Raw genomic sequence first — 246,995 nt, forward strand, 5'->3', positions numbered from 1 at the left:
GTCTCTGTCTGAGGAAAGACTTCGGTGCTGGGAAATGCTTTTACTGGTTTCAGTCACAACATTTGTGGGTTAAAATTCAATTCTGAAGTAATTGTAGGGGATATTCTTCTTGTGTTGTTTTGTATTTTTCTACAGATCTCTTTTGGTTTGTAAGTTGTTGCTGTCTCCGGTGCTAGTGCTTTTAAAAATCTGTCTTTTCCATTTATTTCTATTTATCTCTATCTATATTCAGTGCATTTCTATACGTAAGATGCCTCATTCCAGTATCCTGTAGCTATACATCAAACTAAAGTACATCTGATCACCCTGTAATTAACTGTTTTTTTTGCTGCTGCGCTACAATGTAAACATATATCAACTACCACCAACCTAAACAGAAATGTGAGCCAAAAAACATTTTAGGAGAACAGTTGAACAAACCATGGGATCATAGCATTTGTACAAATGGATGGTACAAAAGAGTAGGGATACTGAACACAAGGTTTGTGGCCTTTGGAAAGAATGGAACCACTGTCTGAGGGAATGGTAGAATTAGAAATTGGATTACAGCTATTATAAATTGCTCAGCTGTCAGTAACTTATTTACTATAAATGAGTTGGTATGTCAGCTGAAAGCATACTGTCTTTTATTAGATATTAAAATGTTGGGAACTGTTTGAAATGTTGATAAAGTCCAGTGGAACTGCAGTAAAATTACAGCAATTGTACTATATTGTTACTGTAACTGTACTGCTGTACATACCAGCATTATATCCAATGCAGCTACCTAACTAAACAATCCAGCTACATAACAAAATGGCTTTCTTTTCTTTTGTACCATACTTTAGCTGGAAATCTTTTGGTTTCCTGACTAACATATAGTAGCAAATATTTTTAAAGTGAAATCTTGGAGATTTATGTAGCTATGAATTTGACCTTCTTTGTAGTGTTTCCTTTTTGCAATAGCTGAGTATAGCTGGCAGTTGTTGTTCTTACTACTTTTCAGTGTTCTGATAACCTTGAGAAACCTTTCCTGTCATAATTTAGTTTTCCCTTTAGGACAGTATACAATATGTTCTACTTTGTGGATGTTCATCGATTCTCTCCTTTACATTTTTTATATATCTTTGTGTGCACTGCAGTTAAGTCTTACATATATAAATTACACATTAAAATAATCTGAATGGCATGATTACTACCAACACCACATTGTAACCATTTCAATTCTCTATCTACAGCTGCTATAACTTATATTAATCCTGCTGGTGTTTATTAGGTCCATGAAACAGCAGGGTTATTTAGGGTGGTGGTATTAAAGTACACCACTGTTTGAAATATGAAAATGTATATAACTATATATAATAAATTAAAGATTTGGCCTGACAACATCCTTAAAGAGTAAGCAGCGGGGTTCCAGTGTGAAAAGTTGTCAGGATTTTAACAATGAAAAGAAAAATGACCCTGCATTATTTAAACAGTTGTAGCAGCATGTGGGGACGTGTAACACTATATTTTTCAGAACCTCACTACTTACTCTTTAAGTCTGTGTTCCTCCATTCATCTGTGGAAATACTACACCGTTTTTGCCTGAGGATAATAGTCCAACAGCTTAAGTGAAATACACTTGGTTGTTGGTACTGAATATGCAGATACAAGTTAAAACCCAAGAGTTCTAACTTTACTCAGTATATATAGAACCTAATATGATAACTGGTGCTTGGTATGTATGCAGTCAAATAAAGACAGTCAGTGTTGGGCGTGCTGAAGGAAAGTACTGAACCATCAAAAGGTAGATTGCTGTGAAAGGGTGAAGGAATACAGCTGTTGGGGTTCTGTCATCGGTAAAATAACTAACAGTACGCTCTTGAGCTCCAGACCAGAATCCCAAATTAAATTCCAAAAACTGAAGTAGAGGAAAAAGTGAAGAAAGAATGATTTATAGTACACAAATATACAGTATGTATGGTGACAGTATCTTAATGCTGACAGCATGTGGAGTTGCGTGTGCTTTTTCTTTTTTTTTTCCTGTTTCTGAAAATGACAGGGGATTTAAACATGCTTGAGTAAATTTATTCTATGTAAATATGGGAATGAATTTGATACTGGCACCCAAATGTGTAAATTCAATCCCAAACTAAAATTGAAAGAAAAAAAAAACAAAAACAAAGATTTTTTAGTAGATTTTACACAGTACAGAGAATACAGAGCCCTTTCTAATGTGCCGTGAAATATTGTTGGTTCATGAAGATTAATTAACTCATGAGTGGGGTTGCATTATCTCACAAACCAACATGTTGTTATTCATAACGAATGATGGAATTCTTCATCATCCACTAGATAATTATATTAGTACAACAAAGTTTTTTGCTAAGTAGTTGAAACTGACTGATACAATCAGAAGCCAGTTTTATTTGCATTTTAATCTTAAAAAAACGGGGCTTGGTTTTATCTGAAAAAAATCAGATAAAAATAAACTAAATCAGAACAAAAGCTTGCTCTTCTGTAAACAGAAAGGGCGTTAATGGTTGGTGCAAGATTCATCTTGTTTTAAAGATGAAATCGCTCAGATTAAAAACAATGCATTATATAAAGGCCGTTGCTTGTTCTGAGGTACCCGAATGATGACGAAGCTTTAAAGTTATCTTCAAGGTTTGTTACTTTCTAAAAAAAAAAAAAAAAAAAAGCCTCCAAGTGTTCCCTAGTCAGTCGGTTCTCATGAAAATGCCTGCTTCATATCAGAGCACAATAGATAGGCTGTGATAAGGAATAGCCTGTGGTCTTACGCAGTCCAGACCCTTCTGGCAAGGGGAGTTTGTAAGTCTGGGAGGCGTGTAGCTCTCCTGACACAAAATCAATCGATAGTGCCTTTGCTATCCTGCTGCATAACTCCTCTTGGTAACTCAGGCAAATACTGTTTTGGTATTGGTCTAAAGTGTTTACGTGGTACATGGGAAAGCGAATGAGGTCAGATCTTACACAAGGTCCCTAACGGTATTCATCATTGTCAGGAAATTTCATCTGCTAGATCAATAGGCTTTGAAGTTCTGCTTGGGCTTAAGCGTCTTACACTTCTTCTATAAACTGGGTATCAGTCTGAGGTCAGTTAATGATACACAAATGTAAGATAAAAGACCTGTAAACTAAACCAGAATACCTCCTACAACACACTAATTTAATCCCATTCCAGCAATGCTGCTCAATTTCAAACTGCAATCTTATTATGTCTTGTTGTATTTGCTATAAATAATTGGAACTTCTCACCCCTTCACATATATAAAACATTAACGGAAACAATGTATGGATGGAAAGGCATTACATGTCAATGCATTGAATTAGTTCAGTCATATCTTTTTTGTATGCAGATTTTCTGGCCATTGGCATGTATACATAATGCTAGGGCTGTATTGATCAATGTATTAAATTAACTGTAGGCTGTATTAGAATTGCCAGATACACAAGCTCTGTGATGTTTTATTCGATTTGCCTTTTGAGACATCATTTTTTTCTGAACGGGACCTGGCTTTGGAACAGCTTCACGAATGGGATCATGTATTATACAGGTGGTGGAGGTGCAAGCTTTCACATGCTGACCCTCCAATGAGCTTCAACCCTGCTCTGGAGGGATCATACTTAAGCTAAAGAACTGGCTGCAAAGGTGGCAGCTACAGTCAATTGCCAGTGTGGGTCTGTGCTCTGGATACCTGTTGACTTCTGCTGGTACCTGGAAGAGAACATGAACACTACTTTCGCATTGTCTTGAAGATCACAACGCTTCTCCTGAGCTGAATCACTACCTGGAGCCCATGTTGGAAAAGAACAGCCGACTGAGTCATTTCCTGGAACCTCCAGGTTCTGCCGAAGCTCCGTGGAATGAGCTGCTGAAGTGATACATGATCTCTGCATTATGTACTTTTCTTGTTGCAATTTATAAATCATGGTTCATATGGAAATAAAGATGTTATAGCTATGGAGGGTCAAAAGTGATAGTAAATTCATATCCAACACAAGCTGGCTTAGCTTTAACCTTTTAAACCTAATTTGAACCTAACTTTAGAGGTTAACTAAGTAATACCTGTCATGCAACTGGGAAAGCTGAAGGGAGAATCAACACTGGCAACATTGTTTTCATTCATTTATTTATAAGATATTTCCCAAGATCTATGCTGCTGAGATCTAATTTGATCCTGGTGGGTTTGGCATTACTTTGCACTTTTACAGTGATGCCCGATGGGGCTCGTATTGATTTCCACAAGTAGCCATTTGCCTGGCCAGCTGGATTCCAGAGGAGAGTGGAGAAGGCAAACTTGCATGGCTGACTTTCTAAACTTTATCTGCCATCAAGCTAAATGTCAGAAGAGTTTCACATGCTCGGAGGAAAGCCTGGATTGGCTGCAGGTTGTAGATAATCCCCAGCACTGCCTACGGTAATCAATACCCGAGGGAGGCAGTCAGACGTCGGGAAACTGTCTTGCCCTCGAGCAGCGCCGCACAGTAAAGACTGTGTAAGTCTGAGTGCCAGAATATGTCCGGAGGGCTCAATTCTCAAGTTGGCTTTAATGGAACACAATAATACCAAAAAAAAGTTCAAATTTTTATTCTGCTTAGATCCAGCCATCATCAGTTAGAACAGAGCAAATTGAAACCAGACTAGTCCTGCCTGTCCTGTTGGTAGCTCGATGTCTTTTTTCTGCCCGCCCCCCGCCCCCCAGTTGTCTGAGACTTACAGCTGAGCACCAGGCTAGTGGGCAACTCCTTGTACTACTGTGCCACTGCTGCCATACCTTGGAACATGAAGCAGATGAATAATGTAAACAAAACTTCCACAACCTGCTGAGGTGGCACTTAATTTGTTGTGACAACGTGAAATTGTGATCCTCATCACTACAGAAAAACAAATGAAATGAAATCTCCAAATGACATGTCCTTCCTGCCGAGTGCCATTTAAGCCTGGGTGTTATTAAAAATGAATGTGGCATGGAAGGGTACGGTCAGACCCTGGAGAAAGAAATCTGCCTTGATTTAATAAGCTCCCAAGTCTATGGGAGAAGATAAAAGGGAAAGAAAGGCATTTATATTCTGATTCAGCACCCACTTTCCACAGGCTCATGTTTTATTTATCAACGCTCTTTCCTCCTCACCTCCCCACCCCCCACCTAACTCTTTTGCATGATACCATGCCGAAATTGGATTTCGAGCTTCCTCCTTTCCAGTTTTAGTTGTGCTGCTTTGTTTTCCCGTTTATGTCTCAGCCCCTCCGTACCCAGGCGTTGTAAAAGCACACATGCAAAAGCATCTTGTGGGGCTCCCAGCATAGCAGCAGCCATGGCTGTCACTCAGCACTGTAGCATGCCAGCGTGTTATTAAACTACCTCCTTGTCAACTGTGTCAGTGTCGGTTTGCATTCTGTCTCCTCGGTTTGTATAGGGAGACGAGACTTCCTCCGAGCTGCATCGAGTCGGCAGATCTTTTTTGATGAAGCAAGGGGCTAATCTGAAATCCCCTCATGTGGATCAGCAATTGGGCATTCTGCTCCCAGGAAGCCAAGAGTGGGATTAAGACAAGACATGTAGAGTGCTCGCTTTTGAGTGGATTATGGTTGTTTGTGCATCATATTAGTTACACACATGTAGCATGTGAAGAGTACAATAATTGGTTATAGTGATTTTATATTTTGTGTGTTTATATTTTGGTCTGTATTCTCCGAAGGAAGTCAACAGCATTATACTCTAGGGCCTTCAATGCTTGTACGTATGAGAAGACATTCTTATTGTGGACGTATAGTATAGTGTGTACATATCTTATATATTGTATATGTAAAAGGGGTGCTCTGCAGCATTTGTTTGCAGTGCCTACCAAATCTTTTAAATCAAATTTCGTTACTGTTGCCTATGCCTTGTTTGTTTATTCACTTTCACTTTGTGCTCGCAGGGACAGAACAGGTACATCTCAATAGTGCAAAATACAAAGAGAGACCTAAGCGACGTTATCACTTACTCCGATTTCTTTTATATATTTAAATTGAGATTGCCGCGTACTGAAATTTAACGTAAAGCAAAAAGCAACAACAAAAAGTTATTTGAGACATTATTCAGGTGTGAGCTATCAAGAACTGAAATTGAAGATCATCATGGTATTGCTGGTGGCTTTGAAAGAAGTTTTAATGTTTAGCCCTTCTGTAACAATAGTCAAAAGGATACTGATTTCACTAGGGAATTATTGCTCTAATTGGAGATTGGCCAGCATAGTTTCTCAAGACTTTGGCGCATTCATTTTTCTAGCATGCTGGTGTACATCTTCTGTCTTGCTAAATGTAGTGTCTTCCCTGGCCTCATAGTATTCAGCATTTGGAGATACAATCCCATCTGGAGGTATCCTGGATGTTAATAAACAGATAATTTGTATGACAGGCAGTTTTAGATTTTCTCTGGCAAAGTACCAGAAACAACAGCTTGGAAGAAACCTTTTATGAGCCAGAACACTACCTTATTTGTACCTGATGCAAAAAAAACCCCCACATATCCTGTAGGCATCGTTTATCATGACACAGATATTGCATCTTTAAAAACCTTAATCCGTCTAAACAGGAACATATATGAAAATGTTGGTTTAGAAGTTTGGAATATTCTCCTGTTATTTGTTGTAAATCTTTCTCATAGCTCCGATGAGTGGGGAGGTATCTGCACAGGATGGATAAAAGACTCCCATTGCAGAGCAGTTTAATCCTTTCCTGGTTTATGCGTTTATTAAGTGTGTTTATTAAGACACACCGGAGCTTGTAACCTGTACACTGTGGCTAATTAAACAAAAAAAACTGGAACTGGCAAAACAGCTATGCAATAGGAGTCTTATTTTCATCCCCTTCATAACCAGGGAAAGATGGATATGTCAAACTCTTGGTGTGTGCATTTGTACTTTGAAATTATGTTTGTGAAATATAATATTACGTATATCAATTAAAAGGAATACATTTACACGTGACTTTAGGAGGTCGCCCTGTTTGTCTTTCACTGGCAGAATGTGTTATCAAAGTGAGGAATTTGAACAGCTGAATTACTTCTAAAGGGTACAGTGCCAGGTATAGACAGTATTAATAGCTGTGCCTGCCATAATTTAGAATCTATTGTACTATTCCAGTATTTTCTGTTTTTTTTTCCATAAACTGTCATTGCTTTCAGAGACACACTACTTGGAAAGAACAACAGGTGTTAAGTCTATCATATATTAAGCACCTGTCTGGAACCTGCACAGGTACAGCTAATACCTGTGGTTCGTCTTTGAAATACGGCCTGGATTTATTTTGTGAGCCTAAATTATTACCCTTGGAGAAACATGCTATACAGGAGCTAAAGGTGGCCTCCTAAATTACACCGAAGCATGTGGAATGGTATTCCAGGGTTTCACCCAGAACTGGCAGACATCCAGAGGTAGCAGACTAAGCCTCTGGCTTGGCACCAGGGTTTCCATGGCAATAGTCACAGAAAACTGACAGGAATCCATAGCACTGTTTTCTCGTGGTTTTTTTTTTCCTTCCAATTTTCATACCATGAAACAAAGTGTGATTGAAAAAAGCCAGATGCTGCTGCCTTGCGTATTGATCAGATGGTTTCAGATCCCACATTATTCTCTATTAAAGAAATCCCAAACACACTTACTGGACGACAGAAAGCTGCTGCTTCTTTTTTTCTTATATAAATTGTACTTAAGTTTTTTTTCTTTAAAATGGAAGCTTTTATAGCTTTGAAAAAAAAAAAAAAAAACCTCCACGACAGCAAGCCCCCAGGTCTTTTGGTCATATGAAGAAGGATCACACAGTTCTGGTGATTGATCATTTGTATAAAGCATTTATGATGTTCAGGGGGGATCCTAAAGAAAGAGTCTTTAGCCTCAGTACGTCGTGACAAATACACCAGCTCTGTCCTTGTAAATACAGCTTGTTCACTGCCTGCATTCAGTGACTGCGTGTCACACCTCTACACCCATGCCTCCTCCCACTATGAGTGGGCAGACATTTTCTTTTGGGGTACTAAAAGAAGCATTCTGGTTGCAGTTTCCGTATGGGATTCAGATTTAAATGGTTTGGTGCCCACTATCAGCTTCATTTGATCTCTGGTGAATCTTTGCTGCGCATTTTATAGTCAACTAATTTGCATCCAACTACTGAATGTCATATATCCTGCAAGCAAGGGTCAGCACTGTTTCTGGTCCATGTATAATTAAACATGCCTAATTGACGCTGGTGAAAAGAAAATACAACAACCCAGCTTTAATTAAGTGTCTGTCTGGGTTTCAGCAAGGCAGAGTTTGTAATCATTATTTCTTATTTTCACCTACTGTGAAGTTTCAGATGATAAGACAGTCTCTGAGCTACCTCTGAATACACAGAGAGAGAGCGGGCCTGGTTGCCTTGGAATAGCAAGAATTACATTAATCACATCAACTTAAAATTCCTTCTGAATTTTTACATCAGATTGACATGATGGGCTCTTGACGTTCATGAAGTAAGCTGTAGATAAACCCCTAGAAGTCACTTACACTTCCAAGACCCGGACAATACATATATACATGTCATGAGCAGAGCATTATTTTATTCCTGCCTCAAAAAAGTGAAAGGCTCATGAGGACGGAATACTGCAGTGAAATCACCTGTTATACCCCAAGTTACAATTTCAGCAAAACAAACCATTTAAAAAACAAACCATGGTTACCGCAATACCAACACTTGGTATTGCGGTAACCATACCACAATAGTTAAGGTCATTAAAATGCTGTGTACCACGGTTATGAAAACCATCATCTCTAACAGTGCATGCAAGTCTCTTTTTGTGTTTGTGATGCCTTTTGAAACATGTAAACCACATAAGAAGGATGGGTTGTTGTAAGCGTGCTGTTGTCTCTCAGCACAAATGAAATACAGTAGGATTGTGTGAAATGTCTTGTGATTATGGTGCCACAACTCCCATATAGATATTAGAGATCTGATTTACTGGTCTAAACAATGGATGATGTTTTTAGTGCTGCCTTTAATTACAGTTTATAGAACTCTACCGGAATAGTTTAAGACCATGAGCTATGGATTTTTTTTGAAGAAAAGGTCTATTTGTTGACTGTTTTAAAATGTTTTTGTTTTAATCAGGTAATGTCTGGGGATGCACAGCTGCAACACTGGAGAGAAAAAGGGTTTCTGGGGGTATGGGGGATAGCGTTCCTACTCGGACATCATCATCAGCTGATATTCCTTCTGCTCATTTAAAAGCTGATTAGGTGCTAATTGAAGAGGATTTAACTTTAAGTCTCTGCTTGACGCTTTTGAAGGCTGCTTTGAAACCCAGAAAAATATCTGCAAAGGAGGCTTTTCTCTTATCACTGTAAACCCTCCCCCCCTCCCTCCCTTTGGCTCCTCTTTCTAAATACCCTCTGGAAAATGTTTTGTTTTCAAAGAAAAATGAAGATTGTTTTCCAGTTTTAACTAAATCCAAGTTCTTCGAGAGACATTGGTCTAAGTGTCTGATAATAACCTGCAAACAAACCAAACAGTTCCCAGTATTCCAGACATAGGCCTCCACACAGCTTTGTAGAAGTAATGATACCTCTGGAGCTGTATGTAAAGCCTCTTATAATAGATTCAGATACTGTTTATACTTTAAGGGCAACAAGCTTCTAAAGCAAGCTCAACTAGATATTTGTAAATTAACTTAGATAGATTTATTTATTTTTTCTTCAGATGTGTGTTTAGTGTAACCCATCTACAAGAATAATGTTTCACTGGAGTGAATGCTTACAATATGACAATGGAGCCTATTTATCCAGTGTGCAGTAATTTGCTTTATTTTCATTGACTAAAAAAAATACATCTTGTGAGAAATGTATTGGAAAACAAACTATTACTAATTTCATAACTTTACTGTTTTTTCCTTTCAACAAAAAAGTTGGAAAAAGTTCCAAAAAGTTCAACAATGTTCAAAATTGTTTTATTTTATTTTCTGAGACCATAAAAGTTACTTTTGGTCTAAATGAATACAAAGATTTTTAAGAAATATTACAATGAGTTTATTAATAAAAATAACTTATAAAGCTCTGTGAATCAGGTGCCTAATCTTTCAATTGCAAACAAAAGGTTTAATATATAAATTGAAAGTCAATACCCCTGTAGAGGCTTATGGTACCATTAGATTTTTCCATATCGCTCTGTGCTTAAGGATTATTAGATAAACAAGGCTTTGTACATTTCTTTACAGGTTCCCTTATTGTCAGATTATTATTTTTTTCTTTACATTTATTGCGTGTGTTTCATATACAAAACTGCAGATTTTAGACATTTAAACCACAGCTTCCTTCCTGTGCTGTCTCACTCACATGACCCGAGCGCTTCCTTCCTGTGCTGTTTCACTCACATGACCCGAGCGCTTCCTTCCTGTGCTGTCTCACTCACATGACCCGAGCGGTTCCTTCCTGTGCTGTCTCACTCACATGACCCGAGCGCTTCCTTCCTGTGCTGTCTCACTCACATGACCCGAGTGCTTCCTTCCTGTGCTGTCTCACTCACATGACCCGAGCGCTTCCTTACTGTGCTGTCTCACTCACATGACCCGAGTGCTTCCTTCCTGTGCTGTCTCACTCACATGACCCGAGTGCTTCCTTCCTGTGCTGTCTCACTCACATGACCCGAGCGCTTCCTTCCTGTGCTGTCTCACTCACATGACTCGAGCGCTTCCTTCCTGTGCTGTCTCACTCACATGACCCGAGCGCTTCCTTCCTGTGCTGTCTCACTCACATGACCCGAGCGCTTCCTTCCTGTGCTGTCTCACTCACATGACCCGAGCGCTTCCTTCCTGTGCTGTCTCACTCACATGACCCGAGCGCTTCCTTCCTGTGCTGTCTCACTCACATGACCCGAGCGCTTCCTTCCTGTGCTGTCTCACTCACATGACCCGAGCGTTTCCTTCCTGTGCTGTCTCACTCACATGACCCGAGCGCTTCCTTCCTGTGCTGTCTCACTCACATGACCCGAGCGCTTCCTTCCTGTGCTGTCTCACTCACATGACCCGAGTGCTTCCTTCCTGTGCTGTCTCACTCACATGACCCGAGTGATTCCTTCCTGTGCTGTCTCACTCACATGACCCGAGCGATTCCTTCCTGTGCTGTCTCACTCACATGACCCGAGTGCTTCCTTCCTGTGCTGTCTCACTCACATGATCCGAGCGCTTCCTTCCTGTGCTGTCTCACTCACATGACCCGAGCGCTTCCTTCCTGTGCTGTCTCACTCACGTGACCCGAGCGCTTCCTTCCTGTGCTGTCTCACTCACATGACCCGAGCCTCTATCATATATAACAGCAACTTTATTAACCTATAGCGTTGTATATTATACAAAGGAAAATACAAAGAGGCTGTGTTAGCAGTGCAGTGACAGTATTAGAAGGGTCACTATAAATAACATTTTTTTTTTTTTAACTTTGCCGCAGATCATGCAACAAAGCTCTTCAAAACCGTTGCGTAATTGCAAAGTGAAGTAAGTTGAAATATTGCTAAGAGGAGATCTGCGCTTCATTGAGATGCATGCAGCGCAGCGCCCGACCCCTTCATTAAGGCTAGATTCGCTACGGAAGATCATATCACTTTTATTAGCTGCTTGTAACAGAACTATACGTTATTGTAAAACCACAGGCTCTGAGAATTGTTTGCTTGTCAGATATAACACGCAGTTTAACCCCGGCCAGGTCAGCAGTGCACCTTTAAAAGCAAGTCAGCCCTGTGTTTTTCCAAGCAGAGCTGCTGAGGAGGCTGCCGTAGCTCTATGGGCTATAGTTGCGGGCCCCTCTGTTTACGTTTTCCCAGTCCAGACCTGTGTGTATTAAATTCCATTAGGAGCTCCTAATCCGACGTAGCCCCTCACGTCAAAATTCAGCTTCCTTAATCCTACTGAATAGAGTTCTCATTTGGTGGAAATATTTAAGCAACAACACATGAAGACACAGGGCTTAAAATACTGGAACCAATTGGCTCTGCTTGATTTAGGTTGTTAGGTTTATACAGTAGCTTCCTAAGCCTCTAGCTGCCACTCTATGGCTTTAACTACTGTATAAGCACAACTTTGAACTATTGGTCCTGACAGTTTTTGAATCAAAGGCAATAAATCCTTTTACTGTTCCGCTCAGCTTTTTCTTTTCAGGAAAGTATGCGTTAACTCGTGTATTTGTAGCTGTGAGAAAACGGGTAAAGTTCTCTTAGGCTTCTCATATTGAACCAAAAGATGCCTGTGGGTTGTTTTGACCATTGCTAGCCTTGGGATAAGTCTCTTTATTGCCCTGTACCAGCCGCTTATCCAGCATGGCAGGATTTCCCCATTGCTTCCTTTAGAGGCATACAATCAAAAAGGGGATAACATATTTTTTTCCTGGAGACTATGGTTCTTAATTCACTGGCCAGCCAGCCATGCAGTTTTTAATATAAAATTAAAAAACAAAACCCAATAACTGTACTTAAAGTAATCTGAACTGCTTATTTAAACCTATATACATGACAAAAACATACTAAAATAATTGTTTTAACCATGAGTAATAATTGTTTCTGTTTTTTTTAAAGTAAAAGCAATCCTAACTATTACAAGCTTGTGTATTTTAATGTTAAAGTGTCGTTTTTTTGTTGTGTTGTTAAAAGGGGGCTCTAGTTTTTTTTTTTTTATAACGCCACCCCCCCCCCCCACCCCCCACCCCCCCAGTATTTCACACCCATACATTAACATTGCAATTTAAATTAATAACAATCATTTATTTAGTAATTTAGTCTTTTTGGGGGGTTTCTCTTCAGCCTGAAGTTCCAATTCCACTCTCTGTGACCTTTCTGAATACTGGGACCCTCCTGACAAATAATTGCATTATGTCTTAACCTTGAATAGTTTTGCTTGTGAATGTTGATTAATTCTGGTTTCGCTTTTCTAAATGTTAATACAAACTTGTGTTACATACAGTATGTTGACAAAAAGATCACCTTTTTCTAGCTTCTCATGAGACCGCTCAGTGGACACTGCGTTACTTTGGCAATATTGCCATGATGTACAATGACAGATTCTGATCCTGCACAGAAAAAAAAACATGTTTTTAATGTTATTGGATCCCACTCTAGAAAAAGTGTTTGTTAATGTTTTATTTTTAGGAATTCACCATTTGTTTTGGTCAATATCGAAAAAGCTGTGCTTGTTAGAAAGAAAGTGCTTTCAGTAAATCAAACTGAAACTTGTGGAGTTCTGTTACATGTAATTGAATTACCTATTTAGACCCAAGTTTACCGAAACCATTGTCCTCTTTTCTAGGAACACACGTTTTTGATGGCATGCATCCCCTTATATCTAACTTTCCTATGTGTTACAGCTCTTAATTTTTAATCAAATGCACTGCTTTTGACACCAAACCCTACAAATCATGAATGGTGGAATCATGCTTTCTCTAAACAGAACAGAGCCCACATTGGTTGTTACCAAAGAGTCTAATTCTATATCGATGTAGAGCAGCTTATGATGATGATTTTTTTTTTTTTTGTATTTGTGAGAATTGCTCAGCAGTTACAACAGTGTCTGGGTATTTGCAACAACCCGCTTGAACTAGTTTTCATTATTGAATGGAATACTCAATATTTAATGACACAGTATTTTATTGTGTACACAATATGTATGTTTGCAAACCTTTTCATTTTTTTAAAGCTGGTGCAACCTGTACTGTAATTGACAACATTTGATAGATTCAAGTCAACAGCAGAGAATTACATGTCTATGAATGTTGCTGCCATGCATCTTCCACACCCTGTCCCACCAGGGTGCTCCAACAATAAAACTGTAAATCACAGTCACTATGTAAATCCAGTAGTTGCAATAAATGTGCCAATTATTGCCATTCATATGTTGGCTCTGTGACCAGCAGTCTCCTAGAAACTGGTTTGCACTGATCACAACTCATTTTGGCCTCCCTTTCTGAGTCAGCAAAGGTACCCAGTGCCAATTGTCCGCTGTTGCCTGTTGTACTTTATCTCAGGCCTTTATCGGTAAAAGGCTTGTGTGTAAACTCACTGCACCGCCTAGCTCCCTGCATTTTTTACTTCTTAACTGAAGCATTCATGCAGTTAGAATGCCCCAGAGTGGCTTGACTGTGTTCCAGGTGGATGTTTTGAGGTCAGAGTTGGACGTTTGGACTGGCCCCTTTGCCTGGGGCCGATCTTCCCCTTTTACACCTGAGGGTCAGATATAGGAAGGCCCTGGGAACGAGTCAGGAGATGCACAAGCCTTTGGTGTCATTTTCAATTACGCGTCTAAAAACTGACAGCTAGCGGCATGCTGGATTTGGATGTTATTGAGACTTTTAAAGTGTGGCATCCTATTTTCTTCTACCAAATGAGCCTAATTTCCACAAACTGACTTAAGAAAACAGGAACGTGCCCCACGATCATCAGAGCGTGTTGTTTTATTTGTTCTATTTCCTCTGGTTTTTCAGTAGGTCGATGGTGTGTTTCGAGAAGCAGAGAACTGAATGACAGGGGTCACACACACAAATAGGGCACTTTTTTCCCGCAGGTCAGGACAGTGACAGAGGACTGACTTTTGACTCTTATGGCCTTTTCGCGTAGGGTTTGAACCAAACATATGCCTGCAAATTGTACCAAACCTTACTTCTATCCAGCAATAAATGTGGACACATACTTTGGGTTTATTAGCTTATTCTCATTTTACAAAGAACTGTTTAACCTAAGAGATTTTCCTCACAGTTGTGGGAACAGGACCCCATATGTGAAGCGCCCCTAAATGTGACTGCAACATATTTCTGTCTGGTGCCTGATTCTGTTACAGTGCACAGGAGCAGTCGCATTAATAAAGAATCAATCCGGCTTATTATTTCACAAAGTAGTGCCACTGCTTCAACTGAGCAGGGATGTCAGCTTGAATCTGTTTTGCATCTGTGGAATCGAGACAAGGGATAACAGTGTTTTATGTGGGAGATCCAGCGCTCATTTCTATATATAATGATGTTTGTAACAAGAACTGGTCGCTCATGGCGGTGATTTGTTTTCCAATGAAGGCTACCTTCCTCTAATGGGATAGGAGGTGCCAGTAAGTTATCTGAATTGGTTGGCTTTTATAAATGAGCCCTAGTAAGTGTAATCTTGTATAACCATCATTACCCTCAATCAACAACTTTTTACACAACTGCAGGCAGGTAGCAAACCACACAGGTGGGTTTGACAATAAAGGAATCTACATGTAGTTTTGACATTTGCTGGTCCTAAAAAGCATATCTTGGGAACACATTTAGTATACACAACACGATACGTTAGGTTTGATGAATCGTAACATTCAAATACGGATCTATGTTCACCTCTCAGCCGTTGTAGACCTGAGTGGCTATTCTTATGTTTTGGGAGTTTGGCTATAGTTTAATTTTGTTGCAGACAAACTGATGCCACCTACAATTCCTGATCCATGTCCCAGAGCTAATAATATTTAGTAAAACAAGCCTGGTCACTTGTAAGGTTAACTAAGCTTATGCAAATGCATTTTATCTTTTGCATTTAATGTGCTGTTGACTCCTTCTTCATGTAATTAAACATTACATTGCTTTTGTTTCCTGAAATGTACTGATAACAGGAAGCTACTTAATTGAGTGACATTATGAACAGGTGTGCCATTCTTTTATATAAATGTATAAAGAATATATTGATTTATTTATGAGCAGTTATTTATCCGGGGTTAGTACCTCGTTCACACAGATATAGATCAGCAGCACAAACGTGCTCTAACATGCAAGACAAGCACAACGCAAACAGAAACCAAAAAGGTTAACAACAGTGATAGAATTTAAAAACAATGGCAAACAAGGCGGTATTGAGAAGGGCTTGTTAAAGACTCAAGTGTGTCTTTAGGTTAGGAGCACAATTCTTTCTAGGCAAATTAATGTTTACCAAAGTCATTTTTCTTTTTTTTTTTTGGCAGGCAGTTTCACATGCAATGTAAGGGAACAATGCTTAACACCTGACTCTTAATACAATGCAGACCAATATAGGCCTAGTTAAGACAAATAAGAAAAATTGAGAACTAACATACAACTAAGGCAGAACTGTGAAGCCCACTTTAATTGTTTCTTTTTAACATTTTGCATTTTTTTGGTGCAGATTACAGCCCGTAATAAAAAGGCTTTTAACATTTTTTTTCATCAGATCATCCTCTTTTTCCTTTTCATTTTTACCTTTAGTCAGTGCTTTACACTAACCATTAAATACTTTATCGAGCTGCAGCCCCCACAGCCCAGCACAGTCCTTCTTTGCTGCGGTAGCTGATACCAGGACTAAGATGTATGCACAGGGCTGTTCTTCTATTGAATCTCCCACACTGAAATGGAAACATACTAAAGTTCCAAACACATTCAGTATTTGATGCTGAGGAGTGTTTTGTGCTATTTTTATCAGCGTGCAACCTGAACTTCTTTGACTCGAATGTGGAACACAAACCCTGTGTAGCTCCTAGTTTACAAGGGTACACTGCTGGCAGGATATCGAATATGCACACATTGTGATTACCCATTGTGAGAATTAACTCAAAGTAGCACACAGATATTGCATGAACTGGGCAGTGTGGCCGTCTCTGTTTTTATGGTTGTGTGTGAATGTTGCATTTATAAGCCTTTTGGCAAGCTGCTATCCCATCCCACATACTGATGTATTTAACGCATAGCAACCTGAATTAAAATGCTATGTGGTGGCCCCCATCCAGATGCTTGTTGTTAGAGACAAAGTTAGTTTACTGAGTTTATTTAGTTTTTCATCTTGTTGTTGCCGTGAGCTGGACTGCCATACTTTGATGTTTAATTCTTATCAACATAGGGATCCAGGCAGTTAATCCTCAAAAAAGCGGCAGCTGCATTTCCCAATCCCAACTCAAACAGGCGCTTGGGTATTTTCCATCATTTCTCCTCGGTGCTCTGGTATGCAGGGCTGTTGTTTATCCACCTTGTCTCAACACAACCAGTTGAAAGCTGCAGAAATGGTAGATAGGCTGTTCCATGCCTTTCAGACACAGGGAGGCTTAGCAGAACAGTCCCCAGGGAAATCTTTGCCACTCTGGGAGACTAAAAACATCAGGGGAGCAATTTAATAAATCTCCTGAAGTTTTCAAAGAAGCCATATTTAAGCAAACAACAAAACAAAAAAAGGCCTTGGCTCCTGTAGGCTCTTTACCTTTATAGAGCTTAAACAGGGCTGAGAGAGTGGCATCAGTGGGAAGATAATGAAAATTAAGAAGAATGATAGTGAACAAAGAGCAAAGCCTGAGAAGGGAAGATAAGATAAGAAGGAATGTTTGCAGTGTGGAGACTGTCTTCCTCTCAGCTTAACTCCTCCACCTCAGGCCTGCTGGGGCTGAGGTGAAGAAGGCCTAGCTCCATTCTTGTGGATTAGACTTTGGAGCTATGATTATATCATAAACTCCCTCCATTAGTCAAATTCGCTGTCAATAACAGGCTACTGTGTCATTAAGTTTTACTAAATCCATTTTTATGGGCCTCTTTTCTCACAAACAGTGGTCGTAAATCTTTAAAGCGAGTTTCAAAATAGCGTCTTTACTTCAGAAGGTACCCTGACATCTAAGACTTGTATTTGGTCAGGGTTTCTGCACACTATTCTTGATCTTAGAAGTTGTAAATTATTTAATTTTAACTACAGGCTTATTGGTTACTTACTCAAAAGGAACCTTTTTGATGTTGCCAGGTAACCAATAATGATAACTTCCTACAATTTATAAGTTGACACACAGATAAGACTTATTTTGCCTACTGTAGATTGTTCTTTGCTTTAATTAAGCTTCAAACGTCTGTTACTACTAAAGGAGATTATTTTTATGGATGCATCTTTTTTTAAGTGAGATTGTAAATTGCACGGATAATCATGTATATTCTGGCTTTTTTTTGCATATCCTTCTTAGTTATACCATCTCTTTAATGCATACCATGGCTAATTCTACCCCTTATTGCTTGACAAAATCAGATGGCTGACGGCACTCGTTTCGGAGGACGCATGTGCTCGTCCTCGTCTCTCCCGAGTTAGTGCAGCAGTGAGCCGAGTTGAATAATAATTGGACATTACAAAAACTGGGAGAAAATCGGGAATTAATAAAAAAAAAATTGTTAAAAAAAATAAAATAATGTAGAACAGTCGCTTGTTCTGTTACTTCTTTTTGACCAATAAAGTGTGTTCTGACACCTCTTGTGAATGGGGTAAACAGTCACGTCGTTAAGGAAGAACACCAGCTTGGAGTTGAGCATAAAACTCGTATTTTCTCCTGAAATACCTGAATAGAAGAAAAACTCAAATAATGCAATCAAGTTGATCTTATATATCAAAACCCTGTTGTGAATATTGGATGTGTACAGGAGTATAGGGAACATTCAAATATTGCAGTGTACAGAAATGTTACAGATTAAAATGGATTGGTGTTTTCCTCAGGTATTTGACATCCTGTTTGCATATCTCTTTGTAAACCTTTGGGACCCGGGTACACCTTGGATATTGAGTGCTGTTTTCTGCTTTTAAACCTGCATAGAAAGATATTGTTTGAGAGGTTGCGGGCATCAGAAGTGTATTGTTTTTTAAGACTGGGGATGTCATAATGGAATAAGCTTGGTGGAAAACATTATTTGAATCGGAACCCCAATCTAAACAATCAAGCAATTTTTCTGTCTGATCATTGCAAACAAACACAGACTATGGGTCTGTTCACCGCTGCAAAGAAACTGATGAGGCGGAAGTACATGCACCAGTGACTGGATTAAAACAACAGTTTGGTGACATCAACTTCGTGCTGCAGCGGCAGGCAAGGCTGTAACAGACTTGCTGTTGTCAGAAAGAAAGACATTTTTTAGACTGGTGCACCCTGGGTGATGTAGTCCACCATGTCCTTTAAAACTACATTTTTGCAGAACTCTTTTCTCTGCCTCTTGCTTAATTAATATTAATATCAGATTAACATTCTGTGACTTGTTCATACTACAGTTTCCTTTTAACTAACCTCCTGGGGATTCATGTTTTTTTTTTTTTTTTTTTTTTTAATTGTCTGGCTAAGTTCCATATATTTTAAAGCATTTATATACCTGTCAAGTATAATGCTAAAGATTTAAAAAAAAAAAATGAAGATAGGTAACTGAGGACCTACATGCAAAACCTTGAAAGAAACCTGAGTAAAAATGATAATAACTAAAGTGCAGCTTTGGTGAATAGGTGCACAAACTGCCAAACATATTTAAGGTAGAGGTCTCAAATAAAGACTAGGTGACATTTGCATATGTTTATAAAACAGTAACGCAAATGTGCCATTTTCAGTAAACAAGCCCATTGTGACATGGATCAGTATAGCTTTAGATGGAGTGTGACATGGTTGAGTATAGCTTTTGATAGTGTGCAAATACTGCTTTTATTGAAAATGGCAATGGATTTCTAAAATATTATTATTATTATTATTTATTTCTTAGCAGACGCCCTTATCCAGGGCGACTTACAATTGTTACAAGATATCACATTATACATTATTTCACATTATACAGATATCACATTATTTTTACATACAATTACCCATTTATACAGTTGGGTTTTTACTGGAGCAATCTAGGTAAAGTACCTTGCTCAAGGGTACAACAGCAGTGTCCCCCACTGGGGACTGAACCCACAACCCTCCGGTCAAGAGACCAGAGCCCTAACCACTACTCCACACTGCTGCCCCATATATATACCAATGACACCATCCTTATCTTCATTGTGGACCTCTCTTAGCCTGTAGTTGCTGACAGTCAGGGTTAGGTCTACATTATAAAAGGTCTTCAAGGATGGATCACTCTGGTCCCAGGGTATCTGTATTAAACAGCTGCTGTAGTTGTATAGAGCTGTCTAGTGGCCTGTTGACCACACAAGCTGGGGATTTCCTATGTTCCAATGGAGATCAATTTCCCAATAGAGCTGTGCTCTGCTGCCTTGTAGCACACCGGGTTTGTCACCACAGGGAAGGACCATTGTTCCCAAGCATAACCATGCTCTCCGATACCATCAAGCCCTGTGAATGAAAATGCAATCAAGGGCCTTAATTAAATGGAAAATGAAAACAATTCGGAAGATCACACCTATCCGCCCAAAGAAAAGGAATGGAATTTTAGGGTTTCAGTCATTTAAGTGAGCAAAAGAAAGGGCTGAACTCAGATTTTTACACCCATTAACACCTCATTCAGGTCAGTTAGCATGATAAGATCACATGGCACCCTGTGGCATGGTGGGATAGGTGTAACAATGCCCTCCTGCGGAACTGTATTTGGGAAACACTCTGGCTTGTGGAGAAATCTTAAATCTTGTTGTTGGATCTTATATTGCATTGCAACCCCGTGTTGCATACATGCCTTGAAATCCAAACTGGTCAAAACAGAACTGAATCATGACGAGCAGTTAGACATGGGGATAGCTTGGCAGTATTTAGTCAAATTAAGTAGTCATTTTACTTACTGTTTACATAACTATTTAAAAAGATATTTTGTGATTTTAATTTAGTATTTTAAACACCCGATTCTTGATTTTCTGAAGCCATGTGTACTTTTATTATTAGCGTTTATTTAATTTTACTGGCAGGTCTCTGAAGAAGACCGATATGCTTACAAATCATGTTCTTATTGTTCAAATTTAAGTATCTCAAGGCATACTGTAATTTGAGTGGGTTTCTAAGTGTAGTCAGATATTGATCCCCATAAATACCGTTATATCTACTAACGTCAGGTCACGGACTGCAAAGCAAGTTAGACGATGATGGCTAGCGACTCTGTGCTGTAATGCTGGAGCAATCTGTAAGAATTCCTTTTAACAATATGTAGATATCTGAGATAATATCATCTGCAAATTAGCAAGGAAATGTGTGTGTCTTCAGTGGCTATATAGCTCTTTTATTGAACTGAAGTAAGGAATGCAGGTTAGTGATGGTTTGCCATTCATATTCCTATGGGGAGGGGAAATGGGGCGGGAGTGGGGTGGATGTTGCAGTTCAAGTTTATTGTGGTTGAATTTTCTGTTGTTGTCAGTTACTAACTGTATTTCAGATTTCAGACGTATTATTTATTTATTTATTTATTAGCAGACACCCTTATCCAGGGAGACTTACAGTTGTTACAAAGTATCACATTACACAATATCACCTTACACATAAGAGCAGTTATAAAGAACAGTAAAATCAGTAGAAAATAAGATCAAATTCAAATAAGAGCAAAATAAAGAGTACAGTAAATAATTACCTTTAAGAGTGAATTCGACTAAGAGCAGTTAAACTTATCGTAAAGATAGTTGCTTATAAGAGTGAATTCCATTAAGAGCATGTAGTAAGTATGAGAAATGGATAAGAACAATTTCAGATAAGAGCAATTACAAAAAACATGGATACAGATACCTTTAAGAGTAAAATCCACTACAAGATACAGAAAATAGTTATAATTAAGAGCATCTGAAATACCAGTGGTTGACTCTCTTTACTTAGGGGGTAAACTGGCAAATTGAAAGAGGAGATATCATGCTGTAGCTTTAACACAGTGATAATGCTACATCATGTGTAAGATAGGATGTCTTTCATTTTAATAAACTATTTCCTGTTCTTAATTCAACAGATATGCTTGTTTATCTGATATTTATTTTTGTTAGTAGTCATGGGACGCTGTACATAATTACTCATGATGTGTCTGCTTAACGTTCTTTTCATAAGAATACAAACTTGCGATGTATAAACACTGAGCAAATTCTGCAGCATATTTCTTTCTCTAGAAAGGAATGCTTGCTATATAGTGGACTTCATGGTTGCACACCCCATGTTCACATTTCAAGAAACTGAAAAACGAACCACTAAAAGTTGCAAGCAGCAATATCCCCCTGGAAATGATAGCTGAGCAAGTTTCACTTTCTTTGCAACTGTCTAAATCACAAATGAAAGGGAAAGAGAAAAATCCCATTTAAAATACTGACAACCCGTTAGAAAACCGAAAAACGCAAAAGCATCACTTCTCAGTTTATTAGACCGCTATTATAAACCTTTATTATAAACCTTTTTTTTACAACACTTTTAAGATTGATCCTTTCTAGATATCTCACTGCCTAGCAATGTTTTGAGCAGTGATGCAACAACATTTTAGAACAGGTCTCACAGAGTTTTGCCAGGGGGAAAGAAACTCTTTTGTTTGCCCCCTCCCCCCCACTCCTCCCCTTTTCAATTTAGCACTCTTTATTTCTCACCATTTACTTGCAGTAATATATTCCTCCCCCTTCAAACCTACCTTGCATGAGAAAACAGCAACTCAGCACAAAAACAGAACTGTTTCAAATTCATAAATATTAATCAGTCAACACCCCTTTCCATTTAGAATCAGAGACTGGTACTAAATTCCCATTTTTTAAAAAAAAAATCCCAGACAGCCCCTCACGAGAAAGCAGCAAAGCCCTGGGAACCCTATTAATAGAGCCTGCAGTCAGGGAGAGCGCGCAAGGCCCTGACCTCTGGAACAGCTGGGATCATAGGTGACAGGGCAAAACTTTGGCTCAATTGTATATTGCTTTGAAAGGAAAGTAATTTTTTCCCTGCTTTTTGGCCGAATTTCGAAAGTATTTAGGTCCTAAAACAAATGATTTGTTTCCTTTGTTGATCCCCAGCTGACAGCCTCTGTGGGTTTAAGGGACCTCCTTTGTTTTCAATGCATTTAGTTTTGCTTCTTCTGAAAGAGAAAAGACCCCTTTAGTTTATGGGCAGGACATAATTTGTTCTGAAAAAAAGTTTTCAATATATATATATTGAGAGAGAGAGAGAGAGAGAGAGAGAGAGAGAGAGAGAGAGAGAGAGAGAGAGAGAGAGAGAGAGAGAGAGAGAGAGAGAGAGAGAGAGAGAGAGAGAGAGAGAGAGAGAGAGAGAGAGAGAGAGAGAGAGAGAGGAGAGAGAGAGAGATTAGATTTAGAAACAAAGATAAATGTTAATACAGCTGCCCATAGACATAAATCTGCAAATTTCCATTGAATTTTTACTATATTTGTGATGTTAATAACAGGGTCATTTAATCACCCCTGGAGAAAAAAACACTTGCAGGAATCATATATATTAAGATCTGCTGCTGTTTTGGTCATTTAAAGACTGTGATACTTTAAGAAAAACAAAACATTCAAACACACAGAAACTTATCCAAGTACAGACCAGAACACCGCAGTTGGTTGGCAATGTTCCTTCTTTCTTCTAATCTCGGCTCAGACAGCAGGTCACTCTGAGCCCCAGGCAGGTAATTTCGGACTTCTTTCTGCACAGCAGTAAAACCGTATGTGCCCAAAGAGGCTCCGACTTGGAGCAAGATGTGACATCCCAGTTCAGTTGCCTTGGGGGAGTCATTTCTTAGGACAAGGCCTCTTCTTTTCTTCTTTCTTGCATGGGGCTCTTCACTCTGCAAATCCAGGTAATCTACTACTGACTTCATCCATAGCTTCCAACTCCATCAGAAAGTCAGGAGGAAAAGTAAAACACATTTCAACTTCACTTTTTCAGTATTCACTTCGCCAGACTAAAGTTCCTTAGTGGGTAGTTCCAATACATAAGAAGTGATTAACTTTTATGAATACGGTTAAATTGCTTTTATAAGTAGACTGTTTGCTTGTTAATACTAAAAGTGGGTTAAATTGGTTGCTCTGTGCTTGTTGTCCAGAAAGTTTATTTTGGTTTGTTTATTTTTTTAACCCTGGAAATAGACTCATGGTAGTTACTGGTTGGTCGGTGATGTGTCAATATAGAGTAAGTTAATCCAAACATACTGTTCTTAATAACAGACCATGCTTCAGTAAGCGCGTCGTTGGGACTGTAAGACCACCCCCCCCCCCCCCCCCCCCCCCACGCACTCATCACCACCAAACACAAACTACTTTAAATCACAGGTTATTATTCTTTAAAAATATATGTACCGGGTAGGTGGGTCTGATTGGCCTTTTGAGAATGTAGTTTACTACAATACCAGGGCATCTATTCTTAGTGGCCTATTAGAAATGTTATGGATTACTGGCAAAAAAGGACAGCTACAATCTATTCCCGCTGTATTTAGAATAAAATTGAAGGTGATTAGTTAAGGAGCAGGCAGCATTATAACTGGATAGGCAGATCTAGATTTGTGATCTTTTCTCGTAGAAGGGGTCGGGATGCAGTTTCCACGTCATACCAATATCAATACTGATGGTAGTATTGCCACTAGGGATCCCCAGATAATTGAGTTCATAGGATTTATTAATGAATACGTGTCCTGTCACTTGTTTTAGTCTTGTGTCTAGACAAGTAAAGTCCGGGTGGCTGATAGACTGCGACATACCTAACTGAAGGCAGATGTGCTGCAGAGGCTGTGTCTGCACAGACTGGGAAGTTCAGAATTGTGGTTACACTCAGGGGGGCACAAAATGAATTATACCCTTACTTAAACACTTATAAAAAATGAAATTCTCCACATACAGCCTTCACCTGTAGATTACAAACATTGCAAACCTGCATAATGTGTGTATTATTAGACCATTTAGACTACTTTGCAATTGCCTAGAGCATACAAAACACAATGTCAAGTCTAAAGCCCAAAATGTTATTGACACTAAAGACTCTGGGTTCTGCACGGTACAGTGTGGGAACCCTCCAGAACAAGCAAAGGATTACATTTTGAAGATGAGCGACTCAGTTACTTAACGCATCCACCGAATACAAGCAATGTGGGCTGTACTAATTCAGAATACTCGCGGGGGTGTTACTTTTTTATGAGTAGAACAGTTGGTTGATAGGGTCTGCTTGTTATTGCAGGTGCGTATTTTAATAGTTTTTTATGAATGCCTTGATCTGCGCCACAAACCTCTGGGGACACCAGAGTTCACTGAGGGGCACAGTCCTCCAACCCCCCCCCCCCCCCCCCCCCCCCCCCATACTCCCTAGAGGATATGCCATCGGTTTGAGCCTGTAACTGCACTTCCAGTTTTAAACCTATGATTTCATATATATTTTTATATATATATATATAGATGATCCAAGTGACTTCAGTTCCTTTTATCGGTTCCTGACGTAAATTTAGAAATGATTAAATTGTTGGTTTCTTAATGTTTTGTCTGGATGTAGTACGAAGATAATTGTAACTTAAAGTGGTATGCAGGTAACATGTCAAGATTCTAAACATACAATGACACTTACATTATAGATGTTGCAGGTACTTTTAGAAGAAAAAAATGTCCAGTTATTATTATTATTTTTAATTTATTTAATGCTTTAATACTATTAAGTATCTATAACTATTAAACACTCCACAGAGTGCTGAATTTAGAAATACTAAAAGAAACTAAAATTCTAAGTTTTTTATTTTCTTTTAGTATTACTGCATATTCTTGAGTGTTTTATAGTTATGGAAAATATACTTCTAAGATGGAAAAAATGATTTAAAAAAATAAAACCTACTGTAGCCTGATGCTAAAGTAATGAGACCCTCATTACAGATGTCACATGTCAGAAGTTTGGTTCTAACTGTACTTCATCCTGGAGCACAGAAAGCCAGATGGGCTTATTCTGCAAATGTGATAGACATTTGAGTATATAGACACATGAGTATATAGACATTTCATATTAAATGATATGTATCTATTTCACTTATGCAAACTATTCTATCTGATATGAAATTCCCATTATATTATGCCCATGGGTAAGCTTTGTTTTTGTTCACAAAAAGTCCAATTTCTAATTGAATTTCTGACTGACTTACAGATGAACTAAAGACCTGTTTACATCACATATAAAACAAGATATTAAAACCTCCTAATTGGAAAAAAAAATGAAAACGTCTTTTCCGTGAATAACAGATATAAAGTCTCTTGATTTCACAAAAGTCCTGGGGGTGGGACCTACACTGCAGAGATACACAGCTTACATTCACACTGTAACAATACAGCCATTAAATCAAGACAGAGGAAGGCATTCAAAGGTTATCGCCTAAAGTGCTGTCAAAAATGTACTCAGAAAAGAAATTGGTCTCCACAGTGATTGGCGCTAGAGGTAGGACCTTGTCGCACTGTGCTTCCAAAGACAAGAACATCTGCAGCTAAAATAAATACAGTGAAGACACAGCTGGGAAAGAAATGTGACTTTCGGGCACTAAGTTTATATGAGGTCACTAGAATGGGATCTTTTTTTCCCTGATACCTGCCTGCACTTTTCAGTTCAATACCTGTCAATGGGCAGAACTGTTTTCCAGACAGCCCAGGAATCGATCTGCTGCCCACCAACACACTGTTTTGCTTAAGCTGTGTGTGACGCTGTCCAGCCCCCTCCCTACTCGTCAATCTTGACATGACACTTGGGGAATGTGAAAGAATGAAGGAAGCCAGACCATTGGGAGTCATCATTAACTGAGGCCCAAATTAGCTAGGAGATTGCTGGCCAAGGCTAACGACTGGGTGGGTCAGTGGGTTATGTTCCTTCTCATAAAGGGCATTCCTTAATTATACCTTTAACATCTGGGACCTGGTTTCCTTTCTATCCCATCATCCAGAGACTGTTGTTGCTTACATGGGTAATAGAAGTGATTCTGGGTGAATCTCATCTCAGTGTTTGATACAGTATTTCTATGCAATCCTTAATATGCAAATTTACTTTAGACCTTAACAAAAAGCATCCTGAAGTAATGCACTGCAGCTTTTTAATGTGCCCCAAAACAATATCTCTCTTGTACTAAGAGGGGTTCCTTTATGTCTTTTACATTTTGCTAATCTTACATGTTTCATCATATCCTATTCTGTTTGTTCTGCCTGATTCATTATTGTTTCTGCTTATATCATTTTTTAACTAACCAGGGTCTACCAAACTGTACCATACCATACCATTGGTTTATATGCTATACATCCTCTATCTACAAGTAAAATAGGCAGAGAGCTTAAAGGTACCAAAGAACAAGGCCAGGGACATAAGGGGTTCACTCAGATAAGAATGGACAATGTTATGGACACAGTTTTTCAACCACTGGCAACGTGTCCTTTGGCATTTCTGTCTTCAAAAGGTTATGTATATTATAAAGGTAGTTTCTTCATATGTCATTTTAATATAAAAATATATATCAGGCTTCTGCATCAAACATTCCTTACTATTCAATTCCGTGATGTTCCTATTTTAAATATATATATACACAGATATATGCAGGCTATCAGCGAGCATCTCAGTTCAGTCAGTCCTCTCTATTTTCTGCCTCCACAGAGCCCCACTCGATTCTGATTACCCAGGGGATTCCGCTATTGAAGATTTTCCCACCAGCCTGGTCGACTGGAATATAAAGTTTCTCCTTTCTGTGGCCCTGTTTAATGATCTCCTTCCAGCTGCCCAGTCTCATAAATAAAAATCATGAGAATGCAATACATTTTGATCCAGTATTTGTTTTCAGACTTCACGTTGCAGGATAATCCCGTTTGTCATTGTTGAGTTCAACATGCACACTTGCCAGTTTGGAAACTATAAATGTACACATTTGTTCACGGTGCTGTTGTTGAACCTTTATGAAAGTTTATTGGGGTAAATTTGTGTCTGTCACCATGTGAATTTAGCTGACCGTTCTATGGTTTTAGCACAGTGTTGCCATACTTAAGAATGGCTTTAAGCATTTCTATTGAGCTTGAAAACTATTTACTTTGCTTTCACTCTATTAATGCAGTAAGCTTTTTAAAAGCTATTTTGAATAAGGAGTACCATCAGAACCAAATCAATGGCATACTTCTATATATTTTGATACTATAGACTTATCTTCATTCTAGTTTTATGTACTTTAACACTTTGGGATTGTTTTTCAATGTTTTAATTTAAAAATTCCACATGTAAAAACATTTCTTAAGATAATTTAAAGGGGGTGATTTTATCAAGTAATACCCATCTGGGATAAACCACAACTGGATCAGAGCATTTCACATTTATCAGGGTGACCTCTGTGTCTTGCATCACCTCTGAGGATTGCACCACCTATTTTGGGGGGGAAATCCTGGGAACACCAAGGACAGGTGGTTGATGCAATCCAGGGTGATTCATCAGTGATGTAACATGCTCTAAAACCCCATTGTTCCTCACTATCTTGTAAAGTGCTTTGTGATGGTGGTCCACTATGAAAGGCGCTATATAAAATAAATATTATTATTATTATTTATTTCTTAGCAGACGCCCTTATCCAGGGCGACTTACAATTGTTACAAGATATCACATTATTTTTTACATACAATTACATTATTTTGTACACATTATTTTATACATACAATTACCCATTTATACAGTTTGGTTTTTACTGGAGCAATCTAGATAAAGTACCTTGCTCAAGGGTACAGCAGCAGTGTACCCCACCTGGGATTGAACCCACAACCCTCCGGTCAAGTGTCCAGAGCCCTAACCACTACTCCACACTGATGCCCTTACACCACACTGCTGCTTGATTGCTTGATAGATAGATAGATAGATAGATAGATAGATAGATAGATAGATAGATAGATAGATAGATAGATAGATAGATAGATAGATAGATAGATAGATAGATAGATAGATAGATAGATAGATAGATAGATCGATCGATCGATCGATCGATCCTGGCAGGCTAGGTTGATCAAATCAATGTCTTAGTCCTTTAAAGATATCCATCAAACATAAATAAGAGGCTGGTATGTGTTGTAGGGCACTGGAGAGCAGGCTTCCAATGATTAGCAGAATGGATTCAGGAGTCAGGTTCAGTTTAACATAAACATCTCAAGATAACTCTGAAGCTAAACAGCTAAATGTAATGAGGTTTTCTTGTGGCTCCATTTTTCTTTTCTAAAACAAACCAACCTAGTAAGAAAAAAACGATGGTATTGTTCATACAAGTTACTACCGGTTTGTGTTTTGATGAAATATGCTGTCTTTTAGCAAATTTAAATTGTTTTTAGTCACTTCAGTTGATTGAAAGTGGTTGTGGCGGGCACAGAAACAAAGACCCCACAGTGAATTTGGTCAAAGGAGACCCCATGAAAATATGATCTTTGAAGTATTTATGAAGCTTTTGAAAATGTATGACACTAAGACGGAACAACTTTGTTACAGGAATGAGCAGTTAAATCATTGCATTGACTGGTGTCTTGATAGTTTTATGCTGTTAATGTTATTGTTTTTTAGTCTCTGACAATTTGCCTTTGTGCTCAGAATAGTCTCCAATGAGTTGTTTATATCTGTTTTTTAACTACAGCCTGTTTTTTCCCCTACAGGCAAATTACAAGGAAAATGAGCCTTCCATAGTAAATGCATTGCAGGCAAAATGTGCTTTGCTTTGCCTTTCCTTCCACAAAAAAGTGGCACAAAATGTTTGTATTGACTTTTGTCTGGAAGGTTTTTTTTTTATTGTAGGTAATCTCTGTTACATGTTTTAGTTCATTCAAAAACACCATACCAGCAGATAGCCATTAATTAGTACAGTACTTTAGACCCCAAATGTATATCGCTTTAGGAGTCACGTTACACTCGCCTTAGTTTTTAAAGAGATCTGCTTTGTATCCTATACATGTAAGGATGCTAAAATAACCACTTCAATTATAGGTCTGTGGTTTTATTTTTTCCCCCAAATCATAGCCCAGCTCTGAAAATCATCTGGATTGTTGATAAGAACAGGCTTGAGTGATTGTCGGCTGGTAAAGCAGCTTTCTAATTATCGCCCCATTAGTGGTCCGCTATCAGAGGATTTGCAAACAGAGGGCAATAAATTCTCTTTTCAGAGTGCTAACGGGTTGTGGCATTTTATTGAGCTATTCATAGAGTAAAGCCATATTTATGAGGTGGTTCACTTGTTTGTATATATGCTGTCACTTTGATAAAAATTGTTAAATTCACAACCACTTGACCTGTCACTTGATCAACTATGTAGTTTATAAGACCGAGAGCAGTTAGTTAGTTAGCAGTAAAATGGGTAGATTCAAAAACGAGTTTTAAAGTGAATGCCTGACTAGTCAGAGCATCTGCAGCTGGCTTATCAAGCATGACTGCATCTACATGCAGTCTGGTTATGAGGTTCTATTTGTTGATAAGGTGGAAAAGGTAAAGAATGATCCCCTTTCAAGTTCTTACAAAACTGTTAACAATTGAAATTGAAAAATACAATTCAATTTAAACTGCAGGTATTTACGTAGCTCCTAAAAACAAGTTCCGCTCATGTCTGTGTTGACATACTGTCCCTTATCACGTTAAAACGGAAGCATGCAAAAACCCATTCCAGCATTCCCATATCTTTGAACATCTCTGCTCTGCAGACAGCGACATTGCATCAGATTCCAATAGATTTTCAACGAGGTTAGACTAAACAAACACCCAGTCAAGAAACCACCTGATAACGTGCAGCCAATCAATTTTAGTTCCAGTAATATTGGGTCAACCCAATTTGAAATCAGTTTGCTGAAGTAACACTTTTCTCCCTGGGAAAACGTAGAATGTAGAGAACATTTACTTTGAGAAATTATCGTGGTTTTTTTTTTAGCTGCATTACATATACAGTATATATAATTATATTTGTTTCCAGAATAGTGCTGTATTAGCTAACCAGTGTTTTTTGAATATCTTTCACTTCATAGAGCCTTCACAAAAGTGTTTACTTTTGTGTAGATAATGACAATGCATGCATTCATAAGATTTTGACAGGCATTAGGGCAATTTGCACACTGGTAATAGTGCCAACAGAGCCAACAGAGCTTCATTATTGGGACAGAGATTAGATATAAGTAGACCCACCCTGGGTGGGGAGAGACACACACATACAGACAGAATAACAAATTAAGCCCAGGAGAGATATTAAAAAGACATACCCCTGATATGTGGCAATTGTGGGTCTAATTGCTAAATGAAAGTTTTTATTTATTTATATATTTATTTTATTTTAACATTCAGTTGCAGGCGACTCATAAAAACAGTTTAGCCCCTTGCTATACATTTTAGTTGCTGAACTAATGGTTGCTGTAAATATTTATAAACCGTCCCTAAATGTACAGTGTATACATTTTTATACATACTGTAACATAAGTATGCTCCACCAGTTGTAAATGTACTGTTTTTATATAAGGTGATTGAATGGATGAACTCTGCTATGTTTTCAAAATACTTGGCAATATACCATAATAAAAACTATTTTGAAAAGTGGTTTGAAAGCTCAGAACAGAGGAACTTTGTTTCCTACTTTCTTTAAATGAGGAACTGGAAATCTGGATAAGAATCACTAAAAGAGAGCATTTGTATGGCCTAAAAAAGAGTGTTTAACATGAGGAGCAAATGTCTCCAGCTTGGAGATCCTGGGTTTAAATCTCGGCTCATCCTCAAACTTAGTGCTTGACATGGAAGGGGGGGTCACAGGTACTCCTAATCTTCAGTTCACGCAGCTGTAACCACACTGAAGACCACACTGAAACTAACTTATTGCACCTCAGTAGTGCTATCCTGATTAAACAACTGTCTTTTAATACCCCAGGGATTTAGAGCCTGTGCGCTTACAAATGTCTCACTTTAAAGTTTTAATTAGAGCTAGAAAACCACTTACCCAATTGTGATTAAATATGGTTACAATATCTATTACCAAAATCTTTTGGGGCAGCAGTGTGGAGTAGTGGTTAGGGCTTTGGACTCTTGACCGGAGGGTTGTGGGTTCAATCCCAGGTGGAGGACACTGCTACTGTATCCTTGAGCAAGGTACTTTACCTAGATTGCTCCAGTAAAAACTCAACTGTATAAATGGGTAATTGTATGTATAAAATAATGTGATAATTTGTAACAATTGTAAGTCGCCCTGGATAAGGGCGTCTGCTAAGAAATAAATAATAATAATAGATACAGAGGAACCCAGTTCATCCTTATATACATACAGTAAATATGGGTGTACTTGTTTGGTGCTCATGATTGCTAGCATTGGAGTATGGCATCTCATTTAATTATCAGCAAAGCATGAATGAAGGCTGAGTCAAACTAATTTTACTAGTAGCCTAAGGATTCCAGAGGTATAAGGCTAGTTTATTAACGCAATGCCAAACCATCTTATGGATACATCTTTTTCAGAGTCAGTGTTAAAGGGGTAGTTCCTTTTTATCCAAACTAAATTATCCAAATGTCTGCAGCGATCTGAAAACTAAACTGCTCATTTTTTAGACACCTTAATTGATTTAACCTTGGTGGTGTACTGTTCCATTTGAATCCAACAAACATGCACTGCCTAGTGTTTAGTTGTGACTGAATTTACTGTATTTTCCTGTATGTATTCTTCTGTTTCCTTCTCACACCAGGTAACCAGTGTGTAAATGAGGACTCGGTCTCAGTGGGGACCCTCTTGGTCAATAAATAAAATATACAGGTTTGGACTGAATGAAAATAAGCTCCCTCAGGAGTTAGGAATCCCAGCTGTGGAGGGGTGACCTTTTGCATCCGACACCGATGGCCCCCTTTTAATCCTCAGCAATGAGACCCATTACCTTCGTGAATACAGTGAAGTATAAGGCCAGAGAGAGTCATAGATTTAAATGGGGGGCCTATTAAAGGCCTGGCAAGGCCTGCTTTGTGCTGCTGCCTCACCCAATCTCAATTAGAATGGGGCTGAGGCAGGTGGTCTGTTGGTGGGATATCAATAGATGTCATTATCCTAATGTGAAAGGGAAGCGGGAGGAAGCAGTTCATGTGACTGTAGAGTTTTAAAAAGTGGAAAAACAAGAAAAAAAGAATAAGGGAGAGTATTTCATTACAAGCTTAAAAAAAGGGGTTGATAAATGCCTGTCTGTCTTCAGGAGCTGTGGCCTTGATACAGAAGTAGTCTGTTAACCCTTTAAAGACCAGCCTTTGTTTTTACCAGGATTTTGTCTTAAACAAATTGAGACATCTTTTGTGGCGAAACTGCTAAAATTCAAGTTGACGCTGCTTCCTGGTACATAATAACTTTCTGCAGCTAAGCTGCAACCGGACCATGTGACAGGATGTGATTAGTACCAGAAAGCAGTAGTTTATTGTTTTGATCTACAGCGGTGGATTTAAATAATTTGAGCTAAAGAAAACAAAACAACAACAACATTGCAATGAAAGAGGAATCATTGATAAGGTTGCAAATTCATTTTAAATTCATTTTGCTTGGTTATCACTCCTTTAAGCTTATTATCTAAAAGATACACATCACAGTCCCAGGGCGTTTCTAAGAAAAGATAGGGTTAAAGTCAGTCACACTGTAACTTAGTCATTAAACTGTGGTGCCATAAAGAATATGAGGATAGCATCTTGATAGCATCACAGCCAGGCACCCTTTTTATGCTTCTAATGATTATACACATATCTTGGTAGAACACCCAGCCATGTGAATGTATGGAAAACTGTGTACTGTAAATAAAGAGATGTTCAAGCATCACTCCCACTCCAGTTGGTATTATTGAGAGACCCAGTGTGTTCTGGGGTGAGAAGAAGTCAAAGTACGATTGGAGCTCCAACCAATGCAGAGCTCTGCAGTGCATGAGCGAGTCAGAGAGATAGCTTTTAGGGCTGGTAGATGGGTGAGCAGAGTGAGGTAATAGGTTGTGGTGGCTCACATGGTATACTGGTGGGAGATAGAGAGTGAGTTTACTGTGGCTTAGTTTCTGTGGCTTCTTTCTTCCTTTATGAATATACAAGAGTTTGACAAATCATTTTAAACACCTGTCCTAGCATAACGCTGTCGTGTGGGTACAGGAGTGGTACCTGACCAGCCCTCCTTTAGTTGGGTTGGCAATCTACATTGAAATATTAGCAATCAGTCAGCTAATAACTGGGTTGCTCTTGGGTTTTACAAAAATGATCAATGCTTGTGTCTTTTTTATATTTACTTTCATAACTATAAAACAGTTACGACTTCCTGATGAAGTTTTCCAAATAAATGTACTAGTCTCTTTTATTATTCCTACAGATTTTTTTTTGTAATTATATTTGATTTACTTACGTTCTTGAAAAAAAAAAAATAACATTAGTATTAAACTAATTTCATAATTTTAATTTCACTTTTATTTTGACCAGTACCTAAACAGTCAGTGAAATCTGGGTGATATGGCCACCTACTGAACAGCAACTATATATGAAATTAATTTGGTGGTTTGAACTGTATTATTTAAATGTAGACAACACAGAGAAATACAGTATCTTGGCCCCATTTCTTGCAATGAAAATGCAAACATTAGGACCTCTATAAATTAAACTACATTGCTATACAGTGTTTCACATTTAGAAAGCAGTAAGCAATATACTGAACGTAACTACACAAGTAATATGAAAGTCAAATAAATAAGTTACTCAATGCATTTAGTGGCTTTGGTCTCTGAAGGCATAGCTAAACAATTCCCTAAATGAAACTGAAATGTGCACATGTATTTATATCGCAGATACAGTAAAATACAGAATTGTTCTACTGCCTGTCTCCATATCACATGGTACATTCTCTTCTGCCGACTCCCAGTGAACTTTTTGAGTCTGTGACTGTACATGTTTTGGGCGTAACCCTTTTCAGGAGGGACTGTGAGAGGCTGCTGAGAGAATCCCGATGCAGAACTCCCAGTCTCCTCTGAAAATTGGGAACCTTTCTCCACTTTCTGACCTCGCCTCTCTTTCCCCGTTTACTTTTTGTGAAGCCTCACTGCTAACAAATAAAATTAAAACGCAACCTTATCTAAGTGGCACTAAACATTCCACAGATTAGCGTCTCAAAAGGCCCAGTGTATTAAGTCACCATTAGCTCCTGAACACATGATGTTTTTATCCTTAAAAACAGGGAAACTAGTTTCCCACATTCCCCTCTGTTCCAGCTGAACAAACTCAGCAGGGCTTAGACGGGATGTGCTTTTAACTCTGCTTAAGTAACAGGCCTGCAATAAAATACCCCCAAAGCATGCTGGTTTTAGTTTTTACAAGGCTTCTGCTCCCTTCGCTTTTTTATGGCTGCAAAAGTGTAGGGCTTATAAAGCTGTTTGAGCCAAAAAACAGGTTTAAAAATGGCACTCACATATTCTTAACGATCCCCAGTTCCTGTCCCTCTTTTTGGCTCCTGCCCTGTCCTGCCCTGCCTCTGTCTTGTAGACTATTGAATTTGCTTTTATATATATATATATATATATATATATATAATGTTATGGACCGTTGCCAAAATCAGGCAGTTGGTGAAGTGCCAAAATTACATAAAATTCGAAGCTAATTCGGCATCTGCCCTGGCTGGTCAAGTGCCCACAGCCACCTGGGTGAAGAAAGATTTTTAACAGATACAGTATAATACAAAGAGCGCAAAAGCGCACCGCCACCAAGCCACCCATTGCAATGTTTATTTAAATAACTTAAATACTTTCTGACAACGCTATAGCAACGGAACTAAACAAAATATCAATGCACAGTTTATTTTCATCATGGGTTAGATATAGAGGTCTAAATATGCAAATAGACTTCTGTTAGAAAAATGAAAGGCACTAAGTTAAGTTAAAGTTAAAATAAATAAATAGAAGAGGTATTAGGGGGATCATAACTGTGCTGTATTTGCAGACTTAATTAATAGTCCAGACATGAAGATACAGCCTTGGGAACTTCCATTTAATTATTAAATTCAGGCCCTCCCTTAGGCTTCACATGTTTTTACAGACATAAATAAACTAAAGAGCATTGTCAGAAATGTACAAGCAAGGCTCTATTTTAATGGTTTAAAAAGTGATGTCATTTTGATACACCACCATTTAGATAATTAAGGTTGGACCTTTACTAATTTACTGTAAATTAAAATTATTTCCGTGGACACATCTATAGAGACATGTTATTTAATAGCACCATAGCGCTGCTATATCTCAAGATTTATTCTGTTAGGATGAGAATGGGATAGATTCTCAAACCTTTAATCCAAATTGCTATTACCGTTATATTAAACTAAAATTCTAAAAAAGGAACATCTTTTGGATTGCTTATCAGCCAGTAAATTGAATGACTGGGTTGATTGCTAATAGTTTGGTTACTTTATTAACTGCTTTTTCTTTAAAAAAAAATTGTATTTAAACACAGTTCTAAAACCAGAGTATTGATGACTTCTGATCTTTCTCTAGCCTCTTATTCTGTCTATGAAAAACCCTAATATTTCAATGAAGACAACACATGCATAAATATGTGTAGTGTATTGATTGTATTATTTATGCAAAATGCAAGAATTTAAAGCATACTGCTGTAGGTGTAGTTATACGTTCTGTGATTGGGCAGATCTGCAGTTGATGTGTGTTTGTGAATCACTCGTTCAGTCCCCGCAGAGAGACAAGTGCTTTTTATTTTGTAGGCCCCATTAACTATCCCATTTACAGCCAAGCAGCAGCATGGAGGAGGCTGGGCATACAGCTTTATGTCACCACATAACGTCCGTGTACCATGTGTAACTCAGACATATCTACACTATAATGTACAAATGCTGCTCATTTCTCTCAAGTGTCTAGCTGTATGTAAATAAATACTGCACCTCCAGACTGTCACATGTGTACATAGTGACAGTATGTAGACATCTTGAAAACATATCTTAAAAGGTATCTGTTGGCTGACGGACCCAAGAATATGAAGGAACTAGGCCTTGCTTACAACAAATCAAAATTCTTGTATATGAGTAAGAATGAGTATGTATATAAAAAAAGTTTTTGTATTCAGAAATCCACTGAAAATCTATATTCTATGTGCTCACACTCACTGAAGTGTAATAGGAACCACAAGACCTAAGTAATGTGTATTGTGTGCAACTATTCAGCAACAATAATGAGAAGGGAGAAGGATATCCATGGCTGGGATGATAGTGGCTGCATCTACCAATGTGTCTCCATTAATACAGTCTCAGGGGTGTTCCTGGATCATGAGGATACTGGTGGGAAGATTGAATATCGGTGCGTACTGTAATGAGCTTCATAAAGGTGGTGGCAGGTTTCTAATTTTGTTCATCATGTGTTAAACAGAGTGTGGTAATACAGTCAACTTAGTGCTGCTGTTGTAGAGCAGCAAGACTTTGCATGTGGAGGCACCAAATGATGGACAACAATATTCGGGTCATAAAGATCCCTGTAGCTCACACCTAAGTGTTTTTGCATTTACTGCAATATGGGACCATTTGTCTCAAGGAAGGGTTTCAATGACTAACACTTGGTGTAAGGCATTAAGTACCCTGTACAGCTCTAAAATACATTCTTACTGTAACTATAACTATAATGCCTGTAACTAGACACAGATTATTCCACTATCTAAAACTGGTGTTTGCACAGCATAGAGTCATTAATTCCTAATGTTTTGCCAAGACTGCCAATATAAACTGCTGAACTAACTTAGCATATTAACTGGTGATTTCAGCTGTATGTTTAAAGGGATGAAAACACAAATCCACAGACATAAGCTTTCAATGTGGGCACAGTTATGTGCAGTCCCTTGATCAGGTTACTATGCATTCGGCAGGATTTAAGTTCATGATACTTGGGTATTATAAAATACAACAGGAAATACTTTAACTAGGAACTGACTTGTGAAGCATTTAAACAGGATCATTTTGACAGTTGGCTCAACAGATATGTTATTTTTGTGATGGATGCAACAATGACAACAGCCTGTCAGGAAGGAATCTTATCTTTATTCTAACCTGGTAACATAAGCCTCCATTATAACTCCTCAGATAGCGATGTGTTTATCTGACTCCCAGGGTGTTGCCAGTGTTTTCCCACACAAACCTGAAGGGTTCTGCTTGGGTGCTCACCACAGCTGGATAAACAATCCCAAACTGTGGGCAGCTCAACTACCCAGCCGGGGGGCTTCGTGTGGCCTCCATCACCTCCCCCCCCCCACCCACTCTTCTCTCTTTATTTTATTTATTATTATTTATTTCTTAGCAGACGCCCTTATCCAGGGCGACTTACAATTGTTACAAGATATCACATTATACATTATTTCACATTATACAGATATCACATTATTTTTACATACAATTACCCATTTATGCAGTTGGGTTGTCTCCCTCTACCTCTCCATCTCCCCTTTAAAACATAAACACACACAAGGTGCACACACACACACATGCTTAGTCCTGCCCTCAGGACCCTTGTCATTTTTGTCAACGTATTTCTCAGGAAATTACTTATTTACACTTTGAGGAAAGGCCTTGTCGGAAACAAAAAAGCGAAAACCAGCACACAACACATTAGCTGTTTATAAACAGTTTAGACCTTGCCTGGGTTTCTGTTCTGTCTCCCTGAGGGTGATGGCCTAACTGTTGTCTAACTGACTCAGTGTATTGTTTTCCTTCGTTTTCATTTCCCAGAATTTTTCAGTAAGCTGCAGCATTACTGGCAGCAGGCGCCTGCCCTTTTCACTGTTGACACTTCACGAAACGCTGCTAATTTTATTACAATTGTAGCAGTGGTTTCTTTTGGTGTATTGGCTTTTTAGTTACATTTATTTTCACTAGGAGATGGCTGCTGTACTTTATCACTTCATGAAAAATAGACCTCAATCTCAAAAATAATGAGTAGCAAAACAAACAAACAAACAAACAAAAACATGTTGGTTCATAAATCTTTATTTTTTACATTTTAATGAAAGCATTGCTAACCGAAGCAGACCAGGGTGCAGAGGTTAAGTGCTAAGGATTGGGGCTCCTCTCTGGTTTATTTAAAACCATTTACTTAGATTCAAACTTTAAATGTGGTTTGTGGAATATTAGGTTTGATACTCTTAACAAATAAAACAGGCCCAATAACCGAAACAGTTTTTTTTTATTTCCATTTAATACACTTTTGTAAACATTAAATAGATTTCCTTTCTTACTAAATGTATCTTAGAGAAATGATTAATAGTTGTCAACTGGAAATCTATTTAATGTTTACAAAAGTATATTAAATGGAAATAAAAATAAATAAAAAACAGGGGGTCTGTAAGGATAGTTTTTTAATAGCATTTGCTTTTTTCCATAGCGTTTTCCTGTGAAAATGTAGGTTTAAATACATTTAAACCTCCATTCTGGGGTTAGTAATTGGACTGTAATGTCTAAAACCCTTAAAAACACAGCCATCTGATGATTAATGTAAACCACCAAAGATTCTGAAAGAATATTTGGTTGAGCTAATAAATTGTTGGGTTTTGTTGGAATGCTGTGTCGATCGTTCCAAGTATTTCCAAAATGTGGATGGGATTTTTAATATGATGAATAGTGCTGTCTATTCATCATTTATTCAGAGAAGGCTTAAGATGTGGCCACTCTGAATTATTTGGGTTTGGCATAAAATGTGTTTCCAGTTCTTATCACTTATTGTTTTTTATAGCGTTATATGGAGTTCATATTATCGAAACGTTGGGCAGCTGGCTCTTTGAGCTAAAATATATCTATCTATCTATATATATATCTATATATATATATATATATATATATATATATATATATATATATATATATATATATATATATATATATACAGTGCCTTGCGAAAGTATTCGGCCCCCTTGAACTTTGCGACCTTTTGCCACATTTCAGGCTTCAAACATAAAGATATGAAACTGTAATTTTTTGTGAAGAATCAACAACAAGTGGGACACAATCATGAAGTGGAACGAAATTTATTGGATATTTCAAACTTTTTTAACAAATAAAAAACTGAAAAATTGGGCGTGCAAAATTATTCAGCCCCTTTACTTTCAGTGCAGCAAACTCTCTCCAGAAGTTCAGTGAGGATCTCTGAATGATCCAATGTTGACCTAAATGACTAATGATGATAAATAGAATCCACCTGTGTGTAATCAAGTCTCCGTATAAATGCACCTGCACTGTGATAGTCTCAGAGGTCCGTTTAAAGCGCAGAGAGCATCATGAAGAACAAGGAACACACCAGGCAGGTCCGAGATACTGTTGTGGAGAAGTTTAAAGCCGGATTTGGATACAAAAAGATTTCCCAAGCTTTAAACATCCCAAGGAGCACTGTGCAAGCGATAATATTGAAATGGAAGGAGTATCAGACCACTGCAAATCTACCAAGACCTGGCCGTCCCTCTAAACTTTCAGCTCATACAAGGAGAAGACTGATCAGAGATGCAGCCAAGAGGCCCATGATCACTCTGGATGAACTGCAGAGATCTACAGCTGAGGTGGGAGACTCTGTCCATAGGACAACAATCAGTCGTATACTGCACAAATCTGGCCTTTATGGAAGAGTGGCAAGAAGAAAGCCATTTCTTAAAGATATCCATAAAAAGTGTTGTTTACAGTTTGCCACAAGCCACCTGGGAGACACACCAAACATGTGGAAGAAGGTGCTCTGGTCAGATGAAACCAAAATCGAACTTTTTGGCAACAATGCAAAACGTTATGTTTGGCGTAAAAGCAACACAGCTCATCACCCTGAACACACCATCCCCACTGTCAAACATGGTGGTGGCAGCATCATGGTTTGGGCCTGCTTTTCTTCAGCAGGGACAGGGAAGATGGTTAAAATTGATGGGAAGATGGATGGAGCCAAATACAGGACCATTCTGGAAGAAAACCTGATGGAGTCTGCAAAAGACCTGAGACTGGGACGGAGATTTGTCTTCCAACAAGACAATGATCCAAAACATAAAGCAAAATCTACAATGGAATGGTTCACAAATAAACATATCCAGGTGTTAGAATGGCCAAGTCAAAGTCCAGACCTGAATCCAATCGAGAATCTGTGGAAAGAACTGAAAGCTGCTGTTCACAAATGCTCTCCATCCAACCTCACTGAGCTCGAGCTGTTTTGCAAGGAGGGATGGGCAAAAATTTCAGTCTTTCGATGTGCAAAACTGATAGAGACATACCCCAAGCGACTTACAGCTGTAATCGCAGCAAAAGGTGGCGCTACAAAGTATTAACTTAAGGGGGCTGAATAATTTTGCACGCCCAATTTTTCAGTTTTTTATTTGTTAAAAAAGTTTGAAATATCCAATAAATTTCGTTCCACTTCATGATTGTGTCCCACTTGTTGTTGATTCTTCACAAAAAATTACAGTTTCATATCTTTATGTTTGAAGCCTGAAATGTGGCAAAAGGTCGCAAAGTTCAAGGGGGCCGAATACTTTCGCAAGGCACTGTATATATATATATATATATATATAATGCATTATATTGCTGTCTGCATCATTAAACTGGATTGGGTGGTAAAGTAGTTTCGGTTCTTTTTTCTTTCCCCCGGGGGGATCTTTTTGTAGGAAGAATACATTTTACAAGGCCATGATTCGACCTTTCAAGGGGTTAGTGATAGGTTCATCGGCTAGGGAGGGGACCTCTTCATGGAAGCGCTGAAAGGATATAGTTACCGACTGAAGACCCTTGTGAAACTGTCACTCCATTGATCAAAAGATTAACAATACCAGCAAGACAACACTTTCAGTTTCTTAAAAAAACAATGTATTACTATTGGGAAAATGAAGTTGGGTTTTCTTGATCTGAACAACAATATTTGCCTTAAAAGATATAATTAAGCTCTAGTCAGTGAGTGAGGGGTACTAGTCTTAAAATATATCTTCCGAAGCAAATTTGAGCTCAAAAACTTGAGATGACACACCTTGTTTACACTGGCATCCTCAAAGCTGGAAGGCTATAAGTCTCTTTTTCACTAGCTCGTGAATTTGTTACAGACACCACATTTTCAGTGTTATGAAATCTCTTCTGCTATGGAAAATGAATATAATCTAACTGTGTCCACCATTTTTCACCTTTTCTGCAAATACATTTTACATTTTACTTCATGTTTCAATCACAAACTATTCTATCAGAGGTACCATTCTCCTTATACTTTGTTAGAAGTTCCTCTTTTTTATTGTGCTATACTTTTAGTTTTCACTGTTAACTTGAGAGTACATTAAAATAAATATGTTATGTATTCGAAGAGGTATGGGACTCTTGTTACTTTCAAACAACAGTAATTATTATTATTATTATTATTATTATTATTATTATTATTATTATTATTATTATTATTATTATTATTATTATTTTCATAAACATTGTTTTAGTTGTCTAGTTACTGAGGATTATGCTATAACTTTTCTTGATTGGCTGTTGGAAATATGTGAGGATAATTCAAGTGTTGTTACGTCACGTAATGTGGTTTAATACGTACCGGTAATAGTTATCCAAATTGCATAGTACCAGAAGTAATCAAAGTAATAAGCACACAAAAGCAAAATGCTAAAAGGGGGTTTAAAAAACAGAAAAAGGTTTCCTCTAGAGCTGTTTTTAATTATAACCTGCAGCCTTTCACCATTCCCATCCCGCCTTCATTTTACCACAGAAGCAGCTTGTGCCCAAGGACTCTTCAATCCAGGAGAAATAAGCTTCTTACTTCAGGCATTTTATTTTTCAGTTGTCTTTGTGAGGATTTCCCCCACAAGGAAAATAAGTCTAGCAAGGAGCCTCTACAAACTTGACATGAGGCAAGGCCTTAAGGAGCGTTTTTCAAACCCCCTATTGTAATGGAGCCACTCACTCTAATTGAATGTCCCCCTGCAGGAGCTAAACCTGTATTTAATCAATATCCATTTCAATAGCAGCACACTGTCAACACACCCGTATCATTTCAGATAACAAATGTAAATTAATTAAAATGGAAGAAGAATTGGATTTCTGTTTACCAAAGACAATAGAGTCAATTGAATGTATGTAATTGAGGGGGGTTCAATATTTCTGTTTATTTTTGCTAACTGAAATCCCACCAGTTATGGCAGCTACAATACATCTTCTGTCTGGGTTACCCACTTCCAGTATGGTTAAGGCACACATATTTGGAGATACTGGCCTTTCCAGCAACATAACAACCACTTTACTTTTAGATTCTAATTCTGTAGTTCTCATAGAGGAGCTTGTGGTTAGGATGGGTATAGGACATTAGAGATGCTTCTGACCTCTTTTAAACAAAGACATTCATGAAACAATTCCCAGGGCACAACAGTCTGAAGCCTTTCCCCAGCCTGCAGGCTCACTGTACTGACACCATTGCTGTAGCCTTGCTACGAGAGAGGGTTTTGTGGCCAGTTTCACGCCAAATGGGCTTAGAATCTTCTAATACTTTTACATCTGGTAGCCATTTACAGCAGGGCTACCTTTGGGGCAAGTAACTTTAGGGGGGGGGTTACTGTAATCTACAATCTACAATAGGGCATTATATATATATATCTGGGAACAGATTTCAATGGAGTTTATTCTTTAATGAGAATGAATACAACTATTAACTGCCCATACTGTAAATGAAGCAAGAAAATAAACTGTCTTGTGTTTTTTGGTACTTGTTTGTCACCAAGGGGTGAACTCAATCAAAACTGATTTATGAATGGCATTGTACCTATATTGGTGAAATTCAGTCAAACTTCTATACATACTGTTGGGATGACAAGGTTTTTCCATTTCTTTTTATACAGAACTGTGTTAGAGGCGTGTCTGAAAGTTAGATAGGACTGAGCCAGGGAAATATTGCTGGTCATAAAGCTGTAGTTTATATTTGGATTACACATCTCCGAGGTACCAGAAATGTTAGACTATTGTTCTAGCATACAATAAGGCTTCAATTGGTAGCGCATGTGTTCAGTCTGTCTGGGAAATGTGATTGAATTTTGCGTAGTACAGGGAATAACGCAGGTCATAAAGCAGCACTTAACAGCAGTGTCTCAGTCACAGTTCATTGCCTGCTGTGTTAATAGTACAGTCGTGGAAAAGCTGTGGGGCAAAAGAGACTCAATGATGCTCTGACAGTCACATCATTTCCTAGCAGGGTTTCTCTTCCCTACCATCTGGACTGGAGGAGGCTACTCTGCCCCAGAGGACTCCTTTACCTTCTATCTGTGCTGTGTTAAACCCGGCCGGCCAATCCACAGACATTCTTGCTGTCTGCTCTGCCATTTGGTCATTGGCACTTTGACACTTTGGGGGTGGGGGGGTGCCTTAATTAGAATCACCCCTTAAAATGTCCTTCAGTTTTCTTTTCCAGCATTCTTCAATAGGTTATCTGCTGTGTGACAAGTGATGCCTTTAGGTTTAGGTGTTGTGTGTGAGTGATATCACTTGCATAATGGACGCCATTAGGAAAGACATTAAGTTCTATGTGTTGAATCATTTTAGCGTAACAATACGTCCGGGGTGTATAATTGATTAAGGGTTGCAAATTGCAAGGCGTCTGGCAGAAGTTCAGGATATTTTCATAGAAGGCTAGCTTACCATTTCATCACGACCTTCCGAGATGCCATTGGTTGTGTAACGCAGTTGTACAATAGACTCACTCATCCAAACCCTGATCGTACAAACTGACCTATAGCATGAACCAAGCATGAGTCAACTGCATGGCAGCTGTAGAAACCAAACTTCAGTATTATAATTCTGTAACAAGTATGTAAAACATTTACAGCTGTCCTGAAGAAATAAAAGCTGGCATCTATACTGTGTTACCACCGTCTCCTACTAGTGTGACTGCCCTGGATTCACCATTGGCCCTTTATATAGAGCCATTGCATTGCAGTGGTAGTGCGACAAATACAATGCAAAGGTCATTTGTCTTTAGGATTAATAACCACTGCTCCTGACTGACAATAGCAAAAATATTTAAATATTGTGAGAAATTAAATAATTAACACCCCCACCTGAAATTCATAATTAAATTAACATGTTTTAAATGCTTCAACAAATCTTGTGTGGTATTCCAAGGAGTATATTCAAATCAATTGAGTTACCAAAAACGCCAGCTATACAGCCCAATAATTTATTAGCTATAGCTATCGGACAGCTGGTAAAAGTATTGACCTTAGTGTCAATGCTCAATTACCATTGTGAAGCATGCAACAAATCTCTTCGCTTTTAATCAAAACCATTCCAATTGAGAAGTCTTCTATTTATGTGATCAATGTTGAGATTCAGTCATCTTTGGGGATACCTCCCTAGCTTGTATGCCATTTCATTACACTGAGCTATTTAGTACTTTTGGAAACACACATATGACCATGGCATTTAGACTGTATGCTGTTGAAATGAAGACAGACTTTCTCACTAATGATTGTAAATTGTATTACTAGGGCTTCTGTTTTTCGGGTTTTATTAATTGTATTTTTCGGAGCTTATTTTTAGCTATTTACGAGTTTTATGTAAATTGTTTTTTTTCAGGCTTTTGTTTTTGATATACTGTATGAAATTAGTGTTTTCGGTTACTTTCCAAAATGCTTGCACGTTTTTTTTGTGTGTGTGTGTGTGTCAAAATATAACTCGACAGTACTTGCACACTTAAGTTGTACCTTCTTTCCTTTGCTGTCTTCCACAGTGACATGCCTATGGTCACGGGCACATTCTTCTGGGGGTTTTGTGTGGAGGCATTTTTGTACATTTCGCCACAATTCTGTTTTAAATCCTCTGTGTCTTAACTGTAATACAGCTTTAAATCCCGCTAACAAGCCTCCATCCTGATATCTGCATAATGTGAAATAATGTATAATGTGAAATAATGTGATATCTTGTAAGAATTGTAAGTCGCCCTGGATAAGGGCGTCTGCTAAGAAATAAATAATAATAATAATAATAATTGTAATCTCATTTTAAATTTCGCAAGCGGAGTCTCCAATAGAAATGTAGAAATGTGCTTCACTCAGTAGTTGGGGGGGGGGGGGGGGGGGTTAAAGTATTCAGAACTAATCAATGATAGATGCAAGTCAGGAAGGCGGGACATTGCCCAGCAGCACAGGGAAATGTATTTATTATTATTTTTCTAGTAAGTTTTATTTTTTTTAATGTGAAAAGGGTAAAGTCAACGTGAATAGATTAACCATTTCCACAGTTTCTACAGTGTTTTCCTGTGTTTATTGGCTATCCACTGATTAAAACCGAAAATCAGAAGCCCTAAGTATTACTAAATGCTTGGTTGCTGGAGCCAATACAGGTTGTGTGTGTGTGACCAGTATTATATAGATTTTGATTTTCATAGTGAACTTTTGTTTTTCACCATGTTGAACATGAAAAACAAAAGGCATGGAATGGACACCCAATCTTCCACTGTGGCCAAGTTGCCCTTGTAATACATTTACTATAGAGGGGGCAATCTTCTAGCGAGTTGCCGATAGTCTTTAAATAAAGTCTATAGATTGGCATTATTTATTTAGTTATTTATTATTTTGCAGAATCCTCAGTATCATCCACTCTAAAATACTGATCAGAGAGTGGAGAAACAGGCAGAGATCTGGCTGGATCAGGAACAGAGCTGAGTATTAGATTGGGTTTGATTGGCAAATTGGGCAAAGGGGATTGGTGCAGTTCACTGTCAATGGGGTGAGGTTATGTGTAAAAGCAGGTTCATTACATGGGGAGGCAAGCTTGTTGGAGAGCAGTAGAAGAGAAAGGGTCAAGATATGGCAACAATGTTCAAGCATGTCATGTCAAGGCAGAAAAGTGACTTTCACAAGCTGGGAAAATCTCCTAATGCAGGATCTCTAACTCTAAGACAGAAGACCCTGCCAACATACTTTGTAACTTAAAGGGAAATGTTATATCATCTACTCTTTCATAATACTGAATTCATACTGTTCCATATCATTTTATGCATGTTCTCTATCATTCTTTATTGTTGTTTCTGCATAGATCATTATGTAGCATGCTTACTAACTATTCCAGCATATAGTTCTTGCTCTGCTTCTAGGAATCTAAAGAATGAAACACTAAATTTCTCTATTTAACTCCTTCACCTTTGGTTTTGAAAGCTAAACTAAATGAAAAAAAAAGTCAAACAAAAAAACTTCAAACAAGAAGCCCTTAATCCCTTGTGCAAGCAGGGCGGATGAATGGAGCCCCTCCAGATTTCTCGGCGGGATCTTTCAACTCTCTTCTCCTTGCCTCCAGAGGGGGGCCGCACTGTGTCAAAGACCCCCCTCATTAATATGATAATACAGGAAACATTGGACTGCTTGTCTTCGTCAGTGGTTATGCAAGGCAGAGAAGGCCGACCTCTTTTCATCCCGCACCAGCTTAGCTGCCTTGCCTTTTCATTGTCGGATGAATTAGCTCAGCGCGCATCTTAAAGGCCTCCCCCCGCTGTCTCTGAAGGAGGTCAGTACACCCCTTAACATATTCCTCTTCTACCTTGAGGGTAAATGCATTAGCCTTGTGCACCTGCAGGAAGCTGCATTGAGAGACTCGAGAGGGAAACTCAACCGGTATGCCTGCTTCAACTTAAAAATGTCTTTACTTTTTGGAGAAAAGAAAAGAAGGAAGTGTATTCTTACACTGTACTGCAGTATGTATGCAGTATTTCTACCACAAACTGCTGTGAAATGTAGTATATGTGGAGCACAGTGGGACATTTTGTAATCCTTTCCCCCAGGTTAAAGTTTGCACCACTTTACATGGAATAAAACCTTTAATATTTTAAAAAATAAAAATGAACAAATGGTAGGAAAGTTATCTAAGTGTGTCTACTGTATATGTGTCTTTCCAGTTCAAGTTTTTTTTTTTTTTTTTTTTTATTTTAAAAAAGTGGAGCTCTGTAAATCTGGCCCAGTGTAAGTGTAAAAAAAAAAAAAAAAAAAGAGTTCTAGTCTGTAGTTTCTAAAATAATAATGTTTTGTTGAAAGGCAGTAAACAATTACAGTGCAATCATGATCCATTTAAAGATTAAATGTGCCCATAGGGTAGATACATCTACATATAAACAGACACCTCAAGTTAGTTTTGGGCAGGATTCTCCTGTAGCGTTGGTGTCTTTTGAATGAAGATGTATAAAGCAGCTCAGTAAATTGCGTGAAGCCATTAAGTTTCAGTTGGATACCATGGAACCTTTACTTTCAATACAAACATAAAAGCTTTGCCCAAATTAACCAAGCTTTCTGTAGTACCGTTAAAGATTAGACAAGTAAATATGTGGCATAATAAATTGCACACGTAATCGAGGGTTGGAGGGTTTGGAACATCACTTGCATGTTAACTTTGGAGCTGTCTAGTTTGAAATAATATGAAGAAGCTTTGTTCCCCATGGTGATTTGCATACATCTTAATCACCCAGGGGTCACAGCTCCTACCAAGACTCTGACAGCTAGCTGACTGCCACCCCGTGGTGGGGTGTTGCTGGGTGGAAATGTCCAACCTTACCCTTAGGCAGGATTTAAACCGGTGACCTTATGGCCCAAAGGTGACTGACCATGCAATCTACTGAGCCACCAAAGAATAATATCTCCTGTATAGCTAAGGGTACTGTGATATAGCAGCATTGCATAGTGAAAGCTTACTTTATATCATACGCACTTTCTTTAATATTACATTTCTTACCTGGTCAATATTGGTCTTTCTGCTTAGTTCCTTATACGCCATGCTTAGAAACTCGTCAAACAAAAATTGCCCCTCAAAAGACTACTCGAGGCTGAATAGAAGGTGTCATATTAGCATTGCACCGGCTTCACTGCACAAAATTAATTGAGATGTGCAAATCAACGCTTTGGGTGGGCAAGAGAAGGTTCTCCTGCCTATTATGGTAAGATGGGAGAACTTTCTCTTGCCCACCCAAAGCGTTGATTTGCACATCTCAATTAATTTTGTGCAGTGAAACAACTTTAAAAAATGACCAGATTTTTTTGTCTGTGATTTTTATTTTTTTTAACAAAAAAATCTGGTCATTTTTTAAAGTTGTATTCTGTACATTTTTCTTTCTGTAATTTGCTGTTATTTTCCTGCTGGAGACAACGCTTATGACAAACTAAGATGTAAAGGAATGTCAGAGAATGTAGAGTTTGGAAAAGTGATGCTGATTTCCTTTATTATGTGCTCATACATAATTATGCAGCACACACACACATATATACACACATATATATGTATGTATACAGTATATGTATGAATGGAAGTTACCATGTCATTTTCATACAGTGTTTTGCAAAAAATTTTTAACCTGTATGGAGTTTTTTGATGGTATCACGGTCTGGCTAATTAATGTAGATCTGCTATTCTACATGCTGTGGATGAGGGTCATGCTAACTTAGTTGTATCTGGGCTATATCTTGGGGACAACTTGTGTGTGAATCTGATGAATCCATGCATGGACATTTGTAATAGGGTTCTATTCCACATGTGTCTGTCATGGGAACCTGCAATATACATACAGTATTTATCTTTGTCATAGTATCTGAATGCACAAACATAGGGGCTGGACACTTTATTAGGAAGTAAGAGAACATAGAATTGCAATACATTTGAACCAATTGCTATGTGTCATTAACAACACAGCACATAAGCGATGTTAGTTTGGTGACCATAAAATGAACAGGAGCAAAGAAGCTGTAGCAGCGTGACTTTTAGAAACGGCAGATATTCTATGTCCACCCTCTTATAGTAGTTAACTATTAATATGGGTACAGCAGCTGGCTGGTTTCTGACAGACAGGCTGTAAGAATTTATCAGAGTTCATGCCAGTGAAGAAGCTCTACTTACTAGTTTGTTGGTTTGTTAAAGCTTGCTTCAAAAGCCAACCTAATTAGCTTGAGTGAACGTAGCTGGAGTACCTGGTGGATTTGTCTGGTTGTCTCTCAAGCTCTTAATATGAAACATTAATTAAAGGATCAAATGTAATATCTAAGGCCTTCAGTGAGGCTTCTCTCCACTAATGAAGTTCTGTAGGAAAGCGAAAGTCTGCTGAGTGAAATGAAAGCGATTTACATTTTTCTACAAGCAAATTACCCACAAAGTCTTTTTTTATATAATAAAAGCTTAAAGTACGATGAATGTCCAGGCAGTTTTCTATCACTGTGTTTCTATCCTGGCAGTTTTATATTAAGGTACAGAATATACACTGCTTTATGGTATGATTACTGCTGAATTTATGAAAGGTCTGGAGATATTTCCCCGTGAAGTATATAAGGGTTAGACCACTTAGCTGTTAGTCAGTTAACCATAAAATGGGTATAAATGAAGACTGTATCAGGGTTTGGAAGATGCATGACTAACTGGAACAACTGTATCCCACTTTACAATTGTGTTGCATTTCTCTATGGGTTAGCATGTAGAAGATAACTATTTATTAGTTACTAGTTATTACTTGCTGTGGGAAGTGTCTGGCGACGGGCAGGGAAGTTGATGGTTGCAGAGAACTTGACCATTCAGTAGATACAATAACTTACACATTGAATGCAGGCAGTGAGCAAGCCATATTGACCAGAACAGTGCTCAGGGAGCTACACAGTGTGACGTTCTCCCTTTATAAGGTCAAAAATTCCCTCAACACGCAGGTCCAGAAGGTAGGCTACTTCTCACTCACCCATTTATCATCTGAAAAGCAATTCAGTAATATAACACCCTAACACTGGACTGTTATTCAAGTTCATTAAGGCAGCTGGATATTAAACTGCTACCCAGGCATCAAAGCACTTTTCCCACCACAGCTCTTTTTATTTTCCTGTCTCAAGGCCATATTCATTAAGCATCAGGGTGCCATTAAAGTTTGAGTCCCTAATGTTTTCAAACTCATTTCCCTTTATTAACTTTAAGACCAATTTTCCTGGTTCACCTTATCACTGTGTAGCCATTTCTGACACACTTACATCTCTGACACACTGTGACAACTGTATTATCAGAACTCCCTCCACCCCCCTTGAAAGTTTAACATGCCCCCCTGCCTGCCTCATCTGTCAAGAACAGCTGATGTATAAGAATGTTTTTCATGCTTTTTCCTGCAACTAAGTTGTGTTTTGCTAGTTTTGTACCATTGCAATTGTTTTATTCTTCTGAGAATTTGTGCCTTTGCAATGGCTTCAAAATAATGCCCAAATTCTCTTCCGTTACATGCTGTGCTTTAATGTTCTTCAGATACTGGGTCAGGTGAATAACTTAAAGACTGTGACTCCATTTTAATTATAGTGCTTTTATCCTTAGAGAAGCGTTAAAAAATAAAACAAACAAACAAAAACTGTGATAAAGATAGGATAGTGGCACCGTAATTCAAATCTAATCCCAGACAAGAGTTCAATATTTCCTCTGAAAGGGACGCAGGGAGTTCTGTGGCTCGGAATAAGAACCCACTGATAGAATTATCAGAAGTCTAAAGGTTCAGCCACATAGCCTCCCTTCCTGTGCCCCATCTCTGGGAAGTCCCTGAGCCCCTGTATAACTGATAGGAGCCCCAGCCCACTGAGCTGACATGCCCCCATTGCCCCCAGTCTCTTTTATGCAGACCACTAAAATAGATCAGAATCATGCACACACACAAAAAAAATCTCGTTAGCAGTCAGCTTACATCAGTCTTGAAAAGAAAAACAATTCCTGAATGCCTGTTAGATACAGCTGCTTGGAGCCCTAGTTCTAGATAACGAGCTTGGCCCTTGATTGTAAAGAAGCCATTAATTACAGTGTGAGGTTAAGGACCCCAATTATTTCAGCACCATCAGCCATTTAATTGGTCACCAATCATCCTTATGTTTTACAAGCCTCAGTTAAACACATGTTCTAATAGCTTCACATTCATGGCATCTGAGCTAACTGGTGTAATAAGTCACTAGTTAACTATATATACACAGTAGTCCAATGCAATATATACAGGGTGATTAGAAAGTAAGTTTACCACATCAACGCACCATATACATACAGTTCTGGATCAATCAAATATATATACAATGGTGGTGTCCAAAAGTATGACACAAGGCCTGTATATATTTCTTATCACTTGCAACAATAATTTATTACAGCCCCTAGATTAATTGGTGGAGCAGAAACAAGCTTTTTGGCGCAAATCTTATGGGAAATATTTTTCCAGTCTTCTAAACATGTATGTTTCAACTGCAAAAAGCCTTTCAATTATTTTCCCTTTGCACATTGATCTGTTACAGTGGAGCTCATCACGATTTCAAACTGGAAACTGATTGAATTAAAATCAACATTTATTACACGGTGCTTACAGTAATAATATTTTCATTTTCAGTGACACTGAAGGACGCATGATTGAAATGATTGTTAAATATGTAGAGGGTCTCAAGTTTAACCGGGTTGCTGTACGTGGGAGTGCTCTAGGAGGATCATTTCATCTTAGAAAATGAAACAATTTTACAAACAGACGTGAAGACGGCACTGACCTCCATGTTGTTGTTTTTATCACGTCACCGTTCTTTCCGATGTTGAATTAGCCTGTGTGTTTCATATTTCTACTATTACTAAAGACTTTGTGTACTATTTTATTATTGGTTTTAGTCGTTAATTATAATTGTTCACATGCGTTCATATTTTTATTTTGAACTTTGTTTTTCTGTGTTTTAATAAATAAACTCCTTGTTATTGCACACAACTTTATTAACAACTATGTTTAGCCTTTTGTAAACCTAGCTGCTGTCAATAAGTTAACCCTTGAAAGGTGCTTGAACTGTACTTTGGTCTCCTTGACTTTCATTCAGTTGAAAGGGGCTCAGTGCAAATAGTGACTTGGTGTTACATGTCTAATTTAGGTTTCCCTGGGCTTTGTAATGTTAAAGAAAATGATACCATACAGTGCATAAAGTCCATACCTACAAGATGGCACGTGGTCCAGTATTCCTCTCTAGATGATCAGGAGCTAGAGGAAATACAAGCACGCTTGCCCATGCATCTCCAATAGAAAGGGTCTTTGGTTTAATCCAGGCTGTCACATGTTCAAGCAGAAATCCATGAATAGAGGCTTCTAGGCTTTAAAAGCATTCCTAAGAGGTTCAGAGGTTCTTTCCAAAGCATTGTGGTGTGAGAGGTGGAATGCTCTTCCACCTTCAAAGGAAGCAGCGTCTTGCTGTTATGGAAATGGCGGCTGTTCTAAAGCTTTCAGTATGCCATTATGATCTAAACAGAGGGTTTAGATCACTAAAACAAACCACACCATGTCAGAAAACAAATGAAGGCTGCAAAGTCTAGAAAAAAAGAGTAAGAGAAGGGTATTGATTGAATTAGGAGTAGGCTACAGCCTATTAAACCAAATGGGCGATCTCTCCCAGTTAAAAAGCTGACTGAATAAAGCTTTGGGTTGAGTTCTAGTTCCTCTGAGCACTCCAGACTTTCTCTCTCAGGTACAGTAACAGCCCTTACCATGTAAACTATGAGATGGTGGGTTTACTGGTATCCCCAGTAAGGTTACCAACTGTCATGGTTTTCCCTGGGTCATCCCAGTTTTGAGGCAGATGTCTCTCGATTGGTTGGATGTTGTTTGGAGAAGGAAACACTAATCTCTTCAAGCGGGAACAGGAAGTAGCAGTGGAGAGTAGGCCGTTGTCGTTATAGAGCTAATTTATGGAATTCCTGCACCACACTGTCAAAAACTCAGGAGGTCTCTTTCTCAGATTTTGGTATTTTGTAAGCTGCTGTGTTTTGAATTGGCTCCTGTAATAGAGTACATTTTTGTTTTAGTGAACATCCAGTTCAGGAGTTTAATTAATTGTAGCTAACTAAATAGTTCCCTACATTTTCTCCATTCATTATAGAGGTCTCAAATGTGCAGTTAGCAAACGTGTATTTTCGCTGTAATACATTATATCTGGTACTATACTAGGGTAAGGAAATCTCTGTTTGCAAGCCATGATTTTAGATGTTCTTGCACTTCCTGGGTCATTTCACCTGGAGGGTGAAATTATCCAGCCGCTTCACTGGCTTCCTTTCTGTCTATAGTAACACATGTCTGTTTTACAACGAAAATACATGCTAGTTATAACATGTGTTTCTTTAAAAACTGCACACTTGAGACCTATGTTGCTAATGGAAGTGCAAAGGGTAAGATTTATTTAAGTATTTTGTTGCCTGCAATTACTTTAAAAAAGCATGGGCTGGGATATATAGTCAAGGTTAGGTTATATGCAAGCCTCTAAACATTGATATTTTACCAGAAAATATTACTTTTATAACCAGGAATATGAAGACAAGCATTGTTTCAAATGATTATTTTTGAAGTTTTTAGTCCTTTAATTATGGATCACAAATGAATCTGTGCAAACACTGTCAGTAAGATAGTACACTAGAAATCTTGCAAAAACACATGCACACATACCTTAAAAATACAAACAAAATGCCTGGTCTACTACACTGCAAGTTTTAGCCAATTAGCTTGATCGGGGACTTGACAAGCCATTAATGAATCTGCCTTTCACTACCATTGAAGGCATTACAAAGCAGTCCACTAACACGGCCTCGGACATGATTTGCTGTTATGCAACTACAAGCTCCCACTACTTCCAAGGGGGGACTTTCTTTGTTCAGAAGGGGGAAAGTGGATAAATTCAAGCGTAAAAGGGTTTTAAAATGAAAACAAAGACAACCAGAAAGGCCTTTCATCCCAATGTTACCGCCATCTTCTCAAAAGCAGGGGTGATTTTCACATTGCAAATACTGAAATCCACTGGACTACAATCCAACAGTGTTAAGAATATAAGAACATAAGAAAGTTTACAAACGAGAGGAGGCCATTCAGCCCATCTTGCTCGTTTGGTTGTTAGTAGCTTATTGATCACAGAATCTGATCAAGCAGCTTCTTGAAGGATCCCAGGGTGTCAGCTTCAACAACATTACTGGGGAGTTGGTTCCAGACCCTCACAATTCTCTGTGTAAAAAAGTGCCTCCTATCTTCTGTTCTGAATGCCCCTCTATCTAATCTCCATTTGTGATCTCCCTCCCGACCTGTGAGGGCGTTAAATAACGGGAACAGAGTACCCTGGACTGCTTGGCCTGACACTTCGTTCCTAGGGTTAAAAGGAAGTCGGTCATTTAGAAAAGGGGCGGAGCTTCGGTACACTAACTCATCGACCTGGAAGGGAAATTATGTGGCAGCCGCGGATTGGAGGAGCGGCTGCAATCGTTTACCAAGGGGTCATGAGTGACGGTATAAGTAGGGGTCGAAGTGACGTAATCTGTTCCTTCATTTTGAAAATAACCTGGAAGGACCTGTGTTTTGTGTATCTGTATCATGAGTGTTTGTTTGCTTTGTCTAATTGTTTCTTGTTATCATTAGACAGCTAACCCATTCCGGAGCTGTCACCAGAGGCCAGCACAAACCCAGAACAACACTGCACTTGTATCACAAATAAGTGTATTTGCACCACGAGCACTGATTCACTCACTAACGGACTTCTGTATGTGTTTTGTGTTTCGTGTGGGTGTATAAAGAACGTGACTATTATTTCGGGACAAACCCAGGGATTACAATTTAAGTAATACACACCGCTGTATTACTTAGCATCATTTATTGTTTACTGCTTGTTTTGCCATCAGGCACTGGACATAAAAAATATCATTAAACAAACTTAGCACCTGGATTATAATTGTCTGTCTGTCAAATCCATTTGCCCAATGGCACAATGTCACCAAATCTGAGCCATTTTGTGGATTTCCACCTTTTGGCATTTGAAGCCCAATCTCAACCCTGTCTTATCTTGAGTTTTATGAAAAATAGCAAATAGCAGTTAATTGGGCTATGTAACTCCCCGCCACCTTATCCCACCCCTATAGATTGGCACTACTGTAGATATGTGAATAGCTGGACAGTTTCTCTGCTGTGTGTTTAATTCCAAGAGTGGGCTGTTTGCAACAAAAATACTATGCCACACTGTATGTAACGCTTGTCTTTCTGACACTAATTTTTAACAGGCCATCTAAGTAGGTCTGTAATCTCCTTTCTGTGGAGTTCACAACTTGGCAGCTCCCAGCGGGAGTAAGCAGGATTTGTAGATCAGGAGGCAAACAGGCCTTGTAGAGCTTGGCACAGTGAGAGCATGGAGCCATTGCTAATCTCTTCAGGCATGAGAAGGCTTATATTAAACAAGAAATAGACCAGGATAAATCAGTTAGATATTATCAGTATTCAAAAATATATTAGAAATATAAACTATAAAATAAACTCTGCACATACTTTTGCAGTTAAAACCGTTAACTAAAGTAAGGTGAAAGTATGAGAAACTAAGTAAAGTGGGCAAACATGTTGGCTTGTGCATTCTTTAGTGTTCTTGACTTAGTTTTTTATAGTTTCAACTTAGAATTTGGATTGTTTTGAAGTTATGGAAAATACTATTGTTATAAACACAGTTAACGAATGTTGCATCTGTTGCCTTAATTAGTGTTGTGATGATAAGCTCTGCATAAGGCCTTAGTCGCTTGTAGTTCTACATACGAAATTCTGTAAGAAGTACAGATTTCTGTCTCTCCCAAAACCAAGAACTGAATGCACTGGTCTTAGGTGGAGCCATTTCTGTGCGCTTAGATTGAAATGTCTTCAATATAATTTCTGTAAACTGATGCTTCTTTGTAATGTGTTTAGTTATGTAGGTTGTAACTTGACTCTATATGCACCGGGATCTGAATGGAAATTATACTTTCTGGACTCCAGAGCTACATCCTGTTGTACACCACGCAGGCCACCCCTTCACATATTCTCCCCTTATAGCAAGTTTGAATGACAGCAGATAGGCAAGTTTGAATGACAAACACCATGATGAGCTTTGACTCCATGTTTATTTCTTTGACGTCTCAATATAGTCTAGACAGTTTCTGACAGGTATTTAAGTCTGCAGTTCTCAACTCACAGCTCATGTTTTTGTTTCAACTGGGACCTAACTATTTATTTGAATTGTGCACTGCATTTCTATGCACATAAAACAGTATTTTAGATAGACTGTGGTAATTAAGCAATGTGCATCTGCAAATGAGTATGGGACGGAAGTTCAGTATTTTTCAATGGCCGATATTCATGTTGTACACTTACTAAACATTACTAAACATTTTTAATACCAATGATAAGAACAAGATGAATGCTTAGGAGAAACATGTGCTCAATACTAAACACAGCAATAGGAAGGAGACCAGGGGTAGTTTACTATTATTACTATATGTCTATTTTTAAAACAATGACAATAATCAGATCATTACAACAGACATATTATTACAAGGTATTCTATCGGAATTCATGTCACCTGAATTTTATTTCATGTCCTTGTTATATAATGTCCCAATTTGGAACAATTTCACAGTTTGGTTTATATGGAATATGGAATTAGTCTTAGGGTCAAAGGTCACTGTCTGGAACTGTAGCTTTGCATGTCATTACAGTGAAAGACATTGACTGGAGTTAACAGCTTGACGCAACTAGAAACAAATGGTAAATAACAGGTTTTCATCAATATACTTGGGTAAGTTTTGATAAAACTTTAAGGCAATTCATTTAATAACAAATTGAATTTTGAGAGATTTTTGCTCCATGGGTATGTAACAGTATTCCATTATAACAGCCCATCTTTGTGTGGAGGGAGACATTAGATGAATACCAATCCTGGTTCTTGCAACCCGAAATATGACTCCAGCTCGTTAAATAATATAAATCCCACAGCTGGGGAGACGGGCGCTATACTTTGTCAAATGTCTCTAAGGATGAATTGGAGTGTAAACAGAGACTGATTTTAAAGATATGCTTTTCTATATAGAGGCATTCAATATTTGCAATTCATGAGAAAGAAAAAAAAATAAAACTGGGTTTGCCTCTGCTCCCATGCATTATGAGAGAATGTGTGCAAACCATTTTAGAATACATAGTTCAAATCCTCAATCATAATGCCTTACAGAAAAGTTTTAAAAATATAATTAGTACTTACTTTAAAAACCATTCTCTAAATACAGAAACACCCCTTAGCTCTGAGAACTGGGGTCCACAATTTAATATTTTTGTTTTATTAGTTATTAAGGCTCACTTGTGTATTCCTGTTATGTGTTGTCATTTTGACACTGGGGAGTCTTGGAATTGCTGCAGCTATCCAGACCTTTCGGTCAGTTATGTTCCAGGTCTTTGACCTGTAAACAATAGTTTTGACACAAAAACCATGGTGGCCGTGATAGTGTTCCCCTTTGTCTTATTGCCTTTTGGGTCTTCTCAAAGAATGCATTGCTAAGATGATTCTGATTACATGGACAAGGACATGGACAAGTCCCGCTGGTGCACACCATAATGACTGTTTAGGAGCTGACACCATCTGCTGAGGCTGACTGGTAAGAGTTGTACCGGATTCTTTAGATTTTTGTAGCCCCCAAGCGCTTCAAAATAAAGTTTATCCATGATGCACGTTACAGATTCATCCAACGCCAGGAACATCCACTCCTCCAGGAGCACATAAACCTAAAGCTGATCTTCAATCACAACTTTACCCCAGACCATGAACTTAACCCTAACCTTAGAATCACTGTCAGATTTCAACAGTGCTATTTAGTAGGAGGATTTAAATGTTATTTCTCTACGCAACAGATTCTGTTCAAAGTGCGGATGTTCTCAGAGAATTTAGGATTGGACAAATCAACAACCTGCATCTCAGGATCTGTAGGCACCAATCTGCATGTGTTAGTACAAAAAAAATAATTTTAACACTCGTCCCAAAAAAATGTGCAGGGCTTTTAATGGTGTGTTAAAAATGTCCTCTGATACAGTAGATACCTGTAGTGTGTTGAATAATCACTATGTGTTTAACAAAATTAATTAAATATATATATATAACAAAATTATATATATATATATATATATATATATATATATATATATATATATATATATATATATATATAATTTATGAATTTAGTCCACTTTTGAGTGTTCTGTTAATATAATATTTGTTAGCACCACTGCAATGCTATCGACTGAGAAGATTGTTGCTTGCATAATCCATGCTTGGCTGACTAAAGTTGAGATTCAAACATAGTTTACAAATGTTACCATTCGACAAATAAAATACGGGGAAAAAAATCATTTAAAATGTATTTTTCTTTAATATAGGTGCTGAAAATCACTAGGGAAAAAATAGTGTTCAAGCAATTGTGATAATTCTTTCATCTTTCAGTTTAACAAAGTACAAGTGAAATGTTAGTACAAGTTTGCTGGTATGAAGATAATGTTTTCTTCTTTCGGTTTCAGGTTTCTTGAAACTGTGCTGGGAGAATTGACTGTACACGTTGTTTCTCTGATTGCTGCAAAAACACGAGGTGAAAATACTCTAGTAAAGGCCTAAGAAATATTTGGGTAGGGGTTAAATTAATGGCCTTACTTCAAACCAGTCAAATTTCTATTAGGAACTAAATTTATTTAAAACGGAATTCTCAGTCTTAAGAAAATTGGAAAAAATTATTTAAAACCTTTATTAAGTTTTAGTTGTTGTAAGTTTTAAGTACAACTATTATAAATGTACATGTGGAAAGTATTGCTTGTTGATGCACACACTTATTATGAATGCATTTAAGATGTCTTTGAAGACAACCCCTTTAGCCTTTATTGAAATGTCATGATCCTCTGTTTTCTGGGTCCTGTCATTCAGATTTCTGTGGTGTATTTAATTTACACACTCCAGGTCCTTCTCACAACATCCTAGTTTTTGTAGAAATGGCAAATTTGTATACAAATTCCCCAAGAGACATGCTCAATCATTCCTTCTCTGGATCTTTTCCAGCAAAGGGATCGCTTTACTTCCATTGAATCAGATTTCCCTTTGAATCGGATGAATCTGATGTGTTTGGGCCTCTCTGTTTATTTGAGGTATAGTCAAAACTAGGATGGTTGAAGATTATGTAGTTATTATTTATACTTTTAGAGAATATTGCATTCTCAGAACAAACAGAAGAAAGGCTGTCGAAGAGCAGCACAGTTTAAACATTTATTTTAGTTTGTTTGCAGTGTCTTATATTTGTTAAAACTTCTTTACTTGTGACTTACACCAAACATCCTGTTTCCAGCTGTTCTCATCTTCCTGCTAGGCATAACTTGAAGAAAAGTAGCACTTTAGGTAGGTACTGTAAGTCAGTGGCTGAACAATGGTTTAAACCCCACAGTCTCCCAGTCCTCTTCTCTTACTGGTTGGCTGTAAAGCTGTGTTGCTTGTCCAGCTACTGTATCTGATGAAATCTGCTGCCATTTGAAACTAGATCCTAAGTTGAGAGAAACACGCTCAAGTTTGAAACAACTCAATAATGGTGAATTCAGGGAATGTGCTAACTGTGTGTTGCTTGGAGTGGATTCATGGGCTAACATTGGGGTACTGTACAGTTTGGATTGGTTGAACTGGAAATTTCGGCAGATTCATGGAGTGAATAAGCATTCACCCCCCTTGGACTTTTCCACATTTTATTGTGTTACAACATGGAATCAAAATGGATTTAATTAGGAGTTTTTGCCACTGATCAACACCAAAAAAGTCCATAATGTCAAAGTGAAAAATAAAATCTACAAATTGTTCTAAATTAATTACAAATATAAAACAGAAAATAATTGATTGCATTATTATTATTATTATTATTATTATTATTATTATTATTATTATTATTATTATTATTATTATTATTTATTTCTTAGCAGATGCCCTTATCCAGGGCGACTTACAGTTGTTACAAAGTATTACATTACACAATATCACCTTACAGATAAGAGCAGTTATAAAGAACAGTAAAATAAGATCAAATTCAAATAAGGGCAAAATAAAGAACAGAGTAAATAATTACATTGAAGAGTGAATTCAACTAAGAGCAGTTAAACTTATAGTAAAGATATTTGCTTATAAGAGTAAATTCCATTAAAGCATGTAGTAACTATGAGAAATGGATAAGAACAATTTCAGATAAGAGCAATTACAAAAAACGTGGATACAGATACCTTTAAGAGTAAAATCAACTATACAAGATACAGAAAATAGTTATAATTAAGAGCAGTAGTAGAATACAGCAAAATATGGGGCAGTTCAGTGCAAGTACTGGTACAATTAGGTGCAGTCTAGTCCAGTATAGTCGAGAGTTTTTGGTTGTTATGGATGATATATTTAATTAAGAATACCAAAACAAACTCAAAGGCACATGTCTGAATACTTGGCACACCCCTAATCTATAGGATATTTCAATAATAGTCTTACCGGTTTGCAACATATGAGCTCACAGACATGATTGTTCTTAACTTTAGTTTAAGCCCTTAATGATGCTTAGAGAGAATTAAGCTGCAGTCCGTCTTTCTGAAAAAGTTGTGTTTCAGAGATAAAAGGCAAGTGCAATATCAGAGGACAAAACCATTGCACTAGTCAGCCCTCCTCAATGAGCTCTCCTATACAGGAGTTGGGTGTTGGGAGATTTGAAGGCGCTTTGGTAACAGCCCTTGATGGCCTACTCAGTCTGTGAATGGCCCTGGTAATTAACACAGCAATGAGAAACAGTCTGGTTAATTTCCATTTGAAATCAACTGAATGGATCTTATTTAAAAACACAGATGAGTGAAGGGGGGGTTACATTTCATTCATATTTATAGCCTTGACACCTAACAAAAAAAATCTGGCTGTTTATTTTTAAATACGGGAGATGTACGAAAAAAAGAGAGATAAGAGATTTTGAATAATTGAAAATTAAAAAGCTTATTGTTAACATTTTGAAAGATTTTTAGAATGAGAATATTTCTTGAGGTTTGCATAAAAAAATAATGTTTCTTGCATTCAACAACGATTACTACTTCAATTCAATTCAATTCAAACCTTTATTTAACCAGGTAAAGACATTGAGAACAAGTTTTCATTTAAAATGCCGACCTGGCCAAGAGGCAACATAAATACAACAGACAACAATACATAGACAGTTAGAGACATTACAACAATATTAAATCAATAAAAAAAAATAAAAAAAAATCTTAATAAAATCAGTGTCTGCTCTGACAAGCACATGAAACAGGGAACAAAGCTTCAAGTCTAGAAAAGAAAGCACCCTCTGAGATAAAACCAGGGAGTTTAAGCCTTGATTGTAACTCATTCCAATTGTGAGCAGCTGCATATTGGAATGAGTTATGCCCAACAGCAGTAAAAACACGAGGGACAATTAAACTAATCAAATTGCTGAATCGAATGTTGTAATAGGAGACCGATATAGTCACTTAAAGCATATTACCTGCTAAAACGATATTATTTTCATTTTATTTATCCAAGCTTGCTTCTATTTGAGTCCTGTTTGTACAGGGGCGCAACCAGGGGGTGCTCAGGGGGTTGAGCACCCCCCTTAGCCATAGACTACAACTGTGTTTATGTTTTGTATTATTACTGACTACAAATTCATCATACTGTCGTGCAAACATCGCTTCCCTTCCACCCAATGAAACCATTTACACAGCTGACCAAGGGTGACCAATGAAAACCACACGTAACAAAGGCTAGCTGACAAAATGCAACAAATTAAAACTATGTATGTAGGTGATACCAACTTTTCCAATTTAGAAAAATACACGGTTCGCTTCTAGTTGAAATTAAATATGACTAAAAATAAAATAGCACTAACATAAATAGCCTTATTAGGAAGTTAAACATTTGATTTGGCAGTTGAACTTTCTTTTGAGCTCAACACTATGGTTACTGCTGAGTACATCATTACATACTGCATAAAAAAAAAAAGTAGGCCTAAAAAAAAAAGAAAAGTTAAAAGTATTGATCGAGTCAAAAGTGGGGCTGAACAACTGGATGTTGTTCGTGATTTAATAGTTGGCAAATGTGGATCAGTTCTGAGAGGATGGATAAAACCATTTTGTGCCAACATCCGTGTGAACAAGAAAAACAAGCAGGAAAAAGTAACTGAAAGTACCCCTTTGTATACTGCCTGACTGACTAACAAGTGAGTCACAGGTTTTATTTATTTGTATTTGTTATAATAGGCAGTGCTTAATTTGTAAAGAAAGAGGTGCCGGGGCGCATGCAATGACAATAATATCGCACATTCAAAATCACAACACGTTTATTTGAAAGAGTATTGTACGTACTGGTGTTAGATGTTTACAATCACATATTCTACATCATATACAAAGTAGTAGTACGTGCAGAAAAAATAATTAAAGGCAACCGCAGGACAAATAATAATTAAATTAAAAAAAAGCCTGTATACATGTTTTGTTATGGTTTTGCATTTAAATAGTTTTAAAAATAAACAAATTAAAAGGTATTCAGAGGACTCCAGAAGGACGACATTTATTTAAAAAAATAATAATAATACGCACCCCAACACGAACATTGGTTTGACCCACGGTCTGCACTATTATCAGCAATGTGTATGCATCAGAAGCCGCTGGTAGATTACAAGAGATTAATTAGGCTAGGTAGTTGTTATCTTAGTATGTTTTTATTCTCTTAATTAAATTATATTCATTCAAAAAAGGCAAGAGAGAACCAGATTGTTATCATATTTTTTTTATTGTTTTGGTTTAATATAATATAGCAGGCTAATGTTCATATCAAAGTAGGCTACACTATATTTTTGTCATTAAAAAGTTGTTGTTGTTCTTTGTTGAAATGAATGTTCAGCTTTCATGTTTTGTTGTGTACTGCTCATTTAATCAAACCAAGTAGTGTAATAAGTTGCTTGTATCGTTCATGATGTTTTTCAAATCATGTTATTTGTGTATTAAAAAAAAACGAGAATGGAGTTGCAGCTAGTGTCGTCTTCCTTAAAGGCACTCAAGCTGAAATCGTAATGTAATTTAAAAGTAGGCTACAAACGTGGCAGTGGACTGTCTCTCTTTAGCGCGCACGCAAGAACTTGCAGACTTGATGCAACTGTGTTGAGAATTTAAAAAGAAAGCATTTTATGAGATTTTTAACTAGATGTACCAGGAATATGACTGCATGCCCAGAAGTTCCAGGGCTGTGCCCCAGCAAGCTCCGGCACAAATTAAGCACTGATAATAGGTAACGTTACTGTTACTTGTAGTGTATGCAACCTGTTACTTTTACCCTACTGTAAACAGTGATTGCCCATTCTCATCTAGGAAGACTGCATCATTGAAAAGCTTATATTAAGTTTACACTATGATGTTCTGTATAATTAGCCATCTATTTCTACGTGTTTCTGGATGTATTGCGGCCCTGTTTATAATATCTCAGGCCCATGTAAAACGAGTTTGATTGTATCGTATTAGTGTATTTTCTGGACCTCTGCAACTTGGCAGGTAACCTGAGGCCCCCCCCCCCCAAGGAAACTCCTGGTTGCGCCCCTGTGTTTGTACCCATTTTTGCAGCTCAGTGGGACTGAAGCACAAAGAGGTCAGGTGACCTGCCTCAAATGTTTTCACTTTGAGCAGCAATGGCTATGCTAATATTTACACCTATTGTCCTGGCTCCCTGTCTTTAGCTGTAACCAATAGGCAGAATAGACTACTGGGCTTAAACATATATGGAAATTTAAGATGCAGTGTCCCACATTGATATTTAATTTTACTCTGAAATATTGTTTACCACACTTCCATACTAAATATTATAATCATGGTATGCCATTCTGTATGAAATGTCTGTTATTTAATTCTCACTGCTGTTCCTCATTAGTTAACAGGCATAAGAAAAAAAAAAAAAAACCTTCTTAGTAATGACTGATAACGGCCTGCAAGTGATTACATGAATAATTATAGACTAATTAAAATGCACAGTCGCCACCTAAGCCCATGCTGCAAAAAAAAAAAATATGAATGGGTTGCTTATATTTTTAGTTTTTTTGGCAGCCGGGATTTCGTTCACTGGAAGTCTGCTGCTTGAGACTCCACATCACAATGCACCCCGTTTAACCCTTGCCAGTCCAGGTGTGTTAAGTACCCCTAGAAACTGTTTGACGCATCACCTTTAGGTACTGCAAAAGCATTAGCGCACTTTAAGATTCCTCTAGTATAATTTCATGTGTGGTTGTGTAGCTGGCTGAACAATGGCATGGCATCATCTAAATATTGTTCCCATTTATTGCAAAGCATTGAACTTGCAACTTTCTTAGTTAAAAGTCAATTATAATTGGATTGGTTAAAAAGTATTTTTTTTTTTTTTTACATTTTTATTGTATCTATATTATTAAAACAAATTTGCAAAAAAGTAAATCTCAGAGGAAGAAATAGGATTTGATCATAAATGCAGACTCAGATTTGATTATTTGATTATAATTCTAGTGAACTGCTGCATCCTTTCAAAGTCCGCTGAAATATGTAATATTAAAATATTAGCTAAAACCATTCAGTGTGTGTATTTAGTGTTTTTAGTTGGTGGAACTGTGTTCTGTTTGTTTTTCCATAGTGCAATACAATTATAAAGGCACTTTGTTAAAACAGCCACGTTTCTAAAGTAAAAAAACGAACAAGAAAACACTCAAAATAATAATTGAACTGATTCAACCATGTTGCTGCTTGACATTTTAAGAACGATTATTATTATTATTATTATTATTATTATTATTATTATTATTATTATTATTATTATTATTATTTTGTATTTCATTCACTTCAAAATATAGCCCCCATTTTTTTTTTTTCATCCAAGGACACGTTCTTTCTTCTGGTGCTGGGAAATGATAAAGTGGGGATATTTCATCGCATACCCCTCCCTTCAAGCACCCAGGCATCCAGCCATATGTCAGTACTGGCAGCTAAGTGTGTCATCTGGGCAGCCATTTACTTTTATCTTTGTAACACACCCTACCGACACACACAGACACACACCCTACACACACACACCCTGCACACAGACACACACGCACATACACACACAAACACCAAAAAGGAGTCTTCACTTAAGAATTCCTTGATATTAAATAGATTCACTGAACATAAACTTGATAAAGGTTAGGGAGCAAAATCAAAAACTTTACCTTCCCCTGGCTCAACATTCTCCCATGTGTATTTAATCCCTTTTTTATTTATTTATAACAAAACAGAGATCTTAAACAGCAGGGGAGGAGGGGAATAAAACCAGCACATCGTAGTGTGATAAAGCAATTTTACATTCCACCCGAAGAGCTGGAAACCAAGACATTTTTGTAAGGCTGCTATATAAAAAAAAGAAATATAAAACACTATTTTGTCCTGTGTGGTCTCACAAGGAGTTTATTTTCTTTTTTTCTCTGTTTATTTAGATGTGTTTATTTACTGGCTAAGCAGATGCTCTCTGCATCTGTTGCGGTGGCTTTTAGCATATAAGCCTCTATTTGAAACAGTCAGGCACTAGGCCCTGCACCCTGGGGCTTGAGTTTGAAACTCCCTGGGATGTCATGCAAATGTTTGGGTATTTCTCGAATTTCACCGAGCGGTCCTCCTACATTTCTCCCATCTGCTGAGGGTTTTAAGGAATGTTAGGGTGTGAAAAAAAAACAAAACACATTTAAGAAATAATCCAATTTCCTCCTAGTCTTTCTTAAACCAAAGTTAGATCCATATCAAAAGAATCCTTACGGGTTTTAATTAAGTGCTTTGGAATTTTTGCATAGTCACAAACAGGTGGGGTTTTCTCCATTACCACCCACAAAGTGCCTATGATATGTAGATTTAAAACAATAATGGTTTTTTTAATTAACCTTTTCTTCCCCCTGAATCTCCATCAAGATGAAATTGCCCACATTGGTGTAGTTTACTTATAGAATAGCAATTAATGTAATTATTTTAAGACCTGTAGTGTTAGTATTAAGGCACTATAAAATTCAATAACTGTCTATTTGACAAGTTTATCAATTGAAGGGGCTCCTTTATATGATGATTCACACCCATTAATCTCTGAAAATATTCTTATGTCCAAAAAACTGTAAAACAGTAAAATAAAATTGAAAACGTCTGAAATCAAACTGGTTCATCCATAACATTAAACAAATTCAACCATAAGCTACACAGAGTAGTACTGTTAAAAATAAACTCAAGTATACATTTATCACTTTCTTTATATGCTACAACATAATAAAGCCATTGAAAAAAAAGGTTTCTGGTTTAAACATGTTTCTATTTGTGTTAACAAGTCTCTTTTCAGTCCTGCTGAAATATAATTTGAACAAAGAGCCATTTAAATGTTAGGTTACTGTAGAAGTAGTAGCTAATTGCAAGCATGGATACTTGTCACAATTGCCATGCCCTGTCCTTCTGGCCTGACCTCTCCAGATTCCATTCTAATCTCCCTATCAGTCACAGGTCCTAGCACCCCTCCTTCCTCTGATTCCAGTGCTCTATCTCCCCTCTCCATCTTGTTCTCTGTGTTCCTCTGTTTTCAGCCTGCCCTTTTGGTCATTTCTCTGTGACAAGCCCCATCCATCACCGTGTCTGTTTTACTTCTAAGGTGTCTGGCCTATTTCCGTATGTCTCGCTGTTCAACCATCCACATTTCTTTGGGATCCACTGATTAAAATATCTCCTTCTGCAATTCGATGAGCTGTTTGTAGTTCTTTTCTGCTGCGGCCAGTAGAAAACATCAGTAGGAAGTTTTGAATTATTATAGCTTTATTTATTTTATTTTAATAAATGACCAGGCTCACTTAGCTTTTGCTCTTTCTAAATGTTTTGCCTTTGTATACCATAGCTTAATAAAGTAGTATAGTGAAGTGTGGCAAAGCACACAGGGATGGAAATAAGACTCCTATCGCATAGCGGTTTTACCCATTCCAGGTTTTAATACAAGCTTGATTAGCCACAGTGTGTATGTAACAAACTCAGGTGTGTCTCATTAAACTCATAGTAAAACCAGGGATGGATTAAACTGCTATGCAATGGTAGTCTTATTTCCTTCGCTGGCACATCATGGTAATGCATTGTAAGTACCATAGTAATCTATGGTAAATATATAGCACTGGTATAAGCATGTAAGAAACAATTTAGATGCACTTGAATTAACATTTAGATTGATTTTTGTGCCTACCTTAGCAATTTAACGGTGGGTTTATCTTTAAGAAATGTAATTCCTCTTTCCCTCTGTGTTCATGTATTTCAAACTAACCCTTATGCGTATTATGTGTATTCTGTTATTTAAATATGTTATTGAAATGGTCTGATTGTGGCAGTTGTATGTGTGACATGCTATACAAATGTATTGTGGTTTGTTCTTTTTTTCTGCTATGTACTGTACAGTAATTTGCGATACTTTTGTATAAAAAGCGCTATATAAATGCAATAAATAAATACAAATAAATAAACAGGTCTCCTGACATTTTACTATTCACAGCCAGAATGCCTCTGTGATTGCCCAAAACCTGTTTTCAGAACACAAGGGACTACACCAAAAGAATGTGTTATACGGCCATATATGTGTATTTAACAACAGTTATTTTTTGCACTTATTCACGCTATAAATCAAGTTTCAGCTTAATAACGCATGTTAAATAAATGAAATGTTGTTTATTCAGCAGATTATACATTATGTAAAATAGTGTAATCGTCATTGAGAAATGATTGAGAAAACATTAAAAGGACACCTGCATGTAAAAGTGTTACAAAAAACATGTGATAAGAACCATTTGTCACTACAGTGCTGCCCCCCTTTTTTCAGTAACGTGAAAAAAAGGATGTTTGTGTCTCCCTTGCGGCGTAAACCCTGCGAAAAGTGTCAGTCTGCTGCACCAGCACAGCCTCTCTCTGTGTACTGTTGTTTCAGGAGTGGGGGAAGTGACAAGGTGTAGGACATATGGTTGCCAGTTTTCTCACAATCCTGCGATCTCACAATTCATGTGATCTCCAGTTCAAGTTCAGATGGCAAACCGCCTCCCCTCTCCAACTCCTTTTTTTCCCCTTGCCAGAACACCAGCTTATGCAGGCTGCATAAACATGATGTATTTAGAGCTCATGCCCTTGCTGAACACAAGAGTGGAATGTACAGCTCTGCCATCTGCAGAAGGCACCAGCAGGGCTCCCATTGTAAACCCTTCTACTAGTGTTGTACTCCAAGGTTCAGAAATAGAACAATGAAATGCGCATGGTCCACAACCCTATGCATAGAACAGTATATAGAAGGTGGAGTGTCTTTGGGGAGTGAAAGAAAAACAGGTATCTATTGTAAAGTTTAAAACTTATAAAGAAACAAGTAGACAAGCATGTAGGCTATAGTGCTTTCATGGAATTATCAGTGATACCGTAGGTAATTCAGCAATAACTTCAAACACACCCATTCGTTAATTCTAATGTAAGAGATTTAAGACAACAAATGCTTTGTGCCTTGATCAGTGTATCTATTTTAATCGGAACAGATTCCGGTGCTGAGTTTTGCTATATGCATGCATAGAACTGAGGCTTTTATGCATGCATAGTTCTGCTCCGCTCGGACAGCTGTCAAACCGGTCTGTAAACACGGCTGAGCTCAGTGTCATGTAGCACTGTATAATTTGGTTTTCTATCATGACTAAATGAATTCTGATGTAAAAAAGAAAAGGTCATTTACACCCTTGCAAATGTTCAGCTGTTTACTTTCAGAGAAGTGGAGGGGGGAGGGGGGATGTGTTGGCCCTCGCACTTCACGTGGGTTACAGTTTGGTGTTAAGGACAGCAGGAGGCGAGTTGCACTTCAGTGCTCTTTAGTACATGCGGTACTTTTGACTTGAGGGCTGGGAGGTGTGCCACGAGATCTGGTTTCAAATCTGTGGATGGATTGGAGAGCATGGTTCTGTCAGACAGCATGCTGTTTGTTTGTTTGTCTTACTTATTTATACAGGAAATAAGCCAGCTGAGACACAACAGCTGGAGCTTAGTTATACACACGTATATCACACAGTCACACAGAACTAGAATTCACAATCTTTACTTAACATAGTCTACACGCCCCTGTGTGATCTTTATATATATATATATATATATATATATATATATATATATAAAGCAAGCAGTTGAATGTACAATACACAGATACAGTGGCCAGTGTTTTTAAAGAATATGCACTTGCCCAAGCAGATCTTTTTACCATATGCTAAGGAGATGTATGAAAGCTAATGTGGCTCAAGGGTCTCTGTAATGGGATTGAATGTGAGGGCAGCTTTGAAACCAGTGCTAGTTACTTTCGACATCCCTGACTAGTAACTGTGATGTACAGTACCATACAAGTACAGCACAGTGTAGTAAAACATAGTGAAATGCCGTTGTAACTCTAAGGAACAAATACTCATGTCAAAGCATGGTAATGGTTAGAGAAAATAGCTCACCTTATATGAAGGACAAAGCAACTAAATAATTATCAAATAATTTACATGTCATAGGATCACAGGAGGTTTTGTTCTAACTTCTTGTGGGAATTCAACTTCCTGAACATTAACATTGTAAAAATGAAGAGCTATGCCATAGTGTCTATCACAGGTGTGAAATACGAAGATGTTCAATCTGATGGTTCATCTACTGTAAACCCTGCAGAAGGCAGGTCTCTCCGATCTGGGGAAAACAAAAGCACAGCAGGAAAAAAAGGGAATGGATGCAATCTGAGCTCGTACAGAACTCTAACCCTAACCCTAACCACCAACTTGTAGTTCTATTTTATTTCTTATATGGGTTATAAGGTGCCCAAGTTAGTAGGCTTCTTGGCCACTACCTCACATCCTTGGTTACCCAGTGCTTCAAGTTTATGTTATGACGTCATGCTGTCACAATGTTGCCCCAGTCTGTGCTGTCTATGGAAGGGCCTTCACAGAAATATTGCAAGTATGTTGTAAGTAAAACTGCCAAGGCATTAGACTCACTCACAGTAGCTAATGTCAATTGTGGAACTGTGGGAGTGTTCCTGTGCAGCCTCATTTGGAGATGACTGCGAGGCCTCTAGCCTTTTATGAACAACTCACCCTCCATCTATACAATACTCATTTAAAAAAAAAAAGTTCAAATGCTTGTTCTTTTGGTGTGGAAGGACTGACCTAACCTATAGCATTTAAGCAATACATTCTCTGTTTAGGTATATTTAAATGATCTGTACAGTATATGTGTATTGCACATGACAGTTCACTGCTGTAAAAAGTCAAGATTGCCAGTCCAGTTGCTTGAAAAACTTAGCTTGTACAACAGTAAATATGATCTTGTAGTGTTTATGCACTACAAATTGTGTACATGCTGCACACTGTAATTGCATTCCTCATTTAGAGAGCATCATACTTGAAAGAGAAAATGTAAAACAGTGCCACTCAAATTGGTTAAAGACCATGTTGTGCTATATAAACTTAGTCTGGGATTATTAAGTACTGCACATTAAATAGCAACTGAATCCCCTTGGGAAGGATGTGTACATTAATGCTAAATATGCACAAAATGGATGGAACAGAGAGCCCAAGCCTTTCATATCCAGTTCAAGTGAATTGACTGGTGAAATGGCAGCCCTTTATATATTGTAGTATTCCAAACTAATTTCCTCTTGTGACCTGAGCTGGATTCGAACCCAGGCCTACAGAGGTGAAAAGCAGAGAAAGCAGTAAAATTGGCCTTCAGCGCTACCTCACCCCTTTGAGCTTTAATTTCATGTGATGGCGCCTCCAACAGCAAAGGCCTTCCTATGCACACAACTCGGGTCTTCCAAGGACTAGACGAACATGATCTTTGTGACATCCAGACAAGCTTTCAAATCACTGAGCTGACCGGGCACATGTGTCACATGTGTAAAGCAACACAATATTTAATACCTGCCGTTAGCTGATTAAAAGCTTATTTACTTGATATGTCGTTTCTTGTATGTTTCCTATTCGTCATTATTGACTCTCCGGACTTGATCTGCTTGCTTTAGCCGAGAACAACAAAAAAAAATGGCAGGATTTTTTAATTAATCAGTGGATAACAAACAGAATCCTCCATATCTATGCTAATTAGTCTTTAAATAGCTTGATTAGGTTTAAACGGCTTCTTGCTGCTGGAGAGAGAACTCGCTGGGATGGAGACCCCCTGCTGTGGAAATAATGAAGCTTTTTCACGTGACCATGCACTGAGGCGCTTTTATCTTTCCATACTGATCAAGCCCTGGAAAGACACCCACTTGACAATTAACTAAGCGGCAGCTGATTGTGAACAGAGCACTACCCTCTGTCCCAAACTGAGATCGCTCCTGCTAACCAAGCTGGCGAGTAGAGAGACAGGAATGAGGCAGGTAAACACTGGCCTCCAGGGGTGCCTGGCAAACCAGGACAGTAGATGCAGTCAACAGAAATCCTAAATGCTGGCCTTGTAACCCTTGAATCTAATTAGCGATACAGAGCTTATAAAAATATAAGGCTACAAAACAGCACATGCTGAAAAGACCAAAAGGACTGTTTTGCACAATTGACATATATTTGCAATATAGCTACATATTATTAGACCTGAGTTGTTTATTTATTTTTTCTGGTTTTGTAAATTTATTTCACCTTTCTTATTTTCTCTGCCACCGCTAAAGTTTATCACAGGCACTAATACAAGCCTTTGATAATCACATTTTCGGTCTCTATACTAGTACTGTGACACTCACTTCAAAGAATGTCACACTTAAGATAAATCCATTCATGAGAACAGTTGTCAACAGCAGAATTTTTATTTTTTTACTTTTAGGTTATTTAAAGTTGAACAAGCATTGGAGCATGCACTTATTTGCAGTGCTTTAGATATATTGGACCATATTCTGAACACAGAAACCAGGCAAATTCCTCTGAGTGGAATAAAACATTTGTAACAGTATACAGCTGTCACAAGAGTATCAAAAAACAACTACGTTGACAATAACAATGATAATAATAAGAAGAAGAATCTTGAGACCACAAGACTGAGACGCTTCTCGTTAAAATGTTTGATTCATTTTATTACAAATGTTCTTTTTAATATTACCAAATAATAATGAAAATAAAAATAATGACCCCACCGGTTTAGGCTTTCAAGTAATGTAACGGATACTACAGTATATAGGGGAACTGTTAGTTAAATTGCTATTGCTGGATTTTCTGTTCATGCAATGCCTAATAAAAGTTTACCACAGTATTTCTGTAGTTTTCCCATTCTTTTCCCATTAGTAGGCGTAGTGGTTAGGGCTCTGGACTCTTGACCGGAGGGTTGTGGGTTCAATCCCTGGTATGGGACACTGCTGCTGTACCCTTGAGCAAGGTACTTTACCTAAATTGCTCCAGTAAAAACCCAACTGTATAAATGGGTAATTGTATGTAAAAATAATGTGATATCTTGTAACAATTGTAAGTCGCCCTGGATAAGGGCGTCTGCTAAGAAATAAATAATAATAATAATAATATGCACTTACCATAGCTTACCCTTGTTTGCCATGTTTATTAATATGCTTTTCTATACCTTGCAGTTTTTTACAATGCTTACCTATGGTTTACTATGCTTTCACTATGCTTGAATACAGTTTGCTGTATTACTATGCTATGACTATGGTAAACTTCTATCAGGGATGTGCAATGTCTGAATGAAAGGTTGTTTTTAAATTTAAATTTCATCTGAATGGTTTACAGTTCCTCTGCTGGCTTCTCAATGTTGGAACACTGTTGCTCCGAATCCTCTGGGGATCCCATCAAGGAGAGTAAACTCAAAGCTTCATAAACACGATGAGAAAGAGTACAGCAGCAGTGCCCACAGCTTTGAATATATCTACTGTGCTAAAAACATTTACATAGATTTATTTATTTTCCTTTTAAGTTATATAGGATTTTGTTTCCATAGCATATAATGCCACCCAGTGGACAAATGGTGTAATTACAGTTTCTTTAAATTGTATTTTGTTTGCGTAGCATGCAATGCCATCACATGGACCGATGTTGTTGGGTCATAAATGTTTGTTTGACAGGTACAGTCATTCAAAAAATAATTCAACCAGTAGCTTGAAATTGAACTGGTCTGAAAGTGTTTTTGCTTTCAGTTCAGGTTGCATTAGTGTATTATCACTCACACGGTTTTGATTTATTCATTTACAATATTAAGCAAATACATTGTTCTATGTACCGGCAATCATGTGCAAAATGAAAGCCAAAAAAATAGTAACCCATTTGACATTTTCAATTGTAATTATTCCATTATACATGTATTCTGTATTTAGTGCATGGATTGGCCTCCTTTGTTCTTATCTAAAACAGGCCTTTTGCATGGAGTGCAGGGGTTCAGGAATTATGCTCTTCCATTCTTCCTGCAGTTTGTCTTTTAAGTCTGAAACTGATGTTGGGCGCCTCTTGTTAACTTTATCTGTAAGATCATCCCATAGCCACTCAATGATGTTGAGGTCTGGTGACTGGGGTAGCCATTCATGTACTTTGATGTTTCTCTTTTTTAAAATGCCTTTGACATACAGTACATGGAATATGAGGAAATGATTACCCTGTCTGTGTGATCTGTTCCAGTGTTGCAGTTCTAGAAATTCTATACTGACACGGTACAGTCTGCCTGTAAGACATAGCGCACTACAAAGGAGGTTAGTGGGCCTTCTTATCACATAGAGCAGGCCACTTTGTTACAATCTATTTTAATATACAGTACTGTATATAGATTATTCCCTTATAAACATTTCCAATAGTAAAGGCACGGCAAAGTGTAATGAAGTATGGTAAAGTAGAAGTTAGAATTGTAAAGCCCAGAGAGGTACCGTGAAGCATAATAAAATAAATGACAACAATTGTAAATTATGGTTTATGCATAGTATAACCACGGGGAAAGCATGGGAAAACTGCAGAATGTCTGTGCCAATTTAATGGGATAACATTCCATAAGGGTTAGTTCCCTGTCTCCGACAAGTCCTATAAGAATTAGGTTAGATGAGTCATAGACTGTGGACCTTCACAAGCAAACTACATCTGTTGGTATCCTCAGTTATTTTCAACCTACATTGACTTGTTCCAAAGATCCATTTGCCTGCATGTAGTTATTGTTGTATTGTCGGGCTCTTCTACTGAGCTTTACTCTTATTGGACAAGATCCTGGCCAGCATTTCTGTACCAGACACAGCTCCATGGAGCAGAAAAGCAGAAAAACAGAACATTCCTCCCAGTAGGTGGCGCCAGGATGCCCTTTTTAAAGGCACAGGAAGCATTTTAGTAGTGGATCGTTACGCAGGATCAGATCCAGTTGTCTTAGTTTTAACTCTTAATATTTTGGAAAGAAATGTAAAGGCAGGAATTCAAGCACACATCAAGGTAGCATTTCAAAATAGGACCCTTTGTGCAGAGCCTTGTGCAATTTGACTGGCAATTTAAACTTTGCATATGTGCACCATTACCAGAATTCAGAGTGTGCAATTACACACGGGTGGTTTGTGAAACCCTTGCAGCTGTGGCTCTGGTCTGGTATTCATGGCCAATCCTTATAAGTCCCTGAAAACCAAATGTCAGCTGTTCCGGGGTGTTCATTCTATAGTAACCTTTCAAACGGAGAGAGGCGCTTGTAATCCAAGAATATGAATTGCATTCAGAACCCCAAAAGTGAGATAAGATATAATGACTGTTTTCTTGGCTAAACATTTGTGGAATTTTCTCCTTTCAAAAAAAAAAAGAAAAGAAAAGAAGAACTGAATTAAAGACTGGAGCATTGTGATTTTCACTGAGCTATGAGTTTCCACAGAGCAGCAAGATCAGCTCTGTGGGTTCTACAAACACTATATAGTATAAGAAAAAAACAACACCCAGCTGTAGATAATAAGGGTATAATTCCATCAGGGAGCTCTGATGATCAATAAAGCACGAGATCCAGTGGTGTATCATGCTCATTTTGAGTTTATTTATTAAATGTTACTTATGCAGTGGTAGTCTGTCTGGGAAGCCTCAGATCTGAGTTAGAAGCAGGAAGAGTTGTATTCAGAACATGCGTTAAAATAAGCCCATAGATTTAAGATTATTGAGGGATTTTTTTAGAAAGCATTGATTAGTGACACAGCCTATTAAGCAATAAGATGCAAGTGGGTTGTTTACTGCCATCCTCATGAGTGAAATAAACACATAAAAGTAAATATATTGAAAATATAGTATATTTACATTCAAATTAATCAGCAAAATTGGGGGAATTACTTTCCTTATATCAAGCACTGCATCTGTGTAGCAACACACCGTAATTCGCCTACTTTTTTGAATGAATGCAAGGTAAATTCCATACTGAGATCTGTAGCAAAAAAAAGTTATACAAAAACATATAATAACAATGACTGAGCAAGATTCAGTGCAGTAGTCAAATGGAGCAGTTTTTATACACGCAGCAATATTCTTAAATACAGCTGTGTATTTCAAAAATACATTTTGTGCTGTTTCTGTTATATACACAATTCACCTAGTCTCCCCCTCCCCCTTGACAGATAAAAAAGTAATCTAATTTAACTGGAAAATGTGCTCTAGTTTGGAAAAAAATCTGAAATCAAATGAAGCAATTACTTCTGCCCTGACGGTGGTACAATTGCACATTCCACTAGTTAGTCAACTGTCAGAATGGCAGATGGCTCTGCAATTTAATGACCTATGTTGGAAATAGTTCCCAAAAAATGTTGCAGAGAATTGTCAGTCACTGCCAGATGGTGGAAGACAGTCACAAGTCAATGTTGCTGTTGCTGTCTGCTATTTTACCACATCTGTCACCGCCGTTAAGGCCAGCAATACAAAGTATGTGAGTAACATTCCCCTAAGTATATTTTCACTGTGCTTTGAAGCTGCAGGATGTATGTGTCTTGAGTCTTTAAGTGTGTTCTTATCCTGGCATTGCCAGATGAAGGTGTGCTCTCTCTTTCTGTCAGCATTCCCTTTCCTTAGAGTTACTCAATCAGCAGTGTCGGTCAGGCAAGTAGCTTTTCCAGCTTTAAGTGGAACAACATTGCGACTGTCAGCAAACTTTTACTGCTAGAAGAGTCTCATCTTGCTTCGAGCAGGAGGATGTTGGTGGCGGGGGTTTAAAGGATTATTGTGTTTTTATTCCTTTGCCTTGTGGAAAACCAAATAGTACACATGTACACTGCAGATGTGGAAAATAGATACAGTATATGTTGTATATGTTTCCTTACAGTATATGAACAAAGTGGAAGTTGCTTTTGAGGGTGAACTCAGCAAAGGGACAGCAGAGGTAGAGCTGCTGTCTGTATTGACTGATTCGCTTGCAAACGTCATGGCTGGTGTGAGGTGCATAGGGGGTTGCATTTATAAGGCATCCAGAAACATATTTTTGTGATACAATTCAAGTCTAAAGTTTATGATTGTTATTTTATGGCTGCTGCATCTATCTAGCAACAATAAACATATTTTGTAGAAATATGCATAAACAAACAAACAAACTGTTATTGATTGCTAACTTCAGAGAAGGTACTATCATTTGATACATGCAGTGTACAACAGCAGTTTAACTACTGCATTGTAGCTGAGGGTTAAATGTTGCTATACTGGCCACAAACTGCAGACATCAGGGTAGGGTGCAACATTGGCATGGAAGATGCAGAGGGAATTGGGTGTGGTTTACTTGCTGAAATGGAGGAGGTCTACATGCTGAAAATAAATTGACAGTTGTCAGTTTATGTGCCTTCTACATGGTGTCTATATGGACACTTAAGGTGCTTGATAGATTGTGATAAATACATGAAAAAGATATGAATACATTAATATGTGTTAATGTATTCAAATGTCGCATTCTATCAAATTGACTGTGGGGTAACACATTTCACTGCAGGACACCCATAATCAACCTTGGGCAGTCGTGCTCACTACTGGTTATTGTACCAGTCGATTTCCATTAGCTTTTCATATGGGTTACTTTGCAGTACAGACTGATGTTTATTATTCTATTTAAAAATCGCGACTGCATTTCAGTATAGGGAATACAGTAATGTATCTTGCGTTGTTTATCTTTTTTTCCTGAAAGTTCCCAGGAGATGCCAGGGCCCTCTTTCCAGCCACTATATGTAGCGATTGAAACCCCACAAAGGCGGTTTGTGTTGGGAGTGAAAGGGCTATTTTGTGTGGTTTAGAAGTGGCTCATGTTATTAAGTTGCCTCTGTTCTGCTGAAAAGTTCCTGCAGTTACTGGTCACTGCATCCTCCGCTGTGTTCAGCTGTGCCAGACCAGATGTCTCCTTTCTAACACCCATAATCCTTTTAGTGATGCCCTCTCCTCCTGCTGTGCTGAACAGAGCTGGGGGTCAGTAGGGAGGTTTGGAAGTGGTAAGGATGTCATGATGGTGCCAGCTCCTCTCCGATAAAGGCAGAACAAATTATGAACGCTGCAAATCAAATTTACTGTACTGTGCTGTTGTGGTGCAATGATGAGGACACTGGATTTAAGAATGACAGCAGGAGGCTGTGTGGTCCAGTGGTTAAAGAACGGGGCTTGTAACCAGGAGGTCCCCAGTTCAAATCCCGGCTCAGCCACTGACTCATTGTGTTACCCTGAGCAAGTCACTTAACCTCCTTGTGCTCCGTCTTTCGGTTGAGACGTTGTTGTAAGCGACTCTGCAGCTGATGCATCGTTCACACACCCTAGTCTCTGTAAGATGCCTTGGATAAAGGTGTCTGCTAAATAAACAAATAATAATAATAATAATAAAACAGAGCTGGACTTCATTGCAGTGAGCTATCACTGTCGTACAGCCTAACTGCTGAATTCTAGAAAACAAAACAAACAACAACAAAAAAAGATTTGTAATAAAATTGATCACCTTGTATTACAATTAAAATAACCCAACGCACCCACCAGCAGCATTCATATTAATTAAACATTGCTCTGTCAAGTGTCAGGGTCATTTGGGAGTGAATTACTGTATGTGCTTCCACACCAATTCACCCCACAGGACTCTTTGGCCCACCAGTCACTTTGTGTTTCCAGTGTGGATCAAATGTCCTCAATCATGAGTTAATAAATTATTATAAAAAAATGAGGGGCACCGTTTTATGCTGAATTCAAAACATCAGAGCATTCAGCCAGGAAGCTCTGTTCAAGGGCATTACCACGCAGATTGCCCTCATTTGTGGACATAGTTGTCTTGTCTGTACAGTAGGGGACCTTCCCAACTTGGTCAACTACCAGATGGTAATGTCTGCTATATGGGGTTCTATTGCTGCCTTAAATACCACAAAGAGTCAGTCTTGTATGCATAAACGTACATCTCTTCCCCCCCTTCCATAAGCTAAACATTTAGAACATATCATAAGTAGGTTTTCTATATCTGTGCTACTTATGGTCCTAAATCATTTCTGCTGACAAAGGGAACAAAGCGTTTCCCATATATGGACACCATTTCTCTATAACAAAAGACAGGCCATTGAGAGGAGAAATGTACACAAGGAAATGTTAAAAAGGGCTGAGGAACCTATAGAGACAAGAGTCCTGGTGGGTCTGTGTATTTTCAGCCTTATCTCTCTGCAAAATCACAAACTGCCCCAAATGGCTCTGTAGTACAGTTGTTCATACATCAAAGCCTGGCTGCATTAAGCAAATAAAGAAAGCATGCATTTCGTTGTTGGTAATGTAAACTTTTCAAATGTAAACTAACAAAGCTATATGGGTAGTTGAGGTCCTTGATTATATTTGGGTCTCAACTTTTAAATTTGTGATTCAGATCTTAAGAAAACATCTGCACCACGAAAAGCTCTCATAGCAGTTGCTCTTAAAAAAAACAAAACAAAAAAAAAAAAACCTAGATTCTTGTAGGACCTGTTTTATTAATATTGTTTTTCAACCATGTCGAGCTACATACTTTTAGCACCTGTTACTTTTATCTATACATTTTCATAAAAACGAATGTGAATCTGTCATTGATTATACAGTACAGTAATAATGAAGGAAATGAGGAAAAGCTTCCAAGTAAATGCTTGATGAAATCTGGCTCAGTGCTTTTGCTACCCTTGTTAAGTTTCAGTAGCTTCCAGTGAAAAGTAAAGCTTCAAGACACTGATTTTCAGTAGTTTCTTTCTACTATTTACTACTACGAAAATTTAAGACAACACAATAGCACTCTCCCAAAAATCAGCAATGTGCTAAAGGGGTAACAACGAAGGCTGTTACATCAGGTTTTATAGCTGAATTATTATTTTGCTGTTGATCTTTTTTCTTTCCAGTACTTATTTTCACTCAGATGAAGATCATTTTTCCTGCTTTAGCACTATAAGTTCACTTCCCCACCTGAGCCATTATACTTCGTTGTGCCCGTGGGAAGCTGCAGTACATGGGGTCACGTGGGATGCTGTTACCTGTAACATAGGACGTGTATGGGAAATTAAATAACTGGGGAGTTGTGGCCAGATAAAGAAATTCAGCAAAGCAAAGAAATGCAGTGTGGAAAACTGAAAGCTCAGCAGCAAAACTTGTGAGAAATGGGAGGTGTTTTGAAAGCCTTACTACAATTGCTAATATATATATATATATATATATATATATATATATATATATATATATATATTGAAAAGAAAAAGCAATAGCAGTTATAACAGAAAAAACAAATAAGAAACAACTTGAAACTACTTACAAGCCCCTAAATTCAATGGCCTTTGGTTTGGTAACTTTGCTATACTAGCCCTTATAAAAGTTCAAATTAGGTAAATGCTTAGTATAACATGCTTAGGTAACCAGAATTACCGTGCAGATTTGCTGTGATAAGGGAACGGCAATTTGGAGTAACCCACTGTGTTTATAACTTGGATCGTTTGCTTGTTTACTTTTCATCCAAATCGTATTTTTAATGATATCCGTTTTATTTCTGCCTGCACAAAAAAAAAAAAAATTATTTCCTGAAAATATGAGTTATAGAGAAATATAATAATATGAGAAATCCGTGGAATGAGAAAAGGCCTTTTCAGATCCATTGAGACTCTTTCACAGCACACTGCTAGCTCCAGGGCAGTCTCTAATTGTTTCCTGAATAACCCCACTATCACCTGGAACATTTTAAACCCCAGATCATTTGCAATCGTAGAGCTGCCTACCTAATTTCAAGATTAATTACTCTTTTGTTTTTGTCTTGAAAATGCAATTTCAAAGATCTGTTAAAGAAATACAATTACTTAGTATAACCAAGAGAACTGTATATTTTTTGTATATAAAGTATGAATATGTCTGTCTCAAGCTGTATTTTCTTAAAAACACTTAGAAAAAAAATAATATTAGCACAGACCATAAATAAAGATGTCTTGTGCAAAAGAACAACAACAAAATAGTGAAAAACAGCAATTTGAAAACTCATTGCACTCTTAATCACTTTCAACTGGAACCAACTGGACTAATAATCCTATTAGTTATGCTGGATTCTTTGTTCCCCCCTGAGGACAGGAGTCCATACTCACTGGATTTTAAAAATCCCTGCTCCGTGTTGATAGATTCATTACCTGAGAGCTGGACCATGTAAATCACTGAGAAACCTTCCCCCTGGAGGCCTTTACTAATCACCATCTTAATCCCGTCCTCTGGAGTTCCATTGTTTAAGCTGCCATGGAGGATACCCAAAGGAGAAACACTAGGCCTTACTAGGCCTCAAAATAGCTTCTTTCCCCTTTGACTCACTGGAAATAATTTCTTTGTACAGGAGAGATTACGACTTTCTCCATCTCAAGAAATCCTAACCTTTTTTTAGAGACATTTTTATATCTTAAGGATAAATGTGTTTTTTTATTATTATTATTATTTTTATTTTTTTATTTGATCTTTTAAAATCTGCTGCCAGAATTAGAAAAACAACCCTGTTGGAAACCAGTTTTTTTCCCCCAGATGCATCCCAGCTAATGGTTCTCAGAAGCTGTCTGTGCTGAATCCATTGTGAAGCTGTCAGTCTCTGCAGTGTTTGAAGTGGGGTGATTTGTGTATTGTTAGAATTTGATTTGCTGCCAGCATTCAAAAGCTATTGATCAGGGGCGAAGGGGTTAAGACCAGTGGCATATCCAGGGCTGCCTTCTTTTGAAGGGGTAAAACCTGGACAGATGGTGAATAGATAAAAGTTTAAACCCTTTATACAGTAAATGACTAACTTTCAAATAAAAAAATACTTATTCCTGTCGCCATTTTACATTTCAAAGCTTTTGCTTTAACGCATTATAAGTAAAAACCAAAGTGGTGGAGAATCTTCCGTTGTTTACCTTTTTTTACTGTTAAATGTGTATACCATGAATAAAGTTTGTTTCCACCACATCCTATTTATTTTCGAATATTAGTCATTTAAAACAAATACTTAGAAACAGATATACAATGCTACCGGGTATCTACTTTTATTTAAGAATACGTTATTTATACTCCACCCATTTCTCCTTTGTGTTACTTTTTGGCCTTCTGTTTTCCATTTACCAACTTACCTGTACCATCTTTATACTTACCTGTTCCCTGCAATTATTTGTTTTCCTTTCTTATCATTATTGTTTCCAATCTTTCTTATGTTTGTTATTTCTTTATTGGTTCTATCCCATCTGTATTTCGTTTTTTGTTTATAATCCATTTGTTGGCATTATCATTCACAACAATAAACTGTTTGTGAAACTGACACTTCTGACATCCCTACGTTTGCTGTCTATCACTCTTATTTAGTTCTAGGAATAGGGCCAGTAGTATCTTCTTAGGGAGGACAGTACAACTGCTTCTCAGTTGTGCAGAGTGACCGTTACAGCATCACAACCCAGGCTGGCTACCGGCAGGAATTAGACCCAGAGACAGAAAGCTGCAGTTTTAAGCATGTAGGTTCACGTTTATTTAGCAAAATAACACACAAAACACAGGAACAAATAAACAATACAATACAGGCTGGGCATTCACCTTCACTTTGGCTTTCAAAACACTACAAAAATCACAGCACAAACTCCTCCAACAAACAAAGGATTTCTGGTTTTTATTCATGTGGCCACTCCCCAATTAGCACTAATTGAGTAATGGCCACACCTGTGATTGCTGGCAGGGATATATATATATATATATATTTATATATATAGCCCCATCCCTGCCAACCTTACATTCCCACACACACACTATTTACAGCAGCAGGGCTTCTGCCCTGCCACAGCCATCTACAACAAGCTTGTCACAGGGAATGTCTAGGTACAGGTACTAACAGCATCAGTATGGCTTTGGGGAGTGCTCTATAAAAGTGGCAGTCTGATTCACACACAGACATGAAAATAGATAATATTTTTAGTTTCTAACTATTACTGGTCACCTAGTGCAAATCAGCAGTTGCTGATATTGCCCAAAGTTCTCTGTCTGCCCCTGTCAAGACAATCCATTGGTTATAATAAAGCAGCCATGACACATTTAAGAGAAGACAACAACCAACATCATTCATTTTTCAAAAGCTTGTCCTTTAACATCATTAACTTCAAGGTGTACTTTGGTTAAAATGTATACCCAGATACCCAACTACTTCATTACACAGAGGCAAGGCATTTTTTTTTAAGTTTCCGTGATTATATTACTTTGGGTTAGAATTACATAAGAGGGTTCTAAAGTAAAGATGTGGTGGGTTGGACAAACAGCTTAAACTCCCAGGAATCCAATTCTAACTCACACAATGTAGAGATAAAATGAAGGAAGGAAAGCACCTCTGTAATCTAATTGTAAGGTAAGATCCGATAATTTTTTGATTATCCATTAGTTTACAGAAGTGGGGAAGCATGGGTACAAAAAGGCTCTGTGACGGGGTTCACCTCGCCCCTGTGTGTATTATGTTATTTGTTATATTATTATTTAAAACATATTGTTTGTGTGTAAAAACGCAATGTTGTTAATTGTTTTGCTCATGGATGTGGTTAAACTTCCATCCATGCTAAACCCGTGCAGAATGTGACCGTCTCCAGATTGATTGATTTATTACTAATTTGGAGATGGTCACATGTATATAAACCTGCAGCTTTGGCTGATCAAGGTTAATGTGTTCAGAGGCGGAACGAGACGTGAGTGAAAGAGAAACTAAAAGCTTAAACATAACAATTGCTACGCGTGCTGGTTATATACCAGCACAATACTTGTTGGTGTGTTCCGTGTCTGTTGTGTTTGTCTGTTTTGGCCATCGTGCCATTTTATTTTGAGTGTTTTGTTTTGTTAAATCTTTTTATTTATAATTAAAGCACCAGTGCTTTTATTTACCTCAGTGCTGTCTGTGTGTGCTACTCCTTCCTGGCTGACGTCACCACACAAGCCAGCCTCTTCACAGGCTCTGAAAGGGTTTGGTATGGGTAGGAGAAACCAGACTGAACTAAGGACAGATTCCTGTGCTTTACACTGCAGTCTGGATAGATGAAGGAAAGAGGGAGTCTTTAGAAGAATAGCATCACAAGTGAGGTTCAGTCGGAGCTTTTAATCTTGATGTTTTCTTTACATCAGTTAATCAGACAATTAGATGGTGGATTGATTAATCACACAAGCTACAAGTCCCAATGGCAGTTGTAGTAATACTTTTTTTTTACTTTGTGACTACTTCAGTGTATTTAGGGATTCTCATTTTCAGGCTATTTTTTGGCTATTTTATGTTAAAATTAGGCAAAACTTTTGTTTTGAAATGGATTTACTTGGCTAAAATAGTGTTTTAGATGCCACTGCTTTATCTGGCAGGATAACTCTCTGTGGAAAAAAAGTGCTTCTTCCTGCCTTCTGTCCTGAACTCTTTTACCCAGTTTTTATTTATACACTCAACTTTTATTTATAGCATTTAGGATTCCATCAACTTCTGTTATTCATATTTTAGATAAATGTTAAACACCAGTATTTAACAATCATGTATTTAATTTGTAGTAATTCACATCACACATGCACTCATACAGTAAGTATTTGCATGTCAGTGAACCTGCTGATAATGTACAGATGCTGGCGTTTGATAAGAAAAATACAACACTGAAATGTGTGACTTGTTTCATCTGAGTAATGCATATATAACATCATATGTTATTATTATTATTATTTATTTCTTAGCAGACGCCCTTATCCAGGGCGACTTACAATCGCAAGCAAATACAAATACATTCAAGTGTTACAATATAAGTCATACAATAAGAACAAGAAATACAATAATTCTCAAGTGTGACAAACCACAATTCAATAATACAGCAGATAATAGTGAAAGTTACATCAGGATATGATTAAGTAGTGATAGTTACATCAGGATATGATTAAGTACAAAATACTACAGATTAAACACTTGGGAGATTACAATATTCTGAGGTACAGGATTAAATGCAGTAAAATAGGGGGCAGATAAGAGCAAAATAAAGCATATTTAAATGAAGGGTGATAGTGTCCCAGGATACAACAGAGGAGTTCTACAGGTGCTGTTTGAAGAGGTGAGTCTTAAGGAGGCGCCGGAATGTGGTCAGGGACTGGGCAGTCCTGACATCTGTAGGAAGGTCGTTCCACCACTGCGGAGCAAGGGTGGAGAAGGAGCGGGCTCGGGAGGCAGGGGAGCGTAGCGGAGGTAGAGCCAGTCTTCTAGTGCAGGCGGAGCGGAGAGGTCGAGTGGGGGTGTAGGGAGAGATGAGGGTCTGGAGGTAGCTGGGTGCAGTCTGATCAAGGCATCTGTAGGCTAGTACAAGAGTCTTGAACTGGATGCGAGCGGTGATCGGGAGCCAGTGGAGCGAGCGGAGTAGTGGAGTAGCGTGGGCGAAGCGAGGTAGAGAGAACACCAGGCGAGCAGCAGAGTTCTGGATGAGCTGGAGCGGACGGGTGGCGGACGCAGGGAGGCCAGCCAGGAGGGAGTTGCAGTAGTCTAGGCGGGAGAGTACCAGGGCCTGGACCAGGAGCTGGGTAGCATAGTTGGTGAGGAAGGGTCGGATTCTTCGGATGTTGCTCAGGAAGAATCTGCAAGTGCGTGCCAGAGTGGAGATGTGCTGGGAATAAGAGAGGCAGGGGTCCAGGGTGACTCCAAGGTTTTTAGCTGAGGAAGAGGGAGAGAGTGTGGTAGATTCCAGAGGAACAGAGATAGAGAGATCAGAGGAGGGGGAGGAGGAGGGAAAGAAAAGGAGGTCAGATTTAGAGAGGTTGAGTTTGAGGTGATGCGAGTGCATCCAGGAGGAAATAGCAGACAGACAGGTAGAGATACGGGAGGAGATGGTGGAGTCAGAGGTGGGGAAGGAGAGGAAAATCTGAGCATCATCAGCATAGAAATGGTATGAGAAACCATAGGATGCGATGAGGGGGCCCAGGGAGCGGGTGTAGAGAGAGAACAGGAGAGGACCCAAGACTGACCCTTGGGGGACTCCAGTCAAGAGAGGGTGAGGTGTGGAGGTTGCTCCACGCCAGGTTACCTGGTAAGTGCGGTTGGAGAGGTAGGAGGAGAACCAGGCCAGAGCAGTGCCAGAGATCCCCAGGTCAGCAAGAGATGATAGTAGAATAGAGTGATCAACAGTGTCAAAGGCAGCAGAGAGGTCGAGGAGAATTAGGACAGAGGAGAGAGAGGCAGCTCGGGCACACTTAAGTGAGTTGGTGACAGAGAGAAGGGCGGTTTCAGTGGAGTGAGCAGAGCGGAAGCCAGATTGGAGAGGGTCAAGCAGAGAGTGGTTGGACAGGAAAGCAGAGAGCTGGCGGTGTACAGTCCGCTCGAGGGTTTTGGAGAGGAAGGGTAGGAGGGAGACAGGACGGTAGCTCTGGAGGGAGGTGGGGTCGAGGGTAGGTTTTTTGAGGAGGGGAGTGATAGAGGCTTTTTTGAAGGCAGAGGGGAAGATGCCAGAAAGTAGAGAGGTGTTGAGGAGGGAGGAGATGAAGGGGAGTAGAGCAGGAGCAGCAGCTTGAAAGAGGTGAGTGGGGAGGGGGTCCAAGGCACACGTGGTGGGTTTGTGACCCTGGAGCAGGGAGGAGAGGTCAGAGTCTGAGAGGGGCAAGAAGGTGGAGAGGGAGGGCGAGTTAGTAGGGGATGTAGTGGGTGTAGGGGTTGGAGCAGGAGGGGGTGCGGGGGAGGGAGAGGTGTTAAAGAGTTTGCGGATATCTGAGATTTTAGAAGAGAAGAAGGAGGCAAAGTCGTCAGGGGAGATAGAGGAGGGAGGAGGAGGGGGGGAGGGTTTAGGAGGGAGGAGAAGGTAGAGAATAGTTTACGTGGGTTGTTAGTGGAGGCTTGGATTACAGATTGGAAATAAGCACATTTAGCAGAGGAGAGAGTAGAGGAGAAGGAGGAGAGAAGAGTGCGGTAAAGGTCTAGGGCAGCAGGGAGTTTGGTTCTCTTCCATTTCTTTTCAGCAGATCGCAGTGTGATTCTTGCCGAGCGGAGCACAGAGGAGAGCCAGGGATGGGGAGGGGAGGGGCGAGCGGGTCGGGAGGTGAGGGGACAGAGGGAGTCGAGGGAGGAGGTGAGTGAGGAGAAGAGGGTGGAGGTAGCAGAGTCTACGGAGAGTTGTGAAAAGGAGTCGATAGGAGGGAGGTGAGAGAGAGCAGTGGAGGCAAGGACAGAGGGGGAGAGAGAGCGGAGGTTACGGCGAGAGGTGACAGTGGGGGTAGGAGGAGCAGGGAGAGGGGGGAGAGACAGAGAAAAAGAGATGAAATAGTGATCAGAGAGGTCCAGGGGGGTGACAGAGAGGTTGGAGGGGCAGCAGGCCCTGGAGAAGGTGAGGTCCAGTTGACGGCCAGCTTTGTGGGTAGGAGGGGACGGAGAGAGACGGAGGGGATGGACTGGTAAACAGTATGAACTCTACAGAAAATGAGGGAGACAACTGGTAAAATATTATTATTATTTCTTTCTTAGCAGACGCCCTTATCCAGGGCGACTTACAATTGTTACAAGATAACACATTATTTTTACATACAATTACCCATTTATACAATTGGGTTTTTACTGGAGTAATCTAGGTAAAGTACCTTCCTCAAGGGTACAGCAGCAGTGTCCCCTAACTGGGATTGAATCCACAACCCTCCGGTCAAGAGTCCAGAGCCCTAACCACTACTCCACACTGCTGCCCTTTAACAATGAAAACAAAAACGCTGCTAATAATGATAATAACAATAATAATCAGTAAACAGTAATTATCAAATAAAAATCAAACAACATCAAAACGTGTGCCATTATCGACGATTTTTATTGAAATGTTCAATACAACAGAACCCTGGGTTGCCTTCGCAACCACTGCACATTTTTCTTGTGTCTTTTCTTTTGTTTTCATTTTCGTAGCAGACCCTGCACCAAAATATATGTGTGACTACAGTTTTTCCACACAGTTAAAAACAACAACAACAAAAAAAATAAATATTGTGGATAATACTGAGAGCATCTTTAAGTTGACCTGTATTAGTTGGTTCCTCTAATCTCTTCAGGGAGAGGAACGGGACCAGCCATGGTCTGCAGCAGGCTCTAGTTAACTCTTGACATGGTATATTAAGCTGGTTTTCTTGAAAGAATGGGTGACATTTTGAAACAGGTTTTGCCCCTTAGTAATTGATAACAGCAGAAGTTTATATACACTTATCATGCATAAGATGGCCTATCATATACAGTGCCTAGCAAGTTCCACACATACGGTATTGATCTGAAACTCTTTGTCTTAAATGATGAAGTAGAAAATTATTATTGGGCTTTATGAGCTGTTATATTGTCAATGGTGGGGAAACATGCAAGCTGATTGGCTAAGAAATGACCCGTAACCTCATCACCATATGATGGAAGTAATATCCCTATGTGCCTCAAAGAGTTAAAACATTTTTTTTCAAGGAACCACTTTCCCTAAAATGCATAAAGCAGAAATGCACATTCCCTCCACAAAGAGGTTGGTAAAAGGTCTGTACATTTTTAGCTGTACCTGCATATAGAAGCAGGCACTGTTAAAAATGATCCCACAAATAAAGAAAGAAACATATACTTTAACAGCCTCAATATCCTTCATTTGAACAGAACAGTAGTGCAGTATGTCCACTAATTTCACTGTACAATAAACAAAACCATACATTTGAGATAGACATCAACTGTAAAAGTTAACACACACATGATAGCTTTACTTACTGTACTACTGAAAGCGAGCAGGTGAACTCTACTGGTCATAGTTCACTCTAGGATGAGCTGCCCTGACACTGTCAATGACACATGGCAAGTAGCAGTGTGGGGAAAAGGATGGCACAGCTAACTCTGGATGTTATAAGGCTGTGCTACCATAGGTGCTCATTGTGTCCACAGCAGTGCTCCCTATGATCCAAGGCGTCCCTACCATCCCTTTCCCCAAGATCTACTGGTGATACCTAAACATGAATATGTGTTTTCTTTACCGGTATATACTGTATATAGGGAAAGGGAGTGATGTGACTGTGACCACATTGAGCAATTGACTGTTTCATCTGAAAAGCATGTGGAATTCACTTTCATTTCAGCTGTTGTCCATCCCCTCAAAGCTTGTTATTTAAAAGTGTCTCCCTTGAAAGTCTCCTCTGGCTTTGTTTCTGAATGGATGTCTGTGTGCATGACGAAACTGGGCTTCCAATCCAGGCCTCTAGAGGTCCTCAGAGTCACCAGCACTTGGTGAGGGGGACTGCAGTGGGGCTGCACTTCCTGCTAGGGCTGAAAATATCTCGGACCTCAGGTTCCAGCCTCACCCCGGGAACCTTGAAGATGGACGTAGCTGTAGATACAAAAACAATCACATTACACCCTCCTTATACTTGCTTCTTGGTGCATACCCATATTAAGGCACTCTGTCTGATTTAGTCCATGTTACTAATGTATCTGGCAACTGGAACTGAAGATCTGCTTCTAACTCCCAAATTATCTTACTAACATGCTAATTACCTCTAGCAGTACTGATCGCAGACTCTTCTAAGTTTCTTAGTTCCTTAAGTTCGTATAGAGTTTGGGAAAAAAGGCATTCCGTTTTCTTGTTCCATGGTCTTGGAATAAACTTCAAGAAGAACTGAAACTTACTGTCCTGATACCTTTAAACAGTTCAAACAAAATAATGGACATATATGTAGTTGAGGCATGTTTTTGCTTTGGTCAGGTCTCTTAAATGGTTTCTTGTAATTTGATTAACTTGTTTGTATTGGTTGTGTTCGTTTTGAATTTGTGTGTTTTTTTTAAAAAAATTATTAAATGCCACCTTCTTGACCAGGTCTCCCTTGAAAAAGAGATTTTAATGTCAATGAGACTTTCCTGGTTAAATACATGTTTAATAAAATAAATAAATAAATCAAGTAAGCACAGGCTATATCGAAAATTAACCGCAATATTAACCCCTCAGAATGATTAAAAACAAAAAAGGGAATGTAAAAAGTCATTTTAATCTTCTTACTCTTTCTTTTTTTTAATCAAAACAAAGGGCTTTAAACAAAGTGTGCAGTTTTATGAATAGGCCTCATGTGTGAGGAACCTTTTTATCTAAACGCTAACTGATTGTAGATCATGTTATCACTGACCTCCTGGAAACACCAGCTCTCCTGTCTCCAAAAGTGAAATGAAAAGTAAGGAAGACCATTATAAAAGTGTAGCTGTCGTAAACTATTGTAAAAGCATAGCAAAGCAAAGAGCAGTAAAGGCCTGATTTTAGCAAGCATGGTAGATGCATAATATAAACACAGTACTCTTATTTACTACAGAAAATGTTTATAAATGGATACAGGGGATCCCAAAGAGTTCAGAGGTATTAAAGGCTAGGAAGTCAAAGTTTAAGCCTCAAATCGTTTGTATCCGTTCAGTGGTAGAGGGATGCTACATACAGTAAATAACTTCTGCATTTGCAATATCGTATTAATGTGTCAGTTTACTTGCATTAATATATGTAACTTTCTAGACTGTATATGTTCACTAGAAAATATCGAAAAAGAGCTGTAAAGCTCAAGAGACTGTTAATTCTGACTTTGGGGCACAGCCTGCAGCTGTGATAATGCAATACTAAATATCTTGCTTTCCCAATTCCATTGCATCCACAAGTCTCAAGCCTGCCCTGGAGGGACAACCCTCTTTGTATAACCTAAATCAGCTTGCCGTTCTACTCAGCATTTCTTACCATGTTCTTTCCATCACTTTAGCTATTATTGCACAACTGACACAAGTTCAGTATTAGTCAGACAGTGCATTGTGAACCTGCACGACAATAAATATTTTATTATGGTTAGGGAGGTCACATTTTTGTGGCATTGGTCTGACATCATCCACCAACTCTCCTTTCCCCGGAGTACCACTCTCCCACTGTAACAGTCATTCCATCTGGGACCTGCATTCCAAAACTGTTACAACTGAACATAGCCTGTCATGTCAATAAGCAGAAATATAGCTGTGGCGATGCAGAATTTCTGTTATTCTTCTCCCTTTCTCTCTCCTACACTCCCCTCCCCTGTGTGGTTAATACCTCTCTTTTTATTACCAATTATTACTGTAAACTGTGTGATTCATCATTCCATCTGAAGCCCTCCATTAGAACCTTGTTATGCACATTATTCCTTATATTATTTGGCTTGCATATAAACCATTTGTATGCAAACTTCTAAAAGAATGGTATTGTTTTAGTTTCTCTGAAGAATTGTATTCCATATTAAAACAATGTAAGCATCTAAGGCTTATTCAGTAAGCATCCCCCCAAGGATACTTGGCACTTCTCCAGAGTTCTTTATTTACAGGTGTTGAAGGGGCTTGCAGAATGTGAAAAGATAGGATAAACTGTAGTTATCTAGACAATGGTTAAAATGATACAGTTTCCTTTGTTATTGTAAGTTCATTATAAACAACGATAAATGGTGAATTGGTGAAAATAATCCAGTGCCGCCAGGCACAAGAAATGGCAGGTAACTTCATAGAAATGTTCTAATTATTGACAAACGCAGAAAAAAACACCCACGGAAACCAGATGAAATGCTAACTGGTACTCATCCTGCAATCACAGAAAGAGCACCAGAGACAATGATTTCATTTGTGTTCTCAGACTGTGCTGTCCACTGGAGTTCTGACTGCATTTATTTGATCTGAGCTGCTATCAGGAGGCCTCAAGTACCCATCTAAACAGCAGAAGATGACTTTTATGAAATAGTTTGAAAAATGCTCAGAAAAATAAGCACAGCAAAAGTAAACAAATACAGAAACAAACCTGAATATGGTGTTTGTCTGCAGTATCATTTATGACAGGACTTTATTTAGCATTTCAGCAGAATGATGTTTGTAGTTGTTCACACGTGAAAGAGAAACACAGCAATAGAAGACAGCTCAGTGCATGTAGACTTTACATACAGTTTATAATAAGCACTGTCCCAGTGGCTTTGGCAAGCCCTTTGGATTCAGTAAGTTAATGATGCCTTGGATGCTTCACTGATAACATCCTAATATCAGCACATAAACAGAGCTCGACTGCCACAGACCACATCTGATTCTGAGTTTTTGCGGCACAGTGGCAATTGTCTTTGCCTAGGCCTTTACCTTCTTTCTTTTGACGAGTGTTATTGCAGAGTGCGTAGTGTCTGCTGTATTTGTATTCTGCAGTGACTTCACATGATTGAGAACAACTTTATAAAAGTACAAATGTAAGACTATTAAAACCAAGGTTTCTTAGAAACCATGAAAGTTATAATGAAAACCACTGTTATAGGCAGAGTGTGTCATGGTTTATAATCGCAATAATTACCAGTAATAATGGAATAAATAAAATGTTCATTTATATGTAATTTCCTCTGTAATAACTGTGAATATTGATTAAGTTAATGTATAGCCTAAAGGGTTAGAGTTATAAAAGGAAATTAATACAAATTGGTAGTTTCTTAAAGCAATCCTAATCACTGGTAATTATTATTAACATACAGTATTGCAGTGCACTGACGTGGTTCAAAGGTCTTTTCAGAAGGAGCTTGTGGAATTATAGGCAGTAATCACAGACCCCTATCCCTCCAGAACAACTTAAACGCTTTGTAGTCGTGTCATGCATTATCAGCACCATCCTGTGGGTTTACATGCTGCTGTTATAGTGGGAGGTTTCTACTTTTTTGACAGAACCTCTTTAACTCTAGCGCTAAATGATGTGTGTGGATAATAAATAGTGAACTGAATTGAACTACACAAAATATCAACAAGGTGCCAGAAACAGCATGAAACCTCTGAGGACACAGAGAGTTTTGCATGACAGGTACGGCAGACTTTCGCATGCCAGCTCCACTTGGATCCCTACAGCCTTTAAGAAGCGCGAGAGAGAAGAAGAAGAAAATAAAAATAATCCAGCAGTCCAAAGCTAGCTGTCACTGCACTGTTCTCGCTGAAATAAACAGCAGCTTAATGAGGCCTCATTACTTTCTAGGGTTTTTTGTTGTCTTTTTTATTATCATAATTAAGCTCAAGTTTCACCTTCTGAATAATAATAAAAAAAAGGTGCAGTCATGCGTTGGCAGAATTAAAAATCTTCTTTTTTACTTTGAAATATAATGAGCTCCGGAGCTGTAATACAGATTTAATTGAGTCTCGGGCAATTGACAAGCACTGACACATTAAAGGAGCATTATAGTTGAGCTACGTCTTAAGGAATATTTTGCCTGCCATTTATTTATTTTTATTTACATTTTTGTAACTGTTCATCGAGATGAGAGGCGGCATTGCTGTACAGTAGATGGGAGAATTCAAGTTTCTTTTGATCCCAGCCCGGTGCTAAAGGCTTTTGCCAGCAGGGGTATTTTATTTAGGGTGTTGTAGAGGAGTAGGTAATACACACAGAGATTCAGCCAAGTTTAAAGAACGCATCTCGGCGAAAATCGCTCAAAGGTCTTCAATTTGTGACTCTGAGAATTGGCTATTGAAATGCCATTTTTTTTTCCTCACCTGGCTGGTGGTCTCCTATTCAGGCTTCATACTGTGAACAATTCCGCTGCTTGTGCTTGCTCCCCTCCTGCACCCCATCTGTCCTACTTCCACTCAGCTTCATCTCCCATTCTTCCCACCTGTCTCTCTGAGGAAGGTGCCTTGCTGTCTTTTCTATCCCAGCTGCTGGTTACGCTATCGTGCGTATCCTGGCTGAGGTAGCTGAGCCCCAGCGGAGTGAGATAGTGCCAAACCTTCACCTTACACTCATTCCTGGGGTCTTGATCTTACTAACTGGGGATGGGACCAATGCTCCCACCCCCTGCCTCACTGAAGAGTTGGTAAAGCAGCACCAGTGCTTGTGTGCGCCACATCTACGCCTTTGTGTTTGCATTATCTATACATTTGCTCATTACTGTCCTGTAACCTACTGATATGCGTTTCAATAAACATTATTTTTTCCAGTGGGTTTATCTAGCCACTGATGGAGTGTGTTTTGGTTCTCAAGTTAGTTCTCAGTCAAGCATTATGAACCTCAGGGATCGTCTCAGACTCTGAGTAGAGCTGTCATTATCCCACAGGTTGATGCCCTCTAAAAGTAAGCAGGACTTTAGAATCTTGAGACTAGCTTAAAATGGTAACATGAATCCTCCCCCATGTTCGTTTCCTGTAGATAACTGACTTTATCTTTAATTAAGTGTTGTTGTCCCTGCAGCTATTTACAGTATCTAGCAATAATGACCGCTGGGTTGGACACTAATGCTTAAATACAGTGCCACTCTATGACCTGTATGGTTTTCCCTTGTCATGGAACTATGGCTTTTTAGTCCAAAGATAATGTTCCCAATGACATCATTGCATTAGCAGAAGAGTCAAATGCTTTAACATTCTTGAAGACCTTTGCATCCAAATTGAATGCAGACTTAAACAAGGAAATAGCACAGGCTCTGCATCTTCCCCAGAGTGAATAAAACAGAAACATTAACAAGAGACTGAAGACATAAAGCAACCAGGGAACTATGTTCTGTCAAGAATGTATTTCTGTTTAACCTACTCGGAAATCAACACGTATTTTTTTAAACAGAACCTTGGTCTGCTTAAATCTGCTACAGTGGTTACAAAAAACATACTAGTTGATGCATTACAATATTTTGACTCGAAACAGGTGAGACCCTGAGTTCAGGGTCTATTAGACCCCAATATCTAGAAGGGTTAAGAAAAAATAAGAAAATAAAATGAATACATTAATAAATAACAAAGGCTCTTTATTTTTACCCAAAAAAATGTGGCCTAAAAACTCAAGCATGTTAAAATTGTGACATATAAAGATCCAGACATTCCGTAGCTATTTTTATGTAATTCATTAAATTAGTTTTCATGCCATTTTAAGATTGTCAGGCTGTCCGTTTGACGTACTATAATTCTGATACAGGTTCACCAGCTGTACCCTTCAGACAGTATTCCAGCAAATAGTAGCAACTGGGCTGGTTTATGTTCGTCCTCCAATATAAACTCAGAAAACTGGTATATTTTAAAAATTGGCACTGATTTTTTTGTTTGTTTCTTTGTTTTTTAAAGAAACACGGTGGCTATAGATTCCTGGCAAATTTCATATAAACAAAACAATGTAAACAAAGAGCTTTGGATAAAACCCATTATGGATCTTTGTGGCTGAGCAGATGTGAGCAGCCTAAAAAACCTTTTAGCTTCTAGGAGAAGGGGCTTGTTTTTTAACACAGATAATGCACTAGCTATTAGCAAAATGTTCTGCTTCTACAGGAGTTCTAATTCTGGAATTAATCAACTCCAAACTGTCACACCTCTAAACATTCTTCCATTAGCGTCTGGCTGGGATTTCAAACCCACTTTGCTTGATGCGATCCAAGGGGATCCTGCCTTTTCAAAGGAGTGTTGAATAACAGCCGGTGGGAATCGCCTGTTGACTTTAATCTCTGGCTCGTTTGGAAATTAGAGCCCGGGTGCCCTGGTGGAAAGCAGAAGCAGGAGCTTTGTAAGAGCTGCTCTCAGACTTCCAGATAAGCGAGAGATCGGGAAATAAGAAAAAAAACAAATGTTTCGTGAACTGCATTGCTCCACACATGGGAACTGATTTTACAGGAACTTTTACAGGCTGTTTTTTTCTGATGGAAAATGTACTATTTCAAACCGTGAATGCAGACCTGTGCACTGAAAGATGTTTCCTTTAAAGATCTTATGGAGAGATCTACACAAAATATTTTTTTTGTCGTATACTGACGGATTGCAATCTGAATAGATTCCTAGCAGTATGCTACTGCTAAATAATAATAATAATTTTAAAAAGCATACATTACAGAGCTGTTATAGATATATAGTACTATAGGTCTGTGCTGGCTATCGGACGCATGCGTGCTCCTGCAGGGGAGAGTCGATGGCCCTGTTGAACCCGTCTGCCAATCATGGTGATGGCACAGAGAGGCCTGGGTGAGGGTGTGTCGCCTGGCTCTCTCCGAGTGGTCGGGAGGCGGATGTTGGGGGGACGGTTGGTCAATAAAAATAACGTGCTGTGATTCCCTCTATCCTGCCCGTGTAGGAGAGAAGCCAGCTGGAGGCAAGGAAAAGACACGCAGAGACCAGAGAAAGAAAGCAAGACATGTTTTCTAACAATACCGGGGCACGACTCAAAAAGGGAAAGGGCAAGACAGATAGCGGAATAAAGCTGAAAGGCAGCACAGGGGTCTGGCGTAGCTGACTCCACTCAGGACCAACCTGATCCTGAGTTGGAAGCCATGGGCGCTGATTTTTTGGCTCACTCCCGTGACTTCCGCCTCGAGCAAGGACCGGCTCTCTGACCCAGCCCAGATGCGCCACCACGTACCCTCACTTTCAAATTAATTGAGATCTTTTGTATGACGTTGAACAAATACCCCAGGTGGGGGAAGTGCTTCACCAGTTGCTCATTACTCAGCCTTTGGTTCACACTATTCTCCTGTCTGGTCATTTGGGCAGGGACAAAACCAAGGCAAGGCTTGTGACATGGTTCTATTGGCTGGGGCTGGATGGTGATGTGCAGCGCTTTTGCGAACGCTGCAGGGAATGCCAGATGACCAGCCCTAGAACTGTTCCACAGGCCCCACTGATGTCGTTGCCACTAGTGGAAGCTTGGTTTGAGCATATTGGGGTAGATATAGTTGGACCGCTAGAGAGGAGTGTGGCGAGATACACGCACCTATTGGTCATTATGGATTATGCTACGCATTATCTAGAGACCATTCCCCTCCGCTATGTGTCTGATGAATCTGTTGCCAACAAGCTAGTGAAGGTTTTCTCCCAAGTGGGAATCTCCAAAGAAATGCTGATCGACCTAGGTACCAACCTTATGTCTCGGCTGGTCTGCGAAACGTGTAATCTTTTGGGGATTAAAAACATCAGGACTTCGGTTTACCACCCCCATACTGATGGGCTTGTGGAACGTTATAATAAAACCCTGAAAAGCATGTTGCATAGATTTATTACGAGTGAATTGCGCTACTGGGACCAGCTGATTCCTCCCCTTCTCTTTGCTATCAGAGAAGTTCCCCAGGCTTCCACTGGGTTTTCTCCATTCGAGCTGCTGTATGGACGGAGACCCAGGGGTGTGCTCGATCTGGTCAGAGAGATGTGGGAGGAGCAGCAAGATAATTTGACCAATAATGTCCGGTATGTGTTTGACCTGCACAAACGTCTTGAGTCCAAATTACTGGTGAAGTGGTAAGGATCTTTGAGGTTACACGCTGGACTGGGAAGGTGGACAATGAGATCTGCAAACCGGGGTGGCGACGAGAAAAGCACATTTATCATGTAGATCTCTTGAAGCCTTGGTTGCAACACAAGGCCTCGTTAGTGGCTAATCAGATGTTGACACGGACCTTGGGCCTGATCTTTCTGTTTTGGAGAAAACAGGGTCGGTACAGATTGGAGACAAGCAGAAATGTCAGGCCTGGGCACTGGTGGCGGAATTTTCCTGATGTGTTTTCTCCAGTCCCCGGGCAGACTCGAGTAGCCCATCATCAAATTGCAGAGGCCGTACCATATACCTGAACATAAACGACAGGTAGTAAAAGCGGAGACTGACGAAATGCTCAAGCTGGGGGTAATATGCCGCTGCTTACATTGATGACGTGGTCATCAACAGTGAGGATTGAGCTAGTCATCTGTGTAAATTAGCGGCAGTACTGCAATCCTTGCAGGACGCTAGGCTCACTGCTAACCCAAAAAAGTGTGCAATTGGGAAGAGTGAGTCGGAGTATTTGGGCTATCGAGTAGGGAGTGGCCAGATCAGATCGCAGATTGCAAAGGTGAAAGCCTTGGCTGACTGGCCGATTCCTACGACTAAAACCCAGGTGTGCTCCTTCTTGGGATTAGCGGGTTACTATCGGAAGTTCATCCCAAACTTCTCCATGCTCGCTGCTCCCTTGACGGACCTCATCCGGAAGGTTGCCCCAAATACGATTTGGTGGATGGAGCCTTGTCAGATGGCCTGTCTCACTTTGAAGCAGAGACTGTGTAGCAAGCCAGTGCTGTGCAGTCCCGAGTTCAGTAGGTGGTTCACCCTGCAGAGACAGGTCTCGGTGCAGTGTTGTCAAAGGAGGTGCAAGGAAGCGAGCACCCGGTCCTGTATATCAGCAGGAAGCTCCTTCCCCGCGAGAAAAATTATAGTAAAATGGGCAGTCGAGTCACTCCAGTACTACCTCCTGGGGCAACACTTCACCCTGATTATGGATCATGCCCCCTTAGCATGGCTTCACCGTATGAAAGACAACAATGCCAGGATCACACAGTGGTACTTGCGCTGCAGCCCTATGCCTTCAGGGTCATCGACCGAGCAGGAAAACTGCATCAAAAACTAAATTTTTTCGGGAAGGCATGGGGGTGTAGGATTTTCGAATGGACGGTGGTGCAGTTCTGAGGGGGAGGGTATGTAGCAGGGCGAGATCTGTGCTGGCTATTGGACGCATGAGTGCTCCTGCTGGGGGGAGTCAACGGCCCTCTTGGACCCGCCAGAGAGGCTGGGTGAGGGTGTGTCATCTGGCTCTCTATGAGTGGTCAGGAGGCGGGTCTTGGGGGGACAGTCGGCCAATAAAAACAACGTGCTGTGATTCCCTGTCTTGCCCGTGTAGGAGAGAAGCCAACTGGAGGCTGGTTCGGAGAGCTGGAGTAAAGGAAAAGACACCCAGAGACCAGAGAAAGAAAGCATGGCCAGTTTTCTAACAATACCAGGGCGGATAGAGGCGGAGTACAGCTGCGAGGCAGCACCATTGTACAGACCCAGACTGACAGTGGAACGGTGGCTGGGACGTACAAACCATAGGTTGCAAGGGGGACCCTTGTAAAACCCTGTTCCAGTTTAGTGAGGGGAGACCAGACTGTCATTAATGCTCGCGCCTTGCGGAATAGCAGAGGCTGTGGGCACTGCTGGTATCAGATTTTTTGTTTGTAGTTTTATTATCAGTGTTTATTTTCTCTTTTGCTTTCCTCTTTTGTTTTTGGAATATTATTTTCAGCACCTGTGAGTGCAACCCGGACTGTGTTCATTGTCGGTATTTAAGCCGCGACACAAGAGCGCCCTCTGCTGAAAGAAATAAAACAGCGCTACTCAGGAATCATTTAGCAAAGTACAATAACAGTGTATCAGCCATGATCTATTTGTGTACTTAAAAACAGTGAATACACTCTCACAACTTAGCTTTTGCTGCCTCCTGTGTTCTGTGTATTACAGCAATTTTTTTTTTCTTCTTCACTGAACTGCAAATTCTGGGGGTATTTTTATCCAGATAACCAATTGATGCCTTGTGGCAGGGTGCCCCGCTCCTGTGTGTATTTTGTGTTTTGTGTTTTATGTTGTATTATTATAGTGGTGCACAGAGTGTGGTTTATGTAGCACAGATGATGTAAAATGTATAATTGTACGGGGATTGCACAATCACTTCACATGCAGATTAAAATGGATATTTGTATGGGGCACAGGAAATGCACAATTAGTCCACGTGCAGACTGTCCGAGATTCAAGTGAATGATTGATTAGCAATCAAGTCTCGGCACAGCTGTATAAAATAATGAATGTTTCATGCACACGGGGTTAGGTGTGTTCGGTGAGGAGAGAACGAGAGTTGGGAGGTAATTTAGTAAGAAGAATTACAATTGCTATACACGCTGAATTAAAGCAGCATGGTACTTGTTTTTTTGTTGTTTTGTTTGTTTTTGTGTTGTGAAAAGTGTTTCGTTTTGTTCAACCTTTTGATTTTGTTCATTCAATAAACGCGCAAGCAGCACATTTATCATTTCCCCAATCTGCTGTGGATGTCTCTTCAGTACTGTGTGTTCTTCTGGGTCTGAAGTCACCACCACCAGCCAGCCTGTTCACATGCCTGCTGAAGAATTTTGCTCACCCACCACTCTGTGTGTCAAATATACTATCAGAAGATCCTGAATCAAAATTCCAGGAGCTTTCAAAAGCTCAGCTGCATTTGTTATTCTGGAGCCTTTGAACTGCACCTTGTTTTGTGGTCCCAGGGTTTCATATCACTCTTGTTCTGTCTAGTCTAGCCGTTCCATGTTTTACTGGCCGTGAAGAGCTCAGGAAAGCGGGGAAAAAGAAACGGGAACCTTTGGGTCACACAATTAGTCATTGAATGGAAAGTCATATCCCAAAATAATTAACTAGAAAGAGATTATTTCCAAAAACAAGTACCTGGCTGGAACTTAGACGCTCTGCTAATAAAAATGAACCAGCAGTGATGTGAGTATTGCTTCAGTCATCCACATTAACAATAGGTGATGCCATATATAGTGAATATCACTTGTTCAGTGCATTCATGTGTCTTGCTGCCAAGTAATCATTTCTTGGGCCCTTTAGACAAGTTAAAACACTCTTGAAGGAGAAGGACAGGTCGATCCAGGTTCTTTCAAAGATCAAACATCAAACATCAAAGGAGGTATCAACTAACTGTCCGGTTTTGTTGGCCCAAGTCAATGTGATCATGTGCGCTGCCCCTTGTAAGTATGTTGCTGTGGCTCAGATTCCGTTACACTAAAATTTAGATGGGCTACGGGACTTATATTATTCACAGCAAAGGAGGTAATGTAAGAGAATTTGCATATTGCATATTGCATATGATGTATATTTCAATCAGACATTTCAGAATCAGAAGAGGAAAGTGTGGATGACTGTGCTGAAAGAGAAAGTGCACCTAATTGCTGCCTGCAAACACCAGGCCAAATCAGGTTTGTAACTTGCGGGAAAGCAAATAAACTACTCAGGCTTGCGAAGTAACAAGATATGGCTGCAAAAAGAAGTTACAATATAAATCTATATAATTGTGACCTATTTAAAATTGGACAGAGTACCACAGTTATCACCTCTGCCCAGTCCCTTTGCTGTAATGTTTGTACTTTGGAGACTCAAACCCCACAACTCCAATTCCTGTTGTCCTTCATCTCTGTCCCACAGACCTAATGAGCATGAGTCACACGATTGTACTAGACAGACAATAGAGAGCAAAATAAATACATACATACATACTTAAATAAATAAATAAATAAATGAACCATCCGATACTCTGGCAGTTTTTTCTTCTTGTAGTGCTCCAGCTTTCATCATCCCCCCAGAGAAGCACTAACTACAGCGACTTCTTGTCATTATCTCAGGCAGCCGGTGAGGCCCCCGCTGCTTTGACAAATGTGATTTAATTGGACGGATGGTAGGTGGATTTGAGAATGAGGGGAGGATGAGCGACAGGCAGGTAGGGAGGCAGGGGAACAGTACATACTGTCAGGCAGTTGGAGCAGTGCAGGAGGCAGGCTGTTGAAATACTCATGGTGAAGGGCCTCGTCGGCAGCTAGCCGGTCTCGCGGGACACATTGCAGCAGCTTCTTTGCCAGGTCCTCAGCTTTATAGGGCAGCTGCCTGAGTCTATGAAAAAAGGCGGGAAAAAAGTGTTAAAGCGATGTTCCCAATCAATCATAAGTTTAAATTTTATAATGTAAATTTGTAATCTTTTTTTAAAACACTGGGCAAGACTAACCTATTTTTCATTTGAACAGGTCCCTTTTTAAATCAGTAATACCAGGCACTAGCAAACCCTTTCTCCCGGGCTCTTAATTTCAGCTTCAGAAACTCACTGCTGACATCTTTTAATCATTTAAATTCCACAGCTCTCTGGTGGCTGACACTTTACCTTTGCAGACATTCTTGCTTGGCGCTTACTGGTGCTAATCTTTAAGTGTTACCTCCTTAAAATTGTGTTAAGCTACAAAAATAGCATAGGATCAGCAATGTATTTTTTAAGAAGTGTGGACTAGACTGTTGAATCTCAGTCATACATTTTCTTCCTTATTATGGATGCTAGATTAAACCCAGCTATACACTATAGAATTGGGGTAATACAGTCGTTCAGTCCTTTTTATGAAGGCTAATTTGTAATATTTTGGAGTGCTTTTAGCTGGCATCTACCTGTTGTTTGAATTTTCTCTTTAACTATATTGTTATGATAACTTACTCCAGTTTTATTAACCACAAAAGTTAAGTCCACAAATATAACCCTTCAGATGCTTTTATGACACATAACATAAGAAACTAAAGCCTAAAATGATCCATTCCTTGGTGTTTTCCTACCCACAGTCATGATAAAGCTACATTTTTATGTGTTGAGCTTCATACCCAGCCTGATGTTTCACTGGTCTGATTACACGCATGTCTAACTTGACTGTCCTCAAAATAGGACACTGGGAATATCTGTTGTAAACATGCCTGTCATTTTACACTTCTAAAAGATTGAACACTTTTAGAATGTATCACATTACATACGTACAGCTTGTGTTCTGATTTTTTTCAAAGAAATGTATTTGTTATTGTGAACTGTTAGTTCTAATTATTTGGATCCCTGACTGTTTTTCTTGCAAATCAAAGACCAGAATGCCATTTTTTAAATTGAACACCAAGGGGCAGGTTTATTTACAGGGATAAATCAAAACAAACATTCATAAAGAAAATAAAAGTCTAACCCGCTCTGCGGGGCACTAACTCACTTCTTGCGTCCCTAACTAATATTATTGTGTGGCCAAGCCATACAATAAGAAAACAAACAAAAAGAAACTAAACAGATGGACTTTTCTTCTTTAGGTCTCTTGACCTCAATGTATCTTCTCTGGATAACTTTCAAAACTTCTACGGAGAAGACGTCAGGAGGGATGGAAGTCCATCTAATTACTTTTAGTACTCTGGTGTTGTTTTTCCTTGTTAATTCTCTTCTTTTCCAAAGGTCCTTCACTGTCTCGTTGGCACCGTGAAGATTATTGTCGGTACTGCAGGTAAGTTTTCCAGTTCTCTCATTCCACCCTCCGAGGACCTCTGCTGGTGGAACCTGGAATCGCACTCCTTTCGTTTACAGCAGTTAATAAAACAATCCCAAAAGTACTGTCCACTACGTTGTCTCCTTCTTAAATAACTGTTGCTGGTGTATTTATCCCACATTCACAGGTAATTATAATGATTCTCTGTCCAGCTGTATTCTTCTGAAACCTGGCCATTGTTTTATCTGTTTACAGCCTTCTACTACTCGTCTCCTCTGATGCAGGTATGAACACAATAAAGCACTCCCTCAACCTTCTCTTCACAGATGCCGGTACTTTTGGCCAGCTGTTTAATCCCTGTATTAATCCCCACATATGATTTCCCAACAGGTTATGTGTACTCATGGTCTTGCTCTGTAGCCTTTAGAGTCCTGCCACTCTCCATATGTGTGGATACTCTGTGTTGTTTTCGGTATCTGATGCAGTAATGTAGTCAGCAGTGCACAGCAGCTACTTTGATATCTTTAGAAAATGACTTGTTAAAAGAAAACAAAGCAAAAACGGTCTCCTGTCCGCAGTTGCTCACACTCGTCCTTTGCTTCTCCTTCAGTCACGGCTACACAGTTTGTTTGTTTGTTTGTATGTATGTTTGTTTGTTTGTTTGTTTGTTTGTTTGTTTGTTTGTTTGTTTGTTTACCTTTCCTTCTTTTTTTTCACCTCCCCTTTCCCTACCAGTTACTGGTTTAGATGTCCCAGAATTCCTGCTGTTCCTGTCATGTGACACCTTCTCATTACATACACGTTCATTTCCATTTAAAAATACAATACTACCAGTATGTGACTACTACCCTGTACATATATTGTACCTTCCTCGGTAGCAGTTTTCAACTTGGGTACATTATAGGGTGTTCCTCATCGTTAACCATTTAAGAGAACACTGCGCCTACCCCCACGTCTGTCTGCACGATAAAAGCTTTGGAAAAACCAGGCACACTTAACACTGGATCACTGCACAATATGTCTTTCATTTTTCCAAATGCTTTTTCTGCCGCAACACTCCACTTTACTGTATTTGAGGCAGCTCTCTTTATTAAATCTGTCAGGGAGGCTGCAATTGATGAAAACTCTGGAACAAATCGTCTATAATAACTAGCTAACCCTAAGAAAATCCTTACTTGCTTCTTATTTGGAGCTACCGGTCAGTTCTTTATTGCATCAATCTTATTTATATGTGGTTTTACTACGCCAACCCCAACCACATATCCCAAATATTTGGTCTCTGTTAGTCCTACAAAACAGTTTTCTAGATTTGATGTTAATGACGCTTCCCTCAAACTTTGTAAGACAGCTTCAACTTTCCTTAAGTTATCCACCCAATCATCTGAAAAAATGACTATGTCATTAATGTATGCAGAAGCATTCTCTGCATGCTGTCTTAATACTTTATCCATTAATCTCTGAAATGAAGCCGGACTTCCATGTAAACTGATTGGCATAACTTTATATTGATACAAACCACTAGGTGTTGAAAATGCTGTCCTGAGTCTTTGGACTCAGGACTTAATGGAATTTGCCAATAACCATTTGTCAAATCTAACATGGTCAAACATTTAGCTGTGCCTAACCTCTCAATTAGTTCATCAACCCGAGGCATCGGGTAAGCATCAAATTTAGACACCAGATTTAGCTGCCAAAATCATTCCAGAATTTCCAAGTCCCGTTAGGCTTGGCCACCATCACAATAGGGCTTCTCCTGGGACTTGAAGATTCCTCAATGACGTCTATCTTCAACATATTTTCGACTTCTTTGTTCATGTCTTCCCGTTTTGCCTCTGGGATCGTGTATGGCCGAACTTTCACTTTTACTCCAGGTGGGGTCACTATTTTGTGTTGTATGACTGTCGTTCTTCCTGGCACACTGGAAAACACATCTTGATTATTAATAATCAAATTATCAACATCCTCCCCCTGTTCCTTAGTTAAGTCGAGACCTACATACATGGAGTGGTTCCTCGGTTGACTCTGCTGTACTATCAAAGCTTCACGGTCTACCCAGGGCTCCAGAAAGTTGATATGGTAATTGTGTTCTTATTTTATAATTCACAAGCCCTACTGCCTCTATCACTTCATATGGTCTTTACCAATGGGCAAACAATTTACTCTCTGCTATGGGGACCAACACCATAACTCTATCCCCTGGGTTAAAACTACGTCTCATTGCAGTTTTATTATACTGTGCTGCTTGTCTAGTGTGGGCCTTTCTTAAATGTACTTGTACAATGGGGGTTACCTGTTTGATTCTTTCCTGTAGTTGTATGATGTAGTTGACCACATTTTTCCTCGCAGATTGCCTCCCAAGTTTCCTTTGTCATATCTAAGATGCCTCGCGTTTGCCTTCCATCTAGCAACTCAAACGGGGAAAAACCTGTGGATGACTGAGGTACTTCTCATACAGCAAACATTAGATAGGGGAGCAATAAATCTCAATCTTTACCATCTTTACTAATGACTTTTTGTAACATCGTTTTTAATGTTTTATTAAACCATTCAACAAAACCGTCTGTTTGAGGATGGTAAACAGATGTACAAATTGGTTTAATTCTCAACATAGCACACACATATTTAATTAGTTTACTTACGAAGGGGGTTCCTTGATCTGTAAGGATCTCTTTTGGGATCACGACCCATGAAAATACCTGTATGATTTCTTTTCGCAATGGACTTTGAGGCTGTATTCCTCAGAGAGATAACCTCTGGGTAGCGAGTGGCATAATCCATAATAACTAATATGTATTCATGCCCTCGTACTGATTTATTTAGAGTTAATGAGCTTCTAAAATAAAGCTGTATATAGCTGGTGTACATCAGTAGTTTGCAAACACCAGCCTTGTTGTTCGACCTTGTAATGCGTGGGTATAGAGCATTGTTGCCTGTGAGAATTTAGCAAAACTTATATCATATGAAGTTGTTCTTCAGTCTAAGTTCTTGTTATCTGGGTTTCTGCTGACATTGATGAAGTGAAGAAGAAACGCAGATGTTAACTATTAATGTGCTTTGTCTCACACCATGTATCACGGTAGGGAAATAAGACCAAATTTGGTCAAGGAAATTATGTAAGCTAGCTATATATCTGTGCTCTACGAAGTAATTTCTTTGCTCAGAAACTATCATCTCTGTGTCGCGTGGCTCAGAAAAAAAATGAACACCTCTAATGCCACGAAAGCTCAGCTCAGAAACTAACATTTACACTGATGCCAGCTCAGAATACCATCTCTGTACCAGGGCAGCTCAGAACACCATCTCTGTACCAGGGCAGCTCAGAACACCATCAGCTGAGGCCTGTGTGTGTGATCACTGTTGTATCACATTTGATTTACTTTGCTCCTGTTTGTATTTTGATGCCTGAATAAACTCTTTTTGATTGACTTTATCTGAAGAAGAATGATTGATTATTTTGAGAAGAAAACAAACCTTACAGGCTTTTACACCTGCAGATCTTTGTGGTGCATTTTCTATCCCTGCAATTGTCTGCCTGCAGGTCTTGCATTGCGTCATGAAATCTAATACCAAGTATTTGGTTGACTACTTTCTTTTGGCTATTCTGGTGCTGGCATAAAGCCTGGCTGCACATCAGTACAAACCACCTGGCACAATACTTTAATGAATTGACATTTTAGACTTTTAAAAGCAATCTTTAAATTTTTTAGGTTGGGTTTAGAATACACTCAATAATGAAACAACAAAGAAGCACAGTTCAGGTGCACAGTACACTATTATTATATATAGGCAGCAGTTGTCTCACTGTTGTTTACTGGGAATTTATACAGAACCCTAACTTCATTGTGTTAACAAGCACAGGATTGATTTATGTTTGCGTAATGTATTTATACTGTATAATGTAGAATAAAGTCAGCAACCTCCTTAACTCGGTCACTCTCATTTAAGTGAGTGCCATTGCTGGAACAGATTGCAGAAATCCATCACACTTTCTCACACATTATTATTTAAAAAAAAAAAAAAAATTGGCAACACTGCCACAGTTTTGTCTAGGGATGCACCGAATCCAAGTTTTTGAGATTCGGTCGAATACTGAATCCATCTCAAAAGATTCAACTGAATACCGAATCTACAAAAACTGTCAAGAAAAACTGAAGGAAACTGTTGACTGAAAAACAGACTGGCAGCTACTAACAAGGGATGTGCACAATCTATTGTTTTGAGCCTTTTAGTTCATAGTATTTTTATTACTGAATGGAAATATATTCCTGAATAAGATTTCAGTTTGAAACTTACACAATTTACCGCTAGCCCCCTCCCCCCACGATAGAAATGTCAAAATACAGAACTGTTTACTTTACCTTTACAAGAAAGGAGAGCTGCATCTTTGACATAACCCACTATTTTCTTTAATGATGTTTCAACCTGTGTCACCTGATCTGAGGGTAGGGTTGCCAACAGGCTCCAGAATCTCGGGACACTTTAAGGAAAGTCAGGTTTTGTAACTCACCTCTCGAAACTGCAATGGATTCAGTAAAGTGAGTGTGAATTGTGCGAACTGTCGCTAAATTAATTGAATTGGTTTTACTTAATTGTTACCAAAAGCACACACATGCCTGCGAGGATCGTTTCCATCAATCAGACCTATACAGCAGCTGATTGGCTTTCTGAGTCTCTGACTGGGCGGGATTGTGTGATGCAAGAAATATTAAACAAATAGAAACTTTACCTGCTGTCACAAGGTTAAATGAAAGCGTGCAGGTGAGTGCAAAGTTATATTAGTATTATTTGTTTATTTAGCAGATGCCTTTATCCAAGGCAACTTACAGAGACTAGGGTGTGTGAACTATGCATCAGCTGCAGAGTCACTTACAATTACGTCTCACCCGAAAGACGGAACATAAGGAGGTTAAGTGACTTGCTCAGGGTCACACAATGAGTCAGTAGCTGAGGTGGGATTTGGAGCCTGTTGACAACCCTATCTGAGAGCTATGAGGGTAAAATTACCATGATGAGTGACCTGAATCTCCCTGCGAAATAAAACCCACATTGTTTTAAATGCACCGTGTGTGTAACACATATCAAATAGGCTACGAAATAGTTTTAAAATGATTTTAATAAAACACAGCAGTTCTCAAATGGTTCAATTTATATTGGCACATTACAGTAACGTACAATTTTATTTACTAAAGCATATTGGGGTTTTTTTTGTTTTTTTTTCTCAGACAAGGCAACAAAGCACAAAAATCTACAACAGTTACTATATATTACAGGTTTACTGCATAACTTTACTCCGTGAAAAGTGTGATGTGAATGTGCTGTTGCATACGGGGGTATGTTTGCAATCAGCAGCTGCATGGCGTGATAGTGCGTGCACCACCAGTAATAGGGAGTTGAGTGCTGCGACAGAGTTCATCAAACGTGTTCTTGTTATTAAACACAAAAGTTCCGTTCAATACCGGATTCGTGTCTTTTATTTAAAGAAGAACCACACTTTGGAGGGATATATTAAAATGGATGTGCATCTGGGCGGATATTGGGATTCGGATTCGGTTCACCGAATCCTAAGTATTCGTCCTAATCCGAACCCTGCTCAAAAAGTAGGTATTCGGGCCAAATCAGAATCCTGGATTTGGTGCATCCCAAGTTTTGTTATTTGCCCCACAACCCACTTTATAGCACAGGTTTTGCCAAACTGGATTTCAATTTAACAAAATCGTAACACTTAGTACATTTTTATGGGTTTATCCTGAATGTGATCTACTACTGTGATGGTGTGCGTGTCTGTTAAATTGTTACCTGATACAGCACTGTACAAAACGACAGGCCTTCCTAGAAACTAGAAAAATACCTCAGTAATTTAAAAAATGTTAAATTCATTATTTTATTTTTAGCTGTCAAAGTCAACTGGTTCTTCCTCAATTCTAGATTAAAAGTGTCGATGTAGAAACCTCTCCATCTCTATCTACAGTATGTAAACATACACTGGCCTCTTTATCCAGACTGCATGTCATAGACACGATGGCAGACGGTTTTGTGCCAGATTGTGGCACATTTCTCCAGGAGTATGGCCTACAACTGGGTCAGTGAAGTGGATAGAGCATTATTATTATTATTATTATTATTATTATTATTATTATTATTATTATTATTATTATTATTTATTTATTTATTTATTTATTTATTTATTTATTTATTAGCAGACGCCCTTAACCAGGGCGACTTACAGTCGTAAACAACAATACATTTCAAGAATGTATTGTTGCGACCATAGCGTTCAGCCCACAGTTCCTCAATTGGATTTAGATCGGGGTAAGCTCTCATTACTGAAGTCTTTCAAATCACAAGGAGGTTTCCATTCGTGACTTTTACAAATGCTATAAAGCAAGCAATTTGTCTGTCTGGTTGTCAATTAATCAACCCTCCTTGTCTGTCTCCCTGCCAATATAGTCACATTATTATCCACTGACTGCCTTTTCTGCTTATCTTTATTGGAATTATCCCCCACTTTCCACATCTAAGCGCTCATATACGTTTTCCTTCATTATACAGATTTAGTTTTGGACAAAAGCAGCATTTGGCTTTGTTGGTTTGGGAAGTTGAGACCCGCACTTGTGTGGAATTTCGATTTGCATGCAGCAGTCCCTGGAGGACAAGAATGAACCAACTGTGTTCTCTGAAGTGTTAAAAAGAAACCTCAAATAGAGGACGGGCAAGGTCGGACTTCCCTTTCCTGGTGGTTCTGTCATTGAATCTCAGGAGTGAGTTAGCGCCACACCGGTTATGCAGTTTGCTGGTCCAGTAACTTAACCCAGTGCCAAATCTGGGAACAGAACGTGAGAGTTACATAGCTTTGCCAACAGAAGTAACTTTTTTTTGGGTGAGCTTAAAAGCGCCCCATTGTGAGGGGTTTGATGTCACTGCTATGGGCCTAAAGGACCAGCCGTTTTCACAAAGACCTCTCTGTTTCCATCTGCTTCTACTGTGGTTTGGGAGCTCTTCTGAAAACAGTGACTAAATGACAGATTTGTTCCATAGTGGGTCTGTGGTTTACCCTCTTGATCGCAGGACCTTTTTAGAGTCTGTGATATCTGGGCAAAGATGGTTACTGATGGCCAGAAAGGCTCAATGCAAAGTGCTGCAGCGTAGAACTCCTTGCATATTTTTTTAAAAAAAAAGGTATTTAAGAATGTTATTACCTTATAATCCTGTGTTGAACATATCAGCTCAGTAGCTGTTTTCAGCATTTTTTTAAAACAGTATAACAAAACACCATTGGGACAATGGAGATGCCCTTTTTGCATTTGCTTACTTTTTGGTTTTGCTTCTCTGAGTTATGCTCTGCAGCTGCAGGAACATGCCGGTTTAGTTCCCAGAGTGACAGAGTGGCAAGAAGGCTTCAACAGAAGGGAATGAGTTTATGTAACTGCACTATAAATGTTAACAAATTGGCAAGTCAGAAAGGTCTGGCTTATGATGAACCAGTGAGGACAGAAGGGTAATAATGTAGTAAATATGCGCTAAAGAATAATATTCTTCTATAATGCTGTACATTATTGTGGGACTCTGAGGCTGCACCCTTCTGCGTGTCCAGTATAATCCCATGCATCTACTGTGTTAGTAAGGTTATTGGTAATTAATTATTGGTAAGGCTGCCTAGAACCCTGTATGCAAATGCTGGTGAGTTCTATGGCACATGCAAATTGATTGTTGATAACAATGAATCACATTATTGATTCAGCAACACTATTTAAATGAGGTGCAAATATCAAGCCTACATTTCACATTGTTTGGGAAACACCAGGAGTAAATAAAGGATTACAGGTCATTTACTGGACATACCCGCACTGGGTCATTTTGTTAAATACTGTTCACCTACCTTTCCCAAACATTCTGGAGCATTCTAGGCTGACAGGGCAGAAACCATTCTAGAAAGAGAGAAAAAAAAATACAAATTTGAGACTTGAAAAATGTCCAACCGGTTAGACTGTCTGTCAGTTGCAGGTTGACACACTAAAGGCATGTTCTTAGACAGCACAAGGCCGCTTTGTTACCGTTTTACCACAGAAGGAAAAAGGCGATGTCATTGAAATTCATACTTTTTAATGAAAGATAATTACTGTTTTCCACATCATTTTTTATAACTTAAAGAAGCACACCTAGACTTCCTGTGTTACAGCGTTTCAAAGTGTAACTGTATGCCACAATGCACTTACTCATAAATGTCATGTACTGTAAATCTGTGGGCTGAAAATCGTCAAGCTCAAGCCCTGTGAAGTCTAAGTGAATTCTGGGACTGAGTGTGAATGTTTAGATACTTGTCAAGCTGAGCTGCTGCAGGTCTGGGAATGCCTTTTGGAGGTTATTTCGCTCCAAGCCAAACAAACAAACCTTTAAAAAGGGGTCACTTCTTTAATCTGATATGGGTAATTTTATAATAAAGTCACTACAAGCCTAAACTTTTCTCTCTAATGCAGAGCATATTTGAGATTAATTATTTTCAGAGTTTTTTTTAGTTTTTCACTCCAGTGCGGACCTCCCCATTTGATTCATCTGACTTGTGACTAATGAGACTTAATGTCTTTCACTTCAGTTTACTAGAAAAGAATTCACACCAGTGGAGGAAAAAACCCTAAAATTCACACCAACAGACATACATGCAATGTATTTTACGACTGATAAACATGAAACTTTTCAAGTTAGACGCTGTACTACGTTCATGTAGTATTTAGTATATAAAACAAGAAATATATAGAGATTACCTAATGAATCATCAATATGTACTGTGAATACCCCCATGACTGAGCCGAGGAGACGGCATTGTGTTTACGTTATTATTTAAAAGTAGCCTTGTGTGTTACGTTGTTTTATTCATCAACTGTTAAAATCAAGGCATTTCACAATCGGACAGTGTCTCACAGCCTAGCAGTAAAACAAACTGGAATGTTATGATGAAACACTTAAAAGCAGTTATGTTTTTTTAGTTATGCCATGTGGCAATATAGAGAATAATGCAATGTTTGTTTTTTTTTTAAGGGAGAATTTCTCAATCGTGGCATAAGAAAAATGTATTCAATGCTGGAAATGTCTACACTTGTATGATACCCTTACAAAAAGTATTATGTTTACTATTTATAATGGAACGATAAAAAAAGTGGTCTGCAACTTGCTTGTATGGTTTTAATGGTAGTACATGAATGGTATTTCTTGTTTTAATTATATACCATTAGAAGTAGCACTTAGCACTTTCTTCCCATTGAAAATATACAGACCATTACTATAGCTTACTATTCAATGCTTACCATTCATGGTTCAGTGGTTTCCATTGGAATATCTTCGTAACAGAGGAGATGGTCGCCATTAGCAGTATAAAACCTAGCAACTTAGTTTGTAAAAAAGGTGACTGATCCCCTATGCGATCACATCGGGGAAAACACAAAGAGGGAATAATATTGCATTAGCAAGGAATGTAGAGCTCCTTAGAAGACATGAGCCCACAGTGACTCAGGGAACACAGCAGAAACCAGAGGCACGGCAAAATAATCCAGTATTTAATGTTGCTAACAAAGTGGTGTGTTCAGAGTAGGTCTAGTTTTAAGTTTAATTGAACTGAGCCATGGAAACCAATAGCAGGTTAGCTTTCAACTACAGAGCACATACACACTGATACAGTACATTGCCATGTAGACGTGGACTTTTCTGTTTACTACATATAACACACGTTAGCACATTGTGAGTTCGATGAACAATTTAAGAATATAAGACACAATATAATGAATCACTATATAATTAATAAAATATAAATAGAACAACAACAATCTTTACATTTGAATTGCACTGTGTATAATCATTCTAAATGAAATCACTATGATTTTACAACAGGGATCCTTTACTGAAGTGATCCATCGCTTTAATAACTTCCGTTTTTGACATTTAATAACTAGCTTTTATTTATTATTATATATTAACTAACCAGTAACAAAAAGGCATGACTTTTGTTAATAAGTTACAAAGCCAGTTATTAACAGTTAATAAGAAATCATGACCAAAATTATATTTGTGGGGTAGAAATTGGATTATATCAGGTGAAACATCTACAGATAAGAACGCCAACAAAACTAAATAAATAGGGTTAATTAAATACCATATTCACATGCAGAATTTCCAGCACATTTCCCCTTAAATACTGTATGTCCTACCTTGGTCTGAAAAAACTGACTTCCATAATGAAATCATGTTAAATATTTCAATACAAGCACATCATGTTTAACTATGCTTGAAGGTGTAGTGGGTTAATGCACTTCACCTTGATTCGAAAATATTCAGTTAATTGAGACTGAAGTATATATTTTGCAATGTAGATCTGAAATATATTTTAAATATATTTTTTGATATATGCGTAAAATATATGCATATATGCATGCCATATAATTCAATATATATTTAAATATATTTGACAATATATTTCTGTTTTGTTTTTTTTTTAATGGGAAAACACAATTTTGATGTTCTATATGTTCACTACACCAAGTTAGGAGAAGTTGAAAAAAAGTTATGATGAAAAATGTATTATTGTGAATTGCAGAGCGGAAATCTCTGCCTGGTCAAATAGACCCAGAACATTAACAGCGAGCGTTTTTTATAAATGAAATACAGTGTTATAATAATGAAACTTTTCTAGTCTGTTGTTAAAAAATCCAGCAAGAGTCTAGTTTATGAATACAATTACTTTATCAAATCAGACTTTAAAGAACAGTCTTTAAATAACTAATGAGTAAGGCTACGATTTTGGCACAGTGATGTTTAGTACATTTCACAGGCAAGTTGCGGAAAAAAACCCAAGAATTCACAGAAAGGTCACAGAAAGGTCACCCAATAGCTTTAGCTACATCAACATACACAAGTGCTTTTAAATAGTACACCAAAACCAATAATATAAAGACTATTGCTTTTGACTGCTGACAAGTTTAAATGTTACTTTAGAGTACAAAACTTAGTTAAAGGTCCTTTTACACCACCGTGACATTTATTTGTTTGTTTGTTTGTTTTTAGAATACTGTACGATGCAGCTTTCACACCGGAGCGTAGCGAAACATGACATACTGCATTTGAAAGGAAATAACGGCAGTACATAACCAAATGTGTTTTTACGTCATTTTCAAACTTCACGATTTTCATGATTTGTCCGTGACCTCTGTGACAAAATCGTAGCCTTACTAATGAGTGAAACTCTTGAGAATAGGGCTGGTATTCTGTTTACCCACCTTGATCTATGTGAAAGTTCTCTGTTTACCCTACTGTAACCTATGTGAATGTTCTGTTTACTGTGGAATGTATTCTATTTATCCCACTGTGCTTCATGTGAAAGTGTTCTGTTTAGCCTACTGTCTCTGAGGAATCTCTTCTGTTTATCCCCAGTACACGTGACACTAGACTCTGGTTCATTGCTTCTTTAAACAACTGCAATTTCCAAGGGAGGGCATCATTATGAAGCAGAAGTTTCTAATTGGAACGAGGTGCTAGTCTTGACCCACCATGATCACTGGTTAACCTAGGGGTGGTGTCACCGAACTTTACACTATAAACATGCACACACTAATTAATACACTGATATGAAACATATGAAATGGATTCATCATATTATTTATAATAAAGAACTAAAGCACGCTGACAGAATGCCGATGCTAATCTAATGTTTGTGAACTTGTGAAGCACAGAGAATGTTTATTGTTCTTTTCCGGTCTCTAAAAGTTTGGCTTTTCAAGTCAGTTTAGTCAAAGAAACAGTGACAGGATGACTACAGAACCATGTCAGGCTGTACAGATACAGATGCACAAGTTTATAAAGCACTGTTACTGCAGACTAACAGGAGAGGTATGATAACTAACCATTTACTGCTGGGGTGGCTCAAAATGACCCACGCATTAGTTTAAAAACCTGTTATTTTATTTTATTCAATTGATAGAGTTCTCCGCATTATTGATACCATGCTCCGTGATAACTTAAAAACTGCAAAACTCTTGTTTGTTGCTGTTATTTACCTCTTTTAACCCAGCACTGAAGTTGAGTGTTAAATCAGTTTTATGTTGTGGTCAACCTGTTCAAGTCTCTGCAGGTAAAGACAATATTTGGTTGGCCTTAGGGAAAATGTTTCATTAAAAATGTTTCAAAAAAACATATGCAAACTGCTGATTATTTATAAGATTGTGTAGTACAGACTGATATTCCCTGCCCTCAGAACTGTAATGCACACCTGGCAAAAACACATTGGTGCTATGCAGAGTAGCAGCCAGCCAGGCCGCTTTATGTACTTTTTCATTATTATCATTTAATGTTGTGGATTTAGTGCTCATAGTAAATGAAGGACAATGGTACTGGCATGGTGCAGGTAGGTGCCCCAACTCTCACCTGAACAATGTGGTGTTTTTGTAATATTAAACCCACCAAACGTGTGACCTGAGCCGGATTTAAACAAAGGTGAAAGGTATGAGAAGCTGGTGAATTAGCCCGCTCCGCCACCTAGCAACCCAAATGAAAATCATTTCGGAATGAAAATCGTTCGGCTATTTCAATGCAAGATCAGCTGTACATTTCTAGAGATGTTCCACAGATATAGGTGACAGAGAATTGCCACTAAGAAATTCAAAGTCAGATGACAACTCTGCCATTTTCTCAGAACGCCACTGCATTTGGGAGAGAATGCTGTCAAACACAACGTTGCATTCCCTTCGAAAGCATCTTCAGGTGTCAGCAGGTGACCTTTATCTTCAGCCATTTCTGAAGCCATACGCTTCACCTTTCTCTTCCTCTTCTCAGGGAAGCCTGGTTCGATGCCAAGATTCAAAGCTGTTTTCTTTTACTACCCTATCACGCAAATCTGTGATGGATGCCACCAGTCCTTTCAGCATTTTTGCAGCTCCGTCAATGGAGAGGTTTTTCATTTGCAGACTGCAGTTCACTCGATCAGTCAATGTAAGTATCTTACACCACAGATCAAGCAGGCAGAGGAATTCAAAATCAATTTGTTTGAGAAGGTTCTGAGCACCTGACACTGTTTCAGCATTCAGACTTGGGTCATTGGAAATCTCTTCCAAAGCGTGATGAAAGTCTTCAATTTGCTGATGAAGTGGAGTCACTGCCTGCTTCTTGGAGGACCAAGGAGTTCCACAGTGCCATTTCAGCGTGGCTTTCAACACTACCATAACTTTCTCCCATCTCGTTGTTGAGCCTGAGAAATATGTGAAGATTCTTTGGAGTATACCAAAGAACGTAACCATGATTGTGGACGCTTCAACTGCATGTACTCCAACCAGATTGAGAGCGTGGGCTGCGCATGGTACAAACCTTGCCAAATCATTCAGTAGGCTAATACGTGCTTGCACTCCATTGTACTTGCCTGCCATATTGGCACAGTTATTGTAACCTTGTCCTCTGCAATCTTCTATTTGTAAGCCATCGTCTTTCCGTTTTTCTGTGATCTCCATGGCAAGTCCCTGGCCTGTTTTTTCGTGACTTTCAATAAAATCAATGAAACTTGCACTGGCCATCCTCTATCCGAACATACCTAATGATTTTGCTCATTTGTTCCTTGTGGGACACATCAGAAGTACAATCAAACAAAATAGAGTAATATTTTGCTTCTTTTATCCTAGAGATGATTTCTTGCTTCACTTGGCCTCCAATAATCACTATAACTTCGTTTTGAATTCTAGGAGACAAGTAAGTTGTTGACATTTTGTTTGCTTTGATGTCTTCAATAGGTTCTGCAAGTTGAGGATGATAGTGGCTGATTAGCTCTACTGTGCTTAAGAATATTCCAAAGTTAGGCTCACCAATGACATCAGTGGTACCTCTCAGAGCAAGGTTATTCTTTGCACAGAACCATTACCTTGAGAATGTTTTGCCACTTCTTTTTCATCACTGTTATAGCTTTCTGGACCTCATCGTCGATGGTTTTGTCTTCTTTCAAGCGTTTTTCAAGGTCTCCCGTCATGTTGTTTTTGTGTTGAATTGTTTTTGCACAAAAAATATCAATAAAAAAACAAAAAAACGAACAAAAAAAACCACGTATTGTTCGTCAGCCAATTGGCACCCCCCTCAGGTTAGCGCCCCATGTGGCCGCACTGCTCGCACCCCCCTTGGTACGCTTCTGCTTGCTGTTAATGAGATGAAGAATCCCAGTTGGGCTCTTGAGGGAGAATAATTGTTACTGGATACTGTGCACTGGATTGGAGTAACTGTTTCAGCAGGTACACATTTACAAAGAGCCCATTTCCTATGCCTTGATGTGCTGTTTTAAAAGCTTTGACAAGCACCATCCGAGACACCCCTGCAAGCTCATGCCATCGTAATTACCACAACCATGCCACAAGCACTTACATTATGCTCAGTATCTACATAAAACACTTTGTGTATTTTCAAGGAATCTAAACAGTGGGCAATAAAAATACTTTTGTGGAATAGATCATTCAAATGGAACCCTTTGTATTTCAAGACTCTTAATAGTTCATCTCTGTTTATCTAATAATAGACAGTAGAACTTTAACTCAAGTTTCTGGCATTGCGATGTTCCTGAAGCTATCTACATGCAGGTGGATGCATCTCACAATGATGTTGGCTCAGCCCTCATGCATTGTCTTGCCCCACATTTTATAATATTAAAACCCAAGATTTATTTTGTGCTATGGGAAGGCAGACCACAGAACACCAACCCTGAAACTATGCTAGCCAGGGAAGAACAACTCTCTGTAGATGTGTGTCCATCGCTGACATTCTCTGTGTGTGTGTGTCTGTAAGGGGGGAGTGGGAGGGAGACCCAGCTGGCAGTAAATAAACTGCATTGCTAGCCGAGCGGGTTCTTTAAGCTGGTCTGCCAGAACTTTCTCCATTAGACGTCAAATATATAAACACCCACATACCAGGAGGCTGTGTGGTCCAGTGGTTAAAGAAAACGGCTTGTAACCAGGAGGTCCCCGGTTCAAATCCCACCTCAGCCACTGACTCATTGTGTGACCCTGAGCAAGTTACTTAACCTCCTTGTGCTCTGTCTTTTGGGGGAGACATAATTGTAAGTGACTCTGCAGCTGATGCATAGTTCACACACCCTAGTCTCTGTAAGTCGCCTTGGATAAAGGCGTCTGCTAAATAAACAAATAATAATAATACCCACATAACCAGGTGGATCACAAGCCCTGAATCTTACATAATGGGCAGCAATACCTTTAAAAGCCTAGCCAGCCCTCACACGATGCCTGGGGTGTTAGCAGTTCTGGCATATCCAGGAAATATTCTTAGTAAGATTCAGAAGACCTGGGCTCCGGGCCAAAGGTGAATGTATGCTACTTAAAAAGCCAAACATTCCTTCCAAATGCGTTCTTCTCCTTCTCAAAATTAATTCCAGATTCCACTGCTTATAATGTCTCCTGTAAAAGTTGCCTAAGCCCCCCTCTCACCCCCTCCAAAAAAGCCTGACCATCCCACACACTAAACAGTTATATAACCTTGCACATAGTATTGACCAACATCCTGTTTTCCAAAAGTATGGAAAATTACGCGCAGCATTATAATGAAAAGTGACAAAAAAACAAACTGTTTCTGTAACTCACACTAAAGTTAATTTGTATTGTTTGTAGGGAGCACATCTTGATTATAGGCCAGAATTAAAAGCTTTTGCACCAGCACAGGGCACAACTTTTATATTCTAAAAAGGAAAAACAAACTGTTGATGCTACAGACCTAAAAAACTAGATTCAATAAAAACATTTAACTCTCATTATTTACCTGCTCAGTGATTTTTTTCTAGAGACAGCAAAGCTAGTGGTGCTGTGATAGTTGCGACCCACAGGTATTGGCACCTTGTATTCATTTCAATGTTATTCTCCCTTGAGTAGCAACAAATATTGTTTTGATTAACACTGTGTTTGATGCATCACGTTCTTGGTCAATAGCCCAGAATGCTGGATCAAGCTGAACGGTTTGGTGAAAGCAGGATTGAAGGGGAGAAGAGGAGGCCAAAGAGTGACAAAAGATATCCCCCAGACTTGAACATGCTATGGCTTCTAGAAACTGGAGGTCATACCAAATTTTAATAAAGAAACACTGAACGGCGAAGTGCCCCACCCAGCCCAATCCAGACAGCAGCCATGCTGAGCCGCCAGGGAGGCCGCAAATAGGCTGATCCTTGGAGCCAGCATTACACTTCAACACAGAGCCAATAGCAAATACACATTACATGGAGGAAAAACGCCAAAGGCTCATTATTACAGAGAAACGATGTCTTGGTTGGTCCCCATGACTATTATCTAATTTTATCTTGGTGAAAACCAAGTCCAATATCTGCATTATTACTCTCATGTAATAAAAATCAGTAACGATGAAGACTTTTTGTATTTACTGTATTATTGTTTATTTGTATTTGACAAAAAAAAAACTAGAAACAAAAACTCTGTATTGTAGTTGAAAGCTATTTAAGTATTTAATTATCTAGTAGCAGCACAATTCGACAGCTAAATGATTGATTTAGTATTTGAAACCAAGGGGTGCCAATGCCAAAGGGCTCCACAGTATAGGTGTTTTTAATTACGGGCTTATAGAATGTCGACATGAGTTTGATAATGCAGAGGCATGTTTGGGAAGTGTCCCTCTGTGTCTGGAAGCTGTGCTAATAGCACAAGGAAATAGCACGTGTCCTAACCACCACTGAGTTTTTGGTTTGAATCCAACCCTTTGCTGTATGCAAGGACTCTTATCCCTCCAGTTGTGTTGTGAATTTGGCTACATCTGTCATACTGCCTCAAAACATAATGTTTGTGTACATAATCAGTCCAAGGAAATACCAAACATGGCTGCATTCTGGTTGTCTGTGTTTATGTTCATAACCCCAACTTTGGAAAAAAGACCTAAAATGACACAATGAAAAAATTAAAATTAAAATGTTTAGTGGGAACCTTCTGTCAGGTTAAATAGACTCAAAACATAATAGGTCCAAGTTAGTGGTTTATTTATCGCTTTCAAACGTTAAACGGTGCTAACATTGCACAGATGCAGAAGCTTTGTAAATTTGGCATGTACTTAAAATATTGTAACTGCATGTATTAAATGTATTTATTTCTCCCAAGCAAGAACATTTTTTTAATTAAATATATTGGACATCTTTATCCACATCAATAAATTACACCATAAAGGTCATCATATAAACAGTACAAGAATATAGATGGGATCTGTCTCTCTGTTTAAAACAGTCTAGGTTTTCCAGAGAGACTCAAAGCCTAGTTTACTTGCTTTAAGTATTCAAAGGGGTGAATTAGTTGGCTTTCTTGTTTCCAAAGGCTTTTTTTTCTTCTTTTTTGTTTTGTTTTGCTGTTTTGTACCGGCAAGTCTCTGCATCCCCAGTATGTTTTGCTCAATCAGACCACCCACTCCCAACACTGAAACTCCCAGTGCTTTCAAATGCAGGAGATTCCAAATCAGTATTCTCAGTCAAGTTGAACCAAAACGAGTGTTGTTATGGGATGGCCCATGACTTCCCTTTTTCCTGATTCTGACAGAACGTAACTACTGCACACCGTTTTAAATAACCTGTCCTTCCTCCGGTCTGCACTAAACAATTTCACCTGTCACTGGAACAAGGCTAGACATGAATTGACCTACACTTCCCTGGAGGTCACATTTAATGACCTGAGCAGATGTGGGAACACACAAAACATGTTTTTAATGACTTGTACAGACACGTAATGGCCCGAGATGGCAGAAGCGTCTGACATGACAAGGCAGGAAAAGTGCAGCCTGACACTCCCCAGGTTAATTATGTGCCCGTCCAGGTCCATCTGAGATTTGCACACTATAATTCAGACATGAATGTGTGTTTACCACTGTTTACCCTTCTGTGTCGTGCTATGCGTATAAACAATTACCAGGGCACAGTCATTCTGAAGTTTTACCTCCCATGCATATAGTGTATTTACAACACATTAACTCTGTGCAGGAATAAAACAGAAACCCCTCTGTTTTCTTTATACTGCTAATATTTTATAGGAAGCACATATGAACAAAAGTTAATAAATTCTATTTGTAAACTACATGGGACAACAGACCTTTTGTATGAAGGTTCAAAGCTTACTAAAAGCGTTCAGCCCAGAAAGGGTTACAAGCTTGTTCTTACACATTTAGGCTACCCTACCTTGTATGCACTTCATACACAAACCTCTAAGCAGTGATTGACCAGTCTTCTGGATGACAGCTGCTGTTGTGTTTAAAGCTATCATTTTCTGCCCTCTGCTGGCCAGAAATATAAAGCAGGGAAAAAAATTGCAAACTGCAGAAATAAATAACTGGTACTTATGAACAGCTGTATCAAGTTTCAATTGTAAGGTACGTCTGACATACAGAAGGACAGACATATGATGAATTATAGTCGCCCTAGGGATGTTTACCATCCAGGCATATGTACATTTGTAAACTGTTCAAATGAGTTCTGAAGCCTACAATGTTGTGAACTAAATTGTATGCCTTGGTTTAGACAGGTTGCATTTCAGCTGGCGAAAACCAACACATGTGAGTGATAAATGGAGAATTAACATTGAAAGATGGCAACAGTACCCCCATTCGTCAATAGTCCACAAATCATCCCAGGCGTACAAATTGAAAACAGAGTGTCTGAACTCGGAAAGATTTTCACAGATTCCAGAGAATTATTTAAACGTTGTTGTGCAAAAAAGAGGACTCCAAAAACAGTGTTCAGTGTTTCTGGAATTTTTACAGGCAAATCAACTGGCATTAGATGCATTGAAAAATGCTTGAAGGAGAAACATAAACTGCTGCGTGAGTTTAAACTGAAGTCTCAGCGCCAAGCTTTTTCTAAAAATAAAACGCTATAATAAAACCTATATAGACTCTGCTGTAGCCAGTAATGGTCCGTTCCATTACAACCCACACCTCAGATTCTCTGACCTGCTGGCAATATCTTTCTAACGCAGCTTTCTGTGTTATTATTTCGCAAGTGTGATTTGCTGCAGTAGCATTGATGCTTTAAATCTGTCATGTATTTTATGAGGGACCATTTGGAGCAAGGAAATCAATGTCATTGCTCATTTTAGATGTTAATGGAAACAGCCTTAGTGCAATGAAATCAGACTCGGAAAAGGGGGGCCCTCAGCACATCCCAGTGGTCTTCAAAGCTGTGCCAGTGGACAACATTGCACCCCCGAAACGCACACAGTAATTTACCAAACCAGAAATAAACAACTCAGATATTTAATTGGGAGTAGTCTGCTGCTGTTTCTTATTCAACCTTGAATTACTCAATTGGTTATTTATTGCAATGCCTGGCAATGTCTTTAAGCTCAGTCAGGAGAGAGAGAGAGAGAGAGAGAGAGAGAGAGAGAGAGAGAGAGAGAGAGAGAGAGAGAGAGAGAGAGAGAGAGAGAGAGAGAGAGAGAGAGAGAGAGAGAGAGAGAGAGAGAGAGAGAGAGAGAGAGAGAGAGAGAGAGAGAGAGAGAGAGAGAGAACCAGGCATTGGAATCAATGAATCAATTGATTGTTAAAGATTGGGGTTTGGACCAATGGAGCCATACGAGTCCATTTTTTTAACATGAAGTCAATATGAAATAGTAATTGTATGTATATTTAAAATAAAACAAAACCGAATAAAAATGTAGCTTGGACTCTTTTACACTTACTTTGCAGGCCACTGTGGAAAAGCAGCACACATAGCCAAAATGTTTGTGTCTAATAGTTTTGTCTCTTGTGCTAACCCAGCTCTAAAGAGCGAATACTTTAGCCAGATCAGCACTTTTCACAAGCACACAAAAAACAATCAGAAGCAAAAATAGAGAAGAAAAAAAACTTTGAAATCTATGAAGTTCAGGACGAAAGGCGAAAGATTTGTCCTTGTCCCCAAGCTGTGATTTGTGACTATGGAGAATGCCTCCTTTGCTAATTGTCATCAGAAAAGGGGAGAACTGAATTGAAAACAGCTTGGCCATTGTGTCACAGACACAGGGAACCCACATTTGCGTGTGAAAAGAGAGGGAGGGAGGAAGGGGGGCACCACTCTGACTCTGAATAGAGAAAGCTGCAGATTTAGCCTGGGTCAAAGACCAACACCCACTTCTTTGCAGTGGCAGTTTAATATGCTCAGATAACCCCGAGCAGTCTGGTTGTATGAAAGGGGATTTAGTGGCCTTGTTCTCCTGTGCTGCATCCCTTCACAATATCTGATTTATTAAACATAAGAGATAGACATTTGCCTTGGGGAGCTACCGTAGTTTAGTGGTTAGAGACATGGATATGAGCCAGGAGACGCTGGCTTTGAATTTAAGACACTGGCTGTCACTGTGTGATACTGGGTTGGGCAATGACAGCCTTCAGCTAAATCTACAGTATCTCTAAAACAATTCTTTTAAACAAACAAAATGTGATGCCCATACCGTTCTGAAAAATAATTTTCTGCATAGTTAAATACTTAAAGGGAGATTTAGCTAATAAAATATTACATACTGTATATAGATAGGGATGTTTATATACATATAAACAGCATTTGGTTTGCTACCGTGTCAAGCTTGAAGCCGTTATTTATTTATAAACTCCCACTGCTGTAAGCGATAGCGTTTGCCAAGTCTTCTGTTGTGACAGAACAACACAAGAAACCCGCCTAACATACTAATAGTTCTCCTTATCTTTATTACCACTGCGGTCACTTTATCATGACATTTGATGTGATAACTGGGAAAACATACTTTGACACAGCAATGATCTAATATATAAAATACAGAACATTTTATAAGGCAGGGAGTCTGATTGAATCTAGTAAAACCAGACTCAAGAGAGTCAACAGCTGCAGCTTAGATCTGAGAATCATCGAAATAGAACATTGAAAAACGAACCTGGTTTGTAGTTTGGCAGTTCAGTAACTCCAGGCCAGGTTTCCTCAGTAGGAACCCCTAATACCTGCAGATGAGAAACACAACACTCAATTAAGATCCAGCAGAGACAGTTTCTTCATATTAAACTGTGTATTCTTCTGTAAACTTCTCAAATCCACCTTTACCCTATGAGGGGACCTTGAAAGTTTGTAAAAAAAAAATCAACTTGTGTTTATTATTCATGTACCAGCATGTGCATTAAACATTTTTAAGTGTTAAATTGTGTGCTGGTTTTGTTATGCGGACAACTCTCCAGTGAGCAGCTAAGTTCAGACTATCAAACACATATTTGCTTAAGGGTTGAAACCATGACGATAATACAGTGTATTACCTGAAGCAAAACCTTGCAGAACCATAATCCGACCACAGCATCGTCAGAATGTGTTGCACAGTGGTCCTTATACAGTAGCACACCCATATGGTACCATAGTAATGTAGCAGATTACCAATGTGTATTGCTACACATTATTGTGATGCCAGTGGAATGTCAAATTATGAAGTCACTACTGCTGTACCCTTCTACCAATTGCTTATTCGCTACATTCTGTATGACTTGTGCTTAAATGAGCCCTTACAAAGCAAACCATTGCATTGCCAAAGCTTGATTCAATCCCAGACCTCCAAAGGTGAAAGCCCCACTACAGTATGACAACACACACTGTCCTGACTCTCACTGATGTGCCTCTGCTGCAGAGGTTCCCAAACTGGGGTCTGGGCACCCCTGTGGTCCAAAGAGGCTGCACATGGAGTCCACAGAAAATACTGACAGGTCTTGTGATTTTGATTATCAATATAGATTAACCAGTTACTGCAGTACAGTTTTTCTCTCTTGTTTGCAATTAGCTTTTTCAGTTGGGGGATTTGGGTGTCTCTATTTAATCGAAATAATTTTTAAAAAGGGGTCCCCCACACAAAACAAAAGTGAGCCTCTGCTTTTCTGTGCCCTGGAGGAATTACCCTCCCGGGCCTCCCTGACAGGCTGCTAACAAAGGTATTCCCTACACTGGAATTGAACCAGCGACCTAGAAGTGAACAGCCTCCCCCCTGTCAATCCAATTAGACTCCCAGCCTGTCCATTGTGGGTTCGGTGTTTGTCAAAGGGAAGGCTGTTTGCTAGAGTTTTCAATTTAGGGGTTAGGACAACTAGACCCACATTCTCCTCAGGGATCTGACCCACCTGGGCAGCTGAAAAACACTTTAATAAAACTATAGGAAACACTTCAAAGTGCAGTTACATTAACAAGATGTATGCAGTTTCACTGTAGTTGCCTTCCACATGTACTGAGTAAGGTACAGTATCCACAATAGCAGTCATTGTACTTGTACAAACAATATATACTGGTTCAATAATATTTTTTTTCAATTATGCATTGGTTAAAAAATAAAAATAAAAGCTTTGATAAATAATGTTGAATTGGGTCAGTTTTTTTTGTGCATTCTTATTTGCACCATTATTTTGTGATAGATAAAAAAAAATATTGTAAAACAACTACAGCAACAACACCAACACCATTATGTAATATATGCCTATCAAGGCAAGCCATGCTCTGACATGAGACCCATTACCAATACTGCACCTGCATCACCCCAGCCTCTGCTCATCACAAGGAGAGAGTGAGTGTAACTATATTAAGAGGACTTTGTTACTATATTACAATAACCATACGGTGAGATGATGATTTAGATACAGTCTTTTTATCTTTGTAGCTTTGCTTTAAAATCTAATTTGGTGGGTTTTGATACGGTAAAGATGTGTGTTCAATAGAAACATTAGGCTGAGGATTTCTCATGGCTTCTCAGGGACTGTCCAGTGCAGGATTTCTGGATGCCAACCCCTCTACTGTCTCATGGCCTGTATGCATATTACATTTACATTGACATTCACTTGCTGACATCATGATGGTGTGCCAGAAATCCCCAGATCAGTATCTAGGACTGGTTTTGCTATAAAACCTCATATAAAAGCCATCAAATACAGCCGTGCAAGGAATTAACAATAAATAATCATTGATTTAAAAAAAGCTAATTAATTATTAGTTCACTGTAAAATAATACTGTATATAAAACATTCATTATTATTTAAAAAAAAAAATCTAAAAATAACGAGTGGATAGATGTACCAACCTAAGTTGTTTTGTTTTTTTTACTGGTTTTGTAACATTAACCATTTTCCCCTTTTACAATGAAAAAAGCAAATTAACAACCTGAATATATCTTACCAAATTTTGTGAAGTTTGAACACCTGTTTGAAATGGATACAGTATAGAGGCAGAGGCAAATCCTTTGAAGTCACTTAGTGCCCAGAGTATGCCACATCTTTGCACAATATTAATCAGACAATGATGCATTGTCACATCACAGTCTCATGTCTGGGAGAGCCTATTGCTCAGCTTTTTCACTTACTGCCCAGATCTTCTGCAGTTGTTCAACGATATCTGTGACACCAGGGAAAGCAGGGGATCCTTGTAGCATCTCGATAAATATACAGCCCACACCCCTGGGAATGCAATGACAAAGAGACTGAAACTGAAAAATGATCTACAAAGTGATTCTGAAGAACAACTAGAATAGACAAACAACTTACCATTCAACTAAAGAGCAAGCTCTAGTCGAGAGGTAAGTACATGTCTTATGCTGATGTCAGCATAATTAACTCATCAGCCGGTAGGAGGAGATTCATTACATTCTCCCCCTGCTTAATCAAATCTTGTCCTCGATTGTAAACACAAGTGTGTGTCCATCTCGGCTCAGAGAGGGAGTTTCAGTGTCAGATTTGTGACCACTCGCTGTCCCTAAGGATTCGGAGTGACTTTACAGAATCATGTGTCTCACAAGCCAACATAAATGTTATAGCTTATAATAATAATAATAATAATAATAATAATAATAATAATAATAATAATAATAATGATGCAAATAACACAAGCTCACAATCCAACACAAATGTTATAGCTTATAATAACAATAATAATAATAATAATGCAAAGAACACAGACATTTAAATACCTGTTTCAACAACAGGGGTCAAGATTATTTCTCATAGGGCACCACTGTAATGAATTTGGCATCTCAGCCCATTGAATTGAATAGAAAGGTTCAAGACAAATGCCTTACTATTCAATAAAGAGCAAGTCGAGAGGTAAGTACATGTCTAATGCTGATGTCAGAATTATTAACTCATCAGCCGCTAAAAGGAGGAGATTCATTACAATATGACTGGATGACAGCGGTGGTGTACACAGCTATACCCAGTCTTTGAGATTGTTTGAAGGATGGAGTGCAGGGGCTCTCACCACATGTCCAGTCCGGTGGAGTAGTCCGTGGCTCCTAGAAGAACATCAGGGGGCCGGTACCACAGCGTCACCACCTCTGAGGAGTAGGTTTGACTGGGGATAGACTTGGCCCGGGCCAAACCTGCCAAACAACAAATCGTTACAATGGAGGGCTCGCTATATTTTAACATTACTTGATTTAGAGGTTATGGGTCATTTTAACATTTTATTCTTATGCAAAGGTTTCTCGGTAGAAAAAAAAAAACTGTTTGAAACCTTGATGGTTAATGACTCCAGACTTTCAGAGTTAATTTTGTTTCAAACTGTGCAGTGAAGCAGAAAAGTAAATGCAGTGGCTTGTTTCTGGTCCTGAACTCACCAAAATCTGCAAGCTTGAGCTCCCCCAGGTAGCTGATCAGCAGGTTCTGCGGTTTGAGGTCTCGGTGCAGAATCCTCTGGCGGTGGATATATGACAGACCCCTCAGCAATTGAAACAGTAAGACCTGCGAGAGAAACATCAAGACTACAAGTCACTTCACATGACACACTCCTTGCTTAGCAAAGTGACGGCAACCGATTATCTGTAATACAAGATCATATTTTGCACAACCATGTGTCATGTTAGCTATTTAACCTAACAGTGTTCCAGACTGGATATGTCATAGGTTGTATTTAATAAGTCCCAGTGATTGGGCTATATGGAAACACTTTTAGAGTGATCGACATTTCTGGGAATTAATTAACCTGGAATTATCGGCGATAACCAAAAAATGCCAGTCATTTCCAATGTCCAAATTCATACTTTCGGTTTTTACATGTGGTACTCATTTTCATACTTTTCTAATACCTTGCATTTGCTGCTAAAAGTGCTGTCAATTAGACATGTTTTAGAAATCTGCTTTTTTGTAGTTTCCCATGCTTGTACTATGCCCAACCATGGTTAACTGTGTTATTTACCATGTACTGACTGCTCTGTGATTTGCCACAGTATATCATAGTGAACTTCTGATGGGAAACAGTAATATGAAACATGCAAGGGAGGCAGTTGAGAAAACGTCCTGAATAGAGTCATATTTGTGACTGTTACTCACTCACTCAGTCAGAAAGTTAACGTTAAAGGTAGGGTCTTACTGTGACCATTCCCGGCATTTAGGGCTCTCTAGACAAGTTAAAGGCAGATTTAGAGACTATTGATAATAACTCTGTATTGGAGCAACATAACCACTGAGAATGATTGCAAACACAATGAGGACAATACACTTTAACTCTAAAATACCACTCTCTCCATCAGAGTTTTATATTATATATTCAGTAACTGTTACCTTTACATTGTATGAATGCAGGCCCCCAGGGTGCTGAATCATATATTGTGCTAGATCAGTTTGCTAGAGAGAGAGAGAGAGAGAGAGAGAGAGAGAGAGAGAGAGAGAGAGAGAGAGAGAGAGAGAGAGAGAGAGAGAGAGAGAGAGAGAGAAAGGGGGGGGATGTTGACAAGAACAAGCTGTTAACACATAATATATCATTGCCCAGCGTTATATCTGTTGTTTTTCTAATAAGTCAATCTTGTGAGTCATAACCAAGGCTTAAGGCCCAGTTTTTACTGTTACAGTATACAGTATATTTATATACTGGTATGTGTTACTTTCAAAACTGCACCTGTGAGACCTATATAGCGCATAGAAGTGCACAACAGGTAGGATTTATGAAATTGAGTTGTGAACTGTAACTCCTTTTAATCTACAATTTTGAGTGGAGTTGTGCTTCTTAGACCTCTATACAGGCCTGCTGTGCCATGGGGTGGGAGTGAGCAGAACATTCAGATTCGACTTGCCTTTTTAAATAATTATTTTTAGTTCTATCATGTGATTTGACCACCAGGTGGCATCACACACAAATACTGTAAAGGGGAACTATTTTTTGCTCCAATTCTATTTCTTTGGCCGGTAATTTTGCCCTTTTGAAAGAGTAGTTGAACCACATCAGATAAAGATTCTCATCTCAGCATTTTCAAGAAAAAGTTAGAATTTGGCACAGTGAAATTCGGCAAAAATTAAATGTTCTGCTTTTAGTAAATAAAAGCACCTTTTAGTAGCTGCTATCCGGAGGACATGTATTCTGTGTGAGCAGCTGCAATGGTAGAACAGCTGTAATTCAATTCCAGGCAAATTTCAGGGTTGTTTGCCATTAAAGTCACCAGATGCACATGTTTCAATGGCTCTGTAAAAGACCATACAGTTCTGCCTCTGAGCAGCTGATAAATCTTTATAAATTGCTGTGTAACATTTCTTCCTTTGTCTGGGGCCCATTTCAATTTGGTACCATACCAACAGAGAGTGATATGGTAAGACCAGAAGTATATTCTCTCCAACCAGTATTGGGAAAGATGAATGTATGCAGAATGACCCTGCACAAAATATATTGATATCCATAAATAGAGATAACTATTTGATTTAGTAAGTGCTGCAGTACCTCAAATAGTTTGTAAGCGTGGCAAATAGTGACCTACACAGAACCAATAATAGAGAACCATACAGAACAACCCTACTGTTATAATAGGTTACTAAATGGTTAAGAAATGAATTATTACTAGACAAATGTTGAACCAGGAATAGTATAACTCACCACATACTCAAAAACAAATGTCAGGGTCTCTCTTGTGTGAATGATGTCATGGAGAAGGACAATATTGGCATGTTTCAGGCCCTTAAGCAATGAGGCTGAAATTTCACAACAAAAAGTGATTGTTAGGCAAAAGAAGTCAGTTAGTACAGGGGTTCCAAACTGTGGTCCGACACAGTCCCTAGTGGACCGCGGGAGCAATGACATTATATGTTTGTTTTTTTTTTCTATTAATGGCGAAAAGCAAGCGCCGGCAGCTGCTGTCAAGGGAGTCTTGGCGGACTGTCAATCAATGCAGAAATTCACAAATCAAATTGCCTGCCTGTAGGCGGGGTTTAAAGCGAGAGCTTTGACAATAAGGCAGTGTTAAGGTCACGTGATCGCTCTGCTGCAGGTGTAAAAAGTGTGTTCAGAATGTTATAAAATTACAGTATGTCGAAAACGCTACCAAAGAATACTTTTTGCAAAGCACAAAGACCAAAAAAGGCAGCTACAGAAGTTTGAATGCATTTGTACCGTGGGCTCAGCTTTGAGGTGCTGGAACAGGTTTTTTCTTTAGAAGAAACGTTTTCATGCTAACGTTTGTTTCTTGATAACATTCATTTAAAAATTCAATTGATGCCTATGATGAATACGTTTTTGTGATTAATTAGCTATTAACATTTAAAATGTTGAGTACTTTATATATGTTTCAATAGTAACTAAATCAAGTCATAAATGAAAGTCATAAATCTACATACGTAAAAAAAAGTTTGGAAACCCCTGAGTTAGTAGAATGATCTCAAGATCTGAAGACTTCCCAGTGTGTTAATGTGTTATTTCCCAAAGGAAAGCAGCTAAATACCAAGAAAAATAGCTTTTGTTGGTAGCCCAGTTGTCTTTGGAGCATGCTGCTGCAAGTATAGGAGCCAAATGACTCCATCTCCACAGCAATTGCTGTGTCACCTAGTGAGTATGTATCCCATGCTAAGAGCAGCTAGTAAACTATGCAGGTGGGAAAATCATATCACACCGTAATAAATTCACAAACCAATCATTAATCATTAATTAGCTAACTGATCAATTAATTAGCTAATTCATCGCTGTAACATATTCATTCATAAACTGAGGATGTTGTCTTGTTGCAAAGCAATAGAAAAATGGTTCTCAATCTGGGGCCCAGGCCTCCAGAGGAAAAGTTATCAAATCTAATCTGTATGTAATGTTTGAATAGTGATATTGCACTGTTTACGGTATCTATTGAAGATGCTTTCAATACAACAGTCTTCATTATCTTTATAGTGGAATACAGCCCCTAAGATCTGAAATGTTTTGGTGTCACTGCATTGTATAGCATGATTTGCCCTTTCCTCAGTTTTACAGCTTCTCTGTTCAGATTTGCAGTAGAGGACTAAAACAACAAATGAAGTTGTGTAAAATGACCCTACCTTCTCTAATAGCTGTGAATGGCACGCCTTCTTCTGTCTTCATCCTAATCACTTTTAAAGCAACAAGGTGTCCATTTATCCTGCAATCAATCCATAAATAAAAGCATCACTTAGACTGAATCTGTGCTCAGACAGTCTGGTTTTAATTAACAGCCGGCAATGCAATGACTGTCCAGCTGTATCTTTCCCTTGCCTGAATTTCCTTAATTATTTACAATATTTGTAGTGCAAGCAGGGCTTTTTGATATTTCAGCTGTTAAACTTTGCCACAGTGTCACAGTATAGATTAGCGTGTTTGGAAGCCTTAAATTATCTGCACCGTGGCAACAGTTGTATAAAAGCTCAGCCAGAAAAAAAAAAAAATTATCATTTGTACATTTGGTATCACAAATTATTTGCAGTGTGGGTTACCGTTTTTGCTCAACTGTCCACACACATATAGCAGCCCAATTTTACTGCCAACAGACTAATAAGCAACCTGTATGACTTTTAATGAAGAATAAATATACACCCTGACCGGGTCCAAAGGGTGGGAGAGTCAACTTCCCTGTGGGACACGCTTCCTAAAGCACTCCTCCAAACACACACAAACACATGCACACACAGACACGGGTGTTTATAGTGCTGGATTGCAGTATCCAAACACCCCAGGGGCAGAGGCAAGCAAATCACCAAATTATGGTAATTTACGGTAAATTCCACGTTTAACCAATTTAATCCAATATGTAACCTGTAAAATTACTGAGCAAATATACCATTGTAAACATATACAGTATAAGGTTGGTTTTGAGAAGTATTTCACAATTTTTTAAGTGTAATATGTTCAGAAATCAGGGTTTGCATGCAAAGCCTACACTGACCGGCTGATCCCTTTATAAACAGTGGCGTAGGAACCCTCTCCCAGCTTCTCCAGGTTCAGGTAGGAGGTGGCTGTCCCAAACTGGAGGCCAGTTCTCTAAATGCAAGGATTGATTAGGGTTAGCTTTGCTCTTTATCGGGAAAAATAGATAGCACCATCCAATTACGTTGTCATTATAAACTATCAATGGGAATTCACAGTTAGTACAATTCCGAACAGAGCTCTATGCTAGCCATTGGTAGAACTGAACCAAGATTTTCAGATTTTGACATTATAATGGTAGGATATGTCAAAACACAATAGTAGTGTGCTACCATATACGGACCACAGTGAAATATTTGTTATCCACTGTGTTGTCATTACTGGTAATGATGACATCTGCAGTATGGTACCCCAGTAGTGTTTTTTTGGGGGGTAGATTCTTTCCTCCTGCACCCAAATACATGCAGGACAGAGCTGAATTAGTTAATAGTAGGGACTGCCTACTGCTGTATATAATGTGGGCATATATTATATCATTTGTAGCAAACCCTGCCAATAGCTTCCTTGCTTCTGCAGGATGTATAAATATATAAATAAAGGCAGCTCACATTCCCATCTTTCCTGTGGAAACAATTTCAACAGGTCCTCACCCATTGGAATCCTTCTTCGAAGCTCTTTCTTCCCAATGGGTCACTGTTGCTCCTTGACCTTTGAACTGTCAACCTCCTGACCTGTAGGGTGTGGAACCAATGGGGCTGGATCTCCTCTGAAGGAAATGCAGAATCGGTGAGGTCAGTCAGCTGGAAAACATTAACATAGAAAAAGATGATTAAATTGTCTGCATATCGTTTAGGGCACAGTTTACAAAGTTAGTTCATGAGTTATTTAAAACCATTCTTCTTAGTGTATAATGCATGTTTCATATGCATGCAATGTTTATAAACCGTTGTTGGCTTCTTTAAACTAGAGCAGGTTTTTGAGTACAACATTTTTTTTTTTTTAAATATGCATTCATGCATTGTAGACCCAGAGGAACAGCGAGGTTTCTGTTTTTATGTATCTGTAATTATAACCACCAATTTAAACAAAGATCCATGACTGCAGAACAACTGGGCTGGGGGCATTTGTTGCCTGTTTAAAAAATGTTGATATGCAAAAACTGATAATCATCCCATCTGTAAATATGCAAAATATTTAAATGAGCAATCTGTCCCTCAGGCGCCTTATTGCTCTGCATAAAAAGGGTTTGCGTCATCATTGTAACTGCCTTGGCAGCCAGTCACCTCAGCAAAAGCACATTTCTTTGGGGAAAATAAAGAATAAACTACTTTTCATCTATACAGGTATTTGTGGAACATCTCTGACTTTTAGACAAAACAACCTTCACAATATCAATTCAATTATGAGGAAACTTCCTTGTTACCTAAGCTGGATTTGAACCTGAGGTGAAAGGTTGATGCGTTAATCCAACACCTGGTTCTGTTTCAATGAACTAGTAATGCTAAAGACTGAGTTTAGATACAGACGAGGCTGTCCCACCAGTGGCAGGATTCTTCATATTGTTTCTTCAACGTGCCTCAGCTGCTGTGAATCCAGAAATCTAGTCAATTATACACAGCCTCTGAACTGCAGCGACATGAACTGTTGTGTCAAATTGTATGGCCCTTTAACAATAACAGCAGTCGACAGGGCTTTGATCCTGGGTCTCCACAGGACAAACCCAGGGCCTTTGACGAAACTGCCAGACAGCAACTGGACTGATGTTCTCGCTTAACCTTGTGACAGGGAGCAGGGAACAACATAACAAACTCTGTCTTCAGGCAATAATTAGACAGGCTGGAGAGTTCCTGGTGGAAAGGAAGGGGTGGTTCAGTGCCTGTGGCATCAGCAATGTCAGTAACAAAGACTGCAGGAATACTCTGGAAGGAAAACTATCATTCTGGATGGTTGAATCAGGACAATCATTCAAGGTTAAACCCATAATAAACATTTGTAGCAAGCAATATAGAGAGTAACCTGAGATGCTCTACATGTTTGTGCATGAAAAACTGTATAGGGTCCTGTATGATACAAACTGATATCAGGCTTGTATCTTACATAGCAACCTATACAATATATTTGTATAAATATATAGTAAATAAGAATAACTAAACAGTTATCAAACGTGTCATCATTTCAAGCTGATAGATACTATAACAATGAAACAAGCCATCTAATAGAAACTGTCTGATACAAAGACATTTCAGATGGCTGCATCACATCAATATCATGGTCTTCTATATATTATATACATTACCTGCAAAAAATAAACAACATTTCCCTGTGGTCTAAACTAAGATCATTTTAAGAATAGAACCCGGATGAAAATATTAAGACCGTCTCAACAGAAGTATAGATACTTTGTAGGTGAAGTGGTCCTGGGATACTAGCTTACAGCGTTCATCACGACAGCAGCACAGGCTATTGTTGTGGCTCAATCCCACAAAGCAGAATCTCAGAAGTAATATGTATGCTAATCCAACACACAGGCAGGCAAGCAAGCAAGGCCACTCTAAGCCCAGGCAGTTCTCAACATCGATACAGTACCTCCATGGCAGGGAGTTCATCTAGACTTTCGCTGTCCTGAGTGCCCCCCTCTTCTGTTTTATCTGGGAAACAGCAGCAGAAGCAACTTTCACACACCTCCCTCAAAGAGCTCACACACAGGACCCAGTCCTCCATACTCCTCACTGTCTCCTTGTGAAACTCTTTCATTTGTTAGCAGCACAACTGAGGCTTCCAAAATGCTTCAATGCTCATATGACTTGCATGAGCCTTGCTTCAAGTAAGTCCCATGACTTTTTTCTATTTCTTTCCTACTGTGAAACAAGCACAGCTATTCAAACATAATGACAGTTCAAGCATGGGGGAGTCTCTTGTGCACAAAATGTGGCGCTCTTGTGTTTTTATGGTGAGAGCTGCGCTTTTGCTTCTTCTCTACTTGTAATGACAGTGTTTGTTTCACTTGTCTCCAAAGTAGTTGGATTTTGCTCTTGCATTTACAGGTTACCTGTGCTTGTCTACCTTTATTTATTTGTAAAAACAATTACATTTTTCTATCCAATTTGATGTGCTCAATTTGAATGCTGCAAACCAGTTACCAATCAGCAGGACTGAGATTGACGCTTTTTAACCAACAAATATAAGCAGCATATTGTACCAAGTTACTGAACCCTAGAGGCCCAGCTCAGCCTGGGGAGTTCTGCACCTGGACTCTTTTGGTACCTGACCAGTAGGGGTCACTGAAGTGCCATGGTGTGCAATATCTTGACAAATTTAATCTCTAAACACACTTAGGATGCAAACCACACTTGTATGACACCCTGAACACCCAGGTGGCTGTGCTTTTACAAGGTGAGTTACTTGGGGCACCTTCTATACATTTATAAAAGTTTACGAAAATATACAGGTTCCATAGTGAAAGTATGGTAAAGCACAGTGATTAATGGTTGTTAAAAATACTACAAATGCATACAATACAGTACATACACTGATGGAATATAATACTAAAATTGTCACAGTTCCCCTTGCAGTATTTTACATTATTTACATGGATCTTTCTCTCCTGAGCTCGCTGTGCTCACTATGTGTTGGTCTATGAATCTGCACCAGAAAAAAAAAAAAAAACTGGCCAACTGGGGGAAACAAATGAGTGATCATTTAGTGTTTTGAAAATTTAACATTGCAACCTGCTAAATTACCGTACAAATGTGCTAAGGGAAAACAGGCTTAGAATTAGTACATGCAGCAGGAAAAAAGCAAAGCTATTCTATTTCCCCTAGAACTCCAGGGAGAGATATTAGTTTTGACTTTGTTTTCATCAGGTTAAAGCTAAAACAATAAATATTGGAATTTTTGTAGTCTCATTTAGTTTTGTTTTTCTAATGGGGAACATGTGGAAGCAACGGGATATTGAGAGTAATTTACATTCCCTGAATATTTATTACAGATTCAATTAATTAAAGTGTTTGCTCCCTATCTGAGGTAAGTTTGCATGAGTGTGCCGTAGGTAGGTAAATGTTAGTTGTTAAGTTCAGTGTATTTCAGAGTTTCGCCAGGATAACCTGCATGGCTGCCACAGAACACCTGGGTGCAAGAGCCCACAAGACTTTGCCCAGCCACTAGGATGACCCAAGTAAGTCACTTGCTCCAGAACCTATGACAAGTCCAATAGCAATATTTATTGCAGTTGTTCTGAATGGTACATATTTCAACTTAGGCAAAATGTGTTTCTGTTTCATCAACTAAATGACAATAGTTCACTTTTGCAAAGGTACAAATCCTGTTGATTTTGGGTTTGCCATGACAATATTTGTTTCTCCATCTTTATTGTGTTCTGACAGGAATACACTGAACTGTAAAGCTTCATTGGGTTTTAAACACACATCTATAGCATAACCCCAAAGCTCAACAATACACCATCATGAAGATTCTTTCTAGTGGATTATACCCCAACAGAGATTCCATAACAAACAGAAACACTAGATGTGCTTCATGGCTTGTGGCTAATGATGCTGTAGATGAGGCGTATGAGAGGAAGAAACTGCGGTATGCTCAACTAGCCACTGAAGCGGAACAGCGAGGATGGAGAGTTCGGGTTTACCCAGTGGAAGTGGGTTGTCGAGGATTTGTGGCACACTCTACAACCCGGTTTCTCAGAGACGTCGGATTCAGTGGCCAAGAGTTGCGTCGCACAGTGAAGAACTTATCTGAAGCAGCAGAGAGGAGCAGCAACTGGCTGTGGTTGAGACGGAAAGATTCTGGCTGGGGACAGGTAAGTAAGCTGGGCTGAGTTGAGTGGGGGACGGAGGGGGGTGATGCTGGGACGCCAGAATCACCGTCGAGCCCTCTTGAGGTGTCGTGGGCTAGTCGACGAAACACTGAGGATGGAAGGTGCCCACTTGAAAACCCCAGAGATGTACCCTACTTAGCTCAATCCAGACGGTTGTCATGCTGATGCGCTGGGGAGGCCGCACTTTGGTTGATCCCCGGAGCCAGCATCGCAGCCGTTGTGTGTGCTGATGCGCCAGGGAGGCAAAATAAGCTGATCCCTGGAGCCAGCATTACACTTCAGCCATTAACACCAGACAGAAGGATATCTACATCATCATATGGAAGGAAACGTAAATGGATGGAGACACACATGGATCACATTAGTTTACTGTAAAGCTACGTCTTAGTTGGTGCTTATCTTGGCGAGAGCCGAGTTCAAATCAGCATGAAGTTTTAACATCTACTCTCGTGTAATGGAAATCATGAAGATCTGGATACGTCCAGTGACTGCTGTGAATAGTGCAGCTGGCAACAAGGGAAAGACCTTGTGACAGCCTGGAGAGACAGCTGACAGGAGGAAAGAGACCCCATTGGGGCTGGTAAGGGTTAGCTACCCTTGTCGGCAGTATCCAGCTCTGTGTTTACAGGATGCTGGAGACACCCGCCCAAGGCTTCTAAGAAATTAAAGAGAAAAATACCCCTAGAGTCTGCGAGAGCGGGGGCGGAAGATGACTCAACGTTGGACAACACGGTTAACGACTTAGGAACGGAAACGGATATGAGTATGGAGAGTACTTCACAAAAGACTAGTTCAAGATCTGCAGTTAACAAAGACATGGAACTCCAGGTTTGTGTCTGCGGCTGGAGCAAGGCGACAACGGTCAGGGGTTTGAAGATTCATCAAGGGAGAATGAAATGCTTGAGGGAGAAGGGACAAGGGCCTCGCATTGATCAGTACTTCTTACGAAGTCAGTCAAGTCAGTCGAATGAAATCCAGCGACAGGAAGCAAACCACAGTTCGCAGGATATCAGCACCCCTGTCATAGATGTGAGGAGGACTTGCATGGACACAGTTAGTGATGAACCTAATGATCCTTGTGAACCCGGTCAGACAAACCAGCATAAGAGAGAAAAGAACCTCAACGGGCACAAGCCTGGAGTTAAATGGCCAAGAGCTTGTGAGAAAACTGCATGGGACACAGTAAACACAGATCTCTGCGTCGCATTGGAAAGATTAAGTGGAACAGTTGAAAAGAAGCTGGATAAATTTGGGGACATCATCTACGCATATGGAAGTGAGAGGTTTGGAGTTGAAAAAAGGAAGGAAAAAGTACAAACTATTCCTGGAAAGTCTAGACGGCAGCAGGAGATTGAACGCTTAGTTAGAGAAAGGAGACAGCTGAGGAACCAATGGAGAAGAGCAGAACAAAGTCAGAAGGAGGGACTCAATCTCTTACAAAAGGTCATAAAAGATAAGCTTGCAACATTGCGCAGAGCTGAGCGCCTACGGAAACGCTACAAAAAGAAGGAGCGTGCGAGAGCTAACTTTTATAAAGACCCATTCAAATTTGTAAAGAAGTTATTCACCAGTGAGAAGAATGGCACACTAAAAGCATCTAAGGTTGAGCTGGAGAGATATTTGGAGGAAACACATACAGATTCAAAAAGGCAGGAGCCTATGTCAATTCCGTCAGACATCCCACCTATCAATCCACCAGAATACCAAATGGAGGACTGTGCACCTAAGTGGAAAGAAATAGAGCAAGCTGTGAAAAAAGCAAGGGCTTCATCATCTCCAGGGCCTAATGGAGTTCCGTACAGAGTGTACAAGAGTGCTTCAGGAGTTCTACGAATTCTGTGGAAATTGATGAAAGTGGCATGGGAAAAACAGGTTGTACCAAGAGCATGGCGCCGAGCAGGTGGAGTCTTTATACCTAAAGAAAAAGATTCTACAAGCATCAGTCAGTTTCGTCCCATTTCCCTATTAAACGTAGAAGGCAAGATTTTCTTCAGCATTATTGCTCAGAGATTGTCTGCTTACCTATTAAAGAACTGCTTCATTGACACTTCAATACAAAAAGCGGGCATTCCAGGTTTCCCAGGTTGCTTAGAACACATCAATGTGATCTGGCAACAAATTCAATCAGCTAAAAAGGAGAGGAAGGAGCTCCATGTGACATTCCTGGATTTGGCTAATGCATATGGTTCAGTGCCACATGAACTACTTTGGGCAGCATTTGATTTTTTCAGTGTACCGATGACAATAACAAATTTAGTGAAAGCCTATTTTGGAGATTTGCAATTCAGTTTTTCAACTTCAGAATTCAGCACTACATGGCAATGCCTAGAGGTTGGAATAATGGCAGGATGCACCATTTCTCCACTGGCTTTTACCATGGCAATGGAAGTAATCATTAGGGCATCAAAATGGGTAGTAGGAGGAGAGCGCTTGGCTTCTGGAATGCGATTACCACCAATTCGAGCATATATGGATGACATGACAACCATGACTACAACAGTAGCCTGCACTAATCGATTATTGGGCAAATTAACCAATAACATTGAATGGGCACGAATGCAATTCAAGCCCACTAAATCAAGGAGCATCTCTATAATTAAAGGCAAAGTAGTAGATAAAACATTCTTCATTAATGGTGAGGCAATACCAACAGTGTCTGAGAAGCCAGTGAAGAGTCTTGGGAGATGGTACGACGGGGATCTAAAGGACACAGTTCGTGTGGGAGAAGTTAGACAACAAGCAGTGGAAGGGTTGAAGAGCATAGACAGCTGCGCTCTACCAGGTAAACTAAAACTCTGGTGCTTTCAGTTTGGTCTACTGCCGAGGTTGCTGTGGCCACTGACTGTGTACGAGGTTTCTTTGACAACAGTAGAGAAGCTGGAAGCTTTAATCAGTTCATACATCAGGAAATGGTTGGGAGTTCCACGCTGCCTCAGCAGAGTGGGACTTTATGGTAAAGGAATACTGCAGCTACCAGTCTCTGCTCTAACCGAGGAGTTTAAGTGCGCCAAGGTCAGACTGGAAATGACATTAGTAGAGTCACGGGATAAATGCGTAAGGGAGGCAGCACCTGTGTTGAAAACTGGAAGAAAGTGGGCGGCAAAGAAAGCTGTGGAAGATGCAAAGGCTGCCCTTCGAATTGGTGATATCATGGGGCAAGTTCAGCATGGAAGAGGGGGTCTTGGTTTCAGTTCAACTCCTCCTACATGGCACAAGGCGGCCCCAGCTCAAAGAAGGAAGCTGGTAGTCAACGAGGTGCAAAAGCAGGAGGAGAGGATGAGGTGTATAAAGGCCATTTCCCAGGCCAAACAGGGAGAATGGATGAGATGGGAGAGTGTGGAACAACGCAAGATTGGCTGGCAAGACCTATGGTCAATGGAACAGAGCAGGATCAGTTTCCTCATCAGGTCAACATATGATGTTCTCCCATCACCACAGAACCTAAACCTCTGGGTAGGAGAGGATCCCTCATGTCCTTTGTGTTCATCACCTGCAACATTAAGGCACATTTTGACAGGATGTAAGGTGGCTCTTAGCCAAGGACGGTTTACTTGGCGCCATGACCAGGTGCTGCGATGTTTGGCCTTAGCATTGGAAGACAAGCGTAACATGACCAATAAGTTGCCACCTGTTCCATCAAAACATTACACACAAAAGACAACATTCCTCCGCCCAGGAGAGCAACCACCAAGAAAAGGTGTTAAAACCAATCCTCGCCCAGGACAACTGGAAGCTGCTAGAGACTGGAATATGCTGGCAGATGTTGGTCAACGGCTTATTTTTCCACCTGAGATTGCCACCACTAACCTTCGACCAGATATTGTCTTGTGGTCTGGATCAGCACGCCTTGTTCACCTGGTAGAGTTAACAGTGCCATGGGAGGATGCTGTAGATGAGGCGTATGAGAGGAAGAAACTGCGGTATGCTCAACTAGCCACTGAAGCGGAACAGCGAGGATGGAGAGTTCGGGTTTACCCAGTGGAAGTGGGTTGTCGAGGATTTGTGGCACACTCTACAACCCGGTTTCTCAGAGACGTCGGATTCAGTGGCCAAGAGTTGCGTCGCACAGTGAAGAACTTATCTGAAGCAGCAGAGAGGAGCAGCAACTGGCTGTGGTTGAGACGGAAAGATTCTGGCTGGGGACAGGTAAGTAAGCTGGGCTGAGTTGAGTGGGGGACGGAGGGGGGTGATGCTGGGACGCCAGAATCACCGTCGAGCCCTCTTGAGGTGTCGTGGGCTAGTCGACGAAACACTGAGGATGGAAGGTGCCCACTTGAAAACCCCAGAGATGTACCCTACTTAGCTCAATCCAGACGGTTGTCATGCTGATGCGCTGGGGAGGCCGCACTTTGGTTGATCCCCGGAGCCAGCATCGCAGCCGTTGTGTGTGCTGATGCGCCAGGGAGGCAAAATAAGCTGATCCCTGGAGCCAGCATTACACTTCAGCCATTAACACCAGACAGAAGGATATCTACATCATCATATGGAAGGAAACGTAAATGGATGGAGACACACATGGATCACATTAGTTTACTGTAAAGCTACGTCTTAGTTGGTGCTTATCTTGGCGAGAGCCGAGTTCAAATCAGCATGAAGTTTTAACATCTACTCTCGTGTAATGGAAACCTGAACACCCTTGATTTAATTGTATGCCTTTTGTTTATTTCTTTAGCTTGCAAAGCTGTTAAATTGAAATACCTTCCTCGAGCAGTCTTCACAATGCCATTAATTAAACTTTGTAACACCTAATTAAAATTCTTAGCAATTAAGCATGTTATCAGAAAAATTCAGAAAAGCCGCATTTTTTATAAATTCTATTTCCTTCTTGAGACTGCACTTTGGATCGGTTTAAGGAAGCTCGCTACGATAAGAGATATTCTGAGGAACAAAAATGAATGGGTTTCTAAAGCCTTCTTCAAAGATGTATGAAGATAACAACTGATACGTTTGTAGTGACAGGCTCACTGTAACACAGTTTGCATGTTGTTTTTCATTTGTTATCATCATGGCACCACATGTTCAAGAGGGAAAACACCATTTGACGCACAACACAGTTTTTCAATTTGTCTGTAATTGTGCTGTATTTGAACTGCAGTTGTTTTACAAGTAATGTGTGTTTACAATAATCCCTTCTCAATCACCAGTATAGTGGTCATAATGGAACCTTTATAAAAGTTTACCACTGTGTGTTTGCAGTTTTGCCATGCTTTTCCCATGGCTTTTCTATGCATTTACCGTAGTTTACCATGGACTGCCATGTTTATTAATACCTCGCTATTCTTTACCTTCCTGACCTATGCTTTACCAGGCCTTCACTATGCTTTATTACACTTTTATAAGGGAGAGTTGGAGGGAAATATTCAGAATCTCCACTGAAAGCTACTGACCAACACTGAGTGATCTGAATAGTAAAGAGGTCTTTATATGGATCTGGTCATTTGGGATCTACTACGCTAGCGGTCACAGAAAAGACATTTGACAAAATATATCTGGTGAATTTGAATGTGATAGTGATTCGACGTAGCAATTGGAATTCATCCCATCATCTCAATCTTTTTTTCATGACACTGTAGGTTACTGTACCTCCACTTAAGGAAACTTTTTTCTGTTGCTTTAGTCCTATAAAAAAACTACTTTATGATTCAATGGACACAGGGACTGAAAGAAACTAAGCATAAACATTTGGCTTCATTGTGGTGTCAGCTGAAATGCTTGTGTTCCATAACTTCCTTGTAATATATATATATATATATCTTTGTTTTATTTTATGAACCTGAAGTCATGGGTTGATTATACAGGCAGATACCAGAAGTGTCATGCTGAGCTCCTTACCTCCTCATAGCCCAGGTGTCTCTGCTTCAGACCTGTTAAAAAAAGGAGGTTTACATGTTAGTTCCACTGATAACACCTAGAGCCCATAACACATGATGCCTACTGTAATATCTCATTCTGTAATGTGCTGTTGTTACATAATCTATAAAGATAGATAAAGTGATCGCCACTCAGCTACATTTAGGCATTATGTGTATATGCTCTCTGGCTCCCTGTTGTTAAATAATTATATTGTCTTGTTTTGCATTACTTTATTTTTATTTAGAAAACTAAATTGCAGACAGGTACTAAAAATGGGCCAATATTTATTGACATTTTTGGGTAGGTTAGAAGTTGGAGTAGGTTGGAATAAAGCTGTCTCCTATCAGGTAGGCTGACCGGACCATTGAAATACACAATTCGGGGTGAGGTCAGTTTGTCTTGCCATGAGCTCTACTTGAAGAGTAATCTAAAATACTTAAACTACATTAACTAGCTTTTACATCAAAGGAGGCTGTGTGGTCCAGTGGTTAAAGAAACGGCCTTGTAACCAGAAGGTCCCTGGTTCAAATCCCACCTCAGCCACTGATTCATTGTGTGACCCTGAGCAAGTCACTTAACCTCCTTGTACTCCGTCTTTCGGGTGAGACGTAATTGTAAGTGACTCTGCAGCTGATGCATAGTTCACACATCCTAGTCTCTGTAAGTCGCCTTGGATAAAGGCGTCTGCTAAATAAACAAATAATAATAATAATAAATAATCAAGGGCAATTGAGGTAGGCCACGTTCCCTTGGACAAGTGCGCTTGTTATTTTGTTTTTAAATGCTATCATCATGTTGGACCCCAACCAAGAACTCACTTAAATGCAGCATAGGCTGTCAATTATTAACAGGTGTCGCCAATTAAATGTTGCATTTCAGACCGTTAAATCCATAAAACAGCAGATATTATTTTTAACACTGTATTAGCGTAGTGTTTTTTTTTTTGTTTGTTTTTACAATTATAAATCACAACAAAAGAACATTTAACAAATATAGGTTAACACTATGTTGTATGAATTAAAAAGGAGAGCTGAGGAAACAAAAAATATTTATTTGGTAATGGCTACAGTTGGACATAGTTGCACCAGGCGACCGAAAGCTTCCTATGATGAGAGGAAAAGGTCTTGGGCTGGAATCCGACCTCCCGATGCTAGAGGGCACTGGGCCAACACTTAGAACCCAATACAAAGATCACGTGACTGCGATGTACGTCACGCTTCCCAGGGACGCCATCTTTGTATGGGGCAACAGTATGGGCATATGATTCCCTGTCACTCAGGTCAAGTGCATATTTAGAACACCTGCAGGGCACTGACTGGTGTTCCACTGATCTCAGGGGCGGGGAACCCCGCTGTTGTACTTGTTTGGAAGCTGGTGAGTGTGGACCAGGGAGAGACAAAGGGAGTTTATGATACGGATTTAACGCTGCTAATTATTTATTGCACAGAGTACGAAAAAGACTGAGACTTTGAGAGACTAAATGCAGAAGGACTGCACCGTTTACTCCTTCACTCCCTTCTCCCTATTGTTTTGTTTTATGATTTTTGTAAATAAACTCACCCTAAAATCGGGTTTTTCTTTTGGAAATAAGTTTGGACATTGTTTTATTACCCACCCCCTTTCACACTTCCCCTCACAGCCCTACAAGTACACCTCAGTCCTGCCACTCAGTCCTTGGCTTTTCTCAAGCTGAGACCCTCTCCCAGACTATTGTGCTAACGCAGTAGTTTCTTTTCAATTTAGAGCACCAATGTTTCATTTGTGTGTTAGGCAGCTCTTTGCCCTATAGCTGTTTTAATGATAAGCAAAGCAGCCTCTGAATAACACCAGCATCTAGATCATTATCTCTTTTACAACTGCAGGTGCAGTTGGTGCTACAACATCTTTAGTAGCAAATTATTCTTTTCAAGCCTACTTGCGCTTAGAAAGTAAAAATAGGGTACATGGAGTTTGGGCATTATATAAAACTGAAGGTCAATTCAGTGAAAGGTTGTATTCCCAGCAATACTGTTGTTATGGTGCAATTGCAAAAGCAAAGGCAAATTTGCTTGGAGGAATACACAATTTAGACAGTATAAAACAGCAAAGAAACAACACAGTAAACTATATGAGCTATTAAACCTGCAACTCAGTTGTTTCCTGCTAGGATTATACTGTTAAAATTGTTTTATTTTCTTTCTCTTGTCTTTGTTGAGATGGCTTACAAATATGTCCTACGCTATCTAGACTGGTAGAATTTAATCAACCTTTTTTTTTTTTGTTTACTCCATTGGTAATATAAAGCAAAGCTTCAAGATCACTGACATGAAATCTATAAGAAATGCAATTTCGCTGGACTGTGGCTGCATTAGATGTGACCTTAATAAGTGCCTCAGAAAAGATTGAGTGCTGCTGCCAATTTATATTTACGAGGAGGTATGGGATGACTGTAGCTCCTTTACCTTTGAATTACTACCAGGCTGGATACAGATTTAATCTAAGTCTCTTCCAGTGTTTCACCTCAGTGCAACTCAGCATTCAGCACACGATCACACATAATGTAAAACAACTTGGGATCCTGTCTGAAGCATTATCTCTGTATGGTAATGCTTTTATCAGGGCGTGAAAAGCAGCATATACCAGGTTTCTCTATAAAACACCAGGTAAGTGGATGAATGGATATCTTGTAACAATTGTAAGTCGCCCTGGATAAGGGCATCTGCTATCTTGTAACCTTGTAAAATTATGAATACAGTCACTAATTATTTTCTAATTTCCTGATCTGAAGTTAAAGAAAAAGAGATACTCCACGAAGAAATGTTTTAATGTAGGATTACAAAAGAAAAAAAAAAGGTTAGTCAGGAAATTAAGGCCAGCGCTGGAGTGAATATTTTGAACAAATCTCTGTCATAGATCACTGGACTGTCCCTTTAAATGTCTCCAGCCAAATGGCAGCTCAAAATGACAGCTTTATTTTAATTGGCATCTACAGTATGTAGCATCCATAAGACCTTCAAAAAGACTACTTAACCCTGTAACACTGTGCACAGTCCTTTGGATGAGATGTAAAACCGAGGTCCTATTGTAAGTGACTCTGCAGCAGCAGTTGTGATGCATAGTTCACCCCCTAGTCTTTGGATAAAAGCATCTGCTAAATGACTAAATAATAATAATAATAATAATAATAATAATAATAATAATAATAATAATAATAATAATAATAATCCTTTCTAATCACTTTGAAAACCAACATGAGATGCATATAAGTATTGAGAATGATTCAGTTTAAGAAGTATGTCAATTGTATCCTGTAGCATTTCTACTGTGATATTAAGTAATATTATTTTGTAACATTATAGTACAAAAAAATTATAAAACTTAATAATAATAAACTTGCAAAACACCCCAAATTAAAAATGTAAATTATTGAAAAATGTAGAGAAGCACCACCATTTCTGTTTTATGTAATTAAAATATATAAAGTGTTATGAATACTTATATGTGATTATAACAGATTATACACATAGACACAGAGTTATGAAGCCTGTATGAAGGGGTGATAATGCATCATATCCAATTAGAATAATAATACCGAAAGACGCATCTGTTGTACAAAGCTGTACAATGCAGCCCTCAAAGGAGAACACCTTCCAATTTGTTTGTGTCTGTGCAGGTGATTGTATGCCCATGAGGAATCAAACCCCATTCATATGCCATCATTTGATCTGCTTGAGTGAAGATGTTCAGCCCAGCCCAAAAAAACTAAAAAAAATCTAACAAACTGTGCCTGTACCGTGTTCAGTTATGAAAGCAGAAGTGTCCCAAATTCTTGTTAGTTGAATTGTTTGTGGAAATGTTAAATTTCCATCTAGCATAATTGCAATTGATCACAGTTTTTGTTTATTTGGTACTTTAGGTTGCTATAACCCTAGCTGTGCCATTATTCAAATTTTATCACTGCCAACTAAACAGGCATGCTCCTGCTATAAGGTTATGGATGCCATATATGCAAGCTCTAGTGTAGCTCAATAAAGCTAAACTAATGTTAACACTGTAAAAAAGGGTTTTCAATTTACCTTAAAAGGTTCAGTGTTATGATTGTTGAATTGCAGTACAATAAATGAATGATGTGTGCATGTCTTCACTGTATTATATAAACCAGTGGCATTCACAGAGCATACAAGAACATTATTTTGGATTAACTGTACTGTGCGATTTACAATTTTTACTGCGTAGTTTTGGAAGCTTCAACCGTCCTCTAAAAATTCCCAAGATTGAAACACACACACACACACGCACACACACACACACACACAAACACACACACACACACACACACACACACCCTACACACATGCACACGCACACACACACACGTTTGCTTTCCTATATTTGTGGGGACTTCTCATTGACTCTCAATATATTTTTCTATTTCTATTTCTGACTGTAGTCAGACAAAACTCAACACAGGGTGCAAGTCTACAACAAACTAAATATTTTGACACTTTTATGTTTTATTTTTTGAAGGCATATTTAGTTCTTAAAAGCATGTTTTACAAAGTGGGGACGTACCCAGAACGTGATTTTTTTCAGGAGTTACTATCTTTGTGGGAACATTTTCTCAAATTTTGTCCGCACATTGAAAGTAATACCTGCCCGCACACACACACACACACACACACACACACACACACACACACACTTTTTGCACTACTAAGCATGCAGTAATAATGAAAGATTAAATTACACCTGCCATACGACATTATGATCACACTATTCTTCATTATATACTATTATGAATTTAAAATGTATATAGTACCTCACAGACATGTTCAATAGCAGTGCCCATTGTGTGTTAAAATATAAGACAGTCAATGATGCTCACTATTGCATAACAATGCATCTAGGATAACAAATATTGATAACTGCTCCAGTATGTATGTAAGTATATCAGTAGCACCATGCAAAAATGCAACCACTGCAAAAAATAGCAAGACATTTACTGGTAATGCCACTTGCTGTACTACAGTACCCTCTTGTTAAGTATTAATAAGGTCTTTTACTCACCTAAACGGTTGAAAGCATCTGATGCAGCTTGCCTGAGGTTCTGCATTCTGTAGCTGTTGAATCCTTTTTTTAACAGAGCTTGTTAGTACAGTCCTCTTGTCATGATCAGCAGTTCTGCTACATGTATTCACATAGCCAGCAGGTTAATCATTTGTACCATCTATTGAAACGGCAGCAACACATCTTCGTTTAAGAGTGGTTCAGCAGAGTCTTAGTAATATCCTGATATACAAGGGGGGTGATGTTATATGCTGCTGCCACTGCTGCTGCTGCTGGAGAGCTGAAATCCAATCAGTGCTAACTGTAGGGGGTGCTGGCTGTTTCAAATGAATTGTCCTCAGGGAGCTGGCACAGAGTGGATGTATTATGCTCAAGAAGTATTGAGTGCAAGTGGAGTCCTTTTGCTACCGCATGCAAAAACTTGCTTAGAAAATAATGTTAGTGGTTTTATTTATTTATTTATTTATTTATTTATTTATTTATGGATTTTATTTTTTAAAAAAACCACACACACACAAATAATATCTCATAAATTCGTTTTAGCTAAATTATTAAAGTTGTCTTACAATCATGATCAATTTTATACTAAAATATGATTCCCAGGTTATATTCTTCCATAGCTTAAACTTCTGTGCACTCAGCTTCATTAGAAACCAGGGACTGCTTAATTTGCAGTTGCCTGCCATAGACATACAGTACATAATACAGGCTTGATCATCCAGTGTCTTTTTATTAATAAAGTGCTCAGAATTATTGCAAACATCATAAAAGGAAAAGGGAAAAAATAGCGATGACATATATATATATATATATATATATATATATATATATATATATATATATAGTGGTAATACAGTGGGGGAGTTTCCATGTATGGTTATTTACAAGTGGCGATGCGCGTGCACATTTGGAGAACAGCTCAACAGGATAATGAAAATAATGGCCACAGAGAGGGATAGGGTAAATCTAATTTTCTCGTGAGCATGATGTAAAACATAGGAAATCCACATTTCACGTGAAAACGTCCACTGCTCCTAATACAGACAGCCTTTGGAGCACACATGGAATGTGTCTGGCGCAGATCTCTATAATCCTAGATCTCTGCAGGTTTTCAGCCATGGTGATCTGCAATAGCTGGGTTGGACAGTTTCATTATATACCTCGAGTTAATTATTTTCTTTTTTCTTTAATAAATAAGTCGTGTGATCAATTAGTGGAAATATTATTCACTACTAACGGTATGCCACCCCACTAATGGACATTTGAAAAACAATTTGGGCAAGCACAGTAAAACACATTATTAAACAACCAGGCACTAGGCGTTTACAAATCACAGCTTACCTACAGTACATGAGATCATCAGCACCAGCATTAGACTTGCACTTATATGTCCGCTATAAAATCAATCTCTCTATTAATATGCAATGAAGTTCTCGACTGTGCCCAATATATAAGAAGGATCCGGAGGTTTTCAATTAATAAGAATAGCGTAAACAATTACCAATACTGGTCTACTTTTATGAAAAAAAGAAGATGATGTTTGCTAACAAATGATCTTTTAGGAAAGCTGTTTTAGAGCATCTGAAAAAGCCATGTGATTAATAAATGACTCTTCAGTAACTGCCAGTAGGTCTAAATAAAATAGATTCATATATATACAGACGTGCTCAAATTTGTTGGTACCCTTACAGCTCATTGAAATAATGCTTCATTCCTCCTGAAAAGTGATGAAATTAAAAGCTATTTTATCATGTATACTTGCATGCCTTTGGTATGTCATAGAATAAAGCAAAGAAGCTGTGAAAAGAGATGAATTATTGCTTATTCTACAAAGATACCTGACACATTTGTTGGTACCCCTTAGAAAAGATAATAAATAATTGGATTATAGTGATATTTCAAACTAATTAGTTTCTTTAATTAGTATCACACATGTCTCCAATCTTGTCATTCAGCCTATTTAAATGGAGAAAAGTAGTCACTTTGCTGTTTAGTATCATTGTGTGCACCACACTGAACATGGACCAGAGAAAGCAAAGGAGAGAGTTGTCTGAGGAGATCAGAAAGAAAATAATAGACAAGCATGGTAAAGGTAAAGGCTACAAGACCATCTCCAAGCAGCTTGATGTTCCTGTGACAACAGTTGCAAATATTACTAAGAAGTTTAAGGTCCATGGAACTGTAGCCAACCTCCCTGGGCGCGGCCGCAAGAGGAAAATCGACCCCAGATTGAACAGAAAGATAGTGCGAATGGTAGAAAAAGAACCAAGGATAACTGCCAAAGAGATACAAGCTGAACTCCAAGGTGAAGGTACGTCAGTTTCTGATCGTACCATCCGTCGCTTTTTGAGCGAAAGTGGGCTCCATGGAAGAAGACCCAGGAGGACTCCACTTTTGAAAGAAAAACATAAAAAAGCCAGACTGGAATTTGCTAAAATGCATATTGACAAGCCACAATCCTTCTGGGAGAATGTCCTTTGGACAGATGAGTCAAAACTGGAGCTTTTTGGCAAGTCACATCAGCTCTATTTTCACAGACAAAAAAATGAAGCTTTCAAAGAAAAGAACACCATACCTACAGTGAAACATGGAGGAGGCTTGGTAATGTTTTGGGGCTGCTTTGCTGCGCCTGGCACAGGGTGCCTTGAATCTGTGCAGGGCACAATGAAATCTCAAGACTATCAAGGCATTCTGGAGCGAAACGTACTGCCCAGTGTCAGAAAGCTCTGTCTCAGTCGCAGGTCATGGGTCCTCCAACAGGATAATGACCCAAAACACACAGCTAAAAGCACCCAAGAATGGATAAGAACAAAACATTGGACTATTCTGAAGTGGCCTTCTATGAGTCCTGATCTGAATCCTATCGAACATCTATGGAAAGAGCTGAAACTTGCAATCTGAAGAAGGCACCCATCAAACCTGAGACAGCTGGAGCAGTTTGCTCAGGAAGAGTGGGCCAAACTACCTGTTAACAGGTGCAGAAGTCTCATTGAGAGCTACAGAAAACGTTTGATTGCAGTGATTGCCTCTAAAGGTTGTGCAACAGAATATTAGGTTAGGGGTCCCATCATTTTTGTCCATGCCATTTTCATTTGTTTTATTATTTACAATATTATGTTGATTAAAAAATCTAAAGCACAGTCTGATTTCTATTAAATATGGAATAAACAATGGTGGATGCCATTTACTTTTGTCAATTTCAAGTTATTTCAGAGAAAATTGTGCATTCTTCGTTTTTTGTGGAGGGGTACCAAAAAATTTGAGCACGTCTGTATATACACATACACACACACACACACACACACACACACACACACACACACACACACACAGAGTCAGCACTCACATATCCGACCTTTTATAATTTTTGAGTTCAGTGACGATTAAACGCCTGTGACGCAAATCTGATTATTTCATTTTGGCCCATTCCAACCCTTGTCCGTTTTTCAGGGAACACAAAAAATAAAATGAAAAAATAAATTAAAATACAATATCGAAAATACATAGCTGTAAAGACTGCGTTTTAAATTAAGTAGGCTTCTATTTAGATGTACTGTATTGGTTTTGTTGGTGTAGTATTAAATTTTCAACAGAGTAAGTATTTTAATTCAGAACGATATGATTCTGAAAATATCCCTTGCCAAAACTAAAGAGAGGACACGTTAACAGCAATAGAGTATAAACTTTTAAATCCGGTACGTATTGCATTCATGCCAACAGTCCCTATATGGTCGGGAAAGTCCCGATTTCCTAGCAAATGTCCCGCGTCTCGATGCATAGGAAGAAAGTCCCGATATTTGAAAAAATTCATTTATTCTGCACAGCAGAGTTAGTGAAAACCACACGCTGTGCTCTTCGTGCGGCTGACACATCTGCTGATCACTAATTTACCGGTATACAAAGGTAAGAACGCTTCATTGTGTCTATGTTTACTGTCGTGCTGGTCGTGTGGTGTTGAGGGATACGTCTAGTATTAGAGTGTTTTTTGCTTATATGTAATGGGGATTGATTTTATTCTTAATACAAGGTTGGTAAAACGCGACTGACACATATCTGGGTAACGGATATGTATATGTGTGTGTGTGTGTAGATATCCCTCCAGTCTTCAAATGTATAATTTAATAAACCTCTCTGTTGCTCATTTTATTGCACTGGTATTAAAATGGTCGTTGATGTTGCATTACTAAACCCTACCTGCACGTCAGTGAATTTGGAACAAATATTAGGTCGTCTTGATAGCACGTACATAAAAGAAAACAAGAAATGCACACATTGTTTGAGATTATTTCTTTTATTAAGAATAGCATGGGTCTAAAGACAATTACAATAGACCAGCATAAATGAAACAGTTTCCCAAGATACAGGGGAAAAAAGCGTTTAAAAAGTCTTACGTTCAGCATTGAGTTTAGACATGAGTCGGCTCCCGTTGCCGTACTGATCACACTATAACGGTTTGTAGTCTTACTATCCGGCTTCAGTGGCAGCTGATTGCAACACTGTACCCAAACTGTTTCGATTTCTCTTCTTTTTTATTCAGTTATTTTTTGTTCTCAACAAATGATCGTTGTCAAGGGAGAAGCAACCAAACAACACAGAGATCTTGAAGAAGCCGGCAGTGTTAATGTAAGAAAAGCAATGCACTGCCTAAGAGATACCATTGTAATGTACAATGTATATCTCGAATGTATTGCTAAAGAGATGACATCCTGTTGTAATTTGACATTTAGTATTAGCTAACTATTTTCATATGTTAATTATTAACGTAGTTCTTTACTGTACGAAGGAAATCAAATTAATTTAGCTCGAGAAGTGTGTTTATTCAGTACGCTGTGTCGGCAGCAGATATAGCAAGTGTAACTGATAGGTTATCGTTACTGGTATATTATCGTATTTTGAATTCACATTGTGTACGCATGATGTTGCTGCTGACATTGTCTGGCCATCGTCACAGTTGTTTTTCTTACACTCTACATGCTACTAGTACACATTGTCATTCGATGTATTCGTGGAAAGTTGTGCAACCAAATAATATTTCGACCTTATGAGACGAATGCTACCTGGTATTGGATTGCTTTACCTTTTTTAACATCAGAAATACATACCGTATTTATCAAAAAACCGTAGCTTACCCCCTAAACAATCAACCATCACATATTTTTCTTTCTTAAAAACTATGACGTTGTCAGCCGGATGGTAGTGACTTGTAAAGTTCATACTGTAAGTACGTGTGTGTGTACAACAGTACTTAATACAAACATACAAAATATATTATTTATGGGAAAATGCTAAGATTTCTGATGATTGAGTATTCCAGACGCTTCCCCTAACACTTCTAATTCTGCATGCTGTTCATACCTAAAATAGCACTCTCGCCCATGCCAGCAGGCTAGCTACAGAGTCAGCTACAATACCACCAGTAATTGCTGGAAGGGGTAGCACTTTTTTGTCCCCGTCATGCTAGGTCAGCGTAATTAATACATTATTAGCCAATAGATCATTTGAGTAAAGAAAAGGGGAAAAAAAGTACTGCATTTATTTTTTTGTTTGTGGTCAGCGTCTTTTGCCAGTAGTCACCTCTTGTTTCAGACCATGAAGTTTTAACTTTCCCTCTAGGCCTATTATCTCCACTGTGAATGCATATCCCAGGTGAAGGGGAGATAGCGTCACACATTAGAGGTTTACATATACTGGAGAACCACTCCAATTGGGATGGAACTTGGTAAGGACATTCTTTACCATACATTACTAGAATAATACGTTGTCTACAAAATCATTATAACATCCATTGTAACAAATTGAAACACAGCTTTACATACTGTATAAGACCAGCCATCACTAACAGTTTTATTCCTACAAAAAAGACCCAGTATGTATAAACAAAGTGTCTATTAATTAGCACATGACATTGGTCTCATGTTACAGTTTTTCCCCAGATAACATGTCAGGTATTAAATAACCACCTGTCCACTGTCCAGTAAAGTCTTGTCTTTGTTCCTGTGTTTTAATAATAATATTATAATGATATCCTTATATAGCACCTTTCATAGTGGACCACCATCACAAAGTGGTAGACTGTTCATTTTTTGCAGAGTCACTTTTATTCACATCTTATCCGCAGGATGGAGCACAAGGCAGTTAAGTGATGTGCTCAGGGTCACACAGAGAGTGAGTAAGTGGTAGAGGTAGGATTTGAACCAGTGATCTTCTGGTTACAAACCCTGGACTTTAACCATTGGACCACACTGCCTCCAATAGTTCCAACACAAACACATACATGCTATCCAGTAGTTCTGATTCTAGCAGCTCTTTCCTTTTAGCCTTTGTTTCTTTGGGGATACTTTGCTTTTAAAATGTTATCATCAATTTGACTTGGAAATTTGGTTTACTTTTGTGTCTTGTCATTTATGCAAAGCAAGACTTTTTTTTGGCTAGGATAAAGCCAACGGGTGATCATTTAGATATTTTTTTCTCAGATTGAATTGCCTTTTAGAAGAGGGTGGAATTGGGTACTATTCTTAACAAAGAAAACATTATAATGTACTTCCACGAATGCACTAATTTAAAAAGGAAATCACTTTTTGATTATTGGTAAGGTACATCTTTGATCTATAATATAGGAGCAACATTAATGAAATAATCTATGAGGTTAATAATAACTCAATTCTTTACACCATTTTGACAAAATCAGGTTTATCCTAATTTGAATATTTCATTCATAGGATAGAAATTGGGTGTTATTGGGTTTAACCATAAAACCAGAACCCCTAATGTAAGTATATACAATTAAAATGTGAAATCATTAAAATAAGGCCCTCCCTGGCATACAGCTCTTTAAAGACATAAATACAGTAAAAAGATTTGCACTTGCTCTGATTGTTGTTTTCACAGACCTGACTCTCTGAAGGGTATTGACAGTATTTAATTTAACACAGATGACATCACTTCAGAAGACCTCAGAGTTTGGTAATTTTATATAATATTAATTGAACTGTGAATCCTCTGGTTCAGGTAACCAGATCTATTGGTATTGGAGTATCATTGTGGAGTAGTTTGTGTAGATTCTACATGTAAAGTCTAATTTGAAAGCGTCATGGAGTATGCTCAGGTGCCAGCAAAATGTGAAAACTTTGCAGGGGGGTGAATACTTCTGCAAACCACTGTATATATATTGAATATTGTAGGTTATATTCAAAATAAAAACATGTATTGTAGAGGCGGTTCTAGTGTTAATGAAATGTAACTTAGATGTTCCACAAACACACACACACACACACACATATAAATTCTAAGTAGTAGAACTTGTAGAAATTATATTTTATATAATTGTGTGTGTGTTGGAAAGGTAACCAGACAAACAAGTAGCTAATGCGCTGCATAATTCAGAATGTGTGCGACAACACATGAATTCATTTCTCTTGTTAAATGTTTTTATCTTCATAGTAGCGTATGCTTTCTTCACGATATTTCAGTTGTTCTTTTCCGACTTAGTAAGCAAACACAGACATTTCTGGGCAGCAGTGTGGAGTAGTGGTTAGGGCTCTGGCTGCTTGACCGGAGGGTCGTGGGTTCAATCCCAGCTGGGAGACAGTGCTGTTGTACCCTTGAGCAAGGTACTTTACCTAGATTGCTCCAGTAAAAACACAACTGTATAATGGGTATGTAAAAAATAATGTGATATTGTGTAACAATTGTAAGTCATCCTGGACAAATAATAATAATAATAAATATCTCCTCCCGTAAATGACTATGAATTGAGTAATCTGCATTGGTACGGCTGATTTTATTTTCCTGAATCAGAACTGCATAGCAACGCATTTCCTGAAAAGTACGGCAAACAGGTTGTGAGGAAAACTGTCATGACGTGCATGTAAACGCTGCCAATGTTATAAACAGTAAGCAGAGCTTCATTATTTTGGTCACCACAGCAGGAGCCTATTGCCAGCCCACCACTATGCATTTTGAATGAACCACCCATTCAGTGTTTTTCTTTTGTTTCATAGGGTTCAGACTGTCAACTGACACGTTGTGGTGGTAATATGGAGAGGGCCTATTAATGGAACAACTTGAGAAGAAGTAAGTGATGAAGTACAAGGACTAATTGAGACTACTTAAACTGCACTAGTGACAGTAAAGGAGTGCTAACCAAGGTTTTAAAGCCCATTGTCTTACCTCAGATCAGCAATATTAATATACGGAAATTGATTTTAAAGCATTGGTTAGTACTTTATAGATCAACTATTTCTGCTAAATGCATTCATAGCCGACTCCTAAAAAAAGAACTACAGTAGGGGTCTATTTCATTATCTACTCTGTTCCTATTTCATTATCTATTCTGTTTTATTATCTATATCTGTTCCTGTGTGACCAGTAGAAATTATGTAACAGTTGTGTCATGTTATGTTAACTGCTGATACTGATAACACTTAGGCTATAGGATAAAAAGCGCACCATAAGTTAGTTGGTTGGCATCCAGGCTCAGACAGCAACTTTTCACAATCATAAAAGTATGTTGCATTATTTATTAATGTGGCTTAGTTTGTTTACACACACTAGTGCAGGGTCACATTACTGTGGTAGGAGCTGGATTAGTTAGTCCAGTGGTTAGTCGCACTTAAAGACACATTAAGGGAAGTGTGAACAAAACAGGTTGCAAGTCTTGCTTCAGTGCTCACTCTACACTGCTCTAAAGAGCCAGTGTAAAAACGGTATTAGATGCCCACATATTTGCACCCGGTTGATTACTGAGGTTACAAGAGGGGGTGTTGCACGTCTCTTTGCATCCATCCTCTGTATTTTTCCCCCAATGTGTTATTTTTATAAAGTAACTCAACATAAAGAATATAAAGTATGCTCTGCTGCCTTTTAACACAGCATTACAAAATAATGTGTAGCTTTTTTCTTTTTTTTTTTCATCTCAGCAGCTGTTATTACCTTCTCAAACTACAGCCACAGCATAATCTACAGAAGTAGGGCCTGTGAAATGATTACATGTGGCACAGGAAACAATTAAATGTCAGTGTTGTTTATTCAAGGTTAATGGAGGTGCCTTGTACTGTACGTTTGACAGCATGGTTTTTATTATGCCCCATTATGGGTCAAGTCTCAGTGACCTCCCATAAATTCACACAATAATTCAGTGGCTGAGATTAATGTGAATCTTGTAGCTTCCAGGCCTCATCTCCAATCATTTGAGACGTGTTGCCTTTCCCTCCCACCAATTTAGCTTTGCTTTGTCTACAGGATGACCCAAGTCCCACCAGGCTGAGAGCATAATTCTTACAACCTACAGTATGTGGAATGCATGACATACTGTATTCCAAACTGATACTCCTTTCTATACTATATATAGTTTCATTGGCCCCTTTATACTGAATACAGTATATAGAGGTACTACAAATTAGAAACACTGTCAATAGGGTGTATGATTCAATAGGGTGTAGGGCAGCAGTGTGGAGTAGTGGTTAGGGCTCTGGACTCTTGACCAAGGTACTTTACCTAGATTGCTCCAGTAAAACCCAACTGTATAAATGGGTAATTGTATGTAAAAATAATGTAATATCTTGTAACAATTGTAAGTCGCCCTGGATAAGGGCGTCTGCTAAGAAATAAATAATAATAATAATATGATTCACTGTAAGGATTATGCAAGGGATTTGAATAGTCACAGAAGGGATAAATTACTTTTTCTCTGCTTACAACCATTTAATTCCTTTAGTTAAGTTACTGTAGGGTTAGTAATCTGCTCCAGTCTTATCTATAGAACAAGTTACCTTTAGAATCATCACTTTGGAGATGTTTCACCATGAATAATCAGTAATTGTGTAGTATGGATATGGAAGCACCATTTCCGCAAATGTGTATGTTATATATTGCAAGTGTTTAATGTTTGTCTGTATATTTAGGATATTGTTTTGTTTGTTAAGCTCGGGGGAGGAAGATGGACCTGGGGAGAGAGGCTTGCTCCATACGTGGAAGGGCTATTCCTGTTCAGTAACACCACAAAGAGTGCTCGGGCTCGGGTCAAAGACTGTCCTACAAGCTGCTCTGGGTACACGACACGGAGTTCTTCTTACAGAAGGTAAGGAATCTGTGGTGTTATGAATTGTAGCCACTGATGGCAGGGAGGCAAAATCCAGTTAGCTTGATCTTTCAAGTCCTCAAGTGAGGAGGCACACTTATTACATGTGTGACTTATAATGCGTGCATTTTTCAGAGAAACATGTGACAGAAATCCACAGTATTGGTAATACGTTTAAGATTTACTGGAATCATTTTGTTTGTATTTTTTGTACTTTCATAATATCCCTGTCATGTGTGTACTAGTTTCATGATCTGCAGGTCAATAATGAAGTTTGATTATTTATGTACAGTAAGTAAAATCTTTATTCCTCTGAAATTGTAACATAAAACTATAAAAAGCTGCTGTAAGTCAAGTTGGGCCTTCTTTATTGAAACTACTGGACTAGTTTTAAATAGAATAGCTCAACTTGGGTTACAGAGACTTGCCCAAAGTCATTTAGTGAGTCAGTTGGTGAGCAGTGCACCTGGCTTCTAAGACCCAGACATGTATCAAAGTCAATGCATATAGTTGATGTTAAGAGTCACGAGGCATAATATGTTGAGGCAGCAGGGTATGCTTTTTCTTCAGGATACCAGATGTCTGGTTTTAACAGAACCTTCAAATTTGTCCAGATGGCCACATTCAACGTCAAAGTTTTGAAACAAAAGTGACGTCAGTTTTGCAAAAGCTTTGTAAATTGGGCCCTAAGGGTATTTATTAAACCTGTTGAAAAGATTAATTAAATAGCTGTCTTATTTTAGCCATTCATTGCAGATTTTGGTGCTTTCCAAATGTAGGTAGTTACACTGCTCTGTATTGTGTGAAGTTGTATTGACGCTGCTCACAGGTCCCTCCGGTTTGACTGGTCCAGTGTCTGAATCACAGCTGTGCTAAAAGGCCCTGTGTTCTGTAAAAGGAGTGTGGCTTTACGTCTGCTTAGTAATGTGTGAGAAGCTGAGCTGGTCCACATGCAAGATGAATGAACAAGCTTTCTTTGGTGATACCTTTTTAATAGGAACTGCTAGAATATGTATACAAATATATACACTGCATACACTAGCTTTCAAGACCACACATCTCTTCCTTAGGTCAGAAGTGGAAATTGAAGGCAAAGAAAATTCCTTTTGGCTCAGAAAATTAAAAATAAAGTCTCTATTAAAAATATTATGTTCTCCATGAGAATGAACGACTTTATAGTTTGTGCTGTATTTTCCTTTATACTGATAACTAGAAGAAATTGTCCATGCAGGAGTTAATGCTGGACCAATCTGAAAGTTGCTACACTGTAACACAGTCTTGTCTTGCGTAAGACTGGAACAAGTTAGCTTACCAACAGACTGCAGTCTGCTTGGCAATAAGTCATTATTTTTACATTTTGGAAAGAAGAGCTTAGCACTAACCAAATTTCAAGAGTTTTTAAATTAGAGATGTTTATTTTATACAAAAACTCACACCTGTAAATTAGGTTTCATTTTTTTTGTTTGTGTTTTTTCACAGGTGGCGAAGTTTACAGCTTTGGAGAGTTGCCGTGGAGACAGGGTTCAGCCAATCCTGCTCCTGTTCCCATCTTGGAGCAGGCTCTGATTGGACAGCGGGTTGTTGCTGTTGCTGCTGGGAGCTTCCACAGCGGGGCGATCTCTGAAGATGGCACAGCGTATATGTGGGGTGAGAACTCCTCTGGCCAGTGCGGCGTGGCAAGTAAAAACCTGGTCCCAGACCCCATTGCGATCAGCATTGCAGACCCAGAGACAAGCCCGCCTCAACAGATCCGGATTAAACAGTTAGCGTGTGGGGAGCAGCACACAATAGCTCTGTCTGTTCACAGTGAGGTCTGGGCTTGGGGAAGTGGCTGCCAGCTAGGCCTCGTCACCAGTGTTTTCCCAGTATCCAAGCCCCAGAAGGTGGAACATTTAGCAGGCCGACGCGTGCTTCAAATAGCCTGTGGGGCCTTCCACAGCCTGGCACTCGTCCAGCGGCTCCCCCCACAGGAGGCCAAGCTCACCCCAGACAAATGCAACCACTGTAATCAGCTGCTGATCACCATGACTGACAAGGAGGATCACGTCGTCATCTCGGACAGCCACTACTGCCCGCTGGGCGTGGAGCTGACAGACTCTGAGCAAAGACAGGGATCTCCCTTGCAGAAACTTAGACGGTCCCCCTCAGAACCTTCACTGGGCAGCACTGTTACAGAGCCCAGCGGTAAAGACTCTCCTACGGTGGTCCACAGGGATGAGAAAGACCCGGGCCCCACTGAACTTGCTCCTGAGGAGATGAGTGAACACTCAGATAGGTGGGATCTGAAAGAATCGGATCCCGAGGCCAACGGGGCAGGGGCCAACCAGCGGGTGAAGAATTCACCTTACCCCGATGAGCAGGTAGTCAAAGAGTACCTCAAGAGACTGTCGGACCATTCCCTGGCTGAGCAAACAACTAAAAATGCACAGGGTCCACAGGTGAGAGGCTTCCATTCTCATCGGCCACATGAGGGGAGCAGAAAGTACCCTGTTTTTAAAGCTTAAAAATTATGCAAGCAAGATATTTCAGTTTTTTATTTTTCTTAAAAATATTTCCCAACATAAAACCAATGTCACCTTACAATAATTGATTTTGAGTTTCAGTGTTTTAAAATAAAATATCAAACAGAACGAAATTTCAATGTAGCATTTGTAATTCAGTAATATGAGAGAATTGGTCAGGGGTCTGAATACTTTTGCAAGGCACTGTATATATATATATATATATATATGTATATCAGTATCAATATGTGCTTATGTTTATTAGATATTGATTCAAGAGACCACATTTCAAAATAAGAACTGCTATGTATCTTTTTCTAATAGAGATGTTAGAGGGTGAGAGAACTGCAAAAGCAGGTTGCTCAAACTGTGTCTTATTAACTTACTATAAATCACAGAAATGAAGACCATTTGAGGAATTCATATTAAACATAACAAGTATGCTGCGGTGTGTGTGATAAGATGCACTGGAATTTTGATTTCTTATAAATGATTTATAATCATTACCAATATCAGACCACTGGCAACAGCAGACTTTCTGATGATCAAACTTCTGTATATATTAGGAAAGACCCATTACCACAGAAATTTCAGGCATCAGGCAAGTCCTGTAACAACTGTACCGTGTAATCAGAGTCAATTAGTCGCCTGTTTTCTGTGCACATTTCTAGGGGAGATTTTTTTTCAGGCACTTTGCTTAACACATTTTTTTTCCTCAGCAAATAATTTATAGTCCTGCTTCGTGTGCAACCTCTAGAATTATCCTGCTTGTGCATTTACCAAACTAATTTACTTATTAAAGCAGCCTCAAAAGCTGTAAAGAAGTTTCTTTAGAACTGTAAGTCATTTTGTTGATTGTGAGATTTTTAAACTTAAATATTTAAAAATATTTTTTAAATTAGCAAACCTATTCCTGACACTAGCTAATTGGTACCAATCCTTCAAACTATGCTCTGGTGTGCCACATTTACTCAAGCATGCCTGGAATGCTTTATAGCCTTTATAATTATTAAAAGGCATACGGAAATCATTTCAAGAAAAAGAAATATCATAACTGTTGTTGAGTTTCAAATGCTACCACTACCTTCTTGTTATATTAAAATAATAATACATGTTTTTGTTTTTAACTTTATTTGGCAGGCTCCGGATGAGCCGGTAGATGATGACCCTGTGCCTCCACCAACTACAGTGTCCTCCGCTCTGAACAGCCTGGTGGTCTCGTGTGCCTCCACCATGGGAGAGAAGGTAGTCTCCACCTATGAGGCTCTGTCCCTGAAGAAGGTGATGAGCTATTACTACCCTCCCCCAGGGGTTTGCCCAGTCCCTGCAGAGGGGCTGAAGGAGACCCGCGAGGGGCAGGTCCGACTGGAGGAGTCCATGCAGGGCAAGAAGAGCTCCAGCCTCGGGGACATCCGAGAGGAGGAGGCTGAGGGGGTCATCCGCAGGCTCTCCCTGCCAGGCCTGCTTTCTCAAGGTAATAGACACGCCTTTTATTTTATTTTTTTCCCTGTTCTGCTTACAGTTATAACAGTGTAATAGGCTGGCTGTGTGACTAATAACTTTAAACACTTACTGCATGGTGGCTTGGATGTCTTTTTTTTTTTTCAAATAAACACATCTGGTGGTTTCTTGCTACTTCTATAACATTAGCACTTGTTTTCATTTAAAAAAAAAAAAAAAAAAAAAAAAAATGAAATTCTGTGAATTTGGCCCAGTACCGTATATATCATGTAATTGTACTAAAAATAAACTTAATTAAAAACAGTTAAATCCTATTTTGATGGTAAAACTCTCTATGACCAAGAAATGTCTTAAGGTAGAAAAATGATATAGATCAGTAAATACTTTGGGCTAAAAGTTACACGCCATGGTTTTAATCAAATGTTTAATTAGTACCATGACATCAAGCCAAGATAACTATGTCTGTATCCATGTATTATTCTCTTGGAGACATTGGTCCCATTTGTTTGATATAACTGGCCCCTTTTGTAGATATTACATCTTCATATACTGATTCCTTAGTAAAGTTCACTCCAGTATGCAGTGCTCTCCTGCTAAACACAGTGAAAAAACAATGGCATTTCAATTCTTAGTTTAGCTCACACGAAAATGCTGGAAGGTGCACATTGCTATTGCAACCAGAGAGTGTGATGACAAGAGAAGAGTTTATGCTTCTTTTCATGCCCATAGTTTTCTGGGGCTTTCCACGGTTTCTCAGAAAGAGAGCGGAGTCTTTTGTAATGAGTGTGTAAGAAAACAAGGCCTAATATTTTTTTAATATCTATTGAGACATGAGAGTAAATGTGACCAGACACAACTAACAGTTTCAAATCACAGTAAAGGTTTTATTATCAACAAACAGGTAAAATTATGCAGAGAAATTCACTACTTCTAGAGTTTATGAATTTGCCCTAATACAGAGTAACAATAAAGTAAAATAAAGCATACTGTTTTTCCTACTGTGAGTGAGTTTAACATTGTAACAATACATAAACCCACAAACCCCACCCCAGCCCACAATAGATACATTCTACAACCCCCAAACTCTGCTGCACATTCCTGAGAGAGAGAGAGAGAGAGAGAGAGAGAGAGAGAGAGAGAGAGAGAGAGAGAGAGAGAGAGAGATAAGGGTGTCTGCTAAGAAATACAAAATAATAATAAAAATAATAATGTAAAAGTAGATCATCTTGACCTACAGTTTGATATACATACAGATGGATGGATGGATGGACAGACATTTCCAAATATCCCTAGATTATGATGAGACACAGAATAACTAATGCTAAATGCTGTACAAACCAAGTTTCACCACAATTGGATAGCAGTTCTCTAGATACATGTAAAACTCTCACATACTGATGAACCCACCGTCACCCCTGAGCCAGGGATATGCATCCCCAGCTGATAATAAAAAGTGCAAAAAGTGGAAGACGTTCATTGTTCTGTTTTAAAATACGTTTCTATAATTAAAATAGTTGTTCATAAAACACCCAAGATAAATGGAAACTATATAAACATGTTATTAGAAGCTACTTTGGACCCTGTTGTTCTGATATGGAATGAATATGATATACTTCTCTCCTTCCCCTATTCCTACTCCCCCTGCAGTTAATTGAAGTGTAAGTAATCAATATCTGCAGTCCATCTTCTTCTGACATATTGACACAGCAGCAGTCTGAGTTGTTTTTAGACAAGCAAGTGTCACGCTTGCTGTTTAACAGTCAGAGACAGATGCGTATACACCTATTTATATTCAGAGCATGGTACAATTTAATCATGGGGATTTGTGTTCAGTAAATAGGGGGGTATTCAGTGGGGGAATATTGGGAGCAGTGAATATTAGAAAATGATAACTGCAGTGTAAATGCATGAAGAGATTTTTTTTTTTCCGTGTGAGTCATTGAGAGAGGGACCTTGAATAAGCAGAAGTATTTTTTATAGTCCTGTAAGCTACCTTTCTCTTGACCAGAAACTCATTTAAAATATATGCTAAAAGATAGTTTACTAAGAAGTTTAAAATAAAAGTTATGATTTAGGTCACTATTGAGGTACATAACACACAGCTGGTGATCCAAAAATATTACCTTTTAAAACTAAAAGTCATATGATTTGGTAGTTAAGAAATGGCTGTAACAAAGCAGACACAAAGTCATGTGCAAACACTAAGATTTTAATGACAAGTCACTGCTTGAACTTCATGCATATTTTCCAGTTTCTCCAAGACTTCTTCGGAAGGCAAGCCGACAACGAATGCGGACTGTGGTTCTGACCCCCCCGTTTGGCAGTGAGGCTGATGCCTACCTCCCCTCCTTACAGACCGAGGTGTGGAGCTGGGGCAGAGGCAAGGAGGGGCAGCTGGGCCATGGGGACATTCTCCCCAGGTAAGGACAGCTGGAAGTTTCATAGTGCATATACACCATGATAGGTATATAATGTATGTATATGTGTGTCTGTGTGTGTCTATATATATATATATATATATATATATATATATATATATATATATATATATATATATATATATATATATATATGTATAATATTTTGTTTGTTTGTTTATTACAAATTTAAAAGCCATAGCTATTATACCTTTTCATACAAGGAGCTGAAATATATGCATGTCAACTGTATGTTTTAAGACCACTATAGTTACGCTTGGGCTAATGTGTTTTAAAAGGTTTATTATATCTCATAAACCTTCTGAGAAGCAGTCTTTTTATTTTCAGTGTTATCAAAGCTCCTTGGGCAGAAAATAATGGTACCATTCACTTTAACCCATGACTTAATGTAAATCTATAGAGACAGCAAACTATGACATCTGCACTGCACTCTAATATGAGGTATTTAAAGAATGTTATATTAACCACAGTAAAGAACATTTTAGTGAATGTCAAACTTTATTTTATTCATAAAAACAGACTTTGAAAAAAACTTTCTTCAAATTAAAGCTTTATGATAGAGCCCATTGTTTTAATATTCAACACAACTTTATCGGCACTATTCTCTCTGTAAAGCTCGGTTACAGGTATTGTTATGTACAAATGACTTTGACATTGTTTAACACAAATGAGTGGGTCTCAGTGGTGGTGTTGTATTGCAGGTTGCAGCCTTTGTGTATCAAGAGTTTGAGCAGCAAAGAGGTGATTCAGGTGGCATCAGGGGCACATCATTCACTGGCTCTGACTGCCCAGTCACAGGTAGGTGGCAGTGATGTCTATTCATTAAGATACATTTGCAATCCATTGTCTAGTTAGGGTTAACAATCATACATTCATCTACACTTGGCTGTTATTCTGGTGTATTTGTATATATTTTGTATGTATCTGGGGAATGACTGTCCATGAGAATTTCAGATACAAAATAAATGATTCTTTCAATGACAATTGTGGCGTACTGTGTGTTTATTCCTACACTGTTTTGATGTAACCTAGAAAATTATAAAGTATTTTCATTGTACTGACAGGTGTTTTCATGGGGTAGCAACAACTCTGGACAGCTTGGGCACATGGAGTTACCCAGCACAATGCCACGACTGGCCAAGGTATTTGTTTTTACAGTTCTGTCAGTTTTGAGGAAAAGTGTATTATGCATTGGATAGTTTGTCACGTCTTGCAAAATAGAAATACATTTCTATTTTGCAAGATGGTATGTGAAGTCAGTGTAGCTGCACCTGCAATCTGAGTTTGACATGAGAAAGGGGCTTTGTCTGGCTTAGTAGAAAGAGCTCCATTTATAATTTGTAATGTTAAATGTGGACGTCGGGTTCACATGGCTCTCTTTCCCTTCCCCCCAGATGTCCGAGGGTATACGTGTGTGGGACATCGCTGCTGGACAGGAGCACACCCTCTTATTAGCAGATGGAGATTGCTTCCAGCCCATACTGTACTACAGCGGCAAGCAGGTTACACAGGAGGGAAGCAGTCCACAGACAAACGGGGTGTACACCCAGCAACCTGTACTGCTGCCTTTCTGCATGAATGTGAGCACCCTTACGTATTAACCTGACCTGATGCTTTCCCAGCCTCACGCTCACTTTCTTTCTGTGCTGCACATAGGACTGAAGGTAGGCTCCTGCTACCTGCTGCACAGGAAGAGAATGCATAGTGTGGTATAAATCAAACCGCTCAAGATAAAGCCGTTTTGGAATGTGTCTTCATTCACACACTACACTAGGAGAAATGCATTTTTCTGCCATCTACCATCTGGTATAGCAAAGATGTCTCGGCAAGCAAACCACAATTGCTTTTTATACCTTTTTTAAATATGCATACTGATACGTGAGAGAAGTTTTGTGCTAAATATGTCAAACAGTACCGTAATTAGCTCATTATCCACTTTTCTGTCTTGAGAAGGAAGGGGGAAAAGTATGTAGTATGGTATATGGGGGTAGAGTTTGAATTAGTTCCCTTCCTTTTAAAAATCTAACATAAAAGAGTAACAGTTCAAAGTAGAATAAAAGAATAATAATAACATTAATCTAAATTTAATCATGTACTCCCAAACCCCACAGAGAAAGGACATTGATTTTCCTGTGTTACAGCTGGACTATGTCAGCAGTGTGTTTTCAGGGGGGCAGAGCTGCCTGGTGCTCGCAGACAAGAACGTCATGGGCTACATCTCCAGCCTCCATGAGCTGGCATCGGCAGAGAGGAAATTCTACTGCAGGCTGAGCAGCATCAAGTCTCAGATTCTGCGTCCACTGCTGGGGCTCGGTACGGTACACACTGCTTCAATAAACATTTGTACAGGCTGGGATACTGGGCCACATTCAGATGATATATGATTCCTTGGCTAGATCATGCTCCCTCTGCAACAATGCCAGTACTCTGATTTCATATTTTTGGCTGTTTTGGGAGCAGAAGGAGCTTTGATCTAGATACACTAAGCTCATATGTTTCTCTGTCTCCTGGTGTAAGCTCCCAGATAAAACACATACCGGTAATTTAGACCCTATCTCAGAAGAACTTTATGATGTCTCTTCTGTTTACGCAAGCCTGACATTTTATCATACCTCTGTTTTAATGATTGATATTAATGTATTTCAGTACTTTCAGCATAATTAAGAGCTTAAGAAAATAAATAACTTGGACTGAAAATGTAAATAATAAATGCCTTCGCTTCCTGTAAAAACAAACAAAGAGGAAATAGATCCAGACTTCTTGTCATAAATGATTAGTCTTTGAACTCTTGAGACCAGGTCTCCTAAATTTTGAGATGAAACACAAAAATACTAATAGCAATACTTTCCCAGGCCTGTAGGAAGGGGGGGCCGAAATGTGATCTTATTACACATGATTTAATTAAAAGCACTTGAATTTGTACTAGAATATTGAAAGAGATATCTTTTAAGCAAGGTAATTGATAACAGCTTTGAAGAGTTTATATTATTGATTAGATTAACTATAGTTTATGACTGATATAGTGTAACTATGATGTATGTTTGTATATCATAGCTATACAGTACTAGCATGTTATAATCTTCTCTCCATTGTTTTTCCCTTAACAGAGAACCTGTGCACAGCTCTTGGTACTGCCTCTAGCCTGCTGCTGCAGACCATGGCTAGCCGGTTCAGCAAACTCTGTTACCTGACTGGTCAGCATGTAGCCTCTCTCAACTTGTTTCTCCACAGTACCAAGGAGGTGAAGGGCCTGGGGATGCTGGAGCACTCTGTGATATTTGTGGACATTTACAAAGAGCAAGTACACAACATTGGAACCTTAGCTGGGAAGAGCTTACAAACAACAGCATGGTTACATAACTGCACAACACCTCACTAGTCACGACTGCGGTGGTGTCACTTGTTCTAATTGAAGCCATCACTGCATTCGTAATACATGTTGAAAGTTTAAGACGGGCTGTGACGCATTAAACTTCATGTTTAAGCCACTTAAAGCCAAATTAAGAATAAGCATTACCTCAATACACATGGTATTATATGATATTATGTGCTTCTGGAAATGTGGAATGCCAGGAAGTACTAGTCTTCATGTAGCACAGCCGTGTTGTCGACTTCACTGCAAAATCACTCTAAGAATGGGATGCACATCAAATTAAACACGATGCCATGTGTGGTAGATTTCATAAGACTGATGGTTATATTTATTTATTTATTTATGTATTTTATTTATTTTTTGGTATATACTAGGATTCTAAATGATCAATAATGCTGTTTTTTCTTTTCCTTGAAGACATTCTTGTAGATGGAACTGATGGCTTCAATTATTTTGTCTGTAGGTTATCTTATTGTAGAAAACGTGATGAATCAGTTATCGTAGAATGCCTGTTCACAGTGACAGAAATGGCATTGCGTAGTAAGAAGCAGGTATTCAGAATTGCTTACCAATATCATGCATTGGTGTCAGTGCTGCAGTTGGTAATCAGTCTGAATCAACACGGCAAAGGCCCTTCTTGTCATAGAACTTAAAGTACTACTCTCCATTGCTTTAGTGTGTTTAAGGACTATTGAAATGGATACACAGATGTAATTCCTGTATCAAGTTAACATTTTTGTTTAAATGTAGTAACCATTGTTTAAGCAGTGATATAAAAGTGATCTGGGGTGCTGCTATGATTTGCTCTATGAGACTGCAGCTGCTAGTGAGTTGTTTCAATGATGGTTTTTTCATCTTTTTTAGGTACTGGAAGACTGTGGGGGATTTCCTGGTGATGGGGGGATTTCAGGCCCTGGTTAAGCCCTCACTGTGAGTAAAACAAAACAGCTTTTAACCAACCATTCCAACTGTATATACCAAAAAAGAAATACCGCTGGTATTTTATATCTGCACAGTATTCATTTCCACAAATTTAAATGTTTTTGTTGACCAATTATTGTATCCTGTTTCTGTATTTACTGGTGGAAGGTAGCATTTAACTGCAGTGGAATTTCTAATGAAATCTTAAGACTCAGCTCTTCTTATGCTGAAATGGTGAGGCTTTGCATTATCATGTGCCGGCAAGTAAAAAAGCCATGGGCTGTGGGTTTCACATAATAGGTCTTACTTGACATGTGAGATAAAGCCATAGGTCTGAACTGCTGTATTGCCTTATTAAAATCTGAGGGGCAGGTGCACTAACAAAGCTGTGTGGGTTTGTTGGGTTCTCCAAATGCTCCATTATAATTAATGAAATAGTTTCAGTGTCTGTTTGATGCTTTGTTTTCTCCCAGTGATTTCTTTGGCAAAAGCCCGGAGCTCTTGCAGAGACTGGCAGAAACGAATGATGAAAGTGTGCCATTATCGGACTTGCTGCTTACCTTGTTCGACCTGCCAGTAAGACATCTGCATGAGTATGGCAGGGTGCTTCTCAAGCTGGCTACCTGCTTTGAAGTGGTAAGTTACAAAAGTGTGTATTGCATATATAGTATCACAAGCTGAACTTGAGACCAAAATCAGATCCAAATGTAGATCTTAAAAGGTGACAGATAAAACAGTTTTGTACATCATTACAACATTTTTTTTAACATCCCCCATGCATTACAGCTATCCATGTTACTTATTGTTAACCCTGAAATTCAGCGATGGTCAGATAGTCTGCCCTTGTTGACAGTGTTTAGAAATGTGACAGTGTTTGAAATGTGTTATTCTCCAGGACTGGAGTACAGTGATTTAAAAAGTGTTTTAACATTTCATCATGTCAGATGACTATTCCAGCAGGGTTAGGGTTCTACGTCAAATCTGCTTTCACAAAGGTTCTGATTGCTGTGAAAGAGCTGAGCTGGTTTTACTTGCTTGTGAAAAGGGAATCATAGACATCACAATATGAAAGATCATGCTTTTGCCAAGAACCTTTATCTTTTCAAATCACTGTTTATTTCCCAGTTTCTGGTTTAATCTACTTTCTCATGTTCCTGTACCTCTCTCTGATTTAAACCCAGCGCACTGTAGAAACAGCATGGTCCCTGTCTAAAGGCAGGAGAGGGGGTGAAAGGCCACACATTTGCGGAGATACGCAGCCCCAGTAATTTGGTGAATCCCAAAGAGAAGAGTTTCTGTACACAGTGTTTGTTCATGAAATCTCACTTGGGGGTTAAGTAGGTCTACAGACAGACAATTCTACATAGAAAAAGGCATTTGTGTTATTCATGGAGGACATCTTCAAATCTCATATTATTGTTCCCCCTTAGAACCAGTTCTACAGACAAAGCTGTAGACACACATAAATGCATTATTTTTCATGAAGGATTTATTGGCAACTATCAGTTGGCACAAATCCTTTGGTACGTAGCTCAATGAAGTCAGTTAAACATTTGGCAGCAGTCATGTGACAAAGCCCACATTAACACACTTTCAGCATCTTGAAAGTGTAAAAGAACTGTTTGTGATACAGGTTATATAAACACCTTGTGTGCCTAGACATCTGGCCTAATAAGTGTTCTATGTTATGGTCATGTGGCTGTTTGTTCTCTTGTATGTAGAAACAGCACTTTGAACTAACATTCAAATGACTCTGTACCACGGGGGAATGTAAAAACACAACTCTAGTAATTTAGTGCTTCCTATTGTCCCAAGTCTACTGCAGATTATCAGAAGCTTCAGGATGGCAGTTCAAAGTATGAAGCCCTTGCCATACATCTGAAGAGGAAAAGGAAAGAGGCTGAGTATACATACCACTTCTGGAAGAGGTTCCCTGGGAAAATGACGGTGCGTGTGTGTGTGTGTGTGAGAGAGATATATCCTCATGTTTTGAATAACGATAAACTCAATTATAAATCATCAAGTCTCTCGGATGATTCAGTTTAAACAACTTTCCTCTACATGCATATGTTGGTTTTCATGTCTTTTTGTGCATCAACTATTAACTGGCAAAGATAATATAAAAAGACCAGAACTTGTTAACAAAATGGTCATTTTCTATTTTTGTTTCAATTATAGATGATTTGTAATTAGGTGATAACATGAAGTGTGCATGAAGATTTCATGTTTTCTAGCGGCTCAACAGGGAGGTTGTAGAGAACGGTGTAAAAGACTTTTCTTTATTTTCATGTAAAGGATTCTTTGAGGAAGCCCTCTCGACGCCTCATCTGTGAGAGCAGTAACAAAGCACTGACACTGCAGAGCGCAGGGAGATTCTCTGTCAACTGGTTCATCCTTTTCAATGATGCTCTGGTTCACGCACAGGTAAGAATGAGACATACATGAGAAATGTGGCTTAATAGGTACAGAATGTTGAATGGATGGACAACAGGATGGGGAGATGCTAGAGGATCCTGAATGATTCTGATTTACAAGATTCTTCACAACCTGGTGCATAGTGAGAACCTCCCCTCAAAGAAATGCAGTGAAATTGATCTGTCTGGATACAAGGGTGGAGCTTTTTCAAGGCTGTGTAGAACCCTAATATCCCTTATTTCACTGCATGATAACCTCTAAATTATTAAAAGGCAAAGTTGGTAAAGTTAGCCTAGGAGGCAGACCAGTTCATTTTATTTAAATAGTTTGTTGAGCTCTAACCGAATAATAAGTTGTGTCACGTAGGCTTGTTTTTAAATGTTATTGTTTTTCCTGTCAGGGCTTGCGTCTGTTTAAGAATTTTGTAAGTATGCTCTAGTTGCAGGACAGATCTGAGCAGTAGTGCAGTGTGATGTACTTTTTCAGGGCTTGGCCTGGCACTGTCACAGGCACCACAGTTTCTCACAGCTCATAATTCAACATTTACCCGATAATGAAAAAAACACAATTTACAGGTCATGCATAACCATATAATAACATGATAATAACTGGCCAGCAATGCCTCTTGTTTTTTTTTTTTTTTTATGGTAACTTCTGGCGAATAAGTGTGTAGTTACATGGAAATACACTAGGCAACAAAATGTTGTTCAGAAGGCCATTTCCATGATTTTAAACAGCATTTACTGTGTAAGAGCAGGAATCATTGGTAATTATCCAGCTATTACAATGTAATTGCATGGTTATTTATGCCATGTAATCTAAAGTGCTACCGAAAACCTCTGTCACTGTAGAGAGACTTTACTAACGGCCATATTCAGAAACAACACCTAAGTGTTAATGATAACTTAAGTGTGCTTTCTTATATGAACAACCATAAACTTGGCACACACCAGTGAGAACTAACACTTACGTGATGTATTCTAATCATAAAAACAGACTTAAATAACTCTAAGTTATGGCTCTAATATCACTTAGAGGGGAAAAAAACTATTTCTTGCTTGGGCAGTATAAGTATTTAGGTTTTTTTTAAGCATATATTACATGTTATTGTGGGTGAGATCGCGGTTCTAATTATTTTCTTTTGATAAGATACCTTTATCTCTGGAATATCAGATTGACCATAACCAGAAGGCTGTTTAGTGCAGTTCTTAATGGACAGAAAAATTTAATTTAATTTGTTTGGCATTCAGAGCACAATGAGACAAGGGCTGGAGGCAGATTGCTGCTGCTATAGGAACTCTGTGAAGAAGGATAGCTTGAGGGAACAGTGGCTATACATTGAAAGACATTGTAGCATAGTGACTGCCACAGCCATCCACAGCTTAAAGAGCACCACTAACAAAACCCTTCTTTTAAGAATGGCCTGTACCAGGCCAAGCCCTACGTACCCTGTTAGTGTGACGGCATGGTTTGTAACGTAAAGTTACTGTGAGTTTGTAGAACAACTATTAATTCACTTTCCGGCTTTAATCTTGTAACCTGTCTTCCCTACAACATGTTTGCGTTGTTGTTGTTTTTTTGTGTTTTCCTATTTTACTTACCACTGAATGTATTTTCATAATTTTATTTTAAACCTTTATTAATACTCGTCTTCCTGATGTGTTTCTCATATACATTCCATTTCTAACTTTCTTTTCTTTGTACCATTTTTTAAATCTGTTATTTTCTTTATCCTGATACTCAACCAGCAAAGAAGCCTCCTGCACTAATAGTGTCAGTGTGGACTGAAGTGGGGTACTCGGGTCGTCGTTTTCTAATGCCAGTGTTTTGTGTTTTTTTTGTACTCGGTAAGAGTGTAATGAGGTCCTGTATCACTGTGCTTGGTAGATGGCCAATAGAAGGGGTTAGACTTCCAAAGTTGCATTTTGGAAAACACCCTTCTATGTAATCTGGCAGATCTGTGAACTTGTTGGGGCTATGAGGAATCACCCAGCACCTTGGTGTATTTGAGTTGGAACTGCAAAATAATATTTCTAGTGTTTGTTTAATACATCACCCTCATTGGCAACAGTTTGTTTTTAGAACTGTTTGTATTTTTTTTTTATTTAATTAATAAGTGACCTATTCCTGGCTAGACGTTTGAATGTAATTGCATGAATGAGAAGAGTACAGATCGGCACTGGTGTGATTTCATTAAGAGTGTCTTGATTCAGCGTGGCCTGCAGGGAAGTGGTCTGAGGATGTGTATTTCATTCAATTATACTTTTTCCTTTTCCCCCTTGCAGTTTTCAACCCACCATATATTCCCTCTGTCCACTCTTTGGGTTGAACCCATCTCTGAAGAAACCAGTGGAGTGTGAGTATAAAGTTATTTTTAATAATTGTATAAACTTTCAGTTTATTCACACAACAGGGACTGAAAGTACAGACTGTGGCAATGTGATCCTCCCTGTGCCACAAGCCTGTCCTGGATAGAACATCCTCATAGGGGGTGAGGGAGTGGGTTCAGTCTCCATACCCTTATAGTCCTTGGCACCCCTATCTAAGGTGTTTAAAGGGTAAAATCCTGATTGAAACACTGAAATTATTCAATGTCATCATCTGATGATGCATTGAGAAACTGTACAGCTATACGTTCTCTTTCAGTAGAACAGTTATCATCAGCTTTAATGATTCTCAAGGTCCCTTAGCAGTTGCCAGATGTCTAGAGTAGGGGAATTTGTTTAGACATAGAAACTTTACTTTGTGGCCCATTGAAAGTATGCCACTATATATAATACTGAAAAAGTTAGGGGAAGTTTAAGGGAACATGGCAGATGTGCAAGGAAAACTATCAGTAGCTGTTTTATATGCAGTTAAAGTCGTAGTGTCTTTGTGCTTTAGCAGATGCCACACAACTGTTTTAGAGTAAATTACATAATTCCTTTTGAACTTCCCTGTGAACTTTGCTTTGATCAATTTTAAGCCCAGTGAACCATGTTTTTACCATTATATAAAGTAACCACAACAATCACATTATCAGATATTTCTGTGTAATATGTCATCACTTGGAAAAATACCATTAATGGAAATTGTCTAAATTCATATTTTGACTGCACTAAAAAAAACATTTTGCACACAAAAATGCAATTAGCACCATGTTTCTATACACCCCTATATCCGCTTAAAGCCCAAACCAAGTTTCTTGATTTATGTAGAAGTGTAAGTGTGATGTACTGACAGACAAACAGGGGGCCTTCATGTACCCCCAGATCGTAAAGAATGTCCTTTTCTTTTTTTATCATAACTGAATAAGCAGTTAACTACTGTGGATACATTTAATGGCATCCATATACCCATATTTATCCCATAAATATCCATATTTCTATCAAAGAACCTTCTTAATTTATCTTTTCAGAACTGTCAGAAGATTGTTAAAAGTCTTATTTTGGGTTGTTTACTTTGTTAGTATACAGATTATAGATTTCAGTCTCAGACACTAACGGTTTCTCAGTGTTTGTCAACTTCAGCCACAAAGATGTCATTGACTAATGGTGCATACGGCTAAGAAACAGAATATAAATGTGGACATAAATCTGGATATTATCATTTTTTTTTCTTATCCATCAGTCATTATGTAAGAGAAAATATTTTTACCTAAAAAAAACAATGAAACAGTGAAGGTCAAACGTCTTTTAGAATTAGATTTTCAAAGTTATTTCTCAGCTTTGACAGTCATAGCTGTGAAATGTTAATTATATTCAGACATGTCAAGGCTTTACATGTGATGGTGGGATTAGCAGCAATATAATTACCTGTGTATTTGAGTTGTGAACAACAAATCCATAATTTCAGCCTGTCAGTTTGAGGTTGCTTTACAATCTTATTCTGAACACGACATGTTATGTGTTCATCATTGTGAGGATATCCAAGTGCCAGCACAAATCTAGGGCATTGGCATCAAGGAACATTTACTTACAGCTTGTAACTGTTTTATTTAAAATGGGAAATGGGTTAACTGCCTTGCAACTAGATATGAAAAAATACACAACAAAGGTTATTTTCCCAAAACTATGACAATGTTAAACAAAATCCAGTATCTATATGTAACATAATGAACCCTTTTTATGCCAGGACACTAGTGAAGGGAAAGGATGTTGAATAAAATGTCAACATTTCACTCTATTTATTTTTTTCATTTCAACAGGTATGGGCTGAAAATCACCTCGCCAGAAGAACAGTTTTCTCTGTTGGCTTCGTCCCCCGTGGAAAAGGTAGGTAGCCTTCCAGCACTTCCAGTGCTTTAACAGATGGGCAAAGATGACTAAGAATACCAACGTCATGGCCACAGCTAAGGAGTCCCAAAGGGATTTGCTGTTATAACTATGTGGTGTTAACCCTTGTTATTCCGGAGTCCACTTATGAAGCCTGTACATACGTTTTCTGAAAGGAATAAAACAAATTTAACAAAGTAAATTTAGCAAGAAACTACTCATTCTGTACCTGCAACTGTCCTACTTTCTTGCTAGTGTAAGCAGTTAATCATATCTTGACCCATAGTATTTTTTAACAGCTAAGCAAAACAACATTTTATAAATTTCATGGTATTGCATGTTGGGACACGAAAGACATAAAATGGTTAAGCAAGAGAGATGCTGTGTAGTATTCTTCACAAGAAGATTAGAGTCACCTGTGTTAGTATGTTTGAATGAGCAGACTCACATTAAACTCCAAATAAAAATGACTTTGGTATTTTATTATTATTTTTATATTATTTTAGACTTCTCAATAACCCCCCCCCCCATGTCTTTTGTTGATCAAAATGACCCCCTTAGAAAGCGGCTCTCTAAGAAAGCATCTTCTGGCTCCAACATTTATATTATCTTTAGGCTAAGTGGCTGAGAGCAATCAACCAGGCAGTGGACCAGGATCTGAATGGTTGTCCAGATTTACCGATGCCTGGCTCTGGGAGTGTTCAGAGACCAGAGCCCCCAATCTCCAGGACAGCCAAATACACCTTTTACAAGGACAGTCGGCTCAAGGAGGCTACCTATGAAGGACGGTGGCTAGCTGGAAAGCCCAATGGAAAGTGAGTAAAAGCACTTCACTTCATGTGACAACGCTATTCTGGTAAAAATATATATCCACACGACAGGTAGCTGCAGCTTGAACATACAAGCTGGTAACCAGGCTACAAAAGACTATGCTTAAATATAAATATGCCCACCAACATTTAGCAGTATTCTAAGAAACATCAGTTAAGAAATATTGCCTTAACAACAATTGCCATGGGAACCGTTTGAATTGCGAGCAAATGTAGTGTGCTTCACACAGTGATAACTAGCAATAGCACCAATGCTTCACATGCTTCTGATAACTATTTGTGTAACTTGTGTGACACATGGCAAATAATACCCTTGTATGTTTCTTTCTCTGAAGCATGGATTCACCTCCATATTCCCAATCCATTACTAATGTCTACAGGGTAGTTCACGTCATAACCAGTATTTATTCCTACTTCAGGGGTGTGCTAAAATGGCAGGATGGCAGGATGTACACTGGAACGTTCAAGAATGGTTTAGAAGATGGGTAAGTGCATAACAAAATGCAGCCTTTTATAAATAAAGATGAGAAAATAATATTTTATAAATAGAGACAATATATTGTATAAACAGACAATAAGTTAATACTATATTTCAAAAACAATGGGGTTTTTTTGCATGTGAGGAGGGCTGTAAATAACATGGAAATAATGTAGTGTTCTTCAGGTTTAAATTACTGGACATCACTATAGTCCATATAACATTTTTTTATATATATTTGTTTTACAGTTTTGGGGAGTATATTGTACCAAACAAGGCACTGGATAAGGAAGATCATTACCAAGGCCACTGGAAAGAAGGAAAAATGCATGGATATGGTACTTACAAGTAAGTGAGAGAACAGTAGAAATAATTACCAAAATACAACACGCTCACAATAGACACAGTTGAACACTACATATACTGTAACAGAATGGTAGATTAGAGTGTCCTCAGTGGCTCACCTAGTAAAAGCACTGCCTCTTGCAGTGCTGGGTGAGTGTTGCAAGGTTCGAAGTCCGTCCTCGCCAAGTTGATGATCTTGGTTTGGGGCCCACAGGGAGCTAACATTATTATTTGTTTATTTAGCAGGCGCCTTTATCCAAGGCGACTTACAGAGACTAGGGTGTGTGAACTATGCATCAGCTGCAGAGTCACTTACAATTACGTCTCACCTGAAAGATGGAGCACAAGGAGGTTAAGTGACTTGCTCAGGGTCACACAATAAGTCAGTGGCTGAGGTGGGATTTGAACCAGGGACCTCCTTGTTACAAGCCCTTTTCTTTAACCACTGGACCACATTGGGCTCGCTATATGACAGTATAGTGCTGGAAGTACAGAGGTTGGACAGACGAGTGGAATTACCTGCTAGACCCCCATGAGCAGCCAGGATTGGTGTTCAAAGTGTCCTGGATTTATATGTGATCATTCTGCAGTGATTACCATTCTATTCTCCAGACAGTCCCATAGCAACATCAGTACAAATGGCAACAAGTAGCTTTCTAGAGTAATTTGAGAGTAATTTACAATAGGGAGATGCATCTTTTATATATTCTGTGATCTGTGATGACTCTGACCCTCGAGGGATGCCGGGGATGCTGATTTGCATGAAAAAAAAAATGCTCATGTTAGGGGCGTCTCATTTACATAAAAGTGTGTGCTACATGTAACAGGAGTTGATTATTTTACAAATCTTGTAGGTAAAGTTGGCATATGTTCTATAGCCTAAATGGTGTTTTTTATTTATTTATTTTTTGCTGAGCCTTGCACTTTGTGTGGAATGTAAAATTGTTCACTGCCAGCAGCAGTGTTTATACAGAGAAGGGGGACTGAACTCTAAATCAATAGAAACATGTTTGACTAAAGTCCCTTTAAGTCAGTTGTTGATTTAAAACTGACATTAATAATGTTTATTTTTTAGTTTGTGTGGTCTTTTGGCACAAATGCCTGTCTGTAAATTTGACTCTGGTTTCAGAGTCAAATTGTGGTTTCTCTGGTTTCAGTGTGATTTGCAGTAAGTCCTACTCCAGTCAGTGAACAAAGCGGCCTGCTGTTTGTGTGTTTAGATACTCTACAGGAGAGGTGTACGAGGGCTCGTTTCAGGACAACATGCGGCACGGCCATGGCATTCTCCGCAGTGGCAAGCTGACATCATCCTCTCCCAGCATGTTCATTGGGCAGTGGGTACAGGACAAGAAGACAGGTTACGGAGTGTTTGACGACATCACCAGGTCTAATACTATGTACTTCCTTAATCAATGTAGAAGTACGAATATATAATTTCAACACAGTTGCCGTTGCACCCTAACTAATTCATTCATGACCTCTTTTTGCTATGGACGCTTACCTGTAGTAAATCTGAATTTCAGGGGTGAGAAATACATGGGGATGTGGCAAGATGACCTCCGCCATGGAAATGGAGTCATTGTCACCCAGTTTGGACTGTACTACGAAGGTGCCTTCAGCAGCAATAAAATGATTGTGAGTGCTGCTTTCATAATGGGTGTACTGAGTATTCCTTTGTGCATGATGTATCATTTGCATTACCTCTGTAATAACTATGAAACGCTGAGTGGTAGTATATGTAGTAATACTAAAAGAAACTTAAAAGTAAGATTAAACTGTTTGCACTGAAGCTCCCTTTTTTTCCCCTTCAAAATCATTGTTGTGTCCAACCAATTTGCTTTCCTCACAGTGAACGGCAGACCTAACTTGGGTTTGTTATTGATAGGGTTCTGGGGTTCTCCTCTCTGAAGACGACACCCGCTACGAGGGAGAGTTTATAGATGACTGGACTCTCAACGGAAAGGTAGCAATGACAAATAATCTGTGTACAGCTACAGAATATATATAAAACTAACCAGCTATCCATCCTTGGGGGGTATGGGTTGAGCGTGCTTACAATATAGTAGTGTACTGTATTAGTAGCCCAGGCTATCAATTGTTGCTATTATTTTTGTCCCAGTTTCTTAGAACATTAGTAGCCTTGCATTTACAAAGTCTATGCCCCTCCAGGGAACTCTGACCATGCCCAATGGAGATTACTTTGAGGGAACCTTTAGCGGCGAGTGGGGCACGGGGCTGAAAGTGGCCGGCACATACTTCAAGCCAAACTTGTATGATACTGACAAGGAGAAGACAGAGACTCTGTAAGTATCTGATCTGAGGGAGAGATAGAAATTCAAACTGCATCTTAGCTTAATTTCCTGAACGGCGTGTTTTACGGCAGTTCTGCTGTTCTAATGCTGAGTCTGTGATTGCCGGAGCAGGAAGCTGGGTGTTCTGGCCATGGCTCCGGATGAGAAGTGGAGGACAGTGTTTGACGAGTGCTGGAGTCAATTAGGATGTGAGAGCCCCGGGCAGGGAGAGAACTGGAGAGCCTGGGAGAACATTGCAGTTGCCTTGACGACCAGCAGAAGACAACACAAGGACAGGTATAGGCACATGTATTTGGTTTCATTTATATTTATGTACTGCCCCCTAATGTTCCAAGTGGTTATTTTAAGACTGCAGCTGTAACTAAGAACTATTTAAGCTGCTAATGAATTGGCGGCTTAGCCCTGAGCTCATGTTTTGGTTCTGTGCCAGGCCATCCTGGTTTTTAAAGGACATTCCAGGCCATGTTTAAGTTTGACAGTTTAACTGTTTCTGCGCTGTTACAGACCTGATGGTTCTGTGTTTAACAGCTACATGTACATGGATTCAAAAGCATGTCCGGGCCAGGGACAGAGCTTTTAACACTTTGATGACCCAGTACTTATGCAATAAGACAGGAGAGTGCACAGGTTGCAAAATGTAAACTGCATACTATTATTACATCAACTAAACTTTGTTATAGTATAAATATTTAGATTATTGGCATGTGCATATGCTTTAGAAAGCTAAAGTGTGCATGATTGAATGGTAGTAGAGTTATCCTTTTAAAGCAAAACACAAAGGGTTTATATCGAGGTTTTAATGTTGTCAACTCTATCATGTGATTTTTTTTTTTTTTTTTTTAGTTATATTGACAACAGCTGGGATATGTTACCAACTAACCTGATCTGTTTGGTTTTAGCCCTGAAATTATGAGTCGATCTCACAACAAAACACTGGAGAGCTTGGAAGTTATTCCTCAGCATGTTGGCCCTGTGACCCTGGAGAAATATGAAAACATCCGAAAATATTTAATAAAGGTACATTTTTATTAATCAGATTTAAGTCCTAGATCAGTTCTAATCGACGGTCTGTGAAAGCAGATGTTGCTCTCTGACTCTGTGGCTCTTTCAGGCTTGTGACACCCCCCTGCACCCCTTGGGGAAGCTGGTGGAGACGCTGGTGGCTGTCTACAGAATGACCTATGTGGGAGTGGGTGCCAACCGGCGCTTACTGGAGCAGGCTGTCAATGAGATCCAGTCCTACTTGAAACGGATCTTCCAGCTAGTCAGGCAAGGCCATTTTCTGGGTTTTCAACTGAGTCTGTTTCTCGTAATTTTGGCAACATTTAAAAGGGAGCCTAGGGACGTTAGTATAGACACTTCCTGTTCTGCAGTTACTAATCCGTTTGACCCAGTGCAGTATATTACAGTGGTGATCTCTAAAAGTGCCAAGTAGAAAGACATCATTGCCATTGGCACTCAAGGAAGCTAGAGAGCAGTGAAAGGTGAGCATTTTTCTGAGGAAAAACAAGAAAAACAAAAACATCATAGCTGGTTTTCTGGCTTTAGGTTCCTTTTCCCAGATCTCCCAGAAGAGGGCAGTGTGATCCCACTCCCCAGTGCAGCTTCGCATGACAAGAGGCCACATTGTGAAGAGGAAACAGACTCCAGACCAGAATCAACACAACCTGGGTATGACGCTATAATTCTGGATAACATCTTAACATTTTTGAAAATTACTACATGTACATGTTCATCACTCTTCCAAACATGCATTGGAACAGATGAAAAAATGCAGAATGACTGGAGATGGCGATTTGTTGTTCATTTCACCCTCTCTGACCCCTTGATTACTAAATAGGTAATTACTAGGTAATAGGTAACCACTGAATAGATAATCACCTCTTTTTCAATCATATGAAAAATAGCTTTTTGAGCACAATGTCTCAAGTGCAGTGCTTTCCCAAAATTATATACATTTTTCAGGATTGCATACCCCACTCAGCTCTCGTAATATCCCCAAATCGATAATCATATTGAATGTGTTACTGGATACCGAGATATTTAAGTGAGGTGTCCGAGTCATTCGGCAAGAAGTATTCAAGAAATACTTAATTTGGTTACAGCAAAAAAACAAAAAAACAATCAAAACATGTTTCACAATAAGGTTTATTAGGAGGAAATATACTGTATAACGGAAAGGTATTAACATCTTGAACTATAACCGCTCATAGAACTTGTGCTTTGTGTAATATTATTTGTCTATTTATTTATATAAAATGTGGGAGCAGAGTCGTCTTTGTCAATTAAACTGAACTTCTGACTTCTCAACCCTTAAAGCAGCGACTGGATCATCTTATCATGTTCTTGGTAAAGAAAATAACTAGAGGCAAGAGCATGTGACCGTGAATAAGAGCAAAGTCTTAAAATAATAGATTGTTCTGCATCAGTGTAGGCTGTATATAGAAAAGTAAACACAACAAATAGCAATAACAAATTAGCCAGCTGAAAGGGTTTCATATTGTTTACTGGGACATGATTTTTATTCATTGGACAATGTTACTGCTGTTTGCTGTGTTGTGTTTTTTCTGTGGAGGGTCACGAATTCTATAACCACCTTTGTAAACACAAGAAGACATATTTGTCTGATAGGACCCACTTTGCTGACGTAGGGCTCGATTCTGATGAAACGAGTGCAATCGCAGACGCAGTGGTCAAAGTCAAACGCGTCTGCCCCGCAGGGCGTGGCTTCTCCAAAAGTGCGATTCTGATCAAAATAAGAACCATTTAATGGCTCAGTGACAGCGCCCAGCCAATCAATGCTGAGTAGGTTTGGGGAACTGCTATCCAATCAAGGCCAGGCAACAATCCCTTTAATAGACAGAATGCGCTTGCGTCACCCCAAGGCTCCGTTTTGAATGTAGACGTGGCGATCATGTCGAGCGGCAGGAGCACAGAGCAAGAAAAACAGCGCAAGTCAGAACAGCAAGTGGTAGGCCACTCGCTGAGAGAATATTTAAACCATGCTTCACAACACAGGAGATTGCTATATTAACAGAAGAGGTAGAGGCACGTAGGGCAGTCATTTATTATTTATAATAATTATACAAGATACATTATTTCATGACATTGACATTACTACATGTAAAGTGTAAAATAATACCCTTTCTGATCCATCTACCAGTAGCAGAAGCTGATTCATTTTCTAGCAGGACATGAAGTGCCGCATCACGTTGCCTCTGAGCTTGTAATGTACTAGAGTTTCAATATAACCAGGGCTTTAATTCTCATGGAATATTTCCCGGAGCCCAACCGTCCCCGCGTTTGTGAAAAGATCATGTAAAGAATAAAAGTACAGCTAACTTATTATTATTTTTTATTTGGATTTGAATGTTCGTGCATTTGTGTACATTTCAGTATTTAAGATACCGTTAGGTCCTAACATTTATTAGGAAAATAAATAAGATAAAAAGTTTTAGTAATTAAAAATAATCTAGTTATCTGCAGTATGTGTTAATCCTGATCATGCTGTTGGTTTGTATAGTATTGTGGTTACTGTATTGCCACTGACACAAACACTTTCTCGATTTTTTATTTTTTTTTTATCTTTATCTGCTATACTAAATTTAAATAAATAGATAGGACAGCGAGGAACCAGAATATTTATGTCTTCAGAATACCATTTCAGCGCAGTGGTTTTTTTTACATCTCTGCTCCATTTTTGCGCCACAGAATCGGGGGCAAGCACCGTCTACACTTGCACTCACATTTGCGCTGTGATCAGAATACATCCCACAGTGTCTGAATTTATACAGTTAATTGTATTCACTTAGACAGCAGGAGAGACATGCAGGGCTCTGCCAGTTTGAATCAACATTTAATGTGATACCAGTCTTGACAGACACCATTGCAGAAACCCACTTTTGAGGGTAAAATGAAGAACAAAAATCCCACACAGTCGTTCTGCATTGGCAGTAAACGGATACCATTTAGGGGGCAACTGTGGTTGTGGGGCGTCATGTTTAATAAAATCTGTATCCTGTGTGGATAGGGGAAGATTATCCATTCAAGTATACACCCTTCATGTAAATGTGCTTTATTTTGCACTTATCTGCCCCCTATTTTACTGCATTTAATCCTGTACTTCAGAATACTGTAATCTGCCAAGTGTTTAACCTGTAGTACTTTGTATTTAATCACATCCTGATGTAACTATCACTATTTAATCATATCCTGATGTAACTATCACTATTATCTGCTGTATTATTGAATTGTGGTTTGTCACACTTGTACTTTGCTTGAACAAAAGTTATTGTATTTCTTGCTCTTATTGTATTACTTGTATTGTAACACTTGAAATGTATTTGCTTACGATTGTAAGTCGCCCTGGATAAGGGCGTCTGCTAAGAAATAAATAATAATAATAATAAAGATATTAAGAAAGCAAAGATAGTTTAGACCAGAGTAAGTACAATGCAATATGAAGAATGTCATTTAAATTATTTAAAGGTTGTTCAGTTAAATGAGGTGTTTGTTAAGTTCACCCTGTGTTTCTGTAACTGGTGTCTGTGTTTTTCAGCCGCTCGGTGAGCAGCTCGGGCCTGCTCCTCCCGGTGCTGCTGCCCCGCCTGTACCCGCCGCTGTTCACCCTGTACGCGCTGGAGAACGAGCGGGAGGAGGACGTGTACTGGGAGTGCGTACTGAGACTCAACAAGCAGCCCGACCTCACACTGCTCAACTTCCTGGGAGTGCAACAGTATGATCCCCCGTGTTCCTGACTGTTAGCTACATCATCAACAGCACGCCTTTCATTGTGCTCAATATCTTTTAGATTATTTGCTTGTTTTTAAAATGTATTTAATAGTGGATATATTTCTAAATGCATTGCTTCTGATCACTTCCTGTGCTGTAGGCTACATGGTCTGACTGCAGCTTTTGAGGAGAGCCTGTTTTTACAGTGGGCAGAAAGCAATTGGGTAGTTTAAACATTTTGTCTATGGTGATTTTATAGTAGTTTGAAAAATCTGCCCGTCTCAATCAAAAGTTCTGTGGCCTCAGCAGACAGCAGTCCCCATTACAAAATTGAAAAAGTGAGAGGCCAAGGATTGGATGTGCACACACTCTACACACTATACAGTACCTCATGGCCTAGAGGTCTGACACATGTTCGAGTGGCAATGTGGGTGGTTCTCTTTGCTACTGCCTGTGCTAGCAATTTTACAATGACTTAGGCCACCTAAGTCTGTAACCTTTTCTCTATCTTTTTGCAGGAAATTCTGGCCTGTTTGCATCTCTAATCTGGGAGAGAACAAAAAGGTATTGTTTTAGTTTTGTCTTTCTTTAAAGTCAGAAAATAAAAATGGATTTCTGAAACATTATTTGGCTGGAAGACAGATAATGTGCATTGCTGCTACTGTAGAGGAGCTTTGTGATATCATGAGGTTTTGAACTACGAGATTATGTTTGTACAATAGGTTTTAAAACTCAGTGTCAGCTGCCCCTCTCTCTTTTATAATGTCAAAATGTGTTTATTAGGACCTGCATTGTTAACAGCCAGTGTCTGAATTTATAAAATAAATATTTTTTTAGATTTTGGTAGGCCAGTATATGTATCATAAAATTAATTAAATAAATAGGTTTAAAAAAAAAAAAATCATAATCATAATTAAATGCATTTCAGTGACCCAAGAGCCTTAGCTTCACCAGAACACTGGAGCAGTTACGTGACTATTGGTGTCAAGCAGCAATGTGCCATTTTCCATGGGTATACAGGAGCTGAGTGGATCAGCTGACCCCTCACTGCTACACACATTCAAAAGAGCATGCCTTATTATTAGGAGGAGGCAAGCCACTCATTTCTGAGATATTGCTGTCTTTATGTCTATTCTAGGCTGTCTGTTGATTACTTTGTGGTGCATGTGCTACGTGAGATATCACTTTGTGGTGCCTGTGCTATGTGAGATATCTTTAAACTACTCTGTTTCTGTAGGTACTGCCAAGCACAAAGGACATCTGCTTTGCTTCAGCTGTGGAAAGTTTACAACAAATCAGGTAAGATGTCTTCTGTAGGTGAGGTGGTAGTTAGTCTAAATTATGCTGTTTTACTTGTTTTTTGCCTCCAGAATCTCTTTAATAAAAACCTAGAATCAGCTTGCTGTTGTCTCTGAACTAGATCTATTAGTTTAGTCATCGCAGGGGTGGCCAAGGGAAGGAAAGCTATGAGCTGGCAAATGCCTGAATACCCAGGGCAGCTATTAGTTTATATTGCTTTGAGATTGAAAGCTAGATGAGAAGAACTTCAGTGTTGAGTTTTCATTAATCTAACCTCACTGTGTTAGTATGAGCTTGCTGAGAAACAGAAATAAGATCCCTATATTGTCATGTTTCTTCCACACAGTATAATATATAAACTGTAACATTCATCAAGTTGTTTTCCGATTACTCTCGTGAGGTGTAGCCTTAAAAATTGCTTTTTAGCGTGATCTTTGCAAGATATTATAAACATTAAAAGGAAAGCTAACCATGTATTACAGTTCATTTCTTTACTTTTAATTAAACAATCAATTTTCTTTGAACTATTATGACTAGTCTCCCTTTCTTCTGTTGAAGATCTTGCAGTTATTTGCTTTATTTATACTTCCTGTGATGTAGCTCAGTTTCACTCCAATGGTCTCCCACCAAAAAAACTATATATATTTCCCGAATTATGGAAAACAGTCCAAAATTGGAAAAAATAAAGAAGATCTTAACACAAGAAAAGTGGGACCAATGATAATTCTGTTTCTCCTAATATTTTATAATCTTGGTTTAAGTGAATTATCTGTAAGATTCATCCTAAAGAAAACAGATACCAGTGTATATTAAAAGTGATACGTATCCCTGAAATCACTTGAACTAATGCAGTGCTGTTTCTTGTGTATTGTATAGCACAACCTTTACTCCCACTGACAAACTGCATGTGATTCAGCAAACGTTTGAGGAGATCACCCAGGAAGTGCTTTCAGTGCTAAAAAAGGACTTCCTGTGGTCTATGGACGATCTGTTCCCTGTGTTCCTGTATGTGGTTCTACGAGCACGGTAAGCCATGGGATACAGCTGATCTCACAAATATTGACCCCTGTGGATACAGATACTCAAAACATAAATAAATAAGTCAATTCTGTGCTGCTTCTGCTTTGACCCTGACTTAAGTGGAATCAGTCATCCTTCGACAGGCTGCACTGTGGATAGGAGCCTTTGTGACATTTGTTTATTGAAACCATACCTTGTTTTGTTACCACGGAAGAAACTTAGAATCCCAGTTAAAGTAAATGGCAGAGAGATTCTACATGTTATATAACACTACATAGTCCAAAATGAAAAGCAACAACAGTAGGTAGGTGTCAAAGATGGCACATGGTGTAACCCTTGAACCCTTTAAACTGAATATCACTTATTGATAACTTTTAGTTCATAACTCTCATTCATAGTAAAGGCCTGGCTCTTGTGTTCTGCATTCTTTAAAACCAGAATAAGGAATCTGGGTTCCGAGGTGCACCTCATTGAAGACTTGATGGATCCCAGTGTTCAAAACGGGGAGCAGGGGATCATGTTTACAACACTTAAAGTAAGTATCAAAGTGACATTTTAGTTCTGCTACTTCATACAGTAAATTGAAAAGTTTAGAAATCAAATGATATGCCTGAATACTAGAGCAGTGCATTAAATCAAAGATAATAATGGTTGTGATGGGCAACTCTTAATAAATTATTTGATTTATAGGGTGTTGGGTACAACTGGACTGGATTTCAAGCAGTTTGCTTACCATTGGCATTCATTTCTCATGCATATGCAGCCATATAAGAACCTGAAGTCCCTGCCTCCAGCTGCACAGCCTAAAGTTTCGATAATGTTAATACATGTTTTTCTTTCTCTGCAGGCTTCCTATTATCAGATTCAACATGAGAAGATCACATAAGAGACAAAGCTTTGGCCTCAGGAGGGCTAGTATGAATCAAAGCAGTCAGATTACATGATACATGAAGAACTATAACAGGGTTCAGAATTAGGAAAGTATGGTTTCAGTTACTGCAATACTCAGTGACATTTTATTGCAGCGTTTTGAATGGCAAGTAGTTTATTGACATTTCTTCTGTTCTTCACCTAAATAGGTTACCAGTTCAGTGACCCACTCAAAGAAAAGTTCTTAAATGTTATATCACCCAGGCAACAAGTAGATTTTGATGTTTTACAGCAATTTGATTGGCAATGTGTAGCCCAGATTGAATAGTACAGTAAATTAAGTGGTAACTGCCAATATTGATGCATTATTTTTTTAAAGCAAAACTTTAAACTGTCTTAAAACTTACCTTTTAACTAGAGATTTTATCCTTGACTAAACTGTATTTAATTAAACATACTTAAAAGACTGACAGAAATGTAACTTTTATTTGCACTGCATTCCAGTTTGACTCAGAGGCTTGACGTGCTCAAATTTGTTGGTACCCTTACAGCTCATTGAAATAATGCTTCATTCCTCCTGAAAAGTGATGAAATTAAAAGCTATTTTATCATGTATACTTGCATGCCTTTGGTATGTCATAGAATAAAGCAAAGAAGCTGTGAAAAGAGATGAATTATTGCTTATTCTACAAAGATATTCTAAAATGGCCTGGACACATTTGTTGGTACCCCTTAGAAAAGATAATAAATAATTGGATTATAGTGATATTTCAAACTAATTAGTTTCTTTAATTAGTATCACACATGTCTCCAATCTTGTAATCAGTCATTCAGCCTATTTAAATGGAGAAAAGTAGTCACTGTGCTGTTTGGTATCATTGTGTGCACCACACTGAACATGGACCAGAGAAAGCAAAGGAGAGAGTTGTCTGAGGAGATCAGAAAGAAAATAATAGACAAGCATGGTAATGGTAAAGGCTACAAGACCATCTCCAAGCAGCTTGATGTTCCTGTGACAACAGTTGCAAATATTACTAAGAAGTTTAAGGTCCATGGAACTGTAGCCAACCTCCCTGGGCGTGGCCGCAAGAAGAAAATCGACCCCAGAGTGAACAGAAGGATAGTGCGAATGGTAGAAAAAGAACCAAGGATAACTGCCAAGGAGATACAAGCTGAACTCCAAGGTGAAGGTACGTCAGTTTCTGATCACACCATCCGCCGCTTTTTGAGCGAAAGTGGGCTCCATGGAAGAAGACCCAGGAGGACTCCACTTTTGAAAGAAAAACATAAAAAAGCCAGACTGGAATTTGCTAAAATGCATATTGACAAGCCACAATCCTTCTGGGAGAATGTCCTTTGGACAGATGAGTCAAAACTGGAGCTTTTTGGCAAGTCACATCAGCTCTATGTTCACAGACGAAAAAATGAAGCTTTCAAAGAAAAGAACACCATACCTACAGTGAAACATGGAGGAGGCTCGGTTATGTTTTGGGGCTGCTTTGCTGCGCCTGGCACAGGGTGCCTTGTATCTGTGCAGGGCACAATGAAATCTCAAGACTATCAAGGCATTCTGGAGCGAAACGTACTGCCCAGTGTCAGAAAGCTCTGTCTCAGTCGCAGGTCATGGGTCCTCCAACAGGATAATGACCCAAAACACACAGCTAAAAGCACCCAAGAATGGATAAGAACAAAACATTGGACTATTCTGAAGTGGCCTTCTATGAGTCCTGGTCTGAATCCTATCGAACATCTATGGAAAGAGCTGAAACTTGCAGTCTGGAGAAGGCACCCATCAAACCTGAGACAGCTGGAGCAGTTTGCTCAGGAAGAGTGGGCCAAACTACCTGTTAACAGGTGCAGAAGTCTCATTGAGAGCTACAGAAAACGTTTGATTGCAGTGATTGCCTCTAAAGGTTGTGCAACAAAATATTAGGTTAGCGGTCCCATCATTTTTGTCCATGCCATTTTCATTTGTTTTATTATTTACAATATTATGTTGAATAAAAAATCAAAAGCAAAGTCTGATTTCTATTAAATATGGAATAAACAATGGTGGATGCCAATTGTGTATTCTTCGTTTTTTGTGGAGGGGTACCAACAAATTTGAGCACGTCTGTATATAACACAACCACAGTTAGATTTATTGTTAAGATTCAAAAGGGGCACTTGTAATAAACTGGCATCTCAAAGAGCAAGCTCTGTAGTCCAGAGGTAAGTACATATCTTATGCTGATGTCAGTATCATCTCATCAGCCGCTATTAGGAGATGTATGACACACCCCATTCAGTATGTATCTAGTTTATTGTGATTTATATTTGAATTCTATTTTTGATTTGGTCCGGGGTGGTGTTTTTTTTTTATTATTATTAATCATAATTGGTTACTTTCGGGGATAAAAAATAACCACTCAAATACACAACATTTCGGTTTCTACCACTCGTTGTTACACACATCTATCATTATAATTATAAAAAAGTGAACTTACTATGTAGAAGTGCAGAAGTCCGCTTAGTAGGACTTAGGAAAGAAAACCCATGATCCATTGCAAACCGAACTACTGTAAACAGATCCCACGCAGGTACGCTAAGTATAGTTCTGTACATTTTCTCAGGAATTACAACTCTGCAGTGCTGTACATGCATAACATTTCTGCCTTTCCTTTTATGGTTTCTTCTACCGAATCCTCATTTTCCTTTACATGCTGGAGAACTGATTTAGTTTTACGCCCCCATGTAGCTTCACAAAAGACGTTTAGGTTTTCAAAACGACATTAAGCACGCCTGTTCCAGTCACGCACAGATGTAGTGTACCAACTGCATAGTGCAAACCTAATGATTGGACTGTTCCAATGCCTCTCCATATTGTCTCACCTCTGCAAACAATGTTTAATGATAATGTAAATGGTGTTTTTTTATAAATTAAATTACACGCCCTAAGAATAAAATATTTCCAGAATTTAAAGTTCTTGCCTATTCAGAATTCTTCAGTATTATTGCCATACAGTGTTTTCGATAGACGGCTTTAAAAATGACATAATGTGGTCATCAAGAAATGTAAAAATGTGGTTAGATCATTCAAACAAAACAATTGCTTCTTAACAACCAAATATATTTGTTCCCAGCAGGTGGTAGTCTTGCATTTGTGTTTTATTTTTAGTGGCACAACTTGCTAAATATATGATAGATTGAAGATACTGTAGCTAATATCTGATTGATTTACACACACAGTACAAGAAACATTGTTTGCCATGTGATTGGTACTATGTACCTGGTCGTAAACCTGTATTCTGTGGTGTTTCACTTCCTATGTATATTTGTTTATAAGATCCCATGTTATTCAAACAGCTGTTAAGGTATGGACTTACATCGTGGTGTGTTGCTGTGGGTATCAGTGAGTGTCCACTATTTAAACATTGCAGTATTACACCATTATGAAGTTACTAATTACTGAGAGGACCCTCTTATAATCTTGAACCAGCTGCTATTATTGTAAACTGCATTATGCCATCACACTGCAGAACCTAAAATAGTCATTTAAAAAAGCGACATGTATATCTGACCATGGTTATGTTTTATTGAATTGTTACAACAATATCTTATATTCCTTTTTATAAATATAAGCACACATGGAAATGCATGTTCTATTCAAGAAGCTGTAAGGGGTATGATAACCGTATGAGTTCAATGTCATGTCTCGGTATTGCACAGGTCACTGGTCGGGTAACCCCAGAGTTATAATATTATCATTACTACTCTGAAATTAAAACACAGATTGAATCCGTCATATTATGATTTGTAAGGTATTTAGTGATACACTGTAAGTAAACACAATTCATGAACAGTAACAGTAGCATTAGCTATTTGCACTGATTAGATAATATTTAATAGGTGTTCTGTGGGCTATGGTTTCCATCGTTTGTTTAAATTGTTTCCCTTTACACAAATGAAACTGTTCTACAAGTTAACTGATAATTAATTGTATGTCCCAATGACAAGGATGATGATGATGAAGAAGAATGTTTATGAAACATGTAAATGGTCAGTCTGTTGTCCTAAATGAATTATTTACATGGGATGTCTCAATACGATTGTAATGACAGGTTACTGCAATAATATTATAAGGTTTTCAATACTTATCTCAAAGTCCTAACTTTTTTACATTACCAGTTTACATAACTGCACTAAAATCCCAGTGTATTCAGGCAGGTCATTTAACTGGTATTCAGAATTTACTTAAACATGAAATCTAACAAGCGCTGTTGTGAATTCGACTATCCTTCCCCACAAAATCTCCCAGGCTTTGTATGCTGCTTTGATTACTGTTTAAATGGGAGACTTGGCTACTCTTCTCAAATGTGACGACCCTGTTAACAATGTTCATAACTGAATGGTGGATTGCATTACTTTGCATACTGTAAGAAACCCAGCTGTTTGTACAGTGTACATTGATATAGGTTTTTACCCATGTCTTCAGTGAAGGAAGTCCATCATCAATCCTGCAGTCATTCCTAATTACTGACTTAATACTGTATTATATTGCGGCATCCTTCAAATACTATTAATTTATATGTATTTTTAACCGTTGAATGTGTTTTACAAGTAAAACAATTGCCTATGGAGGAAAATGTATATATTACAAATTAAGTACTAACAGGTTTAATATGAACCAGGGTAAATAAATGCAATAAAAAAACAAACAAACAGTTGTCTTATTATTATTGTTGTTATTATTATTATATATTTTGACATGTTACATGTTAATAAATCTCTGAAATGGAGCAAATTAATCTGATTTCATTGTGATTTATAATAACTGTATATTTTTGGTTGCTGTTGTTATAACAGGTTTTATAGTGTCCAATGCACAGCAGACCTTGCTGTACTGTACACAGGGCAATGCTCACGTGATGACACAATATACATACTGCAGTGTACAAAAGCTGTCAAAAACAGTATGTATATTTCCTTAGGCGTCAATTCTTAGGGGCAGCAGTGTGGAGTAGTGGTTAGGGCTCTGGACTCTTGGAGGGTTGTGGGTTCAATCCCAGGTGGGGGACACTGCTGCTGTACCCTTGAGCAAGGTACTTTACCTAGATTGCTCCAGTAAAAACCCAACTGTATAAATGGGTAATTGTATGTAAAAATAATGTGTAAAAAATAATGTAATTGTATGTAAAAAAATAATGTGATATCTTGTAACAATTGTAAGTCGCCCTGGATAAGGGCGTCTGCTAAGCAATAAATAATAATAATATAAATATCAGTAAAAACAAGTATGATTGTAGGTTGTTTCTTAATTGTTGTGCAGGAAATTGATTAGTCCAATGGATGTACTTCATAATGTGACAAAGGCACCTTAAGTGAATTGTGGAGATACAATGGTTAGTCATACTATAAAAAAATTAATTCAGTGTTAATTTGTTCAGAAATCTCCACAGGGTATAAGTTAAATAAATGCATGCAGGGTGAGTAAATTACATCTGTAAAGCACTGTCTGCGGGATACCTGTCAGAGACTGATTAATCTGAAACATCAAGACACAAAAAAGACCACAAAGTGTATTTTTTGTAATCCACAACTTTAATGTTGTCTAACCCCTGGAATGCATAGCTTTGAAGACAAATGCACAATATCCACAAGGATGTCTAGAGTCCAACTTAGACTTGAATCTAACCTAGAAAAAAAAACCTTGAAAATGTAATGAATCTGTTCTTTGTTCATGAATAATGGAAAACAGTCATCAATTATTCAAAACACTTCTGAAAAACTGCCAATTAACAAATATTATGTCTGCATTAATAAATGTCATGTAAAGTCACATGCTAACAATTTTAGACTGCAAATGCTACCATCTTTGCTCCAAACAACAATTACAAGTAATATGGAAAGATAATTTGAGGAATCAAAAGTATGCCTAAGTTAGGAGGTCTCAAGTTGCGCAGTGGCCTAATTCACTAGCCTACAATTCCTTTCACCTCTGGAGGCCTGGCTTCAAATACGTCTCAACCTGGGGCTGATCACCACAGATGTTTAAAGCAATCCAGGGTGATCCCCCAGTTCTGTAAAGTGCTCTTAAAAAATCTAGCTGTGTATTGTATAGGATGATCAAATTGATCCCTAGCCCCCAATAATAAAAAACACCATACAATCCAGCACAATTGGCATTTTCCTGGTCCTACTTTTAGCACCCAAGTGCTCAAACAAGTGCTCAACATAATTTGGTGGATACAAGAGTTAGAATATCTGGATTCTGTGGTTCTCTCGGTCACTAACGACGATATTCCCATTTTGAAAAGCCAGCCCCTCCAGGCCCTTTAACTGCCCATCCCCTGTGCCCCAGCTGCCAAATGATTTCAGGAAGGTGCCGTCACGGTGAAAAATCTGTATCCGGTTATTCCCGCTGTCCCCAACTATTATGTTCCCTTTGGAATCCACTGCGACACCTCGCGGGTACTTGAACTGTCCTGTAGCTGTGCCTTCTGACCCAATCTTCAGCAGGAACCGTCCATCCTTATCATAGACCACTATCCTGTGGTTTCCACTGTCGCTTATAACAATCTTCTGCTCAGGAGAGAAGGCCAGGTAGTGCGGGTGCTCTAGCTGGTCCTCCCTGTTGCCTAGCTGGCCGAACTTCCGTACGTAACACCCATCCAGAGTGAAGACTTGGACGCGATGGTTGTCCTTGTCACAGATGTAAATAAGCCCAAGCCGGTCGGTGGCCACTCCCCAGGGATAGCTGAGCTGGCCTTCACCTGCGCCTTCTTGGCCAAACTTGCGGATGAAACGCCCTTCGTTGTCAAAGATCTGGATCCTGTGATTGTACCGGTCTGCGATGATGATCCATCCTTGGCTGTTGACCGTGACACCAGCCAAGCAGTCAAATTCTCCATCACTGTTGCCATAGGAACCGAAAGCTCTCAGAAAACGGCATTCACGATCAAACATCTAGGGGAAGAAATAATAAAAATAACTTTTAGGTAGCAGCAACAAATATTTTATAAGTATAAAGTGATTATCAAAGGTTAAAAAGTTTCCATTTTAATTATTAGAAAATTGGTAGCTATTTTGTTTTGTTCAGTACATTCTAATGACAACCTTTATGTTGTGTTCACTGGACTGCTTTCCAGCTCAGCCAGGACTGCAAGAGAAATCTAGAGTGCTAGTTACTCCAGCTGTGTCACTAAACAGCCAATAGCCGTTATAGATTTAGATTAAAAAAAAAAAAAAAAAAAAAACTAGTACAAATCTTGTTCACCTTTTCTAAAAACGTATATGTGAGCACATACTAAAACATACTGAGGGGGCAAGTTAGTCTCACTTATGTCACATATTTATCTTGTTGCTAAGGGTTTGTAGATATCACATGTTGTTATGTTTGTACAGCTGATCTTTTTTCTTACATGGCTCTTTTGTAAATGTTAAACGTTTTTGTTGAAAGTGTTCCATACTATTTAAATTATAAGTGTTCAACATCATTCTTTAAACTTTACAATTTCCAACACCCTATTGCAATAGAATTGAAGGCCGTAACAAAAAAATTCAGTTTGCTGTAATCCACCCCAACCCATAATTTTCTCATATTTTAAATACAATTATTATTATTATTTATTTCTTAGCAGACGCCCTTATCCAGGGCGACTTACAATCGTTACAAGATATCACATTATTTTGACATACAACTTCCCATTTATACAGTTTTTTTTTTACTGGAACAATCTAGGTAAAGTACCTTCCTCAAGGGTACAGCAGCAGTGACCCCCACCTGGGATTGAACCCACGACCCTCCGGTCAAGAGTCCAGAGCCCTAACCACTACTCCACTCTGCTGCCCAATCAAAGAAACAGCCTGTACAGACAGTTTCTTCCAGTGCAGGTTTCAATACATCAACCTGAGACAGAAAACATTATCTTCATACTAGCAAACTGTTCAAACTTTTACTTTGTTGAGCAGATTTATTTATTTTTTTAATCTCCTACCTGCCCAACTTCAGGTTACAGCAAACCAACAATATTTCTGTCACTGATCCAGAACATTCTAGTATTAACTTCTAAAGGGCTGCTTTGTTTTGAATTATTCTTACTCTAAAGACATACGTGCCTGAACCCTGTGGTTACTGCTATCAGCGACGACAATGTTTCCCTCTGGGGTCACTGCAACTCCCCTGGGCCAGGTGAAATGCCCTAGGTCACTTCCTCTGGAGCCAAACTTGCACCTCATTGCACCTTTGAGCTGGTAAAGCAGAAGGAGCTGGTGGCCGTAGAGAGGAAGTCCAAGTCTAGGTCTTTCACTGTCGAGGCCCTCTGTAACCAAAGCCTGGGCATTCACAAGGCCTAAATTCGTATGCCTCAGCCTTGCTTGTCTGCCTGAAAATAAATAGTTGCCGGTTGCCCTTGGAAGGAAGGCAGCAGTATTCCCAGATTGTGATAGGAGAACCTCCGTTGAACTTGTGCCACTTTGGCCAAAGGCGTCAGAAACTTGATACCTGCAAGTTCTATTAGGTGAGGATTTATTTGCCCAAGATACTGAACCATATTTGTTTGTGTCTGAATGTATATCTGCATGGTTTGCTGTGAACTTCAATAGTTTAAATTGGTCTTCTTCAGTCTGTCCTAGGATTTCTACCTGTTCTGTCCAGTCCTTAGATTGTGTCTTTAGCTCCACAAGTTCTAAGGCAAGAGGGTTTCTTTGAAGGTCATTAAGCTGGTTTTCAATGCAGTCACAGTGGCTGGAAATACTAGCCAACATGAACTCTAAATGTTCCTGCTTGAACCTTAAAGTCCTTAGTTCAGACTGCATCAAGTTTTCAGCTTCCAAAATCAAACCTTTCTCTCTCACTCGGAGACTGGTAATCAGTTTTTCAAAGCTTCTCTCCACCTCAGCTTTGATCGCCTCTTGGTTTTGCTTCATCGAGAATGACTTTTGCTCCAGAGTTCCTAGAGCTTTCGATATCTTAGGTATTGCACCTCGTAGTTTAGTGGCAATCTTCCTAAGGTCCATCTTCAACTCCTCAACATGAAGGTGCTGACAAGAATCGCAGACTGACTTATCACAGTGAGTGCAACTGGTCAGTTCTTTTGCCTCACCACAAATCTGGCATGGTTGCGAGGGACTACCTTGCAAAGTTTGGATCCACTCAACAGGTATCTCCAGGAAACCAAGGATGGTCCTGTTGCTTGGAAACCCCCCAACCCCCTCAGCAGGAATCTTATGAACCGCTCTGCACTCCGGACATTTCACGTTCCTGCTGATCTTGTCAGCTATTCCCTTCAGGCAGGGTTCCTGGCAAAAGGTGTGCTGGCAAGGGAGAAGCTTGGGGCTCCGGTACCGGTCCAGACAGACTGAACAGGTCAGCAGCTGCTCAATTGCAGGGTGGTTCATGATCCTGAAATTACAGAGCTCTTTTTTCAGCAGGTAAAAATCTGGAACAAGGCAGAGATTCATAGTTAGTGCTTTTAATTCACAGGTGTTAAGAACCATTGATGGCATACAGATTGAAAGTGTGGACCTCCTGAAAAGATTTATGTTCAATTGGTACAATTATGGCCTCCCAAGTGGCGCATCCGGTAAAGGTACTCCGGGGGAGTGCAGGAAGTGCCCTATAGCTTGGAGATTGCCGGTTCGAATCCAATTATGCCACTGCCGACTGTGGACGGGAGTTCCCAGGGGGCAGCGCGCATTTGGCCAAGCACTGCCCAGGCAGGATAGGGGTTAGGTCGGCTGGGGAGTCCTTCGCTCACAGTACACCAGTGACCCCTGTGGCTGGCTGGGCACCTGCAGGCCAGCCTATACGCAATTCAGAACTGTGTGGTCCTCCGACTCTGTAAGTTCTGAATATGGCTGCACGGCGGGCTTGCAGAGCAAAAAAAAGCAGGTGGCTGACGGCACTCATTTTGGAGGACGCGAGTGCTCGACTTATGTCTCTCCCGAGTTAGTTCGGGGGTTGCAATAGTGAGCCAGGTTGAATAATAATTGGACATTCCAAAAATTGGGAGAAAAATTGGAAAATGAATAAACGTAATTGTTAAAAAAAAAAAATGTGTACAATTATACTTGTTTCACGCTTGTCACAGGATTAGTCGTGTGTAAGACCGTGGCTATTAGGAAAATGAATGTCATGATGCACTGTCCAAGGTACTGTATATCATTTATTTAGAGCAGCAATGTGTTTTGATGCAACAAACTTTTAAAAAAAGACAGCAAAATGTTTGCCCTCCACTTAGCAGAAACAAGCATTTATATTCTGAATAATTTGAACACTTTAACAAGGTTAAAGGTGCTGTGTCCTGTACTGTTCTGAAAATAGTTGCCACTTTAATAACTGCTCTTTCTGTAGGTGTTTCCTAAATGGTATAACACAACATAATTTGTGTCCTTTGTCGTTTTTTGATATCCATAACTTTTGACACTCAATCATAAATAATGTACTGCAGTTGTTATATAGAATTAGAATACTTAAATACGTCCAAATGCCTTGATGCAAGTAGAAGCAAGTGAATTCCAATATGGATAATAAAGTGACAATGTGGCCAGCAGTGTTTTGGGGAATGTAAACAAACTGCTTTCTGACAAATACAGGGGAAATGTTATCGTCAAACTTACGGTTTTAAACTGAACTGAAGTTAAATAAATTACAATGCATTTTCAGATTCGAATTTATAATTTACAGTTGCGTGTGATTAAGACACATAAACGTGAGCTGAGGAAAACAAAGTTTAATCAACGTGTTTCAAGTTAAATTCTACAAACAAAATAATGCTCCAGATAGCTGTACATCTAAAGTCTGCTGCAGCATACGGGATAAAAGAAAAGGTAAAAGCCTGCTAAACCATATAATGTCATGGTAAAATGCACTAAGCAGTGGTAATGGGAAACGCTTATATTATTGTAACCGCAAACTTATAATGGTATTGTAATCATGTATAAGGAAAACTATTGGCTACGGCCTGTGTCCACCCCACTTTCTATAAAACAACAATGTAAATACAAATCCTTAAGGTGGCACAAACCTGGAACCTGCAGATCTGAGAACCTCCTCCGAAGTGACTCAGTTTATTTTTGTTGTTAGTCCGTGCGCGTAAAAAAAACTGTAATGGTGAAAACGTCTCTATTTTACACCGCCGCACACTGCACTTCTCTCATGAGCAAATCCTTTGTATGCTACCAGCGGAAGCAAAACGTCTTGAATGTAAATTTAATTAACCTGCATGACTTCCTGCTAGCTTGTATTTTTGTTGGGCTTTGCATTTATACTATATCTACATTTGTTATTACTGTTTCAGAAAGGTGTCCTTTTGTTTGAAAAATACAACCGTGCAGCTTAGTATTTTCAATGCATGTTTGTTTGTGTACATCCTACAGAGCTACTGCTGGATCCTGTTGCACCTGCTGGGCGGCTGACAGGGCGTAATGCCAGTAGGACTAACAAGATCAGTTCATGTACTGTAAACTATGCTGCAATCTAAATGTATTGTGCATCAACAGGATGCCTCGTCATGTTTCACTGCTAGTTAGATCTTCAGTTTTAGTGTTATTACCTTCAAGTGATGATGTCAACACGCAAAACGTTTTATGAACGGTCTGCAGTGCAACAAGTCACAACATTGTCAAAGCCCCATTATATTCTTTCATTAGCTGTTTTTTTTTTTTTTTTAAATGCATATTTTATAGTTATATTTATTATGGAGAATATTCATATAGTTTATTAATATTGTTGTAAATTGAGGCAGATTAAATAAAAGGAAACAGACCTACAATTACTATAAATGTAAAAGAAACAGATGTTTAAGTTTATTTTGGACTCAAAAGCAAGCTTCCAGGTAAACATGTCTGTGTTGTACCTGCTCTGAGTTCATATATACACTACCGGTCAAAAGTTTTAGAACACCTCCATTTTTCCAGTTTTTATTGAAATTTACGCAGTTTAATGTCTCAATGTATTCTAAAATTAAAGCATAGAACAAATAAACAATTGGAGATAAAAAAAAAAGAAATCATGGAATTGTTTTGTTTAACAAAATTTAATCTAAATTTTTGACCTTTTACAGATATAACAGCCGAACACAATCGTGGCATTCTTTCTACAATGGAAATCAAATATTGTTCGGAAAGTTCTTCCCAACACTGTTGCAGAAGTTCCCACAAATGTGTTGCACTTGTAGGTTGCTTTGCTTTCACCCTTCTGTCCAGTTCATCCCAAACCAGCTCGATGGGGTTTAAGTCTGGAGACTGTGCTGGCCATTCCATGATTTGAAGCCTACCGTCTTGTTCTTTTCTTCTACGGTAGTTCTGACATAGCCTGGAGGTATGTTTTGGGGCATTATCTTGCTGTAGGATGAACCCCTGACTAACTAGGCGTATACCAGAGGGTATTGCATGGAGCTGCAAAATGCTGTGGTAGCAGTTTTGGTTCAGGGTGCCACTCACTCTGTGCAAGTCGCCGACTCTGGATCCAGCAAAAGAGCCCCAGACCATCACGCTTCCTCCTCCATGTTTGACAGTTGGTGTCACACACCGAGGAACCATCCTTTCGCCTACTCGACGGCGTACAAAAACCCTGCGTGATGAACCGAAGATTTCAAATTTTGATTCATCGATCCATAAGACCTTCTTTCAGTCTTCAGCAGTCCACTGGCGGTGCTTCATGGCCCAGGCAAGCCTCTTTTTCTTATTTTGCCATCTTAGCAATGGCTTTCTTACTGCCACTCGACCTGTCAAACCTGCAGCTCGAAGTCTTCTCTTCACAGTTGAAACTGAGACTTGCTTACTTCGACCAGTGTTAAGCTGTGCTTGAAGCTGTTGTCCTGTGAGCCGCCTATCACGCAAGCTGTTGACTCTCAGAAACTTGTCTTCTGATTCTGTTGTGGCTTTGGGTCTGCCAGACCTCTTCCTGTCAGAGTTTCCTCCAGTGCCTTTTGATGGTGTAGGAAACTGTACTCACTGACACCTTGGCTTTCTTTGCAATTTCTCTAAAGGAAAGACCTACACTTTTAAGGGTTATAATGGTCTGTCTGTCTTCCTTTGTTAATTGCCTTTTTCTCGCCATTATGAGAGCAATATACTACTTCCTGCAGTACAGTATTGTCCAAATAATGCTTAAGAGGGTGTAGTAACACAGCTTTTATACAGACAGAGGGTTTGTAAGTAATCAACAAAAGTTGGGACACCTGTAGGAATTGTTAGCATCAACTTTCAAGGCTTAATTTACTTCCATTGCTGCAGAACAGCTGTAAGTTGTTAACCCATTACTTGTTCCCTGAAAAAGGCCTTTTTGTATAACTCTGAAATGTACATTATTTTTCAGTTTTTGGTAACCTAAACTTTTTTTTTAACCTCTGGCAGTTTACCGCTTACCTTTGTACCATTTCAGGTTATTCACTGGACTTGAACTGCTTAAATTTCAATAAAAACTGGAAATATGGGGGTGTTCTAAAACTTTTGACCGGTAGTGTATATATATATATATATATATATATATATATATATATATATATATAGTAGCAATCTTGGTTAACGCAGGCAGGCGCATCACACAGGGCCCTGCAGCTGCCTTCCCCGTGCACACTACACTGTATATATATATATATATTCTGTAGCTGGATACGTTTAAAATAAAGGGTTAATCTATTGGGCCTTTGCTGTTTTTTCTACTTTATTTTCAATGCTACAGATCCAAGAAATGACATTGTTGCCACCTGGTACCTAGTCACTTCCTGTGATGTAAATCACATGGTATGATTGCACTATGACTATTTGACAGCAAATGACTGACAGCACAGGAACCGATTAGGTGCCAGGAAGCAACAGCAACTTTTAATTCCATAGGGTTATATTTCAAATATCAGTATAATACATTTTTTTTATATATTAAAAAAAAACATACATGTATTCAACATGAGAAAAAGCGGACCAGTAGCAAGTTGCTAGAGCTAATTAGAAAATGTAGTTTAGAATCTTGGTTGTCTCGCCTTCATAAGGCCAGTTACAACACTCTGGTTCGCGAACTAGAAAGAGTTAAGAAGCTTTGAAGCTCTGGCCTGTCAGTCGAGTGCTCTTGAGAAGAGGTTGTTGTGGATTAAGAGGGATGTATCAGGATTAAACTGACTGTCCAGGGCTGGATGTAGTAAAACCACGTATGGTACTGGTGCCAGAGAAGGCCCACTAAAAAGGAATCTCCATAATATCAAAGGAAAGCGAGAGACCTTCCTATCACATTATCAGTGATATACCTACACTAGCTGGTGAGGTAAGGAACACTGGTTATTAGGCTTCTGTGTAAAAGGAGTCAGAAAAGCTGAGTCGGTCTGCCTTTTAGAATGAACATGCTGACTGACTTCTTTACTCAGTTGATCAGACTGAGGTAGCATTGCAGTTCAGTGTAGTTCAATTCTGGAAAACTACCAACTGTTATCAAAGGTAACTGGTGTAGACTTGTGTATTTGTTTATGTAATAATAATAATAATAAGAATAAGAATAATAATAATAATGCCACTTGAATCACAGACTTTTATAATAAGAGGGATTTCAGCCTGTGCACGTATAGCACAAGAGCTAAGAAGAAATCTGTGATTATGTAACATGTTTGTGTTCGTGTTGTGTGAAACATGCACGCTTAGTTTTTAGCAGAGTTTTAAAAAAAAATGCTTTCATAGATATGATTGAGAAAATAAGTAAGAAATAAAAATAACCTTTTTTGTAATGCTGTACTTAACATGCTTTAGGTTGAATTTAAGTAAGACGCTCAGCTCAGAACTGTTCCTAAGTACTGTATGGAGTGCTAAGGAGGTTAAGGTGACTGTGCCTATTTTGACTAACTCCTGACAGATTAATCACTACACTGGAATAAACCCACTTGCACTCCCACTATATACCATATAGATAAAGCCTTTCTGATACTGCATTCTGTGCCAGCATGAAATGCATGTGTTAATTCCATATTCCATCGTGTCTATTGTTGATTTTCGCACTTGAAGAATGGATAGTTTACTGCACAAAACGGTACCCCATGACTCTTTATTGAGTATGTATGTGTATATGCATATATGCACAGAAAGATAAATGGACTGTAGTAAATGACAAGAAAAACAATCGCTCTTGTTGTTTATACAACCACAGAACCCCCCCATGGAATGATTATCTTATAGTTCAGTACAATCTATTTATTATTATTATTATTTTCTTTTATACAGTACTGGAATTTTACACTGTATGAACAAGGAAAATGATAATCGCTGAAAGACTGATATTATAGACAAATTATTATTATTTAATTTTATGTCGTGCTTGCGGTCAGACCTGGGGTCAGCTACAGTTGTATTTCTGCAATTCATAATGAATTGCTATTACAATGTAATTTGAATTTTAAGTGTAATTGAGCCTTGGCACGCCTGCGTAATTGTAATTGAACTATACCATTGATGAATTACAGTTCAATTACGCATTTCCAACCACTTTAGTGACCCCATTTGTTTGAAAAAAAAAACAAAAAAACACTTATATCATATGTTTCTGTATTTGTGCCTGTAATTATTGCTTGGTTATTTGGAATACATAGAGTAAACATGTTAAAGTGAGTAGTTGTTTGTGTTACTTTTGAGTATATTTGTCGTTATAATTGTAATTACTGCAGTGTAATTGTAATTGCAATTTCAGCTGACCCCAGGTCTGTTTGCAGTGCTGTCATGAAAGGTGAGGGACAGTTGCATCAGCAAGGGGTGATGAGAGCTTCACCCAGTGAGCGCACCTCAATCCTGGCCTGAATGTTCCGCTAGTTCTGGGCCTTAGCAGAGACTTCTGATTGAGCTGAATTGTGTGGTGGTTTGTTGATGTGGACAGGGAGCTGGGTTGAGAAGACTCAAACTCATTTTGCTTCTGACATGAGCACAATTAAAACTCCTCTAGAGGTGCAAGGCATACAAAGTTAATGAATCAACTCACTACGGCACCAAAATTAGCTCATGCTAATTTTGAGCTGAGTGGCTTTCTCTTATTGTAGTTTCGAAGGTGGGAAGGGGGACAGAGTTGTTTTGGCATCATTTGATCCCATTGTTAGGATTACAGATAAAGCACTACCTTTAATTTATTACAACAATTAGAACTTAGCTCTTTTGCCTTCAGCAAAAGTTACATTCATCTTATTTAAAACATGTAGAATTGTTGCTCCCAGCTCTCTCTCTTTCTCTCTCTCATCAGGAATGCATATTCTTTATATTATTACAGACTTGGTTCCATTACAATGGCTCAACCAACATTTTATGGATCACTGCAAAGTATTGGATTTTTTTTTTAATTATATTGTTTATCTATGTATCAGTTACCAAGTTATTTTTTAGCAGCCCGGATCTTTGCAGTATTCAGAATGATACGGTCAATAGAGGTGGAGCCTTCAGCACCAACAGCACTGAATGAAAATGGTAAGGGGACAACATCATTTCTACACCACGCTTAGTGCTCAATTAAATTAGACTTTTAGCTTGGAAAAAAAGCTGCTATAAACTATTAATAGACAATACTGTATTTGGAGGAGCCGTAATTTCCTACTTCTATTCATTACATGTTAATACAACAAAGGTAAATATGTATCCACATGATGTTTATTGTTATTGTTAAAACTGTTTGTTCCAGTTAATTGAATTTGATCCTTATGTGCAAGTGCTTCATGCCAAAGTGTGTGAATATACAGCACTGTATCCTGTCCCTGTGCTTTCCAGGTCTATCAACGATTTTGGCAATGGTGGTGGAGGAGGTCCGGTTATCGATAAGCCGGGACATAAACGGAGCTGACCTGTTGTATAACCTGCTCAATGCCCCCTGGCTACAGTCACTGCTGAAGGTAACTGATAGATGTCTCCACACAGTCAGCAGGCCCCAGTTGTGTTCCTTGCTTAGAAATGCCTGAACAACATGGACCTTCTAATTTTAACCAGTAGTTACAGGTCTCTTCAGGTGTGAAGAATATACTACATTCTCTGACACCTAAAAATCACATCTTAGGATACCTTTCATCACAACTAATGACTTTGTTGTGTATTTTCTGAAGGAGCCTTGTGTTTTTCCTTCCATATTCTCACGTGAAAATGTCAAATCCCCTGGTAAACCCGATATCAAAACTGAGCACGATAAGATTAGCATACAGGGCTATAGAAGAATCTAAGAGTCATTTAAATACCCTCTACCACATTTGCATAGTGTTGTGAGAAATAACAACTTGAATATTGACACTGAACTGAACATTATTGTCGTATAAGAATCTAAAAGTATAATAACATAGATGGTTAGCCTTCTGGTCAGCAGTGAGCTACACAACCTCAATACATCTCTGTGTTTCTCCAGATATATGCGTGTCTGCAACAGTACCTGACAAGGAGAGCCACACCTTTCCTACCTTCTGCATCTGCACTCTCACAAGAGGTACGATAGCGCAGACTGTACCTGCTAAACATCTTTAGAATATAACCCTGAAATGACAAGGCTAAAAAGAGGTTTTATTGCAATTTAATGAATACCTTACAACTTAAAACATGTTAAATTGAATTACTGGTAGTATCTGCACAGCCGTGATTTTGATTATAATGTTCTCTTTACTATCAACAATGTGGATTTCTGGTTGTAATCTTCTCCTTCACTCTCAGGTTATCTCTGACCTCAGAACAGCCTCCCCCTCTCCTGAAGTGAAAGAACTCCACAGACTGCTGAGAAAACCCCACATGCAGGCAAGTGTCAAGTACAAGACAAGCCTTTCTTTTCCTCAGTCACCCTGAATGTTCTGAAGACTTTACTGGTAGGCAACCTACCCAGCTATCTGTTGTATCCAGGGGTTCATTTGTACCAGACAGGTGAGAATTGAACCTCATGAAAAAAAACTAAAACCTTTGTTTGTTGAAAAAAAATAACTCTATGTACATAACATGTACACGTAAAATTCCTGTCCCATGAATTAAATGACCAAAGTGTATTGTAACAACATACAGACGTGCTCAAATTTGTTGGTACCCTTACAGCTCATTGAAATAATGCTTCATTCCTCCTGAAAAGTGATGAAATTAAAAGCTATTTTATCATGTATACTTGCATGCCTTTGGTATGTCATAGAATAAAGCAAAGAAGCTGTGAAAAGAGATGAATTATTGCTTATTCTACAAAGATATTCTAAAATGGCCTGGACACATTTGTTGGTACCCCTTAGAAAAGATAATAAATAATTGGATTATAGTGATATTTCAAACTAATCAGTTTCTTTAATTAGTATCACACATGTCTCCAATCTTGTAATCAGTCATTCAGCCTATTTAAATGGAGAAAAGTAGTCACTGTGCTGTTTGGTATCATTGTGTGCACCACACTGAACATGGACCACAGAAAGCAAAGGAGAGAGTTGTCTGAGGAGATCAGAAAGAAAATAATAGACAAGCATGGTAAAGGTAAAGGCTACAAGACCATCTCCAAGCAGCTTGATGTTCCTGTGACAACAGTTGCAAACATTATTAAGAAGTTTAAGGTCCATGGAACTGTAGCCAACCTCCCTGGGTGCGGCCGCAAGAGGAAAATCGACCCCAGATTGAACAGAAGGATAGTGCGAATGGTAGAAAAAGAACCAAGGATAACTGCCAAAGAGATACAAGCTGAACTCCAAGGTGAAGGTACGTCAGTTTGTGATCGCACCATCCGTCGCTTTTTGAGCAAAAGTGGGCTCCATGGAAGAAGACCCAGGAGGACTCCACTTTTGAAAGAAAAACATAAAAAAGCCAGACTGGAATTTGCTAAAATGCATATTGAAAAGCCACAATCCTTCTGGGAGAATGTCCTTTGGACAGATGAGTCAAAACTGGAGCTTTTTGGCAAGTCACATCAGTTCTATATTCACAGACGAAAAAATGAAGCTTTCAAAGAAAAGAACACCATACCTACAGTGAAACATGGAGGAGGCTCGGTTATGTTTTGGGGCTGCTTTGCTGCGCCTGGCACAGGGTGCCTTGAATCTGTGCAGGGCACAATGAAATCTCATGACTATCAAGACATTCTGGAGCGAAACGTACTGCCCAGTGTCAGAAAGCTCTGTCTCAGTCGCAGGTCATGGGTCCTCCAACAGGATAATGACCCAAAACACACAGCTAAAAGCACCCAAGAATGGATAAGAACAAAACATTGGACTATTCTGAAGTGGCCTTCTATGAGTCCTGATCTGAATCCTATCGAACATCTATGGAAAGAGCTGAAACTTGCAGTCTGGAGAAGGCACCCATCAAACCTGAGACAGCTGGAGCAGTTTGCTCAGAAAGAGTGGGCCAAACTACCTGTTAACAGGTGCCGAAGTCTCACTGAGAGCTACAGAAAACGTTTGATTGCAGTGATTGCCTCTAAAGGTTGTGCAACAAAATATTAGGTTAGCGGTCCCATCATTTTTGTCCATGCCATTTTCATTTGTTTTATTATTTACAATATTATGTTGAATAAAAAATCAAAAGCAAAGTCTGATTTCTATTAAATATGGAATAAACAATGGTGGATGCCAATTACTTTTGTCAGTTTCAAGTTATTTCAGAGAAAATTGTGCATTCTTCGTTTTTTGTGGAGGGGTACCAACAAATTTGAGCACGTCTGTATTTTAGTGAGTAAGAAAATGTGTTGTTTTTTTGCACTCCAACAACAACAGTCTCATCGCTCCTGTTCATCAGATTGTGGTTCCACCACTGGTGTTGTTCAGACATGAATATTATGTTAAAACATGGGTAGGCAAAGGTCGGTATGCAGCTACCAACAGCAACAATAAGGCATGAATCCCACAAGCAGATGAGAATCTGAAGCATATGTGCAAGCTACTGCAAATCAAGGCCAGCACATTAGGTCTATAAACAAAAACGCTATCCCTCTTCCTTATTATAAGATCCGGTACCTTTTTGTTTACAGATGAACCCCTGGTTGTATCTGTATCCCTATGCAGAATTACATTTTTCAAGTTGTTTTACAGTTCCCTGACCTTTTGATATTAAGGATGCAATCATTCTGAGTGGTTCTTCTGACACATTGACACAGAAAACATACCAAAAACTAAAAACAAACAAAAACACAACATTGTAGTGAATTGCAATAAGAAATGCTCAGCATGATTGCATGCATTGCAATAAGAAATGCTCAGCATGATTGCATGCCTCACAGTAATGGGTGCTTTGACTCAAAGTGATGTAACGAAGCCTAAAAAAAATATCTCACCTCTCACCTTGACCACATTATCACAAGCCCCTTGTCATTTTTCTTTGGATGGTAGTTTCCACTTCAACAGTGTTTTCAGAGTCACAGTGTGTCAGTCCTGAAGGGAACCAAACGGTTTTGTAATGACAGGAAAGAAGGCATTGAAAGGCTGGAGAGAAATTCTCTCCCTGCATAAAATAACCTAGGAAGTGTGCCACTCTAAGAAACTATCTGAAAGTTAGCAAGGCATGCAAATTGAGAGCTTTCTCCAACCTAGGCTGGGACCAAATCAAAACTTTGACAACCCGCGAATCACACTTAACAAAACTGTATTTAATAGCATTTTCTTTTTATGAGTAGAAAATATAAGATACAAAAAAAAGAAAACGCTATTAAATACAGTTTTGTTAAGTGCAATTAGCGAGTTGTCAAAGTTTTGATTTGGTCCCAGCCCTAGTGGGATACTAGATTTAAAAAAAAAAAGTTTACATGCCTCTCTCAAAACTACACATGTGAAATCTACATGTTCTAACAAAAGGAATTATGTCATGAGCTATAACCATTTGACACAATAGGCCATATTTTCAAAGCATTTACTCAGGTCTTAATTAACTCCTATTTTTTTTTAAGAGGTAAAACAACTGTTCATTTTACAAAACTAAGAACCAACAACTAAGTAATATGATGCAAGTTCTCTTCAGCACTCTCAGGGTGTTCGTTTCTCATTTTGTAACATTTACATGATTTTTTTTTCTCCTTTTAAAAATAGGAGTTAATTACAGACTGGAGGTAACACTTTGAAACTATGGCCCATTATTTTTTTAATATAGGCTTTGCTTTTTGCTCATGATACGGTGGCCCAGAAGGACTATGAACCGATCCTGCCGCCCCTGCCTGACAACCTACCAGATGAGGAGGAGGCAATGAGGATCGTGTGCCTGGTGAAGAACAAGCAGACGCTGGTAAGGAGGAACACACCCTACATTCTCTTCACACCTCAAAGTACAATGGCAATTCATTTTGATTGTGTAGGATTCTGCACTGGGGGTCTGAAGAGGATATTAAGACTCTGTGATACTGGTCAAGAGGGTCTGTTCCACTCAGATCACAAACTGTGCCAAAGAAGCTTCATCCCACTGTAAAATAATGTTATCACTCCAGTTAGCATTTCAACAACATCATAGAATTCAAAACTTGAAAGTTGTTTTTTAAAAAAGATTTGTCCTGTTACGTCCCGTCAAAATATGCGGCTATAATTATTTGATTATTTGTGTTACTCTGCCCAATTTTGTTTTCTAATCCTTTTTTCATGGAGGATATAAAAACAATAACCTTAATGTTCCCATATATAACGAGACACAAGCAACTTATGTTGAGACAGGAGTAGTTGTTTCTGGCTAGGTTTCAAATTCTAACTGTGATTTCTAGGAGGTTTTTGTTCAGTCATGTACAGTGCTTTGAAGTACCTCTGTATCTTTTTATATAGAGATACCTCTGTATAAAAAGCGCTATAAAATGCAAATAAATAAATACATAGATGTATGTGCATGCCCCTGTAACAAGGGGGCCGGCGCAAGGCGAAACACAGCCCGTCCTGCTACCAGAAGATGACACACATACTATTGTATTAATTGACTTATTTCAGCACTGCTTTTACAGTTAACAGCAGGTAATAATTGTACTCCCGACTACACCACTCTTTAGTTTTTATATAGCGGTGAGAGATCCCCTAGAATGTTTTAATTAATTCTCCCCCCCCCCCCCCCCCCCAACTATAAAGGCAAACCAGAATAAAGTGGTTCCACGCACACAGGTTATTTTATTTAGAAGAGCAGAGGGACACTCACCACACGCAGACGGTTTGTTTAAAAGGAAACAGTATTTCTTGTTGTCACAGTACCATCATATTTAAAAAGTAAGCCAGTTCTACCGGCCAATGTTTCTCAGCAATTATACACAGAAAGGCTGATATATGAACAGGTCATAATTAGCACCCTTAAATAATACTTCAGCAGGTATCAACAATTAACAAATAGTATTTCAACAGATATCAATAATCATTAACAACATTTCAATAGATATCAATAATCATTAACATCACATAGTATTTAAAATAGGTAGCAACAGTCACTAGCGATACGTAGTAGTAGTCTCTTATAAATTGGTACACTGAAGAAAAAGCACCAATCACTACCCACCCCAATGGCTAGGATCCTGATATCCTGAGGGGACACGTGAGCACTTAATAGCCGGGATGGCCCTAGGCAGCCAAGCACAGCACCACCAGTCCCCCCTTACCTGAATGGAGCCATTTCATTAACTAAGCTTTTTGCCTACATGCCCAGCCAATCACCACCAAACCCTCTATTGTACAGAGGATGGTACACTGAAAAGCTCCTGCTCCTCTACAGCTAGCAGCAGTACACGCCTCAGGACACCAGGAATACAACTTAGCCCAAATAACCTCCCTCCTGAATCAATTAAACAGTGCACAACCAGGCTGTGACCGTGATCATCTTGCCAATTTGCATACAACATTCATTTAAAAATCACAAACCTACGACTGGTAACATAAAATACAAAAAAGGACTACCCATAAAACATAGAGCACTCTCAAACCTAGTATGTTTAGTTCTGTTTCATTCTTATTATAATTTTCAAGTCAATTGTATAATTAATTCAATTACCTCCAGTTTTGTGTTTAACACATTCTAAATTCCTCTATATTATTCATTAAATAACGTGCAAACTTACTCGCTTTAAAACATATCATTTGTGCATCATTACAATTTCAAATCATTTTCTTTAAAACAAGACCTTTATAGCTCATAACATACCGTATATTCTAAGAGTTACATACAATATCCCTTTACTCATGTAACAAGGTCAAGTAATATAATACTGAATGAGCTTTCTCGTCATCAGCGACATATGGTCTGCAACCTGTTCAATTTACAAAAAACAAAACCAGAATTAAAAAAGACTAAAGACTGAAGGTAGCTCATATCTCATACAACAACAACAGACAGACAGACAGACAGACAGACAGACAGACAGACAAACAAACAAACAAGCAAGCACCAGCAAACACAAAGCACAAGACTGCTTTTCTTTCTGCCCTCTACATTCTCTCTCCTTTCTGGTTTGTTGGTTTTAAGTAAGCTGCAAGCGGAAATTGATTCAATCAACGCTTCTGATGCCCTCTTACTGAATTTCACGCTCTGAAATTCAGCAGGTTCATTCACTCAAGGCACGTGCAGGGGTAGGAACACAACACAAATTAAATATTCACACACACACTTTATGCCGTGATCAAACAATAATTCAATAGTGAATACACAAAACCGACACTCAGAGTAAATCATAATAATCTAAGTGATACTAAATGACAAACCATATTGTGAACATGCTAATAAAAATGCATTAAAATAACACCATGTTTCACCTCCATACTTCACAGCCCACCCTACCAAACAATTCTTAATTCCTGGTTAGCGAGAGCTTGAGGGAGTGTGGGTATGCATTATGTTGTACGTACAAGAGGGAAGCTAGTATTGGATTGTTTTTATATAAAGTAGGTGATGCAAATCTTCCTGCCGTCAGTGAATAAAAGTTATTTACCTCATAGCTGTTGGGGGGCCTGTGTTTGCCTTCCCTTGAAGTTCTAGCCTCCTCCTCCACACGGTTCTTTCAGAACACTGTCCTGACTGAATCGCCTTACATTAGCCGGCGCCCTCAGACGGTCCCTTCCAGCCCTCTGCTCTGTTCAGCGGGATACGAAGCTGCTGGGGCCTCACTGAGCGCAGACACTATCAGACCAGGAGAGCCTTGGGAAGAGCTCAGGCAAACAATGAAGTCTGTGGCCAGCACAGTGGACAAGACCTCGCTTAATCGTCAAGCTGCTTGGAGAGAAGGTCGTTGCTGCCACCGAGTCGATGTCAGAGACCATGCAAGAGAACACCCAGGCCTTGAACGTGTTGATGGATGTGTTGGAGAGGATGCAGGACCTCCTTTTTCTCAGAAATCGCCTCAGTCTGCACGCTCCATTGGTTCTTTCAGCGAGTTCATGGAAGGGGTCTCGAGTCACCCGCCAGCGGCACTTCCTTCCTCATTGGAGGACCGGGATAACAATGACGTTCGGAGGTGGCTGGGACCACTCCTCCCAATGGAACGCAGAGGTCTGATGCAGAGCAGAGGAGGGCTGGCTTATCAGTCAAAAAAAAGAAAATATAGGTTCTTGGCTGCTATTTTTTCTTCCACATGCAGACAGAATCATCAGCCTTCTCTATTCAGACAAGTGGGGGGGGGGGGCGTTGGTGGGCATTTTTTTTTTATTATTATTTTTTTTACTGTACACTGCTTCCTTATTTTTTCAAAATTTTATCTTGAAGGCAGTGAATTAGATAAGGGCCCTTATTCAGCACAGTACATATACAATTTACTTTCAACATGGCCCAACCAACATTTTACCAAATTGATAATTTTCTTCGAAAAAAAAAGAGGAAGCATTGTATCTATTGCCTTAATTTTTTCATTTTAAAATCTGGAATATTGTAAGAATCGAGAGCCTATTCAATCCTTGGTCCATCCCATAATATCACAGTGAAATCTTTCCCTTGACAGTATGTGCATTCAAATAGCTAAAAACTAAAAAAGTAGCCTGATCTCCGTCATTCTCAAATATGCAAATCCCTCCTGAATCATTTCTTGACAGCTTTTAAAAGGGTATAATCTAGTAACATGTAAAGCATTAGAAAAACAGCATTGACTTTTATAATACTACAGTTTAAAATGGAAAACATAAACATGCGAAAGAGTTGCCTTTGCTGTTTAGCCTTTTCAATGCCACTGCGAGCAGAGAGCTAGTCCTGTATGTCCCCTGCAGTGCCACAGTAGTAGTTCGTATAGAGCAGGGGTGGGCAGTGCTGGTCCTGGAGGGCAGGTGTGCCTCCTGGTTTTTGTTTCAACTGTACCCTAAATTACTTAATTGGACCAATTAAGTGCTTATTAGAAGTTTAATTTGTCAGTTGGAACAAACACCAGGAGGGACACTGGCCCTCCAGGACTGGAATTGCTCACCTGTGGTATTGAGGCTAACACTTGAGGGTTTGTGGTGGTGACCTGGGAGCTGCCCTGGGTGTGATCAGCTTTTGCTTGTTTATCGTGCTTTATCTATCAGAGTCTGAACTACTTTTACCAAACAATTGTGCAGTACGCATATTTCTTGGCAATATCTAAGTAAAGCATTTTTGGCTATTCTATGGAATATAGAATACTGTGGTATTGTTTTCATATGGGGCTGCATTTGTGTATAAATTGCAATATTGTCGTGTGATTTATCTGTGTCATATTCCAGCATTCACTCTGTGGACTGGTTGTTTACTGTCAAACCTGTGTGTTCTTGGCTATGAAGCTTCTCTGAGTTGGATTTGCAATAGCCTGCAGTGTACTCACTGTTATCTTCTGTGTCTGAATATGCATTCACAGTTTGTGGGATCCCATTCATGTTAATGGATGGAAATATCAAGGATAAAAAACACAATGAGGGTCACTTGTTATTTATTGCAAAAGAGCAAATCACAAGCACCCTGACCATATGATGCATTTACAGTCCATTTTACCCTTCTCGGAATGCACACAGGTCATGCTAAATATGTTGAAAGAATATCCATCACATCCCTAATATGCATTCAAATGTTTTCCCTTTTTGCTACGGTGATCCCTGTCTATGCATTGCAATATCAGTCAAAGTATACTCTTTACCTGATCAAGCTGTGCAGTAACTCATTTACATGCTGTGGCATCTGTGCCTCAACATACATTTTATTTTTGTCAAGTTTTACAGCAGAGGAGGAGGGATCAAAATACAAATCAGAATATCTATGTGTTCAACAGTCCAACACTACTGTAGTGCCGTTGCTATTTTGGTACAATATATTTACATTGTATTATCTATGTGCAATCCTCACTGAAAGCTTTGTAAAGATTCCACTTATATTTAGTCTTTTTTAAGAGTTAGATCTAAGATGGTTATATACCAGTAGTTAGGATTGCTCACACCCTAGGGTGCACCTTTCTCTTTTTCCCTTATCACCTTATCACCTGTAATTGTACCAGCCTAGGCTCTCAGTTCCTGCGATATTGCAATTTGGCCAGATTCTTGTGTCCTTTTCAACAAGTTTATGCTTTATAGCTGTCCACTTGTTTCTGTTTGGACATAGTGATGACTAAGAATTCTGCATCCATGTGGATGTGGAAAAAAAGCTTGGAGAACTGTGAGTAAAAGGTGAGTAACTCAACATTACAACGGAGTGCCTGAAAGACCCTCTGCTCACCTGTATCTATAGAGGAATCATACACCAGAAGAGTACTGGTCCTCCTCTGCTCTGTAAAAATGAAGGCTGTGGTCACAGAAAGGTACTGCATTGGAAACACTGGAGATTGAAGTGTCAGTGTGAGTACCTGTCCTGAAGGGAGTTGAGGGAGCAGGTCAGTCTCCTAGCTTATCCAGTTATTGGCCTAATTCTAATTCTTGACTGCCTGAAAGGGTGTTGAGAGCCAGTTGTGTTGAATTGTGTGGTGGTTTTGTGATGTGGACAACTGCAATATAATTTTGAAGGGATTGCTGCTTTGTAAGCCTCCATACTGTTTTCATGCATTTGGTTTTCAGCGTAAGGACCAAACTTGGGTTTAGGAGAAGCCCCAAAGCCAAATGAGAAGAAAGCTGTGCTATAAATAAAGGACATGTAGAAACATGGAAAAATACTGTAGCCTTGACAAGTAACATTGCTGAACTGATTAGATGCAGAACTCATCTTTGAAGCAAGCAGCATACATTTTCATGTTTTGTTGTAGGGTGCTACAATAAAGAGGAATGAGGTAACTGGAGAAATCGTGGTTGCCCGGGTGATACATGGAGGCCTAGCAGATCGCAGTGGTGAGTGCAAGCCTAATACGAGCCACCAAAACATGTGGGAAGTGTTTGTATGCTTGTTTGTTTGAGTGGTTAAAAGTAATTTTCAGCATGTTTTTCCTCAGCTGAGTTGTCTCGACAGTGTTTAATGCCTTGTGATTGCAGGGCTGCTGTACGCCGGTGATAAGCTGGTGGAGGTGAATGGAGTTGCTGTAAATGGGCTGGAACCTGAACAGGTCATCCAGGTTCTGGTGAGTTTAGCATGTTTGTTAGCAGCTTAACTCTGTTTGCATTTCATATTACCAGTCTCAGGCAGTTATGACTGCATAGGTGCTTTCTTACTCAGAAACTGGTAATTGACCCCTTTCCCCAATATACCCTGTACTTTAGATTAGTGAAAACTTATCTTGATACTAGGAGCGTTTAGTGTCGGGGTGTGGGGTCCAAGTAGGTAAATTGTGACCACACAAAAAAAAGGCTTTGTAGAGCAGGAGTAAGAGATACATTTGTTTTATAATGCCTTATTAACACACTTTACTTGATCTTTCTTATTTTTTCGGAGGGGAGGTTGTGGAGTTTGTGACCCCACAGGATGAAAATCTCAACCACTCCTTGATACACAAGACCCCAAATGCTGCTAACATTTGGAGTGTTACAATATATTTTGAATGAAATACAGATATATTCAATTTCCATAAGGACAGTTCAGCATTTTAAAGCAGTGCAGATTTGGGTAATCTGCCCTCAGTTTTGGATTCTTGATTTTAACAGGCCAAATGCTATTTAATGTTGTTCCCAAAACATTGGACTCTCAAGTCTACAACAGACATTGACAGGCGTACCAATGGTTATTGGGGGTTAAGGACAGTGGCCAGTGGAGTTAAAAAGCTATTTCTATTATATTTTTCTGTGATATATCTTTTTGGTTTCTGGTAAGTTAAACCTCCTTTCTGTCATCCATTAAGGCCCGGTCTGCTGGCAATATTGTATTCAAGCTGGTTCCCATCTCTGACAGGCCAGTCAACAGCCAGACAATGGTAAGTTATATCAACAAATGAGAAAAGTTGACCTGAATTTATCTTGTAACCCTTGGCCTCAGTTAAACGAAATTGCTTTGGAAGTCAAGACTGGAGAAGGCCTATTTTGAAAATGGAGCCAAGTGCTGCTGATCTGTTAGTCATCATTTTGGAAAATCTGCCAAACAACAAAAGTACATTCACTGAAACATACTTGTTTGTGTCAATGCCAAATTAAAATGATAGAAAATGATCATGTTTTTTCTTTATTATTTTAAAATGAAACACAGCGCTCTGTAACGCTTTATCTCCTCTGTTCCCTGCAGCTGTATGTGCGAGCCATGACTAACTACTGTCCCCAGCAGGACCCTGCCATCCCCTGTGCCGCAGCCGGCATGACATTCCAAAAGGGAGACATCCTGGAAATTGTGGACCAGACTGACGCCCACTGGTGGCAGGCGAGGAAATTGCCCAACACATCCTCGTGTGCAGGCCTGATCCCCTCCAGCAATCTCCTCAAGAGGTATCTCTGAGACTGGACCCAACCAGCAAGCAATCCCAAAAGCCGCATAGGAAAGGCTATTCTTCACTAATTTAATAAACATCTATAAAGGAAAATTAAAAAGCTAGTAGGCAAGTGTTCGAAAGGGTTGACCTTTATCCTTTCGTCACAACAGAAGCACTGTAGTCAGGTGCGGTTCTTAAACAGTTTGTATGGAATTTAAGTCCATTACAGAAATATCTTTAAACATTGATTGTATCATCCCAATCCTGTTCCTGTTGTTGTACTTGGTTGTAGTGTGGTTAGTACTGTGTTATACAAAAAGTATTTTACTTTTTCTTCACCCTCAGAAAACAGAGAGAAATCTGGTGGTCACAGCCCTTACAGCCCCATGAATGCATCAAAAGTACAATATGTAAGTGCTTGCCAAATGACCTGTCCACTTTTAAAACCTTCCTGAGGTATAGTAATTTATATTATTCCAGCAAACCAAATCCATTTTGTACTGTTTCAGAAACTGCTATTGATGAAGGTCCCTCAGACTAAGAGGTGGATGCACATGCATGTGTTTTATTCTGGGGCAAATGCACAACATACTGTGCTGTCAATTTCCAATCCTCTGCGGTCATGTTTTACAATAGTAGTACATCACTGCTCTAGAGATTGGATAAGGTGCCAACCGATTTGATGAGTTTTAGTCTCTAAGGGCAGCAGTGTGGAGTAGTGGTTAGGGCTCTGGACTCTTGCCCGGAGGGTCGTGGGTTCAGTCCCAGATGGGGGACACTGCTGCTGTACCCTTGAGCAAGGTACTTTACCTAGATTGCTCCAGTAAAAAAAAAAAAAAAAAAAACTGTATAAATGGGTAATTGTATGTAAAAAAAATAATGTGATATCTTGTAACAATTGTAAGTCGCCCTGGATAGGGGCGTCTGCTAAGAAATAAACAATAATATTTATCTGGTGCTATGCCAGTTTGTTAGATTTGCTTTAAACCCCATCTCTCCCACCTCCAGAGAGAGAGAGTAGTGTTAGTCCTATGGGTACTGTATCACTCTTTACAAAACTTCACACATGCTTTAAAACACAAGGCAGTATTTGGCAAATGGAAGATGAATCTTGTTTCAATATTTATAAGTGCTCTTCATTGTAACACATTGAAAAACCTTCCTTTCTTTGTCTCCTGCTTTCACCAGTGAGTACTATGGAAGAAGGTAGGTCTTTATATATTTATTATAGTGTATATAAAGTACATTTGTAAAATTCAAGGTGGCGTCTAATGGTGGAATGGGATGCTGAGAGCATTGGGGGTGTAGTCAGCAGTGTGTGTGTGTGTGTGTGGGGGGGGGGGGGGAGTGTGGGTGGGGTTGTGTGGGTGTGTGTGCGGTGGGGGGGGTGTGTGTGAGTGTGTGTGTGTAGGTGTGTTGGTGTGTATGGGGGGGGGGGGGGGTGTAGGTGGGGAAAGGGGGGATGTGTGGGTGTATGTGGGGGGGTGGGGGGGTGGTTTATTCCAGTACATAAATGTTTTATTTTTTTCCTACAAAAAAAAATTAAACCATTTACCTGCGCCAAAATAAAACGTACATAATAAAACACGGACAGAACAATTTAATTCATTTTGAGAAGCTACTCAGTTGCTCAACAGGGTTTCCACCCGTTGCTAGGAGAGGAAAAGTAAGAGGATGAGTTTCTGTGTGATGAGAGGTGAGTTACAGCAAAACAGGACACACACATTTGATAGTAATAAAACCTGATGTACTTTAAACTGGGGTTTTTGTAAAGATATTTTTTTGTCGCCATTTGACAAAACAGCCTTAGAAATATTGCCTAAGAGCTGTACTGCTCCTTTTTAATGACCATTCATGTTTTTGTTTTTTTCAGAGGAGGAGGACATGTTAACAATTGATGAGAGATGTGTTGAAACAGGTAACAAAATTGGTCTGATTCTGTCATCTGTTTGCCAGACTTTCTCACAGTTGCAGCATAGCAACCTGCAGTAGCAAATTATCTGGTTTGTGATTCTGGATTACAATTATGTTCTTTATAATTGAGCTGCTTTAACTGGATACATTCTTCTGCAGCCTCAATCATAAGAACATCCCCTCCTTTTTAAGATGGAGGCAATCATGGCACATCAACCAAAAACGATGAAAATACAACACAGGCATTTTTTACATGTGGCTGTGAAACAGGTTAGGTAAAATAACTGCCAGTAATCCTGCTGCTCTTGATTTCGTATTGACGTGCCTTTGTAGCTCCCTGCTCATAAAAAAACCAGTTCAAGGCCAAGCAGTAGGTGTGTAATATATTTTGAGGAATAGTTTGGGGGAGACATAAACTATAGTTAGTCATGTTAACAGTACATTGTGTTGGCAGAAATACAGGTAGTTATTTTGCCTAGTATAGTGTGTGCCGTTTCATTATTACACTACTGTACATAGCTACCATGTTATTTCAAAATCCATTAGATAGGAATGCAGTTATTTTTTAATACTGCGTTATCTTTTACTGCTGGCTACAACATTGGTGGCAACACTTTAGATTATGGCTCAAACTCTACATAACCATGTAATAACATGGTAATAACTATGTAACTTCCACATTTCTGCTCTTACAGTATGTGATAACTTCTGTGTGTAAGTACGTGGAAATGTCCTTTTCCTTGGTACAACAATTTAATTCCATCAGATAACAAAAGGCTGTTTAAAAGACCATGTAATTACAGAGTACTTACCGTTTAAGAGCAAGAACCATTGGTATCTACCCAGTTATTACAATGTAACTACATGGCTGTTCTCATCCTTTAGTCTAAAATACCACCAAATTATCTTTGCTGTTATAGGTTTTATAGTTTTTCAGATCATGTACAAAGGTTATACAGTAAGTCCGTCCGCTTGCCTCATCCATACTATATTTTGTTTTGGCAGATGAAGAAGATTTTGAATCTGGTAGGTAAGTCTTTAGTTGAACTGCTAAATCACACATTAGGTTATATCCTAAAAGCTAATTATTGTATTTAAAGTGTTTAAATATACGTCATTTAGATGTTTTAAATAGAGTAGGTTAACAGCATGAGTCAGTCATTCAATACAGATGCAGTTCTGTTTAGCAGGGAAGTCAATATCACAGGCCTTTGCAAAAATCTAACTGTAAAGATAGTCATTCAAATATCATCTGTAGATGATGCCCACTTCACTGTATCCATTTTTTTTTAAAAATATATATTTTTTATTTAGTGCGCATTACACCGATGAAGACATTAATTGAAACCTTTGTTTACTTTATTGATTTAGTGATACAAATTATAGATAAATGATACCACAATTAAACATTTGTGTTCTATGTTACATTCATTTATTATTATTATTATCTTTGAATTTCTTGTTTGCTTTCAAGATGAGCTGAGAGCAGGTACACTATATTGTATTGTGTATTTATATACCAATCTATTGATCTATGTCTGTCTGTCTATCTGTCTATTTATTTATCAAGTCAAATGAGGTTAATGCTGTGCCAGACAGTGTTAGTTATGGTGCAGCACAATAAAAGTATAGAATAAGATAGATAAACTATATGAAACACAGACATGCAGGTTTTACATTGGTTTGCCTAACGTACAAAGCAGAGATTGATTTAAAGGTCACACAACATTAAAATGGATAGAACATGCTTATAGCCTAGCTGAAGAACATTTGAGGATAATAACAACGTTAGAGGTATAGTGGCCCATACAATACTGAACTATTACCAGCATAACAAGTAACACATTAGGAAACACACAGGAAGGTATTAAAGTTGAACAGGATAGTGGTACAATGCAGTTTTAAAAGTGTAATAGTCAAAGCTTTGATACACATGTTGTTAATGTTCATTAGATCCATATCTCCTTCTCAAATTAGTATTTTTACCAGATTAGATTTGAAGTTTGACCACATTATAATTTCACCACCTGTTCAGCAATTATAGAACGAGAAACCTCTGTGAAGGCCAGGTGGGGTCCTACTACCTGCTATGCAGGAAGTGAATTTATAGTGGTATTGATTTCGATAGAGCAGAACATTACCAAGTCCCCTTAATAAGCTTGAGTTTATCTCATAATAAACTGTACTTAGTCATGATAGTAGTGGAAAGGCAGCTGGGTGAGCAGTAAGACAGTTGTAGTACTGTAGGTGCTTAGTTCAATCAATAAATCATGCGGCTCAGTTTCATCTTAAAAGCTTAATAAGATGCTGTAAATATTTTATGGCAATATCTTGTTTGCATCTTGTAAACAGTATCGATATTGAGTTCTGAACAAGACTTCTGAAGCCAAGAGGTCATTTGGGATTTTAAAAAGAAAACAATTATCTTTACATATGTCTTTTACATTGTGTTTTTTTCCCCTTACTTTTCTGATCTCTGTTTTTTACCAAACGCAGAAGAGGCTGAATTTAATGGATACAATCAAGGCTTTTATGTAGGTATGTTAAGCTGGTTCTAAAATAAAAATGGAGAAGTTATCATGTGTTTTGTTTTTTTTTGTTTGTTTGGTTGTTTTGTTATGGGCCAAATTTGTGGCACACCACCATAAAATAATGCTGCAAAAAAGTTTTTTTTAAAATATATAATCCAAGAAACATATGAAATGTGGCAAGTGCATCCCTTCAGCGCTGTCCCAATAGTTGTTGGGTATGTTAATCATGAAAGAATAAAATCTGGTCAGTGATAACATTGTCCAGGTGAAATATAATTTAATTTATTAAATCTTTCAGGCATTGCCCAAGCAATGTCATTATTAACCTGACCCATTACAATAATTTAATACAGCAGTTTTCAAACATTTTACTCTGTTGAATTTACTTTTACCACTAACTAGAGGAGCATCAGGCTATCACATGCTCAAGTCACTGTATACGTTATAAATTAAATTTGTTACCATAGACCCAATCAACAGGAAGAATTCCAATAATAAAAATACCAAAGACATCTCATGCCACTTTACAAAGATTACATTGATCTATTCTAGGGGTAACAGAGGACTTAATACAGAACCTGAATGGTTAGTGTAGTTATAGGTTCAGTCTGTTTGATACCTACAGTAGGAGCTCTATGTTGTATGCGATGGAGTCTTTCAACTGTATGCACAATAACTGTGTTCCAGCTGGTTTCTGCAGAAGCATGCGTCTGTGCCGCAGGAAGTCCCAGGGCTCCCAGCAGTCCTGCTACACGCGCTGTGCCAGCAGCTGCTCCAGCTCTGTAGCCTCCCCCTATGAGGAAGTGGTGAGATACCAGCGCCACCCAGAGGACGGACACCGCCTCATTGTGCTTGTTGGTAAGTAGTTGCCATTCTAAAGCATTACTTCGAGACGGCTTTCGTTTATGGATTCAAATTGGATTCAAAGTGAATGCATATGATTCTTTTGAAATTTAAAATACATCCAGGGTAGAATACTGCAAGTTAGGTTTAATGGATAATTTTAAAAAAAGAAAAAACAAAAGCAGTGCTTCTTGTGCCTGTTGAAAATCCTGCTCTGTGATTACAGGACTGTGATTTTGATTTTGCTATTTCTCATAGGTTCATCTGGAGTTGGGGTGAATGAGTTGCGGAAAAGACTTATTGAAATCAACCCCAAAAATGTCCAAGGCCCAGTCCCACGTATGTAGAGATTCTTTTTTAACCTGAAATGTAAGTGCTAGGAAAAGCAGTACATTACTGTACTTTTTTGTCTGGGTTAGTAAAAGCTGTTTCTTTCTGCAGAGAAGTTGTTTCTTGCTAGTTTTATACAGCTATAGTTATTTTATTCCTCTCAGAATAGGGCTCTAAGATAATATTTCTAGTCAGCAGAAAGTTTTCTTCCACAGATACCACTCGTCCTTCTAAGAGCTATGAAGAGGCTGGGAGGGAGTATCACTTCGTATCCAAGGAAACATTTGAACACATGGTTTACAATCACAGGTAACTTTGTACATTTCATAAGACTATATAGCCCCATAAAGCCCGCGTTCTACCACAAAACGTATATGGTGCTATTTAAGCAATGTAGTTTCAAATAAATAATGTCAATCTGTTCACTATTCTAACATCTATATGTGAAGATGTGCACCAGACTACCCCAAACAGCCTGATGAACTGCAGCAAAATCAACAACAAATTGTATTGTTGGTTTAGATGTTTATGAATCAAATGTACCTACCAAAACTGTGTTGGGTTACAACAATGTACTGATAAGCATGACAAGTCATAGTAATATTAGAATGATTAGGTTTTTTAATACGCATGAGTTATTGAAATAGGCGCTGTTGAACAACGGCTTTGTGAATATAAAACAAAATTTCTAAAAGCAAACTTTGAGGTAAAGCTTGGTGAATAAGACCCAATGTTTCATATTTGGAGTACCTAACAGTATTTCTCTTCTTCGTAGGTTCCTAGAATATGGAGAATATAAGAGACATTTGTATGGTACCAGCATTGAGTCGGTAACTGCAGTTCTACAGAGTGGGAAAATCTGTATCGTTGACATGGAACCACAAGTAAGATTTTGTGGCACATTTACGCTCATTTGCTTATGTGTGCGGTTACCTCAAAGAGAACAGAAATATAAAAAGCTCTCTAGATATTTGGTTGGGAGAGTTACCACATGAGGAATGTAACATGTGGATCAATCATCTATATTTAACAGGTTAGTCATGTTCAACAGTATGCTGACCTTTGAAAAGAAAATAAGCCTCAGACACATGTATTATGCCAACAAGATCAATGCTACTGCAGCTTTAAGAGCTCATGACCAGGAATCAGAGGTCCCTGGCAGTGATTATGCCCTAATCAGCTGTTTACAGCTGCCAAAAGCTGAATTGACTAGAAACCACATTGAACCAAGTTATGTATGCGTTCCTCCAGTTTACATGGATTTACTTGTGTTCATTTTAGCAGATTGGAGCATTCTTATCTTAACATGGCTTTTTTTCACAGCAATTTCATTTGTAATAAAAGTTGCCTACTTTTACAGGGACTCCAAGGTGTGAGAACACATGAGCTCAAGCCATTTATTATATTCATCAAACCACCCAGCAGCAATCGAATGAGGGAGACTAGAAAGAATGCACAAATCATCACAGAATATTACGTCAACCGACCTTTTAAAGTTAGTTTTTCTTGTGTTGTTTTTTTATTATTTAAATCACAATAATACATAAAGATTTTGTCTCTAAAGCATTGACATTGTTTTACTATTAAATGTGAATGGTAAGTCCAGGGCTATTTTACTGGGCCTTGGAGCCGCAGCATTACATGAGATTACATTGCTGGGGATGTTTACCGATGTATTAAACACTATATTGTTTTTATTTTTAGTAAATAACTAATTTCCTGTTGATTTGAGAAACTAAAAAAAAACAAAAAAACATTTGCTTTTGCCCCAGTACATCATTAGCCAAGCAGACAACTTTCCCGTAAAATATCACTTTAAGTTTTTGAATTAAGGCCCATTGTACCCCATATAAAAGTTTACCATGGTATTTTTGCACAATATTTTTGCAGTTTTCCCATGCTTTTCCCATGGTTATACTATGCATAGTTACCCTGGTTTACTATGTTTATTGATATACTTTACTATACCTTGCTGTTCTTCACAATTCTTACCTATGCTTTACCATGCTTTCACTAGGCTTTATTACACTTGGCCATGCTTTTACTATGGTATTATAAGGTACCCTGTTGTCAGAACAACTCCTAACAATCAATATCGTGTGTTGGACCCCCCTCACCCCTACTAGGATGAAGACTTCCAGGAGATGGAGGAGAACACAAAGAAGATGGAAGCCCAGTACAGACAGTTTTTTGACCATGTGATAGTGAACGAGAATCTCCAGGACTCATGTGTGCAGTTGCTCAGCACAGTGAGGAGAGCTCAGGATGAGCCCCAGTGGGTTCCAGCTACCTGGCTGAGGCCAGCCGCCCAGTCCTAGCAGCACGAGCTCCACAACAGAGCCAGGAGACAACCACGCTCTGCACAACAGCTTGAAGAGAACTGTCTCAAGCTGAGAGATGTACGCATTTTCAGGGCTGTGCAAGCAAAATGTGTGCTCATGTAATCTGTAATGTTTTGAGTGACACCATCATTAATGGGGTATTACTTTTTCTGTGGTTTAATGTGGGCCAGTTTGCACCATGAAAAAATAAATACACGTTTGAGTCCCTAAATTGAAATTAACCTTATGATATGTGTTTGTTACTAGTTTTGTAACATTGGGGTCTATTTTAATATATTGAGGTGATTTATTGACCCACCTCTTAAAATTACAACACACAATAAAATATAATGTTAAGTGTTACGATCTGTCACAGTTGAGATCTTGAAAACAGTTTGATTTTCCTTTGTCTTGAAGCCCTTGATAAACCTTTCCCTCTGTGTTAGCCAGATGCCTAAAACCCAGACGACTGTGTTGGAATGTCATTGTGTATGCTGGGATGTCACTGCGTGTAAAAAGTTTGTGACAAAAGGAATATAATACTTTTTTAGTCTCTTTGTTTATCATATTTATTAGCTGGGTGTAATATATTAAACTGTTACATAGGCCCATAAGAGTAAACTATAAAAATAAACACCTTTTATATTGAATACTGTTTTACATAAATAAAACTCATGTTTCTTTGTGAGCTGGGTTTTTTAATACTGATACTGTATTTTTTATTTGTTTTTCCCATTTCTTGTTTGCTCTGGTCCTTCATCGCACAACTCTGCAATAATAAAACTTGTATTAGCAACCTGGCATTTAACAGTGACTTGAAGTTATTTTTTATTATTTTCTGGGAGTTGGACATTTTGATGGATATGTTGAGCTCAGCATAGAGCTGAATTAAGCAGTCTAGAAAAAGTCAGAAAAGGTTTGCATTCCCAATAAAGTATAGAGAGATAGTTACCTGTATTACATGTTAAACCCAATACTTGCATTGCTGGCCATTCTGGTAGGGTTACAATATGACTCCATGTACACAAGGACAGTTTGGGACTATTTCAACTCAGACCCCAATGCATTCTGGTAAGTGTAGTCCTACTGTGAAAGGTACCTGAGGTAGGTAACATGTACCTGAGACAGCCTGCACTGTCCCAAACTGTCCTAGTGTACATGGAGTCATATGATAACACTACATTTGGGACAACAGGGTCACTGTTTCTTTGTTGTTTCTGGAAATACACAGCTGTGCATTATAGGGCACTTAACCAATATGAAGTTACTCACCTTTTTACAATCTTGAGGACATGCATTAATGTCCCTGGGTCCCTCTGGTGGCCTTACACCCTACTGAGACTGTTATGGCAGGTGTTTCTATTTTTTAGTACACCTGCAGATGTATATTGCACAAATTTAAAGGTTAAACCAAATGCTGACAGTTCAATGCAAACACTCCACATTTCTTATTAGGGCAGCAGTGTGGAGTAGTGGTTAGGGCTCTGGACTCTTGACCCGAGGGTTGTGGGTTCAATCCCTGGTGGGGGACACTGCTGCTGTACCCATAAGCAAGGTACTTTACCTAGATTGCTCCAATAAAAATCCAACTGTATAATGGGTAATTATATGTAGAAATAATGTGTAAAATAAATAATAATGTAATTGTATGTAAAAATAATGTGATATCTTGTAACAATTGTAAATTGCCCAGGATAAGGGCGTCTGTTAAGAAATAAATAATAATTAGGAAAAGGTAAACGTCTGCATGTAAAAAAAACCAAAAAAAACTGGTGCATCGTAAAGAGTTAAATTAATTTGGTGTTTTATCAAAACGGTATTCTGTTCAATGAATTTCAGTCCGTATTACAATGGTGTTTTTTCCTTACGAAGATGGCTGACCAATAGCTACAGCCAAGAGTATATTGCTGCAGAACGAAGGCTCGCACAGCATAGCTCTCGCAGGGAGCTCGCATAGGGTAGTGCTGCATGCGCAACTCGTAATTCACGTCGTGCTTCATTCACCCTCAACACCCCTACCACGTGATGCGGGAGAGGGAGAACACTAAACATAGTGATTACCCAGTGAGAATTAATTGGTGATCCACGGACAATGGAAACAGCAGATTTTGGATTAGGTTATTGTTGTGTGTATTTAAAGTTACGGCCAATACCCCACGAACCTGACGTTTAGGGGTAGGTTATTGTTATGAAATAAACTTTAGTTTTTAAATTCATCACCCTTGCATGTCATTGGGCTGTAGCATATAATGATGACGTCTGTTACGAGTTGCGCACGCAGCACCTGTAAGCAGCCTGTAAGAGCTACGCTGTGTGAGTCTGCGTTCTCGCTGCAGGAGCTACCACGGAAGTAAAAAAAAAAACAAAGAAAAACTCTGACCTCTCACCGCATTAGCAACAACAAACCGCATCAATGGATGGAAACCAGAGTCTTGCCTAGCAACCGTTGAGTCGTGTGACGTGATTTTATTAATATTTTAGTTTTTTGAAATACAGTTTGAAATATGGAGACAGAAATCAACAAACGGGTAAGTAAAAATGATCAAGTAAAAGTGAATACAATAAAGTGTGTGTATGTTTTACAATGTAGAAAAAAACAGGATGTTGTACACCAGTAAAATGTGCAACTTATGTACAAATATATGTACAAAATTCATACGTTATGTAGCGAAAACTAACCCATAAATGAGTTATCATAAGTTTAAATGCATATATATATATATATATATATATATATATATATATATATATATATATATATATATATTAATGATATCAACATATGTTATTTTCATCTTGAATTTTAAGTTGAAGGGTCACATTTAGGGGTTCCAGTACAGTATTGTTTAAGATTTGGCAGGTGGATAAGATTGTCATTGGAGTCGGAGCATCAAAACAAAAGTAGTTCTGTGCTATATCTATACAACAATATCAAGTAGATACAGTTGAACCCCTGATGCTGCACGTAGGCAGTACAGTAGCAGTCGCAGTAACAATATTTTTGATTAGTTCAGTGATTTTTGATCCAATGTGATTAGCTTCCTACGGGGGCGACAGTTGTGTCTGCAGCTGTAGACTATACAAGAAAGTACTGTACTGTAACAGGAATCGACTTTGTAAATGTTCTTTTAAGTTTATATAAGCCTAAGCCGAGAGTGATTTAAAACCAAAGCATACAATAATAACTTTAAATATGTTTGGAGCAGTTAAATGAATATCAAATTAACAAAACTCGATGTTTACAAAGTGTACTGACCATTTTGCAAGGAGTGGGGAATACAAGGATCACCATTCCAATTCAAGTGAGAGTACCAGTGTGCTGTGTGACATATGATATAGGAAAAACCCAAATGGTCAGCTTTCTCTGTCTATAAAGGTTAGTGGGATATGACTAACAGAACAAAGCTTGCGTTTTGTATTAGTCCTGGCTACTTTTAGAGTGAATTTATTTGTTGCAAATCGTGTCTAAATTATCTGTACAAGCACGCAAACTTGGTTCTGTTTGAAATAACAAAAAATCAGTGGGTTTCAAAAATGCACATAAACGAAACAGCAGCTTACACTGTGGATTGGGATGATCTAACTTTCGGTCGTAACCCCATATATATATATATATATATATATATATATATATATATATATATATACAGTACACAGGTAAAGATAATTACTGTAACTCAGCGCTTTACTTTCCCAGCTGCCTTACTTGAAGTTTTAGAGGCTAATAGTGCTCAATGCAAGGATAATACAGTAGCTGATGCAGCCTCTTAGTATCCTCTGCTGGAAATGGATATTGTAGAGGCGCCTTTACGTATGACTGTTTATACATATCTGTCACTTGGGGCATTATCATTAAGTCTAAAGTAAAAAAGGATGGTGTCCTACACATTCTTTTCTTTGTATCTTCTTAAATAAGGCACACTAATACATTTGTAGAAAAAAGGACCATTAGCAAGCACATATCCATAACCCGAGAAGGGCTGAACATTTGTGACAACTTCTACAAGGTACCTTATTTATTTATTTTTAAATCACAGTTCATTCTGGTGTTTGCAGGTTTGCAAGAACAGGGTACTGCTTTTTTAAGCAGACATTAATGCAGCTTTACTGTATTGACTTACAACTGAGACAGCAAGTAAAACATTTACGGAACAAACAAGCTAACGTCAGATGTTCTAATACATACATTTGCAGACGACACAAAAATAGGAGGAGTGGCAAACACTGTTGCAGCAGGAAAGGTCATTCAAAATGATCTAGACAGCATTCAGAACTGGGCAGACACATGGCAAATGAAATTTAATAGAGAAAAGTGTAAGGTACTGCACGCAGGCAATAAAAATGAGCGTTATAAATATCATATGGGAGATAAAAAAAAAGGCCAAGAAGATGCTCTGATATATTGTGAAAAGTGTTGAATTTAAATCAAGGAAAGTAATGTTAAAACTTTACAATGCATTAGTAAGACCTCATCTAGAATATTGTGTTCAGTTCTGGTCAGTTCTGGTTACAAAAAGGATATTGCTGCTCTAGAAAGAGTGCAAAGAAGAGCGACCAGAATTATCCCGGGTTTAAAAGGCATGTCGTATGCAGACAGGCTAAAAGAACTGAATCTATTCAGTCTTGAACAAAGAAGACTACACGGAGATCTGATTCAAGCATTAAAAATTCTAAAAGGTATTGACAATGTCGACCCAGGGGACTTTTTCGACCTGAAAAAAGCAACAAGGACCAGGGGTCACAAATGGAGATTAGATAAATGGGCATTCAGAACAGAAAATAGGAGGCACTTTTTTACACAGAGAATTGTGAGGGTCTGGAACCAACTCTCCAGTAATGTTGTTGAAGCTGACACCCTGGGATCCTTCAAGAAGCTGCTTGATGAGATTCTGGGATCAATAAGATACTAACAACCAAATGAGCAAGATGGGCCGAATGGCCTCCTCTCGTTTGTAAACTTTCTTATGTTCTTATGTTCTTATAGTGTAGTGCTATGTACTGTAAGTGGGCCTTTAATAACCATGCATTTTCTTCATCAACATAAGTTCTTATTGATGTCTAACTGTAGTGTTAACAAAATAGCTCTCGCACTGTGTGAAAAGGAATTCGAGACAGCAAACTCATTCATCATTGTCAAGCATTGTTGTGATCAGTCCCTGAATAACTCATGAGATTCATGTCACTGGTCTTGTCCTTCCAATAGTCCCCACATACACTCAGGCCAGTGTCTGATTTTATTTTCCCAGGATCCTTCTTGAATATAAACATGCCCTTTCTACACCCTGTATGACATATGCCTTGATAATCCCAGGGCGAGCAGATGTAGTTTTGTACTTATTTAGATTAGGATTAGGATGACGTGGCGCTGTAACCAACGGCCTTGTAATTATAGACAGTCCATTCTGTACATTCTGTCTCTTGATGCAATGGGGAGAAAAGGGGTAAGTCTGGACTGTTTCACTGAATAATTTATGAAACTGTGTTGTGTGCAAGGCAGTTTATTGGCATATATAACTTTGTATGAAAACAGACATTTATGTACTGATTCTAGTTTATGTTGAATATTTATTAGTACCTTTTCTAAGAAAACAGAATAGTATGTTACTGCAATTTTACTATTTATGTATATGTATAGTATACACACATTTGTTTAATACAATTCAAGATAGTAATGAGTACACACACGGTATTCTTCTAAAATTAGAATAGCCTGGGCCATTGAATTGAGGCCTGAGGTAAATACCCTGTAGCTGTGCTTTGCTGATGTCTGCATATTGGAGTTTCATTCCTTGTTTTGTCCCAGTCCCCATAATAGGCCAAACTATCTACCAGCTTACTTGTATAAGCAATATGTAATATACCTTCCCTCTCCTCCTCCAGCTACACTGGCTCCCTGTCTATTGTCGTTGCCTGTTCAAATTCCTTACCCTTGTGTACAAATCTCTCCGTGGTCTTGCCTCACCTTATCTGGCTGCACTGATGACCTACTATGTTCCTCCATGTCCCTTATACTCCTAATCCCTATTGTCCCTCTCTGTCCCACCTCGCCCTGTGCCCAAACCCGTTTCTGTTCCTTTTCCCTTCTTGCTCCCCTTCATTGGAATAAACTCCCACTTATCATAAAACAGTCACCCACACTACGTAGTTTCCACTCCTCCCTCAAAACGCATCTCTTCTCCCTAGAAAAATGCACTTAAGTGAGGTTTTGGTAGTTTCAAATGTGTCACTTTAACAAAGAAATCTAAGTTCCACACGCAAGTTCATAACCACTCAGCTCCAAGCTAGTGCCACTGGAAGCACACCCTGTCACTTTTTACTCTAGATCTAACCCCAGGCAATGCAATATTGAAGAATAACGCCAGTTTGGTTAGGACTATGTGGTACTTTAGCCTCACTTCAAACCAAAAACGTTTCACAAAATTTGGAAAAGTGGTACCTGAGGTTCGTACAAAAATTCTAACATTTTAGGACCCGCATCCCCTACAGCAGGGGTGGGCAATTCTGGTCCTGGAGGGCCAGTGTCCCTCCTGGTGTTCGTTCCACCTGACCAATTAAGATTTCAATAAGCACTTAATTGGTGCAATTAAGAAATTTAGGGTACAATTGGAACAAAAACCAGGAGGGACACCGGCCCTCCAGGACCGGAATTGCCCACCCCTGCCCTACAGGGTAAAGTGTTGAGCTCAAGTTTGAATAAAACTCTTCATTTACCCCTCGTCTGCCAAAAATGATATAGGTGATCCTGGTGTTTTTTTTCTCATTATATGGTATTCGTTATGAGTCGAATGAGGTGCAACATCACCAACTGAATCTAAGTTGAGCCCAGGGTGATTTTTCTGGTCAAGGTCACTTTTTCACTTTAGGTTGGCCTTTTCCAGGTCACAGCTCGAAGGGGAAATTATAATATATAAAAAAAAAAATGTCGGGCAACAGCTCTGATTTGATTTAGGTGATATTATTATTATTATTTATTTCTTAGCAGACGCCCTTATCCAGGGCGACTTACAATTGTTACAAGATATCACATTATTTTTTACATATAATTACATTATTTTTTACACATTCTTTTTTACATACAATTACCCATTTATACAGTTGAGTTTTTACTGGAGCAATCTAGGTAAAGTACCTTGCTCAAGGGTACAGCAGCAGTGTCCCCCACCTGGGATTGAACCCACAACCCTCCGGTCAAGAGTGCAGAGCCCTAACCACTACTCCACACTGCTGCCCGGTGTATGGAATGACCCTATTCCACAAAATTAGATCCACCAGTCTATGAATTCTGTAACTAGTTCTATAAGGACATTTTTTAATATATATTTTTTTTAATTATTTTTCAGCGCCAGCCTCGTGCCCTTCCACCAATGCCAAGGTACAGTAAAGTAATAATATTTAGATAGCCTTTTTAATACAAGTGCATATTTAATTCAACAAAAGGATCCATATTCAAATTACTTTTAGCTGGGTAAAGTGTTTTGGGAAAATACTGATTTATACTATTAAAAAAAATATTGCACCACATTCTCTACATTTTAGACCTATATACCTTTTTCTAAATGAGTATAGGTCTATAGTGGGAGCATCTGTGTCTTAATCCACTTCTCATAAGACTTACAGCCATCTTAACTTTAGATGGATGATATTGCACTTTCAGTGCAAGACTTCCACATCTCATGAAAATATAATTTTACAAGTACAGCATTTACCAAGTTCCTTAAAAAATACTGGATATTGTTGGATTGTTCTGGTTATATCAGGATGGCAAATACATTACTAGTATTAAATAATCAAATAAACTCTGTTGTGGTTGTTTTGTGAAAATGCTGTAGTTGTGAATGTGATTACTTGCACCAGAATTCATACTAAAGTTTACTTGGTTTTCACAGAGAGCAGTGCACTTGCTGTATCTAAAAATATATTTTAAGTCAGGCTGTGGACAAATGTGTAGTTTTAAATTAAGATATTCATAGTAAGCAATATTGTGGTGGCACGTGAGTCTGCTTTAAATTAAATGTTTATGATTGCACTATTGTAATTTAATGTGCTTATCAAGTGCCTTCATTGGCATGAATTGTATAGCACCTTACTGCACAGACAGTACACTATCATTGGATATGGTTGTGTTTGTGTTGATGTACTCTATTAAAGTAATAGTATATGACATTTGCATTTATGTAGGTTGTAAGGGCTGTTGCTTTTCAGATAAGAGATTGCTCTTTCAAGTCCTTTTAAAAAACTAAATATCATCTTGATTGTATGTCTCTATCTTTTCTTTTCATGCCCACTGTTGGCAAATAAAGCCAAAACACTGGCGGTAAGTCTACTTTTAGATTATGGATATTTGATCATGTGTATTTGGAGATTAAATCTTCTATAAAAAATAGCTTTAACTTCTTTCTTTATCCAGCAAGGAATCCAGGCATTGTAAGTAACTTTAATATGGGTGTACAATATAGGGTATAAGTCAAACTAGTTCCCCTCCACAATTCACACTTTTTACAATGTGTATTATAAAATGTTTGTTTTGATTTATTTAAAAAAAAGCATATTCTAATTGTGTTTTTATGCTTGTGGGTATTTTAAATATAAGTTAACACCAGGGGTTACATTTTTATTTTAAAATTGTTAATCCATGTCTATAAGTATATTTTGAAACATGTTCTTTTTAGTTTCAACAGATGAGATGCCACTTAGCAAGACTAAAAAGAAAAAGTTAAAAACAACCAATGGAATAGGTAAGACAGAAGGTAGGAAGCACTTTTTAATTCAGATATATCAATTTGATGTACCAAAGAATCAATTGTATATTGCCCATGTGCTAGTGGTGGACATGGGTGTAACAATCATGATACGATACAAATCATGATACATCAGATCTTCCCGTGAGCTAATTTGTAGGATAAGTATAAAATTACCATTGATGTTCGACTATATAGTCATATCAACTATAAATCACATTTATCTTTCAAAAAACATGCTGCAGGTAGCTGTGTAGTGCTATTTAATTAGATGCATATCAATGATTAAACTTTGATCAGCCAAATGGCCTTTCTTTTCCAGGATTTCTTTTGATCATAGGTAAACTGAAAATTAGAACCATGCAAACTGTAATAATAATGAACACACAGAAAAAGCATGTTTATATCAGTAAATTATAAGTAACCTGCTATGGGCTTTGACATCAATATTTGCGCTTAAGGTTTGTTGTGAACACTTGGCTTATTTGTACACTTGCAGTACTTAAAATATTCAAATAATATCTTGTGATTCAGAATCCCTTTGAAATCGCAAAACTCACTAATGGCTTACAGATATTAGTATAATATATACAATTTATTTTTTGTTCTCCTTTAAGAGTCTATAATGCAGCCTGGAAGTCGGCGACATTCAGAAAGTAAAGAATCTCTGACTCCAGAACCACTAGACATGCCCCCACAGCGTAAGAGAAAGAAGAAAAAGTCATTGCAAACACCTGGTGAGTGAGTCAGATGGGTCCCTCACAAAATGAAAAGCAGCTTGCTGTTCAAGTCAGGCCATATCTCCTCCAGTACCTTCATAGTTAAGCTTATTAAGTAATTCATTTTCATGTGTTGGTTCAGAATAACATCCAGCTGGTTAGCGCTGATGACTCATTCCTTTATTTAAAGCCATTCTGGATGACTTATTTTCGAAGTTTGAGTATGTTTTGAGACATTTTCATGATTACTTACTTGTAAAAACTGGAAGGTAAAATCTGACCACAAACATGGTTAATTAGTTTGCATTAAAGAATAATCTATATTTGCTGTACAGGTAAGGCAAGTAAACACACAGTTAATTTAACTTGTAAATTTGTTTGTGATTTAACAAGATCCATTTAGCGACCATAATGCTCTTTTTGTCATTTTAATTGAGATGTATATGCTATAGAAATACATAAAGGTAATAGGAAATGAGAGTTTATGAAGCTTTTTAATCATTAGCCTTGTGGATAACTATGTAGTGCTTAATAAAGGATGTTTAGAATTCATTCATGTCTGTTAGCCTGCAAAGAGGACATTGAATACAGAGCTCAATACAGGAAACATTCTTTTCTAATTTGTACATAAATAGAATGCTTTCTCCAGATTCAATATAGGACGGTAATCACTATAGGTAAAGATGCATCTATGTCGTTATGCTTGGTTCTTATAATTGCTGTGTTCAATCATTTCAGGGGACCTTGTGCACTATTTAAATTGACATTGTGCCTCTATGTGATTAAACACAAAACACACTGATTAACCCCGGTGATGAGTCATCTCAGTTTAGTTGACTTGTAAAGAATTCTCTGCACAGTGAACTAACGCTGTGTTTCTTTGGCTTGGTCATTTGTTTTCCTGTTTACCAGGATGATTTTATCAAATCAATGTTCCTATTTTTTACTATCATAATTAGGGTTCATGAAACTTATATAAATATGTGAAGATAATTAGAAAGCAAAGAGTTGTCTAAAGAGTCAGATACCCATTAGCCTTATGGATATTGGGTAATAAGTAGTAAAGGAAGAAAAGTGAAAAAAAAAATGTATTTCAGAATACATTTAAAAATAAATACCAATAAAACATTGAATTTACTCTCAACCTTTTAGAAGTTGCTTAACAAAACCAAAATTAATTGATTTCTGAGAATATATTTCACTGTTAACTCATCTAGCATAACCATCTGCAGCATTCACCTCTGTGGCTGGCTCTAGTCAGTGGATGTACTGCAAAACAAATACCAGCTACCACATCCTTTTATTACCTCTCTCTACAAATACAGATGAACCAGTTTTATATCACCTCGCTTAATATCATACCCCGTTTATTATCACGATTTTTGAAAAGCCACTCGCCATGCACCGTAGGTTCTTTGTGAAATCACCTCTCTTAATATAATCTCACAAACCCGCTTATTGTCATGTTTTGTGTAGCCTGTCAAATGCTGCGTGGCCAGGCTTTACTAAGTAACCACAGGATATAATTAATTTCCAACGTAACTAACAACCAATAATCATCTTGGCTAATAAACTGAAGTTTTTTTGCATCCTGTCAAATGCTGCATGGATGGTCTTAATGGGATACAGTTCAGTTACAGAACACCAATTTTGAACAAAAAACACCAAGTATTGATAGCTCTCGTCAGTCAACAAATCATGCCTTTTTAGATAGTGACACAAACTGTTTCGTTCCAGTTAATGATACAAAACCTATTTGTCCTGTAGTAAACTATGCATTTGTTTCAATGTAAAGAACGACTAAACATACAGTATTAAAACACTGCTCTTTAATTCACCGTTTTCATTCGTTTTTTCTCGTACTCATAATGTGTTGTCATAGGCAAACGTGAAACTTGGTTTATATCGTGACCCTCCGTATATCACAAATTATGCCTGCACAGCAATCGTGATAAAAAGCGGGTTCATCTGTATCTTGTTTGGTACTTTCAACCGCCAGATTCCACTGAAAGTCTTTGTGTTTCTGCACTATGTGTTTCTGATATGAGTAAATAAATTGGATAGAGGAACCTTTTATGTAGCTCATGCTTTTTGTAGAAAAAAAATACCAATCCTCATTAAGTAAATTTCAAACAGCACTGTCATGTTAGAAAATAATAATATTGTTATTGAAGTAGACTGAACTAGTAATGGAGAAATGTCACATTATGTACAGTTATAACAGTCACACAAGTAGTACTGTGTTATTAGACTGGCTTGATCATATAGATGTTTCCCTTTTAGACTCTGAAACGTCCTTTATGCAGAACACCCCATCAGAACCTTCCATGCAGACGGAGATGCCGAATGACAATATTGTAGACAATCCAGATGAGGAAGAAGTGATCCGCAAGCCACGGAAGAGAACCAAGTAAGTACAGCCCCTTCATAAAACAATCAATAATGCCAGGTTTAACCACTGAACTGCTGATCCTCCCCTATATACAATTTCCCTCTTTGAAACCGATGCCTCCTCTAACAAATACAGCTATTGTCTTTCAGCAGGACCCTCCTACTGTACTACCTTCCTTGTCTCACCAAGCAAACTTAATTAAGCTGTAGAACCCTAATTGGAGGGCATTACCATTTATAGTTGACCACACCAGGAACATTTGAAACAAGTACAGACAAGTTCAACTGCCATGGTTATGCCCGATAATCAGAATTTGCTTTGGAATGGAGCTTCCTGATTGGTGGAATCCTGTCTTTCCTCAGGAAAACCCGCCCCGTTGATCTCCAGTACGCCAATGAGCTTGGAGTGGAAGAGGATGACATAATCACTGATGTCCAGCCGCCCATTTCACCGCACGCTCTTTTCACAGCTCCCATCGGCAACAGCCAGCCAGTGGGAAAAGTGTTTGTGGAAAGAAACCGTGAGTACTGTCATTTTCTTGTGCTGGAAGTAAAGGATTGGTTTTATCTTGTCCTTTCCTAAACTGTGATGCATCTTTGCCTGAACAATCCGTATAGATGTCACTGTTTTGTTTCACTGCAAATTGTTGAATAACATCTTCCACTTAGTTTTTCAAGCCCTTGCTGGATTGTAACCTGTTTCTGTTGGGTTTTTTTTGGCAGGGCGATTTCAAGCTGCGGACAGGTCGGAACTGAGTAAACCTACTGAACAAGCAGATGATTACATGGAGGTGAAATCCTTGTGGACAACAAGGGATGTGGCAATGAGCGTGCACCGGGGCTTCAGGTGAGTCCAGTGCCCTTTAAGAGATCTATTCAGATGTTTATGTTGGTATGTCAAAGTTATAAAAACCAACAAGCTTGTTGTGTATTAAGAATTAACGTGTTACATCAACCTATGTGTAAATAGTAAATACACTAAAAATGTTTTATTTTTATTTTTTGAAGGCACATACAGTAATATTAACCATCATCAGGTCTTCATGTTGTACATACGGTATTATGAAGTAGTACACAACTTTCAGGGCAACAGGTCGCCAACATTTCTGGCACGAAATCGGTCTTCTGGGTGTGATTCGCCAAATATTTTGGCAGCAAATATTTCTGGATTTACAGTAACTGACTATTAATAATAGTAAGTAATAGACAGCCTTAATAGTGGAGAGGCAAAAACATGGTTTTGTTTAGGTAAAAATCAACCACCCATGCAAAGGGTTCAGGGCCTCAGTCAAAATAGAAATGATTGTTAGGGTAATTATAATATTTTTAGCACGGTGGCTGCTTTTTACCTCCTTTTGAGTTGAGCCAAGTATTGATTGGAGGAGATGTGTTCACTGACAGAGGCAGCTTGCTGCTGCTGTTTGCTTTTCAGAGTGATCGGTCTGTTCTCTCACGGGTTCCTCGCCGGATACGCTGTGTGGAATATCATTGTGGTGTACGTGCTGGCTGGAAACCAGCTCACTACCCTCCCGAACCTGTTACAACAGTACAAGACTCTGGCCTATCCAGCACAGTCCCTGCTCTACCTCCTGCTGGCTGTCAGCACCGTATCTGCATTCGACAGGTATGGAGGTCATTCACAAAGTTCTACTATGAATATTGAAGTTGGATCACTCACCTGTGAAATGGGAAGCTCGTGAAATCAGTTCTGTTGGTTGTATGTGGCTACACTTCAGTCGTTGTACTGTGTTTTGTAAAGTGTTTTTGATTCATGTGGGAATAAGATACTAAATACAACTTTAAGTGCTTTTCCATTCCATATGTAAAAAATATTAAGAGTAAAAATAGTTATTTATCTTTAACTTGTGTTTCTGTTTTATGTTTAAACCTTAAGTACCACACAACCAAATAGCCAATTCCAAAATTAATGTTTCGCTTTTGGTAAGTACCAGATGCCCTGCAGTGCACTAATGCATAAAGTACTACTTCCCATGTGCTGTCGGCGGTGAAACAGAACTACTGATTTAATGGCTTGCTAATGATTTCACAAACAATTATAGGGTGCTGTAGTTTACTGAGCAACTTCAAAATATAGGATTTCATATAGGATATATAGGATATATCCTGATTTCAAATTGCCAATACCGAAGTAATATGGAACTAGGTTGTGTGCTTTTTTTTCCATTTTCTTTCAGCTTTGCTATCATCCCAATTAAATAATTCATTGAGCTTCTCCCAAAAGCACTTCAATCTTTTCATGTAAATTTGACAGTTTTGTTGCCTGGAAGTTTTTTATTGCTGTGTTCTGTTTTCTTTCTGCTGATAGGGGTACTTTTTTTATTGCTCTGTCCCAGAGTTGAACTTAGGTCAGATATAACCTAATGCATTTTGGTGTGTCTTAATGAAATGAGCTGTTTGGGTCACAGCCTAGGACCCTGTAAACACAATCTAAATTGGTGCTGAAGAAAGAAATGTTTGCTGATGTAGTGGTGGTTAGAGAAAAAACAATTGGCACCAAAACAGGAAATATTGGGAAAGATGGGATCGTATATCTAATCTGACAGTTTGAGATAAAAGTGCAAGTGGCTTAAATAGTAGTAAAATAAATTATATTTTCTGTTAACAGTGCATATGTCTGTTACTGTGCAAAAAAAAAGAAAAAAACTATGGGTTGAATACAGTATAGCAAACCTAACTTAAATCTGAACCGTGGGAATAATTGAAGTTACTGTACAAGTAAATCTGCTCTCAATAAAACAGTTGATATTATTTATGACATATCATTAAACGCCTTCTGGATTTAACGGTTTCATAATTGGACTTGCAAGCAGTCATTTATCTTCTGTGTGAGAACCTGAAAGAATAAGAAGGAGTTCTTTTCATTTGCTTTGTTTACATTGCATCTGGGCATGCTTGTAATTCTAGAGTTAACCTGGCTTGTAATTCTAGGGTTAACCTGGCCAAGACGTCTATGGCACTGCGTGGCTTTCTGACACTGGACCCTGCAGCTCTGGCCTCTTTCTGTAAGTAACTCTGAACAATTTATCTCATTTAAATGGTATTATTATTTCCTTTGATAAAAGCAATTATTACTTGAAATTCAGGGGAACCACTAGGGTGAATAGCCCGTCAACGGACGCAGCTACATAAACAAAGTTTATTGTGCAAATTAGTTTTATTGTGCATATATAGCAAAACAGAAAGGGAACAGCAACTGTGGACGCTGCCTAACTCTAAATATTATTTTTTTGCTTTCTCTTTATAGTGTATTTTGTTGCTTTGATTCTGACTTTAAGCCAACAAATGACCAGCGACAGGATAAACCTTTACACATCACAGTCTGCCAATGACACCCTATGGTAAAAAAGAATTCAGCACTTTTTAAATGTATATTTTTTTCAAGTTCTTGTTAAATATACAGTGGGGACTGGCACTGCTTTCCTTGGACCAAGCACACCTCAAAACATCTATTACAATAACATGATGGTTATTCAGTGTATTTTCATATTAAGGGTATTTATTTATGGATGCAGTAACATTATTATAATTGTGTGTCTTGAGGTTCGCCTACTGCTACTGTAGGTTTTTGTGGCCAGGATCTATGCTTGATTTCTTCTGACCACAGTGGGTTGGTGCCCTTGACTCTTTAGCCTTTCACAAGCCCTAGGATTAAAGATAACTGACAGGTTTTAGCATGTTGTGTAGTGATGCCGTTAAATAATCATACACAGGTTATCATAGTTTTTGTTATTTGGTAACTCTGTTGTAAGAATAGCGACAACATAATTAAAATGCAATCCTAGGGATACTGTAACAGACAGATTTAAAATAGATCCAATAAGAGACTATTTATTTCCTTATGAAATACATTTTCATGCCCAGTATAATTTTTTTTTTTTCATTGAGCACAGTTTAGCTGTTTTCATAGCAATTCCCTCTGTTTTACTGTGATTACCATTTATTTCTAACCCAGGCCTTCCGGCTCTGAGCAACAGATCCTCCAGCCCTGGATTGTGGTGAATCTGGTGGTGACTCTTCTGGTTGGAATAGCCTGGGTTTTCCTCTCTACCAGACCAGAAATTGATTACACTGAAGGTATCTAATTTACTAGTTTGGTTTCCTTTTAAATGTCAACACACCAATATAATCAAATCATACTATCTATGTTTTTGACAATTTCTTTAAAACCACTAGACAGACACAGATTGTACACAAGGTGTCCATGAAGTCACTTTCTTTATGTGTACCTCACCGGTGAAAGAGAGCTGTATTTTCACAATGTAGTACAATCTGCCACCTTATCCCTCTGCACATGTTGCAGACAATTTGTGATTAAGTGGCTGCAAATGCTTCAATAATTGACTGATTCTGTTTGTTTGTTGGCTATGTTGGTTTGTTGGGCTTCAATTGTGTTTTGCCTATTTGACTATTTTATTCTTGTGAGCCAAAATGTGTCTATCTTTGTTTATTGTCTACCTTCTATGGTAAGATTATCTATTACTGTACCTCTCTCAGTACAATTTTTGTTTCCCTCAATAGATTTCATATTTGCCATGGAAGTGGAAGAATACCCAAAAGAAACTCAAGCCTGAAGTATTTGTACACAGGTTTAATTATGTATCCATTGTTTTGTTATATTGTGAAATGTTTTTAAGAAATATATTTTTGTATGTTGTGTTATCAGGTAGATAATCATTTTTTATTAGAAAAAAGTCTTTGATTTTAAAACGATCATATTGTTCCACAATTTTAAGGCAGCTCTTTCAAGGGAATGTACTTGCAATTTGAAGAGACATTTAAAATCAATACAACACTACTGCTGCTGTCATTTCTTTTACCAGGTTCACTGAGGATTTCAGATATTCCCAAAACACTAGGAACATCTTAAACTCCATGTCAGACTGTAGGTTTAAAGCTTTGCTTTTAGGAATTGTGAACTGCAGTAATTTTAACTTGCCATTTTTTTTTATCACTGAAACAATACATATAGAGAGATTGAATGTTGTCAAACAGTCCAGTGACATGTACATTAATTACAAACCTGTCAAATGTGATTTATATAGCTATACTCCACTTGTGGTAAAACTAGCTGAAAGATAAACAAAGGAAGGTATGAAGTCAATCCCACTAGACCAGAGTGTCCTAATTCATGTTTGGAAGGGTCTTTTAAAATATTCTTTGTTAGTCTAATAGGAGCAGAGACAAGACATCACTGAAGTGTGTACATGTGGCTGGCTGCTGATCAGAAAGCGGCAAAGATCTCTGCGACAGGCTAGATTTAACTATCTTTATTTTTTAGTTCTCAGACAAATATTTGAATAGTAAAACAAACAAAATGTATTCAACGGCAAAAATTACCATGTTTTAAAAAATATATATTTAACCTTAATACGGTATTGTGACCAAGTGGCTTTGTGGGTGACGTCAGAACCAGGAAGTAAATGCACATAGGGATACTGGATCAAGGGTGAAACTGAGACGCTATGGCCAGGCTCAGGTTTTATTAAATAATAAACAGCCTTTATAAATGAGCACACAAAATAAAGGGCATGATGGCCAAAACAAACAAACCTGGAATACAGATAATGAAACAAGTATAAATATATATAGCAATTGTTCTTTCTACAGACTCCCGTCCTTCCTCTAACACTCCTCTTGCACTATTAAACGGTAGGGTTTTTATAGTTTACAAGCGAAGGGTTGTAAACTAGTGTTTTGCATGAGTTTAAATATAAATGCATGACTATCAGTATCAGCTTATTTAATAATCAGTAGCTGATCAGTCACGCATTCCCACGAGAGTAGGCTACACCAATACAAAATACAAACAGTAACAAATAACGGTGGATGGCATTTCGCCTGTCCTGTGTTCTAAATCATAATACACAATAATCATATGGGCTTTCCACTGGTCATCTGTATAATAAATCATAATACATAATAATAACATACACAGAGGGCAGGCACCCTGCCACAGGTATCATTTATTTCTAGCTAATCCAGAATTAAAGAATATTTGAATAGTCATTTTAAGAATGTTAGTTCGTTCCAGCACTATATATTTGTATGTAGTGCCCAAAATAACCACTGAAAATCATAAGTACCTAAACAGTCCAAAACATCTTGTGGTACTCCTAAAAGAGTCCTAAAAAGCCACTGAATTATTAAATACATATACAACTAAACATAAAACATACCTGCATGCTAAAAGTTCCCACTGAAAAAGGCTTTACAAATCTGATCTAGAAAAGGCATTGTTCTAACAGGTCAAAAGAGGATAGTAATATAGCATTTATTTTTTGTCCTCTACAAAGTAAGAGAGCTCTATAAATAAAGAGAAAAAAATCTAAGGCCAACAAAACGATGTTAGGTGCCGTGGTTTTGTTACTTCTTCATTTTGAAAACGTTTTTCATGCGTTTTCATGAGACTTTTTTTGAAATGCTATTAAAGCAGACAACTTATACTTCTAGTAACGGGCCTAAACTCTTAAAATATTCTATTAAAGAATACAATAGAAAGTGTTAAAAACATAGATACATTGTCTACATTTGTGGGACAACATACTGTATTGTCAATTTGTCATATCAGAAAATGATGTAAAAATGGTTTGAAACGAGGGGAATTATAATTGAAGTGAAATTCTTTTTTTTTTTTTGTAAAGATTTCCAGTATAAATTATTGTTATTCTGGGACTTATGTTTACAAGCATTTTTTTTTTTTCCTGACATGGTATTGTTTATTTTATTATTGTTCTGTAAATGTATCCAGTATTAATATAAAATGTCCCTTTGATCAGGGTTACATCTCCAAAGTACAGGGCAGTAAATCCAGGACTGTATGTCACAAAATTATTAAATATATTTCTCATTCTTTGTTCCTGTGTTGCATTTATAAATAAATACATTTACAGTTCAGAAAACCACCCTAGATGCATCTCATATAACTGAGTTCCATAGTGGAGTGACCCTTTTAATAGTTAATCTAAGATCAATTATTTATGGGTCAATCCATTACCACCTGTGGTAGTGGGTCTATACATTATTGAGTCTCACATCATTGTTATATAATTCCTGAAGCTCTGCAGTATTTGATACAGTTGAGATGTCTGAGCTTATCAAGCCAACAGTCCACAAATGGAAGTAGTACTGTAGGTTGCTGCAAACAGTCAGTAGCTTTAAGTTAATGCATTGTTGTTCGTTTTCAGCCAGGAGGTGCTTGTTACACAGTCTTGTTTGAGAAATCTCAAAATTGAGCCTAAATCAGTCATGAATCTACATCATAAAACCAAGTTAACAATGGAAAATCCCATTCAAGAGATAGGAGGAAAGGAAGCACTAAATATTTGTGTTGTAGTAAGTCAGTGAGGGACAAGCTTTACAATATATTATGTTTCCTGTGCAAGCCAGGACTGTTCGGTATCTGCACAAAGTAGGAATACTCTTTTGTAAATAGTAACACATTATTTAAAATGTAATCAAAATTGATTACCCTGCAAGAGACACCCATTTAGCAAAATAAAACCAATTTTACAGTTGACAAATCTTTTGTTACATTAATCATTCATTCAAGATAATTTGGTAGTTTGCTTTCCTGGCCTTTATTTTCAATGTCAAAAGAATCATTTTGGTATACATTTCATATACATGTTATCTTGAGTAAGTACTGGAATCTAAAGAATGCTGACTTGGATAGCTGTTCATTCCAGTAAACAAGTGCAAGCCTATTACTGTATTCAGTAGACTTATGCCGACATTACTCATGGAAGAAGGTCTGCAAAAAAATACGAAATAATAAGGCTGCTTATCAAGGCTTGCTGGTGACTATATGTAAACCAACTGTGGAGAATAGCTCATAATTTGTTTGTATCCCTCATTTTTATTTTGTTTATATTGTTTAATACATTTTTGAATGCATGAGTACATTTTAAATCTGAATGTCATTCTGAGAAGATGCTTTTTCTGTATTGTTTGTACAGCTGTTTGTGAAGACAGTTGTGTTAACTACAGATAATTGGGCTGTTAACTCCTGTTGTTTATACAGATGTAAATGTTTCCTAAAAATTAAACGTTAATAATTTGATGAAAAATTTTACATGTTACATAACTAATGATCTTTTGAGATTTGCTTGCTGTGTGCCATTTCCCAAACGGAACACCAGAGGGTGCTACAGTATACTGTACCTTACGGCAAGTCAACGCTGCACACTTTGGGTTACATTCTCAGAGCTTTTTAACTCCAAATCATTATTAGCAATTTAAACATTTAATGAAAAAAACATTTGATAGTGCTACCAAGTAGAGTGTGATTAATTTTATCGATAGGAGATAAGTGAACTACACCACAACTTGTTGAGCTACTTTTTAAGCAGGCATGGAAAACAGTACTTTTAATGGATGGATAGCTTATTTATTCACCACACACGCTAATAAGCGTTTAATGCTATTTTACTCACACAAAATGAAGCTGAGATTAGCTCTGGATTTCATTTGGTGTGAAAATACTTCTAGTGTGATGGCATAGATAAAGCTGTTAAGACACAAGAGGGAAGACTTTGTAGTGTCAAAAAAATGAAAGATGTCATCTAAGGTATTGTTGCTCTATAATGCACAAACACCTGCCTAACACTGTCAGAACAACACTGATTCAATGCGACAAGTCTGCAAGGTGTTTACAATGTTCTGTATATAACCTGTTGTGTTAAAATAAGGTTTGATATTCATAAAACATTTAATGTGTTTCTACTTGCTGAATACACCCATCTTCTGAGGCTCAAAAAAAGGGTTTTCTAAAAATAACTGCTGTATATTGTTTGGAGCATTGGCAGTCTACAGGTATACTCTCTGGGATACCGGTATAACATTAGTGCATTTCCCTGAAGAAACCATGATAGTACTGTTTGCAGACCACAGTGTTGTCAGCAAAATGGCAACACAATGAATCTGGAAGTAATAATGCCCGTGATACAGTAGCACACTGGTGATACCATAATACTGCCACAGATATTCAGTGTAAATTGGTTCTTAATAGGGTCATTCAATGGTATTTTTTCAAATCCCTCAAATGTGTTTGCAACAGTGAATACTATACCAACAGAGTGGCCACATATCCTGCATAACACATGAAAATGAATTTATTCCTCTTAAAGACATTTCACAACTAAAAGAAACAGAAACACACCATATGAATAGATGCAGAGTGTGCAAACATGTGGGGGGGGGGGGGGGGAGTGGAATACTGTGGAATGACTTACTATTATGATACCTTTGATATACCAAAATCTGGCAAAAAAAACCCCAAAAAACTGAGGTACAATTCTACTCGTATCTCATACCACAATAGCTCCCCTTAGTACTGAACCACTGAAGATCCTTTGGTAAAGAGATTGCAAACGTGCATATACTACACAAACACAAGCTCCTGGAGGAAAAATTCAGAAGAAACATCTACATTCATATTCCCAGTATAGCAATAGAAACATGAGTGCATCCATAACATTTATGCATAATACATGGACTTTAATATGATATTGACTGCACCTAATGGCCCAGTCACACCATAAGAGCAATGCTATGATTGCACACGATTCACTGGGGACTGACATCACATGAACATGTGAAAAATGTTATTGTGGCCAGCACTGGGTTTCAAATACATGTTAACATTATGTTCCTAGGATTAACCATGGGGTAAATCTGAGAAAATAAAATCTGTGACACCAGTTTAACATCAAATGAATGTTATATTGAAAGGATTAAAAAAAAGGGTAACATTCAATGTTGTGGAAGGATATTGTTTTGTGATGCTATAAATCCATGGTAACTGTTTACAGCATTATTTTAATAAAAAATGACCTTAACAATCCAGTTTGTGTACATATCAGAATTAAGTTATGCAGCAGGGATATAATCCCAATTAACCTTGCCACTCTACAACAACATACGGCTCTCGATCCCACCGACCAGCTAGTTTCCCACGACCCTGTATATTCCTACTTCTGATCCAAACCCTTTCTCCTGTAACCAGAGGTGTATTTTGTACTTTCCAATCATACAGTTTCTTATACTGTGCAGCTGCATTCCCCATATTCTTGCTAGCCTGTGTATAAGCAAACGTCAGTCTCTCATGATGCTGACTCACCCAACCTTCAACACTGTAGCGCTGCGGAGAATCAGCAACACCCAATGCAACGTCTACAGGCAACCTAGCATGACACTCAAACATCAAATAAAATGGGGCACAGCCAGTCGACCTATGAATGGTATTGTTGTATGCATGAACTAGCTCTGGGAGAAAATCAGCCCAACGGTTTTATTTCTCCTCTTCCAGAGTATGCAACATGCTCAAAGTTTGGTTTAGTCTCTCATACAAGCCATTTCCGAGGGTGGTATGGTGTAGTTCTACTTTTTGTTACCCCATATAGTTTACACAGCTCTTGCATCAATTTAGATTTGAAATTAGGGCCTTGGTCCGAATAAAACCTCATTGGACAACCAAAGGGTTATGCCACATGTGACCATACGGCCCGGGCAGTGGTACTGGCCGTCTGATCTCTAGTTGGTACAGCCCACGCAAATCTCGTAAACAGATCAGTCGCAATCAAAATATTCTGGTAAACATCGCTTGGTCTCCCTAAAGTAAGAAAATCTAAGGCAATTCCCTCTAGTGGGGCCGAGACTACAATGGGCATCAAAAGAGCTCTAGTTTTGGCTTTATCTTTCTGCAGGCTGCAGCAAACACACCCCCGATGTAACTACTGCACCTCCTTCTCCATATATGGCCGGAAAAAAGTGTCTATTGATACTTTTCAGGGTCTGCTCAACTCCCAAGTGTCCCACTGCCTCGTGATACTGTTTCCAGATCTCCTCGTGCTGTTGTCTGGGGGCAATCACCTGGTAGCCAAGCTCATGGGTGTTTAGGTCGATTACCCTTGGATGTAGGACTCCTCCTTGAACATCCAGTTTCTTCCACTGCTGTAGAAGACCTTGAACTCCCTGACTTGCAGCCTGATGCTCTGCACCTGGGGGTAGCCTTCCATGTTCCACATACCTTCTGACTTACTGAATATCTGGATCTCTGGCTTGGGCTGTCTTCTAGCGGTCCATGTCCCACTTTTCCACGGCTGGCTCTGGCCGTACTAGATCCATCTCCTGGGACTGTGCAGTCACACCCACCTCTTCCACAGCACAAACATTTACAAAGTCTGTAACCTGTGGAAAGATCTCTGGTATCCTAGAGAGGGCATCAGTATAAGCTTTTTCCTTTCCAGCATGATACTTCACCTCATAATTGAAGGCTGCTAGTTGCGCCACCCAGCGTTGCTCTGTAGCACCCAGATGGGCAACAGTTCCTAGATGGGCTAAGGGGTTATTATCAGTAAAAATTGTAAAATTAATTCCAATCAAGTAATCCCTAAATTTCTCAGTCACAGCCCACTTCAATGCCAATAGTTCTAGTTTAAAAGGAGCTATAAAATTGGCATAATTACGCTCGGTCGGGTGCTTCATCCGGCATATGCCACAACTCGCTCTTTACCCTCTTGTACCTGAGACAACACAGCTCCTAATCCTTGTCTGCTGGCATCTGTGTACACAATAAATGGCTGGGTAAAATTGGCATAAGCCAAAATGGGGGTCTGCTTTCTTCAATCTCTTAAAAGTGAGTTCACAGTCTGGTGACCAATCTACTCTTTGAGTTCCAGACTTCTTAGTAGCGGCCATACCAACCAATAAGGCATTTAAAAGGGCCAGCTATCTTTGCAAATACCGATACAAAGCACCAATAATAATAATCCTAAAAAAGGCATGCACTTGTTTTACAGTAGTTGGTACAGCCAATTCTGTACAGCGTCACTTTCTGGGC

At 38.7% G+C, this 246,995-nt stretch overlaps 5 protein-coding genes and 1 long non-coding RNA gene across 20 annotated transcripts in view; 4 read left to right on the forward strand and 2 right to left on the reverse strand.

Annotated features, from left to right (window-relative positions):
* Positions 1 to 27,372, forward strand: part of LOC131739463 (uncharacterized) — a 35,597-nt gene extending 8,225 nt beyond the window's left edge. Inside the window, exon 3 of the long non-coding RNA XR_009330553.1 lies at positions 27,249 to 27,372. This is a non-coding gene — a long non-coding RNA (uncharacterized LOC131739463). The remainder of the gene's footprint in view (positions 1 to 27,248) is intronic.
* Positions 27,373 to 87,219: 59,847 nt separating this feature from the next.
* On the reverse strand, positions 87,220 to 147,662 carry LOC117426204 (cyclin-dependent kinase 15). 3 transcript variants are annotated; one of them, XM_034043582.3, is made up of 14 exons: positions 147,403 to 147,662; positions 142,336 to 142,367; positions 132,323 to 132,472; positions 131,692 to 131,786; positions 130,832 to 130,911; positions 129,408 to 129,502; positions 128,108 to 128,170; positions 127,165 to 127,288; positions 126,807 to 126,927; positions 125,917 to 126,010; positions 123,475 to 123,538; positions 110,472 to 110,520; positions 101,074 to 101,216; positions 87,220 to 89,144 (listed from the first exon to the last, which is right to left on the reverse strand). In XM_034043582.3, exons 1-14 carry the CDS (start codon positions 147,446 to 147,448, stop codon positions 89,032 to 89,034), a joined length of 1,269 nt encoding a protein of 422 aa, XP_033899473.3. In that variant the 5' UTR covers positions 147,449 to 147,662; the 3' UTR covers positions 87,220 to 89,031. The 3 variants fall into 3 exon arrangements, with proteins under 3 accessions (XP_033899473.3, XP_033899472.3, XP_058889537.1); XM_034043581.3 differs by lacking the exons at positions 87,220 to 89,144; positions 101,074 to 101,216 and adding exons at positions 101,229 to 104,513; positions 104,886 to 104,996; XM_059033554.1 differs by lacking the exons at positions 87,220 to 89,144; positions 101,074 to 101,216; positions 142,336 to 142,367; positions 147,403 to 147,662 and adding exons at positions 101,229 to 104,513; positions 104,886 to 104,996; positions 134,259 to 134,365.
* A 4,165-nt stretch (positions 147,663 to 151,827) lies between these two features.
* LOC117427163 (alsin-like) lies at positions 151,828 to 187,194 on the forward strand. Of its 7 annotated transcripts, none has more exons than XM_059033556.1 (35): positions 151,828 to 152,025; positions 153,016 to 153,121; positions 155,403 to 155,475; positions 157,305 to 157,480; positions 158,960 to 159,918; positions 161,122 to 161,455; positions 163,694 to 163,862; positions 164,582 to 164,678; positions 164,945 to 165,022; positions 165,275 to 165,460; positions 166,022 to 166,193; positions 166,988 to 167,177; positions 168,118 to 168,183; positions 168,648 to 168,810; positions 169,990 to 170,121; positions 170,470 to 170,598; positions 172,875 to 172,945; positions 174,776 to 174,842; positions 175,458 to 175,657; positions 176,092 to 176,157; positions 176,400 to 176,498; positions 177,716 to 177,880; positions 178,019 to 178,130; positions 178,381 to 178,458; positions 178,665 to 178,798; positions 178,919 to 179,083; positions 179,707 to 179,824; positions 179,919 to 180,076; positions 180,356 to 180,478; positions 183,366 to 183,542; positions 184,057 to 184,102; positions 184,776 to 184,837; positions 185,714 to 185,863; positions 186,296 to 186,392; positions 186,705 to 187,194. In XM_059033556.1, exons 3-35 carry the CDS (start codon positions 155,456 to 155,458, stop codon positions 186,741 to 186,743), a joined length of 4,998 nt encoding a protein of 1,665 aa, XP_058889539.1. In that variant the 5' UTR covers positions 151,828 to 152,025; positions 153,016 to 153,121; positions 155,403 to 155,455; the 3' UTR covers positions 186,744 to 187,194. The 7 variants fall into 7 exon arrangements, with proteins under 7 accessions (XP_058889539.1, XP_058889541.1, XP_058889538.1 ...); XM_059033558.1 differs by having other exon boundaries at positions 157,326 to 157,480; XM_059033555.1 differs by lacking the exon at positions 153,016 to 153,121.
* A 5,094-nt stretch (positions 187,195 to 192,288) lies between these two features.
* LOC117426549 (RING finger protein nhl-1-like) lies at positions 192,289 to 198,117 on the reverse strand. Its single transcript, XM_059033562.1, has 3 exons — positions 197,734 to 198,117; positions 194,825 to 196,146; positions 192,289 to 193,672 (listed from the first exon to the last, which is right to left on the reverse strand). Exons 2-3 carry the CDS (start codon positions 196,103 to 196,105, stop codon positions 192,962 to 192,964), a joined length of 1,992 nt encoding a protein of 663 aa, XP_058889545.1. The 5' UTR covers positions 196,106 to 196,146; positions 197,734 to 198,117; the 3' UTR covers positions 192,289 to 192,961.
* Positions 198,118 to 200,829: 2,712 nt separating this feature from the next.
* Positions 200,830 to 224,084, forward strand: LOC117426550 (MAGUK p55 subfamily member 4-like). Of its 5 annotated transcripts, none has more exons than XM_059033566.1 (22): positions 200,830 to 200,969; positions 203,057 to 203,137; positions 203,435 to 203,556; positions 204,057 to 204,134; positions 204,356 to 204,436; positions 207,743 to 207,874; positions 213,768 to 213,849; positions 213,991 to 214,076; positions 214,791 to 214,862; positions 215,168 to 215,364; positions 215,694 to 215,758; positions 216,537 to 216,554; positions 217,222 to 217,266; positions 218,268 to 218,288; positions 218,737 to 218,751; positions 219,759 to 219,800; positions 220,481 to 220,651; positions 220,895 to 220,975; positions 221,182 to 221,275; positions 221,742 to 221,850; positions 222,327 to 222,461; positions 223,093 to 224,084. In XM_059033566.1, the coding sequence occupies exons 2-22, from the start codon at positions 203,083 to 203,085 to the stop codon at positions 223,282 to 223,284; spliced, it is 1,893 nt and encodes a 630-aa protein (XP_058889549.1). In that variant the 5' UTR covers positions 200,830 to 200,969; positions 203,057 to 203,082; the 3' UTR covers positions 223,285 to 224,084. The 5 variants fall into 5 exon arrangements, with proteins under 5 accessions (XP_058889549.1, XP_058889550.1, XP_058889547.1 ...); XM_059033567.1 differs by having other exon boundaries at positions 200,833 to 200,969; positions 203,060 to 203,137; XM_059033564.1 differs by having other exon boundaries at positions 200,836 to 203,137; positions 215,204 to 215,364.
* Positions 224,085 to 225,533: 1,449 nt separating this feature from the next.
* Positions 225,534 to 243,222, forward strand: tmem237a (transmembrane protein 237a). Of its 3 annotated transcripts, none has more exons than XM_034043563.3 (13): positions 225,534 to 225,815; positions 230,628 to 230,659; positions 231,588 to 231,601; positions 231,957 to 232,034; positions 232,643 to 232,762; positions 235,028 to 235,154; positions 235,499 to 235,656; positions 235,859 to 235,982; positions 236,568 to 236,759; positions 238,085 to 238,158; positions 238,401 to 238,494; positions 239,109 to 239,230; positions 239,675 to 243,222. In XM_034043563.3, the coding sequence occupies exons 1-13, from the start codon at positions 225,792 to 225,794 to the stop codon at positions 239,725 to 239,727; spliced, it is 1,212 nt and encodes a 403-aa protein (XP_033899454.2). In that variant the 5' UTR covers positions 225,534 to 225,791; the 3' UTR covers positions 239,728 to 243,222. The 3 variants fall into 3 exon arrangements, with proteins under 3 accessions (XP_033899454.2, XP_033899455.2, XP_058889552.1); XM_034043564.3 differs by having other exon boundaries at positions 231,957 to 232,022; XM_059033569.1 differs by lacking the exons at positions 225,534 to 225,815; positions 230,628 to 230,659; positions 231,588 to 231,601 and adding an exon at positions 231,611 to 231,711.
* The last annotated feature ends 3,773 nt before the right edge of the window (positions 243,223 to 246,995 follow it).

The sequence above is a fragment of the Acipenser ruthenus genome, chromosome 11 (genome assembly GCF_902713425.1).
Source record: "Acipenser ruthenus chromosome 11, fAciRut3.2 maternal haplotype, whole genome shotgun sequence".
In the NCBI taxonomy this organism is placed as follows: Eukaryota; Metazoa; Chordata; class Actinopteri; order Acipenseriformes; family Acipenseridae; genus Acipenser; species Acipenser ruthenus.

Excerpts from the sequence above, each read along its gene's own strand:
- LOC117426204 (XM_034043581.3), bottom strand. The coding sequence starts at position 147,448 with ATGCAGAACCTCAGGCAAGCTGCATCAGATGCTTTCAACCGTTTAG. Across the intron at positions 128,171-129,407 it reads CATTTGTTTTTGAGTATGTG|CAAACTGATCTAGCACAATA; the intron begins GTGAGTTATACT and ends CTCTCTCTCTAG. Across the intron at positions 127,289-128,107 it reads TGCATTCATACAATGTAAAG|GTCTTACTGTTTCAATTGCT; the intron begins GTAACAGTTACT and ends TTTCTCTCGCAG.
- LOC117427163 (XM_059033556.1), top strand. The coding sequence starts at position 155,456 with ATGGAACAACTTGAGAAGAA. Across the intron at positions 166,194-166,987 it reads GCGTCCACTGCTGGGGCTCG|AGAACCTGTGCACAGCTCTT; the intron begins GTACGGTACACA and ends TTCCCTTAACAG. Across the intron at positions 174,843-175,457 it reads CTTCGTCCCCCGTGGAAAAG|GCTAAGTGGCTGAGAGCAAT; the intron begins GTAGGTAGCCTT and ends TATTATCTTTAG.
- LOC117426549 (XM_059033562.1), bottom strand. The coding sequence starts at position 196,105 with ATGAACCACCCTGCAATTGAGCAGCTGCTGACCTGTTCAGTCTGTCTG. Across the intron at positions 193,673-194,824 it reads GCAGTAACCACAGGGTTCAG|ATGTTTGATCGTGAATGCCG; the intron begins GCACGTATGTCT and ends TTCTTCCCCTAG.
- LOC117426550 (XM_059033563.1), top strand. The coding sequence starts at position 203,029 with ATGTATCAGTTACCAAGTTATTTTTTAGCAGCCCGGATCTTTGCAGTA. Across the intron at positions 219,801-220,480 it reads CAATCAAGGCTTTTATGTAG|CTGGTTTCTGCAGAAGCATG; the intron begins GTATGTTAAGCT and ends ACTGTGTTCCAG. Across the intron at positions 222,462-223,092 it reads ACGTCAACCGACCTTTTAAA|GATGAAGACTTCCAGGAGAT; the intron begins GTTAGTTTTTCT and ends CACCCCTACTAG.
- tmem237a (XM_034043563.3), top strand. The coding sequence starts at position 225,792 with ATGGAGACAGAAATCAACAAACGG. Across the intron at positions 225,816-230,627 it reads AGACAGAAATCAACAAACGG|CGCCAGCCTCGTGCCCTTCC; the intron begins GTAAGTAAAAAT and ends ATTATTTTTCAG. Across the intron at positions 238,159-238,400 it reads TGCAGCTCTGGCCTCTTTCT|TGTATTTTGTTGCTTTGATT; the intron begins GTAAGTAACTCT and ends TTCTCTTTATAG.